This window comes from Lissotriton helveticus, chromosome 2_2 (genome assembly GCF_964261635.1).
Source record: "Lissotriton helveticus chromosome 2_2, aLisHel1.1, whole genome shotgun sequence".
Lineage (NCBI taxonomy): Eukaryota > Metazoa > Chordata > Amphibia > Caudata > Salamandridae > Lissotriton > Lissotriton helveticus.
In genome coordinates, this window is record NC_136060.1 from 117681294 (window position 1) to 117969651 (window position 288358).

The 288358-nt window shown below is 46.8% G+C and overlaps 1 protein-coding gene across 1 annotated transcript; it reads right to left on the bottom strand.

Moving 5' to 3' along the window:
* Positions 1-18953: 18953 nt before the first annotated feature.
* On the bottom strand, positions 18954-180774 carry SRD5A3 (steroid 5 alpha-reductase 3). Its single transcript, XM_078678953.1, has 5 exons — positions 180425-180774; positions 151511-151662; positions 47911-48102; positions 22057-22185; positions 18954-20696 (listed from the first exon to the last, which is right to left on the bottom strand). Exons 1-5 carry the CDS (start codon positions 180643-180645, stop codon positions 20437-20439), a joined length of 954 nt encoding a protein of 317 aa, XP_078535079.1. The 5' UTR covers positions 180646-180774; the 3' UTR covers positions 18954-20436.
* Between the last annotated feature and the right edge of the window lie 107584 nt (positions 180775-288358).

Sequence of the window (288358 nt, forward strand, 5' to 3'; positions counted from 1 at the left end):
TTTTTGACAATAGGGGTTTTACTAGCTGACTTAACTTAATGTCCAGCATGCCCATAAGTTTTCTTAGTATGCCATCATCCCACCCACGGCTCACATCTCCTTCACCCACATTCCCATCAACGGTATTCTTGTTGGGCGGGGTAGCTGGCCTTTTCCTACTTGACCTTAGCCCTTCCCTTTTTGAGGAAATCTTAGAAGTCACTTTTGTTACTCTCGGAGCCGGAACAGGGGGTGATGGAGAGCTGGAATCTGTTACCTCCATGTCTGGGGCTAGGTCATGCAAAGAAACATTTAAAGCCCCCGATATCGTTTCCACATTAGTAACTAGATTTTCCTCATGTGACACATTTTGTGAAAGCCCCACATCCGGCCCATGTGGAGCTGGAGATAAGTCAATTGGGGTATCCAGAAGAATTAAGTCTGTTTGTAAGTTCTCATTTTGAGGCACAGTCAAGGGGGTACCTAGACCCAACGAGGACCTCCGTTCATGGTTTATTTTTTCAACAACTTGTACCAAGTAGTTATCCATGGTATTGGCCGGGGCGATGACATTCCTTGCCTTAGACATTTGGGTAACTAGTAACTGGTAATGTTCCTATTAACCTTGAACCCAATATAATCAGTATAGTCAATAGAAATGAACAGGCCTCGTTACCTTCCTGTGTGGCTCTCTCAGAGGACTTGGTTCAGAAAAGGCTTGTTGAAATGGTATGGAGCGATTTTTAAAGCTGAAGGTAGATCATATATCCAGGTTATCTAAGTGATGGCTCTTATCTCTTCAGTGCAATAGATGACAGGGGGGTGGCCCGTCCCGTCACCTTAGGTCCCCTGAGGGCCACAGAGGGCCCGCCCTTTGCCCGGCCTTAGCCCCGGGCGTCCCGCGAGGGAGTGGCAGCGTTGCTTAAATGCGCCTCCTGGCGCTTGCAGATGACGCTATACCCCAGAAGGGCTGCTGGGAAACGTAGTGCAGCCCCTCGCCGGTCTCCTCTCGGCGGCTCCCGCTTTGGCTGTCAAAAAGCGGCTGAGCAGCGGGAGACTGGCGGGCGGGTTTGAGAAGGCACAAAAGGTCCAGAAAGGGCTCCAGAAGTACAGACAGCAATACTGGCGGCAGTTCAGCGCGAACAGGCAAACAGGAGCTACCCACTTACAATAGTGGCAGCGTTGCTTAAATGCGCCTCCTGGCGCTTGCAGATGACGCTATACCCCAGAAGGGCTGCTGGGAAACGTAGTGCAGCCCCTCGCCGGTCTCCTCTCGGCGGCTCCCGCTTTGGCTGTCAAAAAGCAGCTGAACAGCGGGAGACTGGCGGGCGGGTTTGAGAAGGCACAAAAGGTCCAGAAAGGGCTCCAGAAGTACAGACAGCAATACTGGCGGCAGTTCAGCGCGAACAGGCAAACAGGAGCTCCAGGAAGACGATGGTTACGTTTTCTTTTACAGAGAGCATCTAAACTAAATATAAAGATTGATTTAAATCAAGAGAACAACTCCAGACAGAGAGGGAGTGGTGACGTATTATTTACAAAACGTCAAGGCAAAACTTTTAGGCTATACTTCTCAATCTGCCAGATTACTTGAAACAATGTACGTATAACCAGAAGTCTTGGTCAAAAGTGCATTAAGCTGATGTAATGACTATATGTTCCCACAGTTTTTAATAAGGACTCAGGTCAAGGGCAACTTTACAGTGCAATACAGAGAGACTTGTATTATTTGTCTTGAAAAATATGGGATATCAGTAAAACCATCGAAACGCGTCGATACATCGTTGCCATAATCGGTGGAAGTAATTGGATCTGTAGATACTCAAAAAAATATATTGTATCAAGGCCTAGTTATAAAATTGTTCCAACTGATATGTCCTTTGAATAATAAAGCATATTGTCTATATTTTTTTCTCTCTCCATGTTATGTGATGTGCTGTGGTTTTAAATGTATTAGGTTTGTTGAGTGTTTTTATAATTTTATATGAATTTGAGATATAAAGTACTGGTGAATTTTTTATGAAATGTCGGTGATATGAAAATATGTTTTTTAATAATAAAAATAATATTTTGTGATCATTTCTGGACTTTATGATATATCCTTTGAGTCTATTATATAAGCTGTAATATTGGGTTCATTTGAACTCGTGATTCCATTGTGATCAGATCTCCCTTGTATTGTTTGTGGAAGAACCAAGGGATATTTTGATTTCACTTGTCAGTAGTACTCTACTCCTTTGGTGAGGTACAAGGGGTCCCTCTCTTTCTTTCGTATACCCCTTGGAGGAACGCGAGTTTGCACCAGTTGGCCCAAGCCTGATCAAAAATATCAGGGTCCTTCACAACACCTAACCCTCCTCCTGAAGCCCCGGGGGTCCCCCCTGGCAGTTCAAGATCCAGCTCTGGCAAAGCGTCACCTCGAAAACGGAGTGGATCTGGATGCCTTTTATAGGCTCAAACAGGCCTTTCTGGCCAGTTAGCCTCCTCCCTTGCCCTTGGGGATGATGAGGTTCCAATTCCTAATGCTTCTGCACCAACTCACCTGGATAGGGATGCAGACGATGAGCCCGGACCTTCTAGACCATGGCTTCCCTCCTGCTCTCTCAGGCTACCCAGGGCACTCAGGGTACTCCCTCAGATATGCTTGGCCCTGATGAGGTTATCCACACTCGATCTTCCAAATGGGCCCCAGCCGAGAAGGTCGCAAGCTATGTGGCGGGGAGCATTCGGAGACCTCGGGAAAAGGAGTCCTGTAACTACCTCCGGGTGGAGTGCCCATGCCCCTCGCTGGAGAGGAAAGTGGCCCTCAATCCAGAAATTGACACGCGCATGGCCACCTTCCTCCAGAAGTTTATAAAATACCCCAAAAAGGGATAGATAGATCCTGGCGGGCATGCCAGGACAAGCTTCTGGACACCCTGGGTCCTCCTACAAAAATTGTGGCTATGGCCAAAGAGGACAAACTCTCGGGTTTCATGAGCTGGACATTTTGTGTATGACCGAAAGGTGGACTGTGCCTGAGTGCGAGGTCGACGTTGGGAATGCCTGTCCGCCAGGGTTTAAAATCCATCACAGGCCTAGATCTAGTGAGAGGGGGGTGGGGTGGGTGTGATCATTAGAGATATGCTGGACCTGAATGTCATCGAGATCGATGCTTGTAATGGCTGTGAACTATTTGGGTTCTCTATCAAGAATGCACAGAGGCATCTTTTAACGGGTATTATCTGTTATAGACCCCCTGGGGTCTTCACCTTAGCCCAGCAGAAGTCGTTATTAGAATTGTTCACCAATTTGGCTGCTATTCACAGCCAATTAGTGATCCTTGGAGACTTCAATCTGTGGTTGAATGGCACTATGAACACATGCCTTCTCAACGTGATCTATTCATGTGAGGGCCTTGGCCTCTCTCAGCGAGTCTCTCAGGCCACCCATACAGGGGGTCATCGGTTGGACCTGATTTTCTCCGAGACCAACCATCTCACTGTGGGGGACATATTACCCATGGCCTGGACTGACCATTCTTTAATTACATTTTTTGTGAAGTCAGGCACATATGCTGCAAGGACATCTAGTCAAGTGAGTGAGTATGTTAGCAGGGATTGGAAGTCTCTCGCTCGGAAAAAAGGCATGTCACCCATGTTCAGGGTTGAGGAGTGTTTCTCCCCTGATATGCAGATAGAGGTGAACTACGACTCCCTCTGCTCGAAGATTACTTCGGTTTTGGATACCTCTGCTCCTTTAAAATATCATAGGAGTAGGGGGAGACCCTCAGCTCCCTGGTTCACGGACAGCCTCAAAAATTTGAGGCTGGAATGCAAACAAGCGGAGAGGAGGTGGAGACATGCATACCTGGACAGGGATAGGCTTGCTTGGAAAGCCAAACGGATGGATTATAAGAAGGAGATCCATAGATTTAAGGCATCGCACTTTTCTAAGGTGATTCTCGATGCCCCGAATAGCTCCCGCAGTATTTTTAATATTTTGAATAGCCTTATTAGTCCGGACTGTGCCAAGAATAAATTCTCCCCCTCCCAGGAACTCTGTGAGAACCTAGCTAGGTTCTTTTAGGATAAAATCAAAACGATCATTGATGATTTGGGGGTGGAGCAACGACAAACCGGAATCGACCCTTTAGCATTGACTGAGTGTGGCAGTCCGCTGAAGCAGGTCTCGATGAATTTCAGGGCCATTCCTGAACAGGGGGGAGATAAGTCACTCTTGGAATTTGCGCAGTTGACTGCAGACGAGTTCAGGGGAGTGGCCTTTGGCATTACATCCGGGTCTCTGCTTGATCTGATTCCACTAAAAATCTGGAAGGATTTGAGGCTGAGCTCTTTCCCACGCTTCGGCTGGTTTGTCGCTCATTACTGGAGTGGTTCCACCTCAGTGGAAACAAGCGGTGGTGACCCCTTCATTGAAAAAGCCCACCCTTGATCCTCAGTGCTTGAAGAACTTCAGGCCCATTCTCGCTTCTACCTTATCCAGCTAAAATTGTAGAGCGTGTGGTGGCAGGCACTCTTTCTGGACACCTCCTGGAGGAAGTCCAGTTTGGCTTTCGGCCAGCCCATGGCACCGAGACGGCCTTGGTGACCATGCTGGATGAGCTTCGTTGGGGGGCAGACAGGGATCAGGCAGGTGTTTTGATCCTGCTTGACCTGTCTGCCGCCTTCGATACGGTGAACCTTGGAATTCTGCTGGACAGGCTGAGAGAGGTGGGGGTTGCAGGTAGTGCCCTTGGGTGGTTTGAGTCCTTTCTTCAGGACAGAGAACAAGCTGTGTCCCTCCCTCCCTTCCAATGCGCCTTTTCTACCATCTCGCATGGTGTTCCGCAAGGCTCGGCAGTTAGCCCGATATTATTTAACATCTATATGAAGCCTTTAGTCGCGGTCATCAAACAATACAACTTTGATATTGTTAACTATGCTGATGACACGCAGTTAATTCTCTCCTTGAAGGGAGATCATTCAACTTCTTTGGAAGTATTCCACAACTGCCTGCGAGACACGGCGGGTTGGTTGAAGGCCAATTCCCTGTAATTTAATACAGGAAAAACGGAGGTGCTATACTGCCCAAGGCCTAGGGTGCAATCTCTTTTACCCTGCAACTTCTGGCCTGCGGATTTCTCCCCATTGGTGCAGCCAGTGAAGGTAGTGCGGAACCTGAGTGTCATGTTTAACAGCGATCTTACCCTGGAGGTGCAGGTTTTGAAGATAGTAGCTGGCTGTCTGGCCATTATTAGACTCTTGAGGAAAATCCTTCCACTGTTACTGCCTCTTGCCCGGGTAGAGGTGGTGCGTTGCACCGTGCTCAGTAGGTTAGACTACTGTAATTCTCATATGGATAGACTCCAGAGAACTCAGTCTGCGGTGGCAAATTAGCCCTGGGGTGGTCAACAAGATTCTCCTCTTCAAGGGCTCTGGCTCATCTGCACTGGCTCCCGGTGAGACAGAGGGTTCAATTAAAGTCTCTCTGTTTGGCTTTTAAAGCCCTCCATGGGTTGGGCCCTGTTTGTTTACAAAGGAAGTTTATGTGGCTTGCGCCAGCCCGTAACCTACGATCCTCCTCGGATAGGTTGGTGACAATACCTAGGTTCAAGAAATCCAAAGCAGGAGGAAGATTGTTCGGCGTGGCCGCGGCGAAATTGTGGAATGCCCTTCCGGCTGAGCTTGGGCACACCTCCGACCTCCTCTTGTTCAGTAGTAGTTTAAAAACATGGCTTTTCCCAAATCCCTAGCTTGCCATCAGTTCGGCCCACCTCCGATAGGAGTCTGCCAGCGCCAGAATTCCTTTCTTAGGTGATAGTGTGCTTTAGAAGTGAAATAAATAAATAAATAAACCTCTTCCTGGTCGACAAGACCGACGGGGGCCAGCGGCCAGTGATCAACCTCCGCGGGTTCAACAAGTGGCTAGTTTACCGCCACTTCAAAATGGAGGGTATTCATCTCCTACGGGATTTCCTTCGACCCCTGGACTGGATTGTACAGCTGGACCTTAAGGATGCCTACCTCGTCATTCCAATCTTCCCACCTCACTGATGATTCCTTCAGTTCATGTGGCAGCAGCAAACGGTCAAGTTCACCGCGCTGCCTTTCGGTTTCTCCTCAGCCCCATGGTGTTTCACCAATGTCCTCAAACTGCTTATGGAATATCTGAGGGCTCAGGGATACGTCTGATAGTGTATCTGGATGATCTTCTCCTGCTGGATCAGTGCCCGTACATACTGTCTGTCCTCCTCCAAATGGTGGTGGATCTCCTTTAGAGCCTGGGGTTTCTGGTGAATGAGAAAAATGTGGTCTTGACTCCGGCTCAGAGGTTGACCTTCCTGGGTCTACGGCATAGTCTCGACCTCATACACTCTAAGTGTGCCCTCCAGAAAAGTGTCGCAGATTCGGCACAAGTTGAGACATACTCTCGCCAAACAACAGGTTTCTCTCAGGCTGGGGAACCAGATGTGGAGCTTTCTCCATGGGAGGTTTGTGGTCTCCACAAGAAGAGAGGTTGCATATCAACTGTTTGGGGATACTGGCAGGCTACTTTGCAGTCCATTGCTGGACGAAGAATTCCATCCAGTCCGGTGACCTCCTCAAGATGGACAACATCTCGGTGGTCTGGTATATCAATCATTTAGGGGGCACTCATTCCAAAGCTTTCTCAGACCTCGCCGCCAGCTTTTGGCAATATTGCCAAGAGTGCCAGATATTGTTCACAGTGGAGTACTTACTGGGCCAGGAGAACCAGGTGGCTGATTTCCAGTCCCGCCATTTCTGGGACTCCAGTCTTTGGAGGCTCGATCCGGAAGTCTTTGTGTTCCTACACAACCGATGGGGGCCTTTCTCGGTGGACTGGTTTGCCTCGAGACTAGACCATCAGCTTCCCCGGTTCTTCAGCTGGAGACTGAACCCACTGGCAGTGGCCACGGATGCTTTTCTCCAGGATTGGAGCCAGGAGAACGTTTATGCCTTTCCTCCCTTCGCAATGATCACAAGGACCTCTGCTCACGTCAGGAGACAGAAGTGGTTCTGATCACTCCCATTTGGAGATCACACAAGTTTAGTTTCCAGGTCTTCTGGAACTTTGTTGGGATTCTCCAATCCCACTCCCCCGGTTTCCAACTCTCATCCTGAATCCCGACTAAGCTCCGCAACCATTGATTCAGGAAGGCTCGTTGTCTCACATAGAGGATTACAGGAGTCGATGGGCGGTTCCGGGACTTTTGGAAAAGGCTGAAATCTTCATTTCCAAGGCCTGGGCTGACAGTATAGTCAAGAGATACCAGTCCGCATGGGGTAGATGGACCCGTTGGTGTATGCGACAGAGTCTTGATCCCGTGACTGCAGATGTAGTGCACATTCTTAATTTTCTAGCACACTTGGCCGCTTGTGGTTTAGCTTACAGATTGGTGAATACCTTTCGGTCAGCTATCTCAGCCGGCCACGTTCCGCTCTATTTCCCAAATATCCAATGTACTCAAGTGACTGTTATTTGTATCGGGAGATATGTCACTTTTTTGATTGTGTTGGAATAGATGTTTTTATTCATGAGTTGTAGGATAATTTGCACAAACCTCTTTCATGACTTATTGCTGAATTAATTCTTTCTGATTATACCCTTTTCAATTTGGGTTATATATAAAAAATTCATTTGTATATTTACAAAAAGATATCCCCGTGTTTTTTCAGTTTCTTTCTGTTACATTTATTGAATGTTTGAAATTTTGGCTCAAGATCTGATTAGACTGAACCACCAAGTAATTTGAGTATAATATACTAGAAGTCATATTTCTCAAATAAAATCCCTTGAAGGCATATGAGATACTTACTGAAGAGTTTTATCCCCCGGGGGAGCGTCAGCTTCTCATTGCCCTGCGTTAGCCATTTAAGGCAGTTTCCTCCCCGACCATCGCTAGATGGGTTAGGTGTGTGATGCAAGTAGGGATTGACCTTTGAATTTTTGGGGCCCATTCCGCATGGGGTGCAATGGCCTCCAAGGCATTTGGCTTGGGTGGCCGTTTGGAGGATATCATTAACGAGGTGGACTGTTCTTCGGACTCAAGAGGTTTTACTTCAAGCCAGTGCTTGATATGGCTCACCTTGTAGTGAGCAAGCTTTAAACTAGCATAATCGTCGCCTCCGGTCATGACATAGCTATCTTTTAAGGACTCGGAGGCGAGGATTATCCCACCCTGGTATTTTCTCCGAAGTTTTCACCATCCCCGTAAATAGTAAGTAATACAACTTATTGGATTTGAGTTTGTCTTGATATATATGACTGAATGTACTGCACTCTACTTACACTGCTGTTCTTCCGCAGGTGTTAGTGATTTACGGTGCACTGTGGTGAAAATTTTCCTTTTTCATTTTAGGGACTGACGTGAATAAACAGGACTCATGAAGGTGATCCAACGGCTGACTTCGAGCGACAAAAGAGGGAGAAGGGGCATTGAAGAGGGACTATGCTTGGACACTATGCCTCCTGATTGGATGTTTTGGGTCTGTTTTCCCATTGAATGTTTATTTTCTACTTCTTTCCCAAATGTTCATGGAATATGTAGTTAATGTTCAGGTTTTGATTAATTGCTGCTGTTGAGAATAAAGTGAAGAAAGAAGGCATAATTTTCGCATCCGAGTCTGTAATAGAATTTCAACTTTCCGCAAAGATAGCTAGTAAATTTTTCATTGTAATTCACAACAAATTTCAACCTGGGAGGAAACCCTAGTCTACCGCCCAAGACAACATAACTGACTTTATCACCTGCTAGTCATCGACTACAGAGCTTTCATGCTCCTTGAAGACCTCAATTTCCACCTTAAAGGCTGGACAGACCCAAAACTCTGCTGCCCTTCTTGATAACCTCAGAAACCTGGACTTATCAAATTCATCATGGAGCGATCCCATGGCTCCAGACACCTCCTAGACCTCGAATTCACATCTTTGGACAACATTATGATTGACGCACCAAGATCCGTCACATGTACAGACCACTCAATAACAATTTCACAATCGACATCCATCAACCCAGAAGAACCCTTTAAGCTTGCCCAGCCCCCCAACAATGGAACAACCTAACTGCAGCGGATTGGAAGACTGCCTTTATGAGAACGAACCGAAACCCATGGGCCTCCTAGCATGCGACATTGAGAACTTTAACAAGTGGAACACCAACTACGCCGACCCTCTGGCCGCCATGAAGTGAAGCAACCAAGAAAAAACTAGAGTACAAGCCAGCTGGTGCAAAGAAGACATCAGAATGACCAAGTGACACTGAAAACAACTGCAATGGAAATGGAGAACCCACAAAGGGGAAGTAGAAAAAGACACTTTCAAAGCTGCCTAGAGATGGTAGCGTCAGCTTATACGAGAAGAGGAAGACACTAGTTGAACGAATAAATGCGAGCTTCAAAAGCAGCAGTATCTTTGTAATAGTCAAAGACTTCACCACACCCTTGGATGCCACCGGCAACATCAATAATCACAAGTACTCAGTAACAAACTCTCAAACTTCTTTTGCGGCAAGATTGCAATCATATATAGAAACTTTGCCCCACAACCAGACACCTTGATACTCTCCAGTAATCTCCCAGTGATGAACGAAGACAACACGTTCACCACACAGGACACCTTTAGCACAGAGGAAACCACACTAATGATATAGACCATTCAATCCAGGGCTCCAACAAAACCCTGGCTCCACCCCATTCCTTTGTCAAAGAAGCAATCCCCTTTACCAAGGCCCTCAACCCCATTCTCAACACCTCCATCAGTACAGCCACCTTTTCAGAACCATAAAAACACGCAGCAGTCAACGCCCTCTTAATAAAACCCTTGCCTGACCAACCAAACTCGCCAATTACTGATTAATATACCTCTTCCCCAACACCGCTCAAAGTCTTGGAAAAAGCCATCAACATGTTAATCTTCGACAATCTCCCCAAACACCAGCTTCTCATCCCCACATAATCAGGATTAAGACCCAAACACAGCACGGAAACCACCCATATAGCAGCAACAGATGACATCCGGATGATCCTTAGAAGGGGGAAAACGGATGCCCTCATCCTTCTAGACCAATCAGCAGCCTTAAACACCGACTCCCATCCCATTTTAATCAAATGACTCCACGAAGCAGGCATCTAAGGGACATGCCCTCAAATGGATCAGCTCCTTTTTTCACATGAAAATTACCCAAACATCAACAAGCCTTCATACTCCTCTAAAGCACAAGATCTTCTTTGCAGGGTCCCGCAGGTCTCCTCAATCAGCCGTACATTCTTTAGCATCTACAGGACTCTGCTGGTCATACGAGCTCACAACATAAACCTCCTCGATCATGCTGACGACACACAACTTATACTGTTCCTCTCAGACAAAACACCCAATGCCAGGAACAAGTTCATTGCATGCATGACAGAAGTGGACACTGAGATGGAATCCAAAAGCCTCTAACTGAATTTGGACAAGTCTTTATTGGGGAAAAAGGCTTTGTCATGGGACTACACCTGATGGCACATAGAGCTTGGTCCCTCCCTCATGCTTTGTTCGCAAGCGAGAAACCTCGGAATCATCATCATTGACAATAAACTAGACATGAATGCCCAAGTCAACGCAGTGGTCTCGTCCCACTTCAACACCTTAAGGAAACACCAGGAAAATGATCAACCAAACCCTCATCACCAACAGACTAGACTATGGGAACACCCTGTAAGCAGGGATAACCAATCAGCTCTCAAGACGGAAGACCATCTAAAACTCAGCAGCCAGACTAATCAACCTCTCATGCGGAGCCCACTTCATTCCACACCTTAGGGATCTAAACTGGCTACCGATACACAAGCGCCCACACTTCAAACTCCTCATTCACACCTACAAAACACTCCACAACACAAGTGCTGCCTACCTGAACAGCTGTGTGCGGTTCCACTAGGACTCTCACTAGCACACACCCCACACATGCAGAAAAGCAGAGCAGGGAGACACCCCTTTTCCTACCTGGTTCTTACAGCATAGCACGACCTCCCACATCACCTAAGAGCCTACTTCTCCCTTCTTGACATTTCAAGAAGTGGAAGACCTGACTTTTCAAGTAACCCTCCAGGGCTTACCTTTCACTTCTGCTACAGAACACCTGGATACCCTTACAGGTGGTTAGCCTACTAAAAAACACACTTGTAACATAAAATGTAACCACAGGCATAAACAAGATAACAGAAAATATGGAATAGGAAAACAAAGAGCACTGCCAAACCTGATAACATGTAGCTATCCATCAGCACCTACCACACATCAAATGAGAGTATCTATAACATTGCTACAAGTAAATGAGTGACATAGTTGGGGCCAGGTGTGCAAAGCCTATTTTGTTGTTGTCAGAAAACCTGCCATTCACAAATTGACATGGTTTGCGACTGCAAAATCGTTTTCCTTTTAAATCTTCAAAACCCATTTTGTGATTTGATAACTTGTTAAGGAACCACAACATGGATTCAGAAAGGCATAACAAATCGCTATTTGTAAGGGGTGCATTTAAGTTGTCCCTTACTAATAGCAATTCGTTATTGTACTTATCAATGTTTTGCGACCATGATCCAGTTGCAAAACCATGAAAAGTTACCTACTCCTGGTATGGGGTGACAACATATTAGCAAATGGGATGGGGTCCCCTTGGATTCCCTTCCCCTTTGTGAATGTTGGAAAAACAAAAGCTTGTTGGGGATAAGATAGTCGTACAGGGACCACTGCCAACTCTCAAACATACAAAAGTACCTTTCTTTTTAAATGCAACCTGTTTCCTTTGAGGACAAACGGTCTGCATTAAAAAAAATAGTTTATTTCAAACGTGATCACAGACATGGTATTCTGCTGACTCCAGCACGCAAAACATCCCTATGATGGCATCTAAGCATAGTGAGTCACAATTTGCGACCAGTCTCATGAACATTGATGAGGTAGGTAGGATTGTGATCCATTACGATTCAGACTTTTGTGACCCGACCTACTAGTACACTGGTTGTGTGACGAAATTCTTTTCGCTAAAAGTTGGTGCACAGTTTGTGACCAATTTTCCAAATGGAAATTGTGTTAATCAGGCCCTTTGTTCTTTAAACACACATTTCCTGGTCTCTAATGTACACAATATCTAAGCTACTATCAAAATAAAGTGAGTTTCAAGTTGAAATGTAGTTCTACAGATATTTATATGCTCGCTTCTGGCACTCAAATGCTTCTTGTTAAGAGGCAGTTTGTTATTTGTTCCAACGAAACAGCATTGTAAACCATTAATTTGTGAAACTCACTTTCAGTGCACTAACAACACTGAATAGTAACTAGCTTATTTGCTTCAAAGCAAATTAGAGAAACGTGTGTTAATATACTTTTGTGATAAGAGCAGAATAGAAACAGTAAACAGTTATAGTAAAGTGGTAAATTAACCTGGACTGTCCCCAGGTGCCCCTTTTTCTTTTTGTGTCGAAATGTTTTATTGAAAACACTTGAAATAAATACATAAATATAAAGATATATAATTGTCAATTAATATTTTAAGTATATAAATGATTATCACATAAAATAAAGAAAATTAGACATTTTCTTAAGATATCTTATATGATTTTTTTGTTTGAATATGTTTATTTGCATTTTGTCATAGTACATCAGTATCCATATACATACAGAAATAATAGATGTCACTGTAACGTGAGGCATTGTGTACAAGCCGTTGCGAGCATCTACTCCTGTGCGAAAACATGGCAACAAGGAATACCAGCAGAGAAGGAGTGCACAATTAAACAGCGTGACAGTTTCTCATTACATCGTTCAGTAATGTTAGTGCTCCACTACTGAGCAAAGCAATATCCGCAGTGGGGCTGCATAACATAGACTTGTTCAGTACGGTGCATAGGCTATGCTATGGCTGGAAAACCAAAGGAGTTAGTCACAACAACAGTATATCACATATCCAAAGCTGTTTCCGAAAAACAATTGAAGTTAAAGAACAATCTAAAGTATACAGAAAACAAGGGATTTGGTGGTGGCTAACAGTAATCGTGTGGGCGTGTGTGAAGACATCGATGTGGACAGAGAGCAGGTCCATAGTGCTCCGTGACAGTGGTAAGGTGTACGTCGCGGGGTTCATCTTGCGTGCGGTAAAGCGCAGGGGTGGGGGTCCCACAGAAAAAGAGAAGAAGGAGGAGGGCACTCAGGGAGGGAGGGAAAAGAGGAAGGGGGGGGAGAGAGCGGCAGTAGAAGTGGGAGTGGGCATATAGGCGAGGACATTTACACAATGTTATGCTGCAAGCACACTCGATGGTAGGTCGTCAGGGCCGCATCCCAAGCCAGCGCTATGGGGTACTTCCTGAGCCCCGCCGTCTCCTCCCTATGCAGCGCCAAACTTTCCGCTCTCACCCAATTATCCAGCGAGTTACGCCACTGTAGCGCCCTGGGAGGTACTCTATGTTTCCAACGCCTCGTAATGAGTCGTTTCGCTGTGCTAAGTCCCAGATCCCAGAATCTCGCTTGTACCTTCGTCTGCGTAGTTCTTTTGAATAAACCTAACAGGCAGGCTTCCCAAGTGCTCGGTAAGGAACCCCCTGTCGTGTTTACCAATACAGTTGATACTGCAGTCCAGTAGGGCTGTAGCGAAGAGCACGTCCAAAGGACATGCAGGAACTGCGCGTCCACTAGTCCGCATCTGGGACACGCTGTTGTAGTGAGCCCAAAGTATCGGTTGATTTTGTCTGGTGACAGATACGCACGATGTACAATGTAATACTGTATAATCTTAAAGCGTGCATTACGCGGTACATTTAAAGCCCCAGCCAGTATCAGTGTCCACTCCCTGTCCGTCCAGTCCCGACCTCTGTCGGCCGTCCATTTGTCTCGCAAGCGCTGGGGGGAGAACTGTGTATGAATGTGTAGTGCTTGGGCAAGCCAATGTATTAGGTGACTACCATCCCCCATCACATGTAGATATTGAATGAGTAGGTGTGTAGGCGGTTCCTCTGTCAACGGACCCCAGGCCCTCGTTAGTGTATGTAAAAGTTGTGCATGGGTCAGGAACTGTCCAGCCGGTAATCCCGAAGTGTCCGCTAGCGTCTCAAAAGGAAGCAATGCGCCCTCCGCAAACAAGTCGCCCAAACTGTCCAAATCGGCCGTCCCCCAACAGTCAAGTACAGGTGTCGTGAGTGAGCCAGTGCCCCAGGGCGTACCCAACAGTGGGAGACTGGGCGCATACGGCTTAGCCGCTGCAGTGAGTTTCAAACTCCTCAGGAAACACCTCTTTGCTACCGCAAGGTGTAACTGGCTCGGAATACGGGTCTTAGCTAAAGGATGAAACAGTGCATGTATCTGCGGAACCGACATGATTGACTCCGCTGTGGCAGTATCTCCCAAATTTCTCCCACTCAGCCAGTAAGCGACCCATTGTAACTGAGCAGCCAAGTAATAAAGCTCGTGGTTGGGGACCGCCTGCCCGCCACTCTCCGTTGCAGCATGAAGGGTTCTCAAGGCCACTCTGGGACGCCCCTTGTTCCAGATCAATCGCCTGGTTAGAGAGTCCAGTTCGCGAAAGGTGCGGACCGGAACATATAACGGCAAATTTGCATAGTAGTACAGCAACCTGGGCAGAACGATCGCCTTTGCCAGCGTGATGCGGCTTGGTACGTTTAGCGAAGGAGTATTCCAAAAGGATACTTGGGCCGTGAGCGATGATATCGCTCTCGTGAGATTGCCATCCAATAGGTCGGCAGGGTCTCGGTAAACACGGACTCCCAGGTAACGAAAGGTTGTTGGATACCAGAGGAGTCGTTCGCCCATCACCGTGATCTCGCACTCCGGGGTATCCGCAGCAAAAGAGTACACCCCCGACTTTGCCCAATTGACATGTAGCCCCGACATTTCGCCAAAATTACGGAATATGTCTGTGAGCACATGCGGGAAGCAGGTTAAGTCTTTGATATAGATCAATAAATCATCGGCATACAGAGATACCGAATGTATGCCATCAAGTAATGGAATACCCCAGTCCCCACTAGAGGCGCGCAGTTGTGCCGCTAGGGGCTCCATTATGAGAGCAAATATTAGGGGAGAAAGGGGACACCCTTGTCTCGTGCCTCTGCGAACACGGATCGGGTCTGAGTAAAGCCTGTTCGTTCGCACACGCACCACGGGGACGGAGTAGAAGAGTTCCACCATTTGGAGGTAGGGTGCACCCAGACCAAATTTTTCTAACACTAGTGCCAAGTAGGGCCACTCCACCGAATCAAACGCTTTCTCAAGGTCAAGTACAACACACCCCGAACGGGGCCACTGGGATACCGCCAAACTCTGCACACGAAACAGTCGCCGCAGATTATGTGAAGTGCTACGGGTGGGGACAAATCCATTCTGGTCCGCATGCACCAGGGCAGGGACCAAAGGTGCCAGCCTGTGGGCCAGCGCGGATGCCATGATCTTATAGTCCGTATTGAGGAGGGCAAGGGGTCTGTATGAACCCATGCTTAACGCATCTCTGTCTGGTTTCAAGAGTGAAACCACATTGGCCTCATTCAGAGATAAGGGAAGGACAGCATCGTGTATCGCAGCCGCGTACACCCGAAGTAGCTCAGGGATGAGGATAGTGGAGTAAGCCTTGTAGAACTCTGCCGGCAGGCCATCTGGGCCTGGGGCCTTGCCATTCGAAAGAGAGAATATTACATCTCGGATTTCTTCCGCTGTGAATGGGGTGCCCAGTTCCTCACTCTGCGCATTAGTGATCGTTGGTAGTGGGAGGTCTAATAAATACTCAGTGATGTCCTCCGCGGTGACCCTCAATCGGGAGCAGTACAGGCTCCCGTAATGATTCGTGAACGCCTCATGAATAGCCCTCTGAGTGTAAACCACAGCCCCGTGTGTGGTACGGATCGACATCACAGGCAATGTTTGGGTGTCTCTCCGCGTCAGCCAAGTTAGCAGACTAACCGACTTATCCCCGGCGTGGTGCGTACGTGCCGAGTGCGCTGCATAATTTAAGTTCTTTAATCTATCAAGAAGCTGGGCTTGTCTCCCACGAGCGTCCAGTAACCGCGTATCGTCCCCCTCCACTGCCTCCCGCTCGCCCGCTAAGAGTTCTGTCTCCGTCTGTGTTAGTTCCCTATCCACCTGACGCCTCAGTCTCGCCTGCGCCCCCAGACAATGGCCTCTCGCAACTACTTTAAATGCGTCCCACTCAACCTGTGGGGTGGATGCAGTATCAGTGTTCTCATCAAAATAATGTAAAATACGGGCCGATAGCAATTCCCGGAACGGGGCGTCCAGTAAAACGTCTGGCTGGAGCCGCCACGTGGGAATCGGTGGGTGTGGGCGTTACCAGGCGAAGTTAAGTGTGTGTGGATTGTGATCTTAGTGGGTGCGTCCCAGGTAACAGGAGTCGGTGACCAAGGGCAGAAGGTCACCAGTCAGCATAAATCTATCGAGCCTAACATGGAGTGTGTGAGCGCCTGAGTAGTATGAATAAACCCTTGTGTTGGGGTTACGGCTACGCCAAGCATCAACGAGATCCCACTGCATCGCCCAGTCAGTGAGGGCTCTCGAAGTACTGTGTATCGACGCTTTTGCCAAAGGGGGGAAGGATCTGTCCAGCGTAACATCAAGAACACAATTATAATCACCCCCCAGCAAAAGCGGCACGCCCGGCCATGCTGCCATCGCTGTCGACAATCGTGTGAGGAAACGCCCCTGGTCGATGTTGGGAGCGTAAACAGAGGCTATGACGATGTGTTGGCCATCTAGTCGGCCCTGAAGTAGCGTGTACCTGCCATCGGCATCAATGTTGCTGTGTGCTACGCTGAAAGGGACCCCCGGGCGAATCCAGACCAGGGTCCCACGCGCCAATGCAGAGTAGCCTGTAGCATATACTTGCCCCCTCCATCGACGGCGCAGAGTCTGTACCTCTGCATCCGTCAGGTGTGTCTCCTGTAAGAGCGCAATTTGTACCTGGTGACGCTTGAGATAGGAGTATACCTGATAACGGCGGGAGGGGGTGTGCATACCACGTACATTCCATGTGCAAAATTTAATCGCAGACATTTCGACATTGCTTCCCCACCATCCAGACCCCCCGCCCATCCACCACCCCACAGCCAGCAACCCCACAGATCAGTTCGGTACAAAGTGCACTAAACGTGGACTGCATTATCACAGCATCTTGCCAACACACATCAAAGGTAAGGGAGAAAAACACCAGATCCATAACTAAGGAACTCAGAACCATAATGCCAAAAGGTCGACTGCGGAACATGCCGTCGTCCAAACACTCTAAAGAGCACTAACTGTTCGTAAGTTCTAGGGGGGGGGTTCACTGAGCTCGTGAACTAAATGTACAATCAAGTCATGCAGGCATGGCGGGGGAGTGCCACCCCCACCACAGGCATCCGTTGTCTCACAGCCCTGTTTCGATGGGAATACATGGTATCAGGTACAGACAGAGCAGCTGATGATCCATAACCGCACCGGACAGGTCGCGGGTAAGAACTTACCGCCAGGGGGTGTCACCCCCGTGTCTCCCGTGGAGACTCACCAGTCAAATGACCATCCTCTGCGGGGCACTAACACTCGCCCCAGCATCCAGTATCGGGGCCCTTAAGTCTGGACCTCTCCGCAGTACCTGCAGAATCCCAGACGCACCCCCTCCGGCCAGTAATGGCGCAGGTGCGCAAGGGCCACAGGCGGGCGCTGCATGCTTTCCCCCAGTGATCGGTGAGGCCATGGCAATGTCAGTGAAGCAAATCAGCCGTCTGCGGTGTGACATCTGGGAGTTCGGCCGATGCCTGAGAGTCAGGTAGGCCATATATATACTCATCGTCGCTCACCAGGTTCTCAGGGCTAGCGCCTGGAGTTGGGACTTCCATCTGCGAGCCGCTAATCTCTGCCACTCTACGGATAGCCTCCTGTTGCTCTTCATGGCGATGTTCAGGGGTTGGGCCCACAGTTGCCTCAGGATGTACTGAGCTCGCCGCCGAATGTCTCCTGCGTCGACGACGCCGGGCTCCTCCTCCACGACGTGGTCTCGGGGGCAGGCCATCCGGTTCTGGGACAACACCCAAGTCGAGCCAGGACTCAGCAGCCTCCGGAGTGTTGAAAAAATGAGTTTTGTCTTGAGCCACCACTCGCAGGTGAGCAGGGAACAGCAGTGAATACTTGAGTGGCAGTCGGCGAAGCTGCTGTTTGACCCCCAGGAAGGAATGTCGTTGCCGCTGCACTTGTATTGTGTAGTCCGGGAAGAACATATTTGTTGCATTATCTATCCTGACCTCCGACAGCTTTCTGACCTCTCCCAGGATAGTGTCCCGGTCACGATAGTTCAATATGCGAATAAGCATGGGTCTGGGATTGGAGCCCTCAGGGGGAGGTTTAGCCGGAACGCGATGGGCGCGCTCCACCATAAAATGCTGCGAGAGGGTGCCATCTGGGAGAATGTTTCTGAGCCACTGTTCCACGTGTTCCGGCGCCTCTCTTGGTTCCCAGCGTTCCGGCAAGCCCACGATGCGAATGTTGTTCCGTCTCGCCCGTCCTTCCGCATCCTCCGCACGGTCTTCTAGGAACTCCACCCTGTTAAGGAGATCCTGGACATGTTTATCCATCTGCGAGATTTTGGGAGTTAACTCCGTCACCGCGGACTCCAGGGTCGACGTCTTCTCAGAAAGTTTTTTGTGATCGGCTCGGAGATGCGTCATATCTATGGCCACGCTATCAATTTTGGTCTCCAGGGAGGCGCGGGTCAGCTGCATCGATTCCTCAAGTCTTTCCATGGACGCCAGCATCGTGTCGAGCTTGGAGGCCGTTTGATCCATGTCTGCCTGCTTCGCCATTTTCCCCTTCACCGACGTGTGGCTTGTGACGGCTCTCGTTTTAGGTCCCCCCGACATGGGCGACGACAGCATAAGCAGCCAGAGGTGTACGGTAAAGATAGTTACTACGGCACTCCGGAAAGGAGACCCGGTATCAGAGCAGGGTGGAGCAGCCAAACGTAGCGCAATCAGGAGGTCCTGAAGATCTCTGTAGTGCCCACTCACGGCGGGGGCCTGTCACCAGCCGTCTCAGGTGGTCCGCGGCTATATCTGCGTGCAGGTGTCTTTTGAGCGGGAGCACAGAGAAGGCCGCTGCTCAGGCATGCAAGTGATCCTGGCGGTGCAGTGCGACCTCGCGATCGCCAATACAGTCACCAGGTAGTATGAGGGGGAGGAAGCGCAAGGCCATCAGGTAGGTCCGAGGCAGTTGTCTTGGCCTGGAGTGGGTGGCCGCGCTCAGGGGCGCCCACGCAACAATTGGATGGGCAGATTGCTAAGGAAGTCTCAGTGGGGGCCCTCCGATGATAGTCCCCTCCTCGACGTCCTTACTCGCAGGGACCCAGCTCCAAGTCCCATCCCCCGAGAGGCAGCGGAGGGAGGGGAAGGGGAGTCCTCTCTTCAGCGAAGCTCACCGTGCCCCCCGTCGTGTACAGTTCAGTCCCCTGGTGGCCCTGGAGCGCCTCCACAGCAGTGCAGTCAGCGGCTTGCCATCGGCGGGTGTGGCTCCATGCAGGAAACGGTGCACAATGTCACTATTGTAGATGGCCCGCAGCGCTCCTCCGCACTGCGAGAACAGGCAGGGGGTCCGCCACCCCGTTTTCAGTTGGGCCCGATGGGCCGCCAGGAGGAGGTCTCGGACAGGCGTATCGCAGTCGGGGCCCGGAGACGTAGAGGAGAGCAGCAAGCCGGTCCGGTCCCCAGCCTCCGAAAGGGGCACACCTCAGGGCGCTCCGGGGAATCTCCAGGCCAACCCCAGCTCCCGGGCTCGTGTCAGCTGTCCAGAAAGGGTCCCGGCAGCATCCGGAGTAAAGCCAGGTCCGGCCGGCTAAGCAGGGTCACCACAGGGCACCTCAGAGAAGTCCTCCTGCCAACCACCCCACCGGGTCTCGATACAGACGTCCAGGGAGAGTCTCCGCAACACCCATGAATCACCAGAAGCCGCCAGAAGCTGCAGGGCGGCAATCTGCACAGTTGGGCCTAGTCGGCCGGTCGGATCCCCGGCCTCGAGTAGCCTCTCACGCCGACCCGCAGGAGCAGAGGGTCGGGCAGACTGCGACGGCCACCACTGGAGCGGCCGGGAATGACGCAGCCTCACCAAACTTCTCTGGCCGTTAGAAGGGTGCCCTGCGCTCACTCGCTGAAAACGGCAAGCGGTTACGGGCAAAAATGACGGAGAAACGGCCTGCGGTAGGGGAGCTTCTCATGGAGCTCTACCCAGGCGCGTCCGTCTCCATTGCGTGCTCAGCCACACCCCCAAGATATCTTATATGATATAAAGAAAAAGTCCTGGTTGCCCCTTTTACTTCCAGTGAATAATTTGATTTGACACAGAGACAAGTGTTACAAAAATAAAAGTTGTATTTAGATATACATAAAATGCCCACAACTAGAATTGATTAACAAAACCAAATAAAGGTCGATTTTAAAAAACAAATGGAATGAATGCTCTCCTTTGCTTTGGATACTTGTCAAAGGTCCTTAAGTAGAATTCGTGGCACAAAATCGCTGCCAGTGACTGGTTACTGAGCACGTACATTACTACCATGCACCAGGTAAAGTTCCAGATTCCAAAGACAACAGCCATAGCTATGTAGATCAACAGTTCAGCAAAGTAGTGTGGGCAAGACACTCTATCAAACCAGTCTCCATAAGGCACTCTGTGTCCCATGTCAACCACTTGACCTGCAAGAAATGAGAAAAAATTATTTTCGTTTTTTGATAAACCAGTTTGAATAGCAGACCCATTGATTTTGCTACCCACCATGACATGGAACATTTTAAAAGCTTGATTTAGAGTTGTACTGTAACTGAAGGAAATTCAAAATCTGGAAGAAAATCCATTGGTTGAATTTCCTCTAGCGTATTAACCCCTTCGACGCTCACGACGAGCTCAGCTCGTGATGAGGTACGCCTCTCGTACGCTCATGACGAGCTGAGCTCGTCATGAACCGCGGGTTTTTTAAAAAGTCAGCGCACAGCGGGAAAACCCGCAGCGTGCATGGTGTTAAACCTTTGGTGAGGGAAATTTCAACGGTAATTATCCTCCAAATGTACTCAAACAATTGAAAGATATTACAGTTCACAAGGGTCTGATGGAGCAAAGCAGTAATGACGAAAATATGCTACTAATAATCACATGGTGATAAATAACATCAGCAATCAATGTAACTGCACACAATGATCATGTGTGGATAACTGCCCGACTGTTTTCACCACTAAACAATGGAGTCACACAAAGATGCACAATTTGCATGACAAAACAAATCAAAGTAATCACAGATTGCGATCTAAAAATCCCACCTGTTTTTTTGAGATCCGACAACTGGAACCTAAGACATGAATGGAGTGAATAGAAAGCAAAAGTACCCTTTAACCATTCGAAAACCTACACAAATCTCACTTTCCATTAGGCGATCCACCAAGACAGAAAATATAACAAATCGAAGTACTTGTAAGAGGAAACAGACCGTGCAGCATAAACAGCTATAACTACTCAACCTCCAACTCCAGCTTCTACAAAAATACTCATAAGAGCCATTAGGACAAAGAGAAGACGGTAGAGAAAAAGAAGGCTCAAGCAAAGAGCAATACTTTGGTACTACAACTACCACAAATGTCTGCAGACACTCAGACTAACCAAGGAAGTCTTTATGCATCTGTTGTCTACTTCCACCACACATCGCCTCTGGACAAACACTGAGCAAGCCATTTGATCCGAACCAAAGCACTATACAACTAAGCCACTGGGTCACCAAACATCACCTAATATTCCAAATGCTTCTGGGGATCCTACCATGATGCACCATCATGTATCCCAGAAGAGGCTCTGCTCACTTGAAAGACGGATACAGGAACTGCCCCCTGCCCAGTGAGTTTTGTCAAAGGCATATGTCAAATAATCATTCACAACGTATAAAAGTGCAACTTATTGTCATACTTGAGGGAACATCATTAGCCAGACCAAATTCATTTTATTAGTTTCTTACCATTTTTTTTTACAAAGGCAATATTGGTAGAATGATTAGCAGGAAAAAGATCTCACCTGATTTATTTTTTCTAAGGTTAGCGAGAATCTCGTGACATCGGTGCTGATGAACAGAGGCCCATATGTAAATCAGAATTCCCAAAATATGGTGCCAGCGGGTTTGTCGAAGAACATCTACAGCAGAAACTGTAGGAAACAGTTACAATAAATTTTAAACTGACATGGTGGTATTTTATTTTAAATGCACTCTGCAGTAAATCCATTGTTAAGACAAAATACGATCTCGAATTCAACAAAGAACAATACAGCAGTTGTAACTAGGGATACACAAACTTAGATACAGTTTGTATCATTTTGCAAACATTTCCCAGAATGTAAAGAAATAAAAAGAATAAATGCTACATGACAACAGTGAGTGTGCCCTGGTGATGAAAGATTGTCCTTATTAAACAAGTTGCGTGTCCTCATTTCCACAGCTTCTTTTGTAATTAGGACCGAAAAAATAAGTCCACCGTTAGATCACTTACAGAATACATTTCTACAATGAAAGTTGGGACTACATCCAATCACATTAACCCGTTTAAGAGACAGGAGTAACAGACATTTTCAGTTTAAATCTAAGTGTTTTGTGTAGGTTAAATGTTTGGACAGCTTAAACTTTTCTGGATTATTTAAACATTTTCTGTAGTGCAGGCTTCTTCCACGTAGAAAGCTGAGTTTGTTACAAGTCATAAAAAGGAAAAAGAGCATTGGAAATGTAATAGGTTTCTCATTTGCTTGAGTTAGAGCTATGTGATGTGCAGTGGAATTATGTGGGTTTGATTGGAATTCTTGGTTATGGATTTGTGAGGGGTGGAACTGTGTGCTCTGGAGTGTAATTATATGGAATCATATTTTGTGTAGTGGAGTGGTATTTATTGGAGTTTAATTATGTGGTGTGCTGTAGAATTTTGTGGCATGATGTGTATTTCTGTGGTGTGGATTGTTGCATATGTTATAGGTATAAAGTCGAAGTCTGAAGTCATGCTTCACGAGCCTATATAGGTGTGCCTATATAGGAAGTATCTTTAAACTGTAAGATAAGTGTGCCGATTCAGCTTTTACATAAAACACATATACATCAGGTTGTGCACTTAAGGAGGACAATATGGTGTTGTATCTAATCATATATAGCCAACGTGCGCCAAGCATGCCGATTCGCCTCCTATGTGAGAAATAAATACATCAAATTGTGCACATGAGCCTATGCAGTATGCTGTTGTTAGGAGGTAATGTTCAGCTAACCTGGAGCTGCGGAGGCATGCATTCATCAAGATAGACCGGGGGAGTGAGGCCCAACTGGGAAATTGGCTCATAATACACATCTGGAGGAGATTGAAAATTACATAGGACCCATCTGAGGGAAAATTAAGTGGAAAGATTAACGGATAGGCCCATTAGGGAAAAACAACAATTGATGGACAGAATGCAGAACACTGTCATACATTCACCCCAGTACAGAGATCTGGGCCTAAATCCATCGTTTTTTTGCTCACCACACCAAGCCAGTTCAGACATGGCCATATGCAAATCAGCCTTGACCCTGTGCCTCATGGGAACAGTCCAGCCCGAACTGCCAAGCCATGTCTTCCCTGGACCGGAATCAAGCATCCTAGGACCGGTTTCTGGCTTTCAGTCGTCATCAGCCAGGATAGCTTGACTCCAGTGGTGTGGAGAGCACGGGACTCACGTCTGAGCATACCCATCCCATTCGGGGTGACAAATGCAAAAACAACAATTGATGGACAGAATGCAGAACATTGTCATACATTCACCCCAGTACAGAAATCTGGGCCTAAATCCATAGTTTTTTTGCTCACCACACCAACCCAGTTCAGACATGGCCATATGCAAATCAGCCCATTAGGGAGCCAAAGCCTACTAAGACCATAATAAGGGTGTCAATGAACCTATAAATGGTGAAAGAGGGGCTTCATGGCATCCAAGTAGAGAGCACTCGTGTCTTAATTTTCTGAAAGTTGAAGGCCTGTAAGAGGAATGACAACTGTATATATATTTTTATATATATATGTATATGTGTTATGACCTCAAGACCACTTGCATGTCCCCCGTGTCCCAAGGGACAAAGTGACTATCCCTCCATGGTTCTGTACATGTAGTGCCTCATATCTATTATGAGCACTACCTTCTGTTATCTGTATGTATGTATGTATGTATGTATAGGTATTCTTATATAGCGCATATCTGTCACCCGACGGGCATCCTGGCACTTAGACTGTCCTGACGCTTACACATACAATACATGGTTACATTACCCTGGGAAACAGGTGAGTTTTCAAAGTCTTTGTAAAAGAGATGAAGTTTTCCAAGCCTCTCAGACCTAGGGGAAGGGAGTTCCACAGTCTTGCAGCCGCGAATCTAAAAGACCGGCCACCCGTCCGGGACCTCAAAATCCTAGGCACAACCACCAGGTGGGAGGATGCTGACCGAAGCAGTCTAGACGGGGTGTACCAGGAAAAGAGGTCCCGCAAAGGGGGCGGACCCTGCCTATGTAGGGCCCTAAACACCAGGCATAGTGCCTTGAACTTAATGCGCTGGGAGACTGGCAACCAGTGGAGGTCTCTTAGTGCCTTAGTAGAGGAGTCCGCGCGGCGGCGTGAAAGGGCCAGTTTAGCGGCAAAATTCTGCACCCGCTGTAATTTTCCGACTAAACTGGCCGGTGCTCCCAGGAGTAGTGCGTTGCAGTAGTCAATTCGACTTAAAATTATGCTCCGCACTACCTCTGGTCTTACCTGGGGCGGGAGTAGGGGCAAGATCTTACGCAGCAACAGAGCAGTGCCATACAGGTGGACACTGTGCGATTCACTGAAGCATCAAGCTGCAGGTTAGTACTGAACACTACTCCCAAATTACGGACTGACTCTACGGGCGCAGTAGCGCCCTGGAAATCTAAAGGCCAGAAGTCTGGCGGAAGAGATCTTATAGGTATAGTGTGTGTCCTTGCTATTGATATATATATATGTCTCATTATATTTTGCTCCAGCGTTTACAGAAGATTGGTATTGGCGGAGCTGCTCTAACTTGGTTCTCCTCCTTCCTCTATGAGCGATCATTTCAGGTTGTTTAACCCTCCACATAGTTCTCATTCACACGCTTTGTGCCATGGTGTTCCCCAGAGCTCCTTGCTGAGCCCCACTTCATTTAACATTTATATTCAACCATTGGCTCAGGCTGATGAAAGCCCTGGGGCTCACGTTGGTGTCCTAGGCTGAGGATACCCAGTTTGTGATCTCTTTTTCAAAAATTCCTACTCTGAATTTGGCCAAATTTCAGAGCGGCATGATGGCTGTTGCAGAATGGATGGCGGCCAATTGCCTGCAAATGAATTCAAGGAAATCTGAAATCCTTCTTTTAGGCAGAGATATCCACCATTGGGGCGACAACTGGTGGTGCTCTTCTTTGGGGATCCCTCCACAGTCCAAGGTGGTGGTAAAAAATCTAGATGTCTGGGTTGATAATTCCTTGACCTTCGAAGCCCAGGCGAAATTGATGGTAGACACTTGCTTTGGACTACTACGTGGGCTCAAACCTATTCTTGGATTTTTTGACCCCCCCCACACCCGACAGGTTTTTATTCAGTCTACCATCCTTCCGAGGTTGAACTATTGTTAAGTCCTGTACTTAGGATCTAATAAGACGGTGATCAGAAGACTCCAGTTGGCCCAAAATGCTGCTGCAAGGTTGCTATTTTCTCTTCCAAAGTTTTGCTTTGTCTCTAGCTTCATCCGCAGGCTGCATTGGCTCCCTGTGGACAAGCATGTCCACTTTAAGGTCCTCTGCACGACCCATGAAATCCTAGTCTCTCAGGGGCCTCCCATTCTGTCCAATTTGCTCCGTCCATACCTGCCCTTCGGGTCCTCCACTCAGCTAACCTTAATTTGGTCTGTGTCCCACATGTTAGAAGAGTAAGAGCAAGAGGCCGCGCATTTCGCGCCAAAGCACCTGCTCTCTGGAACGCACTTCCACTGTCTATCAGGATCATTCAGCACCATTAGGCATTCAGGAAATCCCTGAATACCTGGCTGTTGTCTATTTAATTGCTCCTGTGGTCTACTCTGCTTGTCTTTTACAGTGGCCTTTGTTGAGACTAGCACTGGGAAGCTCAGTTGTTGGGGTAGCATACGTTTTACAAATATTTTAACATAACATAAGTCCATCATCTTATATCCTTAAATTACCGTCTGACTTCTTCAAACAACAAAAGATCTCTTCTTTTCTCAAACATTGCGATGACACAAAACTTGAAGACCATCAGCTAGAGTAGCTCAAACTATTGAGCAATCCTGAACACATTTTATGTACATGAGTTTTGGTTTCGATCTATTGGATATGATAAAGATGCAACTATTGCTAAAGCATATAATCTTAGGAGTTTCAGAAGTAACCTTGTGCCTGCTCCTGTAAATAACTGTGCTGCCACAGGATGGCAGAACATGCAATTTTTTGCCCCAAGGCTTCTCTCATTCTCCTTTTGTCCTATGTCTTTCTTTCTAGCCCTTTGATGCACATACCGGCTTTGTCTGTAATTTTCTCCCTTTCTCTGCTCCTATGTTTTATAGTGCCTGGGGTGTTACCCTCTGCAGATATCCCTATGGTTTTCTGGTACACCGCGAGTTGGGGTCTCACACCACTCCCTCCCCACTCGGGCGCTCACTCTTGTTATGGGGCTGGGCGGGAGAACCACTGTCTGTTCCTGTTCTGCCCACAATCTGTTCTTGTCAATGCGAGGAGCAGGGGATGGCAAGCACAGCCTCACGTGCGCTTGGTGATCCCACCTCCTTTCCATGCAGGGTCACCAATACAGGCCCAGGGAACTCCCTGGGTGGAATTGAGGGCCCCACCTCAGACGTAGAGAAGGGTAAACAAAACAATAGCTAATCAGCTCTTTGCAAGGCGATCGTGCCTTTTGGAGGAGTCTGGTGTATCCTTGTCCAGGTACCGCCAGCCAGAACTGGTCCATAGAAATCCAAGGGAAACCTTTCCTTTAGGGTCCCCAGCAAGTCCACTGTGTATTGTTACTCACTGCGTGTGCCTTGCAGGCAGGAAACAACAAAGTTTCAAGAAGCACTAGCCTGGAGTCCTCTCCAGGCAGGGGTTTATCTGCAAGCTAGGCAACCCTTCCTCTTCTATAGTTTCCTCTTCCCTACCAAATCTCTCCCTTGTGCAGAGGTGTAAAAATAACCGAGTTCTCAGAAGGTGAGTGTCTCTTCCTAATCCAAAGATGCCACATCACCCCTTTAACCAAATCAGACAATTCCTAGGAGCAGTCTAGATGCTGGCACATACACAGCTTAGTGGGTGCTTTTAACATGGCATGATCAAAATGTAGTCTGCAAGAGCTCTCCCGGTGCCTTATCTATGCCTAATACTTGGGAAACCAGAGTGTCACTGGTGGCAGAGTGCCACCAACTCCCTCTTTAATCCTGTGAGTAGTGCCTGCCCAGGCTTGACAGTTAGTTTAAGCTAATCAAAGTATGAAGATTCCTCCGCCACTCTCTTCCTTTACTTAGTCCTGCGGTGTAGTTCAGAACCCTGCATCTCATTAGAGCTGGCACGAGGAACTATTGCAAAAACCAAATTACAAGAAGGAGCACTAATATGCTAAATCAAAATTGTATTTGCATTTAGGGCCCTTTTAATAATATACAAGTCAAATTATTCATATTTCTATCTCTAGATCATCCAAAAGTTATATTCTGTGTAGTTTTACCCAAAGTGTTAATACTGTAAACACTTCAGAACTACAATTTTGTCAAAATGAAAGGGAACACTTTTTTCAGGGTGCCATCCGAGATAGGCTGCCTCTGCATAGATAACAAACGGAGTCAGGCAACAGTCTTCTTCACTGAGCTTGCACATATGCTCACGGGTAAAAGTCAAGCTTGGGTCTGAGCGCTACGATGATGTTGAGTACCCCAAATCTATTGCTCACTCTCTGCCAAAGGTGGGATGCAAACAATCACATATAATGAGGGGAATAATAGGGGAAGAGAGAGACACACAGAGAGAGAGAGAGTGAGAGAGAGGATGTGAGTGAGAGAGAGAGAGGGAGAGGGAGAGGGACAGGGAGAGGGAGAAGGAGAAGGAGAAGGAGAGGGAGAGGGAGGCTGCGGTGGAGCCGGGGACAGCCACAGGGAGAGCCGCGAGACTCCCTGCATATAATTAAGTTACTGGCCCGGGTAGGTGGCATTCTCCAGGAATGTGGGGGAAGGCCATTGGGCCTTCCGCGCATTATTTTTAATCATATTTTTGCCCTGGGGAGGTGGCGGTCCCCGCGCGTTCGAATAGCCTTAGGAGGGGAACCAGAGCCTCCCTCCTAAATTTACAGTATGCCCCAGGGACCTGACCCACTCAGAGATTATTTTAAAGCAAGCGTGGGAGCCCGTGCTTGCCTTTTTAAAAATAAAAAAACTATTTGCAGCATATTTGCGTATCCACCCGTCAGTTCGCAACATAATGAAGAAAAAAAAAAGACTTTTTCCCCCGGTGGGGTCCCTGCCCCCTTTTCTTCTTTTACATCTTTTTTTCTGGCACTTGGCTTCAAGCCAATACAACTGGCAGGGAATACAATTCCTTGTCTCCAGAGGGTCCTTGGGGGCCAACTAGCCCTTCTGTTAACTCCAGTAAGTCCCACACAGTGGGTTTGCTGAAAGGTGTTCGGTGGCCATGTCCCGTTTCTCCACCACTCTGAAAATGCGCCTAATGGCACGCTACTGGTTGGGGGATGAAGTCTCCTTGGCTCTTGACGGGGCTTGGGGGCCCACTATCCCTCTTGTCACCTCCAGTAAGACCCACACACCTGGTTTGCTGAGCAGTTGTCAGAGGCCACGCCCCCTTTCTCCGCCACTCTGCAAACGCACCTCCTGGCACACTACTGGTTGGGGGAAGTAGTCCACTTTAGTCCTGAGGCCCTCAGGAGTAAAGGGGAATTCCTTCCCCACCCAGAAGCACGTCAGGAGGTGCATTTGCAGAGCGGTTGAGAAAGGGGGCGTAGCCTCCAAGTCCTCTCAGCAATCCCGCTGTCTTGGACTTACTGGAGGTAACATTAGGGGTTTCTGGACCCCAATGACCCTCAGCATCTAAGGGGACTTTGTCCCCCAACCACCACAGCGCCAGGAGGCGCATTTGCTGAGTGGTGATGAAGGGGACGTAGCCTCCGGCGAACTGCCTGTTTTTTTCCCAATAAAAATGTTGTTTTTATATTAAAGGACATTTTCGGAACTGGGGACTACATCCTACGGGGCCCGGCCTTTTACTGATGAAGACTGCACGGTGAACTCCCCAGGTCAAATTGGGCCCCAAGGACCCCACCCCCCAGGGCCCACCCATATAAAGTGGTGGCCTCCAGGGCACCCACTTACCAATGGGACCATGGGGGGAGCCTAAAGGCCTCACAGTCCCTGCTAGCTACCCGCCTCCTGCATGAGCCGGCACTGATTTGGGATCCAGGGAGCTGCTGACATACAGCTCCCTGATACCAAAGCAATGTCTGTTTCACTTCACAGCGAGCAGGGAAACAGACACTGCTCTGTTTTCAGCATGCAAGAGCATCTTGTGCTTTTGCTTGCTGAAAGCAGAGCAGTTGTTTGCTATGGCTTGGTGGGAGCGGTGCTTCCGCCAAGCCATAGTAGACTGCAATGTCCCAGTGTGGGCACCCCAGGACATTGCTGGAGCCGGCCCTGGTGGGGTGGCGGTCCCCAGGACCATCTATGGCTCCTGGAGGGAGGCCTTGTGGCTCCCCCTCCTTTGTTCCATATTGCCCTGAGAGATAGTGCTCCCTGGGGCCAGGGGTATGCAAAGGACCCCCTTCAATATTGTCTGTGTGCCCAGGTAGGTGACTCACTCACATTTAGAAAAAGAAAATATTTAAGGTATGTGCTCCGGGGAGGTGATAGTCCCCAAGGCAGCGGTGAGGCCGAGCTGGCCCCCTGCATTTCTTAACAACAGTGCCCCGGGGATGTGGCCGTCCCCGAGGCAGCGGGGGAGCCGCGAGGCTCCCCACATATAAATAAGTTACTGGCCCGGGAGGTGGCCTTCCCTGCATTATTTTTTTAATTATATTTGTGCCCTGGGGAGGTGGTGGTTCTCGCGCCTTCGAATAGCCCTAGGAGGGGGGCCCATGCCCCTCCTCCTAAATTTACTGTATGCCCCAGGGACCTGGCACACTCAGGGGTTATTTTAAAGCAAGCACGGGAGCCCGCGCTTGCCTTTAAAAACAAAATATTTGCAGCAGATTCGCTTATCCATCTGCCAGTCCGCAACATAATAAAAAGATTTTTCTGTCCCCTTTTTTTTTTTTTATAACTTTTTTTCTGGAACTTGGCTTTAAGCCGAAGCCCAAGATGGCTGCCAAAATTACCTGGTTGAAGTGTTGACTTCCAATCAAATTTTAGTAGGGTTTGCAAGTCCACTGCAAGGACTCGCATCCTCAAATATATCTCAAAAACCACTGAACGGATTTACACCAAATCACAAAAAGCACGCATATATATATTGGAAACAACATATATGGCCAACACACAGCTCGGCCTGTCTATAGCTGAGACCTAAAATGTAACATCTATGGTTTTGAGGATTAGAATCCTGCTTTCAGGACTTAACAGAAGCAGTGTCTGTCACTGGTTCCCTGAGGATGACACAGTCGTGCTTATAATACATACCATGGAAATGGAATCATTGAAATATCCTATCAACATGCTAAATATTTAGTAATAGGGCAAACCTATTTGAAGTGATGGCCTTAGGAAGAATAGAATGGCAAAAAATATATATGCCATTTTATCTTAGAGTCAGGATTTGAAATATAATGTCTACACTATATACACATCGGTGACCAAAAACATAATGTAATATCAATATTTTTTTTATAGAAATTAAGGTTTGATGGCACAGGAACCTTCCCTTCAATAAAACCCTGTGTTTCATTCAGTGTTATAATAATGAAAGCATGACTGTAAGACCGTTTCATTGACACCTGACCTTAACTTCACATAGAAACAAAATCATGGCTAAATGAAGGAAAGGGAACCTTTAATATATTCCTGCTTTTGCTTCTTTGTGAAACGAAAATCCAAAGGCTACACCACCAGGTCGGACTTTAATATGGTTGTGCATTAAAGTGCAGGCATGCACATATATCACAAAATTGTGTTACTCTAAACCAAACCTGATGGCTTCATGAAAGTATGCCACAAAAGGTTTAATCAATTTCCTTCTAAATCACAATATGCAATGCTTTGAGCAGTAGTGCTCATAAAATCACGGCCTGGCCTTTCTCACAAACTTGAGAAATATGGTTGCATCCTTTAATTTATGGTGCTAAGCAGACTTTCCAGATTACTGTAACAGAGCTATTTAGAAGTCTGAAATCTACTCTCATAAAGTACTCTTACATTTGAGTAGATTATCAGCGTTTATGATTCACATAAGAATCAAATCAAGCAGTAATCTTGACATTCTGAAATAGTTTATTTCCAGGAATATTCAGATTTTACATCAAGTGGCCAATCTGCTATAGTAAATGATACGGATCAGTTTATTTCCACAATTATCCTTTATTTTCTCAAAAAGGAATCTTTTATCTGTGAAATCCCTTGCCCTGAACTCCCATTAAAAATCGATGGCTTTTTATGTTTTCACCTGAAAAGAAAGCTACTCCCACCTTTCATAGGAGTAAATGACCAGCAATGTTGCCCGACTGCTCACCACCATGCCAGCTTGTGGGTGTCCACCTATGGTCTTCTCTTGTTTACTTTTATACACTGGACCGGATTATCAGTTGTAGTGACTATGCCACCTGGCCCGTTCACGTACGCTCCACACACGCACCCACGCACCCTGAGGGTATATATAAAGGGGCTCAAGACCGCTCGGGTCTTGGCCCAGTGAGTAGGTACTAGTGTATGCCTTATTTGTAATTGCGACCCCGAGTGCAGCCTAGTCCAAGCCCTCTAGTGTCCTGTCCCACCTGGACACTACACTGGCGACGAGGTGTGTCTATCCCATGCCTCGCTGTGTCACCACGTTAAGTGCCCGGTACCTGCAGTGCACGGCCTGATCCTGCCGCCGTGGTCCCGGTGCCTGCGCGGTCCGCGCAGCCGCCGTTGTCTGTACTGGAAGCAAGTGCCCACCCCGCGAGATCCTGCCTGCCCGGAGTGGTGCTACGCCGGCGTGCGTCTCCCCAGCGGGCGCAGCCCCACCGTGTGCGCACGCGACACCCGGGCGTGCTGCCTGTGCTCTCGCACCTACACCCCTGCAAGATCACGGCCCGGCCGCGCTCCCACGGTCACGAGGTCGAGCCGGCGGGTGAAACCGCGCGCTAATCATAGCGTGCATCATCGTTGGCTGCTTGTCTGAGCTCCTTGGGCTCGCTCCTCACCCATTGAGGCCCTCAATTCAGCGTCCATATACCGCAGCAGGTCTACAGCTCAGCAGGACCCAGGGGGGAGCCACCTGCACTACAGTAGCACAGGGAAGGGGTCAGAAGCGAGTCATCACAAACACAGGAGGCAAATCAGAGGGACAGACAGTCTCACGTCACCCTGTGCCTTAGTGACTTATACAAGAGACTTATCCCAGTGGACGCGCATGCAAATCTGGGCCACCCAGCGTAGCCCGCAGGCGCTCAGCAGCTCCCCGACTCCACTCCAGGAATCCGATTGGTCCCCACATGGCGTGCACCGACGCCAGGTCCACGTGCACTTGCACTACACGCCACAGACCAGCAAGAAACCCTATTCCGCACGTGCCTTGCAACAATTGACATCACCAGTCAGCTCTGCCTCAACGCACTATGAAGCAGGCCTGCAGTAGAGGATGAGTGTTCAAGGTGCCGATGGCGGTGGTGCTCCCCAGGCGGTACCGCCGCCTCAGTGGGTAGACCCTCCAACCGACGCTCGGCCTGATCAGGCCACGGATGCCCTGTTACCACTCTTCAGTGAACTCTCCAACCCGTCCACAGCCGCGACGCGCTGGAAATCCTGGATTGGCCGCCTGGACCACTACTTTGTTGGTGTGCGGGAAACAGATGGGAGAGTGAAGAGGTCACTTCTCATATGCTACGGGGGAGGCGAGCTGTATGACCTTTTTGAGACTTTTCCAGATAGAGGGGCAGATGATGACTACAACGGGGTGGTAGCAGCCTTGAACCGTTATTTCAATCCCCAGATAAACTCTGATTTATAGCGCTTCAAGCTCCAGCAGGCACAGCAGGGCGAAGCTGAGACCATAGACATCTTCTACGCTCGCCTACGAAAACTTGCAAGCTTGTGCACACTGCCGGACCAGAGGGAGGAGATCAGGGCGCAGCTCATCCAGGGATGTCAGTCAGTCACGCTGCGACGCCTGATACTTCGACAACCCGGCATCAGTCTAGATGAAATTCTTGTGCTCGCCAGGTCCCACGAGCTGTCCAACGCTCACGCGGATGAAATGGAAGCGGCCCTCTTCGCAGCCAGCACCACAGCAGGCACCCACGATCAAAGAAGAAAGAGTGGATGCGATTCAAAGAAGGCCGTCTCAATCAAAAGGATCCACGAGGCCTTCTCAGAGGAGCACGTGCTCTCCAGGGGGGAGGTGTTTCGCAAGAGGAAAAACGTGTTTGCAATGCGGAAAACTCAAACGTTTTGCAAAAGTCTGCAGGAGTAGAAGAGGAAGGAGTAATGCCCCAGGCCCAAGTGGGCTCTCGGCGGCGGTGAGGCAACTGACGATGGAGGACCCAATAGACCAAGTATACAACACCCCACCAGGGTTTGGCCTGGGAATTGAAGACAACAAAGTATTCTTTGTGTCATTTGTCAGCGGGGAAGGGACAAAGCGCCGACCACCGCCCATATGCAACATCACAGTAGCAGGGTCCCCTGTAAGTGCCCTCCTAGATACCGGAGCATCAGTCAACATGATGGACAGCGACCAATATGAAAAACTGTCACGTCGCCCGCCACTCCTACCATCCAAGGCCAGGATTTACACGTATGACAGTCACGAGCCACTTCCTCTACGAGGAGTCATGGAGGTCGAAATTACCAGCGAAGGCTATCATCTTAACACAAAATTCCATGTCACGGAAGGAAGATGAGGCACACTCCTCAGTTGCCATACGGCAGAGGACCTGGAGCTTGTGTTCTTTGCGAACCAGGTGCACGATCTGCACTCTCGAGAGATGCTCAAAGACTTTCTAATGCTGTTTGAAGGCTTTGGATGCCTAAAGGGAAAAACATTTAAGCTGCACGTTGATCCGACAGTCCAGCCCATGGCGATGAGGGTGCCATTTCACTTACGGCTGCAAGTGGAGGAAGAGCTGAAGAAGATGGAGAACTTAGGGGTGAAACCGAAGGTGTCGGGCCCCACACCCTGGGTGTCTCCTCTCATCGTCGCCCGAAGCCGAAACAGTCAGGAGCCATTCGACTCTGTGTGGACATGCGCCTACCAAATAGAGCTGTAAAGAGGGAACGCCATCTCACATCCACGATGGACGACATTGTGGTCGACTCGAACAGCGCCAAATGGTTCACTAAACTTGACCTCAATGCGGGGTATCATCAGCGGGAACTCCAGTAGGAACATCACACCGTTCTCCACTCACGTAGGACTATGTCGTTACAGGAGGCTGAGCTTTGGCATCTCGTTGGCCGCGGTGGTATTCCAGAATGCAATAAGAGAAACGCTCACAGGACTACAAGGAGTAATAAACTTAAGCAATGACATAGTGGTGTTCTCCAAGACGCTGGAGGAGCGCCATATACACCTCCGGGCCACCCTTCAACATCTTGCGGACAACTGACTCACCCTGCACAGAGCCAAGTGCTCGTTCTACCAGGAATCGGTTGACTTTTTCGGGTACATCTTCTCAAGGGAAGAGTTGCCAGTGACCCAAAGAAAGCGGAGGCCAAAAGATCTGCCCAGAGGCCCACGCCAGCCACCGAAGTCCGGAGCTTCCTGGGGATGGCGACGTACTGTGGCTGGTTCATTCCCAGCCTGGCGTCCTTATCCGAGCCATTCTGTGTCCTCACGAAGTCCAGCCAGCCGTGGGGCTGGTCAGCAAAGGAAGATCTGACGTTTCATGCCGTCAAAGAGGCCCTCATCGATGACTGAGTCATGGCATACTTTCGCCAACATCAGCGCACGAAGGTCATGGTGGAGCCAGCCTCGTAGGCCTAGGGGCAGTCCTGATGCAAGAGTCTGAGTCCAAGGAATGGGTCCCTACCGCATATGCCAGAAAGGCATTGACTGCGACAGAGATGCGGTATGCACAGATAGAACGTGAGGCCCTGGCCATAAAATGGGCATGCCAGCACTTCCACTTGTATCTGTATGGACATGAATTCCGAGTGGTCACCGATCACAAGCCTCTCGTCCCACTCTTCACACACACATCTCGACTTGCTCCTCCCATATCGAGAGGTGGGCAGTGCCGCTACAAGCATACCACTGTGAGGTGATCTTCCGGCTGGGGGCGAACAACCCGGCTGATTTCCTGTCATGTCACCCTGGACCGATCTTGCCGCTCCATGCACCGGCCGCCGAAGAATACACCAAGGAGTTTGTCCGGATGGTCTCTCTTGAAGCATGTTCAGTTGCCCTCATGCTCGAAGACATTGCAAAAGCAACAGAATCGGACGAGTGCCTCTTCAGGGTCAAGGCCACGTTGGACAACCGAAACTGACATCACTTCCTGGATGGTGTCAGCTCCCTCACTGCAGAGGAGCAGCTATTCCGACAACAAGTATGGAGGGTCCAAAATGAGCTCAGTGAAGGCCTACATGGAATGGTTTTGCGGTGGACCACAATCGTGATCCCGAAGAGCCTGCAGAAGGGGGTGGTCCGCCTAGCGCACCAAGGCCATCAAGGTGTCTCAAAGACCAAGGCCAGATTCAGGAGCAAAGTCTGGTTACCAGGAATGGACGCCATGGTTGAGGAAGCAGTACGTACCTGTCACTCCTGCAACATCATGGGCGGCGACCCAGCACCCCATCCGGTGATCACTGAAGATCCATGTCTGGAGCCGTGGTCCAAAGTGAGCATCGACTTTGGGTCATTCCCGGATGGGCGGAACACGTTGGTGCAGGTTGACTCCCCCTCGAAGCTCCCGGTGGTGGAGGTAGTGTCGTCGACAGCGTTCCACCACGTCAAGACAGCTCTGGAGCGCGTCTTTGAAACGATGGGACTGCCAGAAGAGATCAAATCTGACAATGGGCCGCCGTTCCAAGGCAGGGACTTCCAAGACTGCCTGGCCCTCAGAGGCATCCGCCACAGGAAGATCACACCACAGTGACCCCAGGCGAATGGAGAGGTGAAGCGGTTCATGCGTATGATGAACCAGGCCCTCAGAATCGGGGTCGCGAAGGGAGAGGATGCCGAGCAGTGCCTCTCGCAGTTTCTCAGTGCGTGTCGTCAAACCCCGCACTGCACCACCCAGTATGTGCCGGCTCATCTAATGTTTCAACAGACAGTGTTCCTGCGGACGCATCATGGAGCCCGCCAAAGCTGGATCAAGGTGCAGCCCAGGCCAGGAGGAAAGCATCCAATGACAAGGCGAGCCAAGCTCAGAGGGCCCAGCCAATAAACATCCGTGTTGGAGACCGAGTGGTGGTGAAGGACCGTCACCCAGGATGGAAGTATCGCACTCCGTATGAGCCCGAAGTGTGGGAAGTCATCAATGTACATGGCACTATGGTATCGGCCATGCAGGGAGGATATGCTTAAAGATACTTCCACATACCTCCTTTTGTCAAATGACCCCACTAATGAATTTCTGAGAGTTCTGGATACCATTTTGACTAGAGCTTTAGAAATGAAATGGATAACGAATAAAACCAAAGAATACTTATTCACAAGATTCCCACGCAGACCCCGTCTGTACATGCTGCCCAAGATTCACAAATCCCTTGTGGATCCCCCCCTGAGACCGATTGTTTCAGGTGGTGGTTCCATACATGACACTCTAGGACGATATCTAGAGACTTTCCTACAACCGATTGTAAAAGCTTGTCAAACCTATGTTCAAGACACCACACATTTATTGAATATCCTTGACCGAATCAACATCCCGCTGAATGATGACATCTGGTTATGTACAGTAGATGTTGTTTCACTTTATACTTCTATCCCCCACCTGGAAGGCATTGAAGCCATTGAGTGGGCACTACTCAGAACTGATGAATTGAGAGCCAATTGTGTATTCCTACTTGAAATATTACATTTTTGTTTGTTTCACAGCTACTTCCAATGGAAAGACCGTTTCTTTGTACAATCCAATGGTACGTCAATGGGATTTTCAGGAGCCCCCAGCTATGCAAATATCTTTATGATGAAATTCGAAGCTGAGTACATTTTGTCACAAGCTGGTTGGTCTGAACATTTATTACTGTTTAAACGGTATATAGATGATATCCTTATCATATGGCAAAGCTGCCGAACCACACTTGAGAACAACATTCTCGCATTGAATAACATTCATCCTCGCATCCAGTTTACTTTTCAAATTGAAGCTGAGAGCATTCCTTTTCTTGATGTGCTTATTACTATTCATGACCATCAAATTAAGACTAGTCTATTCAAAAAAAAAAACCGACCGGAACAATGCCATGGCCTACCAGAGTTTCCACCCTTGGTCACCTAAACGTCACCTACCCTACAGCCAATTTCTACGCATCAATGTGATTCATTCAGATGAGCAAACTGGCATGCAGACAATTGAGAAATTCAAAGGAAAATATCTGTCAAGAGGGTATCCACCCTCAGTGATACAACAAGCAGCCGACAGAGCTTTGATCCTAAAAAGAGAACAACTACTCACCAAGTCAACCAAAGCCAATTCCTCTAGAAGAGAGGTTTTTGTTTCTATTTACTCCACTCAATCTAAAATGTTAAAAGCCATCATCCAAGAGAGATGGTCCTTGCTAAAATCACAACCAGACTTTAAAGGTATGTTTTGCGAATCCCCCATGTTTGCATACAAACGTTCAAGTAACCTTAAAGAAATCTTGAACAAACCACCGAGCCTAAAAGTGGTATACAAAGGGATGCTGACCTGCATGAACTGTTCGAATTGCGGCAACATCATCAAGGGGAACGTTAATCCACCATCCAAGATCAGGGAAAACCATTCACCTTAAATTTAATGCAACCTGCAATAGTCATCATTTAGTTTACTTCATCAAGTGTCCATGCGATTTATTTTATGTAGGCAAAACAGAGAGAGCCCTATGAACCCGCATCACCGAGCATAAAAGTTGCATCAGGACAAATACCACAAGCTCGCCCATAGCACAACACTGGCGTAGCATGAGACACAACATTGCGCAACTCAAATGTGGGGCGCTTGAGATTGTAGAACAACGCCCAGATCGCGACACCAGTAAATGTTTGTCTCAGCGTGAAACATATTGGATTTGGTTTATGCAATCACTCACCCCGTTAGGATTGAATGACAAATTTGAATTAGCATGTTTTCTCTAACTGTTGTATTTCATCTATTTTCATGAAAACTGTTTCGTATAGCATATTATTCCCTTGTATGCATATTTTTGACAGATGTATTTCTCTTTTGGTTCCCCAATTGTCATACATGTTAGTATTACTTGATCTGAAGCTTGCTGGACTTTCATTTCTATCTACTTTCTTTAATTCTTTAATTCATCCTCTCATATTTCTTTTTGAAGTTGCCTTTCGACCTTTTAGCTTTGACACTACAAGATGGCCGACACCGTTTTTGGTTCAGTGTCCACCTTTTGTTTCTTCTTTTTCACTTTTTCTACGCCGCCTTCATTCACGGATTGTAGCAGAGATAGCTTTCGCAACTCTGACCACGCTACTATCGGGTCCCCGGTACGTTTTTTTCCCAACACAGGCACTGGTGAGCTGCTTTATTTTCCTTTTAATTCCACACAGTACGTTTAGTTGTTCCTCTTTATACTTATGCATTGCACGTTTATTGCAGCGTGTTCCTCTCGAGTTCAACTCATTTTGTGTTTCTACGTAGAGCGGTTGGTAAGCCCTTTCTCTATTATGCACTTATTTCACTTTTGTTTATTTGCTGATATGCGCTCATTAATATTTGACGCACTCCCTCGGCAGACTCCGTATTTCACGTGCTTTGTTTGATTGACCCATTTGGCATTGAGACTATGAGCGTCCCCGCTCTGTTAAGTAAGTTTACCTATATGCCAATTTTCTAAAAGCCTCCACCATTTAACACGCGCATGACATTTCATTTACCGGCCTTAACTCACTCTGACTTACCGGTTTTCACTTACTTCTGCGTGTATTAATCACTGAGCACCATCACGTTGGGTTAGCTACCACAAGAGATTGATAAAGCTTTTCACTGCTCGGTTACACTTATTTTCTCTGCATCTCCACTTATTTCTGTACTGCCTGGCGTTCTACTCATCTTACTTTATCTCATTCCTCACTTTAACCTCATGCTTTTTGCCTCGAATCGTTTTCTCCCTTGAATCTTTTTTGAGCCGATTAAATGTCTGTAATCCATGTACATTCACTGAAATATAGTATTGTTTCTCCAGATTCCCCTGATGAAGGGCTGTCCCTTTAGCCCGAAATGCACTGGGATTTTTAAACTGATTTGTTGATGAAGATTTGTTTCAACACTTCACTTCTGGATTATGTGAAATTCGAACATTTTCCTTGGATAACTTTTGATTCCCTATAAAGAATCTCTACTGAAAAAAGCGAGAACTTCATGCTATTTACACATTGTATTTACTCATCGAATGACTGGTTTAACTTCATTGTTAATTACCAAAGATTCATTGTTTTACACTCTTTTGAGTGACTCGAGCAGTGCATTAGGCTGTCCAGATATTGTGCGGAAGACACCATACTAATTTTGTGTCTGCAGAGCTATTCTACATTCTGAGGAGCTTTACCAGGGCACGAGTCGGGGGTACACACGGGTGGACAGCGTCCACCTACTTTTTTCACAGGGTGGATGCCGTCTACCCTGCCTAGAAGTTGGGCCCCACTGAAAAATAGGTTGAATTCGCCCTGGTGTAATTTGCAAACACGGGGACACACTCAGCAGCGCCTGCCAGGGCCGGACTGGGAACCCAAAGCAGCCCTAGCAATGTTGACGGACCAGCCCCCCTGCTGCCTTTGTTACTGTGGGCCGATATAGAAGCACTGCCACAAAACCAGCCCCCAGTATAAAAAATGGCCCTCACCATGGCAAAATCGGCCCCCATCCTTCCAGCATTCCTTCCAGGGAAATGCCTGATGCCCTGCTGTGCACTAATTTTCAAAGCCCTCCCACTCTGTCGTTTCATCTCTGGTGTCTTAACACGAGGTTCAGGAGCATCAAGAGCAGTTTCCCCTAAAACAACATCAACAGCAAAAACAATCAACATTTTCCTAAGTCCCACCCAAACCCCCCACCTCCGGGCAAAGTATGCAGAACTCCTTCCAGCTCAACTATTGGTTAGAAGGGTACTGGTCACCGTACAACTCCCTCCCCCCTCCCCTCCTGCTCCTCAGCTAAAGTGGTAACTAGGTGTAGTACAGGCTGAGGATCCATGTCCCTACCGATCCGCAAGACCGACATGGGGTACTCTGCAGAACGTAAGAGGACTGGCCCTCCGCCATCTCCAGCCAAAGAGCAGTTCATTGACTCATCCATCATACATTTCATATCAATTTGCATCAAAGTTGGCAACCCTAGCTGCCTTGCCAACCCTCATGGAGCAACAAGTAGAATTTCATGCAGCAACACATTTGAAACACAGTCATGCAAACAGTGTTTTATCATTACAGTTTGTGACCAGATCCCCATCTTTCTTCAGTCCTCCCCGGGACATCTTGACCTTCCGGGCGTTGGCATCACACCACAGGCATATACTTACAGGATACTTACCATGACTTCCGCCAGCCATGGGGCAAATTTCCAAGTCAAAGCTCTTCAGTGCCCTGTCTGGTGCCATCCCAAACCTGCAGAGCCTAACCAGCATCTGTGCTATTACTCAGTATGTCAGGGACCAGTCTGATCTGTGAAAAAGAACTGTGTTCCAGCATACCTGGAATCTCCGACCTCAGGGTGCAATCCAAGTACACCAAAATGTGATCATCAGTAGGGGTTCTGACCTATCCAAATTCCCCTGCTGCATCTTCCTGTTATGGCCGAAGTGCCACACAGGCTCGTACTAGTCTGATGTCAACTACGAGCACCAATAGAGCTTTTCCGTCCCAGGGTGTCTAGCCAGTCCACTCCAGAACCTCATGCAGGGACTCATAGAAATTAACACAGCCATCATATTCTACACACAATTTGACAGGGAATAACAGGCTGTGTTTGATGTTGCAGCCTCTCAGTTTCCTTTTTACAGGTTAAATGTTATTGCGGAAATTCTGGACTCTGTAATCAAGGTAGATAAATATATACTTGTCTTCATATTTGGAGGGGGGCTGCGTGTGACACATGCTGACAAATAGTATTGCGCTAATAAAAAAGACTAGCTATCATGGGGGAGTGGGCGCTCCCGAGCACTGCACCTCTGCCAGTGCTTTATGTGCCCTCTCAATAAAAGAAATTGGATAGTTTCTGGGTCAGAGGATTTTTGTGACTCAGTTCTCCAGGAAGAGTTCCACCGAGGGGCCCTCTGCATACTCCGGGCAGCAACCCAAGCATTTATTTCACCACAACTGGCCTTTAGCATCCTCCAGGCATTCTTCCACATGTGTGGCACTGCATTTTAATTCTTCCTCCATGGCTCTCAATGACTTACCTTCTTGTTTCAGAGTGTCCACAATCCACATCATCTTCGATCGCCGTGTTACAATCTGCAACTTTCCGTAGATCCAGTCGCAGATGTTTAATCTCAATGGCCATATAGTCCATTTTCCCTTCCAACGCGACAGCCCTGAATTGCAACTAGGAGTTCCACAGTGGTAGGCCCCTGATCAGGTTTTCCTGTAGGTTGTTCACAGTCTTCGTTTACGTGAAGTGCCTCCGGCCTCGTCACTGTGTATTGCTCAATTTTATTGGCTTGAGACAGCTTCTCCCCTTTCTCTTTCCCACTTTTAAGCATCTACCGAGTCCAGCGTACCCCTCCTGTGGTATCAGCTCCAGGTGCCAGAGTCCCAGGATGGTCTCCTCTCAGGATGTGTGGGAGAATTTGCCTGCTGTGTATGATCCAGGCAACCTCCACAATTCACAGACTGTCAGTCCCCCCAGGCTCCATTCGCGGTTCTACGGCCCCACCTGGTCACAGCCAGTCAGACCAGAACCTGAGCTCCTCCTCCCCTTGCCATCCAGCTTCACTTCACCCCTCAATACCACCTGCAGGGCCCTATTCTGGAAGTATCCATGGCCCCACTCATCAGGCCAGCCCACCGTTGCTCAGCTGTCAGCCAGGCAACACAAATCTGCAATGCTCAGCTGGGGCCCAGTGCCTCTGTGTCGAGAGCCCGGCCTAGGCCGCCTCCAATGCCAGCACTAGTTCGCACTTTCTGGGTGTCACTCGGGTGCATCAATGATAACCCCTGGGCAATGGGCCCTCGCATCATGTGGGTGGGCTTCTTCTCCTGCCCCCTCTTCAGCCTCTCTCTGCCTACACAATTTCATCCCAGGGGCACCAGCAGTCCCGCAGTGCCCATTACAGCACTGCTGTCCGTGCAGCGGTATCAGGGCTGCCAGTCAGCCAGTCCTGTACAAGAATTGCCAGGTCTCATTTACAGCCGGCTGAGCCTCATACGTTGAACAAGCAGAAAATGGCTTTGTTAGACATCTTTTTAAAAAGTCCATATACATTGGTTATCTGGCAAGCTCTCACTGGACCACATTTAGTCTCAGCACCTGGGGATGTGTCTATCAGCGAATTGCGGCCCTAATCTGTCCCTGCATACGTGGGGCAGAAGTGCGATGCTATGTGGCCACATTGTGTTCCTGTATATGTGGGAACTATACTGCGGCATGGACACAATCTTTCTCATCATCCGCAGGGACAGTAGTGTGTTGTGGCCCCAATCTGTCCCAGCATTTAAGAGACAGTAATGCTTTAAAGCCAGAATGTGACCCACCATCTCCTGGACCAGTAGCCACAGCCGAAGTGAAGTGTGTTGCTTGGAGTGCAGCCAGAGATGCCTTTCTTTACTCCATCCTTCCCTGACCCTGGCTTTTGACACCCGTCATCCTACACCATCACCGAATACTTACTGATCTGCCCGTTCCTGCCTTTGGTGCTATTTCATTATTTAAAAGCAGAGGTTGGAAATAACAACTTTGAATATCTCAGGGTGTAAAATAACATTTATTTCATAGACTTGAATTATTAATTTCATGGTGTGAACTTTTCAACCAACACCCATACTATTCTGTTGCGCACTCCACATGATTCCCACATTACTGCAGCAGTTAACCCCACAGGATCACAGTAAACTTGGGCTGGGGGTGGCACTCCTCTCTCCGGCCCCCGGCCCCACTCCGGCCCCTCTCACCATGCCACTACAGAGCTGCCGCCGTGTGGTGGGTGCCAGCTAAAGACCCGCTCACCAGGGCCCACCGGCTCTGGGTTCTTGTCCACAGACCACAGTCTCACAGTTACAGGCCTTCACGGGGCACTGTGCTTTCCCGCCTCATCTGGGCGGCCGTCCGTTAGGCCTCTGCCTTGCTCCCTCAGCATGTACACAGATCTGTGCATATATGGAATCTCCAGACCACCACCACGGCGCGAGGCACGCCAACTGTTTCTGTCACCATGAAGAATCATTAATTCATTTGGTGCCGGAAAATTCAACGTACTCACCTACTGTTGGTGGCAGACACAGGGGGGCTGCCCTAGGATAGAGTAATTAAATTATGTCCGCCTGCAAGCTCCGGTCAATAAATGCGCAAATCTGCTCGTCTTCACTCATGATCCTACAAGCAGTCACCCACAGTTTTAATTGCGCGAGGCCCAGTGGTGCGCATGCTGAAATGACATCATCCGCACCCTAGCGAGGCGCACAGACGTGGCGGAGGAGGAGGAGACAGTGCATCATTCTGCGCGCTGCGCACAGGCACCTCCTCCTCCTCCTCCTGAAAAGTTTAGTTGCACTTGCACACTGCACGGGTCAATCAGACTTGCTGCTGCTGTTTTCAGAGAGCGGACTCGGTCGGAGTAACAGTATTGCTTGGAAGTCTGACTGACTGTCTGTCTGACACTCAGATAGACAGTCAGTCAGTCAGACAGTGACTTCTCTCTGAAGTGACTCATGTGTCACATCATGTCACTCACGGTCCAACGGTCGGACTGAAAATCGGCCCCCCAGCCACAAAACCGGCCCTCTATCGGAAAACTGGCCCCCAACTCACCCAGCCTACCTGGGGATTGCCCGGTGCCCGAAAGCACCAGTCCGGCCCTGGCGCCTGCACGTTGTTATCTGCTTTCGATCTCAACAACATGCAGACGTGAGGAGGCTTTCTTATAGACTAGTCAGTTTGTTGCGGAACCTAGAACTAATTGCAATACAATTTCTGTGAGTGGATTCTTATGGAAATGTTTCCGTAGAAAACGATGGTGAAAAGTCTACCACTCTATCATGACGCGTTGATCCAATATGGCGGATTTTTCAAAATGGCTGCCCATTATTTGAGATATAGGGTATAACTGTTTATATGCCCATGTGTGGTATAATTTTATATGTTTTTAGGGACGGGAAAGTAAAAAATAACATCAAAAATTGTTTCTGTTGACCATAATATCAAATAATCGCGGAATATGTCACATAGACAAAGTTTGTATCATTTTTTCGTTGACTTATATGACAAATTGTGAAGGAACGTAAATATTACAATTAACTGTTGAAATATAAAGTTTGCTGTTGTTTGTGTTTTGTTTTGTAACTTAGTTGTTATTGTTTGTTTTTTTGTTAATCAACAATGTTTCATTTATGTGTTACAGGTTCTTGCGAGTTGCTGTGAGATACAGTGAAAATGGACGTAGAAAAGTGTTTCATTTGTGATGTGGTGTTTCAAGAAGATGACGATGTATCTGTACTCACTGAAAGAGGAGTGACTGGAATTCAAAAAACATGCAAGGAGAGAAAAATATCTAAGTTTCACGTTTGTGCTGGGCAGAAAGTTCACAAGAAATGTAGAGCGCGTTTTGTTAACTTGAAAACTCCGTTCCAGGAGAAAGAATCCGTTCCAACAACTTTTCGTGTTCTATGGTGGTGTGAAACCCCGTTTGATTTTAGAAAAAAAAAAAATTCTGTGGTACTGAGTTAAGTTTATACTTCAGGGAGAGGGAAAAAAATTTGTGGTTTAATGCACGAACAGTTGAATTCAAATCATCAGTTTTACAAAAATGCAACAAACGCAATGATGAATAGGCAGACAAAGTTAAGAGACGTATTCAAAATGTGTCTGATTTACATGCTGTAGATGCATGCTACCACAAACAGTGTTCCGTCAATTTTTATACTGGAAAATTCATTCCCGGGCAGTTCACTGATAACACTCCAATATCTTCAGGTCGACCAGAGGACTCAGTTCGCCAGGAAACTTTTCTTCAAGAAGTTAAATACATGGAGGAAAATGATGAAGAACAAACTACTGTTAAAGAACTTGTTAATAAAAGGCGAGAATTACTGCCAGAAGATACCAAACCAGACAGTCCGAAATATATGAAACAAAAACTCAAAGAGCATTGTGAAGATGAAATCTTCATAGGAACAGTTGCAGGGACTGCTGATGTCGTTACTTATAAAAGTACAGCTGCTCATGTATTGCAAGAGTACCACAGTCATAGCCATGGAGATGTTGAAGAGGATCGAAACAATCTCCTTATGGCAGCTGCTGAAATAATAAGAAATTATATTAAAGACATCCCTGTAGAACCAGAAATATATCTACCCATTGAAAACAGGAGTAGTGTTGGCTATAATGTGAGCTATATTCCTGATTCGTTAAGGCTCTTATTATCAGTTTTTGTTACTGATAAAACCAACAGTGAGAGAAAAGTAGCTTTTATAGGACAGGCAATTATGCAAGCTGTGCGCCCACGAGTCTTAGTTGCACCGTTGCAGTTAGGGCTGGCAGTTCAATTACATGACAATACAAGCTCGAGATGTGTAGTTGAAGCAGTAAATCATATGGGATTCTGCAGCTCCTATTCAGAAGTTCTTTGTTTTGAACGTTCAGCTGCAGCAGAAAGGGCAAATACTAGACCTGTCCTTGTGGAACCTTCTGAAAGTCCTCCGAAATTCATTCAATGTGCAGCTGATAATATTGATCACAATATTATTACAATAGATGGTCATGGTACTTTTCATGGGATGGGCATTATCGCCATTGTGACTCCAACTGGAAAAATTTTAACGGTCATTAAGACGGGGTTTCACACAACCGTAGAACACGAGAAGTTGTGGGATCTGATTCTTTCTCCTGGAACGGAGTTTTCAAGTTAACAAAACGCGCTCTACATTTCTTGTGAACTTTCTGCCCAACACAAACGTGAAACTTATTTTTCTCTCCTTGCATGTTTTTTGAATTCCAGTCACTCCTCTTTCTGTGAGTAAAGATACATCGTCATCTTCTTGAAACACCACATCACAAATGAAACACTTTTCTACGTCCATTTTCACTGTATCTCACAGCAACTCTCAAGAACCTGTAACACATAAATGAAACATTTTTGATTAACCAAAAAACAAACAATAACAACAAAGTTACAAAACAAAACACAAACAATAGCAAACTTTTTATTTCAAAAGTTAATTGTAATATTTACGTTCCTTCACACTTTGTCATATAAGTCAACGAAAAAATTATACAAACTTTGTCTGACATATTCCGCGATTATTTGATATTATGGCCATCAGAAACAATTTCTGATGTTATTTTTTACTTTCCTGTCCCTAACAACATATAAAATGATACCAGACATGGGCATATAAACAGTTATACCCTATATCTCAAATAATGGGCAGCCATTTTGATAAATCCGCCCCACTCACAGAAATTGTATTTCAATTAGTTCTAGGTTAGCCCATTTTTTGAACTAATTTGACTAGACTAAGACTCCCGCTGGGCCAAATCGGAGGGGTCATCAGGCCTCCTTTTGTTCAAGTCTCCTGGCTGGCAGCAGTCAGGAGCCTCACACCTAGATGCCAATGAAGCTGAGGGGAAACAAAGGCTCACACCTTGTTAGCACTTCTCACATTCTTAAGAGAGGCAGCTTTTCACTTTGTTCAGTCTCTGTATAGGAGATTTGCATGCACTGTAAGAATGTCAGATGTGTTGGTCTTTCCCTGTATTTACACAAAATAAATGTAATTTATATAGTGCTTACTACGTTGAAATAATTTATTATTCTTGCAAAGCATTATGGATAGAGGAAGTTTACGCTGACAAAAGGCAACATTGTTTTATGTGTAGCTTTCAAAAGTGTGAATCTTCTGCCTATACCAGGAGGATTTCCCTGTGTACTCGAAATGTGCTCCAATGTACTCATGATAGACCTGCTAAACATACATGTGTGGACTTAAGTTCTGATAACATTTCTTATGATGCCACATCCTGTGATGTCACGCACCGCGATGTCACGCGCTGTGATGCCACTTGCATTCTGATTAACTAGGTTAATCCCCCCAATTCTTTTTTTAGGACTTGTGCCCTGAGTTGAACTCTAAATGCAGAGTACTGGAGGGGGTACCACACAGTAACCGTTAAAAGGTGTGGTAAGTTTGTACCCCTCCAGTACTGTACAACTTGTAATCAAGGCCATCATATAGTTTGAGTGTTACTTCCTTTTCTAAAAATCATAATTACATCTTCAAACATAACATTTGCTCCTCCTTTATGCCTAATTTGCTGGAAGAAGAACAGAGATCTGTTGACACTGATCATGGCATACTCACAGCTTTTTCTATGCAGTGGCACTTGACACAGCACAGTTATGCCCAGGAGAATATAATACATCAGTCCGAAGCAGTATTGCACCAGGTGAATGACTCCGTCGGAGAACACATTGACAAGGATGCACTCTGCCAGCCTCCTGAGACAGTGCAGCCAAAGCAGAGTGAGAACCAGGAAGGCCGAGAGCTCCCCACCTACAAAATAAACACAGGTGACAGACTGTGAGCATGGTGTTCCACACAAACTCAGCAGGTCGCACATTCCACAGGCAAAGAACTGGAGGTCCGCCCTGAACTGAAATAATACCAACGAAAGTTAGAAGCTATGGGGTCACCTAGGAATGAATATCTCTGAGGCGCCACAAGTGTATAATTTAGGAGTCCCTGCTGGTGTCCAAAAGACAGGGCCATGACTGCTTGATTTGTTTTAGGTGCGGGGCAGCTGATCACCCACTTGCCCCTGTTACATTGAGAAAGAACAACCAATACTGCAGCCTCACAAGTGTCAAGAGTTTCATCTGCATGGTTTGAAGATTAATGATGCGTCAAAGAATAAGTAACTTACCTTCGGTGAGGCCTTATCAGGTAGAGACAAGATCTAGCCACAGATTCCTTACCTTTGAATTATCCCCAGGTGCCAGACTGAATCTGAAAACGTTTCTACAGCAGTACCTATGCAAGTCGGTAGAGGGCGTCGAGTGACTTCAAGACGTCGTCGACCGGATGTGACGTCAAGAGTCCATAGAAGCCCTCCCCTGACGTGCTGATGGCAGTTTCTTTTGCAACTACTTCCCGCTGTAAAACGCAGAGCCACGCATAGAAACTGCTATGGAAACAGTGTGCCCAAAAATAATCTTCTTTTGAAAAACATTATTATTTATTAATAAGTGCATATACGGATCTGGAAAGAAAAGGATAATTCGTTCACAGAGAGGGGAAGATGGGTGGGTGGTAAAGAATCTGCGGTTAGATCTTGTCTCCACCAGACAATGCGATACCGAAGGTAAGTAACTTATTCATCTGATAAAGACAACTAGCTGCAGATTCCTTACCTTTGAATGAGATACCTAAGCAATACCATCCCCTGAGGAGGATCTGCAAACCGATCCCATGAAAATCCTTGACTAGGCTATCCAGTCTGTTATAAGAAAAGAAGAGAAAGAGACAGGCTGCCAGAAAGGGTGATGAGGATGGAGACATCCCACCAGAAACGTTGAGCAGAACCTTGTACCGAACTGAAACCCGCAACTTTGCAAAAAGAAAAGCATGGGAAGAAGATACCACGGCAGAACAATAAAGCAAGTTGGAAAAACCACTCCATATAAACATAACACTACATCTTATTTATTTGATGAGTTTTATATAGCGCTGGCTAGACCCGGAGGTATCAGAGCGCTTTACATGAGAGTTACATATTGTTACAAGGTTACATCATAAACAATTTACATCAGTTACTAGGACGTTACAAGGAATAGAAAAACGATAATATGAGAGCGTAGATGGTGAAGAGAGAGAGGGGTAGAAGGAAGATCAGATCACAGACAATAGACAGTAAGGTGAAACAAGGGGCTGATCAGATGCATGAGTCTGTCAGGGGGAATGACGAGACCGTAAGATGTCGGTTTCAGCTTCAAAGACCCCAGGTACCGCGCAAACAAAAATGGCGGCAATTGCGGGTAAACACAAATCGGGCAATTTTTTTTTTAAAATCCAAACAGGACAACAACAAAAAAAACCTAGCCCACAAGTAGGGGCAGCTCCCAGATCTATAGTGAAGGAAGTCAGAAGGCTGTTGAACACCCACAACACATCGGCAGTCCAGTGATGACAGGGAAGACGATGGAGCGCAGGCAGCAGCCTCGTAAGGGGAAAGGAGGCCATGGGGGTCAGGCAGGCGCTTCAATGCGGCCGAGGGAAACCAACTCGGAGATCCGGACAGCCGCGCCGCGGCTCTCTTGGGGTGGCTCTGACGGGGGAAGACACGAACCACATAACTCTGTTGAAGCCCTGTACTAGGTGCCAGCGGGATGCCAGGCAGCAACAGCAACGGACCGGCCTGCAAGCGAAAGCCAGATCGCCTCATTGCATTCTCGCCTAATTCCTTGCTGCTGAGCTGCGGGATGGAGGCAAGCGCGTCTCGGTTCCCAAAAGGAAGGCGGGCAGCCACGCGTTCCAGCAACAGGCCCAGTAAGGCCACGCAGGCAGTCCGCGAATCGCAGCAAAGCCAAGGTCCAGAAAGGAAGAGTCAATCAGCGGGGCCATGGTCAACGATGCAGTGAACAAGCAACTGGCAGACCCACAGGAGTTCACCGGGAGGCGAAGGAAGCACGGAGAACCAGCGGAGAGAGGACGAGCACTGTGCCCGATGTCCGGCTGGGTAGATGACGGCCGAGGTAGTGAACCGGAGCCGATCTCCTCTCTAGCTGGCGAAGCAGCTCCACCGGACATCGGCCATGTTGGTCAGGATCAGCCGCCAGTAACATCGGTCACAGTTCCATAGGAGGCCTCAGTTCAAATAAGGGAGACCAGAAAGGAGAGAACCGCTGAACAAAGACAAGACCCCAAGTATGTAGAAAGGTAAAACACCGTCATTCCGCAAATTTCACTCCTCATACCTTCACTCCTCATACATTTATAACGCAAGTACCTTTACTCCGCAAAAGATTACAGCGCATGCCATTACATCTTATATGCTTTTACCACGCATGCTTTTACAACGAAATTCGTTGTAAAAGCATGAATGGTAAAAGCATATGTTTTTTATATTTAAGTGCAAGGTAAGTATATGGTTTTAGTTTGGGGGTGTTGGGGTATATGTTTTAGGGGTTCAGGGGTATTTTAAGGGTGGGTTTGGGTTATGGGGTACAGGGGTATTTAAGGGTTAAGGGATAGGTTTGGGTATTGGGGTATAGGGCTATTTTTAGGCTTCAGGGCTAGGTTTGGGTATGATTTTTGTTTGGGGGTGTTGGGGTATATGTTTTAGGGGTTCAGGGGTATTTTTAGGGTATAGGGCTAGGTTTGGGTTATGGGGTATAGGGGTATTTTTAGAGTTCAGGACTAGGTTTGAGTTTTGGGATACAGGGGTATTTTTAGGGTTCATGGCTATGTTTGGGTTTTTGGGTACAGGGGTAATTTTAGGCTTCAGGGCTAGGTTTGGGTTCTGGGGTACAGGGGTATTTTTAGGGTATAGGGCTAGGTTTGGGTTTTGGGGTACAGGGGTATTTTTAGGGTTCAGGGGTAGGTTTGGGTTTTGGGGTATAGGGGTAATTTTAGGGTTCAGGGCTAGGTTTGGGTTTTGGGGTACAGGGGTATTTTTAGGGTTCAGGGCTAGGTTTGGGTTTTGGGGTACAGGGGTATTTTTAGGGTTCAGGGCTAGGTTTGGGTTTTTGGGTACATGGGTATTTTTAGGGTTCAGGGGTAGGTTTGGGTTTTGGGGTACAGGGATAATTTTAGGGTTCAGGGCTAGGTTTGGGTTTTGGGGTACAGGGGTATTTTTAGGGTTCAGGGGTAGGTTTGGGGTACAGGGGTATTTTTAGGGTTCAGGGCTAGTTTTGGGTATTGGGGTACAGGGGTATTAATAGGGAACAGGGCTAGGTTTGGGTTTTGGGGTATAGGGGTATTTTTAGGGTCAGGATGGGTTAGTGTTTAAGGGTGCTGGGGTATTAAAAGGGACTAGGGTGGGATTCGTTTTTAGGGTGTAAAGGGTAATTATTAATTAACATTTTTTAAATATATAATGAATATATATATATATATATATATTACCTACTGGCGGTCGCCAGTAGGTATATATAGTTAGGATTTTTTCTCTATGGGATTTTTGAAAATTCTATGTCTAATAACTTTGGCGTTTGTGGACGGAATTGGCTGAAATTTTCAGGAAAATGGCACATTTTGTTTCTGAGCAGCCCCTGAAAATTTTGGGGGGGTTCGTCAAGGGGGGGCCGAGAAAAAAGGGGGGTCCCAAAACGCGTTTTTCCCATGTTAATTTCCATAGGGCGGTTGGCCTCACTTTTAGCCCGAACGGCTGAATGGATTTGCACGAAACTTGGCAAAATTGTAGGGACTGGTAGCCCGATGTGCCTTTTGTAGGTCTCAATATATGTGCTCCAGTGGATTTTGAGAAATTAACGTTTAAAAAAAGATATATATCTGTAACAGCGGACTGGGCAGCGGCCCAGGACGCGTACTTGTCGCGCAACGGAGCTTTGTGAAGCGAAGCTGATTGGTTCTCCGGCGTCTGTCAACATTCCAAACAGTCCGTAGCGGCCGCCATCTTGTCTCTCGGTAGGATCGAGAGACAAGAGGAGGTCAAAACAAAGGGGGAAATAACTATAAGGGGGCATAGTAGATCCTCGCTGACCCCCTAGGTTTGATGTGGAGGTTTTAAAAGGGCCCCGCGGGGCAAAAATAAAAAATAATAATAATAATAATCGAACGGCTGAATGGATTTGCACGAAACTTGGCAAAATATTAGGGACTGGTAGCCCGATGTGCCTTTGCTAGGTCTCAATATATGTGCTCCAGTGGATTTTAAGAAATTAACGTTCAAAAAAAGATATATATCTGTAACAGCGCTCCGCTTCGCGTAACGGAGGTTTGCGAAGCTGATTGGTCATTCTGTCACTGGGCTATAGTTGGGCTACATCTGGCTGATATTTGGGCTACATTTGTTTTTTTGTGTGTCTGGCGGCCATCTTTGGGCTACATTGGGCTACATTGGGCTACATTTGGGCTCCAACATATATATAGGCCAATGTAGCCCAATATATATTTTTCAAAGTTAATTTTCGTAAAAACCACTGGAGCATATATCTTGAGACATAGCAAAGGCACATCGGGCTACCAGTCCCTACAATTTTGCCAAGTTTCGTGGAAATCCATTCAGCCGTTCGAGCTAAAAGTGAGTCCAACCGCCCTATGGAAATGAAGGAAATGAATGGGTAATTTGTAATTAGCAAATAGCTCATCGCAAACTAGGAATGGTAAAGAATCGCTATTTATTCCTTAAAGTTCGCTATTTAGGAAATGCAAAAAACTTTGATGATACATATGGCGGTTCATCTCTAACAAGATAAGAAGCATAGGGATACATTTATGATGACTGGCGCATCACCAGGGATGTGTTAGTCATTCTGTGCCGCTGTTCCGTCACCTATGGTGTGCTGCATTTACAATGCGGCGCATCATGGGGCAAAAACAGCACAGATGCGTGATGTATCTGTGCCGTAAAGGTGGCGCATTGCTGGAGTTGTATCGCAAGTGTGATGAAGCTCCAGCAAGGGTCGGGGGTGCCCCTGTCGCAGGGTTTCTGTTCTCACACAGAACTGTGGACAGAGGATTGGAACCTCGGCGAATTAGGGTGTCCCAAAACTCACGTTAGTAATCAAAAACTCCTTAGCAAGCTAGGTACAGTGTCACATTGGATATAACAAACTCTCAATGTTTAGACAATCCAGAATATGAACTTATAGTACCTCAGGATACGTGGAACTCATGAACAGTCGGTCGTTATATATTTCTTAGAAACCAGAACATGGAGTTAAGAAGAACACATGTGTATTTGAAATGTTTATTTACTAATGCCGTCTTCACAGGCGTAGTATCTTAGATAATACAAGTACACATATTATCAGTAGCAAAATTACCAGCATAGTTACTAGTACATAAAAAGCGAATGGTGATAGTATGTTAACATGCTGTAAATGAATAAGAGTTAGCAACACTTATAAGCAGCCGCGGGCCGTGGAGGGAGTTACGGTGGGGCAGGGAGGCGGGGAGGGGGAGGGGCAAGGTAGAGAGGGCTCCACCCTGCTTCTCCCCCTCCCCGCCTCACCGTAACTCCCTCCACGGCCCGCGGCTGCTTATATCTCACCCTCCCTAATACACATATTATATTATTTGCTAAGAAGGTCTCTTTGTGTTGGTTTAGGGCGTGCCCATACTTTAGTGTCTTAGATTTGAAGGAATCACATCAGCATACACCAGCTCTCTCTTCATGTGAGCCGCATCAACTGTTGTGTATGTGTGTTCGGCAAAGCAATATAAAACCCGCCTCATGCCCAGAATTGGCAGAAGTTGCACTTATGTTATGAGTATGAAGTCGTGGAGATCAGACCTCATAACAATTCTGTATCGTGTTGTTCTTGAAACTTTAGCACTCGCTGTACAGATATAGTTTAACAAGCAAAGCAGATAGTAGAGCAATAACATCTTATTCTCATGTAAACCACGATGAACTACTAGGTGGAAAGCTAAAGCAACAACTAAGTGTCGTGTGCAGAAGTTGCAAAAAAGGAAAAATGGCGTTTAAACCGGTAATGAGCCCATGCTAACTTAACACGGTGTAAAGATATCCAGGACCTAGATGACACCTCCCCATGATCCGGAAACGAACTGAATAAGATAATAGAAGTGCCATCTCATGAGAGCAGATTGCAAGTTTATATGTGGACGGTCCGCAAGGTAAAGCATTAAAAACTAGGAAAATTTAATGCTAAAGAAAAATAAAACAGCCAAGTACTTTATCGAGTCTTAAGCCAATAGGCAAGGTAAATAATAAAAACTTGACAAATAAGTCAATGAATTGTCAATGAAATGCTAGTACTCAGCATATCAAACATGAAAAAGGTATATGACATAACTGTGTATGCAAAATAAGCTGCAACAGCCTCCAATAGGAAGTCACCGTCTTCATCCGAAAACAGTTCAGCCATCCAATTTAAAAGCGGAAAAGAACATACGTGCTCTCCCAGCACCGGATCCTCTATCACCATCAGAGGACAGCTCGGAGGGTTTTCAAGAAAGCTCTGTTCCAAGAAAGACTGTGCTGCCGCCAGTAAATTCCAGGGACCAAGTAGTCCATGCATCAATGCCACAGCCATAATCCTTTCGCCAGGACAAACCAACTCGTGAGTAATGATAGGAGTCATCAGCTGATTAAAGTCGACGTCAGGAGAAACCGGTCCGCAGAGACACAAATCAATGGCCCAATCGAAATCACAGGTCAGGCAGTGAAATACAGGCTGGACACAGGTGAAGTAGGAGAATCGAAAAGATAATCCATATGCCGTGCTTAATATCGCCAACGGCATTGTGCCATAATATTCTAGCATGCGATTGCGGAACAGTGTCAGCAGCTGCAGGGTGGGAGGTTGCATAGGAGGGACATCCATATTTAAAAATGTAAAAAAGCACAAGAGCGTCCGCTGGTAATGCAAGTAAAAATGCCAATCCACGAACCAGAGTGGAGAAAATAGAATGAAAGGAAGCAGGGATGAGTCCAAAGATTTTCTCAAATGAAGTCACGAGACCACTGGTAACAACTTTAAAAAAGTGCGCCAGGGACTTTGCGGAGGATGCGTTAAAGATAGTCGGAACCATCTTGCTGAATTTGAAAGGCAAATCTGAATTGAAAAGTGTGTGCACCTCTGTACGGGTGTTCGCTATGTGAAGCACGAAAGTTTCACGGGCCGAACTCAAGGCCACCTCTCTCTGAGACAAAAGAGCTCTTATTCTTGCCATGCCGTTGAAATCTGTCCCAAGGTTGGTATTTGTGGCCAGATTGAAAACTCCCTATGTTCATGTGTGGGAGGAAATAGAACATTTCTGCAGCAAATAACCCGTTCACTTACTGTTACGATAAAAGGAATACTTTTAATTAACTCAGAACAATCTTCATTATTGAGCATCAAATAACTACCATTTTCCAACAACTTGAACGTGGGGATGATAGCAGGAACTGGCGTGCCTTGCAACACGCAAGCCATATTTGGTCGGTGTTTGTTGCATGAACCGTGTAACTGTATGTGCCTACACATTAGTGAATGATCTGGCGTCTCAGTGCATTCCTCTCCATTCAGATAAACTTCTTGATCATCTTTGAAACATCTGTATGTGTATGGAAGCGACCAGACCTCATGAAGAAAAGCACTACCTAAAGGTTCATAACGACCTACTGGTATATATTTCATACAATTTGAAAACTTATATAAAGCAAAAGGCAGCGTTATTAAACCGTGGATAAGGCACGTTGCCAAAAAACCCGCAATCCTCTGCTGATGATGTCACTGAGCATGTCATGAATGATGTAATATGTGACATCATCAGCAGTAGATTACGGGTAATAGTATCTCTAGTTTACTCCCCTATAGCTGTCTTTCTTTTAACATAAGTGTCTGTTTCCTTCCCTTATACTTACTGTTTTTGGTTCGCTTCCGGTTCGCGTACCGGGGAGCGAACTGGGAAGCGAACTAAGAGAAATAGAGGTTGGCACAGTTCCAAATATTGTACCAATTTTTTAATAACGGGGAGGTAGTTCTGAAAATAACTTTTTTTTTTATTTTTCAGAACATTTTTTTACTTTTTTTGAATTTTTCTGAACAGTTTTATATTTTTTTGGGTTTTTCTTGGAGGGGGCAATGAAAACGATTCATTGTAAAGGGCTCAACAGGAGCAACAAAACAAAAAAAAGAAGTATTTATTATTTTGGGCGTTTCGTACAAACTTGCATATGATAGTCAATAGCTCTGTTGATCAGAGTGATGCTTTTTTCTCCGTAGGAAATGAATCCATCGCAAAATACGCAGATGTGTTTTACATCACCAAATCTCATTTGTATATTTGGCACCATCTCCCTGCCCTCTGGTCCCGTTACTTCCGGTACAACAGATCTTCTGGCCATAATAGGGAGATTATCTAGGTCGTTCCGAAACTGTGCAGCACTGTAGTTGTTAGGATGCCACCTAGTCATATGGCGATGCATTGTGTAGTTTCCTAAACTGTATTTTTTGTCGGTCCCTCTGGACAGTCTATCTTGACATATAAGGCAAGTTACGTATCTTGCATTTACTTTTTTCTGACCTTTGGGAATTTTAAAAAATTGCCAAATGAAGTTTTCTTTCCGGTGAGACGTCCTGGGCTGCTCAGGCAAAAACTGCCTCTCTTCGTGCTCGTCCTCCTGTTCCTCTTCTTCCTCTCCTTGTTGAATTATAACTTGAGCAGGTGGTCCACTCTTCCTTGGATGTGGTGGAGGTGGTGGGGAAGCACCAGCTGAAGCTACTAAAGAAGCCATTGCTCAGTGATCACAAAGGGTCTTTCTCTCACAATGATGAAAGTCAGAGTGAGGAAAGAAGGAGGGATTTTCATCATTTGGGAAAAACAAGAGTTCTCAACCAATCAAAAGTGTTCATTTTAGATTATATGACCTAGTCTTACATCATTAGGAAACCAAAAGTGAAATGAACCAATGAAAAGTGTTATTACCAAGTCACATGACTTGCTGTGTTTACGTTAAGCGCTTTGCAGGGCCTCCCGGTTTGCTTCCAGAAACCTGCGCTTTGCGACTCGCTTCGCGTACCAGTTCGCTAACGTTGTACGTCATATGACGTATCACGCGACAACGTGAAACGTCATGCGGACGGGAGGCGTCACGATGTTGTTTTCTAACGCGGCACTTGCGGTAAAGAAACGTTTACCGGCTCGCGGTCTATTTCGCGGCATCAAGGTCAGCTAACGGGAAGCTTCCCGATTCGCGAAGCGGGAACGAAGAAAAAAAAATATTTAAAAAAAAAATTATTCATAAACATATAAAATATATTTTTGGATTTAAAGAAGAATACATTTTACAGCTACAGATATTAGCTGTTAAAAAACCAATGAAATTCACAGAAAAAACCATAGGTTATAGACCATATATAGTTAGGAATTAGCATTTACAAAACCTTGAAAATTCACTGAAAAAACCATAGGTTATAGACCATATATAGTTAGGAATTAGCATTTAGAAAACCTTATTTTACTCACACAAAACCATTGAAATTCCATATATAGTTAGTTGCACTAACTATATATCGCGCACCCGCAATCCACTGCTGATGATGTCACATATTATATCATTCATGACATGGTCAGTGACATCACTGATGACATCACTGATGACATCTCAAATGACATCACTGATGACATCACTGATGACATCTCAAATGACATCACTGATGACATCATGACACACCAATACCAGTTACTACATAAGCACTCACTGATTCCTACGTCTACACACACATTCACTCATTCACCCATACAATCACTCATACATACAGTCACTTATTATTACAACACTATCATATGCACTCATACACCTATGCAGACAGTCACACACTGCCACTCATCCATGGAGTTACTCACACACCAAGCCAGTCCTGTAAAGAATCAATCACACTTCCATTTCTTCATCTATACAGTTAAACACAGAACACCATACTTCAGTGACATCACTGATGACATCACTAATGACATCTGAAATGACATCACTGATGACATCTCAAATGACATCACTGATGACATCATGACACACCAATACCAGTTACTACATACACACTCACTGATTCGTACGTCTACACACACATTCACTCATTCTATGTCAGGACCGGAGGCTCCGATTATGCTTTTCTTCCTTCGCTTTATTCTCTATGCTCAAACCACAGCAGCCAGAAAAGCAACAAAGATGTATTTTCTTTTACAAATCAAGAAAAAAACATCATTTAGTCATAACAAAACAAACACAGTATAGTCCCAAGAACATCAACTCCCATCAATCCATGGGGAAACATCATAATATAGTCCTTCTACATTGTCCATGCACTCCTCTGAAAGGTCCTCCATCTTGTGAAGCCTTCCTCTTTCTTCGCTGCTGCGCAGCCAGTTAAGTGCTGTTTTTTCTTGCTGTGATAAAATGTGCTTGTATGCCCTATTAACCCCTTCGACGCTCATGACGAGCCCAGCTCGTCATGTAGGGCCCATTGATTTCGATGGAAAGTCAATGGACCTACATGCATACCCCTTAGCAGCCAAGTGGTTAATGATGTTCGTTTTATGCGGGCCGTTTTCGTAAGGGAATCGCTTTTATTTGTGGATTGATTGCCAGGTTGTTTTTCTTGCAGATTCCCTTTGTTTGTTTGTTTAACCGCGGGAGCGCTTTCGCTCCTTTCGCGGCTGGCCCACATTTGCGGCGGAGTGTATTTCCCGCCAGGGGGCGCCAGTGCGTCTCGTTGTTTCTCCCAGCGCGAGAGTCTCCTCAGAGGAGACCGCGCTGAGGGAGCCGAGTACGCCGGAGCCTGTCCCCCTGCCGCCACACTGTGAACGCCCTGAGGGGTCTGTATTCCCCGCACATTAGTGCTTGACGCCCCGCTGGGGCCGTAATTGCACGGAGACTGCAGCTCCGGAATCGCCTGCGGGCAGGGAAAGCTAGGTCCCGAGGAGTACGTTTAGCGCGCCAGGTGGCGGCTGGCCTTGTCCAACGTGAGGGCCTGCGCGCTTGGGGGTATAATCTGATTACCCACAGCGGTCCATCCGCAATTTAACCCTTGCAGCTCGTGTGACCTGCCCAAAAGTTAACAGGCCTGTTGGTCTGCAGCCAGCCAGCATTGCAACACTCTCTGGTGGTCAGGGGTATAAACAAGCACTGCTACCTGCAGTTAGTTTGAGGGGAGCTTGGCTCTGCTGAGGTTGTCTCCTGGTGTGTATTGGTAGTGATGGAGCAAGGGGAGTATTATGAGGAGGAATCCACCCAGTATTTACCCCTAGACGATGACTTCTTTGAAGCTGTGGATAGCTCTATTTACCGGTGTGTAAATGAAGTGGTAGGCCCTATGGAGGAGCGTCTGGCTAATCGCATCGTGGCAGAGTGCGCAAAAATTGCGCAGGCCGGATCAAGTGCGATTCCCCCCGCTCCGACGCCCCAGTCAGAAGAGGGGGCGCCCCCTCCTAAGAAACGGTGTGCGGAGGGTGGCGCTGAGGGGGCGCAGGGGGTGGATAAGGACGCCTTTGAGCGCTTGAAAAGTGCCTTCTTGGCGAAGTCCGGGCCACTTCCTGCTGACCCCCCGGCGCTACCGGACCCGACGCTGTCCACGGCTCCCCCCTCCCCATCTCATGATGGGGGTTCCCAGACGGACAGCGACGGTGAGGGGTCTTCACGTTCTTGGCGTCCTTCAAGTTCCGCGGGCACGTTGCCTCAGGATGAGTCAGGCATGCTGGACCCGGATGAAATTATGCATCCGCGCTCCGCTGCCTGGGCACCTGGGGACAAGGTGGCCAAGTTCGTGGCGGGTCGCCTACGGAAGCCCCTTGAACAGGAAGCACGTAGTTGTCTCCGAGCGGAGTGTCCCCGTCCCACACTAGCAGGGAAGGTAGCCCTTACGCCCGAGTTAGATTCAAAGATGGCGACCTTCCTGGCCAAATATGTAAAGGACCCGAGGAAAGGCATTGATAGGTCCTGGCGTTCATGCCAGGACAAGCTCCTGGACGCCATTGGTCCGATGACAAAAATCTTGGACATGGCAGAGGAGGCGAAGGTCACGGGCGATCCCATTTCCCCCGAGGTACTGTCCAATTGGGCGCAGAGGGCTATCATATTTATGGGAAACGCCAACTGCGCACTCTCAACCGAACGTCGGCGGTCTCTGCTTATAAAGCTGGACCCTAAATTAGGCGACTTGGCGTCCTCGGAAGCAGGCGCCGTGGCTCAGGGAGGCCTGTTCGGTGAACCCTTTGTTAAGGAGTTGGGGAAGTTTGTGGCCACCTTCACGTCATTGGACAAAGCCCAGTCTACTATAAAAAGGGTGTTTCAAACACGTTTCTCCCAAGGGGCCGGTCGCGGTAGGGGCCGCGCGCCCGGCCGTGGAGGCCAACAATCTGGCAACAGGGGACAAGGCTCCGGTCGAGGACAATATAATTCCTCGACGAACTTCAACACCTTCTACCCTACCCGAGGGCAGCGGTTCCACGGACGCGGCGGCTTCAAGAACAACGCAGTCCGGGGACAAACAGGCGGTAAGTGTCATGCCTGCGGAGCAGGTTTCTATAGGGGGTCGTTTAGCGGCCTTTCAGGACGTTTGGGCTCAGCTTACGTCAGATGCTTGGGTCTTGCAGACGGTGAGGGGGTTTCACATAGAATTCTACGACCAGCCTTTTCAGGCAGAACCCCCACGACCCATCTCCTTTTCAGTTCCCGACGCCCAGCTGATCGACGAGGAGGTGTCCGCTCTTCTAGAGAAAGGAGCCATCTGTCGATCAGCTCGGCATCCCAACGGTTTCCTCAGCAACGTCTTTTTAGTGGAAAAGACAGACGGAGGTCGGCGTCCGGTAATCAACCTGAGAGAGTTCAATGGTTGGTTGGTTTACCGACACTTCAAAATGGAGGGCATACACCTCCTTCGGGATGTCCTCCTGCCGCACGATTGGATGGTCCGGTTGGACCTCAAAGATGCGTACTTGGTGGTTCCGGTCCATCCTCCCCATCGACGTTTTCTCCAGTTTCTTTGGCGGGGTCAGGTGTACGAATTTGTCGCCCTTCCTTTCGGTCTCTCTTCAGCACCTTGGTGCTTCACAAAGGTGCTTCACCCGGTGGTCGAGTTTTTGAGAGGTCAGGGGATAAGAATGATTGTGTACCTGGACGACATCCTTCTCATGGCACAGTGCCCGCAGAGGCTGACGGCTCAGTTGCAACAGACGGTGTCCCTCTTGGAGAGTCTGGGATTTGTCATCAACGGGTCAAAGTCGATCCTATGCCCGACTCAGAGTCTGATTTTTCTCGGTTTCGTCGTCGACTCCGTTCAGGCTTCCTTGAGTCTTCCGGCTCCCAAGATAGCCAAAATCCGTCACATCCTGAGACAGACCATCTCCAGGCCCCGGACCTCCCTTCGGCAGATTGCCCGAGTGGTGGGTCTCCTATCGTCCTCCATTCAGGCGATCTTCCCAGGCCCGTTGCATTATCGGGCCTTGCAGAGGTTGAAGGCTCACCATCTCAGGAAAGGGTTGACTTACGATCAGGTGGTGCCTCTGTCAGAGGAGGCGAAGGAGGAGATGGCTTGGTGGTTGTCACACATGGAGGCCTGGAACGGACGGGCGATTTTCGGTTCTACTCCGGATTTGGTCATAGAATCGGATGCCAGCCGGTCAGGATGGGGAGCCCGTTGCGGGGAATTCTCCACAGGCGGCGTTTGGTCATTAGAAGAGCAGGGGCTGCATATCAATTGCCTAGAGCTCCTGGCGGGTTCATTCGCCGTGCGCTGCTGGACCAGGCAGCAAGCGAGTTCATGCGTTCTGCTGAAAATGGACAACGTATCAGCGGTACGCTATGTCAATCGCCTGGGGGGCCCGAGGTCTCGGGCTTTGGCGGACCTCGCCAAGGACTTCTGGGAATATTGTCTGGCGCACCAGGTCTCGGTGACGGCAGAATATCTCCCGGGCCAAGCCAATCAAGTGGCAGATTGGCACTCGAGGCATCTAAGGGATTCCAGTCTGTGGAAGCTGGACGTTCTGGTATTCAGGTGGCTGGACAGTCACTGGGGTCCATTTTCGGTGGACCTCTTTGCGTCCCGTCTCGATCATCAGCTCCCTCGCTTCTTCAGCTGGAGACCCGACCCCCTGGCGGAAGCTACGGATGCTTTCCTTCAGGACTGGAGTCAGGAGAAGGGTTATGCCTTTCCTCCGTTCTCGATGGTGGTGAGATTGGCAGCCCGGGTCCGGCTTCTAGGGGCAGAGGTGGTGGTGGTGACGCCGTTTTGGAGGTCGCAAGTGTGGTTTCCGGTTCTTCTGGAACTTTCTTGGGATTTTCCAATCCTACTCCCCCCGCTTCCTCATCTCCTGCTGAATCCGGACGGGGAGCAGCATCACCTCATTCGCCAAGGCTCTCTCCGCCTCATGGCATGGAGGCTTTCGGGAGACGCTGGGCGCTCCCAGGCCTTTCGGGATCGGCTCAGTGCTTCTTATCAAAGGCCTGGGCAGACAGTACGTCGAAGCGGTATCGGTCCGCTTGGACTAAGTGGTTTCGTTGGTGTCTTCAACGGGACTTGGATCCCGTGGTCGCGGGTGTTGTTCCCTTACTAAATTTCCTGGCGGATCTGGCTGCAGAGGGTCGGGCCTACCGCTCCATTAATGCGATCCGTTCAGCAATATCAGCCGCTCATTGTCCGGTTGACGGAGCCCCGATCGGGGAGCATCCATTTGTCTGCCGTCTTTTGCGGGGTATCCGCCTGTCGCTGCCCCCAGAACCTCGATATTCTGTCCTTTGGGACGTTAATTTGGTCTTAAATCTGTTTTTATCTTGGCAACCGAATAGGTATCTTTCTTTGAAGGAGCTTTCGGCTAAGCTAGCCATGCTGTTGTGTCTCGTCTCCTGCCGCAGGGTCTCTGACGTCCGGGCTTTGGACGTTACGGCACGGGTTTTTTCCCCCGAAGGGGTTATTTTCACGGTAGGTCGCCGTACTAAGTCAGATTCTCGGACAATTTCATACCCGGCCTTTGCAGATGTGCCCAAGCTGTGTGTGGTGGACTGCCTGAAGTCCTACGAGGATATGACCATGGAATTCCGCCCGCCGGGCGAACGACAACTTCTTATTGCTTTATGGAAACCACACAAAGCTGTCTCTTCGCCCACTATAGCCCGATGGGTGAGGTGGGTCATGCAAGAGGCTGGTATTGACACAAAACAGTTTGGGGCGCATTCGGCTAGAGGCGCGATGGCTTCTAAGGCTTTCTCTCTGGGAGCTCGATTGGAAGACCTTATGCGCGCAGCGGATTGGTCTTCTGATTCCACCTTTAAGAGGTTTTATTTTAAACCGGTGGTGGATGTGGCACGGTTGGTGGTAAGTAAGCTTTGAACTAGCATAATCGGAGCCTCCGGTCCTGACATAGAATCGAAATTTGCCTAGCATAGTAACGGTAAGTTTCAATTCTATTAAGGACGCGGAGGCGAGGATTATCCCTCCCGTGCACGGTTAGTGCGAACCCACCCGTATGGCTGTAAGTAACCTGTTTTCTTCAATGTTGCTTGGTGTTTGGAGTGCACTGACGTGGCTAGTAAGTGTCAAGATGACTCGACCTTGGACGGATTAACTCCTTGTGTTTTCATTATGTTTCAGGACATGATGGTGCAAAACAGGACCAATAGGATTCAGGCGTGACTTGCGCGAAGAAAGAGGAAGGCTTCACAAGATGGAGGACCTTTCAGAGGAGTGCATGGACAATGTAGAAGGACTATATTATGATGTTTCCCCATGGATTGATGGGAGTTGATGTTCTTGGGACTATACTGTGTTTGTTTTGTTATGACTAAATGATGTTTTTTTCTTGATTTGTAAAAGAAAATACATCTTTGTTGCTTTTCTGGCTGCTGTGGTTTGAGCATAGAGAATAAAGCGAAGGAAGAAAAGCATAATCCTCGCCTCCGCGTCCTTAATAGAATTGAAACTTACCGTTACTATGCTAGGCAAATTTCGATTCACCCATACAATTACTCATACATACAGTCACTTATTATTAGAACACTATCATATGCACTCATACACCTAGTCAGTCCTGTGAAGAATCAATCACACTTCGATTTCCTCATCTATAGTTAAACACAGAACACCATACTTTTCACACATATACTAACACATACTTACTCTCTTATACAATCACTGATACAAGTACACATTGATATGCACAGAGTCACACACCTCCCAGCCAGCCACACACACACTCAGTCTTCCATACATCCAGTCATTCTTCAATATGTAAAACGTATTTAAACTTTACAAAAACACACAGACACTAGATGATGTCATCAGTGATGTCATTTGAGATGTCATCAGTGATGTCATCAGTGATGTCACTGACCATGTCATGAATGATGTAATATGTGACATCATCAGCAGTGGATTGCGGGTGCGCGATATATAGTTAGTGCAACTAACTATATATGGAATTTCAATGGTTTTGTGTGAGTAAAATAAGGTTTTCTAAATGCTAATTCCTAACTATATATGGTCTATAACCTATGGTTTTTTCAGTGAATATATATATATATATATATGTAATATAAATATAGATATACATATAATACAATCTAAAAGAAACAATGTTTCATTTTAATAAAATATATATATATATATATATATATATATATATATATATATATATTTTAATAAAGTACTTTTACAAAGTATATGACTTCCTCACACATGCGTTTGCGTTGTAATGGCATGCATAATAAAGTCATATGCGTTGTAAAAGTTTGAGGAATTATGGCTTGCGGAGTAATGGTACTTTCGGAGTAAAAAATGCGGAGTGATGGTATGCGGTATGAAAGAATGCGGGATATCATCATATATTCATGTAGAAAGGGTCGATGAAGGGAAGATTTCAGGGGATTTACACCAAAATGCGATCCCTGGCCGGGAGCTCCTGGCCGGAGCTCTTACCTGTCCGCCATCTTGTAAAAAAAAAAAAAAAAAAAAAAACGCCCCATGAGAACTTGGCCCCCCTGGGCGGGGGGCCAAGGACAATAGCTAAACTACTGGGCCAGAGCTCAAAGCCATAGAATAGAGCAAAGCAGAGAACACCAACCAATAGTTTAAGAAAGCATTGAAAGAACTAAAAGCAATCAAGGCCACAGACGCGTGGTGAGAGGAAACACTTTGACACAGAGAGGAGCACTCTGGGACTATCCAACATAGAATTTTCAGGGGGAGATTGAAGTGAGTGCAAAGCAATGAACATGCATAAGTCGCTCCAGGACACTAGGAAAAGCGCAACAACGTGAGCAAAAACACACTCCCTTATAAGACAAGCAGGAGAGCATGACTTACTACAGAAACACCTGATAAAAGGAGGTATAAACAAATATATCTATCTATCTAGAAACATACACATAAATAACACTGTCACATAAAAGAAGGCCTAAGAAGGGTACGTATAAACGGCCACAACATTGGACATGGGCCGAAGATGGAATAAGGGCAAGCTGGCAACCAGTCACATGGCCTAGTATAAAAGAAATAGAGGGGTCAAAACCACACACTCCTGAAAACAAAATAAGCAGACAGAAAACAATTCTAATGACTGATTGGGTATGATCTGATAGCAGAGAGACCATATATAGAATAGATTGAATAGAAAACAGCTGGGGATCACAACCCGGCAAGAATAGAGAAATTAAAACTACTATGGAGGACTGTAAAAAGGGCAAGTTGAACACGGAGAGCCCATTCAGATAACTAGTCCCCATCTAAAAAGAAAGAAGAACAGGAGAAGGGGCTTGGCTGAAGCAGCAGACCAGATGGAGGAAATAGTATGGAAAAACCAACGCTACAAGTGAAGGTCCAAACCAAGAAACCAGTGTAAATACCTGAAGTAACAGATAGAAAAGAAGCAAGGAAACAAGAGTCGAGGCCAGAAGCAAAAAGAAAGTGCCAGTTTGCATGGGATGACCTGTGCCCGGCAACAAACCATGTAACATCATAACTGAGGATCCAGACATCACCCAAGATCGTATTGGGTATACTTATTAGTTCAAGGGAGAACAACCCCCCGCCGGGGTTGAAACTGTATCCGTGATAGCGAGAAGTGAAGGAATCTACCTGGAAAGAAATCTGAAGGAATCACCAACCTACGTAAAAAACAACCTAGAGTGGGCGGTCAAGAAACCCATGTTTTAGAAGACCAAAAGACGAAAAATAGCCATGAACCCCAAAAAGGATAGAGGCACATCTGAAGAACAGCCAGGTCAGTAACTAAACATTGGGGTTAGTATTGGAGGTGTAACGGGAAAGTTTCAAACAAGGACAAAAAAACATTGTTCAAAAGTGAAAAGCAACCGCAGCTTCACGCAGAACAGATGCAAATTATAACAGGCCATGAAGAGGCACGAAGGGAAAGGGTCGGCAGCGTAGTCCACCCATGCCAAGACATGGACCAGGTAGGTCCACTAGGAACCTAAAGAGAGAAAGAGAAAGGGCAGGAACCAGTCTTGCTCATTCACAGCAAGAACTAGCACAAGAAGTGCTAACGCCTAACGAGAGTAAAGCAGGAACACCACCTAGGTCAGGACCAGACGATACACCCTAGGCCAAGAACCATGCCCCTTCCCTTGCATGTTCCAGGAAAGAAAGTGCACAGATAGAGTTAAAAAAAAGAACCCCCTGGATAGCGTGGAGAAACACTCAACAACGGGGGCAGGAGCAAGAACCACCCCTGTTCACCATCTTCTGACGTGCACTGCCTAACCAAAGCACAGCATGTGGAGTCCCCAAAAAGGGGTACCATTGTGTCAGAAATATATTTGTGAATACCTATAAGGCATACAGATGAAGTAACCTGTAGGACAGGGAACAGGGCAAAAGTGCATCCATACAATACCATAAAAATACTCCAACTAGAACTTGGATGGAAAGCAAAAGAACACCGTGCAGCCACCGGCGTAGAAACCCAACAAGGCCAGAAAATAAGATGTGTCCCGAAAAACAACCAGGGACCACAACCTGTCATTGACAGGGTAAGAATACAAGAAAAGAAAATACCTGCTGGGGCAGGAGCACTACATTGGGTACCACTCTGAGGTGACGAGTGAAAAGAAGAAGTCAAGGAGCACTGCCCTAGAAAGGCTCACACATAGTAGGAAACAAGGAGACATCCCTGGACTAACTGAGTCAGGGGGAAGTAGAGGACGTTATAGCAATCAGGACCTAAGATTTCGCCCCACTCCACCTATCCCAAAAATAGCATTAGGCAGAGTCCGTACTGAAAGCAAAACAGATGGTTACTATTGAACAGCATGCCTACCAAGGTAGATGGAACGGCCCATGAAAAGTTAGAGGTGCGTAGTCAGGCACGCTGGCGAAGACCTACTAAAAGAGCCATGGCTTTCCCGACAATCTGTGGTATCCATGCCACAGCGAATGAGTAATTTAGCCGTCTGATGGGCATCCTGGAGTAGCTGAGTAAGAGTGTTCCGGGTGTCACAAGGGAAAGAGGGGAAAAGGCGCAAGACCAAATCCCAAAACACATGAGAAAAACCGCCTAAAACACAGACGGTATTAAGGGACCGGAAAACGGAACTGGTGGCAGAAAAGATATATCGACCAAGAGCATCTAGACTTTTAGACTTCCTGTCTAGAGGGACGTCAGGCAGGGTGCTGATGTTGGTGGAGGCTGTAGCAGCCGGATACACAAAGCTGCATGGAGTAGGCTGTCAGCAGATACAGAGCGGGTTTCCAGGGGCCGGATGGTGCCTATGAGTTATAGACCGGCCCACAGAAGCCCTTGAATCGGGTTTAGCCCAAGAGCCCAACAGAATATCAAAAAGGGCTTCATTGAAGGAAAGCACTCGCTCAGCCTCCGTGTGGCCCTACAGAAGCATCCCAAGTAGGGATCATTGGCTACCTCTACAGAAGAAAGCAGCAGCTCCGGAACAACAGCAACTCTCCGTAAAAGTTCAGCAAAAGCTGAGCTATCTTAGGAGGAGAAAACAAACCAGAGGATGGTGGAGTCAGTGCCATTAGTCTCACCAAGGTCGGACACCCAGTGAAACTTCAGAGGAGGCTGAATAGTGTAACTCATGTGCTGGGCAAATTCTCGCGCAGACTCCATAAACTGAGGAATAGGAGGCATTGCAGGGACAACGCGCTTACATAGTAAAGTTGGTGAAGATCGCGACACTGACCATCTATGGCGTGACTTACCAGTCAACAGAGAAGACGAAGAACTTTGGGAGCAGGCCCTTGAGTAGTCCTCGGAGGGAGAAGAGGACCGCGATTGATGAGAGGTCTTCCACCACCGTGCCGCTAACAGAGTCATGTGACGCTCCTGCAACGCGGACGACTGAAGTTGAAGACATGAGCCACATCTTTCAAAGTGACGTTGCACACCCAGACACCACATGCAAATTCAATGAGGGTGTTGGGGTCGACATCGTTGTCCACAGGAACCCAAAAGCATCCAGAAAAAAGGACACGGTATAGTGGACAAAGTCGAGATAGGGCAAAAATGGTCATAGGTACTGCACACCGGATCTGCGTGGAAACGCAGTAGGAAAGAAAGGAAGACACTCATGTCAGAGCAGAGGAGGGCTCATATTGACTCTGTCGATGTCCCATCCAGTGGACGTTGTCGTGGCGGAGCCGTGATGCCCTCTACCGATACACAGAAGTACTGCTGTAGAAATATTTTTGGATCCAGTCTGGCGCTTGGGGATAATGCAAAGGTAAGGAATCTGCAGCTAGACGTCTCTATCAGATGAAGCAATTGTTCACATACTCTGTTGTATCTTTTTCAGAGCACATTAAGAGGTGTGGCATGACTTTTCAAAAATCGAAAATAAAGACCTGTATTTTCTTCATTCCTGGTAATAAAAGATTCCAAAGGGTATATGCTGCAAGACCGGTTCAGGTTGGTTCTCCTATCAAATGTCCTTGCCACGCTGCTCTCCAGACACAGCCTTTGTAAAAAGATGCCCCACACTGCAGGGTGTTCTCCAGCTTGCAGCGCCCACGACAAAGGCCCAAACAGTTGTGAGGTTTCAGCAGTTCCCTGTCATTAACCAAACTAAAAGTGTGATCAGGAAAGACAAAAGGTTGGGCCTCACCTAAAGGGGGCCCTTCACATTAACAGAATCTGCAGTCCCACTTTCACTCCCACCATCTAACAAAGGGCAGGGCTTCAGGAAGTATTACCAGAACCCAATCCTTACAAAGTCTTCATGGATTTTCATGATTTGGGTGCACAGTTTGAGGGTGCTGCATTTAACACCTCATCATCAGTAAAAAGCGTTATATAAATCCAAATACAATAAAATAAAAATCATGCAAAGTGATAGATTTTTTTATAAGGCAGTTTTATTGATTTTTCTTACAAGAAACAAGCATACACAACTACAGCCCTCTTCGTCGTCTCACTGCACATGTCCTATTCAAAACATTGTCATTCCCACCCATCCAAACCATGGTATGCTTTTGTTGTGGAGCGCCTTGTGCTATAGGCGCACAAATTAAAATTCTTTGTAACATACCTTAGTGATACTCAGACAGAATAACAGTGACAGGTGATTTTGCATGCCATTTATTTACAGACACTAAAACTCTCGACCCTCTTAAAAAATAATCCTTTTCACATAAGCGACTTTCAAAGGCGCAGCATGAGTTGACTTAGCTATTAAGTATAATTTATCTGTTCGATTTCCATTGCTTATTATGCAGCATTTTTTTTCCAGCCTATGGTAAACCTGAAGTTTACAACATGACACTGAACAAATAAGACATCTTGCACAGAACCACCTAGGTTTACTGCTCATATAGCAGCTGAAACCCAAGCTATGTATCGCTGTCCTTTATGGCCATATCCACAAGGTTTAAGGAAAGCAATGATTATATTTCAATTTTTATATATTTATTTTTGAGTTGTATATAGCGCTGGCAAGACCCGAGGGTATTATAGTGCCTTACATATTATGTGGGTACGTTTAATCGAAGTACATGTGGGGATTTATACGGGACAGAATAGTCTTCATACAATAAAGTAAAAAAATTATAGGAAATACAGAATTGAGGTAGTGTTAAATAGTCACAAAAACATATAACAATACAGCACTGAGACCAAATAGAGACAGAACGAGTCAGAACAACTGCCTCTGCGGGTCTAGTCGATGAGGGTAGGGTCTTTGGGAACATGGATCAGCTTGGGCTCGTGTTGTGGTAGTTGTAGAGCGGTAGAGCTTTGAGGTCCCGTTTGAAGCAGGAAAAGGAGGGGTTGAAGCAGAGAGACTTAGGGAGTGAGTTCCACATCCTAGGATCATTTCCTGAGAAAGAGCGTGCCTGGGAAGATTTCTTCTCGAGATTGGGAGTTATGAAAAGAAGTGAGTTGGAGCTTTTAGTGCCTGGCCTTTCCCTAGTCTAGATAGTTTGGATTCGAAGTATTTGTTTTTTTTTGTATGAAGAGTTTTGTGGGTGATACAAGCAGTTTTAAGGTCACATCTTCCTCGAATAGGAAACCAGTTGAGACTCTTGTGGGCAGGTGGGATGTGATTGAACCGTTTAGTTCCTGTGAGGAGCCCAGCAGCTGCATTTAGAACAGCAGTTAGGTAGGCAAAGTGACTTTTAGGAGTTCCTATAATGATTGAGTTGCTGTAGTCAAGTTTTGAGAGGACTAGTGATTGCACTACTGTCTTAAGATCGCCAGAGGGAATTAACTGTTTGATTTTCTTGAGATGTTTAAGTGGGAAGATCTCTCCTTTGGGATGTAGATGTACTCCTTCATTGACAAGGTTTTGTCCAGGGTGATGCCCAAGGACTTTTTGGAGTTGAAAAGTGTGTTAGAGAACAGTTTAGTGCGTCCAGATTCTTGAGCCATTGGGAACGGTTTATTTTTTGGCAAGAGGAGTAGTAGTTCAGTTTTGTTGGAGTTAAGCTTTAGGGGATTGGTGTTTAGCCAAGTTTGTATTGTAGTTAGATTGGCGTTCAGATGCTGGATGTCATTTGGAGATTTCATTTTGTAGTAGAGTGGAGGGTCATCAGCATATAGGTTATAGTTGACCCCTGCTTGGTTCAGAATAACTGTGAGGGGTCCATGAAGAGATTAAATAGGGCTGGAGAGAGGACTGAGCCCTGGAGGTACACCTTGTGAAATAGGAGTAGGCTTCGAGAGACAGCTGTTCATTTTTATATGTTGAGTTCGAAGTTGCAGATAGGAAGGCAATCATTTCAGGACTGTGCCATTGCTACCAGTGTTGTTCTTGAGTGTTTTGAGTAAAACTGGATGATTTACTTTATCAAATGCGACAGATAAATTGAGTAGGATTAGGAGGCAGAAGTTGACTTCATCTAGAGATCTGTGAATGCCAGCCAATATAGTCAGCATAGCAGTTTCTGTGCTACAGATTTTTCTGAAGCCCGGTTGGAAAGTGTTGTGGAGGTTTAATTTGTCTATGTGGTGTTTGAGTTGGAGCTGCACACACTTCTCCATCGTTTTTGTCTAGGACAGGAACGTTGGTGATACTTTTGGGGTTATTGAGGTCATTGGGGTCCACTCTGTTTTTCTGAGAATGGGTTTGACTTGGCATGGTTGGAGGGAGTCAGCGTTGATGATTTTGGTCTAATACAGGGAGATGGTATGGTTGGGGTTCTGTACTAGGGAGGAGGAGAGGGGATCGGAAGTGTGGGATGTGGTCTTCAAGTGCACAATAATATAGAAGACTTCTCCTTCTGTCATATGTTTGAAGTTGGTCCACTTAGCATTGTTTTTTGGTTCTAGGAGATAATTGTTGTCTTTATTTATTCTAGGGGTATTCAAGTCATTAGTTAAATCTTGGGGAGGAGTTTCTGTGTTGACCTGTGAGTCAATAGAGCAGACAAGTTTGGATGTCAGACTTGTGTCTTGCATGAAGGATTGTTCAATTTGTGCAACTTTGACAGTGAAGAAGTTGACTATTTCTTCACAGAGTTTGTTGGTGGCTGTTTCATTTTGGAGGCGAGGGTAGTTTGTTGTTCCATTATGCTGATATTGTTTTTACACGGTTTCTTTCTTTTTCAGATTTGTTCTATCTTCTGACATTCATTCATAATGCATTGACCTATAGGTTCACAATGAACAAGAGTGTAATGTTCCTTTGCCACCTCGATTATTGTACCCACTGTTTTTCTTTATGTTGTCCACACATAGATGGTTTGTATGTTTGGAACACAAGGAAACATGATTTATGCACAAATGTATCACATTGTACCTATTATACTGCATTAACTGTATCAGTTTTTATTTCTAAAAAAGAAAATGTCAATAAAAATTATTTAAATAATAATAAAATTTGACGTGACATATGCTACGTTCTCACCGACTACAGTGTGTCTCGAAACCTACTGTTCTTCGTAGTTTGACATTGTCTTTAGGGAACTTAGGCAGTATTTCCCAGCATGTTTGCGTTAGTTTCAAAGGTAGATATGCTCACTCAGTTCGAACAGTGTAGGCGTCTGAAGGCATTCTCGGGTATGCCCAACTAGCATTTACAAACATGTCTTCATGAGCCTCATGCGGCTGTCATGGGAGCCATTAGTAAAGGTTCACTTTGCATGCGTTCGGTAATGTTCAGAATGGAGGCGGTTACTTGACAGGTTTTGAAAATGTAGTCAAACTGTTTTTTCATTTGTGAAGGTTGCGGATGCATCAACTATTAACATGTCTGGACATATGTGTTTATAGAGGTTTGTTTGTGGCAATTTGGTTGATGACTGGTTGAGAGGTTGTCTTGAATGGGGATTCTGTCATTTGGCATATGAATGTGATGGGCCCCTGCATGGCGGTGGTATGTTGATGGGAGTGCAATGTTCTACTGGATTGGGCCCGTGGCTGGCAGTATGAAACTATTGTGTGTGGTGCGTGAATGGAATGGACCATAAAGTGGGTGGTGCCTTGTCATGACTTCATGGCTCACCCTAAGTAGTCTTGGTTTCAATATTCAGATACTTTTATAAGTATTTGTGCTTTGAAAATAACATTTCTGGACGTGCTAAAACTAACAAGTGTAAGTGGTAGATTAACTTGAAATAATTAGAACCAGATTTATATATGTGGCAGTAAGCTACTCTGTCGCAATGGCAACACAGTATCCTAGGTCAACAAAGGGGGTTGCTGAAACGTTCCTTAGTAAGGGAATTGTGTGTATCTGGCGTGACCGAGGGTGTAGATATGACACCTTTGGGCATCCATTTTGTTGGATGTGGTTGCCTCACACACCCATATGGGTGCCATGCTTCATCATTGGCGTTTGCTCCTCGTCGGGGAGGCGGTGCAATCCCCGACGGGCTCACCTCTAGGAGGGGCTCTTTAGCGGAGATCTTTTAAATCCAACTGCCTTATGGTGAAGTGCGGGTGTGTGGGTAATAAAGCAAGTAGCCTGGGGGTAATTAAAATGTAGGGGGGGTACCGGAAACTACTTTATTCTGGGGGTCTCCCACTACAGTTAAAAGCGTGAATCTAACTCGCTAGGTGCCAACCAATTAGGTTTATTGGCCCTAGACGAGATTACGAGAGGAATTGGTCAACATGTTTCTCGCAATGGGATAATACCCGCGATTCATCAGGACCTATCAAGTATAGAAAAAAAAAAATATGAAAAATGTTCATTCAACAGCATGCTAGTGTCAAGTGTCTCCTACCAGTGTTATGGAAGTATGTTACCTCTGTGGTGTTTTCCTATGCCTAGAGTGGAAACAAGAAAACGTTACAGGGTTAAAAGCAATGAGTTCTGTCTAAAAGACAAATATGGTAAGTGCCACAGATACACACAGTGTGTCATGCTAGAAATCATGGACTTCGTCTAGCTTCAATCAAACGTGATCATATTGTAGCATCTTGCAATGTGACCCACACACCAACCTTAAGTATGTGGAATGGTGCTACATAATACAACCACAATGTAGGTGCAAAGTTATAAAAAAGTATAAAAACTGCAGACAGCAATTATTACAAGGTACATGCTCCAAACACGTCAGGTGCGGTGAACCTTGGTGTACATGTGCTCACTCAATAGATGGGATGCCAATACTTGTGCCCGCCCGACTCACCTCTAGGTCAGGAAAAAATTGCCACATGGGCGTTCGGCGGGTCTAGGACAGCGGGGATGAACCTCAAGGTATGGCTAGGGGAGGAGACGTGGATATCGTCAGGTCGAGGCTGTCAAAAATGGTTAACAAGGCCATCCCCGGGTGAGGGAATGTGCAAGAGCTAGCACGGGAAAAAGGGGCTCACCGGGCGCAAAAGTAGCGCCCGCCTTACCTCAAGCTTCCCGTGTCCTTGTCGATTCACCTACCCATCGCCGCCGAGCTCGGATAGATGGTAATGCTCGGCGGCGCTTGCCATATCAATACAAAGGTGCCGGGTTGCGGCGTCAGACCCCGCCCCCTTCGTGAGGTCAGGTGGTGCACCCGGTTTACACGGCCGCCATCTTGGAATGGGATGTTGCTGCGTGGCTGATAGCCCAAAGGGGTAAAAACGGCCTGGAATAGCACTTAATTTGATACAGTTGGCAAACAAACGCTAGGTAACTCTATCGTTATAGCGCTAGTCAATATGAACTCGCCATAAATTCAAATTAAAAGCCAGTTGCGCCCCCATAGAAATAAGGGAGGGGTAGCAAGTGGGAGGGAAGGTCAGGTGGTGCGTAAGGATTTTGTGGGGGCCATCATGGAATGGCGTGGCAAGTAAGCTTAGTGTGGGTTGGATGAAGACATCTAAGCTACCTGTGGTCAAATATAGGGATGTCGGCTGTCGTATCAGTTGTGATTAGGACCATGTATCGGTAATTGAACCAGGGTAGCAATAAATGGACTACGAGTATGGATATATTGGATGTAGGAAGTACATGGAAATTCCATATGTTCACTAACAGTATGTAATATATTCAATTGAGTCATAGAAGTAGGTTATGTCACAGAGAGTGCCACGGGATGTCCTCGTTCAAACCTCTGTTGTCAGAGGACAGTCGGTGGACCCAACTTTGTTCTTTCCTAAACAGGGCTTGTTTTGAGCAGTTGGGGCTGGATTCTAACACAAGCCATTTGAGTGAATCTGCAGTGTGATTAGATTCAACGTAGTGCTTACACATCTTGGTATGTGTTTTCTTACAGCGGAAGTTACTGCGATGTTCAATAATTCGTGTTTTGATTGGACGTGTCGTCATGCCAATGTACTGCAGTCCGCATGGGCATGTTAACATGTAGATACAGTTGGAGGTATTGCAATTTGTGTGTCCCCTGATTTCCCAATTGAAGGTGTCGGTCAATTGTATCGTTTTGTGTATGGATGTGTAGGCACACACTCCACAGGTCCCACATGGATAATGACCCTTGACTGGAGGTAAGTTCCACAACGTCTGTTGACCACCCTTCTTAGGTACTCTTGGTCTAGTACTGATCAAAATATTTTTGACATTCTGGGATCTTTTGAACGCAAATCTCGGTGTTAGGCTCAGGTTGCCTGTATTCAAAATGTCCCAGTGTCGTTTGATCACACTTTTGATTTGGTTAGACACGGGGGTGAAGGTAGTGACACAGGTTAAAGGCTGGTCTTCAATTGGTGTCACCTCCTGTTGTTCAAGCAGAGCCTCTAGATGGTTGTTTCTGGCTCGTTTCTGTGCCCTAGAGACCTCTTTTGTGGGGTAACCTCTGTCCAGTAAATTCCTAGACAGAATCGAGGATTATTTTTTGTAATCCAGTAGATTGCTACAATTTCGCCGTATCCGGAGAAATTGTCCAAAGGGGAGGTTAGACCGAAAGGCTTTCGGGTGGTGGCTCGTATAGTGGAGCAGGCTATTCCGGTCGGTGGGCTTCCTGTACATGGTGGTACTGAGTGCCCCCTCTTTCAGTCTTATGGTCAAATCAAGGAAAGCAATTTGTGTGGATGATGCAGACATCGTAAAGTGAAGATAGGGGTTAAGAGTGTTGACCCAAGTAAAGAACGCCTCATGTGAGGAAGGTGGGCCAGTCCACAAGATCAGAATATCATCTATATAGCGCCTCCACAACCTGATGTTATCAAGGAAGGGATTGGACTGATGATGTATATGTCTGTCTTCGAATTCTGCCATATAAAGACAAGCCACCGAAGGAGCAAAGGTACTGCCCATTGATGTACCTTGGGTTTGGTGGTAAAACTGCCCCTTAAACTCAAAATAGTTCTCCATTAATGCTAAAGTAGCACACTCCATAACAAAAGCAGGTGGGGTGACTGAACTCCAGGTTTCAAGCCCAAGTCTATCCTCTATTACTTCTAGTGTGGCCCTCTGGGGGATATTAGTATACAAGGCCTCTACATCGAGAGTAATTAAGAGATTAATCTGCTCGGTATCATGAAAAGTGTCCAGTAAGCGTAAGACGTCTGAAGTGTCTTGGATGAAGGAAGGAATGCGTCTGACTAGGGGTTGTAGGAAATGATCACAAAATTGTGAAAGGGGTTCCAGGACGGAATCAATCCCCGACACAATAGGTCGTCCAGGTACCGGTCTAGATTCTTTATGGATCTTGGGTAGAGTGTAAAAGTAGGGGACCCTGGGATCTTTTTTCATCAGGAAGTCCGCCTCTTTCTTAGTGATCCACTGTTCACATTCTGCACTGTCCACCAGGCCTGTAATTGTGGTCTGCAGGCGTACTGTCGGTTCACAAGGGATAGGTGTGTAGTATCGTCTATCATTCAGTTGCCTTGTGCATTCTCGGTCATAGTCCACCGTGTTCATGAGAACTGTGGCCCCACCCTTGTCTGCCGGTTTAATAGTGACCAGGGGATCATCAGCCAAAGACCTGAGAGTATCCATCTCATTACGTGAGATATTGCAATGCTTTCCTTGCTGGTCTAGTGTTTTGATGTCTTTCAGTACAGCCTGTTCATAGGTAAGTACTTCATTCGGAATCATCCCATTGTGGGGTGTGAAAGTCGAAGGGTTATGGAGGCCTGAATCTACCACTGGATCACTAGGCCTCCCCTCAAAAAAGGCTTTCAATCTGATTTTCCGGAAAAAAGCTTGGATTTCACGAGTTTGTTGGAAGAGGTCAGTTTTAGGGGTTGGTACAAAACCCAGACCCTTCTGTAAAACCAGCTCCTCTCTCTCAGTCAATAATCGGTCTGATAAGTTCACCACCAGGCTCATCTTTGTCCCGACCGGTTCGTGGTCCTCGTGTCCATTCCCTGGGGGCGTGTATCCTCCCACTGTACTGTTTTCTCTGGAGCGTTGCCTCGCTTTCGCCCTCGCCCTCTGCCCCGGCCTCTGCCTAAAAAAGGGGGGCGTGCGGAACCTTGAGGGGCATAGTAGGGTGGGTATTGCGGTACAAAAGGTGGTTGGAAATTGGGGAATTGGGGGTATTGCCAGAAAGGAGGTCCAAGGGGAGGCCCCTGGGGTGGGAAGTTATGGTAAACCTGTTGACCACGTCCCCTGCCTCTTTTCCCTTTTTGTTGCATATGGGGGGGTCCAAAGTCCCCGCTATCCTCGGATCCACTGTTGGATCCACTGTTGGATCCCCTTCTGGAGGCAGTAGCACTCGAGTCCGAGTTGTAATTAGTACCCGAGGGGACATAATCTTCCTTTAAATATGGATAGACTTTTTCTTTTGAAAACCTTTTGATATCTTTTTGAAGTTTGGTAACTTTCTGGTTCATTAGATATTCTCTGTGGTCAGACATTTCCTTATTGAGTTCTGCCAGTTTAGTTTTGAAACCTGGATTTTGAACCGCTGTTTTTAAAGCAGCTTCTGCCGCTTGAATGCGCGTCAAGAGTTCATCTGCTAACCTTTTAGCCGTGTTAACAATGAGAATGAGCAGATCATGGGTGCACTTCCACGAAATCTGCGACCATTCAATTTTAAATTGTCCATCTTCCCAGAAGATCCTGGGAAAGTTTTTAACAATTAGGCCGTTTGGTGCAATTTTGGCTTTGAAATATTCAGCCATCATTGCTCCATGTATGGTAATTCGAATCCATTCTCGTTTAAGATCTGATAAAGTTTGCCATTCCACTGTATTACTCCCTGTAGCTGGATCTATATCTATGCCGAGCAGTGATGGAGTCCTCATAATGGCTGCAGCATCTTCCTCGCCGAAACTCAGCCCCTGACCATCCATCTTGTGGAAGTCAATGAGGTCGTGTTCCTGAACAAGGGTAGTCCTCACCAGGAGGACAAAGAAAAAGGTAAATAAGAGATTAAGAAAGATGATACTACCACTACCCAAATGGGGAAGTGGGGTGTGACTGACCACAGTGATGGAGGAGTCACAGGGAAGGGGGATAGAACAAGTCTTACCCACCGTAAGGATACTTATTTACCTTTTTCTTTGTCCTCCTGGTGAGGACTACCCTTGTTCAGGAACACGACCTCATTGACTTCCACAAGATGGATGGTCAGGGGCTGAGTTTCGGCGAGGAAGATGCAGCTACAGGGAGTAATACAGTGGAATGGCAAACTTTATCAGATCTTAAACGAGAATGGATTCGAATTACCATACATGGAGCAATGATGGCTGAATATTACAAAGCCAAAATTGCACCAAACGGCCTAATTGTTAAAAACTTTCCCAGGATCTTCTGGGAAGATGGACAATTTAAAAATGAATGGTCGCAGATTTCGTGGAAGTGCACCCATGATCTGCTCATTCTCATTGTTAACACTGCTAAAAGGTTAGCAGATGAACTCTTGACGCGCATTCAAGCGGCAGAAGCTGCTTTAAAAACAGCGGTTCAAAATCCAGGTTTCAAAACTAAACTGGCAGAACTCAATAAGGAAATGTCTGACCACAGAGAATATCTAATGAACCAGAAAGTTACCAAACTTCAAAAAGATATCAAAAGGTTTTCAAAAGAAAAAGTCTATCCATATTTAAAGGAAGATTATGTCCCCTCGGGTACTAATTACAACTCGGACTCGAGTGCTACTGCCTCCAGAAGGGGATCCAACAGTGGATCCAACAGTGGATCCGAGGATAGCGGGGACTTTGGACCCCCCCATATGCAACAAAAAGGGAAAAGAGGCAGGGGACGTGGTCAACAGGTTTACCATAACTTCCCATCCCAGGGGCCTCCCCTTGGACCTCCTTTCTGGCAATACCCCCAATTCCCCAATTTCCAACCACCTTTTGTACCGCAATACCCACCCTACTATGCCCCTCAAGGTTCCGCACGCCCCCCTTTTTTAGGCAGAGGCCGGGGCAGAGGGCGAAAGCGAGGCAACGCTCCAGAGAAAACAGTACAGTGGGAGGATACACGCCCCCAGGGAATGGACACGAGGACCACGAACCGGTCGGGACAAAGATGAGCCTGGTGGTGAACTTATCAGACCGAATATTGACTGAGAGAGAGGAGCTGGTTTTACAGAAGGGTCTGGGTTTTGTACCAACCCCTAAAACTGACCTCTTCCAACAAACTCGCGAAATCCAAGCTTTTTTCCGGAAAATCAGATTGAAAGCCTTTTTTGAGGGGAGGCCTAGTGATCCAGTGGTAGATTCAGGCCTCCATAACCCTTCGACTTTCACACCCCACAATGGGATGATTCCGAATGAAGTACTTACCTATGAACAGGCTGTACTGAAAGACATCAAAACACTAGACCAGCAAGGAAAGCATTGCAATATCTCACGTAATGAGATGGATACTCTCAGGTCTTTGGCTGATGATCCCCTGGTCACTATTAAACAGGCAGACAAGGGTGGGGCCACAGTTCTCATGAACACGGTGGACTATGACCGAGAATGCACAAGGCAACTGAATGATAGACGATACTACACACCTATCCCTTGTGAACCGACAGTACGCCTGCAGACCACAATTACAGGCCTGATGGACAGTGCGGAATGTGAACAGTGTATCACTAAGAAAGAGGCGGACTTCCTGATGAAAAAAGATCCCAGGGTCCCCTACTTTTACACTCTACCCAAGATCCATAAAGAATCTAGACCGGTACCTGGACGACCTATTGTGTCGGGGATTGATTCCGTCCTGGAACCCCTTTCACAATTTTGTGATCATTTCCTACAACCCCTAGTCAGACGCATTCCTTCCTTCATCCAAGACTCTTCAGATGTCTTACGCTTACTGGACACTTTTCATGATACCGAGCAGATTAATCTCTTAATTACTCTCGATGTAGAGGCCTTGTATACTAATATCCCCCAGAGGGCCACACTAGAAGTAATAGAGGATAGACTTGGGCTTGAAACCTGGAGTTCAGTCACCCCACCTGCTTTTGTTATGGAGTGTGCTACTTTAGCATTAATGGAGAACTATTTTGAGTTTAAGGGGCAGTTTTACCACCAAACCCAAGGTACATCAATGGGCAGTACTTTTGCTCCTTCGGTGGCTTGTCTTTATATGGCAGAATTCGAAGACAGACATATACATCATCAGTCCAATCCCTTCCTTGATAACATCAGGTTGTGGAGGCGCTATATAGATGATATTCTGATCTTGTGGACTGGCCCACCTTCCTCACATGAGGCGTTCTTTACTTGGGTCAACACTCTTAACCCCTATCTTCACTTTACGATGTCTGCATCATCCACACAAATTGCTTTCCTTGATTTGACCATAAGACTGAAAGAGGGGGCACTCAGTACCACCATGTACAGGAAGCCCACCGACCGGAATAGCCTGCTCCACTATACGAGCCACCACCCGAAAGCCTTACGGTCTAACCTCCCCTTTGGACAATTTCTCCGGATACGGCGAAATTGTAGCAATCTACTAGATTACAAAAAAGAATCATCGATCCTGTCTAGGAATTTACTGGACAGAGGTTACCCCACAAAAGTGGTCTCTAGGGCACAGAAACGAGCCAGAAACAACCATCGAGAGGCTCTGCTTGAACAACAGGAGGTGACACCAATTGAAGACCAGCCTTTAACCTGTGTCACTACCTTCACCCCCGTGTCTAACCAAATCAAACGTGTGATCAAACGACACTGGGACATTTTGAATACAGGCAACCTGAGCCTAACACCGAGATTTGCGTTCAAAAGATCCCAGAATGTCAAAAATATTTTGATCAGTACTAGACCAAGAGTACCTAAGAAGGGTGGTCAACAGACGTTGTGGAACTTACCTCCAGTCAAGGGTCATTATCCATGTGGGACCTGTGGAGTGTGTGCCTACACATCCATAAACAAAACGATACAATTGACCGACACCTTCAATTGGGAAATCAGGGGACACACAAATTGCAATACCTCCAACTGTATCTACATGTTAACATGCCCATGCGGACTGCAGTACATTGGCATGACGACACGTCCAATCAAAACACGAATTATTGAACATCGCAGTAACTTCCGCTGTAAGAAAACACATACCAAGATGTGTAAGCACTACGTTGAATCTAATCACACTGCAGATTCACTCAAATGGCTTGTGTTAGAATCCAGCCCCAACCGCCAAAAACAAGCCCTGTTTAGGAAAGAACAAAGGTGGGTCCACCGACTGTCCTCTGACAACAGAGGTTTGAACGAGGACATCCCGTGGCACTCTCTGTGACATAACCTACTTCTATGACTCAATTGAATATATTACATACTGTTAGTGAACATATGGAATTTCCATGTACTTCCTACATCCAATATATCCATACTCGTAGTCCATTTATTGCTACCCTGGTTCAATTACCGATACATGGTCCTAATCACAACTGATACGACAGCCGACATCCCTATATTTGACCACAGGTAGCTTAGATGTCTCCATCCAACCCACACTAAGCTTACTTGCCACACCATTGCATGATGGCCTCCACAGACTCCTTACGCACCACCTGACCTTCCCTCCCACTTGCTACCCCTCCCTTATTTCTATGGGGGTGCAACTGGCTTTTAATTTGAATTTATGGCGAGTTCATATTGACTAGCGCTATAACGATAGAGTTACCTAGCGTTTGTTTGCCAACTGTATCAAATTAAGTGCTATTCCAGGCCGTTTTTACCCCTTTGGGCTATCAGCCACGCAGCAACATCCCATTCCAAGATGGCGGCCATGTAAACCAGGCGCACCACCTGACCTCACGAAGGGGGCGGGGTCTGACGCCGCAACCCGGCACCTTTGTATTGATATGGCAAGCGCCGCCGAGCATTACCATCTATCCGAGCTCGGCGGCGATGGGTAGGTGAATCGACAAGGACACGGGAAGCTTGAGGTAAGGCGGACGCTACTTTTGCGCCCGGTGAGCCCCTTTTTCCCGCGCTAGCTCTTGCACATTCCCTCACCCGGGGATGGCCTTGTTAACCATTTTTGACAGCCTCGACCTGACGATATCCACGTCTCCTCCCCTAGCCATACCTTGAGGTTCATCCCCGCTGTCCTAGACCCGCCGAACGCCCATGTGGCAATTTTTTCCTGACCTAGAGGTGAGTCGGGCGGGCATAAGTATTGGCATCCCATCTATTGAGTGAGCACATGTACACCAAGGTTCACCGCACCTGACGTGTTTGGAGCATGTACCTTGTAATAATTGCTGTCTGCAGTTTTTAATACTTTTTTATAACTTTGCACCTACATTGTGGTTGTATTATGTAGCACCATTCCACATACTTAAGGTTGGTGTGTGGGTCACATTGCAAGATGCTACAATATGATCACGTTTGATTGAAGCTAGACGAACTCCATGATTTCTAGAATGACACACTGTGTGTATCTGTGGCACTTACCATATTTGTCTTTTAGACAGAACTCATTGCTTTTAACCCTGTAACGTTTTCTTGTTTCCACTCTAGGCATAGGAAAACACCACAGAGGTAACATACTTCCATAACACTGGTAGGAGACACTTGACACTAGCATGCTGTTGAATGAACATTTTTCATTTTTTATTTTTTCTATACTTGATAGGTCCTGATGAATCGCGGGTATTATCCCATTGCGAGAAACATGTTGACCAATTCCTCTCCTAATCTCATCTAGGGCCAATAAACCTAATTGGTTGGCACCTAGCGAGTTAGATTCACGCTTTTAACTGTAGTGGGAGACCCCCAGAATAAAGTAGTTTCCGGTACCCCCCCTACATTTTAATCACCCCAAGGCTACTTGCTTTATTACCCACACACCCGCACTTCACCAAAAGGCAGTTGGATTTAAAAGATCTCCGCTAAAGAGCCCCTCCTAGAGGTGAGTTCGTCGGGGATTGCACTGCCTCCCCGACGAGGAGCAAACGCCAATGATGAAGCATGACACCCATATGGGTGTGTGAGGCAACCACATCCAACAAAATGGATGCCCAAAGGTGTCATATCTACACCCTCGGTCACGCCAGATACACACAATTCCCTTACTAAGGAACGTTTCAGCAACCCCCTTTGTTGACCTATGCTTGTCTAGGGCACCAGCTGAGATTGGACCTTCCACTTTTTAGTGGTAATGAGTGCCTTCTTGATCTAATTGATCACCCTCCCTCCTTTGTTTAACACAGTATCCTAACCATGAAGATAATGGTCTGGCCGCTAGATATATATGTGTGGACAGAGCATTGGTATAGCCGTGGGGAAGACTACTTAATCAGGGCCATGGTTACACCCCTCCAATGTCCTGACTGAGTAAGACCCATGTGTGGCAGACCACTCTGCTCACTCACCTAATTTAGACGTGCAGACATAAAGGTCAGTTTTCACTATCCGTCACCGCCTGGAAAACCATGGTGGTAAGGGGCAGAAATAACTGTCTAATGCCTCACTTGTCATGGGAAATAACTCCCATTGTGGGAGGGCCATTTTTTCTCCAAAAAGAAAACCTGGCTCCGGGATATTGTTTTTTAAAATTATAAAAAAAATTGATGGACAGCTCCGCCATGTTGATGGAGTAGTGCGTCGAATATAAAAAGGCATTGACAGGCATCTCCATTTTGGCAGCTCCTGTCAAAGTTTTTTATTTGACCACCAGCTTAGCGGTCATTTCTAAATTTGGTAGGGGTAGTAATCTCAGCATGGCAGACGTTTAGTACTCCGCCAGGGCGATGGAGTCTTCTTTGTCAGCCAAAATGTAAATATCGCCCTTACTAAGACTCATTTTTTTTTTGCAATGTGGGTAGCTGTAGATTTTGGGCCCTAGCTCAGCTGCCACCTAGGCAAACGTGCACACTTTTGAAAACTAGACAACCAGGGGAGTCCAAGGGGGCATGACTTGCATGACTCTCACCAGGTAATTTTACCCAGAAGCCTTCGGGAACATCACACCTCCCGAGAAGAACGCTACCCCACTTGTGTGGTGGGCCACGAGAAAACAATACAAAAGGCCCTAAATCACAACATTGAGAGATAAGCAACAGGGGTAGGTGCATATTTTGAGCCGTGCTATGGCGCCACCCATGCAAACCTATGAACCACAGACATTTTTTAAAACTAGATAACCAGGGGAGTCCAGGGTGGTGTGTCGTGTGTTGATCCCATGAGGGTTTCTTACCCAGAACGCTTTGTAAACTTCAAACACTACCTGAAATCAAACTACCAGAATTCACAAAATTCCTACAACTCTTCATTACCCCACTTGTGCCAATTAAAACGCAGCTCCACTTGTGTGGCTGGGCCTAGTGCCCGCTACAGGAACATCTCAAACCAAGGTCAATGGAAGCCCTCGCCAGGGGACTCCCATTGACCTTAGTTTGATCTTTTTCAATCACAGTAGGGTCCAAAACCTACCGGTACCCACGTTGGGAAAAAAAGGTCAGTTTTCAGATGAAAAATGTGATGCGCCCATGCTGCGTTTTGGAACATTTCCTGTTGCGGGGCTAGGCCTAGCCACACAAGTGAGGTAACATTTTTATCGGGAGACTTGGGGGGAATGAAGGGTGGACTGAAGTTTATGGCTCCTTGCAGATTCCAGAACTTTTCATCACAGAAATGTGAGGAAAATTTATTTTTTTGGTCAAAGTTTGTGGTTTGCAATTGATTTTCGGTTAAACCTGGTGAAAGCCACACAAGTCACGCCACCCTGGATACCCCTAGGTGTCTAGTTTAAAAAAATGTAATGCTTGGTAGGTTTCCCTAGGTGTCAGCTGAGCTATGGTCGAAAATCTAAAGCTACCCACATTGGGGAAAAAAACGGTCAGTTTTCAGTGGAAAAACCTGATGTGTCCAGGTTGTGTTTTGGGCCATTTCCTGTCATGCGAACTAGGCCTACCCACACAAGTGAGGTACCATATTTAATCAGGAAACTTTTGGGAATGCTGGGTGGGTGGAAGTTTGTGGCTCCCTGTAGATTCCAGGACTTTCCATCACAGAAATGAGAGGAAAATGTGTTTTTTTTAACCGATGTTTGAAGTTTGCAAGGGAGTCTGGGTAAGAAAACCTGGTGAGAACCATGCAAGCCACCCCACCCTGGACTCCCCTTGGGTTCTTGTTTTCAAATATGTGCAAGTTTGCTAGGTTTCTCTAGGTGCCAGCTGAGCAAGGGTCCAGAAGCTACAGCTACCCACTTTGCAATAAAACTAAAAGAAAAAGGGTCAGTTTTGAGTGGAAAAAATGTCAGGCGTCCATGTTGTGTTTTGACCCATTTCCTGTTGCATGCACTAGGCCTACCCATGCAGGTGAGGTACCATTTCATTGGAGGACTTGTGGAAGCATAGAATAGTAGAACATGTGTTAATACCAATTAATAGTCATAATAATAATAATAATAATAATAATAATAATAATAATAATAATAATAATAATAATCTTTATTCAGAAGTGATCGCAACCATAAAAGATAAGAAATAACAAAGTATAAAAACACAGCAGCAATACATCTAAAATTCATTTGATAGTGTAGTGCAAAGTCACAAAGTCCAAACAGTCCTCATTCACATGTGGAATTTCTAGATCTGAATGCTGCTCTCAAAAAATTCCTTACTATAAATCATTAGGCAGAAGCTGCAAGTACATTAAAGCAGCACAGGCTTGTCTAAAACGCAAATCTTTAAGAACCTTATCTCCTTGGGAGAGTAAAATATTTACATAAAAGGACAAAATGTAGGGTATCCTGTACAGACCTATCGTCGCAGCCACAGGGTCCTCTATTATCAACATGTAAAACAAAGCCAGACGGGGATGCCAAGAGATGATGGAGCTGATTGAATCTAAAACAAGTTATTAAGGATCTGTCAGAGGTGCTTGTTAAAATGGAGAGATAATTCTCCACTCCCTGTACTGATTAAAAAAGGGTGTGCCCTCTCACCACTGGTTTATTAAGCTCATTATCTTCATGGAGAGCTGTGACATGTTTAAAAAAAACTCTTTTACTGATGTCAGATCCCCGGGCTTCACAGCATTTTGTTTAGGAAAACAATCTGCTCTTCCCGGGGCAGTGAGGGACACTTTAACATACAGTAACCAGGGGGTTTTGAGTGTATGTCCAGTGATAGACAGTCTGAAATGATCAAACGATTAAATACATATATATATTTTTTAATCTGTTTATTAAATTTGTTATAAACATGATATAGTACATTGAAAGGCGCTAAATAACGCACCAATCCCCAACATAACCGACCCCCCCACCCTCCCCCCTCCCGGCATGTCAAGGACTTTACATCATTCAATTGGAGAATCCTAAACATCACAAACACATTAGAGTAGTACATAATGACCTATGGCAATGGATAGAGTATCGGTATCAGGCTTTCCCCATCCATGCACTATCCAGCATATAGTCAATCACAGTATTACAAGTCAGGGTGACTTAAGTATACAGTAAGTGGGTCCCAATAATCTTTAGGACGAGAAGCCTTAGGTATTTCCTCATCGTAGGCCCCCTACTGATCCCTGCAATTGAGTAAATCGTGAATCAATTTTTTAACAGTGGGAATAGATTTCGCCCCTCAGTGCTGTGCCATCGCCGTCTTGGCCATCAGGGTCGAGACTGCAACGAGGTGCCGGTTGCAGGACTTGAGAATCTTAACGCTACCCAGGAGGCACACTTCCAGAGTACAATGTACCGGCACCAGCACAATATCTGTTAACACTTTTACTACCCTCGACCAGAACTCAAACACACCAGCACACGCCCATGCCAGATGCAGGAAATCGGCATCCACCAGTCCACACCTACACAGTACAATTAGCATTTTCCCGCAGCCCAAACTTACGAAGTTGCAATGGGGTATAATATAATTGGTGCAAAAACTTAAAGTGGACCACACGGAGATTGTAATTCAATGTGAGGCGCTCTGTTAGTGCACAGCAGGTTTGCCATCGCTCAGTCGTTAACGTGGGTCCAAGCGCCACAATCCATTTCACATAAGAGAGGTGTTCTCCTGGCTCATTTTCCCTTTGCTAGGCATTATAGAGCCTGGTAATTAGGTCCTCTCTCTCTGATCCTGCCAGCACTGCCTGCAGTGCTCGCAACGTTCTAGGTTCATCTGGAAAAGCCGGGTAAATATCCCTAACTGCTTGCCGTACCTGAACATATATGAACCCTAGCATAAATGTACTACTCTGACCCCCTCGTACATCCTGAAGCGATCAAAACTGACCCTGTTTATACAAGTCCCCCAGTGTATTAGTTCCGGCAGCGGCCAACTCCTGCAGCGCAGGCAGGGGCGTAGCTAGAGCTTGTGGCGCCCGGGGCTATCCTTCAGATTGCCGCCCCCCTGGGGGGTTGCTGGGGAAAAAGGACTGCGAGCACTTGAAAGAGGTCCGAGAGACACGTAGTATCGCCACTAATAGTTACCTCGATCATGCAAGTTACATGCACATACATGACACGGTCCAAGGCTACACAGTTGAATACACCGGTGACTGGCAGAGTGATGAAGAGAATGAGGAGGGTATGAGGGAGAGAGGCCAGGGAGTGATAAAGAGAATGAGGAGGGTGTGAGGGAGAGAGGCCAGGCAGTGATAAAGAGAATGAGGAGGGCCAGTGTGAGGGAGAGGCCAGGGAGTGATAAAGAGAATGAGGAGGGCCAGTGTGAGGGAGAGGCCAGGGAGTGATAAAGAGAATGAGGAGGGCCAGTGTGAGGGAGAGGCCAGGGAGTGATAAAGAGAATGAGGAGGGCCGGTGTGAGGGAGAGGCCAGGGAAGTGATAAAGAGAATGAGGAGGGCCAGTGTGAGGGGGAGGCCAGGGAGTGATGAAGAGAATGAGGAGGGTGTGGAGGAGAGCGGCCAGAGAGTGATGAAGAGAATGAGGAGAGTGTGGGGGAGAGGCCAGGGAGTGATGAAGAGAATGAGGAGGGCCAGTGTGAGGGAGAGGCCAGGGAGTGATAAAGAGAAAGAGGAGGGCCGGTGTGAGGGAGAGGCCAGGGAGTGATGAAGAGAATGAGGAGGGCCAGTGTGAGAGAGCAGCCAGGGAGTGATAAAGAGAAAGAGGAGGGCCAGTGTGAGGGAGAGGCCAGGGAGTGATGAAGAGAATGAGGAGGGCCAGTGTGAGAGAGCGGCCAGGGAGTGATAAAGAGAAAGAGGAGGGCCGGTGTGAGGGAGAGGCCAGGGAGTGATGAAGAGAATGAGGAGGGCCAGAGTGAGGGAGAGATGCCAGGGAGTGATGAAGAGAATGAGGAGGGTGTGGGGGAGAGAGGCCAGGGAGTGATGAAGAGAATGGGGAGGGTGCGGGGGAGAGAGGCCAGAGAGTGATAAAGAGAATGAGGAGGGTGTGAGGGAGAGGCCAGAGAGTGATGAAGAGAATGAGGAGGGCCGGTTTTAGGGAGAGGCCAGGGAATGATAAAGAGAATGAGGAGAGTGTGAGGGAGAGAAGCCAGAGAGTGATATAGAGAATGAGGAGGGTGTGGGGGAGAGGCCATGGAGTGATCAAGAGAATGAGGAGGTTTTGAGGGAGAGGCCAGGGAGTGATAAAGAGAATGAGGAGGGTGTGGGGGAGAGGCCAGGGAGTGATAAAGAGAATGAGGAGGGTGTGGGGGAGAGGCCAGGGACTGATCAAGAGAATGAGGAGGGTGTGAGGGAGAGAGGCCAGGGAGTGATGAAGAGAATGAGGAGGGCCGGTGTGAGGGAGAGGCCAGGGAATGATGAAAAGAATGAGGAAGGCCGGTGTGAGGGAGAGGCCAGAGAGTGATGAAGAGAATGAGGAGGGTGTGAGGGGGAGAGGCCAGGGAGTGATAAAGAGAATGAGGAGGGTGTGGGGGAGAGGCCAGGGAGTGATAAAGAGAATGAGGAGGGTGTGGGGGAGAGGCCAGGGAGTGATCAAGAGAATGAGGAGGGTGTGAGGGAGAGAGGCCAGGGAGTGATGAAGAGAATGAGGAGGGCCGGTGTGAGGGAGAGGCCAGGGAATGAGGAAAAGAATGAGGAAGGCCGGTGTGAGGGAGAGGCCAGAGAGTGATGAAGAGAATGAGGAGGGTGTGAGGGGGAGAGGCCAGGGAGTGATAAAGAGAATGAGGAGGGTGTGGGGGAGAGGCCAGGGAGTGATGAAGAGAATGAGGAGGGCCAGTGTGAGGGAGAGGCCAGGGAGTGATAAGGAGAATGAGGAGGGTGTGGGGGAGAGAGGCCAGAGAGTGATGAAGAGAATGAGGAGGGCCGGTGTGAGGGAGAGGCCAGGGAGTAATGAAGTGAATGAGCAGGGTGTGAGGGAGAGAGGCCAGGGAGTGATGAAAAGAATGAGGAGGGCCAGTGTGAGGGAGAGGCCAAGGAAGTGATAAAGAGAATGAGGAGGGCCAGTGTTAGGGGGAGGCCAGGGAGTGATGAAGAGAATGAGGAGGGTGTGGGGGAGAGAGGCCAGAGAGTGATGAAGAGAATGAGGAGGGCCGGTGTGAGGGGGAGAGGCCAGGGAGTGATGAAGAGAATGAGGAGGGCCGGTGTGAGGGAGAGGCCAGGGAGTAATGAAGTGAATGAGCAGGGTGTGAGGGAGAGATACCAGGGAGTGATGAAAAGAATGAGCAGGGTGTGAGGAAGAGAGGCCAGGGAGTAAGGAAGGGGATGAAGAGTGGCGGCGGTGAGCATGACCGAAAAACAATTTAGTGCCATGAGGCGACTCAGTTCTTGGTTGTGAGCACTAAAACTTTTCTAACAAAACATAAGATAGCATAGGACACTGTGAGCATAGCACATGTTGGGGAAGAAAGGCATCCCAAGAGCAGGGTGGGGTGAGTACAGAAGAGAGAAATGTCTGCACCCTGTGCTTCTGCGTGCCCCCATTGACCCATCGCAGGATGTCTCTGGTTTCCAGAAAACTGCAAGGCGCTCGGCAAACTGGAGAGAGGGCTTCATTTCCCTAATGGGCTGGAAGTGCAGCCAATGGTGGGGAGCTGAGAGCTGCCTGTGGGCTGAGCCTGTAACCGATACCCCCAAGTCTACCCAGGGCACAGGAAGGGAGCCAGGAGTCACTGCCGAGACTCGAGACTCGGGCTGGGATGCAGCGCCAGGGCAGGGCTGCCGATAATCCATCTGCCCCTATGCATTCATCTATCCATCTGGCCCTGCACCTGAATCCATCAATACTGGCAGAGATGCGTCCACCCACCCACTTACAGTGCAAACACTCAAACTCATCTCTCTGTTCACCAAACCACTCCTCCATCCATCTATTCACCCATTTCCATGCATCTATCCACAAATTTGTACCAATTATTCCATTCACCCATTGATACTGATGCATTCCTTTTATCTATTCATTGCTCCATATCCAAGTTTTCTTACTGCACAATTAATCATAAATCCATACACCGACCCACAGCTGTGTAATTATCTTTCTATACACCCATACCTGTCAGTCTATACAGTCATACATGTAAGCAACGATTCATCTTTGTAGCCACTTAGGTGTGTATCCATTGATGCATCACCATATGCATTCAGGAATGCCTGCAGTATGTCTGTGGCCCTGTGTGTGCTTGCATGTGTGTTATTTGTGACTGTCTTGTAGTGTGCCTGTGCATGCGTGCTTGTGATCATACACGTTTTAAAAGCCATACCTATTGACTTTGCCAGCGCGTATTTTAGGAGCTGGCCAGTCGTGAATTCGGTGAGTGTTCCCTGTAAAACGAAAGTTTCAATGTCACTCTTTTAAAGTATTTTTTTACCGTACAAGTTATTGCTAGGCAGAGCAGCAGATGAGAGTGGGTGACATCAGAGCAGAAGGACTGCCTCCTGGCAAAGTTCTCAGGCACAACGTCGGATTTTAGTATACCCTTGATCAGTGACGCTCACGCCTACCCAGGGTGCGGATGTTAACTATGCATCACTTCAAGTATAATAGCTGTTTATCTTTTATGATGAGTTGCCAAACGTTCTATCCCGCCCAGAGCCGCATAATTGATCGTATCGTTTCGTGTTGAGCATTTCTTGTTCTCAACGTATGATGCCTGCGAGAAGGAAAGAAGATATCCGTCCTTGGCATGTTACAGCTGCTGTTACTAGTCTGAGGGATAAGTGGAAGGATGTGGCGGTAGTTAAATCCCAGTTACCCCTCTTGCCAAGACAGGTGCGGGGACAGAGACTTTGAGGGCCACTACCCTAGAGTCTTCGGAGCCAGCCACATCTCTGAAAACGTTTAGCAATGAGCTCTCTTACCTCACTGAAGACTCTATGGCAGGCAGGAGTTGGTTCAATCAATTCTGCTACAGCAGCCGCCAGCCAGGAAATCGCCCAGGGCCAGCCAGCAGCACTGCCACTGCCCCAGGCCAGAATTAAATCCTCACGAGAGCACGTAGTGGTGAAGCGCGTGACGCATCACTGCTACGTTCTCATCGCGAGGGCTGGCCAAGGCCAAACGATTTACAGGGCCGTCATTGGTAGCGCTCCCGCGCTACAAGATTGACGGCCCTGGGACGGATGAGCAAACACAAACGCGGGACTGCGCGCGCTGCACTGGTGGGCTGTAGCGGCGGCCTTTACAGTTTATTTGGGGACACTGACACTACTGTGACTGACAGTAGTGTCAGTGACTATCCCCAAATAAATTACAAAGGCCGCCGCAACGGGCCACCAGTGCTGCGCGGACACCCCCAAAATAGTGCCGCCCGGGGCGGACCGCCCCCCCCCCCCGCACCCACCTAGCTACGCGGGTGAGCGCAGGCCTCTCCCGAGCCGCCAAGATATCAGGGTGTGCAGCCAGTGGCAGCGACAGGGCGTACAGATAGGTAAGCTGGGACCTTTTAGCTAAGGCCATCCAGACCCATGGCGTGCACAAAGCAGAATTTAGCTCGGTCCTGGGACCACCCATTCCCCCCGAAAGGGTTGCAGCCTGCAGCGGCAATGGGAGAACAGCAGAAATGCCAATAGTGCGCAAATTGTCCTTGAGTGCAGAGGTAATATAATCGTAGATCAGGTGCCTCAAACCCCCACAGTCGAATGGCTGAACCAGGACATCCCAACTGCACCTGGGTGTCTTACCACCCTATACAAATGAGAGCAATACAGAATGAAGGGCACGGAACAGCGCGATATTCAAACTAATCAGGATATTTACGAAAAGATAAATTAGTTTGGGCAAAATTGTCATTTTAATTACAGCGATTCAATCGGCTAGCGAGAGAGGCAAACGAGTCCACCGCTCCTTCTGCTCAGTGATTCGTGTGAGCACTTAGCCATAGTTCTCCGAGATCACCCGATCCAGATCCCTGTGCAACCATATCCCCAGGTACTTCACCGGATCCTGAGTCCACGCCAGTGGGAAGTCCATCTCTACCTCCAATGTTCCAGCTGTGATCGGAAACACAGTAAATTTCACCCAATTAATCCCCAGGCCAGAATACCTCTAGAATTTAACATACTCCTGAAGAAGTGCCGGTAGGAAGGTGGCGGGTTCCCTCACATACAGCAGCATATCATCAGCATAGAGTGAAACCACAAGTGGCCACTGACGAAAGCGCAACACAGCCGCAGCATGCCGCTGCCGAAGTTTACAGGCCAACGGCTCCAACACGAGCGCGAAAAGCATCGGCGACAAGGGGCAACCCCGATGCGTGCCTCGCTCAATGAGAAAAGCTGATGACACCCATCCATTAACGCATAATCATGCGAGGGGTTCCGTGTACAGCACCCTAATCCACTGCAGAAAAAACAGAGGAAGGCCCATTCTAGTGAAGACGGTAAATTTATAGTCCCACTGAAGGGAATCAAATGCCTTTGCTGCATCTAGTAACACAGCGACTGCCTGGAACTGGGGGTCAAAATAATGCAATGTGGAGAACACCGTATGCTAATTGTGTGCAGTGGGTCTAGCTGTCACGAAACCGGATTGGTCCGGCAAAACCAGGAGGAGGACAAGTGGCTGAAGCCTGTTGGCTATCATTTTAGCCAAGATCTTGGCATCTATATTAATGATTGAAAGAGGCCTACAGGAGTTGCACCGGTTGGCAGCCTTATCAGGCTTCAAGAGTGTCACCAGTAGCGCTTCTTTGAGAAGGGTGGGAGTCTTCCCTCATCGTATGCCTATGCATACACCTCCAGCAGCCTAGGGGCCAAATCATCCACCTAAGCTTTATAGAACTCACTGGGGAGCCCATCCAGCCTAGCAGCCTTACATGTGGGAAGTGACATTATGGCTAATTTAATGTCTTCAATATCAAAAGGCTGTGTAATGTATTCCCTCTGTTCACAGGATGGCCACCCCAAGGCTACGTTAGCAAGATAGGAGTGTATTTCTGTTGTTGGCACACCAGTACCCTTTGCATAGAGATTACTGTAATAATTAATAAGAACACCACTGATCTCAGGAGTTGTGCAATGATCAACTCCATCCTCATCCAGCAACTCAGTGACTACACCGTGCCGCCAACTTCTGAGCAAGGGACCTGCCCGGGTGACCCCCCTCTCCATAGAGGCGAGCTATACTGCACCTGGATCTGTGCAATATCTCTTGATCCACCGTATTGTTATGTTCCGTACCACGATCCCGTATTGCAGCTAACGTGGCAGAAGAAAGGGACTTACTCCTGCTCTAATGTAGAGATATCTGCTACCAGCTTATGAATCCTACATCTAATGTCCCGCAACACTCCCGCCTGTGCGCCTATGTAAGTGCCCCTAATCGTCACCTTAAATGCTTCCCACAGCACTCCAGCACTTTCAACTGAGCCTTGATTGTCCCCAAAGAAGTTATGAATTGCCTCCCCAATGGTCTGTCTGAAGACCGGGTCAGTCAACGAAGACGGTTGCAGCCGCCATGTTAAAGGTGGCAGGTCACAAGTCGGTACCTGGAAGTCAAGGACCATCGGGAAGTGATCAGAGGGTGTTTGTGCCATGTGATTAACCTTCACTGCCCATGTGCAAACAGCCTTGGTAACAAGGCAAAAATCTATGTGGGACCATGTCCCATGTACAGAGGAAACAAAGGCACTTTTCTTTACCCTGGATGTTGAGTACGCCACACATCATGTAGGTTTCCCGCTGCCATAACCCCCAGCAACGTCTCCGATGCCTGCTTGAGTCTGACTGCCCCACTGCAAACGCGGTCAAGGGCTCTACTAAGCTCACATTAAAATCGCCACTCAGAGAATCTCCGCAGATGGGAACCCAGAGATACGACACCATACATCTGAAAAATTGGAAGGGTCATCTATATTCGGTCCATAGATATTGACCAGTAGAACATTCTTACCACCCGACTGACCATAAACCATCGCCACCCGACCATGCTCATCAGTGTCAGAACTCAGAACAGTAAACGGGACTACCTTTTTGACTAGGATCATCATGCCCTGTGCATAGGTGGTGTAAGAGGATTCTATTCACACGCCTGCCCATCGAGCACCCACATTTCGTTCCGAGGCACTAGTAAGGTGTGTCTCTTGGAGGAACGCCACTTGCACAACCAACCTATCCAGGTATGCTAGTACTGATCTAATTTTTTAAGGGTGTATTCAGTCCCCGCACGTTCCAGGTCAGGCACTTAACTCGAACACTCATACCACTCGTACCATAAGACATTATCAATAGACAAAATATACTCCAGCTCTTGTGACTGCTATTAGGTGACGCAACTCAAAGTCCTGGTTCCAGTGAGAGTACCATGCCAGGTAGCCAGAGGGTAATCAGCCCGCTCACAGAAGTAGTGCTGTAGTGAAAGGAGTCAGCACCAATCAAGCCCCCTGCAGTTCTGCATCGTGCGATTTATGTAGACGAGGTCCGAGCATTGGGTTCCCCGAACCTCGAGGCTAAGAGTATCTGCCCCCGCAGTCCCAGCTGCCGCCCACTGTGTTGGACTGACTCCGGGAGGTCCGACACTTAATTCATCACACAGAAAGTCTCAGCCGAGATAGCAGCCCCACACTACCTACAGCGATCCCAAAGGACTGAGGGCCCAAGGATGCACAGGTCGCCAGTGGAGGTGGGCGAGCTGCAATTCAGCACTACGAGCTGCAAGACGGCTAAGACGAGACCCTTCCCAACAATAATAACAGTCAGCAGATGCACCAGTTCGTAGAGACTCACAAGGTGTAGGCAATTTGTATCAAGTGATAGTCCTGCGCTGTGACCCCTATATATTATTGAGGGATTTGTAGATGTGCCCAGTTCACAGAGGGGAAATTCCAGCTGAACAGGTGGGCTGGAGGGCAGTGGTGGTTCGTGGTATACCAATTTCGGACAGACAGCGGCCCTTCGGCGGGTCCAGAGCCCCAAGGAAGCAGCATGTTATGTTATGTTATGTTAGCGTCATTTATTACGCGCACAGATGCTCCAGCAAAGGAGCGTCCTGGCGCCCGACAAGGTAGCAACACAACACAACTGGACCAGACATAAAAGAAGAACTAAGGGAAGAGGAGAGTTTTAACAGCTCGACGAAAGGAGAGCAGATCCCCGAGGGTACGAGTTTCTAAAGGGAGGGACTTCCAGAGAACAGCCAGCACGGCTGCGCTTGAAGCGAGGAACAACAGCTAGTTCTAGGTCCGAAGATCTTAAGGCACGGACCGGGACATAGCGGGACAGAAGTTTAGAGAGGATCAGGGCAGGGGAGCCTTTCAGGATCTTGTAGGCTACACAGAGAACCTTAAACTGGATCCTCTGCGCAACCGGTAGCCAATGCAGGGCACGCAGGGTGTTAGAGGTGGGACAAAATCTAGGTAGGCCCACAACTGCTCTGGCCGCTGCATTCTGCACCCGCTGCAAACGAGTGATTTCGGCCCGGTTTAGCCCTACCAGGAGGGAGCTGGCATAATCGAGCCGAGAGATCACCGTTGCCTGCACCACAAGCTGCCTGGTGGTAGCATCAAAGAATTTTAATACGGAACGAAGTCCACGCAAGATGCCAAAGCAGCAGGCCGCCGTACGCTTTGTATGGCAGACAAAGGTGAGAGTTGGGTCCAACCACACCCCAAGGTTTTTTAACTCAGTGACCGGAGTTGGTGTGGGCCCCAAATCCGAGGGCCACCACCTGTCTCCCCAGAGTTCCGTATGCTTGCCAAAGATCATGATTTCTGTTTTATTTGCGTTCAGCTGGAGACAGTTTGAAGTCATCCAGCTGGCGACCGCCCGGAGTCCATTCTGGAATCTAGGGGCATCCACCTCCGCATCCCCGCTGATCGTGACCGCTAGCTGAGTGTCGTCAGCATATGACACCATAGTCATACCCCATTACTTGACAACCTCAGCCAGCGGTCTCACGTAAAGGTTGAATAACGTGGGACTCAGCGAGGAGCCCTGCGGCACCCCAAGATCCAGAGGATGGAATTTGGACTGATGGGGCGGAATAGCCACGCAAAAAGAAAGGTTGGCAAGGAAAGAACGGAACCACTGGAGAGCAGGGCCGGTGACGCCGGCATCCTCCAGGCGTTGCAGAAGGATCGGGTGGGAAACGGTGTCAAAGGCGGCGCTCAGATCTAATAGCACCAGCGCCGCCGTTTGACCCGCATCCAGCACGGAGCGCAGGTGTTCTACCATATAGAGGAGGCCCGTCTCCGTGCTGTGTCCCGCCCGGAAACCGTTCTGCGTGCTGTCTAAGATGTTAGCCCGTAAAAGATGGTCCGAGAGGGCAGAGTTGACATGCGCCTCCGCAACTTTGGCAGGCCACGGGAGAAGTGAAATTGGGCGGTAGTTCTCGGGTTTACCGGCATCCAGAGTTGATTTCTTTAGAATGGGCATAACCACCGCCTGTTTCCACTTAACGGGGACCAGCCCGGATGCTAGTGAGATGTTAATCAAAGAGCAAACCGGCGAAAGACCATGAGATGTAAGGTCTCTGAACAGAGCTGGTCGTAAAGGGTCAGCCGGAGAACCGGACTTGACCTGCTGAGCCAATCTCTCAAAGCTTTCCGATGTTAAACTGGGGAAAGCGTGTAAGACATCCAGTACAGGAGGCTTAGGGGGTCTACCAGCAGAGGGTGCGACCGTAGGAAAGGCTCTGTAAATGGCCTGGACCTTTCCAAAAAGAAGGCCGCCAAGGTTTCACAATGTGAGGTGGAGCCCTGATTGTTCGCTACTACCTTTTTAGCTATTAGATCTTTCAAAGCCTTAAAGATAGTTTTTGAAGGATTGGTGGAGGTACGAAACTGAAGGGCGTAAAAAGCCGCACGAGTTCTGCAGATAGCACGATGATACTGCTTCACGGTGGCCAAGTACAAAACTTTTTTATTGCTGTCATACGTTTTGCGCCATTCCCGCTCTGCACGCCTACAAGTACTTTTGAGCATCCGCAGAGAGTCGTCGTACCAAGGGCTCGGGTCCCCTGACCCACACTTACACAGAGCTAACGGAATAAGGGAGTCAAGAGCCCTAGTAACCCATTCACAAAAGCGGTCGTAGCCCACATCCACGGTTTCAACTGGACCCAGCGGGTCGGTAGACAAAAGGTGATAAAAATCATCAAGTTTTAATTTATTCCAGCACCGTCTGGGAATAGTTCGGGCCGTGGGCTTGCGGGGAGGCTCACGTAGTGGGCACTGGATACGCACCAAATAATGGTCAGTCCAGGCCAAAGGAGATGGAATAGAAATACTAGCCTCTGCCAAATTCGTGAAAAATGGGTCTAAAATGTGGCCGGCCACGTGGGTGGGATGTGACACCAACTGAACTAGCTGAAGAGCCTCAAGATCGGCTACAGAGCTGTTGACCGCGGGTATGGACAAGTTATCATAGTGAAGGTTTAAGTCACCAAGAATGGAGAAATTGGAGCAGCCTACTGCTAGCGTGCTAATAGCGTCGGGAGGGCCTCCCTGAAGGCCACATCGCTACCAGGGGGACGATAAATCAATAGGCCCGAGAAAGTAAACTGAGGCGTAATTGAGATCTTAAACAACGCACTTTCGCAGCCAGTGATTTTTTGCCCTCGCCAGTCGCACGGGTAGCGGGATTTGACCGCAAGCGCTATGCCCCCTCCTCTAGCGGAGCGGTTAAGAGTATAGACCGAATACTCTGGTGGAAAGGCCAAGTTGATAACGGCCGTATCGGTCTCCTGTAACCAGGTCTCCGTCAAGCAGAAGACATCCGGCAACTCCTTGCCTATCAGGTCAGAAATATCTTGGTGATGTTTTACCATCGACCTGACATTCAGGTTCCATATGTTAAAATGGGGGCCGGACCTATGTACATCTGCGGCAGGAGCCTCACTCATGCATCTAGTGGGAGTGGAGATGTCCAAAGCCCATCTACCACAAACACACGAGTAGGGGCCACATAGCGGACTCACCCGAGAGACATCACAACTCGTGCTACCTTGTCCAATAGCCAGTAGCGCATCCCTGGAATAACATAGCATTGTAAATACCGTAGAGTCCAACACAAGGTCCAGGGTCCTGCCCTGCCCGACTCTGGCACGACTCAGGCTGCGCGAAGGCGCCCCCGCTGCGCGATCCTGCTGCGCTAGGGGAGGAGCTTTAAATAGCTGTCCCTCGCTGGCTCCTGCGCAGTAGAGCGCACGCCGATACTGGCGCCTAACCTAACACCCCCACCACTCCAAGATGGCGGCGAAAAAGCGTCCCACCCCAGGGAACCGGACCCGCTCAAGTAGCGGTGCGAAAACGATTATGGTGCAGGTAAGGAGGACAGTTAAAAACAGGGGATACAAACCCAGAAACAAGCAAATAATAAAACAGGTGAAAGTTAAAATCCGTTTTCAGCAGTAATAGCGCAAAGCGCTGCAGCAGTACTGCGCTACCTTGTCAGGCCGAGCAAACGCTGAGACTCACCCTAAATAGCTGTCCCTCGCTGGCTCCTGCGCAGTAGAGCGCACGCCGATACTGGCGCCTAACCTAATTCCCCCACCACTCCAAGATGGCGGCGAAAAAGCGTCCAACCCCAGGGAACCGGACCCGCTCAAGTAGCGGTGCGAAAACGATTATGGTGCAGGTAAGGAGGACAGTTAAAAACAGGGGATACAAACCCAGAAACAAGCAAATAATAAAACAGGTGAAAGTTAAAATCCGTTTTCAGCAGTAATAGCGCAAAGCGCTGCAGCAGTACTGCGCTACCTTGTCAGGCCGAGCAAAAGCTGAGACTCGCCCTAAATAGCTGTCCCTCGCTGGCTCCTGCGCAGTAGAGCGCACGCCGATACTGGCGCCTAACCTAACACCCCCACCACTCCAAGATGGCGGCAAAAAAGAGTCCCACCCCAGGGAACCGGACCCGCTCAAGTAGAGGTGCGAAAACGATTATGGTGCAGTTAAGGAGGACAGTTAAAAATAGGGGATACAAACCCAGAAACAAGCAAATAATAAAACAGGTGAAAGTAAAAATCCGTTTTCAGCAGTAATAGCGCAAAGCGCTGCAGCAGTACTGCGCTACCTTGTCATGTAGAGAGCAGCCAGCCGCCCCGTGCAAATGCCAGACAAACTCCGCAGATGCCGCCGTGAAGGAGTAACAGGCAGCTCCTCAGTCTCTCAGGCCGCCTCACAGCTGCGCATTCATCCACTACAGCCTGCTCCACCCACGCGCATTAGCAACCAGCAACGGCTCACGAGCTGCGGCCCTAGCCCAGACCTGCACCCACCTCCACAGATAAAAACCCGGGCCGGACTGCACACCACTCACCGCCACCAGCGCACAGGTGTCGTTGCGGCTCCTCCTCACAGGGCGGGGCGGGCCAGGCAGGGCCAACGAGCCCCAGTCTCCCAGGCACACCGCTCCGCCTCTGGCAGCAGGGGCACGATCCACCTCAGGTCAGCAGTCCAGGAAGCAGGCAGTAAACAGGTGCCGACAGTGCGCCGCAATACCTGCCAGCTCCACGCACAGCTAATTGATCTGAACCGGGCTCAATGAGGCTCAGCAGGCACTGATGCGCGCCGTCTCCAGGACATTGGGGGAGCTGCCATCTTGCGAGAAATCTGCCGGAGCCAGGCACACCTCCTCTGCAGTCGCTTCGGTGGTTCACAGCCGCCAAAACCGCCTCCCAAAGGCCTAGCAGCTAGAGGTTAAAAGGCATAATTTGCCCCTTTTTTAAAAATGTACCCAAAAGGCCCTTATGCTTGATATGTTAACTCATGCCTAACTCTTGAATCCCAGCACTTGGAAATGTCACCAACTGCCACTGTATCTCAGTAAAGGGCTTGAAGCATAAGTAAGCTGAATTTTACTTCTCCATAATCAATTAAAATGCATTAACATTAGTAAGAGATTTCTAATTAATGTCCATGACTGTTATTGAAAGAAAAATGACCATGAAAATCCAGCTAGCTACAAAGTGCAAGTTGTAATCAATCCTATTTGAAGGCGATTTAAATCCTTTACAAACATAAAACCCCTTATCTTGTACAATGTGGACCTGTAATTCAGAAGCTAAAGCACAAGTTAATATCTCACTGTATACATACTAAAAACACCTCTTTAGATCAAAATAAGTGTTGCATGTTAAAACAGGGTTTCCGTTAGGATACGCTCTCAGCAAACAGTTTATATCTCCTGATAAAATACTTATTCTTTGTCTCTTAACAGATTGATAGCATGTTTGACATTAATCTGAACAGGTCTTCTGACCAAGTGATTTCCAGAATGGTCAGATGTTTCGTAGACTTAGGGATACCTACTGTAAAAAAAAACAGTTGGAATAAGCCTGAAGAGCACTGATCATTCACTAAAGAGGGTAGGACGGAGGCGTCAAATGTGAGAATAATTTTCATTACAGTTCCCACATAAGCAATACTTCCCTGATAAATCTTTAGAGGTCGGTGAGCATTGCCTATTGGCAGTTACATGCATCTGCGATGGAAGTAATTAAGTTGCGAGTTTCTGTTAGTTGTGGGCAGAAGATAGGTCTGTAGCTCTGGTTTGGTAAATCTATCTACTACATAAATGAAAATGGTGATAATCGAAACTGATCAGTGATCATCCTAAAAGAGGACATGGAAAGACTGTCCTTTACCAGCTGTTTACAGCTAATATTTAGAATCCATAGTCAAAAACATTTTAAAAACATGGACAATGACTCAATAAGATAATAAGACCAGGTGATCAAAGCTATGTTTATGACAGTATTCAATACAGCTCCAGACAATTCCTTTAAACGAAATGTTAGAGGACAGCCTGGATCTATAACAAAATGTAATCAAATTTGCCATAGTAAGAAGTGACAGTCTTTTTAAGCCATACTCCAACTGCAACTATTCAATAGAGAGCTAGAGAAAGAACTTTTGTTGCCCCTTCATACATTTGCCAGGAAACGCTTCATGGGCATAGGTAAGAACAGGAGTAAATTTAGCCTGTCTTACTTTAAGTATGCTTTTAAAAGATTTACATGATAGACAAGAATGTTTTTTATGTAAATCAAACAATAACGCTTTGGCTCGGTTTTAACTTTAAGTGCTGGTGTTTGGGTAAGCTATCAACCTAGACACAGAGGCAGTTGTAACTTCAGACTTATACAGTTGAGATGTTAAGGGCCAAGTGATCATTCTTACAGTAAACTATAACCTTGATTTTAATCAAATGCACCTCAATTTTTTTGTCTTAGTTAAAGTTCCGTAGTTCAACAGCTGTTAAATCATGTAACACAATATCGTCGTTATAATGCCTAAATTAAATGATCTTGTTGTTCAGAAATGACAGATGAATAGTGTAACAAGGGCACGGGGTCTCGCCCAGTACAGGGACCCCCTTTAACTATGTACGACCCCCCCCTCTTGTCTCAACAGCCTCCGCAAGCACCTGGATGGGCCCCCACCGAAAGGTACAGCTGCGACGAGGAGGATGATGAAGGTTGGAGCCCCTTTAAGTGGACTACTGACCCAATTGCGGAGGCGGAGCCCGAAGGGAGCATAAAAGGCGGTAACAACAACCCCCAGGTGTGTTACTACACCGGAGGAGCGGACAGAGTGCAGGAGAGCGGAGAGGCGGGAAGCAGAGAGACGGAGCGGAGCGGAGAAGCGTATTGGCGAGGAGAGGAGGTGTGGCGCGCTGGAGAGAGAGGACTCGAGACGGAGTGGCGAGGTGGTGAGAGCTGGTTCAGCGGAGCGGATCCTGAGGAGGAGGATACGTCGGAGGAAGCGTCCCCGAAGCCAGCGGCCGTGGAACCGGACACCCCGCCCGGAGCGGAGCAAGGAGAAGCGGAAGCCGTCAAGCCAGGAGGCCAACCCCGCGAGCCGCCCAGCCGTGCGCCAGGAGGTGTACGGCTAGCAGAGGTACGTGAACGGGTCCGGGGGTGGTGGAGGAAAACGAGCCGCCTACTGCCATAAGCAGTATAGTTAAATCCCGCCCGCGCTTGCCTGCTGAACACTGTCACTTCACCTTCCCCACCAGAGTTTGCTGAGCACCGTGTGTCCCCTTCATTCTCCCCCTCACGTTCCCCTCCCTCTCAATACCTTGATCTGTGTTCACTTGTATTTACGGTTCCTCTCTTCTGTTCCCTTCTCGGTGGCCGGCGAGGGCGAGCACTACGGAGCCTCAGGAGAGCAGCACCAGGAGGAGGAGCCCCGTCAGGAGAAAGGAGGAGGGCGTGATCCGCAAGACCCGACAGGAGAGAAGCCGTTCCCCTAGGAAGAGTCACCTCAGAAAGAAATGTACCGATGACTTGTTAACTCGAATAAAAACCACTGCAACCAAAACACGTTTACTGCCAGTTCCTCGTCCCGCGATTACAGTGGTGGAGAATGCGGGCAACCCCTCCATCTGTACAGATAAGATGGAAGCAGTAATACAAGCCCTCGTCCACGGACAAGAACGATTAGAGAAGATAGCGGAACAGCAACTGCTGGCGGCCGAAGCCGACAGGGAGATCATAAAAGCAGCAGTAGTGGCTCGCTCCATGGAACCCACTGTAAGCCCAGCCGCAGTGTCCTTGGGAGGGGTACCCCAACACATCGGAGGGGTGTCTCTACAAAAATATCAACCAGGGGAGGACCCAGATGCCTTCCTGCTCAATTTCGAGAGGGCGGCTCGGGCATGTGGTTGGCCTGGCGTAAAATGGCCGTTCTTCTTGGCCCCTCTGTTGGTAGGGGAGGCTCAGGCAGCCTACCAAGTGGCCAACCCGAGAGGGGACACCCCGTACGCAGATATCAAAAAGATAATACTGGATCTCTTGGGACTCGATAAGGAAGCATATCGGATAAGATTCCGAAAGGAAAGGGGAGTACCCGGAGAAACCCCAAAGACCCTTTTTGTTCGCCTCAAGATGGCCGCAGATAAATGGCTCAAACCTAACGAGAGCACCAAAGAAGAGATCATGGATCGGATCTATCTTGAACAATTCCTTGAGGCTCTCCCCTTCTCCACACAAAGATGGTTAAAACAACATCACGACCTCACCACCGCTCAGGCCGTCGAGATGGCCAATACATTTTCCCGAGCGCCCCAGAGACCCTCCATGGTAGGGGAAACCGACAAACAGAAGCAGATACATAAGCCAGAAAGAAGACCCATAAAGAGCCAGGAACCAGGGAAACCCCATATGTGGAAACCTGAGCCTCTGCCTCACAGTGAGCCTCAATGTTTTGAGTGCGGGACCTGGGGACATATTGCCCGGCATTGCCCCCGGCGCCGACAAGAAGAAGAACCCATGGAAGTCGGGTATCTACCCCGAACTGTGTTGTACTCGTCGGAGATGGGCAGAGCTTACAGAGTGAGTATGGGTATTAACGGCAATCAAGTACAAGCACTTCTAGACTCCGGATGCCGACAGTCGGTGGTCCAGGCCCACCACGTACGCCCCCACCAGATCGTCCCAAAAGAAACGGTGCATATTAGGTGTGTGCACGGGGACGTGAGGCCCTATCCGGTAGCCAGGATCCCACTGGTTCCCCGAAGTGGTAGCCCCTTCCAAATCAGAGTGGGAGTCTTGTCTTCCCTGCCGGAAGATTTGATAATTGGAACGGACAATCCTTCGTTTCTGGAAATGTTCAACAAAAGTAGCGCCTCTGCAGAAGAGGCCTCACGACCCTCGTCTACCAGGAGACCCTTACCAGCTCTAGCCTCTGCGGACCCCTGGGCGTTGGACCGAAGTTTCCAGTTCGCCCAGGCTAACGATGCCACCTTGTTCAATGCCTGGGAGAGTGCCCAACAAACGCAGGATCAACGCCCCATTAAGTATCCACGTCTGTTCATTAAAAACGACCTGCTCTACAGACAAGGAAAGGAAGACGACCCCGAACAGTTGTTGGTACCCGTAGCCTTGAGGGAACAAGTACTGTTCTATTCTCATTCGCATTTAGTAGCAGGTCATACTGGAGCGGAGAAGACGACGCAAAATTTGCTGAAATGTTTCTACTGGCCCGGTATCTACAAGGACGCTATGGTATATTGCCAGGAGTGCAATATATGCCAAAAAAAGAACATGACACGTCCACCGGCGGTCCCATTACAGCCTCTCCCCATAATTGGTGTCCCTTTTGAGAGAGTAGGGATGGACCTAACAGGCCCTCTCCCCAAGACAAAAAAAGGGTATCAGTATGTGCTCGTTCTGGTGGATTATTCTACTAGATTTCCGGAGGCCTTCCCGTTGACTACGACTACCACCAAGAACGTAGCGGACAAAATGTTGGAACTGTTTTCACGGGTGGGATTCCCCAAAGAAATCCTGACCGATCAAGGCACCCCTTTTGTATCTCGCCTAATGAAAGAAGTGTGTGCCCTCCTACACATACACCAGATCCGTACAGCCGTGTACCACCCCCAAACCGACGGACTAGTGGAGCGGTATAATCGCACGCTGAAGACGACCCTGCGGAAGATGTTGGAAATGAGTGGGGCGGAATGGGATCAAATCCTCCCCCTGGCCCTATATGTCATCAGGGGACAAAAACAGAGCAGCTTGGGGTTCTCGTCTTTCGAGCTTCACTATGGGCGTCAGCCTAGGTCCCTATTAGACATGACCAAGGAAGCATGGGAAAGGGACACACACGAAGAAGTGGTCAACACCCTGGAATACGCCCGCAACTTGAGATCCAAATTGGGGAAGTTACGGGACCTGGCCTTCGCCAACCTGGAGAAAAACCAAACGAGACAAAAAACGGTCTACGACAAAGGCAAGAGATGGAGGAGGCTATCGGTAGGGGACTGGGCTTTGGTGCTCTTGCCTTCTTCAACGCAAAAGTTTAAGGCAGAGTGGAGTGGACCGTTCCAAGTGGTTGAAACGATTGGAAACACTAGCTATAGATTAAGAACCCGGGCCAGAACCACACAGGTATATCACATCAACATTCTAAAAAAATGGCTCGGCAGTCCTCCCGCCGCCGTTCATCTTAACAAACCCGAGGTCCCGACTCCCTCCAGTACGCTAGGGCAACTAGTGGTTAATGAGGACCTGACCGAAACAGAGAGGAATGAGCTGGGGAGAACCCTACAAAGACATGCATCCGTGTTCTCTGATATCCCAGGGAAAACCAGCTTGGCCGAACATAGCATCAAAACCTGCCCCGGAAAAACAGTCAAGATCAAACCTTATAGAATTCCGGAGGCTAGAAGGAAGGGGATCCAGCAAGAGGTGGACGAGATGTTGAAGCTAGGAGTGATCCGACCCTCACACAGCGAGTGGTCGAGTCCGATAGTGCTAATCCCGAAACCAGATGGAACAAAAAGGTTCTGCATGGACTTTAGAGCGCTGAACGACATCTCCACCTTCGACGCTTATCCTATCCCAAGAATTGACGTGCTTATTGAAAAATTGGGGGAAGCGCGTTATATCAGTACGATCGACCTGACAAAAGGTTATTGGCAGGTCCCCCTCAAAGAAGAGGACAGACATAAAACAGCTTTCACAACGGAAACAGGGAGATATGAATTTACAGTACTTCCTTTTGGCCTGCATGGGGCACCGGCCACTTTTCAAAGACTGATGAACAATGTCCTGAAGAACTTATCCTCTTTCACGTCTGCCTATCTGGACGATATTGTCGTCTTCAGCCCGGATTGGAACACCCATATGACCCACCTCCATAGGTGGTTGGAAACCCTCCACCAGGCTGGATTAAAAGTGAATTCCAAGAAATCCAAGATCGGGTTTCACAAGGTTAAGTACTTGGGGTACGTGCTTGGACATGGGCTTATCGAGCCTCAAATTGAGAAGGTCAGGGCCATCGCCGAGACACCTTTTCCTGGCACCAAGAAGGAACTAAGGGCGTTTCTCGGCCTCATAGGCTATTACCGGCGTTTTATACCGGGTTTTGCTCAGTTGGCTGCACCTCTGACAGATGCTCTACAGACGAAGGTGAAACAGGAGGACCTACGTTCACCCTCTCCGGGTATGTCGGAAGCGTTTGTCGCCCTGAAGAGGGCGATCACCTCCACACCCGTGCTCACCTCACCGGATTTTTCACGGCCCTTCTCGCTGCATACGGATGCTTCGGACTATGGAATCGGGGCCGTGCTTTCTCAGGAGGGCTCCGACGGTGTCGACCACCCGGTCCTGTTCATTAGCCGGAAGCTGTTCCCCCGCGAGCTCAAGTACCCGACTGTAGAGAAGGAATGTCTGGCCATACGCTGGGCCGTGGAAAAGCTGTCCTATTATCTGGAAGGTCGGCAGTTCGAGCTGTACACGGACCATGCCCCGCTGCTGTGGATGGTTCGCAACAAGTCTAATAACGCCCGGGTCCTGCGGTGGTTCCTTGCCCTGCAGCCATATGTGTTCCGGGTACACCACAAGCGGGAGCGGACTTTCTGTCACGGAATCCACTTCCCGAACGGAAGTGTTCAGGGGGGGAGGTGTGTAACAAGGGCACGGGGTCTCGCCCAGTACAGGGACCCCCTTTAACTATGTACGACCCCCCCCTCTTGTCTCAACAGCCTCCGCAAGCACCTGGATGGGCCCCCACCGAAAGGTACAGCTGCGACGAGGAGGATGATGAAGGTTGGAGCCCCTTTAAGTGGACTACTGACCCAATTGCGGAGGCGGAGCCCGAAGGGAGCATAAAAGGCGGTAACAACAACCCCTAGGTGTGTTACTACACCGGAGGAGCGGACAGAGTGCAGGAGAGCGGAGAGGCGGGAAGCAGAGAGACGGAGCGGAGCGGAGGAGCGTATTGGCGAGGAAAGGAGGTGTGGCGCGCTGGAGAGAGAGGACTCGAGACGGAGTGGCGAGGTGGTGAGAGCTGGTTCAGCGGAGCGGATCCTGAGGAGGAGGATACGTCGGAGGAAGCGTCCCCGAAGCCAGCGGCCGTGGAACCGGACACCCCGCCCGGAGCGGAGCAAGGAGAAGCGGAAGCCGTCAAGCCAGGAGGCCAACCCCGCGAGCCGCCCAGCCGTGCGCCAGGAGGTGTACGGCTAGCAGAGGTACGTGAACGGGTCCGGGGGTGGTGGAGGAAAACGAGCCGCCTACTGCCATAAGCAGTATAGTTAAATCCCGCCCGCGCTTGCCTGCTGAACACTGTCACTTCACCTTCCCCACCAGAGTTTGCTGAGCACCGTGTGTCCCCTTCACTCTCCCCCTCACGTTCCCCTCCCTCTCAATACCTTGATCTGTGTTCACTTGTATTTACGGTTCCTCTCTTCTGTTCCCTTCTCGGTGGCCGGCGAGGGCGAGCACTACGGAGCCTCAGGAGAGCAGCACCAGGAGGAGGAGCCCCGTCAGGAGAAAGGAGGAGGGCGTGATCCGCAAGACCCGACAGGAGAGAAGCCGTTCCCCTAGGAAGAGTCACCTCAGAAAGAAATGTACTGATGACTTGTTAACTCGAATAAAAACCACTGCAACCAAAACACGTTTACTGCCAGTTCCTCGTCCCGCGATTACAAATAGTTAATTAATTTAAGTAGGTCCTGGGGCCAGCAGTTTAAAGGCTGAAGAACAATGGTGCAAATACACACCCCTGCTTGGGTAGTCTATCTGAATATACACTTGAGCACAGTTTAACTCAAACCAAGGCATCTTCCTATCGAGCCACAATTGCTTTCTTCCCCATCTATTTAATTTGCTGCAAAGGTTGTCTCTGGAAACATTGTCAAATTGAGTTTTATTATCTATGTAACACGCATATAGAGGCATAGCCCTGAGAGTTATTTATGTATGGCTTTGTTTTCTACTTGTTCCAGGGATATCTATTGTGCTGCCAGCAGGGTGAAAACCTGTTTGGAATATTCATCAGCCCATTTTTACAAGTACATCAAGAACAAGAGCACAGTACTTTGCCTCAACATCAAGGAGAGTTGTTGTATTATTATTATTATACATGTAATGGTGGGAATCACACTTTTTAAAGCCAGGGCACAAAAGTGAGCCTTTTCATGAGTTTGATATACATGCTGTCTAACCATTCATGAGGGATACAAACCAGAGAGACTGCATGACCAAAAATCTATGTCCTGCTAGAATAAAGCGGAAGGGAGGCCCTTCGGGCTAGGTGCACCATTATATTTGCTAGTGATGATGAAATTAGAGATTACACTGAGAGTATTATTTGGGTTGGCAACTATAAAAGTCAATTGGAGACAATTTACCCTTGTCATTGTCCCATACATGCCAAAATGTGCTGTTCCCAGGTATCAGCAGAAACGTTTCATCAGGCTTCTGCACTATTCCCATCAACAGCATTCACAAATGTACACAACTTGCGCCAGTCACCGGATCTACAGAGCTCAAATAAAGTAGCCCACTGTCCGGGAATAAATTCATTATTTGCTAAAAATATTAAGACTTGTTAATATTTTTTCACCTATGACATTTCAGCTTGTGTATTCTCCCGTGGAAGTTGTTTCACCAACAGCCTATGGCTGTTGTTTTTCAGCGCTTTTCAATTCTTAAGTTCCTTGTGAAACATCTGCAGTGCCTCAATTTGGTGTGGTGTAGTCGCCAAGGCTGGGCCACAAACTGGGAATTAGGGTCGAAATTGTAGCAACAGCAATAATCCAAATCATTTCATTTGAACACTAAAAGACCACATTACCATGGTTACTGATCTTTTCAAGCCATCTTTGAGCAGACACAACAGAGAAAGAGAGGGTCATATGACATTCTATTTTTTTTAAACCATCATTTTTTTAGTTTTTATTGGGCAGAACTCAAACACAAAGCCAAGTGGTAGCAGATGACTGATATGGATAATGATTTCCAAGCACCGAGAAACCTATCAAGTTGCATAAAAATGTAACCAAGGATTGCTCAGAGAGGTAATATGGGCATAATGAGCTGCTTGGTCTTAAGGTAAATGGCCATTAATAGCTCTAACATGTAAGAAATGTAATATGTCAAAAGATGTGCTGCTAAACCATCGGACTGCCGAGCTGGAGCTGTTTTTTTCCCCAGAGTATTTATAAAAAGTCTAATGGGTCAATTAGCCGAGTTTCCTCGAACGTAGTCCAGTTTAGGCTAAAATCTCCAGTCAGTAAAAACCACTTTTATGTATTCTTCCATTATTTGTTTACAGTCAGCATTAAGTTAGATAAAGAACACCTCTACTTCAGTTTAGGGTGGATATAAACATTCACAATAAATAATACCTTTTCTGGTGTATTCATAACACCCCTGACACAGATGGGAGGGGTGAGGGGAGAGGTGGAGGTGGGATTTGCACAACCCTATGGAACGATTTGAGCACGGGGAGGGGGTTGTATAGTTTACTTTGCTGCTATTTGATTTGTTTAGAATGGCCTTAGAAAAATCTGAAATTCCATAGGATGCTTATTGGGATTGTACTGTCTTCTAATATTTCCTACATGGGGAACTGTATTTTGCAGAAATGCCAATAAAAACATATCCATAAAATATATAAACATCCCAGACTTTCAGAAATCATCATCTGTAGAACATCTGGTAATGGTGTTAACCAAGAAAATTGCCCAGCCAAACAATTTGAGACATTGATTTCCATTCCTCCAGCTACATCCCTTTTTAGTTTCAGATGGTGCCAGATAAAAAAAACCAAAAAAACCAGATATCCTTCCAGGTGGATGTCGTTCTGCGCCCATGTTTCTTGAAGACACATTATAATATCTGAGTGGAAGAGACCTCACATTCAGGATCAGTGGCAGTACAAGACTATCCTCCTATATTGCAACATATAAATGTCACATTCAGGATCAGTGGCAGTACAAGACTATCCTCCTATATTGCAACGTATAAATGTAAGTACATTTTTGCTGCCAGGCAGTTGGAAATTGTTAGGCTCAGGTTGTCTTTTTCGCTGCTTTCATGGATGCAACCCAGCTCCAGGTCAGCAGTGTTTGCTGTGGAGTTGTCATGATGTATCTGTAATAAGACAAGTCCTAAGGGCTTGACCTAACAACTTTATTTGAATGCCAGTATTGTCCTTGCTAAGCTTGGAATTCACCCATTCAGCTCCATTAAGTATTGAACCATGTAACGGTTTAACTTGCTGTAGCTTCTTAGACAATTGTTTTACTGCACGTTGTTTTTTGTAACAAGAGCAGTTGTAGACTTAGGTGGGGGGGGGGGGGGGGGGAGTCAGCTCTATATTTTTGCTCCATTTATACAGAAATGGCAGTTTTAAGAAATGACATAAATCACAAAGTTCAGTTGACTTTGTTACTGTCTTGCCTTTGTTTCTCCGATTAGGCATACATTTTATGTAATCAGTGTCAGAACTGGACGGGGTGCTTTAATTTATCACTGGAGGGCACTCATTTAATAATGATCCCCCAATTGAATATATCTCGGGGGGCAGAGGAATTGAATTCTGAATATATAACACACTTTTTTTATAATTAGTGGTGTTACTAACACCAGAGGATACATTGAGACTGGGACAACTTCATTTTACCATTATCGGCTCCCCTCTCTGGTGGAGTTTGGACTTGTCTAAAGGCTCAGAAGCTGAACCTTAACTGACATCCATGACAGGATGAACTGGCATGACACTGGGGTTCAGAGCACTACAGTAGATTGCCGCCTAAATTGGAATTCATTGCTGAAAGCTGCTGAACGGAGGAACCTATGGCAGCTTCAGTAGTTAGTCCCAGTAACACATGGGATCCACAAGCTATAACAACCTTCAAGGTGTTCGGAATTGGTTTTGTATGCTCACTAAGAACTGAGAACTTTTTAGAAACTTCAAATACCAAATAATTGCTAATGTTCTTAGGTGCATTAACTGGCTTTAGCCTTACCAGATATCAGCATAGCCTTTTCTGTTTTTAACTTGACATGGGGGCTGTTTTGGCTTTTTCTTATGCAGCCACTTATTGCTGAGACACAAACTCAAAAATCGTAAGAGAAAGAGTAAATTGTGAGTGAGGCTAGTCAATTTCCCGATTATCTCGTCACAGCTGAAACATTCCTGAGAAGTGTGCTCATCTTCAAGAGTTACATCTAGTTACTCTTTTAAAAAAATACTCTTTATTGATTATCTTAATGTATAATGCGGAATATGAAGTATCAAACAAGCACTGGCAAAGCCAATAGGTCTCACCTGCTTAAAATTTATTGTCTTTGGTATTTTTTTTAGACAAACACTGACAAATCCAACAGATCTTCCGTAGACAAGACCTACTGTTGAATGTGGTCAGTGCAAATATCAAAGCAAAATTGCACTGGCAGAATGTTCATGAAATGAGGCCATATGCCTTACTGTGTTCTATAAAGAATCAAATGAAGTCCTATGTGGGTGGTGAGGATTTAGTGGGTATTAAAGCTATCTGTTACCTTCTTTCCGGTGTCTTGTAAATCCGAGAAACACATACATACATATATGAGGTCATCAATCAAAAAGGGTAACGGTCAGACAGTTTTTGTTTTTAGAGTCTTCTCTTTCCATGTTATTTGTAACGTGTGCACAGTGAATGGCGTCAACAATAGGTACAGATGATTTGCTAAAAAAAGAAACGTTCACAGCCAGATAAGAAGATATCTAGAAAAGGAACTTTTCAAAGAACTTCGGAAGATGTAGGACTACAGCTTCGAAGTTACAGGCACAGAGCCATTAGGCGACAATCTCAAGTTCTGATGTGTTTAATGGGATACGTGGGTGGTGAATAATGCGGTAGACATGAAGGTGAGCATATCATTGATAGACCCTATTGAATTACAACGGGAGCTCATGCAGCTTTCCTTCAGTGATCAGTGCATTCAAGGAAGCAAATTTAGTACAGATCAATACTGAACAAAGGTGCACTGGAAAGGAAAACGAAGCAGGTCCCTTGTAATCGAAGAATGAGAATAAGGCTAGGGGATAGAATCCTAATTTTACAGACCTGGAGCTGTTGTCTTGTCACTTTTTGGAGAAACACATCGAGCCAACATCCTCTACAGTGTTTGAGGTAAAAAGTTAAATGCATACTTCAGACTACTGGGTATAGTTCGCAATGCAGCAAAATGGTGATGCTCGGAGATCCAAATGTGCGAATTTTCACCTCACAATTACTTCTGACTGTTGCACGCCCTTTCCTTCAAAAACAGGCCACGTCCAGCCAGCTACAGTAACGCTCCCGTAAGCCTCTCTGGAGGCAGGAAGGGTGTCGGGAAGTTACAAGAGTTGTTACGTCTTCCAAGTATGCCCTGCTTCTGTAACGGAGGCGGCATGAGCAGTGAGAACTGAAATTGAGGAAGCTCGACTAGAATGTATTTACATCGCGCTGTGCGCGAACCTAATGTCGCTTCAAAGCGCGGAGAGAAGGGCAAACAAGCATTTACAATGCAATGGTCTCGTCTTTGTTAAAGTTAGAGCTATTGGCATTGCTCATGACATTATTTTTGTTTATGTTTTTGTTTTTAAAACATAAATAAATGGCATTGTCATTTACAATGCCAATAGCTTAATCTCTTGCAAATGCGAGACCTATTGCATTTGCACCCATACACACAGAGCCACACACACACACAGCCACCCACACACACAGCCACCCCCACACACAGAGCCACACACACACAGAGCCGCACACAGAGCCACCCACACACACAGAGCCACCCACACACACAGCCACCCAAACACAGAGCCACCCACACACAGAGCCACCCACACACAGAGCCACCCACACAAACAGAGCCACACACACAGAGCCACACACACACAGAGCCACACACACACAGAGCCACACACACACAGAGCCACACACACACACAGAGCCACACACACACACACACAGAGCCACACACACAGAGCCACACACACACAGAGCCCCACACACATACACAGAGCCCCAGAGCATAATTCCAAGAGCTAGCAAAGGCTCGAAGCATAGGAACCAGGTTACACAGTATTTTTCTGCTGAGGGATTAAAGGCTAACCCAGCCCTGCCGGGATTACAACAGGCAAACATCCTGCCTAGACGCATGACTATCTACAACAGGGAAATGTCTAAACTAAATTTCAAAGCACCCCCATACAACCGAGTCCACCCCTGTCCGTGCACGAGACACAGGTCCAGCAGGGCTGTACTCTAGTTTCCAACCAAAGCTGAAATACCGACCCCAGAGTGCTAATAGAGCTTTCGCACACCAGCCCTTCTGTTTCTCTACGTCGCCTCCTATAACCTCTCCTCTAGGCTGGCCCCTCATCCTTTCTCTCCTCTCCTTTGCCAGCCCACCCAACTCTATGCTATCTCTAAAACTGGCCCTTAACCCGTCTTTTGCTTTATTCCCCTCATCATACAGTGCACTGCTCTCTGTCGCAAAGTTGTCCCTCATTTAATTCGACCTCCATTTCTCGCCACGAACATCTCCCACTTTCGGTTCGGGACGCACTCAGTTTGGTTTTGTTTCACTGCAATGGTCGCTACCTCTGCTCCTCACCTCGCCTTCCCCTTCAGTCCCAAGCTTTCATCATCTCGTGTCTTTGACACCAGCCCTGTTTCGGTCTTTGTCGCTCTTTTCCTCCCCCTAGCCCAGCCCTCCAACTGCCATGTCTCTCGCCCGTCCCTTCAACTCTTTCCTCCCACCCCCCGGTCCTGCCCTCCCTCCCCCGCCTTTCCTTGCCCTGGACGCTGATCTTCCTCCCCATAAAGTTGCCTTATAGTGCGGGGCGCGTGGGGCTGGGAAGCCATGACAGCACCCGGGCAACGGCAGCGAAGCCCAGGGGGCGAGCGTCGCAGTTCACGGAGAGGTGCTGGTTTTCTTTTTATTGGGCAAAACAGGTTCCCAGACGGAATCGAAACAAGCGGGGCAGTTGCGAGCACTGACACTGTGGCCCGAAGTGGGAACCAAACATGGGCGGGCGGGCCCCACGGGCTCGCACACTATATGCACGCTCCCTCTTAACCCCACTCCCCCGGGCCTTCGAAGCACCAACTCCCTCTCCTCCGCTCTGCTTTGGGGCTGCTCCTGGCCCCCGTAATGCTGAGGGGAGTTCCCCATCACCAGGGCTCCTCGGGGGGGGGCCAAACTGCACTGCTTCCTCCCGCCCGGGGGGAAGCGAAAATGGAGCCCGCGAGGCTCCTCTCTAGTCTCGGCCGGCCCGCCCACCGTCAGGCGCCGGCTTGGGCTCGTTGAAGCTGCCGTAAAATAACAGAGATTGAATGCTCTGAAGTGGATTACGGTTTATCGTTCAATTTAGACGCGATGCAAACAGCTGAAATCTGATGCCGGTCATCGTGAATACACCGGCTTGTTCTGCTGAGGTTAGAAATTTAACGAACGTGCGCCGGGCATTTTTAAAACGAATGTGGTTAAGTCACAGAGCTCGGACGAGCTCTGAACCACGGGCGGATTTGTCAGTCACTAAGCCCCGTCCTTTTTGGATTGGGGGGCGTGTTTTGGACGGATGATGTCAGGGATAGAAAGGACAGCAAAAAACACACCCCTCAATCCGAAATGGACGGGGCTTAAAGTGACGGAGACAGCTCTTCTCCAATGGCTGGCCGCCGTTTAGGAATCCAGCCAATGGAGAAGAGCTAGCTCGTTTACCTCCCTACTAGAAGACATAAGATCGCGCCAGCGAGACTGCACATGCGCAGCCTACGCAGGCCGAGACCTAAAAAAGGGACCTGCGAAGCGAAGTGATAATTAAAGATGACACCATTAACTGAATATAGTCTGGGAAAAAATAATTTCTAGAAAATGGTTCGTGCAGCAAAAAAAACGTAAGATAGAAAATTATGCATAACGTAGTCGTGTAATGTAAAAATAAAGACAGCTGGACATAATTGGAAAATAACGTACTACATTTCTCACAGCGCTTAAACGCAAAGGTATTTTGTGGTTGACTATTAGTTATCTGTTAAATGGGCTATCTCTAGATTCTCTACTGCTACGAGTTTATTGTAGCCACTGAGAAATATATTACGTGATAAGAAATGTATGCATCAACATGCAGTCACAAATCAGACTACTTGATAGACACACAATGCAATGATTTGAGCACAGAATACACATAGTTGTATGGAGTGGTCAGTAATAGTGTAATACAACTAACGTACAGTAACTATCATATACACCAACATTAAGCTTCCATCTAGAGATAATCCAATCTGTTTACGTGATCCATAGGTTTACAGAGATATCATGTTCGTGATTAAAGGTAACTTTGGTGGTACATATCACATATGTATATATTTGTGTCTGTTTATATAGCTATTCCCTAACAGGAGCTACTAGTTACAATGAACATGTGCTGTGCTAAACTGCTTAATACTCTGTAGAACAAGGATTTGGGGAGGCATTTAACAACATCCAAACCCAACAAGAGGTGGCATGTAGAAGCCTAGAGTAATTAGGTAGAAGTAAAACAACCGAATTAACTCAATTGAGGAACAGGAACCCCTCATGTTCAAAAGGTTACGTGCATGTGCACCAATGAAGCATCTCAACAGGTTCTGAGGCTACTTCATTTATTATAAAAAAGAGTCTTAACTGGTATAGCAAAACAGCATACCTTTATACATTTAAGCAGCTAGATGTGCATCTCCGATTCTCACTGTTAGGAGCTAGTGTGACTGTGTTTGAATATCAAATTAAATCATTCTCTTCAGGTGTACGGCAGCGTAGGGGGCTGGCAATGTCAAGACTTCACAACAATACATATATGTTACCATATGATTTTAAAGAATGCGGCCCTGCCTACATTTGCTGTGATATCTACAACGGAGCAGTACCCTGTGGAAAGTAGAATCAGATTCTCACAGTACTCCCAAGACAAGCCTGCTGATGGAAGGGGCTTGTGGTATTTGCAAGGTTATGGGTCTCAGTGGCTGTGCATAGGATGGCCTGTTTTGTGGGTGGTTGACTTTGTAATCCTATCTGATGCCGATTTTCGGCTAGATAATGGAGACTTAAAAAGGAATGCAGTTTCTTGCCTGTTTGGGGGGACAGGTGGACACGGTGGTCATTAGTCCTCACTGGTTACAGGGGGAACGGGGAGTTCCTCTTCTTGAATTAGGGCGCTGGATGTCATGCTTCATCATAGGGCATGCTCCTAGTCAGGTCGGCACTGCAATACCTGACAGGCTCCCTATGAGGGGCTCTTTGGCGGAGATCTTTTATTCCAATTTAGCCGTTTGGTGCCGTGGGGGTGAGGGGCCTAAATGTGTGGATATAAGGAGTAAAGGTGAATGAACCAAGGGAAGTTGAAAAAGGAATTGGAAGTACCAGAGAAAACAATTTTAATCAGGTAGGTCTTCCAACCTGGTTAAAAAACAAGGTGGCGCACTACTGCAGTAATGTTTCAGAATTAAGTGTTCTATCAAATGGTCAACATGTTTCTCACCTAATTGTCCTAAGATCTAGCGGCGATTCGTCAGGGCCAGTATAAGTGAATCTACATACACAACAGGTGGTTGTCTGGTGAAGTGTACCTGATAAGCCACCTAACAAACCTAAAGTGTGGTACCTTACATCTACACATTTAAGCTCCTCACCCCCACAGCACCAAACGGCTAATTGGAATAAAAGATCTCCGCCAAAGAACCCCTCATAGGGAGCCAGTCAGGTATTGCAGCTCAGTCCTGACGAGGAGCATGCCCTATGATGAAGCATGACACCGAGCCGGGTGTGTGAGGGCCCTAATTCCAACAGGAGGACCTCCCAGGTCCCCCTGTAACTAGTGAGGACTTAAGACCACTGGGTCCACCTGTCCCCACGAACCAGCAAGGAACTGCATATCTTTTTGAATTTACTATGTTGGGGCATGTATGCTGGACCTCAGAAAAAGCCCATAGTACCTCCTCTTGAGTTGTAGATAACAGAGACTGGAATTTCAATGATACACAAATGTTGTGCACGAAAAGATGATCTTTTAAGAGGATACTGTTGTAAGAAGTACTTTACTCCAGTATTGTTCAAATGAAGATTTATTAGTTGAACATCACCAACAGTCGCCTACAATCTCTTCCAACTCCCACAGACTCCAAAGCTCCACTGACCACATAGAATCATGAAGAGCAGGAATGTAGGGAGAATAGAACACAAAGTATGTCACAGAGCAAGCCTATTAAAATATGTCATGTACATTACAACACATCCCCTATATTAAAAGAAATAAGAAGAAAAGAACAAAACATGCAGCGAAGAAGAACATACCCCAAAAAGTATTACACATCAGTAAGATAAGTAACTTGACATAAGAATTAAACATAGTCTCTGAAACGTACAGGAGCACGATGAGTTCTCTGTGGAAACCTCCTTGAAAGAACTTCACCACGACCAGATGAGGAAGAAGTGGATGTAGTACAATCAAGACCAGATGTAGATGGGGAAACCACATCAGAAAACTTAACCAGCCTGGACATGCTCCATTTACAGCCATTCTGCATAGTAACAACATTCTTGTAAATATCAGTGATCATGAAAGGACCAATGAATTCAGAGACACCTTTCTTGGAAAATCTGTTTTTTTTTACAAGAACCCATTCTCCCACACTCCACAAATTAACTTTAGTAGAATTCTTCACATCATAACGTTCTTTATATTTTTGTTGATAACGATGAATTCTATCCTCCACATTCCCCTTATCCAAAGAGAGGGAAGATTGAGGGGGAAGCCAAGCAGGATTCAATTTAGAACAAGCCTGCCTTCCACGCAACAAAAAAAATGGAGAAGATTTTGAAACATAATTAACAGTGGTACGATGGGCCCACCAAGTATCTCTCAATTCTTCTCTAGGGGGAATCTTCATATCAATAGCTCTCTGAACACACCCTTTCACAACATGATTCATCCGCTCCGCAAGACCATTGGCTTGAGGTGCATAAAGTGCAGTTTTAAGATGCACTATACCATGGTCCTTCAAAAAGGTCTCCATTTCAGTGGAGACAAATTGCACACCATTGTCTGTTATGATGCACTTAGGAATACCCTCAGACACAAATTCATCCCGCAAAAAATCAATCACAACTTTAGTAGTAACTGAGCCCACACATTTGGTAGACACCCACTTGGATGTATAATCTACAAGAAGAATTACAAATCTTTCAGATGGTAGTAACAATTCAAATGGACCCATAATATCCAAACCTAATTTGGACCAAGGTTGATCAGGAATACACACTGGTGACAAAGGGGCCTTACTCACTACCTTAGACTTATCATTGATAGAACACTGATAACAGTCCTTAACCACACACTCAACCTCACCATCCATATTGGGCCACCAATATCTCTCTCGTAATCGTGTTTTGGTAAGACTTCTACCCATGTGTCCATCATGGGCAAGATTGATTAACTTAGATCCCATTAAACAAGGAGGAATCAACCTCTCACCTCTCATCAAGACATCATCAACAATGGTAAGTTCATCTCGTACAGACCAAAACGGCAAAAGGTCATTGCTAATACCTCTACTATCATTAGGCCAACCATTAATCACCAAATCCTTTACTAAGGAAAAAATCTGATCGCCAGATTGAGCACAAACCCAATCCTCCATAGAAATAGCACTTTCGCACACCCAAGAAACATTGACACAACCCAACTCCAGATGTTCAGTTTGATCTTGCAGAGGCAACCGCGAAAGACAATCCGCAGCCCTATTTAAAGACCCAGGAAAATATTGCACAATGAAATTAAACTCCTCCAACCCCTCACTCCAACGTTTAAGTCTCGCGGTTAACCTTTCACTCTCCACACACGAAAACACCAGTACTAACGGTTTATGATCAGATTTTACCACAAAAGGAATACCCCATAGATAAAATTTTAAATGCTTGACTGCCCAAACAATAGCAAGAGCCTCTCTTTCTATACACGAATACTGTCTTTCAGCTTTCTTCAAAGCTCTCGAGGCAAACGCTACCACTCTTTCCTCGCCATTGTCATACTGAGAGAGGACTGCTCCCAAACCTGACAGACTTGCATCAGTAGTTAAGGTCTTTTTTTTAGTATCAAAATGACCTAAACTAGGTAACTGACTGAACGTCCTTTTAACAACCAAAAACGCATCATTGCAACCAGCATTCCACTCAAAATGAACACCTTTTTAAAAAAGATTCCTAATAGGCTCAACAACAGGCGCAACATTGTTTATTAATTTTGCGTAACATTCAGCCAGACCAAGGAAAGATCTAACTTGATCTTTGTCACATGGAGTGGGAGCCTCAACAATGCTCTTAGCCAACTCCAACTTAGGCTGTATTCCTTCACCAGAGATCACATGGCCAAGGTAGGTTACCGAGGTCACACCAATTTTATATTTAGCCTTGTTTACAGTTAACCCCTTATCAGCCAATCTACTCAAAACTATTCTCAACACACTGTCATGCTCATTATCATCCCTGCCAAAAACAAGAATATAATCTTGAAAAAAAATGACATTAGAAACATCACCCACCACCAGTTTCATAATCCTTTGAAAACATGCCGCGGCTGATGACAATCCGAACGGCATTCTCACAAAACGAAACGCTCCAAGAGGTGTAACAAAGGAGGTAAGATGTTTTGAATCATGATGAAGAGGCACCTGGTGGTAAGCTGAGGACAAATCAAGCACAGAATTTTTTTTTGCCCCAGACAACATAGTGATGGATTCAGGAATATTCGGGAGTGGTTGGCGATCCACCCATATGCATTTGTTTAACCCCCTAAGGTCCACACACATGCGGATGCTCTTTCCCCCATCCTTAGGGGCCAAAACCACTGGGGCCAACCACTCTGACGACTCAATTTCTTCAATAACATTCAAATCAATAAGTCTAGTAAGTTCTTGTTTAAGCGGAGCCAACATCATGTTTGGAACTTTTCTGACTTTATATACACAGGGGATAGCATTCTTTTTGAGAATAATACGATGCTCAAAACCTTTCAATAAACCCAAGTTGTCAGAAAAGACATGGGGAAAATCGTCAAAAAACGTATTTGATGAGGAGATTTGATCAATTAGCATAACCTGATCAGAGGGTTTGAGAGCATTTGGATTGAGAATAATCCCCAAATCTCTCTGGTGTCTCCACCCTAAAAGGTTGTCGCCCCTGTAAGCAACATACATTTTACCAACAGTCTCTCGACCTTTGAAGTGAATTCTCATAACTGTATAACCTGATACATCAATACGGGAACCATTACAACTGACAGGGTTAATATCAGGTTTGATCAACTCTACTTTAGGAAAGGTCTTGTTCCAATTTTCATTACCAATTAAAGTGAAAGGCGAACCGAGTCAGCCAGAACTACAAAATTCCCCCCCCCCAATTATCACATTGCATTCAGGCATGGTAATGGGATCAGCATCAATAATGCCATCACTAGTAAGACTTGAAATTACTAACCTGGGACTGTCTTGTAGAGATTCAACATTTTCTATGGAATGTATCTTACCCATGGATTTGCAAACTCTGGCATAGTGTCCCTTTATGCCACATTTTAGACAGGTAGCAGACTTGGCATAACAATTTGGAAAGGAAGGAGAATGATTTGAACTACCACAGCGATAACATTTGATCTTACTACGATCAAAAGGAATTTTAACCTTTGGGTGTTGAATAACCTTGCAAATACTATCTTCCGAAGCAATTGGCTGAATGCCCCCCTGAAGACCAGAAGTACTGGATTGAGTAACTTCATGGATGCTGCTGGAACTGGAAGAGCAAACTGTGGAAACCTTATGCTCGTTCATTTCTTTAGCCCAACCAGAAGTGTTCTCAATACCCTCAACAATAGATATAGCCTCTCTGAGAGAAGGATTTTTTTACAGAAGTTTCTCCTGTACTCTTGAACTATTTGTGCATCTGACCAACTGATCACGTATTAAAGAATCAGTAAGATCCCCAAATTCACAGGTTCGTGCAAGAGTTTTCAACGAAGCTACATAATTGCCAACCTTTTCTTTAGGTTCTTGCACTCTCATAAAAAAATTATGTCGTTCCAGAACCACATTGATTCTGGGTCCAAAATAATCTTCTAACATTTTTAAAGACATTTGAAAGACATCAGAAGGGGTATCACCAGAACCATTACCTAAAGGTATTTCATCAATGCTATCATAAATGTTACGACCCTCCACTCCTAAATTATGAAGCAAAATAGCTTGTTTCCTTAAAGCTGAAAATGTCTCCCCTCCTATAGCCACTAAATATGAATCAAATACATTTTTCCATCTTTTCCATGGAAGAAGGGGTTCACCCTTCTCACAAAGAAAAGCTGCAGGTTGAGTCATAGAAGTAGAACTCATATTAAGAAAAATATTATAACCTAAATATAAACAAAAAAAATAAAGTTGGAAGGAAGAAAACAATTGTCAATAAAATAGACAAAACAGTGTGTGTATCACTGGTGAGGTTAGTAGAAATGATACACAGTCCCAATCAAAAAAAAAATATGAGGTAAAAGGAAACCAAAAATGCAGTCACAGTCAAAATATCGAAGCTTCTTTGTTATATTCTAAAAGAAATCCAACGTAGTCAAAACGAGCAATCCAAACGTTGAAAAAAACTAACCTTTAATGTCTTGCGTGTACTGGGTATTCTTTCCGTAAAATATTTCCAACAGAGTCCATGGTAACCAGGAATGCTAAGATGGCGGCATGCGTGCGTGTGACGCGTAACGTGCTGACGTCAAATGCCTAGCCAGCCGAGAAGCACAAAGTTAAAAGTAAACAGCGGAGGAGCGCGAGAGAGGACAGCGCGATATCGGAACCCAGGCGCGCTCAATAACAGCAATGGAGCTGCGCGACCGAAGGCAGAGCGAGGCAGTGACCGAGGCACGCTCAAGAACGGTAAGAGTAACCGTTATAAGTTGAAGGTAAACATAGGACCTTCATGCCTAATTTTGCTCGACATACCTTATTTTTTCCGAATAACTCCGCAATGCTCTGGTTACCATAACGTTTAGAGAAACACTAAAGATGTAATCCAAAATGATCAACAATCCAAGATGAACCAGCGTAGAAAGTCAAGAAAGAGTACACGCAATCCAAACAGTATCCAAAATCCAAATAAAAATCCAAATGCTTTGAAGAAAATCCACAACAAGATGCAAAGTTCTTGTAGTCTTTAAAGATGAAAACTGTATTTTCCAAAGAAATCCAATAAGTCACAAGGAAAATCCAAGGTTAAAGGTGGGTTCAGGGTTGAGTGGTGATGTGGCTTGTCCCTTCCAAGCTTCCAATCGTCGCCAGTGTTGTAAGAAGTACTTTACTCCAGTATTGTTCAAATGAAGATTTATTAGTTGAACATCACCAACAGTCGCCTACAAACTCTTCCAACTCCCACAGACTCCAAAGCTCCACTGACCACATAGAATCATGAAGAGCAGGAATGTAGGGAGAATAGAACACAAAGTATGTCACAGTGCAAGCCTATTAAAATATGTCATGTACATTACAACAGATACCTCTGGGTGAGCTCTTTGGATATGGGATTTTACATGGCTGTGTGTGTTTTTGTATGGGTCTGCAGTAATGGTCAGCTCTGTGTTCCGGCGACATGATGTGGGGTCGAGTGTTATAACTGAGGGTATAGCATAAATTGGGTGTCTGGAGTGACGCCAAGATGTCCGAATGGGATTGGGCGGTTGTAAGAGAGGGAACAGCTAGCATTGGCTCAGTCAATTCGACACTTTAGCAGATGGGATGGTTTAGGAAACTATGAATTAGTTTGGAGGATTGGCTGTCAGACTCTTGCCGGGCTGCAGGATCTCTGCAATGCTCAGCTGGGTATGTGTGTCTGAAGCGGCACAGTTCTGGAAGGAATCCTGTGGTGATAAGGGCGGAACTATGAAGAAAAAACTCTGGGATAGTTCTGAGGGAGCCAGTCAGACTAGATGTAAAGTTATGTCTCCAAGGAGACTCTGCTCTGGGATGGCCCGCTTGCAGGGCGGGGATTGCTCTGTGTCCAAAGTTACCTTTTGACAGCATGTTGTCCTCTGCTGACGCTCATGGCAGCTGGCGCTGTCTCATTTCCGGGACCTACATACTCTCTACTGAGGTTATCTCTACTCAGCTGGAGAGGCTCCTTATTGGACTGGTTGCGCAGAGTAATTGTTATTACCAGCCCTGTGTATGACTGAACTTGCACTCCGCAAACACAGTCTGACAGAAAACAAACACACACCGCCCCCGCCCAGACCTGAGCCCTCCCCGGAACTGATGAGGTAGCACCACAACACACCACCGGAAGGGATAGCACGACCATTTAGTTTCCGTCCACACATCTTCAGCAGGAGCACCTATGGCGAAGTTAAAGGCTGATTAAAGACATCACAGTAACCTGCGTACATCCGGCAATGCAGGGCATATTTCCTGACAAGCGGCCATATTAGATTCAAGCAAACAGTTTGCAAGTCATGATCTTCTTTAGGGTCCCCCGATCTTAATTTAATGTGGGGTGCTGTGCTGATAACATAAAAGGCATGCAATGTTGAAACATGAAAGCGGGAGCCCCACAGCTGATAAAAGATTTACAGCCCTGTTTACCGAAACGGCAGTCAGAGCAACTGAAAACATTGAGCGCTCCTGTGAGTGCTCTTACACAAAGGGAAAAGTAGTCCCTTTTCTAGTTGTTAAAATGGGACAAGTGGAGGGGTACAAATAATGCGACACTGCTCCGTGGGAGTGAACAACCAATGAAAAGGAGGAAAAAATAGGAAGGATTGACCACTAGCAAGCAAGGATTTTTAAAGGACACTGAAACAAATGAAAAGCCGTGAGTTGGCTTTAAGCCCACAAAGAAGTATATACTAAAGTATATACAAGATGTCCCGAAAGCTCGACCTCAAAAAGGGGAATTACAAAGGACACATCAAGCAACACCTCTAAGTTGAATCTGACATACATACATTAGTAGCATGAGTATCATACATTAACATTTTAAGAGTAGCTAATCCAGTCACCTCAGACTTTTTTATGTTTCTCTAGTCATCCGCCTTGACTTCTACACAAACTGCTCCACCTTGGCGCAATAGTCCATTCCTTGAGTCCATTCAGCCATTGATGAGGTCAGTGCTGATCTCCAGTGCTGTGCAACGTTTCTCATGGAGATGATAAACCTCATGACTACCAACAATCTTTTTTGTCGTCTACCTCCCCATTTGTCGATCAAGCCCAACAATACCATGTTGGGCTCCGGCACAATCTGTCTACTCACAACCACGGATAGGAAGTTGCATATTTTGTTCCAGTATCTCTGTATTATCGGGAACTCTCATACTGTTGGAAGAATGTTACTAATTCTGCCCTACATCTTAAGCAGTGAGGGTCCAGGCCTTTCTTCTTTGTACTTAGTCTCATGGGGCGGTTGTATATCCTATGAAAATATCTAAGCTGCATCAACCCAAGTCTCATGGAGACCGACAGTACTCTGGAGATCATTTTAGCTTTTATCCAATGTTCCACTTTCAGGGTGCCCACATCAAGTTCCCACCTTTTCCTTAATGTCAACATGGGGTCTGGAAGTGTTGTTCACCAAACAACGGTATAGTTTTGCAATCCTCTTCCTACAACGCCTGGCTATTGTGATTTGCGCTTCTAAGGGATTGTGGTATGGGAATGCCTGTAGGTTATCTTGGTGCATATTGAGCATGTGGCACAGTTGCAGAGATCGCTAAAATTGTGTTTTGTGCATATGGTGTGTGTCTGTTAATATGTTGAAATATGCATATGGAACTTACCACCCAAATGTCACCCACTTTCGAGATGCCTTAAAGCCACACACACAGAATCCTTCCACTTTTACATCTAGTGACTCTGTAATTTGGTTGTCAATGTAAAGAAGCTATGTAGCTATGGGTTTTAACAATTTCAACTTGTGTGACAAGCTTGCCGAGTTAAAGAACTATTTACGCTGATGGTTAAATATGGGTTAAAAAATTTGTTGTTAAGCATAAGGAGGAACTTTAGTACTATTGGGGATTGGTAACAGAGACCAAATTGTAGCAGGGGATAGTTCAGAAGAATGATACCTAGCATTAGAACGTTTTTTTTTAAATCAGCTATGCATGTTATATCTTTTATGTGAAAATCATTGTTAATGGCAAAATCATATGGAACAGGATGAATTTCTTCAGCTTTTGTCATATGTACATTTACTTAGTTTAATTTTAGCAACAGAATGTGGTAATGACTGATTCAACACATTTAAAGGACTTTATACTGTTTTCATGCCTTGAGTACATTTACGTTCTTTTTGGACCTATTGGCTTTGCCAATGGTTTTAGCAATGTGTTACAGTATATACATTGCATTTTTTACATAAGTAAAGACTTTATATTTGTTACCATTTGTAAACTCTTTGCTATATTCCAATTTTATATAGTAATTTGAATTTACTTTACTAATTGGCAAAGCCAATAAGTCTTGGGTATAAATGGCTGATCTCCTGGGTTTTCCAGTGCTTGTATGGTACTTGCGAGCGGAGTTGCATTTAGGTGTCCGGGTGAGTTTTGGTTGTGGGAGGGTTCACAATAGGGAAATGAATAAGAGTTCTGGAGCGGAGGCTGAAGGCAGTGAGAGTCAGTGGGCCAGAACAGTGTTCGGATTACATGGTAATCCCATACTTGGCTTCTCTCCAGTGTGCAAAGAGATAGTCACATGTGTACCATTTGTACCAGGTCTGGCTTGTTTAGGCATGTTTGCTGTTGTGTAATATGTCTGGATGCAACATCAGAAAACTCAAAAAGAGGCACCTGAATGCTGGTCAAGCAGCATGCTGTATAAAGTACAGGATTGTAGTTCATATGTTTTAAGGTACGACCCTAATTACTTATGCCACGCCCTTTTAAGCACCCTCTCCCACATTTTTCATCTCAGTTAAAGCACTGTGGTCCACAATAGGCTTTTGCCTACAGGCAGCCAAAAGCGGTCTCATACGTGAGACCCAAAAATTGTGATGTTTTACAACTATTGAGTCCTTGCAGTCAAATCTAAAACATGCTTCACTCACTCTGCAGCATCTTTGGGAGGGCCGGAGCACAGCTCGAGGGTCGAGTTGAGCACTACAGGGAAAGAATGCCAACCCTCTACACTGTGGCACCCCATACTGTGGCCGTAGTTCCTTGGACTCTTGGTGCCACTGCACCTGCTTAGAAGTGGAGCTAGCTGCAGTATATGTTCCCCAGAGAAGTTGTTCCGAAAGTCACTCAGATTATTTTGTTCCTGCCAGAGAATATCCAAATAACCTTAGCTTTTCTGGGAGCCAAATGAAAGGACAAGAGACAGCAACGTGCATCAGGGGGTAATAGCAATACGGGGACAGAATCACGTAGGTCGGAGAGGAAGAAACACTGGGACGTAGGTGGGCGAAGCAATACAGAGGGCATGGAGAGGCAAGCAAACTAACGGGGGAAAGAGAGTGACATGGAGCGCTAGGGGAGGGAAAGCAACTGGGCAAAAAGAGAGAAAGGAGAGCAGGCAGGGGAGTAGCATGTTAGCAAATGAGAAAGAATAAGCTGGAGCCTAGAAGGGGGCATTGGGGCAAAAGCACTCTAGGAAGTCACCTTGCACATGGAATGCTTAAACAATAAGAGAAAAGTAGCACCTAATGAATGAGCAGTGGAAGGACGCAAGCTGCAGAAACGGGGCAAGCACGATATGAGAAAGGAAAGCTTACACAAGCTATCGAATAAGAAGCAAGCAAATGAGAATGCCAATGAAGCCAACCTATGGTAAGCAACGGGTGGGCTCAAAGCCCACTGTAAGATAACAACATGTCTTGCAACAGAAAGCGTCTAGTAGGCGAGAGCTAAGTAAGGAAGTGACAGCAGCTTGCTTCGAGTTAAGAATTTTATTCAACATGTTACCGGTGGCAACCACTGCAATGACATTGTATTCATCTTTTTTTTTACCTTTGTCAACGTTTTCGGTACGAGTCCTCCTCGGCAACATGGCACAGTCCCAAACTTTCCTTTAGTAAGCTCTAGCTTACATCTTGTGGAATTTTATTATAGTACAGTTTATTGTACAAAAGTTAATGACTATCTTATGAATAAACTGTCAGAGATTCCTGCTCTGCCTGGGGTCCTAATGGCGGCGCACCTTGCACACAATACACGCATCACCATCACACCACTGATGCGCTGCAGTTTCTACACAAATGTTTATGTAGGGGTGCAGGTCCAATTACTTGCTGAAAGTTCCCTTCTGTGCACCCTCTCTGTGTGGAACCCTCTATGCGCTCTTCTGAAACAAATGAACACGCTAACTCCGCACAGCCGAGGATAAGGGACGCCGGCGGATGTCGGCAGGAAAGGTGGACTTCAGTGCTCACTGTGCCATGGAGAATGCATACCGCACGGGGATTATAAAAGACATAGGCAGCCATTACAAACTAGTTCCTAGCAGCAATGAATATATATGGGTATAAGGGCGACAACGCATTACCAAAACCCGTAAATCGCAGTAAATAACAAACCGACAGATCAGTACAATCCCAAGGAGGCGGTAATGAGACGAGCAGAGTTGAAACATGGGCCCTATTAATGTAAATGTGAGCTAATAGAGGTGCTTAAACAATATAGCGGGAGGAGGAGATGACGAAAACAGTTTCTAAAAAGGAAATTACATTATTAAAGAGTAGCATAGCGAGCACACAGAAAATGCTTCCGTAGTAAATGTCGCTTAACCTTATAGATTCAGGCTGGACCAGAAAAAATAGTAGTTAACACCCAAATTTTCAAAGTAACTGGAAGAGAGGGGCGACACAGTTGTATATACACAATAGACCCTAGAGATATCAAGGGCAGTAAGGTAAGCAGGCAGTATTTTACAATATACCCACAGGATCCCTTATCCTCAATGCTGGCATTGAATAAACCTACATTTCTTTTGGTTTTATAATATGCTCAAAAAGTGAATATATGTGGACCTGTGTAGTGAAGTGACTAATATTACAGTATATTCTTGATAAGTAAGTCCTAAAATAGTGTTTTTTTTTAAAGCTTAGTTTAAATCTATGTACAATAAAGCCTCTCTCTTTCCCCAATACTAGATGTTTGCGTATAGACTAAGTTTGATTGAAAAAGCTTTATTCGAGTTGTACACTCATAAAAGCACACACATATAAATTACATACATTTCTTAAAAACATCAAACAATCTGTAGTACTTGGTTTTATAATTAAAAATACATGATACACAAACATAAGAAATTATTTCTCAATTGGAGTTAATATAAGCTTTTTCCTACAATGCAGAAACTACATGCATGTTACAGTATAGAAACCTCCGCGTTACGGACCATTCCCGGATTTATGCAATAAAACTCGTAGCATACATGTTATCCGCTTTTTGAGGTTAAAATTCAGATATATCTTCCAGCTGCTATCTACAAATAAAAATCATACACAGGAAATTGGGAGGATGTAGAATTCAGAAGGTACTGGTAGCTAGAGCCCTCCTCCTTAAGGACCACGCCCACCCCAAATATTTGGCAGTTCCGACTACAATGGACATTTCAGTGGAAGAACAAATAATTCTTAGCCCCTCAACACCACTTAGGACACCGAGATTCCTACACACTGGGGCCAACCAAGATTTCCTTGGATTTGCATAAGCCACACATGAGAATAGAAAATGTGCGATGCTTTCCTTAGGTGCCCCGCACGACGGGCAGCACGCACTGCCTCCAGTCTTCCAACTGGACGTCATACACCTCAAGGGGAGAGAGCCTGCCCTTAACTGGAAAAATAATTTCCTGTCTGTTGGGAGAGTTATAATGTCCCAATACTTTTCTAGGGATGGCTGATGTTTAAATTCCATGAATCTACCCCCCAAGGATTCCGAGGTTACGCTTCTCCAAAGTTTTTGATCAATGTGATTCCAATATAGTTCTTTTATACTGGATTTACTGGGGAATACTTCCCCTAAGGGGTTTTCCCACAGTTTGGAGAGCCCAAGCTCAAAAAGTGCATCTCTTAACATTTTGAGCCATGCGATTTTATGAAAAACATCAAGTTTGGCTAATGCTAAGAACCCCTCGGCGTAGTGTCTTATTTCCACGGTTGTCCATAAACGTCTCCAATATAGGATAGGCCTCAATCGAGCACGGTCAGTGAGCAATCTTCTACCTAAGTCTAAACCAAGCGGTATAAGTGGGGTGCTTTGGGGGAGACTAGTTATCCCTCTCAAAAACCTGTTCTCAGATCTCTGGAGGGTGGTGAGACTCTCAAAGCCCCAGACTTCAGCCCCATAAAGGGCTGCGCCCAGGGCCTTTGCGTCATAAACCATGAGAACAGGTTTTATGGGCCTGGTTTTAGATTTTATTTGCTCAACCCTGAGTACACCAGAAATCTGCTGGTGTTTCAACACCGCCTTCTCTACGTGTCGTGACCAACCCGGTTTGCTTGATATCTCAACCCCGAGATACGTGAAAACTTCTACCGACTCAAGCTTAATATTGTTCAAAGAAACATTGGGTCTGGAGTGGCACTTTTGCCCAAAGGCCATCAACTTTGTCTTGTTTACATTAACCTCTAGACCCCGTTCCTTGCAAAATGAGTCGAAAATGTTCAATGCTCTCTGGAGGCCCGACGGGGTTTTGGACACGATCAGGGTGTCATCAGCGAACATCAGAATAGGGACTCTGATGCCCGCTAACGAAGGTGCATCGACCATTGCGTCCGAGAACCTATCCACAATGCCGTTAATGAACAGGGAGAACAGCAGGGGTGCCATAGCACATCCCTGCCGGACCCCCCGCTCAACTGGAAAGTTAGCAGTGGATTCCCCATTCCTCCCCCACTGGACCTTTGCGTAGTTACTTTCATGAAGACGCATTATCAACGTGAGCAAGTCAGGTGGGACCCCTAGTTTGAACAAAACCTCCCACAGCGTGCGCCTGGGCACCAGATCAAAGGCGGCCCTGAGATCTACAAATGCTACATAGAGCCTACCTTTGCCCAGGAGTACAGTCCCCCACCGCAACATAGTGAAGCGAAAAATTTGGTCGACCGTACTGGTTGCACGTCTGAATCCTGCCTGAAAGGGGGATAACGCATTATTGTCATCTACCCAGGCCATAAGTTTGTCGACCAGCATCTTCCCTACCACTTTTTGCATAGTGGCCAACAAACTTATTGGTCTATAATTTGCTGGTAGTGACCGATCGCCTTTCTTAAAGATCGGTATTATTATTGCCCCCTTCCAAGTATTTGGGATTTTAGCCCCCTTCGCTAGACCATTTCCCAACAAGGTCGCATATTTTGCCCACAAGGCCTTGTCGTATTTAAAGATATCTGAGGGGATTCCATCCAGCCCAGGGGCTTTCCCCCCCTGCAAGCTTGCTATTACATGTTCCGCATCCTTACTTGAAAACAAATCGCCCTTGCAGAATGTCATGGGGATTGGTTCTGTGGCCATTAAATCCCTGCTCTCAGCATACTGGGGTTTAAAATACTCGACCCACAATGCCTCATCGACATTGTTGTCGGGTTGTTTAGAGACGCCCCCTCTTCCCCATTTCACGGTTTTCCAGAAAAGCCTGGAATCTTTCTGGGCTGAAGCAGCCAATAGCTCCTCCCAATACTCCTCGTCCCACAGCTTCCTGGCCAGGCGGATACTATCATTATAATGTTTCCTACTGGCGCTAATCGTAGCCCTAACCCTGCTTTTAAGTGCTCTGCCCAACTCCAGTCTGGCTACCCTGCACTGCTTGTTGAACCAGGACGCCATAGTGATTGGCGCTTTTCTGTTATACTTCGCTGGCTTGGTAAAGTGTGGTTTTATCACAGAAAAGAAGGTGTCGTGTATGTCAGTTAATTCAACCGAGTCTGGTAGTACAGGGTCTGCTTTTGTCAAGGCAGCAATAGCATTGACTGTCTCCAATTTAATGGACTCCAAGGTGGACAAATTGGCCAGGACATACGGCCATCTCACCCGTCTTAGGTCATTAGTCATGACAGGTACATTCCCATCACCTGGAACTAGATTAGTTCGTGCGGACCTCCACCATGAGTGGGAGACACAAAGGGGGTTATGGTCACTTTCTATTCTCCCCACAATTTCCATGTCACCCACGCCACACCATAACTCAAAACTACAGATGACATAGTCGATCCTACTTTTGTTGTGCCCATTATCAAATGTGCAATTGCCACCTTGGTCGCTTTTTGTCCTGCCATTAAGAGCCCTCAAGCCATACTCTAGACATAGCGCATTCAACAAAAGAATGTCTTTTGACCACCGCTTCACAGGTATGAGGTTTAGATTTGGGATGCCCCAGAGGGCATCTTCCTCCATTCCTATTGGGTATGCACTATTTTCTAGAGGCTCAAATGTCCTATTCAGATCGCCAGCCAAAATTACTCTATTTCCAAGTGAGTGGGAATCAAGGGAGGCGGATAGGACCTCTAAGGTGGCAGAATTCCCAAGGCTCGAGCCCCTGGCATATATATTGTAAATATCTATCGCGCCACCCTTCCCTACAGATAGCCTTAATAATTGTATCTCCTTGCACCCTAGATCAATCACTTTAATTTTAACCTTTGAATTTTGTTTGATCCAAATTGTGAGGCCACCCATGGGTCTACCCCTGGGGCCTTTCGTAGCTGGTATACAAAAATTTAAGTATCCTGGGAAATATATTGGGTCACAGGCCCACGTCTCTTGAAATAGGCACATTTCGAATCCACTTACAAAGTCAATCCATTGCTGTGACAATAATCTAGCCCCCAGCCCCGCTATGTTCCACGACAAAAAATTCTCCATGGTATTTTCTATACAAGTCCCCTTCTCAATAGGTACCATGGACAACAAATCAACTGGCATCCTACAGTCACAGTTCTCTACAACAACAGTGTCTAAACAATTAGCAACTATTCCCTCCTTGATGCTAATAGGGGTTGGGATAGCTAGTTCACCCACATAGCCCACAGGACTTGCAATAATACTCCCATCATCCATATTCTCTATTTCCGAGGTTAAGCTCATTCCATCTTCATTATTTGACATTTTTCCGCCAATGTTACTTCCCCCAACCCATTCCCCCACCGGGGGGGGTTGGACATCTGTGCTCTGTCAATATCCCCACCTCATCTGTCCCAGCCCATTCTGTGGGATACATGCCGGTGTATAGTACTTGTTTATACTTGCGGTGGGCATAGCCATAGGACCAGCCTCTACCCCAATCGGAATAACAGATCTCGGGTACTCCCAACAACCCCCTGACTGGGTGACAGGTCTCGGGTAGAAGAAAGTTAAGTCCACAACCCCAATCCCTCCAATACTAATGTTCCATCCTGGTCCCGTTATCAGCCCCACAACCCTAGGATCCTGAAAATTAATTATGATGCACTCACCCCCCTGCTTTTTTAGGGTGTTCCCTATCCAATTGACTCTTCTTGCCCCAATTATCAGGCCGTCCACTCCCCCTGGCAGAGGTCTATTGACACGAAGCCAGTGCATGGCTTTGTTTTTTAGCATGTCAAAGGTTTCTTTTTGACCCTCCATTAGGGGTGGGACATTAGTGAGTATGGCCACATATGGGTAGGAGTCCGGGGTGAGCTGTACAGGAGGAGTTTTAACCAGGAATTTAGTTATATGGGGTTTTGTGGGTGCTTGCTCCGGGGGAGCACGGCAATGTATAAGAGTATTTTCCACTGCCGCAGCAGCATTAGTACTATTCCCTGTGCTAGGGACCTCCCTCGTGGGACCACTACCCACTACTGAATTGGTTGTAGGCCCCACCTTGCTCCCAGTGCCATTACTGGGGGGTAATTTACCATTTTCTGGCCTTTTGGCCATGATTTTCCCCTGCCCAATCGGCACGAACGTAGCATTTTTCCTAGCTTTGGAGGGTGGGGTCTTTGCACAAACATTACAACTCCCATTAACATTGTTACAGGATTTGGTATTCCCACTACTGGTGTTAATTTTGGAGGGAATTATATTGGATACATTCTTACTATTCACCCCGTTGGTTTCCTGAGCAGGGGTGACACTTACAGGCGGGGATTGCAAATCCACCAACACAACTTCCTGGTCTTTGATAGCTAACTGCGAGGGTTTCCCATTCTCACACAATCTATTTCCAGACTTGATTAAAGATTTAATGGAAAAGAAATTATCCAAGCTAGCTTGCTCTAAATGGTCAAGTTGCTCGGCTAGCTTTTGGAGTCTAAGCTCAACAGGGTGTAAAAGGGAACGCATTATTTTCCCCACTTCTACCAGGAAATCGTGATTTGGAGAGGGTAACCCCGAGGGTTCTGGAAAAATTGGATCATTAACTGGGACTGCCAGATTTAGAGGAGGCTCCTGAGTTAATGAATCCACTTCTTGGACTACTAATTCCTCTCCCCTCAGCTTTACTACTTCATTCCTTGTAGGGGCCTGGCTTAAAGATGATTTAGAACCCAGCTTCCTATGCTTTCTCACAGGTTTTTGTACTTGTGCTTTTTTAACAGTAACTCCCCATTTCCTTTTAACACCAGGCTTGGGTTTGGGCATTTCCACATGCAGACAAGATTTTCCTAGGACTACATTTACTTTGGATAAATGACTGGGTGCATCAGAGTGCTCAACAGACAAACCAGTTCCTACAGTGACTGATGGAGGGGTATCAACTAGCTCCATCAGGGGGGGTACATCAAAGAGTAAGTCCTGGGTGACTGGTAAAACAATAGATGATAATGGTGTAACCAGCGCAGGAAAGTTTAAGCCTTGGTTTTTATTTTCAGGCGGATTTTTCAGAAGCTCTATCGAGAGTCTACGCCCAGCGCGTCTTTCCGCCAGGGCAATCTCTTTGTCAATATCCTGTGGCAAACGTTTGAAATATGAGTCAAGAGGGCCCATGACGGCCGGTTCTAAGTCTGACATTGATGGCAATAATGTGGAGGTACTTGCAGTGCCAGCCATAGTATAAGGAGCTCCCCTGCAAAAGTATCTGCAAAAGTAACGACTAGTGTATCAAACGGAGGAACAATACCTGGAAATCCAGATGTTATAGAGGTGGCCCAGCCCGGCCTCCTGCGGCCCCGGACGGCCACAGACGGTCCCGCCCTTGTCCCGGGCTTCTCCCGGGCGCGCTCCCGCGCGCTCCCGCGCAGCGGCTCCTCCCACTCCTGTTATAGGGAGGAGGTGCTCAGGGGCGGGACAAACAGGGAGAGCGACCAGGTGCAGGTGATGTCAGCGCAGGGACTCCTGGGCAATGGAGTCCCTGTACCTCACCTGGCGCTCGCAGCCCTGTTGTCCGCCTCAAGTCCAGGGAGTAATGGCCAGGAAAACAAAGCAGCCGCCCAGGCACACGGGCGAAGCGGGACCCGCGCAGCGGGTACCGCGAGGTCTCCAACGAGGGAAAGGGAGGCAGTCTTCAAAACGAACAGCACGCAGAGGGCTCTCCCGCCACCGACCAACACACAGCAGGTGTCTCCCGCAGAACGGTAATCCTCAGGCGCCTTTGACTCGGCGCTCAGGGGCGGGACAAACAGGGAGAGCGACCAGGTGCAGGTGATGTCAGCGCAGGGACTCCTGGGCAATGGAGTCCCTGTACCTCACCTGGCGCTCGCAGCCCTGTTGTCCGCCTCAAGTCCAGGGAGTAATGGCCAGGAAAACAAAGCAGCCGCCCAGGCACACGGGCGAAGCGGGACCCGCGCAGCGGGTACCGCGAGGTCTCCAACGAGGGAAAGGGAGGCAGTCTTCAAAACGAACAGCACGCAGAGGGCTCTCCCGCCACCGACCAACACACAGCAGGTGTCTCCCGCAGAACGGTAATCCTCAGGCGCCTTTGACTCGGCGCTCAGGGGCGGGACAAACAGGGAGAGCGACCAGGTGCAGGTGATGTCAGCGCAGGGACTCCTGGGCAATGGAGTCCCTGTACCTCACCTGGCGCTCGCAGCCCTGTTGTCCGCCTCAAGTCCAGGGAGTAATGGCCAGGAAAACAAAGCAGCCGCCCAGGCACACGGGCGAAGCGGGACCCGCGCAGCGGGTACCGCGAGGTCTCCAACGAGGGAAAGGGAGGCAGTCTTCAAAACGAACAGCACGCAGAGGGCTCTCCCGCCACCGACCAACACACAGCAGGTGTCTCCCGCAGAACGGTAATCCTCAGGCGCCTTTGACTCGGCGCTCAGGGGCGGGACAAACAGGGAGAGCGACCAGGTGCAGGTGATGTCAGCGCAGGGACTCCTGGGCAATGGAGTCCCTGTACCTCACCTGGCGCTCGCAGCCCTGTTGTCCGCCTCAAGTCCAGGGAGTAATGGCCAGGAAAACAAAGCAGCCGCCCAGGCACACGGGCGAAGCGGGACCCGCGCAGCGGGTACCGCGAGGTCTCCAACGAGGGAAAGGGAGGCAGTCTTCAAAACGAACAGCACGCAGAGGGCTCTCCCGCCACCGACCAACACACAGCAGGTGTCTCCCGCAGAACGGTAATCCTCAGGCGCCTTTGACTCGGCGCTCAGGGGCGGGACAAACAGGGAGAGCGACCAGGTGCAGGTGATGTCAGCGCAGGGACTCCTGGGCAATGGAGTCCCTGTACCTCACCTGGCGCTCGCAGCCCTGTTGTCCGCCTCAAGTCCAGGGAGTAATGGCCAGGAAAACAAAGCAGCCGCCCAGGCACACGGGCGAAGCGGGACCCGCGCAGCGGGTACCGCGAGGTCTCCAACGAGGGAAAGGGAGGCAGTCTTCAAAACGAACAGCACGCAGAGGGCTCTCCCGCCACCGACCAACACACAGCAGGTGTCTCTAAGTTATTTATGGGAGTTGACGAGCCCCATGGAGCACTAACAAAAGGTGTTGAAGTTTTACAAAGATACATAATGACACTAAATAGATATGTCTTTTTTTTTAAGGCTACCCTATTGTGATACGATAACAACGGGGTGTCCCTACACACATTCAGTCATATGGTGTGGGTGATTCCCTAGTATGAATTGGTAGGAAGCGATTTTGAGAACCAATGGATTGCACTGGGGTTTAGCTATAAAGGATTCTGCAATGCAATCTATAAAAACAGTGCTCTTTGCTGTATAGTGAGGTGTATCCCTTGGTCTTTTAAAAATTGAATACCATATATAAATGATGTCCTGAAAAAGGAGTTGGGAACCATTTCGTTTTCTGCGTCGACAGATATTAAAATGTTAATTCTTTCTTTATTTATTGTTGTGTTTTCATTTAAGACAATTCAGTTTAACATATTGTTGCAACACAGGACTTTTTTAGAAAAAAGAGTTTTAAGTGTAATAGAGATGTTGAAACTGTAATAGTTCTTTTTACCTATGATTCTACACATGTAGAACATTCATGAATATTATGGTTAAGAATAAAATGATATATAATTTTTGAATGAATATAACAGCGTGACAGGGTTTATTTACAATGTTCTTGTGAAACCTATAGTGTATCTCCATTTGTTTCAGAAGAGCGAATAGAGGGCTCCACATAAAGAGGGTGCTCAGAAGGGAATTTTGATGGTTAGTTGTATACTATCCCCGTCTCCTTTGGCAGATAAGGGTGTCTCCCCTTTTGTTTGGAGTTATCTGGAAAGGTGGGGACAGACTTTGTATGCAAAGTTAAATTGAGGTTAGGAAACTCTCAACATTTTTAACAGCTGTAGTGCAGAGGCTGGGATTCTACAGAGCCCACCACATTCAAACCTTTTAAAAGAAACTGTCGCCCGTGTGCCTGTTTAGAGCATTGTAACTTAGGCTGGAGCTGGATTGCTCCAAAAACAATGACCTACTAGGTAATGGCTACTTCTCAAATCGTGGAAAACCAAAGAATCAACAAAAACAGCAGGTCTCTGACTTACAGCAGAAAGGCCGTCAGGATGCTCATGCGAAATATCACCAGAATAAGAATGGAGTCAGAACGTGTATATTCACTTGCTCATTCACCTATACATTCCACTCAGTGACCTAAGCACCCACTCAAAAGAACTTTCTGTCACAGGCTTGTCAGTCACGCCTTAACTGTTCATGCTCTGTGAGCAATAAAAGCTTGTTCTAGTCATCCCTGTTTAACCTGTTCTACGTGGAAGGGAAGACTGCACTTACTGCCTTCTGTGTGAGACGAAGCCTGCTCTGCTACTGTGATGCTGGTACTGTTCTGTGAGGAAGCAAAGTGTGCCCTGCTGCGGACCCATTTGTACCTGTCCTGTGAAGGAGGAAGCTTGTGCTGCCTCAGCTGTACCTACCATCTGAAGGAGGGAAGTTTGCACGGTTTCTAGCCACGGTATACTTGTTCTATGAAGAAGGGGTGTTTCTACTGATGTTTCCCCACCATAAGAAATAAACAAAAGGGTATTTTAAACACACTTGCATAACACGCCGAGATACCCAGATTTTATAGGGCCAGACTGTGAGGAAGATCCTTTAGTTTTGCGTCTGTAAAACTCTGGAATTAACTTCCACTCAAAATCAGACAATGTTGTACCTTGTACCTGTCCAGGAAAAGGATTGAAACGTGGCTGTTCCCTAGAAACTGATTCTGTTGTCTCGGAGTATTGTTCATCTTAGGCTCTATCTTTCCTGCTCCCTGCTGGTCTGTGTTCACGGATCTTCAGCGCCAGGGTACCCGTAGGGTGTTTGTCGCGCTCTATAAATATACACTACAATACAGAATCTTTTGTGGGAACCTGGGTAAAAATGATTTGCGGAGTCCAGATTCGGATATCCTGCTTCTCATTTTGAACAAACTGTGTGATCCTTGCACTTACTGTTCTTCAGTGGGCCTCCTTTTCCGTGATCAAAACATTTGAGAGCACTTTCACTTCAACTAATTCATATCAGGATACGCTCTGTGCAAACAAACTCTCTAGTACATGAGTTAATAGACCCTAATATTGCTCAATCTATTAAACAATAAAGGCCTAGCAGGCAGAGACAAAGGACTTGCCTCTCGAGTCATTAATCACTTGCAATCAGGGCAGAAGATGGAAAGAATGTGAAGCACACCTAAGGCGTGCATTGTTCGAGGTCTAATCAGGAAACCGGTTTCCCATCCCAGCTTGACCAAACTGGGTCACCCCTAGGCAAATTCTTCACTGTGCCTCCTTTTCCATCAACATCACATTTGAAAACACCTTAAAACAATTCAACTCAAGATGCACTCTCTACAAATATGTTGCATTGTATATGATTTAATAGACAATAATGTTGCTCCAGCTATGAGATTAAAGGCTTATTATATAGGCTAATCAACACTAGTGACTTGTCTCTTGAGTCATTAATAAAACCGTGAAAGAAGAATGGGTGTGGTTCACTAATTCATATATAGTCCACTCGGTGCAGTGATATCTAATGAGCTTAATTCAAACAATTAACTAGTCAGAAACTTTAACTCCAGTATCTCCCTCAGCAATTACCAGGCGTGTTGTAATGAGGTCATCCGTGGTTAAGCATCTGGGTTTGTTTCAATACATATGAATATTTTAATATACATTCAACATTCCTCGTCTAATTATTTGCAGCTGTGAGGCTGGATATAATTCGGTCTGAATGGTTTAAAAAAACATTAATTGCGGGGGGCGTGGTTTGGACGCCGAGAGAGATGGCGGCTCTGTAACTCTCTCTGCCCGTGCGGAGGTCGATTAATGACGGCGGAACGTGTTTTACTGCTCCGTCACTGATATATGTCGCCAATTCGGTTCCCGGAATGTGAGAGGAACATTTAGAGGGCATTCCCGTGGAAATCTGTGGCTGGGAAGCGGTACTTCGGCCGTTCTGTGTGCTCCGATCCGGAGGCTGTTGCGAGTGAGACGAACCAGGCGACCGCGTGTCTGTCCAGGGTGTCGGCGGACGGAATACAGAAACCCGACTGAGTCAGATATGAGCACTGGGAGCAGCGGTGGATAGACACTCCTCAGGGAGAACCGTGAGTAATTACGATACCCAACGAGTCATTAGACCAGTGAGGAAACGTTAGCGCTATCCGCGCACACAAAATGGCGGCATGCGCTCTCTCTTGAGCGAAGACTCCCTGCTCCCTGTCGGTGCATCGGCACATGAGGAAATAGTCTGTATTTAACCCCCATTTTCGCCCAGTGAAGGGAACAAAGCGACGAGCTTCCAACGATCAAAGGAATGACCAGAGGAAGGTGCCTTGGCTTATAAGGGCAATGTTTGCTGTATATCGGCGCACGCTATGAGGGGTAGATTTAAGGTCGGCTTACCCACTCGATCAGTGGCGCGTGTACAATCTGCACAATGTGGGCAATAATGGCATGATTATGAGGCAATTCAGTAATCTGGCAATATAAAGAGTGGCTGTGATTGGTGTATCACGTGTACCACGTGTAAGCAAGTTCTGCTGTGCTGGTTAAATGGTTGTGAATTTGATGATTGGAAACCTGCAAAACAGTGAATGAATCCTGTGCTGCGCCATGAAGCTGTAGACCTACAACCACCGCAACTTATGATATCTTATGTATGAGCACACCTCCACACGGCGATTAAACGGCCACAGAAAGCGAACAGATAGGGCGATCCCCATACCAGCTCTCGAGTGCTTTTAACTGAAAACTATTCACGTAACTGTATTGAACTAGCTACCGGAAAGAGGCGGAGACGCCAACGAGTGTGAACACTCCATAGAGGGCGGCTGGGAGTGTAAGGAGATTTACCACAACGCTTAAAGGGATCGGCGCAATATTCGGCCATATTCAGACATGGCAGACAATAAGGAACTAGCGAAAAGCTTGAAGAGGCTCAAATACGACCAGTCGAATCCGAATTCACCTAACAAAGCAGGAAAAAGCAGCCCTGATCCGATTGACCTGATACTCAGTAGATTGGACGAAGTAAGGGATCTAGCGAAAGCGACCAAAGAAGAAGTAGCGGCGATCAGGCAGGATAACCGCGACACCAATGCAAAGCTGCTTGAAGCAGAGTCAAGGATTAGCAAACTCGAAGATATGGAAGTCAAATCATGTGATGCCATCAAGCGTCTGTGCATAGCTGCGGATCAAACGACACGGAAACTCGCGGAGTTGGAGGACAGGAACAGAAGGGGGAACCTACGTATTTTCGGAATTCCGGAAGGATCGGAGGATCAACATGGGAACTGTGTGGCCTTCTTAGAATCCTGGTTCACCCAAGCTACTAACTTGTCCTTCCATCATCCGTTGGAATTTGATAGGGCGCACAGAGTGCCGGGCAGGATCAATAAGAATCAAAAAGGTCCTAGAGCTATTGTGTGCAAGCCGTTACGCTATCAACATTTAGAACAAATTCTTGACTTCATGCGAAAAAATAACCATATCCTGTGGAAGTCTGCTAAAATCTACATCTCGCAGGATTTTAGTAAAGAGACGGTGGACGTTAGAAAAGCGTTCTTGGCACTCCGACCTAAGTTGACGAAAAGAGGCTTCCAATATCGATTTATGGGCCCGTCAAAGTATTGTGTGATTATCCAGGGTTCTCCACACATCTTTTCTGATCCCCTGAAACTGAAACGCATGCTAGATGGCCCAGAGGACCTTGAAATGGAAATGAGCAAACCAGGCCTCGGCCTCAGGCTATAAGTGAACGATACTTGCTCTCGCCTTTCATGCGACTTCCATATGTGTTCCTTTCCCTTACTGAGGAAGGGGTCTGGATAGTTCTGATCTCTGCTTAAGTTCTCTTGCAACTGAATGGCTTTTCTGAAGTTTGCAATTGTTAATGTGGTACTGAATGAATATGTTTCTTTATCGCCTACTAGTGTAACGGATGCTAAGTAATGAGCTCCTGTCTACAAGTTGATACGCTTACCATTTGGTATTCTGAAGGGCTATGTTAGTTGATATTGCTGTTGGTATCGTAAATTCGTCCTATGTTCAGCCGATACTATGATATTCTCACTTTTGTTCAAGGGGTTCCTAGATGCTGGTCCCTAGAATATGGCCTGTCTAAGTTGCCTTAGTTAACAGCAACCCGCTGGTCTGCTGTGAGAGTTCATTTGTTCCAAACTTTTCTGAAAACGTACACGCACGGGGAGGTTACGACGTAGTCTCTCTTCAGTCACCATGCCTACTGCATACAGGTGGGGTGGGGAGGGTGGGGGGTTGTGGGGATTTTGGGTTGGGATATGTGTTCTATGTTTTTTGTTTTTACTTTCTTGTACTTGCATACTCTTCATTGTCTTGATGCTTGGTGGTGAGGGTGGTTGGGGGCTCAATTACCGCAATATCGTATTTACAGGTCCTTTAGATCTCGGAGATTTAAGTGTTTCTGTCATCCTACTGTTGATACCATGTGAAATATATAATGATCGATATGGGGGTAAGATCTACTGATGTCACATAGTACAATTAATACTCCGTTGGGGGTATGTAATGTGGACAAAATGAAGATTTTATCCTTGAATGTTAAAGGGTTGAATCAACCTGTCAAGAGGCAAAAGATCTTAGACTATACACGGAGATTGAGAGGTGACATTGTTTTACTTCAGGAAACGAAGCTTGAGGCTAAACAGTTCTACCACCTAAGAAATAAGTTTTATAATGAGGTTGTGGGTGCAGAGGCTGTGAACAAAAAGAATGGTGTTCTGATACATGTTGCAAAGAAATCTAAGGTAGAGCATCTGTCCAGAGCATCTGTCCTCTGAAGCAAGTGACGACGGGAGGTGGGTCACGGCCAAACTAAGCAGGGATAATACAGGGTTTTATGTTACGAACATATATGCTCCTAACACCGGCGATCTTACATTTTGGGAGACTCTGAATAAACATATTGAAACTATCCCGGATAATGCTGTTCACATATTGGCCGGGGATTTCAATCTTCCAATGGATGCGACACTAGACAGAGACTCCCACTGTCTCTTCAAAACAAATAAATCGCATAAAGCCTTTCTCAATTTATGTCAACGCTTTCACTTGGTTGATGCGTGGAGGCTCCAAAATCCCACGGGGAGAGATTATACTTTTTACTCTGCACCTCATGACTCCTACTCTCGAATCGATTACATCCTCATAACACAGAACGGAGTCCCTAGAATATAATCTACTGCCATAGAACCCCGAGTAATGTCTGATCACTCTTGCATCTCTTTATCCATAGCGAATGTCAAACCCTCCTCTCGCCAGACGTCTTGGCGCCTGAATGATGAAGTTCTGTGTAATGACCAACATAGGGCCACAATACAAACTGCGATATCTTCCTATCTGCTGGACAACAGGGTGGGGGACACATCTGATCTCACTAGATGGGAGGCATTGAAAAGTACTATAAGAGGGGTGTGCATCAAAATCAGATCAGCAATGAACAAAAACTATAATGCAAATCTCGAGTCCTTGGAGAGCGAAATTGTAAAACTGGAGAGTAAACATTTGAAAGATAGAGATGATATGTCCCTGCATGCCTTGGCAAATAAAAAATACGAATACAATAAATTAGTCAGCGAAAGGGCAGGAGTTTGGCTTGATAAAAGAAGGAGATTTAAGATCTGTGATTCTAATAAAGCTGGCAAAAGTCTAGCCTCGTACTTGAAGTTTAAAGTCCAAAAGAATTCGATTAGTGTCATTAAGGACGCCTTAGGATCCTCGCACTCGGATCCAGACAAAATAACGGAGATGTTCAGAGTTTTCTATGAAGACCTTTATGCAAAGAATAAAATGGTTGAGGAAGACAGGATTAAGAGTTATTTGGATGAATGTGATCTTCCTAGACTCTCTGCTGAGGATCAAGTAGGTCTTAATGGCCCGATTAGTGCTCTAGAAATAGGGAATGCAATTAAGAGTCTGAAATCAGGGAAGGCACCAGGCCCGGATGGCTTCACGGCTAAATTCTACAAAACCTTCCCCTCCCTACTTGTAGATCCCCTCCTAAATCTTTTTCAAGAAATAAATGACTCAGGTGAAGTCAGAGGCACACTGGCAGAAGCAATAATTGCAGTTCTCCCCAAAGATGGGAAAGACCCATCGCTCCCGAAAAATGATAGACCAATTTCACTGATTAATATAGACTGTAAGATCCTGGCTATGATACTTTCCGCCCGCCTCCAGAAGGTCCTTCCCCAGTTAGTCCATCCATCTCAAGCAGGCTTCCTTAAAATAGGGTGTCCAGTGATAACACAAGGATTCTGGCGCACGTTTTAGAAAAAGCAAAATTACTAAGTACATCCACAGCAGCAATAACACTGGATGCTGAAAAAGCCTTCGACAAAGTTGACTGGTCCTTCCTTCAAGCAGTACTTCGCAAGTTTAACCTATGGGAAACATTTACAAGACTAGTAATGTCCTTATACTGTTGCCCCTCAGCGAGAGTAAGAGCTGGTGGATCTTTCTCTTTCGCCTTTTGTCTAAAACAGGGAACAAGGCAGGGATGTCCCCTGTCTCCCTCACTGTTTTTACTGGCAATTGAGCCGTTTTTATATCATATAAGAAAAGACCCTAACATCATAGGCATTCCATTTGGGGACTGCACGGTTAAATTAACTGCGTATGCAGATGATGTGCTTGTTCTGTCTGAGAGAGCTGAAGAGGCTATACCTGCGCTCATGACTGACATTGAGGAATTCTCCAGAGTATCTGGGTACAAACTCAATAAGGACAAAACGGAGGTCAAACTCCTGAACAATATTGGTGACAAAGGCATCATTGGGGACTCCGGTCTTACATGGCAGCCCAAGTGTTTTAAATATTTGGGGTTAGACTTTGCTAAAGATTTGATCTCCACCCTGAAAATAAATGAAGAACTGACTCTTAAAAAGATATCCACACTACTCGAAGGGTGGTCTCCAAAATTCCTCTCCTGGTGGGGCAGAGCGGAGACGCTCAAAATGATGTCTACTCCGTTGGTTAACTATCTGGCCAGCATGCTCCCCATGATGTTCTCGAACAACTTTATCACCAGGGTGGATCAGCTGTTTGGTAATTTCCTGTGGCGGGGTAAGAAAGCCAGGATTTCACTTAAAAAACTGCAATTAGCCAAAGATAAAGGAGGTTTGGGTCTGCCCTCGTTCAGGAACTATCAGACAGCTTTTCTTTGTAAACAGGGAGCTCAATGGTTGACAAAATCACCACTTTACACACCAGTATGGATTAATATAGAGGAATCACTAGTAAACCATGCTCCTCTTGCAACCCTACTCACTATGGACCTATCGCATTTACCACATTCCAAATACATAATGTTGAATACTAGGCGGGATCTGCTTAGGCTCGACCAAACACATAAAACTAAGCTGACATTCACTAAGTCATCATACATGTCCCTATGGAGAAATCCCTATCTCAAACATAATGGCAGTACACTCTCATGGGACTCATGGTCCACGAAGGGCATTAATTTGGTGGGGGATCTATATGAAGGGAAGGCTCCACTCCCGTTCTCGACCTTGCAACGGAAACATGATCTTACTCCGATGGATTTTTATGATTTCCTGAAAATCAAAGCGATACTAACAGCTCGTAATTTCTCTCCTTATACACCATGGCTAATGACTCACCTCCCACGTCTCATGTATGCGGGTCACTTCGTGTCCAAGGTGTATAAACTTTTATTGCCCTTACCTAGGAAAGCCCATAGAAAGACAGAATTGAAATGGGAGGCTGAACCAAATTTAACAGGCATAGAATTTGACTGGGATGTGATTCATAAGACGGCCCTTGCCCACAAAGTCTCGCCCATCCTATTCCAAACAAAGTACATGCTCATAAATAGGGCATTTTGGACTCCAGATAGGCTCTTCAAATGTAATCTAAGGGATTCGCCTACATGCTGGAACTGCCAGTCAGGTTCGGGGGACCTTGCCCACATGCTATTCAGCTGTCCTTCTTTAAATATATACTGGGGGAAAATATTTGACTGCATTTACCACGTATTCAAGATTAGGCCTGTACAGGACTTTGTATATGTAATTTTGGGAGCACTTGATCCACAGTTATCAAATGATCAGGACCGCCTGCTTTTGGACTTAATGTTAACGCTGGCGTGCAAGGTGGTTCTATGCAATTGGAAAAGTACGAATAAGGTAAATTTCAAAATCTGGCAGGAGTGGCTATCATTTCTGAGAGGGGCTAATAACCCGGCGCTGCAGGCAGCTACATGGAGTCCGTCTACTGGAAAGCTGTGGAAATCACTAGATGCATCTTCATTTCACTTTGAGCCACCTTGATGCATGATATGTAATCCTGCTCCTAGACCTGTATTGTTTGAGAGTACTTGTATTGTAATCCGCTAGAGCCCAAACCCGATACCTCTATCCACTGAGTGTTATATATGTGTATGTACTACGAAGATGCAAGCAAGAGTTTTGACTTACTTTATTTTACTTTCATTTTTTGTATCTGTTCATCAATAGCTGACTTGGATAATGTCTGTAACGGAAGAATTATTGTAATGTCTTTCCTTTTGTTACTACTTAAATAAAAACGACTTGAAATAAAAAAAAAAAATTTTTTAAAAACATTAATTGCAATATGAAATGTTACTGGGCAATGAAATCAACCAATAGTGTTGTGAAGGTTATTGATATTAAATGCAATGTTCACAAAGCGCAGGTCCTGTATACAGTTTGCACCTATGCTCTCTCTCTCTGACATCCATACCTATTCTCTAGCTCCCCATCTCCCCCAGCAGAATGTGATGCGGGACCAACGAGACTCCAATATTTCGCAAATATTCATGGCCTTTGGGTGAATGGGATCCCCCCCTCCCCTTTGAGGTTTGGTGGCCCCTAACTGGTTGTTTCTCCCCTACGCCGGAAATGGTGCAAGGCCGGTGTTATGCCCCTGACCCGTCTTTTATTTTGTTATTTATTGAGACTCCAATATCTCGCAAATATTCATGGCCTTTGGGTGAATGGGATCCCCCCCCCGCCCCTCCCCTTTGAGGTTTGGTGGCCCCTAACTGGTTGTTTCTCCCCTACGCCGGAAATGGTGCAAGGCCGGTGTTATGCCCCTGACCCGTCTTTTATTTTGTTATTTATTGATCGTGGCAATACACAAATACAGTAGATCTGCAGTACAGTATTCACTCTGGGCTCAGTCGCTCAGATATAATACGAAATTAGTACGCAATAATTCCACATCACGAGAATGCATCTGGAAAGTGTGAGGGATGGGAGGGGTGGTTGGGAATATAGTGAGGGGTGGTTGGGAATATAGTGGGGGGTGGGGGAGGGGGGAGATTAATGGAGAGGTACAGGATGAGAGGGAGGTGGGAAAAGAGAAACGAACTAGCCACTCGGTGAGGATTGTCGGGCACATCGATCGTCGGGATGTCACCGCGGGGGGCAGACGCGGCCCCCCTCATGTATCATGTTAAGTCTGAGGTAAATCCCCTGACCCCTCTTCAATTACTGTCTGCAGCGGGTTCCAACCTACTGCCACCTCAAGGGTGCTTTCCTCCATAGAAAGTGATCCTATCACTTTAGAATAGGCCCAGGCACTTGCTCAAGGCAGCAAGGGCAGGTTTACAATGCTTGTTGGCCTCACCTTCCACGGGCTCCGCTGCATGCCAACTCTCACCCAATTCTCTGCTGCCACCTACCGGATAGTTTACAATTATGCGCACGCGGCAGGCAACGGCAAAAACAATTTATGGGCTTCGTTAAAGGAAGTCTACATTCTGTTTTTCAGGACACGTTAGGATAATTTTGCAGTAGGCGAACTGGCTGCAGTAAGCGTTCTGACTGTAACCATGAAATTCGATCAATTAATACAACAAAAGAATATGCAGCTACATTTTTCTAGGACTCTGGACACTATGTTACTCAGCTGTGCTACTGAATTACTATTCTTCTCCATTCTTAGTCCAGTCTTCCTTTCTTTTTTCTAATCAAACACTATGAACTTCTGATTTAGGATTCTCCGTTAATCAATTCATCTTTTTTTGCACAGACGTTTTAAATATTTTGTAAGCAACAATCCAAGGAGCAGCAACAAAATAAATATCAAAGCCAGTCGCGGCTGACGTGCTGGTGGGGCAGGGACGGTGGATGAGAAAAAAAACACACAAAAAAGAGGATCAACGGACTTACCTTCCACCCGCCGTTACTCTGCTTCGAGTCCTCGCTGCAGCACATGCTCCCACCCTCCCCTGCGGCATAGCTGCCAAGGTTTCAGATTGTTATGTGTGACAGTTTCATAATTTCAGGATAATTATGAGTGACATTTCAACAACTATGAGTGACACTTTCTTGCAAGCAAAAAAATCAAGCAATAAAGACGAGGGAAACGTATAAATATCAGAAGATCTTTAAAACTGCTGCAAACGCCTGCGTGGGTGACTCATAATTATAATGAAATTCTCAAAATGTCACACATAAGCTTCGCTGCTATGAAAGAGGGCGGGCATCACTTCACATGACATAGCATTGAAGACCGTGCCCATTCTCCTGTTCTTGACACCGAGTCTTCTTTCCCTACATATTTCATAAAAGTGATAGGAAGTATGTGTTTTATTCTATTGCTATTTAATTGCTTCTCTTGTATAATGCTGATCATATAATAAACTTGTGAATTTGGATGGCACAGTGTATTGGCGAATAAGGATAAAAAAGTGGAAAAAATGCTACAATTATAGATAAGGAGCATGGTGAAACAAGGAGAATAAAACAAATCACTTTTACCGGGTGGTGTTTGTTGTACATGACGAGGTCACTTGGAGTGAGGTGAACAACCGAATAAGTAAGGTTGCCACTGCAGGGGCAACCTTATTCATAAGCGAATGCTGTAAGCAGGAATAATGTAAGGCTTGTGAAGTAACTACTAATACCAGCCTCAGACGTCACCACTAGAAAACACTAAAAAGCGGACATCCAGAAAGCAGGACTCACATGGCACCGCTTAGAATTACCAGCAAAAAAAGAGGAAGGACTTGTGTTTAGATGGCAGAATCACAGGACTATACAACAGGATGTGAGAGGCCCTAAACCAGAGCTCAGCTGCGTCGGGCCCATACCATAAATTAATTAGTGAGCTGACTTTCGGAATCTGGCCGCCACAGTCATTAGTGACATGGGAGCATGATTTCTGGGCAAGCCTCAGGAGAGGCTGTGAGCCACACACAGCGATCACAGCCAGGCAGGCTGTATTACTTTAAAATAGCACACCAGTAAAGTGAGCAGCTTCAGTGTAATGGTCCGGCGCACCAAAGCTACAAAGTTAACTTATTTGCGACCGCCAGTAGGAGATAGATATACACACAATCATACATACACACGTGTGGTTAAATTCTTAAAGCTAAATTCGTAATCATATATATTAGAGCAAGTGTGCGTCACAGATTTAAACAAACACTACTTTACAGTTAAGGTATTTGGGTGCACTATGTTTATTTTCTATGCCGCCACGTTGAACATCTGTGGTGGTTGACCAAAGCCAGAGCTTTGGTCAACAACTACCGCTGTTGAATGTGGCTGCAAATGAGCCACACCTGCTCCCTCTATCATCTAGAGAGCCCGGAGATGCTCATTAGTTTCGAGAAATGGAAGAATGCAACGAAAAACAGGGATCTTTGAAGCTAACTGATAGATGTGTAAGTGCTTTAAATGTGGTCAAAGCCTATTAGGTAAACACAGCAAAGCTTTTTTTTTTTAACTGCTCTCTGTGAGACACTACCAACAACGTGCAACCAATCACAACAGTGTAACATACATATATAAAAAGCAACAATACTTTCTTCACCTGCAGAAAACACACAATACCTGCCATGCTTGGTCCTAATGTAGTGTTCAAAAATCGTACGAGACCGTGCACTGCGATTACTTACAAGCTGTTAGAACAAGTCAACCTTGTTTGAACGTAATACAGCCACCTACCAAAAAACAGTACATTCCTCCTTAGGCTCTACGGAATGCCAACAAATATGCGCACACACTGCAGGATTCACTCGACTCCGATTCGAGTCCCCCCGCCACTGTGTCCCAGGACGTGAGGGAGAGCATGTCACATCCGGATATTCCACCCCACGCGGTGCCACAGCAAGAGCAATCACTGGGACGACGTCACATCCGGATAAGTATCCTGGCCCCCCACAGTGCCACAGTGTGAGTGACAGCCAGGAGCAACGAATGCTATGGGCAGGCCCCGCCCCCAGTCATTGGCAGCGCAGTGTGTGTCAATTTAGCCGCGCGGCGCCGCAAGATATAATTACAATGCAGCCTGCCTGGAGCCAGGTACGAGACTGCACAGGCTGCTTGGGCAGATACATTGTCGCACTCGCAGCAACTCCAGAGCTGAGAACAGACAATGGTTCTTCTTTAACTATTAATGAACTCTGACTCAGAGCACAGCAAGTAGCTGCTGGCTGGCAGCACCTCTCTCCGAGCAACAGAGCTGGCGCACAGGTGCGTGCACAGGCGCCGCCGGTGGCACACGCTGTCAAGTGGCAAAATGCGTGACAATGCCTTTCAGTGCGGTGTTGCGGAACACCACACTGAAATGCGTGAGTGTCACACGTGTTGCGTGATACTTGACAGGACTGCTGCGGCCAATCCAGACGCTGCTCTCATGATGCTGGCAGCATGAAAGCAGCATCAGGATTGGCCTGAGTACCCCAAATATGCACTCCGAGAGACTGGAAGCCTGTGCCTGCTGTCTCTAACTCAACAACGCAGCTCGGGTAGGAGACAGCTTAGTGTGCATGTCAGGTTGTCTGTCCTGAGATGACCGGCCAAACCGACATGTGCACTGATAGCAGTGCCCACCACTCCCCCTCCTGACTGCCTCGTAATGGCCACGCTCCCAAAACTCAGCCTGGCCCTTAGAACTTGAAAAATAGAAAAAGATAATAACCCATTTTATTATCGTTTTATTTTTCAAGTTTTGAGACAAGCGGAGGGAGGGAGGGGTGGGGGTGGAGGGCAACACTCCTCCGCCATAGCAGATGACCCACCACTAATCAAAGCACTCAATTAGGAAAATACCCACTAATCAAAGCCCTCAATTTGGAAAAGGCTGGCCGTGTGAGAGCCATTCAACAATAAAAACTATAGTACAGTATTATAAAAACAGAATAAATTAACCAAGTAAACTACAATTTGTTAACCCAAAAGTTTGAGAATGATCAAAGTGCGCACCCAGTTATTACGGATGGAGCTTGTATAATTTCATGCTGAAAGTAGAAAGAGTTAAGATTCTGCAGTCAGCGGGAGAAAAGAACTAGAGATGCAACTAACTTTTTGCCCTTTCACCCACCTTAGGTGAAAGATAGGTGATTAAGTAAGTGGCTAACTGACAATCAAACAATATGTCATGTTCTGCTTAAAATATATGACTAAAAAAGAAAAATCACATAAAACGTATGTACAGATATTTACATCTCTACCTCAACATACTTTTGCATTTTTTCCCACAAACATTCCTAGACATACGCATGGAAAGCTGCGCCAGGGAGTACTTTACAGGTGCTCTTCTGGGAATGCCACGCAACACATTTTTTAAGCTCCTACTCACTACTGTGTAATTTTACATAGCACAGAATTATGCACTTTTTTCTTCATGCGAAATTTTTTTTTACCTGTAGAGAAAGCCCTTTCATACACCAATACAAAAGTCTTGTGGTGCTCCATTTCCTTTTTCATCCTATCAGAGTCACTTTCTGACCATATCCTGCATGGGAAGGGGTTGGCCAGGTATTTCTGAATGCCCATAAAAGTAGGTTTGTTGGCATTCACAAACATACAAGGCAAACAACAATTTGTAATGCTCTCTTCCCATCTCTTACAGGGGATTTACTCCTGCAGATTTCTCCTCACTCGTGGGAAAAACAATCCGTAGTAATAAATGCCTCTATGTCAGCCAGGAATACTTCAGTGATTTCTTGGCAGGATTGAATAGGTTTTATTTTTGCAGGCACCCTTACATTTACAACTACTTATACCTTTGTTAGTAGGGCCAATAGCCTTTTCTCATTTACAACAGCCAAGACATAACTCTTAAATGCAAATAAAACCTCTTTAGCGACAGTGCAGCACTTACCCATAACCCGGTCATGTGACTCTCCACTGAGAACCTTGACCAGTGTGGCTAACCATGCTGGGATATTATGTCCAAAGAACAGAGTCTGAATAAACAATATGAGCAGAAATCCATTCCAGAACACAGACACGACATAAAAATGGGAAAACCACCTGCAAAGACAAAATCACATTCATTTCAATATTGTAGACTCATCTTCCTTCTGGGGATGAGACAAGATCACTGGAATAATTGTTCAAGAGATATAGTATACATCTGTGCTAAGATCTCAACATAATACATAATAGGAAACACTCAAACAATTAGTGACTTGAACTTTGTTCATGCTTTTCGATACTAACAATCGAAATTCATTTCATCCTCGATCATAGGTGTGCTTGCATAAGTGAGGTCTAGTGGAGCGGTTCTTACCCATTTGACTTCTGTAGACCTATACTTAATCATTACTGGAATCCAAGGACCCCCACTGTATTGTTATTGGAATCCATGGACTCCCACTGAAACATAACTGGAAGCTGGGGACTCTGCACTAAGCAATTTTGATTATTTGCACCTTAAAACACTACAAGCATTGGCATAGCCAATAGGTCTCGCCTTTGGGACCTTATAAGTGTGTAGCCAGGGCGAATGGCTTTGCTAATGTCTTTAAGCTATGTTGTAGAGCATTGTGGCCGCTGTGCAGCATGTTGAAAAGTTATATTAAAAAAGAGTTATAAGCATTTTTGTTACGTTACAAATAACCAAGAAGACAATAGGAGAGAGGAGGTTGGGAAATAGTACCTGAATTACAACACGAGCAGCGGACGGACACTAGGGGAGAATCAACAGATGCCAGATTCTGAGGGCAGACAGGTGTTGCTGAATGATGCTGAGGTGGTGGTGTGGTGGTGTGGAGGTGAAGCGGAGGTGGTGCTGAGTCATGCTGAGGAGGTGGTGCTGCACTGGTGCTTAGGTGGTGCTGAGTGATGCAGAGTTGGTGCTGTGCTGAGGTGATGCGTTGATGCTGAGGGGATGCTGCACTGATGCTAAAATGGTGCTGAATAGCTGCTAAGGTGGACTGCGCTGATGAGGAGTTAGTGCTTCACTGGTGATGCTGAGTGATAATGAGGTGGTGATGCGGAGTCGTACAGAGGGGATGCTGAGTTCAAGGTTTTTTGTTTATCAAGAACGTGAGAATGTAATGTAACGTGCTCAAGTAAAGCGCTCCAATACCTTCGGGTCGAGTTTGCGCTATATATAACTGCAAAACAAAAAGTACAATGATGTTGAGGGCCATCCGGGTTCTCCACTACAATATATCACACACGCATGCATACACCCCTCTGGGCGGGATCGACCCTCAGGGATAAATAATAAATAAACGGCAGGAGATGGCTCGGGGTCTTCCGGCCAAGTATAGTAAACTGGTGTGGCGTATCTTCATTTTACAGCAATGCTGCGGCCTTTACTCATCAGGCCCTGCCGCATTGGTGACAAGGCCGGTAGCAACCAACGTGTGCACATCCTCCAAGGATTCACCCAACTGGTAGCACGCGGAGCCCACCCGCGACGCTCCGTCATCATGTGCTGTGAGGAATTTCTGCCTGTGCCCACATGTGCCACAGTCTGCCGCCGTGGCCTGCCCATACGCCCTGCGTGGCTGCCGCAGCTGTGTCCACACGTCGATCGGCACCAGGACTCCTTGCATCCACCCGCATGCCTCTCCAGAGCAGCGGGAGCGTGCTCCAGCCGGCGGTGCGCTCCACCTCAGAAGATGTCCTCGGTGAGTGGTAGGCCCAACAGGGTACCCCCGCTGTGGCGCATAGCAGTACTGCAGGCCTCCTGCGCTGCATGAAGCGAGGGAGTCTCCCACGTGGCCAGGGCCTTCCCCACGTGCCAGCTTCCAGCCACTACTGAGGTCAAAGACACTGGAGAGGCCTAGGGGACTGCCAAGCCAGCAGGCCCCAGGCCGCCACAGCAGCCCTGCATGGGAGGGAAGTCAGCTGGGCCCAACACCAACCACGGAGGCCGAGCAATACCCGTGTGTCTCCCTATGCTGGCAAGACGCGTGCCATCCTCCACAGAGGACGCAGGGGGACAGGGCCACCTCGCCCAGGAGAACAGGCCGAGGAGACCAGTCATTTGCATGTGGCCACACGCCAGCGTGCAGGTTTGCTCACAAGACCCTAGCGCCAGGACAGCGCCACCGCGCACGAGAGCGCCGGCACCATGAGCAACCAAGCCCCAGCTGGCGCTGCCGGTCAGCAGGCCGCAGTCGACAATCCAAACGTGGGTGCCAACGCACTACCTCCAGGACACAGCTAGACAGTTGTCTCCCCACTGCCGCCCTTCAGACCCCGCAATGGCGGCCCCACAGTGGAAGGCGTGGATCGGATGACTGAATAACTACTTCAAGGGAACCAGAGAGACAGACGGTACAGTGAAAATGCCTGCGCCAAGTCTCACTCGAAGACACGCAGTCACAAGAAGATGACACGCCACAGGAGCGCTGCCTCGCCCTCGAAGATGATGACAACGAAGTGTTCGTTGTGTCCTTTGTCAGCAGGTCTGACACCCACCGGCCGCCGCCACTGATGTGTTCTGGTCTGGTAGAAGGAACCTCTGTCCGGGCGCTCATCGACACGGGTGCATCGGTCACGTTATGGACTCGTAGCAGTATGACCGTCTGTCGCCAGGGCCCCTGCTCACACTTAGCAAGGCCCGTATCTACACATACGGAGGGACGGACCCACTCCCCCTCCGAAGAGTCACCGAGGCCAAAATTGCCAGCAGAAAGCATGTCACAGTGGCTCGGTTCCACGTCACTGAGGGGAGAAAAGGCATGCTACTCAGCTGCCACACGGCGGAAGACCTAGGCCTTGTCTTCTTTGTGAACCAGGTCCACAAATCCCATGCCTAAGACATCCTCAGGGAGTTTCTGGCACTGTTCACTGTAGTCGGCAAGCTGAAGGGGAAACAGTTCAAGCTCCACATAGACACCACAATGAGGCCTACCGCCCTGAGGCACCGGAGGGTGCCATTCGAACTCCGCCCGCAAGTGGAAGAAGAGTTGAAGAAGCTAGAAGACCACGATGTCCCCGCTGGTAGTGGCTCCCAAGCCAAAGCAGCCCGGAGCCATCCTGCTCTGCGTGGACATGAGGCTCCCGAACCTGGCGGTCAAGAGGGAACGCCACCTCACTCCCACCATGGATGACATTGTGGCCGATTTGAACAAGCCAAGTGGTTTTCTAAATTGGACCTAAATGCGGGGTACCACCAGTTGGAGCTAGAACCCGAGAGCAGGTACATCAACACATTCTTCACCCACGTTGGCCTCAGGAGATACAAGAGACTGAGTTTCGGGGTGTTGTCGGCAGCCGAAGTCTTCCAGAATGCCATAAGGGAAGCACTGTCGGGTGTGCAGGGTGTCATCAACCTGAGAGACAACATCCTGGTGTTCTCGAACACCCTGGAAGAACACCACACTCACCTCCGGGCCACCCTCCGGCGACTCGAAGACTGCGGTCTGACCCTTCACAAAGCAAAATGTTCGTTCTACCAGGTGTCGGTTGACTTCTTTGGTTACGTCTTCACCAGGAAAGGACTACAAGTAGACCCCAAGAAGGCCGTGGCCATACGAGCAGCCAGCACTCCAAAGACCCCCACGGAAGTTCCCCGTTTTCTTGGCATGGCTACGTACTGTGGCAGATTCATTCCGAATCTGGCCTCTTTGTCAGAGCCACTTCCCACCCTCACCCGCAATGACCACAAGTGGGAATGGACCTTGGCTGCTACCACTGCATTCAACATCAAGGCCGCGCTAATGGACAAGACGGTGATGGCCTACTTTCACCCGGGGCGCTGCTCAGAGCTGGTTGTCGATGCTAGCCCAGTGAGCCTTGGTGCGGTCCTCCTTCAGGAACATGCTCAAGACACCTGGAGGCCAGTGGCATACGCCAGCAGGGCGCTATCGGACACCGAGACAAGATACGCCCAAATCGAAAGTGAGGAGTTGGCAATAAAATGGGCATGCCAGCATTTTCACCTGTACTTGCAGCGCTAGGACGCTTCGGGGTAGCTATCGCGCTATACAAAAACAATTTTCATTCATTCATTTCATTCACTTGCACGGACAAGAATTTCAAGTTGTAACTGACCACAAGTCACTACTACCTCTCTTTGCAGGGTCATCAAGACTGGCACCTCTGAGGAGAGAGAGCTAGGCCGTACAGCTTCAGGAGTACAAAATCAAAGTTGTTTTTGGTCCCGGGGCACACTACCCAGCGGACTACCTCTCCAGACACCCTGAGTCCCTAGTCCCTCGAAGTTCACCGACTGATGTAGCGTACGCCAAAGCATTTGTGAAAATTATCTCGCAGGAGGCATGCTTCACTGCCATGACGCTAGAGGAGATTGGCCAAGCGACGGACGAAGACGAGATGTTGACCAGAGTGAAATCCATCCTGCTGAGCAATGGATGGGCCCACTTCCTGGATGGGACTCAGGCACTCTTGACAGAAGACAGCCACGCTCGGCAACAGATCTAGCAGGTACACCACAAACTTGGTGCAGGAGAACAAGGAGTTGTTCTGAGGGGACATGTCATAGTAATACCAAAGAGACTGTAACACCAGATCCTCCAGCCGGCGCACTTCGGACACCAAGGGACGGCAAAGACAAAGGCCAGACCACGGAACAAGGTATGGTTCCCGGCTATGGACTCCATTGTGGAAGACATGGTGAGACAATGTCATGCTTGCACCATCACTGGGGAGACCGGGCGCCGGTAATCACTGAAGAGCCCAGTGAAACGCCATGGGCCAAAGCCAGCCTCGACTTTGGAAGCTTCCCGGATAGGCACACCATGTTGGTGATGGTCAAAGTTTCCAATCGTGGAAGTAGTGGCGTCAACAGTATTCCTGCATGTCAGGAGAGTCCTGAACAAGACATTTCCACTCATGGGTTTGCTGGATGAAATTCATGCAGACAACGGACCCCGTTCTAAGGCCGGGAATTCCGAGAGTACTTGGAGAGAAAAGTGATCCACCACAGGAAGATCACCCCTCTATGGCCCCAAGCCAATGGGGAGGTGGAGCGTTTCATGCAAACACTCAACCGGGCCCTGTGCATTGCCGTGGATCAAGCGGAAGATGCATAGTCTGCACTCGACCAATTCCTTCATGCCTACAGGCAGACGCCATACAGCACGACTAAGTGTGCCCCCTCACACTTACTCTTCAAAAGGCCCCTGCGGGATAGCATCCTGACGGATCCAACGTGGAAGCCCCCAGAACGGGACAATGCGGCCGTCCAAGCGAGAAGGACATCAACTAACCAGAAAGTGAGTGAAGCCCTCAGGGCAAAAGAGCCACAGCTGAAGGTGGGGAATCGTTTTGTGGTCAAGGACAGACACCCTGGCTGGAAGTTCAGGACACCCTATGAGCCAGAAGGGTGGACTGTGGTGGAGGTACAAGAAAACCATGGTCACCGCCCAGCGAGGGTCGCAGGTTGTCACAAGGAACGTGTCCAGCTTCAAGAGGATTTATGATCAGAACTCTGGCCAAAAAGAGTCGCAAAGTGTAGACAATACCCCAAGTCTCACCCCACCCGGCTCGCCAAGGCTGATGGTCTGTCCACTGAGGAGCTTGCAAGTGGAGAGTAAAGAGGCTGTCCCCGAGGCTGGCAGGCTCAGTCAGGATGTGGTGACTGGGTCACCCTCGAACACGCAATCGGACGCAGTGGTCAGTTCCAGCTCCCTGAGCCAGAAGTATGGTCTCCGGCTGAACCCTGCGCCAAGCCAAAGACTGAAAGACTTTGTGTGCACCTCCCTGTGAACCTGAAGAACCTGATGGTCGGTCACTAAAAGAATAGAGGGATATAGATAGCCATCCATTCACTCCACTACAATGTATCACACACACATGCATGCATACAACCCTCGGGGCGGGCTCGACTCGAGGGGCTAAATAAAAGGCAAGAGACTGCTCGGGGTCTTCCGGCCAAGTATAGTAAACTGGTGTGGCGTACCTTCATTTTACAGAGCTTCTGCGGCCTTTAGTCTTCAGGTACTGCCGCGCTACAAATGAGATTGCGTGAACGGTTTCGGGTGTGCAGCTAAGCCAAAGTGAAGAAGGTAAAGATTAAATGAATTCAGAATGTCTTTGACTGACATTAATATGTCAAAAAAGGCAGATACTTAGCAGTGTGGATGAACCTGCTAATTCTTATTTGCTGCTAAAACAGGTCAAATCAGATTTGAAGTCCCTCTGATAATCTGAGAGTTTTCCCTATTAACACCTCATGAAAAACATCTTGGGAGTGCAGTCAGTAACAAGCAACCTATCTCACATACGAGGAAGGCCGGCTCATGGAGCTGAAGCAATATTATGCAGCTGCCTTAAAGATAGAAAAAGGACTAACCTGAGAAGGAGCATTAGAGATGGGCTGTGTTCGTACCAACTTGAGGCAGCCATCTCTTTGTGCCAAAAGTGGTGAAAGACATTGATCACAAAATGTAAGTTTGATTGCAGATTATCATCTTTGGTGCAAAAATATGAATCGCTATAAAATAAAAAGTTTTAAATAATTATTTAAAAAAAGAAAACGGTTTTAAATGTCTCCACATTGATTAAGCAATTGTTGCAACAAGTATGCCTTTTTTGTAGTTATTCTTATTTTATCTCGGTTTGTGTATTTTACAGAGGTGGCACTGTATGTAAGCTTGTTTTAAGGGCTCGGAATGTCCTGTCAGCATTTCTTGGTGTGTGTGTTTGTGGGGCAGTGGTAGGCAAACTAAAACAAGTTAGAGAGCAAGGAGGAGGGGCCATCACACGCTGTACAGTGAAATGGCCAACTAAAATTTTCACTTCGTGAAATCGCCGAGGAGGGAGCGGAGACCACAAGGGAAGAACATTTATATATATGCACCAATACCAAGCTAATATTTCTGAATGCCAAAGATAACAACCAATGGCAATCAGTGGGTTTGCCATACCCACAGAGGCGATACAACAGGTTGAAACTTGACCTAAAAATGAAGAACCAGGCATTCAAACAAATTCCAAAATTATAAAATAGTTGATTTAATTCACAAACAAATCTAAAACAAATGAAATGTAAAATTTTAATGGGAAGGATGAACTTTTCGAAATTAAAACTGAGGCCACTCTTCGTCCATACTATATTTCGTCTGATGCACTTGCACTGCTCCCATTAATCAATCTGAGGATACCAACATCACATTTCTTCACACCTATGGAACGTTTTCAAGTTTTACACTTATACATACATAAACACACACACACACACAGATACACACACTTTATTAATCTGTTAATATATTTTAAATTTGTAAGTAGTCGCTGACCCTTGAGTAGGTGTCGTGGCCTCCCAGGGGTCTGTGGACCACAGGTTAAGAATTATTGGCCAAGTGGTTTATGGCTTATAGAGACATCAGAAGGACAGTGTTCTAATCCCAACTTTTCCACATCATCTGATCCTAGGTTCATTTTTTTCAACTCCATCTACCTCAGATTAGTTACATAAAAAATGTCAGTGTTAATTTCCAAGAAGCAGGACTTGAGTTCACTGTACCTTCTGGTCTCTAACTCAATTTGCAGTTCCAAGGATCTCTAATATGATGTGCCTTTTGACTTAAGATGCTGCGGTGTGACAATCATCAGATCTAAAATGGACTGATAACAGCAGAGATGGTGTTGCCTTTAGGGTATTACAACCACCTCATTTCTGTGCCTATGTCAAGACTGATTGTGGACACATTGAATATGGATTACATGTGTCTTTCCCTTGCTGGTATTTATCAAAACTCACTTATGTTGGTTCCTATCACAGCAAGGTACTTAAAGCATACTTGGAAGTGAAGGCAGCATTACTTACCTCGTCACTCAAGCTCAGTTGTCATGACAGAATTGGCAATACGATTCCATGGAAACGGTTGAGCTTCTTTTCAACACAATTGTATCCGTCCAATTCCATTTACGTTCTTCTTTTTTTTAATAGATCAGCAAAAGGGGGTGCGGGAGGCAAAGACATAGGGTCAAGTCAAAAGCAACATTTTCCATTTCAAGGCCCTATAACTTTTCCTATGTCCATATGGACCATTACGTTCATAAACAGTGGAGGATGTCCACTGCAGTGAGGCTATTTCCTTAATCAATGAACTCAGAGCTCTTATGTTCAATTTAGCTGACAATAGAGCCACCCATCAAGCAGGACATCTACTAGACCCAATTTTTACTAACTGGGACGGTATATGTGTCTCTGCTCCAACTAAGATCCTATGGTCAGATCATTATCTGATACCATTTCAACTCAGGAAACTGCCCAACAGGGGGCCTTTACAGAAACCTCCCGCCATTACACGAAGGGACTGGAGGAAATTCAGTCACGATGCCTTCAGTCAATCCCTAGAACAGGACCCCCCCAAAGCTTAGCGACAATTTGGTGGAGGCGCACAAGATGTATGAAGAATGGGTTCAAGGTGCGCTGGACAATGTAGCCCCGTGGACGCACAAACCCATGGCACGGAGCTTGAAATCTGCTCCGTGGTTCACTGCTGAGCTACGCGCCGCAAAAACCAAATGTAAAACCTGGGAGCGTAGATGGAGAGTGGATTACGCCCCCTCATTACGCGAAGTCTACAAGAGCGAACTTAGAGTCTACCATAGTCAGATCAGGAAATCTAAAAGAGAGTACTATAACAACAGGATAGGCCGTGCTGAGAATACAACGAAAGAGCTCTTTATGATCCTGAAGGAACTCTCCGCCCCTCCCGCGAGTTCTGGGGAAGTCCCACCCTCGACTCAGTCATGCAACGAGATCGCAGACTTTTTTATAGGGAAAGTAGAAAAGATCTATGCTTCGTTTCAGGCTAATTCAGATGCGATTAATCTGCCCGACCCTAATTCCGGTAATAAGGACAGAAAAGAACTTAGGAAATTTGTGGTTCCCCAAACTGAGGAGCTTATCAATACCCTAATGGACATTCACTCGGGCTCTCCCCTAGATGTGGTACCTGCGAGAATTCTTCGTAGTTATCTTCCCCGGGTGGCGAGGCATATAGGCAATATGGCCTCGCTTTCCTTCGAAGAATGTCTAGTTCCGGATAGCTGGAAACTGGCCCAAGTCGTCCCAATAAAAAAAGAAAGCCCACATAAGCATAGTGCAACTAGACAATCTAAGACCAATCTCCCTTCTCCCCTACTGTGCGAAGGTAGTAGAAAAACTGGCTAACCGACAGTTGGTAAGCTTCATGGAGGAAAACTTGCTCCTGCACACGTCTCAATCGGGTTTCAGAGCTAAACACTCGACTGAGACCGCCCTCCTCCTATCAACAGAATTGCTGCGGAGCAAGGCGGACGAAGGTCACACGGCCGCACTGGTCCTATTGGACTTAAGTGCGGCGTTTGACACCGTTTCGCATCCCGTACTACTGGACCGACTGAGTGAAAAGGGAATAACTGGTCCTGCTTATGAGTGGCTGGTATCCTTTCTTAAGAACAGGAGATTTCAAGTGCATTGCCCACCATACAAATCCAGTGTAAGGCGTCTCAGGCAAGGGGTACCACAGGGCTCTATTCTGAGCCCTACATTATTCAATCTATACATGGAACCCCTTGCCAAACTGGTGGAGTCATATGGTGTGGCAATAGTCTCCTATGCAGATGATACACAACTGGTGATCAATTTGTCCCGTGATCCAGTTGTGGATGCTGAGAATTTCTCGGCTTGCCTTGGGGCACTTGACGGCTGGATGAAACAGAACGGTCTCCGCCTTAATGGTAACAAGACGGAAGTTCTTGTTGTAGGTCCATGTCCTTCCATCTGGACCTCTGCCTGGTGGCCCACTGAACTGGGCTCTGTCCCGGTCCCAGTAGACACAGTTAAGAATCTTGGCTTTCTTCTGGACTCCAACCTAGCCTATACCAATCATGTGGGTAAGGTTGCGGGAAAATGCTATGGACTCCTGAAGGTCCTAAGGAAAATCCTGGACCTACTGCCCTCGAGTTCCAGAAAAACTATGGTACACGCCTTGGTCACCTCCCAGTTGGATTATGGGAACTCCCTCCTATGTGGACTTAGTAAAAAGGGCCTAACACAGCTCCAACGCGTCCAGAACGCAGCTGCGAGGCTGGTCCTTAACCTCCCTAGGAGAGCCTCTGGTAAACATGCATTGCACTCCCTTCATTGGCTCCCAATGAAGGAAAGAATCAAATTTAAAACTATGTGCATCACCCCCCGTATAGCTCACAAAAAAGCACCTCCATATCTTCAGTACTTGCTCCCAGTCTATCGCCCTGCACGTCCGTTGAGGTCAATGGGTAGCATGCAATTAGTGGTGCCTCGGATACATAGAGCAAGAATGGGAGGACGCTCATTCAGACACCATGCCAGCAACGACTGGAATAATCTACCCATCGAACTGAGGATGGAGCCGTCTGAAATCAGGTTCAGACAGAGGCTGAAAACCCATCTTTTCCCCACGTTAAATTCAGTATAGTCCACTCGTGTCCCTGTGTTCACCCTCTGCGAGCCAAGCTGAAGAGATGTAGGTAGGGTCGTCAGCGCGGGGACGCACTGTTCTCTGTGCAACCAAGCGCTTAACAAATGTCATAAACTAAACTAAACAGCAGACGAGAGAGCATCCAAATGTAAATGGAACTTTTGTGCTTTCCATGATGGCCACAACCGAATACATTGTTCTAGAACATATGATCTGGGAAAACACCAGCACTTCTAGTGAACATGCCTCAACAACTATAAAAATAATGAACCACAATAAGGTTTGGTTTGAGCTAGTGTTAGACTTAGGGCCTGATTTAGATTTTGGCAGACAGGATATCCGACACAGGTGCGATGGAGTAACCTGTATGCCGAAATCTAAATCAGGCTCTTAGTATTGCCATAAGGTAATATTTGTTTGTAGCAAAACACAAGGAGATGATGGACGGAGTGCTGAAACTTTTCAAATACTCACCCCCAGTCACAGATCTTGGCTGAATCCATCATCGTTCTTTAGCTCAATTGGCCACCCCAGTTCAGCCACATCTATATGCAAATCAGTCTTGACCCTTTGCCTCATGGGAACAGTCCGGCCCAAACTGCCAAGCCATGTTTTCCCCGGGACTGGTTTTGGGCTAACTGCCCTCATCAGCGAGGCTCACTTGAATCCAGTGGCAAAGTGAGCAAGGGGCCCATGTCTGGGCATACCCTGCCAACTTAGGGTGAATAAAGCAAACACAAGGAGATGAAGGACGGAGCCCTGAAACTTTTCAAACACTCACCCCCAGTCACAGATCTGACATCATCGTTCTTTAGCTTACTTTGCCACCCCAGGTCAGACACAGATATATGCAAATCAGTCTTGACCCTGTGCCTCATGGGAACAATCCAGCCCGAACTGCCAAGCTATGTCTTCCCTGGACCAGAAACAAGCATCCTGGGACAGGTTTCGGGCTAACAGCCCTCAGTCAGGGTAGCTTGAATCCAGTGGCAAAGTGAGCAAGTTGTTTATACACATTTTAATATACATTAAAGTTTTAAAAAATCCTATTTATTTTTTAGAGTGAGGACGAGGTTTAATGTTTATAAAATCCATTTAACATAAATACATTTAAGTGAATTAAATAAACACAGAGTAGTGTTAAGATTAGCATTAGCTGGGGATAAGGGCCTAGTATTTAAAAAAATAATTTAAATTACATTTAATAAATCATTTATTGAATATTGGTTAGAGAAAGGGTTAGCAATAGCACATGGATAAGAGTTTTTTTAAATTAAATACATTTAAATTGATTTCTTTAAATATAACTATAAATGTTTATTGGTAGTGGACATTGGTAGTGGACATGTAGTGTAGAGGGTAGATTTACTTGCTCATATGAAAATAAATATACTTAAGTAGAAAAGAAACCAATCTTATTCATAGTGTAGAAGTAAAATAATGGTTAGTTATAGGATTACTGTAAGAATACAGTTTTATTTCATTCAAACATGACTAAATGAACACCAAAACAAGTTAATATTCTCATTGTTAAGGGCTATAATTAGGGTTACTTTAGGCGTAAGCGATAAGGTAGAGGTAAAAATGAGGAGACGGCATCCAGGTAGTGTAAATTTAAGTTTGAAATAAGGCTCATGAGGTAATGGAAGTAGAGGTGAAAGTTTTGATATTTTATTGGTTGAAAATGCTGTGGGGGGATAGGCAGTGGTATGCATCCAATATTCCCAGGGCCCAATGAGGTATATGGGAAATACATAATAATCCCACTGAGGCCTGATGCAAAATACCCTAGAGTAGTGGAATATACTATTTTCCCCACAAACATAACTATGTTTATTAAAGGATTTTTTTAATGCTTTTCGGCATCCTTTTTTCTATTGAAGGAATACGTGACATTAACACAGCTCTCGCCCTGTAGCCATAACAGTAAACCTAACACGAACTCTGCACTCATACAAGTATGTACATAGCACAAGGGCAGGCAATTTCACAATGACCAATGGATTTGGAAAATACTAGTATCGAGTACAGCAGCCATGGAAAGAGTATTTTTTAAATTGCTTAGAACATTGGTGTTGTACAGCGAGTCTGCACAGAACCTTACAAAAACAATATGTCCACTTAAGTTAGATTTTGGGAAGTTGTTTGCAGATTGGTCAAGAGAGCTTCAAAGGGGTCCCAAAAGTTGCAGTCTTTGAAACCCCTAGGGGACAGTATTGATTAGCAAGAACAGAAAGAATGCTGCCTGAGGACTGTGCCAAATCATACTCGGGACATGGAAATGCCCAGAGGGTAAGTGTCAAAACCACACGCACCTTGTATACAGTGCACGTTAGGCCATGCCAAAGGCCAAAGAAAGTGGACAGAGGAGTCAGGAGGAAATTGGTGAGCTGGATGGAAGCCTGTCTAACTACCTACGGAACACAGCCAAAGCCTCTACCAGATGTCGTTGTTGGGAGCAGACGCATTAGGAAATTGGCAAAGGTCACATCCTGGTCTAGTGGACATTCATGTGGGTTAGCTGTATGCGGAGTGTAGCCAACAGTCTTCTAAAAATTTGCAAACAAAATAATCAAACTCTGCTTCCAAAATGCATTTAAAAGGCTCCAGTCTCCTAGAGGAGGAGACATGTACCCTGAGAAGCCGTGGGAAAGTCTACAATTCAAACTCATTCCAGTCGTAGATGAGGCTGCACGACACTATGTTAAAAATACACTTGAAGGTATGACAGCCAACAAATGGTTTGACCTGGAATTATTAATTCTGAAGAGATCAGTCAGGAGCGTGAATGACAGACCAACAAAGACAGTGGATAACACAAATCGATGCAAAATACACTTAGATGTCAACACAGTGATTGAAGATCTAGTGTGAAATCACAGCAGCAGAGTTCTTTGCAAACACCCTATGTGCCCTGGATGCAACACAGCAGAATAATAGTTTAAGCTCACTCCCCCATCACTGATCCAGGTGACACTGTCAGCGTTCACATGTCAGCGTTCACACAGAGACTCTCCAAAGTTATCTCAATGGCAGCGCAATTGAACACATCCAATCTTCCAACTAAATGATGTCCCAACATATATACTCACTATTACCAGGTATCATTAAAGTGTGGAAAGCCTCTTATATACATTCACAGCCCCATCAAATTAAAATTGCTGTAGACCCCAAGGATCTGGCAAACTACTGGTAATTTTCTAGCATCCCATTAAGTAACAAAATGGTGAAGCATGTTACTGAACGTGCTTCATGGCAACCCGTAACATTCTCCACGTCATCAGCTGTATTGAATCCCTCCGAAAGTCCATAACTAGCCTTGGCAGACATCAGGGAATCTCGACTCGTGTGACTAGACACTAGCACACCGGAAGCAATGATAATATTTTATCAGTTAGCGTTGTAACAGACAGTAGACCACAAGGTCTTGAGAAACAGCCAGGGCTACCAGGGCCTGTGCTGAGATGAAAGCAATCCTCTCACAGGCTAGTCAGTGGGTCAGAATCTGCTCTTCTAGCAGCCAACAAAATCATTTGGGCAAGGCTCCAAAGAGTCACGCCTCTGCTATGAGCTGCTGGAAATATGCAGTCTCCAGCGAACACTTATTGTAGCACCACATGTACCCAAACATGGCAATAATGCTACAGGAATGTTTATTCTGAACATGCAGCCAAAAATGTTTCTAAGGCCTTTACGTATGGCAGCCTCAGCTGTCTATGCTTTCTTGGGAGGATCACAGACCATATATTGCCAATAATAACATTCTGTAGTTATGAAGGTCCACTCAGGAAGGTAGTATTTCAGGATTCTTTATTCCATGAAGATAACATGTAGTAAGGTACAGGACATCATGTAGTTATGTGGTAGATCAGAGCCCCACCAGGAGCCGCCTGTCAGATGCTCAGCCCATGACCAACTGTCACTCTGCCTCTCACAGTCCCAACATTCCGAGGCATCAGCAGACTCCAACATTCCAATGAGTCAGAGCACAGGCACTGGCTGAGCAGGGGAGGTAAAACACCTTACCTTCTAACGGAAGAACAATTTAAAATACGATGAAGAGATAAAGAGAGTGAACAAAGAACAGATGGATAGAAAGGAACAACAGAGTGACAGAGAGAACGTCAAGGAAAAGTGTGTGAAAGGCAAAGCGAAAAGTCAGGAAGGAGAATACGAAAAAGGAGCAAAGAGCAACAATATACAAGTGGGAATGACCCAAACACTACGACAATGAAATGAATACAGAAACACAGGAGTACCTGAAAGAAGAGAGAGCAGAGATAGGCGAAAGAAGGAGAGAGTGAATAAGAACGAAAAAGGTAATACGCATACTCACCAACAAAAGGTAAGAAGCAGAGGAGAAGGAGAAGTAAACAACCAGAGAACAGAGAGACATGGACGCACCAAGAGCTAACCCCCGAACTCACCCACTGGCCAGGCAGGCAGGAAGGGAAGGAAGAGCAAGGCACAATGCATACCGGACACCAGCCTACACACAGATGCAAAGAAGAGGGAAGAATGATCTCCTCCGGAAAAAGGAAGAGAAAGAGAGAAAATAAAAACGAGGAAAGATGAAAAAGAAACAACAACAGGAGGGAAGGCTGGAGACAAAGCAAGACGAAAGGCAATGTAAGTCCAGAGACCAAGGATGAAAATAGGTAAGACATCACGAGGAAAAACTCGACATAATGGAAACAGAAAAGAAGAAAAGAAGTGCATTAGTACAACTGATCCTCTCCCGATTTCCCCAAAAACAAGTCAATCAATAATGAGATTAAAATTGCGTTGACAATATAGCAATAAAACTCAATGTAGAAAGACAAATACAGCCAATGGGACTAAGACCCATGACCGGCCTCTACTCCTATGCAAGAGTGTGAGGAGCAATGTGAATGGGACTGTAACCCATATGTCACCCAAGGAGGGTGACTGTAAAAATGTAAATGGGTAAAAGACCCATAAAAGTGTGCCCTGTGTAAGGGTACTATGTAAATATAAAATGGGAATGTGACCCATAAGACGTCCTATGTGAGGGTGAAAATGTAAAAGTAAATGGGACTGTAACCCATAAGACACCTTGTGTGAGGGTGACAATGTAAAAGTAAAGGTGACTGTAGCCCATAAGACACCCTGTGTGAGGGTGACAATGTAAAAGTAAATGGGACTGTAACCCATAAGACGGTGCCCTGTGTGAGGGTAAAAAATGTATGTAACGGTGCCCTTTGTAAGGGTGGAAACCGTGAATGGCCTGTGTAGGCAAGTATATGGGCAAATGGGGCTTGTACCCATTCCCATCCCTATGTAGGGTAAAAATTATGTGAACAGGCAAATGTATGTGGGAAAAAGGGGAAAAACCCATTCCCACCCCTGTGTAGGGAAAGATCTATTGACAATACGTAAGGATGTAATTAACGTATAGCAAGAAGGCAAATGTGTGTATGAAAATACGGCTAAAACCCATATCCATCCCAATGTAGGGAAATTTAAAAATGTAATGAATCTATAGCGGATGAGCAGTAAATAAATAGTGTGTATGGTAAAAGTAATGTGAGTGAACCACTGCTACAAAAAGCTGTAGGTATTCAACACAAAAACATTACCAAAAGTAACCATGAATTAAAAGTACAAGGTGGTCGTGTGGAGAGTCCTCTAAGACCCTAATGTTAGTAAAATAGCAGGGCAACAAACAGTAACAACAAGGTGGACTGGCAGTTCACAGGATCCACTCTAAACATGCAGATGTAGAACTTGAGTATTACCAATATTGTGTGCCATTGCGGCGTGAAAAGACTCTTGTGTGGTGTCCAAGAGTTAACATTGCAGAACTCCTTTCATTTGTACTTGTAGTGCTTTACCGCCAATGCAAAGCATGGTGAGAGGCATACCTTGTGTTTGCAGCCTGACTTCTCCTTGCACCTCGCAGTGTGTGGCATGCGACACATAGTAAAAGGATGTAGAGTTGTTTGAGACTCTTAAAGCGAGAATGATGAGGTAACGTGCGAGCGCAGACTGTAGAATGATCACAGCACCTCTCACCTCAAAGTCCGTGGTTGGCAGGAAGTGACTCAAAGTAAACTGCATTTTCATCATACAAAATAGCCCTGGATGTCGCTTTTTTGGCGTGTTGTTTTGACAATCCTAAAAAAAGGCAAAGGATGAATTCCTGACAAATGGCACAAAATCGGGGAAGAACAGGAGAAACCACACGCTAATGGTTGAAACAAGCTCACTGCATCCACCCCAATGCCAAACAAAAAATATGGCGGAACGCACAGCACGCTTGTGCCGGAACGCTCAAGGCGCGCTTGTGCGCCAAACTGTGTCACTGAGGAAGATATAGCGCAGTGAAGTGGCTGACGTAACAGAAGAAGTACGTGGAGATGCGCACGGCAGTAAGCATGAGGAAAAGTGAGTGCGCACTTAATTTAATCTGTAAAACAAATGGTCAAGACGGCACAATAGGAGTACAAGTGCCGTCTTAACTTACCACACCTTAAAGATTACCTATGAAAATGCATGAAATGACCAGTGACAAGAAGGCACTCTTGCTGTGAAACTGATGCCTTAGGGTGCACCACAAAAGTAATTCACAGAAATCCTTCGGTGACAGGAACACTTTATGTAATCTGGCAACGCTTCCACAGAATAACGTTACTAGCACTGCCAAGTTAGAAAGTCAGACACCTCTTTGCCCCGAGTGACAGGCATGATAAAAACCACCCTTAGAAAAATTAATTTCTGGAAAACCGTAGACGAGAGGAAACCCAGAGGTGGTGTAAAGACGAAAAAACACCAATTTGCATGTTACCTCAGCGCTGTGTTGAAGCTCGATGGGAAAGGGCTTACTTCCCAACAATGTTGATAAGCGGAGGGTGGGCTGTTAGTTGAATCACAGGAATCAATAGTAAAAAGATTCAAAGTTCAGAATAGGTAGAGTAGTTGTGCAGCAGATCACACAGCGTAGGCAGTAGAATGAATCCTGACTTGGCGCTTGTAGTTGTGAAAATCAGGCTTGTGGAGTGTGTGCCACAAAGTGCACCAGCGTGTTAGAGATGAATGTTCTGCCATTAAAGTGTGAAAAAAGGCACAAAGTGTAGTTGTAACACCTTAGTCCATTAAGCGTAGGATGGATGAGCACAGTACGCCTGAGCTAGGGCTGGCCGATGGGGAGGCCACTGGTGGGGCTTAAAGGCGTAGTGCTTCATGCTTACTTGTTTCTTGATGTCTTCTTTTCTTTTGTGTGAGAAGCTTGTTTCTTGCTTGTATCCATTTTGGTTCTCCTGTGCGGAACATACATGTTTCTTGTTCGCCGTAATTCCTTTCTTGTGGATACCTCCATATGTACTTTTTGTTGTAGTTGCAGTAGATTTCGCCATCTCCAGGTTCTCTTGTTTGTCAGGTACCTTAGATCTCCATGGAGTTGTAGGTTCTTTGTCACCTCGTCGCCAAAATATGTAGTGATGAAGGTCCACTCAGGAAGGTAGTATTTCAGGATTCTGTATTCCATGAAGATAACATGTAGTAAGGTACAGGACATCATGTAGTTATGTGGTAGATCAGAGCCCCACCAGAAGCTGCCTGTCAGCTGCTCAGACCATGACCAACTGTCACTCTGCCTCTCACAGTCCCAACATTCCGAGGCATCATCAGACTCCAACATTCCAATCAGTCAGAGCACAGGCACTGGCTGAGCAGGGGAGGTAAAACACCTTACAATAAATATGCAGGATGCTACATATTCCCTATTCACCTCCAACTTTTTCTAAACATACTCAAACTTAGTTTCCACATGAGAACCATCTCATCATTAATATGACTCACCAAGTATAATCAAAATATTGATTTACACACAATAACCCGAGTGTTTATATGTATTGGGGGAAAAAGCGACATTATTACGTAACTCAATGATACTCGTGATTATACAAAACAATTTGAACTATTTTGGGATGTACGAGACAATTGTGCTCTTTCAGTCCTAACCCAGACCCATGGATTAATGCAACGTCCTGTGGCTTTCTGCCACACTGAATCCAGTGGCATTGGCAATGCCAGGATGTCTGAAAGCAGTAGCTGCAACCTGCATGAGTCTAGAACAGAGCGAGTCTATTGTAATGGGACATCCTGTAACCGTATATGTCCCACATGCAGTTGTGATTCTATTGACACGAACTCGCACACAGTACCTAACTCCTAGTCGGCTGACTAAGTATGAGCGAGTCATTCTAGGTGCAGAACATGTGACAATTGCCAGATGTACTGTTCTAAATCCAGTAACCTTGTTACCCAATTCACATTTTGAAGAGGTAAGAGAAGAAGTCGAACATGATTGTGTTGACCTCACAGAATACAGTACTAAACCACGCCCTGACATACAGGAAAGCCCGCTAAAAGATTCAGAATATGAGCCATTTGTAGATGGCTCATGTATGCGACATGAGGAAGGAGGCTTGAGTGCTGCTTATGCTGTGTGTACATTGAGTGGTATAGTCTAAGCATCCTATTTATCAGGAGTCAAGTCTGCACAGGTAGCCGAATTGATAGCCTTAATAAAAGCTTGCAAAATTGGGAAAAATTGGAAAGTAACCATTTACACAGTATGGTTGAGGGGTTGTGCATGACAATGGCCTACTCTGGATGCAAAGGGAGTTCATGACTTCTTCAGGTACTCCTATTAAAAACGGACAATTTGTAAAATAATTACTAGAAGCAATTCAACTGCGAAAAGAAGTGGCCATGGTCAAGTTTGCTACTCACCAATCTGGAAACGACAAAGTGACAGCAGGTAACCGTTACACTGACCAAGTGGCCCAACATTGTGCCAAGATCAATTGTCAGTGGCAGTAAAAAAGAAAATCGATGCATGTGGAATCAGCTGCCAACTTATGTTGTTAGAGCGTGTGAGAACATGGGAAGAAGTGAGAGATTTACAAAATGAAGCAGAACAAAAAGAAGAATGGGAGAAAATATGTTGTCAGAGAAGGGCTGAAGATGGTGTCATTGTTTACTTAGATGGAAGACCTGCATTACCAGACTGTATGCTTGCTCCTATGGCTAGGATGTATCATGGGGACACACACATAGGTAGAGATGCAATGATAAGGCTGTTCAGACAAACTTGGTTTAATGCGAAGTTCAGAAATGTAGCAGAGAGTCTTTGCCAGAGATGCTTAATTTGTCAACAAGTGAACCCTGGTAGGAAAAGTGTTGTTTGCCCCGGGAAATTTGGAAAGGCAGAAGGCCCATTTATAAGATTACAGGTTGATTTCATTCAGTTACCTCCTTGTCGTGGATTAAAATATGACCTTGTCATTGTCTGCCTGTTTTCAAAATGGGTGGAGGCCAATCCCACCAGAAGGAATGATAGCTTAACTGTAGCAAAACTTCTGTTGAGGGAGCTCATTCCTCGTTTCGGTTTTCCAGTGACGATTGAACCAGACAGAGGGTCTCATTTCAATAATGAAATAATTTGTCTAATTTGTGAAGCATTCAAAATTGAGCAAAAGCTGCACTGTGCATACCGCCCAAAGTCTTCTGGAGTGGTAGAACAACTGAATGGCACAATCAAATCGAGATTGGGAAAGATGTCTGAATCTACCCGATTAGAGTGGCCTGATGCTTTACCTCTTGTTCTGATGGGACTCAGAAGCATTCCAGACAAAAACACAGGCTTGAGTCTCCATGAGATACTCATGGGAAGAGCAATGAGGCAGGCGTGGGTACCAGGACACAAGCTGATAAATATAACTGATGATTTAGTATTGGAGTACTGCAAAGAGCTGCCTGATCAAGTGCGTTCTATCTCTCACCAGGTTGGGGAAGACGCTGTGACCAGACAATTGACTCCAGCACATGACCTGAATCTAGGTGATTGGGTAGTGATAAAGGAACACACCAGAGAATCGTGTCTAGCACAGAGGTGGGGAAAACCACACCAAGTCATATTGGTTACCACCACAGCTGTAAAGTGCAAAGGAATTCCGAACTGGATTCACGCTGGCCATACTAAAAGGGTGACTGAACCTGACGAAGTAGAGGCTGAAGGTTGCACCACTGAAGGGTCTCAAGTGGTTGATCCTGAAGCAGCTGGTGAAGAACAACCGAGCACCAGTCAGGATGAATGGATTCCAGTAGTCGAGATACCTGAAGATATGATAGTGAGGATGAGACAGGAATAGAAAAACACACTCAGATTATAGAAATCAAAGCCAATAGTAAATCTGAGGAGGACCAGATAAGGAAAGAACAGTACACTCAGACAGACAAAAAAGCAACAGCACTCCTGAGTCTGAGGAAGGACAGGCAGGTATTAGAGCAAACGCTCAGGCAGAAGACAATCAAGAAATTACAAGTCCTGAGCAGGACCAGGCAGGTATAGAAAAAAAGTGTTCAGAAGAAGAAGGTGAACACAGCAAAAGTCAAAGCCAAATCCAGCAAACTCCTGAACAAGGTCAGATAAGTACAGATGAACCCATCCAGGCAGAAACAACAGAGGTAATAAGCCCTGGACAAGGTCAGACAGAGAGGAAAACAGGAGACTAAAATAAACAAATTGTGCCACAACTGAACGAAAACAAAAGGACATCTGAAGAAAATCAAAGCACAGTGCCAGCTAAGAGACTCAGAAAAGGTGATGCTTGGCCTAGATTTGTCAAAAGAATAAAACATCACCTTAAGACAATAAATGAAGAACCTGACCAAGTAGACGAAATAACAAGCCAATCTGGACCATCCACAGAAAAACCCAGAAGGAGAAGTCCACACTTGAAAAGACTGAATAACAAATTTAAAGGTCCTGAGTGGACTTATATCATTCTTGAAGATTTTGAAAATCTGGAAATAAGTGATGAAAGCGATGAAGAACTGATTACTGATCCAATTGACAAATAAGTGAGACCAACTTGAATATTTTTCACATTTTATTTGTTTAAAAGTTACAAAGAGGGGCTGAGTCTCCTTATTAAAAAATGGCTGGTAATAGAGTTACTGGAAACTCGAAAAGAAATTGTATAAAGACATGTTGTAGAATATGCACACGTGGTATATTGATAGTAAAAATAAATCAACAAAGGAGTGTTTCATCAAAGAGATTGAAGAGCAAGCATGTAATTATTATTCACAGTTGTCTGTTTACCTGTAAAGAGAACCACTTTAGGTTTTTCAAAAAGCCCTCACTCACCAACCTAGTTGGTGACATGCTTCATCATCGGGCCCCACCAGGAGTGGCCGAATGCCACCCTAGTGTGCTACAACGCCAGTTTACTGCAGAGCTGGTTTTGTGATTAGTGAAAAGTGAATTTAGTGAATTTAGAAAATGTCCAAATTGTGTCAAAAATCAATATTTTATTGGTTTTGCCAATTGGACATGGATAAAAACAAAGTGTATGATGATGACTACATTAAAAGTCCTGTATCATCCTAGAGGTGCGGTCAACATGTTTCTGCCTATGTGTGAGCATTTCCTTAGGCTTTCATCAAGACCAAGGGGTGCTGTGATGAACCTCGGTGGTATGGGCGCGCTAAGGCCCACCCTAACCAGAGGTTACTAGTGTTAAAAATGTTTAAAAACACTTAATCAAGATTACATCAAGGTTAGAGAGGAACAGAGTTTATTCTGATTAGAACAGGACAAACAAACATATAAACAAAAAGAGACAAGAAAATTATTTCAGTGCACTCCTATTCGTTGTCATCCTTCTAATAATCATTCTGGAGTGCTCTTCGAAGTGCACTGGACAAATGTGCCAATAAATGTGAGCTTGTGCGCATACAGTACTCACAGCTAAGAAACATCTTGGGTCAAGAACACAGGACAGCCGTCCCATTTCTCTTTTAGATAGCGTGATAGTCTGCACACATACTGGATCAAAGGTGTCTCAATGCCCACTAAGTATAACGAGTAACAAGTGAACTATAGGTCATAAAAACACATTAATAGTGCTATTGGGCAAGAACAAAGGACTGCAAAGGCATATAAATCTTACAAAAGGTACAATCTGTTAAAGCACCATGGGTCACGGGAGGGGGGTGGGAGCGTTTCGGCACACCCTAGAGGGAATAATAAATGAGAGTGAGGGTCAAAAAGCAAGTAATAACTTCAGGTAGTACTTAGCTCAAGATCGATGTACTCACGCCCATTACGCTCGGCACCCGTTCGGAACCTGCAAGCTCCCTCATATTACCGGTCCCCGATGATAGTCATGTCTGGAAGGTCCGTGTTAATAAAGCTTAGAAAGACGTCAGCTTTCAGCTGGCGTGGGACCCATCATCAACGTCACTCTGGGGGGTGTGACCAGAAGAGACCAATCACCGGCAGGTAACGCCCACATGAAGACGGAAAAGCCGGTAGAACAAAGGAAGTAGAAACATGTCAGCCGTGGAACAAGCCTATCAGAGGCTATAAACCAACTGGACGTTATCTTCCCTCCTATCAGTGCACCCGGGAGAGAAATGATGGCCACTTACGAGGGTTGTCAAGGAGACAGAGCCTCGAGCGTCGTTTACCACGCAGCCTGGACCTGAGCGTGGGCGAGGGTTTCCATAGAAACCAATCGAAAAACACTTGCAGTCCTTTTTGTGAGCGGGGAGCAGCTCAAATGAGTAGCTCATTGCGTTGTATGAAAAGAAGGGGAACAAACATCTATTAAAATAGATGAGGAGTCCCTGTGCAAGGGCTCCGCAAGGGTAGTTGCCACCATTAGTTCATGCGTTCATGAGCATGTAAGCAAAATAAAACAAAACAAAAAAGAAGAACCACTAGAAAGCCCCTAAAGAAAGTAATTTTGTCATTAATGAAGAGGGGCATTTCGTTTGGTCTACATATTATTGTCCACTGCAAAAAATTATTAGTAGGGACACTGTACAGTGAAATAAAAAGTAGTAATAATAATAGGGCTTTTAACTGCTTAGTTGGACCCTCCATTGCCGTCAGGTACAGCAAAGTTAATGTACAACAAACACTAGTGGATCCACAGTATCCTCAGGGCCACTGTTTTAAAGGTTTGACTGCCTATCATTTAATTAATCTATATGTGTCCCAAAGCGATACACCCATCTCTGCTCCTTCTCAAACAGGATATTTTAAGTATTTCTCTTCGTGATGACCTGTTCAATTACAATTATCACGCTATCTAAAAGAGAAATGGGACAGCTGTCCTGTGTTCTTGACCCACGATGTTTATTAGCAGTGAGTACTGGACACTCTATTGTGGGCTCTGACTCATCAAAATTTGCATAGATAAAGTGTTTAAAACTTCTCCCGAGACTGTGTTATTTTAGGATGGTAAGCTTGTTACCATGTACTTTAGGTACATACCAGATTGGTTACTGGGTCACCCTTGTGAGCCCAGTTATAGTGTACCCTAGGTACCCAGGGCATGGGTGCACCTTAGGCCTACCAGGGGCTGCAGCATGTATTGTGCCACCCCTGGTTTGCCTTCCAAACTGGCACCACAGGTCTGTTCACACTGCCTGGGTAAGGTGGTGTAATCACCCCTTACTTAGATATAGTATACCTATATCTATATATATACATATAGACACATATACACCTATAAGTCACTCCTATGGCAGGCCTTAACAATCCTGGAGGCAGAGTGCTTGGTCTTATGTGAGAGGGTGCCCTAGCATGAGCTGAGCCCCTCTGCAGCTTTCGGAACCATCTCCTTATAGCTGTTCTATGATATAGCCATACCATATACTCTTAAGTGCATTATAATCCTCGCTGTTAATGCTAACTTTGGTTTGGCTTTAGTGTAATGGGGCAGGGAGGGCTGCATTCAGTGAATGCTTTCCAGACACTGACTGGGGCACACAAAATGCTCCATGCATTTCCCTGTTCAAACCGGTTGCTGGGGCACTCTGCCCAGCTCTGGTGTGAAACTGGACAAAGGGAAAGGGGTGTAGGACTTTAGATTACCCTGGACGAAACCCTGAAACATAAATTCTGGACCTTCGACATTCCATTTAGAATGGGAGAAGGAAGACATCTCCCTTGTGGTCAAGGAGTGACCACCCTGTTCAAACAGGCACCAACAGCAACTTTGCCGGTCTGCATTTTCGAGGCTCCCGTCGGATCCCAAAGAATCTGCGACACAGGACACAGACTTCCACACATCTCTGACCCCGACCTACGCTCCCAGCAAAGCTGAGACCCGTGGCGGACATGAGAGACGTGGGACCGGAATTCCTGGACATCCTGCATTTTTCTCACTGCATCGACTCCCGAGGTATCTCGCAGTTGTGCATTGGGTACGAGAAGCCCCAGCCCCGAGCACCATTTGCACCAAAGCGCAGGCCTCCACACTCCACGAGTGTTGCGTGGGGCCCACTCTTGCAGTTCAGGTCGACGCGTCTTCCTGGTTCCTAGTCCGTTGGCTAGTGAGCCCGCTGAAGACTTCCTTTTAAATCTAACTTGCTTTCCTGGTTGCTCCAGGCTTGCTCCAACTTCCCTACAAAGGAGAAGTTCCTCAGGCCTTGCTGGTATGCACCAAAGCCAATCTCGACATCCTGCGTGGGTTGCGTTTGCCAAGGCTTGTTGAGTCCAGTCCGGATACCGACACCGCAGTCAACTAGATCCTTCGTGGGACAGCTCGAATCCAGCTCCTGGTCGTCGTCGACGCCTCCTGGTCCACGTGGCTGAAGAGACAAACTTCACACCTTCACCTGAAATCACCCAACTGGTGGCATCTTTCTATTGCCGCCCTGGTCACTGGCAAGTGGCCCAGACTCTGTCTCTTCTGCTTTCAGGTTCTACAGATCTTCGATCAACCCAGACACTTTTCCTCTGGTCGCCTGCAGCACTTCTTTGTAGCTCTCTATTGAAAACGACGACGAAACCTGACACAAAAAGACACCTATGCACCCAGCTTCCCTGGGTGAGGTAACACGAGTACTCCGATGCTCCCTTGGGTCTTGACTCTCGAAGTGTCCTAGTTTAAAAGGTTTCCATCGTAGTCCATCTGGAAGTGTCCTTAAATTGTATATTTGTAACTTCTACGTTTCCCATAGAAAGTATATGGTAACCCGCGCCTGTGTTTAGACACTGCACGCGTCTCCCGTGGGCCTCCTACTTCCTAACCTTTGGTCGTTTTGAGTAGCCCCAGCGATTCCACAGGGCCCAGGCCTGCTTTCTAATTCTCTCGTGGTTCTTATACCACTATTTTAGTATATGGTTTGTGAGGCCCCTAGGGCATAACGTATACTGTGCAACTTATCATATATTAACTCAGTGACTTGTATTGTATTTTTACCTCTGACCTCATAAAGAGTGCAGAGGGGTTGTGTTTAGAATAAATACATATATATACCTTGTGTGGTGTCCTTTCATTTGGTACTCAAGGGATTATAATTGGTGAAACAACTTGCTTAATACGCTCTCTGAAGTCTTAGCCTGATGACTGCTGGTCCATGCTACCACTAGGATAGCTTTCTATAAGGTTGACTTTACAACCACCATCAATAAGGGGCGATTAGACAGGTGCAAGGCGCCCACTAGAACTAGTGGACATCGTATGCCAGGCTAACTTCTCACAGTGCCCACACAAGAGGGGGTGACCCTGAAGCAACACATAGACACGTCACTGTACAACAGCCCAGGTGCCCTGCAGAGAAGGAGACCAGAGCAGCATTAAACTGGAGTGGGCGTTGGCCCCTAGAGAAAGGGTACAGCATGGAACAAGAGGTGTGTATTGAAAGAGAGCTGGGAGCAGCATTGTGCAAGTAGCACATCTGGGACAAAGAAGCAGGACGTGACATAACAAGAGGTGTCCCAGAGAGAGAGAGAGAGAGAAAGGGTAGAGTGATTTAAAAAAGAGGTTCCACGAGAAAAGGAAGAGAGCAGAGCAATTTAGAAAGAGGAGGCTAGAGGAGCGATAAGAGGAGTAACCTTTTAAAATAAAAAGAGGTGCTGTGAGGAGAGAAAGAAAGGTAGAGCGATTTAAAAAGAGTTGGCTGAAGGAGGGAAAAAAACTAGAGTGATTTAAAAAGAGGTGCAGCGAAGAGAAGCAAAAGGTGGCGATTTAAAAAGAAGTGTCCAGTGGAGAAAGAAAGGGCCGAGACGTTGAAAATTTGTGCCCAGTGGTGAGAGAAAGGGTAGAGTAGCCTTCTAATAGGTATTGGGCTTGAACCGAGAAAGAGAGGTTGGAAGTGCCTGGTCAGAAAAGAGGGGTACAGTTCCGGAGACAGGTGTCCCAGATGTAAAGGAAGGGTTGCACAAGAGGTCAATGCTAGCAACACCCCCTACCAGAGCCACTTGAAACGAGGGCAAAGGTAGCTGGCGGCCCACCCAGCCAATGGCACAGAAGATGGCGCGCTTTGGAGTCCACGAGAAGGGGGCATCATAGCACGGGGCTCCGCAGCCTGCAGACAGGGGAGGGGACGCTGAAGGAGGGAGGAGGCAGCGGATCTGTGTTGGAAGTTGCCAGCCCGCAGGGAGCCCCCCAGCCCCGAGGGAGGGTGAGGAGCAGCTGCGGCTGGAAGATCACAGAGCTGGGCTCTGCTGCCACTCGGAGGCTGAGCCGAGACCACATCCTGGACTGAGGGAGATGGCAGACGAGACCGATCCAGACAGCACCTTCACCGCCCCCCAGGAAGAGATCCCCGCGTAGCACGACCGGCTCTGTGACGTTGACTTGGACCGCAAGTTCGAGGTAAGTCTCTAATGATATCAACAGCCCTAGAACGGCCCGGCCCTGACTGTCCCCCCTACCATTAACGAGCCCTAAACTTTTCACATTAATAGGTTTCAGTCTTGGACTAAGCGAGTTTATACAAGCAGCAGAAAGCGCCAACATTAACAAGGGAAAGTGGAAGCACGCCATGCGCATGCTGGGATAAGCGTGCTGAAACGCCACGAGCCGTACACGAGATGTGCACATCGCCTGTCTGGGCGCATGCACATCTCCTGTCCCCCTTCCGACAATAGGTCTCGCCAAGACGAGCAGCCCATCGCTAGGCGAGACCGAAAAATGATGGGGGTGGGCACAAGAATTCAGCTGCCTCCCTGCGCGCTCCTGCTCGCTCCTGAGAGCAAAACACCCTGGGAGAGAACATTTGAAGAAGAGGTGGGACATGCACCTGCCTCTGGCCATTTGCGTGCTTTTGTTACTGAAAGACACACGTAAAGGCCAATCAGATGTGTGGGAGGAGTCTTACCCACACAGAGAAATTTGCAGCGCCCCATGGGACCCAAAAAGTAACAGCACACTTACCACAAGCCAGGGCTATTGGCTTTGTCAACGGTTGTAAGCTGCATAAGATAAATAAGAAACAACTATGGCTTTGCAGAATAAATTGAAAATGCTTCAGTTCTGAAATGAGACTGTGAAAGAACTATAGCGAGTCTCTTTGAAGATACATCAAAGGCAGTGAAGGGTGGCACTCAAGGGCAAGGGCAAAAATGGAAAGCACGATAGGGACCTGTCTCGGCGCCTGCTGTTTAGAACTGCCGGTGCTCAGTACCGTCAGGACCAGGCCCACTTAAAGCCCTGACTCATCTCGAGGTCCTCTTAGATTCTCAAACCCAAAACGAGCTGAGTTTTAATGAGGTTTCTGCAGGGCTCGAGTCGGGATACCACGCGGGTGGACGGCGTCCCCCCACTTATTTTACCGGGGGGGACGCCATCCCCCCCTGCCAAATAGCTAGACTTCACTCTTTGGCCTCTCTGGGGCGAGGAGCTCGGCACCTTTCGTGACGTCACTTCCGGTGGCAGCGTCCCCCCACTTCTTTTTTTACGACTTGTGCCCTGGGTTTCTGCCTGAAACCCACGCTCTCCCACTATGCACCAGGAACTAAAAAAAAAGCAGAAACCTTTGGTGTTAAAAAGAAGAGAAAGATGTAGTCGTCAAAGGGGTGAAATGCATAATGTCAAACCAGAAAACCTGGGACCAATTGTAGCTTCCACACCCAATCAAACCCTAGACAAATGTTTTATTTTATAGAGCCTCCTTCTGGGTTATCACATATGACAGCGCTTTCCAATACACGAGTTTAGCACGTACATTCTACAAAAATAATCTGATGTATAATACGACGCAACGCTTCAGCAAGTTAAAACCTTTGTTTTTCTCATTTTAAAGAGTGTGCCATATTTTCACATGATCTTTGTTGCAGAATTCAGATGCCAGGTATTTTCAGGATTCGGTCGGATCGTGCAAGGGCTCTTAATTACCAGCCAGAACCTTGTCTAGCCTTTCCCTGTTAATTTGTTTTTCGCGCCCCCTCCTACTCACACCTTCACATGCACGTGAAAACTGCTTCCCCCGCCTTTGGGTACCCGGAGTAATACTCTCTTCAGATCCCACCCAACCCTCTCTGGCCATCCTTAACTCCCATAAGCATCGGTCTGACTTGAACCTCACATTGTCTACGGGCAGCTCGCTTCCGGTTGAACTTTTCCTTCCGGTGTGCTCACCTCTTTGGTACGTCACAGCGGCTCATCCAGGCGAAGCGCTGCCCCTCCCACACGCTCTTGGTTTTTCCGTAGCGGATGACATCCTCGAAGAGACAGAGCAGGGTGCGAGGGAAGTAGGCAGTGGCGACGCTGCGATGCAGCAGCTGCGCCAGCAGGAACGCCACGGCCAGCGCCAGCCAGAGGCAGGCCAAACAGTCAGGCTTAGTGGCCGTCCCCAGCATGGCACAAGCAGCTGGTTCGCACAGCTGAGAGTTACGTGTGGTTAAACGTGCCTCTCTGTTTCATTTGTCCCGGGGAAAGTATCAGCGTGGAAACCTTCACTGGGCGCGGGGTTGTGACGAGTGAACGGTGGGCGGGACTGCTGTTATCAAGTGTGCGGAGCCTTCAGGGTTTGATACTTTAAATGTAAGCGGCTTCATGTCATCTTGTGTTTGTAGCAATTTTAATGAAATTGAATAGGTTATTAGTTTTTTTCCGAAGAGTTGTACACTTGCTCTGCAGTCATAAAGCGAAGAGATTCCAGGAATGAGATCTGAGAGAATACAGAAAACCTCACACTTTCCAAAGTGCGAGACGATAAACTTTGGATTGCTACTGGTTAGGTTTCAATGTGTGGCTACAAATAACGGACATCCCCTTTGGATCGAGAGTCCCAGCCCAAACAGACTTGGCCACCCTGAGTGATATTTAATATCCATGTGCACGGGCATCCGCAGAAATGTTTCGGGGGGGGGGGGCAACATTTTAACTTCATCACCATACCCCGACATGATTGAGCACAAGTATTAAATACATTTAAAAAAATCTAATAAGACAAAGAGCTTAAATAAACAAAGAAATCCATAGGGGGGAGAGAAAAATCTTATGAGGCGCCACATCAGACAACCTGGCAAGTAATAAAACAGAGGGAAAAACTAAAAATGACCGAAAAAAAACAAAAACATTCTAAATCAGGAAGATGCGGTTCTAGTGCATGGGTACTCACAAACTTTCTGTCAGGGGCCAAATTTACAGTGTGGTTTGTGGCTTAGGGCCGCACTGGTGGGGGCGGGGTCAGTGAGGGAGGGGGTGGGGCTAGAGCAACAAAAAAACTATAACCATGAGGTTGAACACAGGTCCCTGCAGCGGACACCTTCGTCCGCTGAGCCACCAGACCCAGCATACACACAGCTTTCATTCTCTCTCTCTCTCTGTCTGTCTCTCTGTCTCCCTCCCTCTCTCTCTGTCTCCTTCCCTCTCTCTCTCTCCCTCCCGCACTCTATCTCTCTCTCTCTCTCCCTCTCTCTGTCTCCCTCTGTTTCACTCCCTCTGTCTATCTCTCTCTCCCTCCCTCTCCCTCGCTCTGTCTCTCTCCCTCTCCCTCTCTCCCCATCCCTCCCTCTCTCTCTCCCTCCCTCCGTCTCTCTCCCTCCCTCTCTCTCCCTCTGTCTCTCTCCCTTGGTCTCTCTCCCTCTCCCTCTCGCTCTCTCTCCATCCCTCTCTCTGTCTCCCTCTCCCTCCCTCCGTCTCTCTCTCTCCCTCTCCCTCCCTCCCTTTCTATCCCTCCCTCCTTTTGTCTGTCTCCCTCCCTCTCTCTCCCTCCCTCTCTCTCCCTCCTTCTGTCTGTCTGTCTCCCTCCCTCTGTCTGTCTGTCTCCCTCCCTCTGTCTGTCTGTCGACCTCCCTCTGTCTGTCTCCCTCCCTCTGTCTTTCTGTCGACCTCCCTCTGTCTGACTGTCGCCCTCCCTCTGTCTGTCGCCCTCCCTCTGTCTGTCGCCCTCTGTCTGTCTGTCTCCCTCCTTCTGTCTCCCTCCCTCTGTATCCCTCCCTCTCCCTGTCTCACCGTCTCACTCCCTTTGTCTCCCGCCCTCTGTCACCCTCTGTCTGTCTGTCGCCCTCTGTCTGTCTATCGCCCTCTGTCTTTCTTTCTCCCTCTGTCTGTCTCCCTCCCTCTGTCTGTCTCCCTTCCTCTGTCTCCCTTCCTCTGTCTCCCTCCCTCTGTCTCCCTCCCTCTGTCTCCTTGTCTCTCTCTCTCTCTCCCTCCCTTTGTCTCCCTCCCTCCGTCTCCCTCCGTCTCCCTCCCTGTCTCCCTCCCTCTGTCTCCCTCCCTCTGTCTCCCTCCCTCTGTCTCCCTCCCTCTGTCTCCCTCCCTCTGTCTCCCTCCCTCTGTCTCCCTCCCTCTGTCTGTCGCCCTCTGTCTGTGGCCCTCTGTCTGTCTCCCTCCCTCTGCTTCCCTTCCTCTGCCTCCCTCTATCTGCCTCCCTCTATCTGCCTCCCTCGATCTGCCTCCCGCTGTCTCCCTCCCTCTCTCTCCCTCCCTCTCTCTCCCTCTCTGTCTCCCTCCCTCTCTGTCTCCCTCTCTCTATGTCGCCCTCTCTCTATGTCTCCCTCTCTCTATGTCTTCCTATGCCTCCCTCTGTCTCCCTCCCTCTGTCTTCCTCTCTCTCTGTTTCCCTCTCTCTCTGTCTCGCTCCCTCTGTCTGTCTCCCTCCCTCCCTCTCTCTCTCTCTCTCGCTCTCTCTCTCTCCCTCTGTCCCCCGCCCTATCTGTCTCCCTCTCTCTGTCTCCCTCAGTCTCCCTCCCCCAGTCTGTCTCCCTCAGTCTCCCTCCCTCTGTCTCCCTCCCTCAGTCTCCCTCCGTCTCCCTCCCTCTGTCTCCCTCCCTCTGTCTTCCTCCCTCTCTGTCTCCCTCCCTCTCTGTCTCCCTCCCTCTCTGTCTCCCTCCCTCTCTGTCTCCCTCCCTCTCTGTCTCCCTCCCTCTCTGTCTCCCTCCCTCTCTGCCTCCCTCCCTCTCTCTGCCTCCCTCCCTCTCTCTGTCTCCCTCCCTCTCTCTGTCTCCCTCCCTCTCTCGGTCTCCCTCCCTCTCTCGGTCTCCCTCTCTCTCGGTCTCTCTCTCTCTCGGTCTCTCTCTCTCTCTCTCTCGGTCTCCCTCTCTTTCCCTCTCCCTCGGTCTCTCTTCCTCTGTCTGTCTCCCACCCTGTGTCTCCCTCTATCTGTCTCCCTGTCTGTCTGTCTCCCTCCCTATGTCGCCACTTCCCTCTGTCTGTCTCCCTCCGTCTCCCAGCCTCATTGTGCTTATCTATAATAATGTCCCCCCCCCCCTCGCCTCTTTGACTATCTTCTCTCGTCAATCATTTCTCCCTCTTTCCTCTCCGTTTGTCTCTACTCCCCACTCCGTCTCTTATTTTTCCTTTTGGCCCTGTCTCTCTCTTTTAACTCTCCTCTGCTCTTACGTCTCCCTTAGCCTCAACGTGGAGGGTTAGTTACATTTTTCCACTACAACATTGTCAAAATCGAATTTTCATTTTTTTTCATTTTGTTCTTAAATGTAGTTATTTCAGTCCTTAGTGTTTTTTCCGTAGTATTTTCACTCTTAGCTGTATACAGCACTCTCCCCATTGCGCAAATTCATGAGAATGAAAGTTTCAATTTCAATCCGGTCTGTCACTTCACAATTTTTAAACTAAGAATGTTGGCATTAACCCCTCTCCCCAAACGACGCCCCCACCCATGCCCCTTAGCTTTTTATCTGATCGTTGTGGCCTGCTGTGAGGGACTAAAGCTCACGGCCCCTGCTAATTGTGCTGCTTGAAAGCATCAGCAGCTCCCCAAGAACTTAACGTCATCTCCTGAGGCCTGGGATGGGGGGAGATGCTCCATGCTGTGTCTCCTCTGCCGGCCCATTGTCACACTGCCCATGACAATGGAACGGCTGACTCTGTGACCTGCTGGGACTCACACTCGGGCTGTAGCAGCCTTTCTTTCAGGTGTCGCCCCAGCAGGAAAGTCGGCCCAGGTATGTGGGCCCATCCTCTAGAACCGGGCGTGGATCCACGGGGGGCAAGCGCCCCCTCTTGCCCCCCCCTGCGGACGCCCATGTCCATGTGTTACTAGGCCACACATTCCACATCGTGCTTACCAACGATTTATAGGCTGAGTTGAAGGACTCCCTGACGCAAAAACTCTGATTTTAGTAATTCTTTTTTTAATCTTCATTCCAGTCGCAGTCAGATGTCCGGTAGAATTTTAGCCGTCTACAAGTGCACACGCGATGCAGTTGGGTTCATTCAGATTGTTGAGAGTAAGACTACGCTCTAAAATGTGAACGTTGCTCCCAAAGAGTGACACTCGACACACCTTCATATGCTGACCCATAGGTTTTTTTGACACACAATCACATTGCCCTGCGCAGACTCAGGACCATGCATTGGATCTCCAATTAATAAAGAACATTATCTAAGCAAATAGTTCTGACCTTTTTAATGCATCTATATAACACAGATGGAGAGTGGATGATTGTGGTTTGTGTAAGGCCCTGGGTTGCCTCGTGGTACAAGCCACACTTGTGGACAGTAACGCCACGGACATACTATATTGCTGAGGTCGCCGACTGAACCACTCTGCTTTTTTTTATACCTTTGGGCTGTGCCCAGCCCTCCGGTAGCGAGTGCATTATTGTACCATAAAGGCCGGGTGGATCTCTACATCCCTCCCAAGTCCCAACGTTTGCTAGCATAACGTAATCACAGGTAAATTGTTGGTGTTAGACATCACATACATAGAATTTTAGTCTCTGGATTGTGCCAGAGCCCAGAACTTTGGCTATGACTCCTTTCTCCTTGACTCCCAGAGGGCCCGCTGCTGAAGTCTACCTGGCTGGGCTCACTGTGTGCATCGCTGTTGATTCAGGGCTGAATAGTGATGTGTCCGATAGGGGCCTGAAGATATCTGTTTCTGGTGTGTAGGTTTCATCAGCTGGGCGTCGGTTATCCTTTTGTCTAATTCGCTTGAACCGTGGCACATTGAGTGACACGTTGGTTTGACCACTCCGGGCAGTCACCATTGTGCATTTTATGTCGGTTATTTCCCAGACTTCTATGGCAAATGGTGTCCTAAATTTCCATCCGGGATGAGGTCTTTCAGTACTACCAAGTCACCAACCATGAAGCCAGACCACTGCTCTTCAATTCTTGCTGGTCTTGTCATTGGTGGCTTGTCGTTTCTCTTGGTTGGCTGGAATGTCTATTTTAGCTGGATCCAACTGAGCCGACTGGAATGACGTCACAAGTTTGTCTTCTCATTAACAGGCCATTTGAGAATCAACCTGTGGTGCTGTGAGGTGTCTGTAGGCTCTCAAGAACCGGTGTAAACAGCACTCCGCATCCTCCCTGCATTCCATCCCGATTCTGAGAGCTCTGTTTAGGGTTCCCATAAAACGCTCAGCCTCGCTGTTCGCCTGAGACCACTGTAGGGTTATTTTCCTGTGTGAGATGTGCTGGCTTTGGAGGTACGCTTGGAACTCCTGTCCTTGGAAGGGAGGTCCATTGTCTGTCTTCATCTCGTCGGGGAGTATCAGAAGTGCAAACACTTTCTCGAGCACCTGCTTGATGTTTCCGAATGCTGTTGACTTGACAAGCTCTACCAACAGGAATTTGGTGTGGCTGTCTATGATCACGGCAGTGAGCCAGCCATCGGGGAAACTGCCAAAGTCCATGTTAAGACATGACAACTGTGTCGTGCAGGCTTCCTCTGTGATAACTGGGGCATTTGATGGGTCCCTACTGGTGATGGTACAGAAATGGCAGTTACGGACCTGTTCATTGAATCACTTGCCCATCCCTGGGAACCACACTGCGTCTCTGAGACGTGCCTTTGTTTTCACACTCCCCTGGAGTCCCTGGTGTGCCGGTTCGACCAACTTGGCCTATATGCTTTGAGGCTTCACTGTTAGGGGTCCTCGTTGTCGGATTCCAGTGCTGCTTGTGCTGAGTTTGTCATGGACTCTCCATAACTGTTCATCAGTCATGAGGGTTCTTGCGCAATCTAAGAATCTTCCACTGTCGTCTGTGCAATGCTTCTTTGGCTATGCTGGTTTCTCCTACGCTGGCTTCACGGATCTCATGCAGCGACAGTGCCTTTGGGCATGACTTGTGCATCACCATCTGTAAAAACTCTTCAACCCCTTCATCTGTCTCTGAGGGGTCGCTGTCAACTGGCGCTGCTGTTAGGTGTTGGGACAGATCAATGGGTTGGTCATGCCTGGCTGGTACGTGATTTCGAAAGGGTATGGTTAGAGCTGCACGCCCCATCATTCAATAATAGGTGGTGCATTCCTGGTGGTACCTGTGAAGAGAGGGACTAGGGGCTTGTGGTCGGTCAAATGTGGAAATTCTTCCCACAGAAATTCAAGTGGAAGTGCCAACATGCCCACCGGATCACCAGTGCCTCTGTCTCTACCTAGGTATAGCATGTCTCAGTGTCGGTGAATGCCCTGCTCGCATAAGCGATGTGGAGCCAGGATCCTTCTTCCTTTTCTTGCAGCAGGACTGCGCCCAGGCTAAGTGGGCTAGTGTGCATGTCCAGTTCTGTCTTGTGCCAGGGGTCGAAATCGGCCATAGTTGTGTCTGTCCCAATGTGTATATTCTAGCCTTCGTGGGTGTTATTTGTGGGCATAGTGACAGTTTGTTGAACTGGGTAGTGTCGAAGACACTCACGGATGCTCCTGTGTCTATGAGGCTGGTGATTTCTGCTTTTCCGATGAGCACCTTGCACATGGGTGGTGGCCTTTTCCAGTGATTCTGCCTGCAAAGGACATTGTGAAGACGTTGTTGTTGTTTTCAGGTCAGCCTACTGGCTCTTGAGTACAGCGAGAGCAGCTCGCAGTCATCCTTGTGTAGGGGTGTTACCTTCTTTCTGTTATTTGATTCTCCTTTTGTTATTAATCAATGTGCACCGTTTGCTGGAACATGGAATGTAATGATGCTTCCCTGCATCTTACAGACCAGGTTCCAAGTTCCACAAAGGACAGTTCACTGGATTTACTTTTACTGCCTGACGTGCTGTGCTTTATCTCTTCGACTTTATAATAAATATTTTAATTTTAACTGTATGCTGTGGTTCATCGTTTTAATATTGGCGACAAGGGACTCATTATACTTTCCAGCCACGTCCAACTTGTGCACAGGACCGGAAATTATATCGAATCCACGAAGGAAGCTTCGGATAATCTACCTTACCTTGGATATTTAGGAGGTAGTGTTATCTTCCATTTTCATCTTATTCCGGCGATTTTGTGATGTTCTGTTCCGAATAACTGCATTTTTAATCAATCTATTTGATTTGCCGGTGAGGTTTCCCAGCGTTCTACGAGAAGCTGCATCTGGTATTATTGTGCGCGTCATTGCGTGTTACACGCGCCAACACACGTCTTTACGTCATCACGCATACCAAACAGCGTGTATCCGCCATTTTGTTTCCATAGTAACCAACCCATACCGCGTTACCGGAGATGGAAACGAATTCTATGTCAGGGAGCGGAGGCGAGGATTTTGCTAGTCCTTTCTCCATTTTATTGGACAGCAAGTTAGAAGTAAGAAAAAACAACAAACCATGGACTACCCAAACCAACATGGCAGCGGTAGTCATGGTACCATATCAACCAATCAGAGTCCAACAGTTAGCATATAGTGAGTCCCAGCCGATAGTCCTTCCTCTTTCTCCATTGCTGTCTCGGCAAGATAAGTCACGTTTTACTTGAGCTAACTATCTTTGTCGTGGCAGTTTTATTTCTGAATGTAGACAGCTTTGTTTGGATATCGCTTGATTAGATTTGACTTTGCCTTGTTGTAGGCTGTGTTGTTGTGTTTCTAACGCGGTAGGCTTTCAGCCCGAGCGTTTCTTCTTCGCGCGTGCGCGGTCTTGGTGTCGGCTTCTGACGCCGACCAGCTGTTCTCCTCAGCGCTCTTCGCGCTTGAGTAGAAACGCGCTGAGGCATTGCGCTTCTTTCGTTTTTTGTTTTTTTTGGCCTCTTCCCTCACACTGACGCCGTTTTCGACGGCAAGAATTATTTTCTGACTGAATTTTATAAATTTCAATTTAATCTCAGTCAGAACTTTTGTGTTTCAGGCTTTTCATTTGTGTATAGCCTGTGTGGTACCTGTGTGAAGGGTGTCCCCTTATAAATAGTTGGGGTGTTTGTGTATGGGTACCAGTTTTTCTGCAAGAATGCAGTCCTGTCCTCCTACTGTTGAAATGGTGGCTCCTAATGATCAGCCACAACTGACCCCTTTACACCCTCCTGCAGAGGTAGACAGGCTTCTCTCTTCGGCGATAGCTCAAGCTCTGGCACCTCTGCAGGACAGTGTAAATAGACTGTCAGCCCATGTTTTCAAGAATGATACAGGTGTTTTGGGGGACAGTGGGGCAGGGCCCAGTGGTGTTCCATGTGCTCTACCACGTACGGCCAGGAAGCGTGACGCGGGGCACCTGGAGGGCTTCAGTAAGTTATCTGAGGTCTTTCGTAAGAGTGCGCGCACGCTTAGAAAGGCACCCTACCGGGGGGACGACTCGCCCGGAGAGACTGGTGGCTTTGTCACCCAGGACCTTGACCCGGAGGAAGGGTTCCCCATCGAGGGAGGTGATGAGGAGGACGAGTATGTAGATGAGGATGAGGACGCTTCCTCAGAGGATTTTTCTGATGTCAGCAGGTCTTGGCGCCCGAAGCCCAGTGCTCCTAGCCTTACGGAGGGTGATTTTGCGCCTCCTAATATGTTTGACCCATCTACTATTGTAAGACCCAGGTCATCGGAGTGGTTTCCTGAACAATCTACAGCTGATTATGTCGCAGCTAAGCTTCGACAGCCTTTATCTCAGGATGTTCGCCTTCGCCTGCGTTCGGAGTGCCCACGCCCTTCCCTTCCTTTTAGAGTGGCATGCACTCCTGAGATTGATCCTAAATTGTGTACCTTCTTCGCTAAATATATCAAGGACCCAAAAAAGGGTATAGATAGGTCATGGAAAGCCTGTCAGGATAAGCTCTTGGATGTCGTGGGCCCTCTGACTAAAATAATTGAAGTGGCCCAACGTTCTAAAGAGTCGGGCTTACCGATGTCGGTTGATGACGTTGCTGGTTGGTCGCAACGGGCAATGTGCCTTCTTGGCAATGCCAATTGCGCGCTTTCGGCGGAACGTCAACGATCCTTGCTTCTTAAGATTGATCCAAAGCTAGGAGAGTTGTCGTCTTCTGAGGCGGGCCCTATTGCGCAGGGCGCTTTGTTTGGAGATCCCTTTGTGAAGGAGTTGGGGAAGTTTGTTGCAACCTTTTCAGCTCTGGACAAAGCTCAGGCTTCTATGAAAAGATTTTTTCCCAAAAAGGTTTTTGGTGGGGCCGGCAGAGGCAGGCGTCGCTCTTCCGGCCGTCAGGTCCAGCAAGGCCCCAATAGAGGCCAGTCCAGAAGAAATAACGGCTGGAATGATGGACAACAGGGTACCTTTTACCCTTCCAGAGGAGGCAGAGGCCAAGGCAGAGGACGTGGTGGATACCAGTCCAACTCCAGAGGATTTAATGGTAAGATTTCGTATCATCTCTCTGGTTCAAATGGGGGGAAGGTTAGCGTTGTTTCCCCAGGCCTGGTCGACGATAACTTCAGATCCTTGGGTTCTAGAGACTGTTCAGGGGTTTCACATCGAATTTTACGGTTCCCCCGTTCAACTCTCTCGTCCTCGCCCTCTAGTTTTTTCTGTCACAGAACAGGAACTTATAGATTTAGAGGTTCGGGCGATGTTACAGAAAGGCGCCATCATCCCCTCGGTGCTTCACCCAAATGGCTTCCTCAGCAACATCTTCCTTGTGGAAAAGAAGGGCAAGGGGTTCAGACCGGTAATCAACCTCCGCTCCTTCAACGAATGGCTGATTTACAGACACTTCAAGATGGAGGGCATCCATCTTTTGAGAGACCTTCTGTTGCAGAACGACTGGTTGGTTCGCTTGGACCTGAAAGATGCTTGCATTTCGGTTCCAATCTTTCCACCTCATTGCCGATTCCTCCAGTTTCTGTGGAGGAATCAGGTTTTCGAATTTCGTTCGCTCCCCTTTGGTCTTTCCTCAGCACCTTGGTGCTTTACCAAACTCCTGCGCCCAGTGGTAGAACACCTCCGTACCCTGGGGATTCGTCTAATTGTTTACCTGGACGACATTCTTTTAATGAGTCAGTCCAGGAATCTCCTTCTTCACCATCTTCAGGTTACTATAACCCTTCTTCAGTCTCTGGGCTTCATCATCAATGCCCAGAAGTCGGATCTCATTCCTCGTCAGGAAATGACTTTCCTTGGCTTTCTGATCATAACTACGGATGCGACGCTTCATCTTCCTTCCGAAAAGATCTCCAAGATCAAGAAGGAGATTCGCAAGGTTCTCCGGCGGGATCGAATATCCCTCCGCCAATTGGCCAGGATTGTAGGCTTGCTGTCTTCGTCGATCCAGGCCCTTTTTCCAGGCCCTCTTCATTACAGGGCTCTTCAGAGACTGAAAGCGTTTCATTTGCGCAAGGGCCTCACTTACTCGGAATTGATTTCCTTAAATCTGGAAGCCCGATCGGAACTTCTTTGGTGGCTGGATCACATGGATGCTTGGAACGGGAAGGCGATTTTCGGTTCCCGTCCGGATCTTGTGATCGAGTCAGATGCCAGTCGCCAGGGTTGGGGTGCCCGTTGCGGCTCCCTCTCGGTGGGCGGCAGGTGGACGGAGGAGGAGCTTCACCTCCACATCAATTGTTTGGAGCTCCTTGCGGGCTCGTTCACAATCCGCTCCTTCACCTTGACCAGGGTCTCGTGTTGTGTTCTTCTTCGGATGGACAACACGACTGCTGTCAGATACATCAATCGGTTGGGCGGCACTCATTCGAAGGTCCTAGCGGATCTTGCAAAAGACTTCTGGAATTATTGCCTTCTTCGCCAGATCTCTGTCACGGCGGAGTATCTTCCAGGCGATCTGAACACGGTAGCGGATTGGCAGTCCAGGAATTTTCGAGATGCCAGCGACTGGAGGCTGGATCCTTTAGTATTCCAGAGAATTTCGGACCTTTGGGGTCTTCCAGTGATGGACTTGTTTGCGTCCAGGTGGAACGCCCACCTTCGCCGCTTCTACAGCTGGAAACCGGATCCGGGTGCGGAAGCAGTGGATGCCTTCCTACAGGACTGGTCCCGGTTTCCAGCTTATGCGTTTCCTCCCTTCCTTTTCATTCAAAGGGTGGCGGCTCAGGTCCGCAGACAGAGAGCTTAGCTGATTCTGATCACGCCAATCTGGAAAGCTCAATGCTGGTTCCCTACTCTTCTGGAGCTGTCCTGGGACAAACCTCTTCGGCTACCGTCGTTCGACCACATTCTGACGGATCCCTTGGGTCACCCGCATCCTCTGGTTCTCCAGGGCCATCTACGTCTCATGGCATGGAGGATTTCAGGGGACGTTGGTCTTGTGACTCGCTTTCGAGAGACGCTGAGCTCCTCATTCGAGGAGCCTGGGCCCCTAACACCACTAAACGTTATAGATCAGCATGGAACAGATGGGTTTGTTGGTGTGTGGCAAAGCACCTGGATCCCATGGGCTCCTCTGTCACTGACGTGATTAACTTCCTCGCCGATCTTTTCAAAAAGAAATTGGCGTACAGCACCATTAACTCTTTCAGGTCGGCAATCTCTGCTGGGCATGCCCTTGTTGATGGCTCTCCGGTTGGTGAGCACCCTTGGGTTTGTAAACTCCTTAAAGGTATTCGCCTTTCGCGCCCCCCAGAGCCCCGTTATTCGGGATTATGGGATGTTAATGTGGTCTTGAATTTTCTAAAGTCCTGGCAGGATAATCAGTACCTTTCCCGCAAGGATCTTTCGGCCAAGTTAGCGATTCTTCTCTGCCTGATTTCATGTAAGCGAGCTTCAGATGTTCGTGCACTGGATATCTCAGCCAGGGTTTTTACCCCAGAAGGGGTTACATTTACTGTTTCAAGAAGAACTAAATGTAATACCAGGTCAGTAACTTATCCGGCGTTCCCAGATTCGCCAAAGCTATGTGTGGTTCGTTGCCTTAAAACATACGAAGATGTTACTCTTGACCTCCGCCCTCCGGGCGAGAGACAATTGCTTATTGCGGTCAAGAAACCTTTTAAGGCAGTTTCCTCTCCCACCATTGCCAGATGGGTCAGGTGGGTTATGTCAGAAGCTGGAATTAACATCACTGACTTTGGGGCTCATTCCACTAGAGGTGCAATGGCTTCCAAGGCTGTACAGGTTGGTGGACGCCTGGAAGATATCATGAATGCAGCGGATTGGTCCTCGGATTCGACTTTCAAAAAGTTCTACTTTAAACCAATCCATGAGGCTGCATCGTTGGTGGTGAGTAAGCTTTGAACAAGCAAAATCCTCGCCTCCGCTCCCTGACATAGAATGAGAAATTTCCTAGTTACCACAAAGGAAAGTTTCAATTCTATGAAGGAGGCGGAGGCGAGGATTTTCCCACCCAGGCTTTATCGAGCCTTCCCTCCCGAGAATGGACTATGATGATTTTACTTCGTCTAAGGGAAGTATCTTTTTCCTATGTATTAATGTTCTTATGGATAAACTGTGTAACGATGTTTAATTTTCTCTTTGCATTTCGTTCTTTTTACTCCATTGCAATGTTCTGAATTGTTCGACATTGTTATGGTCGAGATATTATTATTATTGTTTCTCTTCCCTAGGCTCCGATCAAAAAACGGACTAGTGGATAGATGACTTCTTTCCTGCGGCAGCACCCAAGAAAGAGGAAGGACTATCGGCTGGGACTCACTATATGCTAACTGTTGGACTCTGATTGGTTGATATGGTACCATGACTACCGCTGCCATGTTGGTTTGGGTAGTCCATGGTTTGTTGTTTTTTCTTACTTCTAACTTGCTGTCCAATAAAATGGAGAAAGGACTAGCAAAATCCTCGCCTCCGCCTCCTTAATAGAATTGAAACTTTCCTTTGTGGTAACTAGGAAATTTCTCAATGTGCATATATCTCAGTGTTCAGCTCTATTATCAATGTTATGAGCAGGTACTGTGTTGCGATATTGATTCCCTACGCATGGAACATTAACTTTGATTTTAGCGCTATGATGTGCGTGCAGGTCAATTTTTTAGCATTTTCAGCGTTCAGCTCTATTACAATTTTATGAGCATTTCTAGTGTGGCGTGTGTGTATTTGACATTGAACATTCACTTTTGTTTGCATTTCAGCGTTCAGCTCTATTACAATTTTATGAGCATTTCTAGTGTGGCGTGTGTGTATTTGACATTGAACATTCACTTTTGTTTGCATTTGTTCCTCACTGAAACACAGTATTGTGTAGGTGGAACTATTATGGCACTTTGAATCTGTTGTTGCAGCAGTGTTGCTAGTTTGCCATCTACTGGACGTTTTGGGACATTGCACCTTAATTCATTTGGATAATTTTCGAAATTACTTATTGCATCTACAGCATACTTATTTTAAAAAAAAGAAATTTAAGGAAACAACTTTCTTTTAACTTCACAAACTGCACTTCTGATCTAGACTTGGGTTTTATTTATATCAAATTTTAATTTTGATTGACATTGACAATGCAATTCGACCCTCCATCCAAATTTTTACAAACTAAAGGTGATCCTCCTATTCCGTGGACAAGATCGAAGGAGGAATTTGTTACTTACCTCAAAGCTATGAATGGAGAACAGATGTCTGCAGAAAGGAAAAAGAATATATTTTTACATTGTCTTGGTTCAGAAGGACAATTAGTTTTTAGAACATTACCACCGGTTAGGTCAGGTGGTGATGCTAATGTGTATGATGAGGCTGTGTTAAGGATCGAAGGTAGATTCAAACCTGTTACTAGTGTGGCACTTAATAGATTCAAATTCTATACTAGGGTTCAAGATGATAATGAGTGTTTTGATGACTTTCTTACTGCTCTGCATGCACTATCCTTACACTATAATTTTGGTCTGATGACTGACGAAATGATCAGAGACCAGATCATTGTGCACGTAAAGAGTAAGAAAGTTCAAGAACAACTCTGGATCTTAGGTGACTCGAGCTTAGAAACAGCTATCAGTACAGCCAAAGCTCTTGAGCAGTCTGATAAGTGGATTAAATCTCTAGATAAGGTGACTACTTCTAGCCCTTCTACTTCTAGCAGTGAAGTTAGCACTGTAAAATCTCAAGAACCGAAGAATTTTTACAATTATAAAAATGATGGTAAGGGCAAGCAATACTATTGTTACAGATGTGGGAATCCAGACCATATTGCTTCGTACCCGCAATGTCCTGCCATTAGTAAACAATGCAACAAATGTGGGGGTTCAGGACATCTCTCCAAAATGTGCAAAAATATGGTCAAATCTTTTCATGATACTAAAAGACCATCTTTTTCTTCCTCCAAACTTCCTAATGGCAATGTTTCATGTGTTTCTGATGAAGGTAAGAGTGTTTCAGGGATTATTGAGTCGGGTATTGTTGTATCCATCCAAGATTCTTTTGATATTTCACAAACTGACCAAATACCTTCTCCTAAGTGCTTAGTAAATATTTTAGGGAAGGTTTTAGAACTTATGGCAGATTCTGGTTCTCCGTGGACTTTTATTACACAAGAGTATTGTACAGAATCTTTTGGAGATTTGGTAGATATCAATACCTTATGTGTACCAGATATTATTGGTTACAATTTTGAGGGTTCTAAAATTGAGTTAATTGGTTTTAAGGAAGTACATATTACTTTTAAAAGTAGTTCTGCCGTTATCAAATTATATGTTTCTTGTAAAGGTGTGAATGTACTGGGGTGGAGGGATCAAGCCAAATTAGGAATCACTTTAAATCCTATATTGAAATATCCTGTTTCAGTTCTTTCTGTATCAATGTCTAATGGTGAGTCAAGTACTTTATCTGTGTCCACTGATTTTTCCCAATGTTTTCCTAAGGGATTTTCTGACAAACTGGGAAAACTGAAAGGTTTCAGTCACAGAATTAAAGTGAAACCCAATGCTATTCAGATTAAACAAAAGTTAAGGGGAGTTCCCATTAGCATTAGAAATGAACTCAGAGATATGTTGGATACTATGATCAAGGATTACATAATTGAGGAGGTAGAGTCTTCATTGTCGGTATCTCCCATTGTTTTAGCACTTAAACCTGATAAAAGTGTTAGATTATGTGTGGATTTGAGAGCATTGAACTCAAATTTAGTTACTGACTGTCATCCACTTCCTAACATTAATGAAATGGTTTGCATGTTGGATGGTGCATGTGTGTTTTCCACATTAGATCTCAGGCCTGCATATCGTCAGATCGAGCTTACTGAGGACTCTAAACACTTTACAGCCTTTATCACTCCGCATGACCTATTCCAATTCAAGAGGATGCCTTTTGGTTTGGCTTCGGCCGCTTCGGTTTTTCAAAAAGCCATGTACCATATTTTTAAAGATGTGGGATTATATGTCAAATGCTTTCAGGATGATATCCTTATTTTTTCAAAAAATGACTGCGAACATCACATTCATCTTAAAGAGGTTTGTTCCAGGCTAGAACAATTTGGGTTAACACTCAAGGCTAGTAAATGTAAGTTTTTTTGTAAATCAGTGGAGTATTTGGGGCATACTCTTTCTGGGGAGGGTGTTGTACCAAAAAAAAGCCTTGTTGATGCTATTGTGAAAGCCCCTGCTCCTGATAATAAGGAGAAGTTATTATCTTTCGCAGGTTTATGCGAATATTACAGCAAGTTTATTCAAAATTTTGCCACCAAAATGGAACCTCTTAGAGAGTTGACCAGGAATTCAACTAATTTTGTTTGGACTGACAAACAAGATCTTGCCTTTAAACAGATTAAGAATGAGATTATCAATGCTCCCACTCTTAAGTCATTCTGCATTAATAAAAAATGTGTTATCACTGTGGATGCCAGCCTGTATGGGGTGGGAGGGGTTCTTAGTCAGTGTTCCGGTAAAGAAGAGTGGTGCATTGCATTTGCGTCCAGAACCTTGTTCTCCACAGAAAGGAAGTATTCTGTGATTGAGAAAGACCTGTTAGCGCGTATTTAGGCAGTTGAACACTTTCGAAATGATGTATGGGGAAATAGATTCACTCTTAGAACGGATCATAAGCCTATTGTGGGGATTTTATCTCCTGGGGGTGGATGGAATTCCACCGCGCGGATAGCTCGTTTGACTTCCCGTCTTCAAGAATATGATTTTGAAATTGTTTATGTACCTGGAAAAAGTAATGTCACGGCTGATTTTCTTTCGAGATTACCTTGTAGTGATAATAACATTGTTGTAGTTGAGCAAGATGATGATGATGTTGTTGCTTCTATTAGGGATTGTGTTTCTCAGGAGTTTATGACTTTAAGTGAAGAAGAGTGGTTTGAAGAATTGAGCAAGGATGTGTTGTGCCAGCAAATTTTTGATTATGTAAGGGAAGGATGGCCCAAAAAAAATATGTCTGCAGATCTAGCCCCTTTTGGTCATTTATATTCCGAAATTGAGGAGTTTGGTGGTCTGTTGTTCAAAGCTGGTAAGATTATTCCTCCTGGTTCATTACAGAAGAAAATGTTGTTATTGTCTCACCAAGGACATATAGGTATGTCTTCCATGAAACGCCTTGTTAGGGCTAACTTTTGGTGGCCTGGCATTGATAAGATGGTGGACAGAATGGTGAGAGAATGCCCACAATGTATAAACAGTGATAAGATGCTTCATGTGTCTTCTGCTCCTCCAAACCAAGTTTTCCTTGGCAGAAAATAGCTTTCGATATCTCAGGTCCTTTCAAACATCTTCCCCTTAATGCTCGTTATGCCTTGGTCATGGTAGACTATCATTCTAAGTGGCCTGAAGTGAAGTTTGTTGGAAATGCTTCATCTCAAGTGATAATTATTTTCTTTAAATAGATTTTTGCTCGTGAGGGAGTTCCAGAAACTTTTGTCACGGATAATGGTACGCAGCTTATTTCTTCTGATAGAGAAGAATTTCTTAAAAGTTGTAATATCAAACATCATACTACATCTTTATATGAACCTAGGGAGAATGGCCAGGTTGAACGCTTTAATCGTGTTCTTAAGGATTGTATTCATGGTGCTGTTTCGTGTGTTGAAGATTGGTTGGAGGTTGTAAGAAAAAGATTATGGACGTATCGTATTACTCCCCATTCAGTCACCGATGTGTCCTTTCGTGCTTCTTAGAGGTAGGGAACCTTCCTCTGATATTTGTCCTTGGTGGATCATAAAATGGAATAAAAACAATACTATTGTTAATGTTGAGAACATTGCTAAGCATGTTGAAGATAAACAACATAAAATGAAAATGTTTTTTGATTCTAAAATGAATGTCATAGTTCCTGATTTTGTGGTGGGAGAATGGGTAAGGATCGAAAAACCTGGATTTTTAGTCAAAGGATTTTCCAAATTTTATCCTCCCATCAAAGTAGTAAAAGTCTTCAAAAATAGTGTTGTCACTCAAGATGGGAGAATTTGGAATGTTCGTAGAGTTGCTAAATGTAGTGATCTCAACATGGTGCATAATTCACATATTTCTCATTCAGAGGACAACCATGGACATTTTGTACATAACTTGAAGAGTCCTTCTCACAATTTTGTGCAAAAAGATTTTTCCATTGCTTCCAGAGTCAAAAGTAATATTAGACCTAAAAGACTACCTAGCAGATATCTGAATTGATTGTTTTTGTTTAGGGATAAAATGTGTTACATTCTTTCTGTCATTTGATTCTCCTTTTGTTATTAATCTATGTGCACCGTTTACTGGAACATGGAATGTAATGATGCTTCCCTGCATCTTACATACCAGGTTTCAAGTTCCACAAAGGACAGTTTACTGGATTTACTTTTACTACCTGACGTGCTGTGCTTTATCTCTACGACTTTATAATAAATATTTTAATTTTAACTGTATGCTGTGGATCATTGTTTTAATAAGGGATAGCTGGCAGATCGTGGGAAGTCCACTCCCTTGGCGTCCTATGCTGTTTGCTGGAGCTCCATTGCAGCATACTTTGGCAAAGTGGTTCATGCAGCGCGGCATTTACAGAAGGATTGTCCTTGGGCTGAGCACGCGTTTGGTGTACGGTGTGTCATGCCTCAGTTCCTTCACCGTCTTTCAACTGCCACACATGGGCGAAGGTGCTCTGGCGGTTTAATATGGCTGATTTGCATCAACTTGCGCCTCTTTGACTGGTTGCATGGTTGTGGGTGGGGTTACACTTCATGTCAGTGCACCCTCCTTGTGTTCAGCCTTGGCATCTGCAATTTGTGAGGCCTGGCGAGGATCAGGATTTCTTAAGAGGAAATGCCTGGCTGGCGAAGGATCAACTTGTGCAGGTGGACTATAGACAGCCCTGGATTATTTGCGCTCTGATTTCATTGGCTGATTGATACTCATGCAGGTGCTTGTCAGTTTGCGCAAGCGTGTATAGAAAGCATCCATGAACTTGCTTTCTGTCTGGCAAGCTTGCTATGGCTTGAACGTCTCGTAATCGAGGTTCAGTTGTTGGTCAAAATGCCGATTTAGAGCTGCCACTGCTGTGTCGAAGTTGTCATTTCCTCCAGTGTTGGGAAGGTGCTCAATTAGTTTGCACAGTCCTGCGCCACCCACACAGAGCATCATGGACCTTTTCACAGTGGCAGCAGATCCTTGAGTGGCACGAAAATAGTGTTGGAGGCGTCCAATCCACTGGCGCCATCTTGGCGCGGCAGTGGCTGTGTCAACCAGCTGGCTTAACTGTTGCAGCGGTGCTACTGCTGCTTATGTGCCTCGATGTTCACCGGGCATGTCCTCGTCTTGAGCACTACAGCCAGCGACGATAATTGGGTAGGCACAACAGTGGTGTCATGCACAGTCACTTGTGGGTAATATGCCTGCACACAGGATGTTGCCTGAGCCCTGATCACAGGTGCTTGAGTACAGTGGATGCTGCAACAGGGCTTTCTCATGCACCTGAGGGCCCAGGCAGAGGGAGGCAGGCACAAATTAAACAGCGCTCTGGCAGGGCTGTGGGGGAAAGTCACAGGCTGGGGAGATGCATTTGCAGAAGGAGTTACTTGCCAGTAGGGCCCACGAAGAGGAGGTATACTGTGAGATAGCAGGCCAGTGCATTGGCTCAGGCGCATGCTGATTTGGGAGCCCACGTGTCGTACTCATTTTCCTTTCATTGTGTGGTGCTGCAGGCGGCTGCTAGGTGACGCCACGACCTCGCTGCTGAGTGAGGCCTGGATTCCTCGAGCGAGGCGCAGTGTGACAAGGGTGTGCACACACCGCGGGCCACAGGGGGTCCTCACAGCCAGCGATGCCAGGCGCTGGGGTGGAGGTAAGGGGGCAGGCCACCAACCTTGTTGGAGTGGGCATTACTACATGGGCTTCCACACCCGACGGGGAGCGCTGCACCAGACAGTGGTGCATCAGCGCTCCTGCAGGCTCTGTGGCCCAGGATGATGTGTAGGTGTTGCTAGAGCATGTGCCCTCGCGTGTCGGACAGACTGGCCTCGTCGGCAGTGTAAGGCCCTGGGTCGCCTCATGGTACAAGTCACACTTGTGGACAATAACAACACAGATTCATTATATTGCTGAGGTCGCCGAGTGAACCATGAGCTTTCACTCTGCTTTTTTTTTATATCTTCGGGCCGTACACGACCCTCTGGTTGTTTGAGGGTTTGTACCTTAGAGGCTGGGTGGCACTTTACAGTTTGATATTTCTTTTTGCATGCCAGTGATTTTGTGGATTTCTGAGCACATTATGGTTATATTGTTTTAACCATGTACAATGGTTCTTAACCTTCTGCCTTTCGTGGACCACCACATAATCATTCTTGAAATCTGGGGGCCAACACTGGGTCATAACTGGAAATCAGGGACCCTGACCGTAGCAATTTCATTGATTTGAACCTCAAAAAAATGCAAACAAATACAGAAACATTCATCCAAGAAATACACAAGTGATGAAAAATGTTATTTAATTCACAATTTTTCAAATCAAAATTGTAATTTTAGTGTGTTCTGTTTGGTGAGCTTGCAATGCTTTATCCCACAAATAAATCTGAGGATAAGAATTTTATTTTTAGCCCCACTTTCAAATTTCTTCACATTTACAGACCGTTTTAAAATATTCATAATTTCATTTTACATTAATCTGGTAATATTATTTAATATTAAAAGCTGTCACGGACCCCCTGAGTAGGCGTTGCGGAGCCCCAGGGGTCCCTAGACCACACTTTAAGCTCAGTAATGCAATATATACATAGTTGAAACTTTTTACTGATAGTGATGCTGTTAAGTATACAGTCAGTTAAAATAAAACATGATCACTTTATCAACAAAACAAGCTAGAATCATAAAAGCTGTTAAAAGACAATTGGAGCTGATAGGCTACGTCAATTACACTTAGTGATTTTAATGTAAATTGGACGGTACTCTCAGGCATTGAGTACTAGAACTTCTGAATTTTCTGCCCTTGAGTATGTGTACTTCTCCATGACCAAGGAGAGTACTGGTAGGTGCTGCTCAGCAGCTGCAGATGAGTCTGTCAGAGGAGTGTTTTAGTGCAGCCCTCTGATTATGGGGTACCAGTCTTCCCTTGCACTATGCTGCTGATAAAAATTTCAGCAGCAGCTCATTTGCAGGAAGTTTGGGTTGGGCTGGATTCACAGTGTGATTGACGGCATAGGGTGCAATTGGGAAGTAATCAAATTGTAGGTATGTGACACAGAGCTCCTGACTGCAACCTCTCATAGAAAATCTAAGTGAAGACGTGATGGTATAGCAGAGTCCGCCAGCACCTGTCTGTAGCTATGTTGCGATGTAATGTGGTGACAGTGAGGTGCAGTGGGTGGGAATCGAGGTACAGTAGAGCAGATATCAGTGGAGGTAAGCAGATGAATGGTTTTCTTGACTGCTTAGGTTTAACCTGTGAAAGATAAAGGCCCTCTCATCCCAGTGCGGATCTGCCTTTCTCTGTGCAATGGCCTCACTGTCTCGACACAATTGCACCTTGGTTCGAAAAGACCACTTTCTTCTGGGTTCAAGGAATGGCTCTGGGAAGGTGTCTTTAGTGCAGAAAAGGAGCTTTGAAGCACAGTTGTGTCATCTAGGTGCGGCTCGGTGATGTCTGCTAAGTGGCAATGAAACAGAGGGTTTAATTTAAACATTGGCAAAAAATCTTAAAGAAAATAGCTTGTGGAAGCCACATGTTTTTTAGGTGGCATACAATGAGATGCTTGCTTCCTTTTGTGGTGCTGAGCTGCTGAAGGTAAGAAAAATATCTAGAAAATCCAAAAGAGGGCTAATGATAAGGGCCTCTGCCACTGGGGGAGTTGCAAATGCATTTGCACATTTGTCAACAAGTCCACTTCGCTTTTTTTTTTATAGAAATGTGGTTCTGCTTCTTTTTCTGTCAGGAAGTACTTTTCATACCATTAAATATCTTTACAATATTTTTTCCTGAGTTGCAAATTTCGTACAATCTAAATCCCTTTCCAGTGTTCTTTGATGTTCAGTTTTAAAAGAGGGGCTGAGATTATTGTCTCTGAGAGAAGGAAGAATCCTGAAGGAAATAAGTGGCCCTAGGGGTTTGGCACCTGCTGCAGTGAAGGTTTGTTAGAATTGGGGGTCTCTGGTTGGCGCAGGTATGTACTTGCGACAAGCAGGGACCCTCTCCTCTAAGTCAGGGCAAAGGATTACTCTCAGGAAATAATCCCTGCTCACCCTCTAGGTTGTGTGGCGCAAGCAGTCAAGGCTAATCTCTGGAGCACATGTGGTTAAGCATTTGCAGTACCTTACACAGTAAATTACCAACCCACCACACAGAGACACACAACTGTATTTATAAAAATATACTCTTTATATAGAAGTGTTCAAGCAGGCTTCAAATACAGTCTTCATACTTTAGGAAGGGTTCCAGTTACTTTCAGTATGCCACCGTTCTTAAAATGCAATGTTCAGTCTTACCAAGGGTTCAATACTTCCACAAACCCCTTCTCTGATGTTTAGGCACTATCTTTAGGGGCCAGGTACTGTGTTTTCAAAGTCTGGGCCCTCTGGAACACTCCTGTGTGCTCCGTACGATTACCGGCAAAACGGCCCTACCAAGTCTCACGCATCCTGCGTGAGAAGCGTACGCTACAAGCGAACCAAGTGTACGAGTCGTACTAGACTCGTGCGCCTCGTACCACGGCAGTTCTGGGCACACACGCCGCACGGACACGGCAGTCCGGAGCGCAGGGTACGGGCAGGCGCACTTGAGGCAGGTTTTAGAAGCGGGGGCAGTACGAGTCGTTTGCTGCAAGCGCGACTCGCTGGCGCACAGTTCGAGGCGCTCTGGGCACAGTACCTTGTTTCTTCGGGGCTTCGGGGACGGACGGTGCTGGACGTCCCACGTCGCTGTGCCTTCCTGGGGGGATCTGCGGCTCGGCATCGTTGTTCCGTGGGGCACAGCCTCGTAGAGGCAGAGTCTGCTCCGGGATGAAGGGGGTACGTGTTGGATGGTGATTATCAGTGCGGCGGGGCGCACTTCAGCAGGCTCACGGCGGGGAAGCGAACCAGGCCGACGTCCTTCCTTACGGTGCGCTCTCCGGCTTGGGGGCCACAGTGCTTGGACTGGACAGGTCCTTTCTTGCTGCGTGGGCTACGGCTCGGCTTTGGGCGGCAGATACGGTGCTCGGACCAGGCGGGGCTGGACTTTACTTTGCGGCTGCAGCTCTTGGCCAGGTCACAGGTCACTTTGCTCGGCAGGACCAGGGGTGCACAGATTCTTCAGGGTGCGCGCTTGCACAGCGCACTCAGCTTCTCTTTGTGGGCACTGCAGGACAGGCAACACCATCAGCAGTTCCTCCTTCAGGGAGGGGGGTAGCGCCCACTGTTCCTGGGGCGCAGTTCAGGGGGCAGGCTTACCAGCAAGCCCTTGGAGATTGTTTAAGATGCACAAGTTGAATTTCAAAAGTCTCTCAGTCTTTTCTTCCTCTCTCTTTCTTGCAGCAAGGCACCCACCACAGGCCAGTCTCTCAGGTTTAGAGACAGTAGTCCTCCATGCAGCTTTCCGAGGTCCTTCTCTTCAGGCAGAGTTTCTTCTTGACGTAAACAGGATCTGATTTCTTAGGAGCAGGGCTCCTACTTTTATAGGACATTTCTTTTGTTCTTGCAGGCCAGGGGGGCCTTTGCCTAATCCAGTCAGTCTCTGAGCACTTTGTTTTGCAGGCTCTGGTTTCTCCTTTCAGTGTGCAGGGCAGGGACATCCGACGCTCCGCAGGAGGTAGAGCCAGCATTGTGATAACAAGTACAGCCAGGAGCACTCTGTTGACAGTCTTCCCTCTTCCTGGACCAGGTGCAGGGCAGAGTCATCAGTCGCTCCCCAGAGCCAGCATTGTGGTGGCAGAGCACAGCCCTATTCAGAGTCAAGGGGCACTCCCTCCACCCATCCTGGTGTAATCCCCCTACCCCACAGAAGTGTGAGTTTGACAAAGCGAACCTGCAGAGTCGCTGGTGACAAAGGAGGAGGTTCTCCCTATGTGTGGTTTACAAAGAATGGTAACCCCTGCAGTCTTGGTAATGGGTAAGGACCAGCATTGGTGAGGGTATGCAGTGTGTGAAGAGAAGGGTATCCTGAATGAAAATTATGTCAGCGCTCTGTTTCAGGATATAGCGTCAATTCAGTCCTTTCACAATGAGGGGCAAGCATTTAAGTGTGGGGGGAGGCAGATCAGGGGTAAAGACTACTCCAGCATTTGTGGCGGCTGTCATGATAGCTGCAGGTTGGGGGGGAGTTGCTAGCAAGCCAAGATTGCGGACGTGAGCTTCTAACGCTTCGACCAGACCACCTTGATTATCCTGAAAAAAACACAAGTAATCCCGACTCACCAGTTTGAAACCAGGTGATATCCATCCCTGAAGCACCAAAGCACAAATCTTGCGAAGAAAAAGTAGCGGTAAGGAGTGACGCCACACCACGACCACATAGGTGGCCCAGCTCGCGGCGCGTCTCATTTACAAGAGTGGAGACAGAAACAGGCCGCAGGCAAGGAGGTACCTCGAGAAGCACCCCCTGAAGGTAGGTGGTGACGCATAGCAGACACGCGTGGGAGCGGCAACGACGGCAGGACGTGATCAGGATGAATGGAGCCCAATCCCAAGGACGCAGTGTGACTGAGGCCCCTTACAGTGGAAAGGCGATGTCGCCCAATCGACACGCGTGAGGTGGGTGCCGGCTCTAGTAGCGAGGCGCAGAACCCGGGGACAGCAGAAGACGGGCCAGATCAATCCCACCCCCCTCTCCCCTCATGAGGACCTGCTGCAACTGTAGGCGAGGTTAGTGAACGCACCCGACGTGGAGCTACGACCCGCCCGGAACTGCCCTGACGAAGCTGCGAGGGCCCGCGGGAGGAAATGGACACAACAGATGGCACGGCCCACGGGGGAAAAGGTGAACGGGCTGCGACCTGCGCCAGGCCGGCATCGGCCCAGAGCCTGTCACCAGAGAATGCGTGATCCAGTCTGAGCCGCCTGGAGGCAAATCGCAGCGCCAACATTAGTGCAAAAAACAGGATAAAGGCGGCAGACTGCACCACCCCAACCCTGCTAAACAGCGAAAAACGTACTGTGATCCCGAAATCACTAAGGGGTGGAGAGAGACTAAGCCCGATCTTCCCATTGCAAGGGTACAAACAACGCGAACTGGGAGTAGGTGTCAGTATGAGGAGTGGGAGCCCCTTAACTGTAAACATGGTCCCAAGACCTACTGGGATAGTCCACGTACTGCAGAACCAGTAAGCAAGACATAGACACAATATGCAGTACCACCGATTGCTCAGAGACTGAAAACCTCTTGCCGCCCCCCCACTGGTCTGCACCTACCAGAATCAACGCCGCAGTAGGCAGCTTGGCACTGCGTGGACCCCCAGAGGCCCTGAGCTCAGTATGAAGCACAGAACAGGTGCAGGAAGACAAAGTGAATGCCTGCAGGGCACCCTGGACAGAATGAAAGAGGTGCTAACTTTGGGACCCCATCCCCACAAGAATTGGCAATAAAACTCACACCGATAGCCCGAGGATGGGTGCACGTCCTGGGGGGACCTCAGCATTCCTGAGCGAAGGGACCTGGAGGAAGTAGGAACAGGCGTGAAACTACAGTGAACCAGATGACCGGTAATGAACTGCTGGCAACAGAAATGCTATGCACCCTCCCATCCCCAGATGGTCAGAGGCTACCCCGGTGCAATCTGAACCCTACAGACGTGGACCGCTCTGAACAACTGTATGCCCTCTGCACAGAAGCTAGACATTGGACCCCTACGCACAAACGCACCACCAATTGCTGCACACTCAGAGACACAGGGACTCCGCAAACAGAGGTAGAGCAAGTGGAAGAGGCCCCACACCTGGCGCTCTCTAATAAAACATACTCAGTCCTGGCTGCGGTGAAGAAAATAGACGCTGTCCTGTATTACACCCGGACCACACTAGAGTCCGAAATAGACCAGGTTGTGTCCGACTTCACTTTGGGACGTGCTGACCACCTCAAACTGTAGAACAAAGTCCAGAGTCATGAACAAGCCCTGCTGGAGCTGAAACCAACCATGTAGCCAAGCAGCAGCATTACAAGACATCATGGACCAAGTAAATACCCTTGATGCCAGGTTCGACCAAGCGGAAGGCCGCTCGTGTCGCAACAATATACGCGTGGTGGGCAGTGGCGGTGCGTCCATTGGGCGCGCTGGGGCGTTGCCCCACCAATGCCACGGCCGGCCCTATTCAAATTCTTTGTTTAATGGTTCTACTTCTCCTACGCTATTAATTCCAATCAGGACTGTACTTTTGATGTCGAATATCTTGGTAATGCCTGTGCTGTTGCCAAAACAAACCTGACTTGTAGTAAAAAAAAAAAAACAGCCGAGATCGACATGTCTTTTCTCTATTAGTAAGGATGCTTAATATTCGTGAAAAGAATGGTGTACAGACCATTACTTGACAAGAAGCAACCTTATAATTATCATTCTTTCCTTGTAATAAGAGTGTTAAAGTGGTTTATACAAAAATTTGATGAACTGTAACACGTTTTTGCTTATATAAATTGTGAATACGTAATTATGAAAGCGTGTCTGTTTTTACCTGATAATTTAGTTTTAATACAGATTATTGCAGGAATGTAGAGAAATTGATTGCTTTTGTGATTGCAAAAAGAGAAGAAAATGGCACCAGGCACAGGTATGGAAAAAAGGATCAGTTGTGAGGTGTAGTTAGGCACAGAGGTAATGGGATACAGGAGGGCAGTATGAATCAATAAATGTGTGTAAGTAGGGATACATGTAATAGCTATGATGTGCCATAGACCCCAGCTAAAAACCAAAATGCAGAGTCTCTCTAGCAGTGATACAGTATTGTGCCGCAGAGTGGGTGACATCATATTCGAGCTGCCTTTTTAAGTTGGTTTTGTCAAGGACACGTACTGTTTGCAGAGTTTTGCCTGCTGTCTGGCTTTGGTGCTTTGTCATCAGACCTCAGAGGGGTTGACACCTTCCTGCTTTTTCAAATTTGCTTGAAAATGCACCATCTGCCCACTAATTTTTCAAAATTGTTTCGGAGGGAAAAGAAACCCTTCCCCCCGAACCCCACAGAGGTGATTCAGGCTCGCTCGCTCGCCACAGTGAACTACCACAATTGTTTTACGCCCTACCACTTTCAAATGTCACCAGCCGCCACTGGTGGTGGGCCTGCCGGAAGGAGAGGAAGGACACGACCCTGTCGCATATACTGAACGCTGGCTGCGAGAACGGCTCCCAGAAGATACACTATCCCTCAGTTTGTTGTGAAGCGAGCACACCGGGTGATTGCCAACCGGCCAAACCCGGGCGCCAGACCAAGACCATTCCTTTTTAAATTGCTAAACTACAGGGACAGAGAAACAGTATTGAGAGAGACCCGCAAGCTCGCAGAAATAAAGGTACAAAACCAACACTTCATGCTGTTACCGGATTACACTATGCAAGTACAGAGGCACCGTGGATCATTCATCGAGGTAAAACGCCAGCTCCGAACATTGGATATTCGCTACTCCCTAATATTCCCAATCAAATTGAGAGTCGCTGCAAAAGGACAAACGCACTTCTTTGACACACCTACTGAGGTCTGGGACTGGCTGGAGGAAGCATGACTACTAACGGGGCCCCAGTCACCTGCAGACACACTATCGCCTCGCTGAGGCAGAAAGAATTGTTGCTGCCGTAGAGGAAGGAGCCCCAAACAAGCATGATCGCAGGTAGTGATCCCGGACCTGGAACAAAGGATGATGTAACGGCAGGAAGCCCTCCATGTAGCGGCAGCCATCCGGGCCAGCTCACAGGCCTTGGTTTCTGAGACATGCTCAGCCCTCTCCCAGAGCCTGGCTGGGTCATCACCGGCAAGGTCCGAAGACCAAGACTCCCTCCAGCTGCCAGACATTACACCACAGACCTCTGATGACATAATCTGAGTGATCAGACTTTGACTTCCCAAGTGTATCCTTTCACTGTTTATAAACCTGTCGTAAGGCTTTGTTTATATATTTTGGCCTGACGGATGCATGCTCAAACACGCCGTGAACCCATCCAGCACACAATAGGTGAAGCAACTCCAGTCCACCTTCCTCATCAGGCTAGACATGCGCATTGCCCTACCCCCTAGCAAATAGGGATTAATTAACTACTCTTAGAAAACATAGAAGTGAAACCCAACACGCATAGGTGTAATTCACGCACCTCTGCAGTTAGTCGCATTCAGCATGACAGTTGTCACGGTTTGGCATCACAGTTTGGACAAACATCAACTACGAGCTCACCCTCATAACGTTGTACACACCACATTTGCCCCCCAATTCCTTATTATGTTGGCTACATCCCTGGAAGCTCCATTTGTCACCATGGTTCCTGAGTACGTTCTCAACCTCCCCCACGGGGGGTGCCACAGAACACGCTCATGGCACAGACCAATATCCTGACATGAAACGTAAGGGGCATGCATGCGCCCGCTTGTAGATCTCAGTTTATGCATACCTCCAGCACAGACACACAAAAGTAGCCTTCTTACAGGAAAAACACCTCACCCAAACGGAGGCAGATCGCCTCCGCAGGCACTGGAGGGGGCTGGTGTACAGCGTAAACTATTCTTCCCAGGCACATGGGGCACTGGTTTGGGTAAAGGCAGGAGTCCTGCACACAAAGGAAGAGGTGGTAATTGACCCGGAGGGGAGATATGTATTTGTGCCGGCAAACTGAATGGGCAAACAATCCTCATGGGCATAAATGCCCCAAGGTAGAAAAAACTTCATTTCTTAGAAAGCTCACTGGAGTACTGGCCAGATGGCATGATCTCCCATGGCTTATAGGAGGAGATTTTAACTCAGTTTTAGATGTAAACTTGGATAGGTCATATCCACCCCTATTGAGCACCACAGCAACATCCAATGTGCAGGCCCTACCCGAGTGGCTAACGTACTGGTCACTGACAGGCATATGGCAGTCTCTTAACCCCAGCACACAAATCTACTCGTTCTATTCCCCAATACATGATCTCCACGTCAAGACTAGATCACATAGTCGGATCACCTGCCCTTCTCTCACTCATCAAACACACTGAATACTTAGGGCGAACACATTCCAACCACAATCCCCAGCTACTACAACTCACATGGGACGCTGCCGCCCCCCTCACCCCCTCAATTCCCACATGGCGTTTACAACCAACGGCATTGGAAGACCAAGCATTCCGTCCCTCTCTGAGGACGGCAATACTCAAACACTTTGAGACAAATGACCACACCACAGAGGACTCCCTCCTTGAATGGGACACCTTCAAAGTGACTTTAGGAGGACATTGTCTGAGAGCCACCTTGAATATAGGCAAACAGCTGAATGACATGCTCAGTAAAGTAGAGAGACAGCTACTGGCCCAAGAAACAAAGCAGTCAGCAGGCAATGGGGATTCAAGTAGGCAGGACACACTGCGGGCCAAACATGCAGATTTTCCAGAGTGGCTCAGCTGTCACAACTACTCAGCACATTCGGCATGCTGAACACTAGCATGGCTCCTACGTCAAGAGTAAGCACATCCCTCATAGGTGCCTGGAGAACTGAGACTGAACAGGTTGTGTATACACAACATGAAATAAACGCAACAATGACGCGTCATTACACCTCACTGTATCAGTCTGCGGGGTTTCAGAAAGAGAGGCATCCCACTGTTTCTTAGACTCTGTACACTTAACAGAAGCTACACAGGAGCGAAGAGAGTTACTAAATGAGCAGATAAGAAATTTGTAGTGTGATAATGGCGCTAGCAAATGGAAAATCCCCTGGCCCGGATGGATTCCCAGTGGAATTTTATAAGGCCTGTACTACAATGCTTACTCTCCACTTATATGTGGTATACACAATGGCCCTGAGTGAGCAACAACTCCTGCAGTCCATGCGAGAAGCGAAGCTGGTGTCCCTGCCCAAAACCGATAAGGATCCCACTGAGATGGGATCATACCGGCCACTAGCTATCATCAATGTCGACTATAAGATACTCGTGAAGTTTTTGGTTGATAGGCTCACACAAGTGGTCCCCACCCTGGTACACACAGACCAGAATGGGTTTGTACCCTGCAGGAGCACCTCGCTAAACCTAAGACGATTCTTCAGGGTTGCAACCTACTCAAAAACCTGATGGCCGCGCACAGGCTGCCTGATACTTGATCTTGAGAAAGCCTTTGACTCCTTGGAATGGGGGTTCATATTCACCGTTTTGGAAAAATACAACCGGGGGAACACATTCCTCTGCATTGGTAAGATTCTTATACACCGCCCCAGCGGTACGAGTCAAAACAGGCCCCTATGGATCAGATCAGGTAGATGTGAGGATGGGGACCAGGCAGGGATGCCCTCTCTCTCCCCACTGCTATTCTGTTTAGCTATTGAGCCGCTGGTTGTGGCTATCCGTTCAGAGTTGGGAGATGGCGTCGCACTGAAAGATGGCACACACACAATATACTTATGTGCAGATGATCTCCTGCTGTACCAATGGCATCAACCAAATTCCCCGACAGCTAGCACATACACCCTGAAGCTTTGCCTCCATATCAGGGCTGAGTGTAAATGCATCTGGGTCCTGTCACTATTCCTTCAAAGAACAATGTTGAGACCCAGGCTATGTTATCAACGGGGTGCAAGTCCGTTGGTGTATGGACACATTATGCTACCTCAGAATTCGCATATACAGAACTCCAGAGGATTTATTAGATGGCAACCTCTGAAGAGCCCTGAATGTGGTTCACTCGCAGATGGCATTCTGGAGCTAGCATTATCAGTGACGGGGAGGGTAGCCCTCACAAAAATGGTGATCTTGCCCCGATTTCTGTATTGCTTTATTAAAATCCGGTTACACGTCTCCCCTTCTTTCTTCCGCCCGTTGGAAAAACTGATCAAAGACTTTATATGTGGAACGTCCAGGCACAGCGTAGTGCTAAATAAGCTCTATCTGCACACAGAACAGGGAGTACTAGCAGCGCCGAATCTAGAGAAATTCTACCTGGCTGAACAACAGCAGTGGATGACCAGATGGTTAGCTGATCGTCACAGAGAGGATACTGAGGCCACGCAGCTGCTCCTATCACTCCCAGAACTGACAGGATTATTACATCACTGCACAAAAACAAAACCACCAGATTCGCTGCTACTCAAGATAGTGCACAGATGCTACTGCAGAACACTATATATCACCCACACAGTTACTCCATCTGCACCTGCCTTGCAACTGGAGGGACCAACCAGAGGCGCCATTATCACCACAGCCGTGGAATTGCAGGACTGTGTAAAAAAGGGTCAGGGACAACCAATAAACAAAGATCCTTAAGTATTGCCCGGCGGTGTCGCCACTTGAACCCACAAAATATTAATCAATGAAGAGGCAGGCGCTGGAGACTGGAAGGCAGGAAACAAGGATTTATTTTCTCCGGAGGAGAACACATCAGTTCAGACAGCAAGTATCGTCACGAGGTGCTCTAACCGCATCTCTGAGGCCTGGCCTCTTATACACAGGTTTATGATCTTTATTGCAGGTAACACATTCTTGCAATGCTTTGAAGTATGAAAGGACATCCTCGTAACCTCCCCTTCAGGCCCGTTCCCACACACATTTACAGTTGAAGTCCCCACCCCGGTCACAACAGGTGATGATTATCGCGCAGCTGGACATTCCGCCGATTCACGAAGTGTGTGGGGTTGATCGGATCTCATAGGGTGGGGGCTTTGATCAATTCGAGGGTCCTTTAATGGGGGAAACTTCCTACTGTACGGGGGGGGGGGGCAATAAACAGTATCCGCAGAGCCAGGTGGTGGCCTGGGAACGAGGAAGACAAACGGGCACACAGGAAAAGGGGGTTTGTATCAAAGGGCCTGGGACCATGAAAGGAATGAAGGGAGGTGTCGCGCTGGGAACAGGATGGGATTCCGAGGCCGAGCTGCGCTGAAGAGGGGTTTACGACCCAAGGCATGTGAGAGCGGGGGGTTGTCAGCGTGCGACGGGGATGCCTGCGAGGTTGAGGGCTGTGCTGGGGGTTAGTGGCGTGCAGAGGGTGGTTCTGATCGAGGCACCTAAAATGGCGGGTGCGCACGACAAAAAGTGTGGCATCAGGGGAAAAGGCAAGATGGCGCAGATAATGTTTACCAAACCGTACTAATTTTCCACAGTCCTCCCTTTAACATTCCCAAGACATCTTGCTGGCCTATTTCCTATCCATGTCTACTGTGGCGATCATGAGTAAAGAAGTAGGAACCCAGGTGAAGGAGCTGTAAACATTACATTTAAAATCTTTCATCCTAGGAGGCGGGCCCATCGTTAAGCTCGTTGCAGGAAAGTCATAGTAATGCAATATCGGACAAAAACGATTCTGTGGTGAGAGCGTTGGGTACATTTCATAGATGCTTATAGTCATTCGGAATATGAACTGATGGGTTATTACATATGTAAGTTCATTTCGTATTCGGTTGGAGCATAATCAATACAATGGTGGCTGGGAGAGAAATGAGACGTAGAAAAAACGATAATCAGGGGTGTCACTGTTCGAAGGGGAAGTCTTATTGTCGTGGACCATCATTAGTGAGTTCTCAGCATTCTTTGTCGTCTTCTGTTGGCACTGTTGAGCACCGGCGGTGGAGCTATGTGTCCAGCTCTATTCTAGGTCCTGCGTTGCAGGGCATGACCTTTTCCTCGCTTTCCTGGTCAAAAAGGTCCTTTTTCGCCCTGTGTCCTAACTATTCTTTCATGGGTACCTTAGACAGGGCACCCAAGTTTCATTTTAGTTTGCAACAAAACTCTATTCTATCTGACCGCAGTTTTTCTTTTTCGAGTCGATTGTCAAAGAGTTCAGGTGGAAGAAGGGGTGTGTGAGTAGTCCTTAGGGTAGGTCGGAGGAAAAGGGGATGGAGCAGGGCCAGATCGGGAACAGACCAGGGGGACGGAAAATTTCAGGTAGGCGGGCCCATGACCGAGTTCAGAGGGCGGGGACTTTCCGGCACATGTTGATCATCGAGCAGGGGCATCAGGTCAGCCCTTTCGGAAACAGTGCCTCGTCCTGCGACTCCTTACTGTTGCGGTCTCGCCTTGGCCAATGTCGCAGATGTTCCACGATCTGCAGTCAGGCCGCGTGCTCCCACATCCGGTCTCTCTCTCCTCCAACAGTGGTACCCTTAAATGAGTTTGAAAAGACAGTCTTTAGAGAATTGGCAGAGGAAGGTAATCACATAAGTCTATTTCTCTCCCAACTCCAAGCAACTGAGAAACATCCGTTACATTGGGGTTTACAACCAACATATAAATAATTGATGATGGGTTTGCTGGATTTCCTATAACTTTCCTTCGTAACTATTTCTTTGGTGTTTGTTGGTATTACATTCATTGTCGTGGTACGAGATCTGATACCTATTCATTGCATTTGTTTATTACAGTCACGTCAGTTCTTCTGGCAGAGACCCACTTTCCTAGTACGAGCCTTACGAAGCTATACCGTTCTTCAGGGCTTTGTATTTTTACGAAAAAGTGCAACGTGCTACCACCATGGTCTGATAGGTATCTTTCTGAGGAATGAACATAGGCTAAAAAATTTTCCATTATATCAATGCATCCTATCTTTCAGCTAAACATTTACTTTCAACAGGGTTTACTGCAACAATTTCTTCATTTCGGTCTAATCTTAACTTCGCAAACATCATTCTAATTTCTACATAGTCTCTTACAACCTGACTACTTCATTAAAAACCGGGGGCTTGCGATAGCTATTCAACTCATCCTTGGGGTGACCGGGGTCTTATGGAAAACAACTAGGAACATAGTAAACTGGGGTGAGGGACTATCGTCTTGCTTTGTGTCATGAGGGCGTTATCTAGCAGAAGGCCACAGTTCAGTTGGTAAGCGTTCAGTGACATTTCTCGAATTCTAAACTCTGTAGCTTGCTCATCAGCAAATCATTTCTAGAAACAACGGCTGGCCTGTGTCCGTTGTAAGTCGACCCATCTCTTACAAACCGGGGGTGAGGGATATATTTTTAAACTCTCGTCCGGGGCAGCTGATACAAAACTGGGGGCGTTCTGGAAAACGGGGATGCTTCGATCACTTTTACTGTTTGGGTATTGAGACAATTCGGGACGGGGAAGGTCGCGTTACCTGAGGCATTTTTTTTTTTTATCATAGAAGCCACTGACATGTAGTTCCCTTATTACGGGTCAGATTAGGGAACCTCAGTCGTCTTACCTGTCCTTTCCGGCCAATTCTAGGTTTCATCAATATTTAGCAGAAAGGAGAGGTAGTAACATGGCATCAAAGTGATTTTATTTAAGACAAATTTGTGCAAATACTTGCGGTATTTGGAGCCAATTGGGTGGTGCACCAGGGGTGGTGGTTTGCCAATTAGGTGCCAGTTGTTAGGAAGAGTGAGAGTGTGGAGGAGAGAGAGAGGGAGAGAGAGAGGAGAGAGAGAGAGAGAGAGAGAGAGAGAGAGAGAGAGAGAGAGAGAGAGAGAGAGAGAGAGAGAGAGAGAGAGAGAGAGAGAGAGAGAGAGAGAGAGAGAGAGAGAGAGAGAGAGAGAGAGAGAGAGAGAGAGAGAGAGAGAGAGAGAGAGAGAGAGAGAGAGAGAGAGAGAGAGAGAGAGAGAGAGAGAGAGAGAGAGAGAGAGAGAGAGAGAGAGAGAGAGAGAGAGAGAGAGAGAGAGAGAGAGAGAGAGAGAGAGAGAGAGAGAGAGAGAGAGAGAGAGAGAGAGAGAGAGAGAGAGAGAGAGAGAGAGAGAGGAGAGAGAGAGAGAGAGAGAGAGATGTGCAACAATAGGCTAAATAGTACACGTGCGACATGGGAGTGGCCGTGTATTAAGATAGGCTATTCAGCGCATTACACAACATTGAGACATTATGGGTCTGTGTTAGAATTTCGAAAGCATGCAGTTTGGGACGGACGAGCATTAGGCCGGGTACAAAGGGACATGCATTGAGTAAAAGGCATCATTGTGTCGCACTTCTCGCACTCTCGGTCCTTCGACTAGTTAAGTCAATGCTTTAGTCGCATAAAAAAACCATTTTCTCATAGTTCAGACATACGTGACATGTGCTCATTCACGCAACACGGATTAGGGGTGATCGTGTTTCATCATATCATACAACTTATTGGCTCTTTCGTTACAAGAGTAGTTTGTGGGTGTCCTTAGGTGCCACCTTGCAGCGCTAGTCCGCTTCATGTACCAGACATGGCGAGGCTTCAGATCTTCACCATACCTTAGTCGTGATTCCATTGTAACCTGTAGAGGGAGGAAAAGAGGGGAAGGGAGGGGGACAACATTCGAGCATATCAAATGCATGGGCACGAAAGTCCTTTACTTACCACATACTCGTCTTATCTCCTCGGGATATAATCCCTGGGGTCTTAGTTTCTGAAGCCAGGGGGGGGCGGGCAGTGTGGTGAGGATGGCGAGCGATAGGTTGTTCACGAGGGAGACGGTCCGAGTGTGGCATTATAGGCCGTGTGTAGGGAAACGTTAAAAATCAGAGGCGCTTAGTGCGAGGTATCTAGTTTGTAGATGTATCTAGCTATCGGGTTCCTTAAATCTTTTCCAACGCTGTGATGTCCTAAGGCATATCAGCTCTTCGGCCAACCCTGTTCCCTAGTACCTTTGAGTACCATACCTTTATACATTCTATCATTTACACCGCTTCACTTTACCCGTCCTCAGAAGTCGAGGTCCTTCTCCATGCGTTAGTTCCTGAGCAGTCGCATATTTGGAGGCAGAGCATCGTGCCTTAGATTCGATCCTCAATCCGGGGCTGAGCAACCATCTTCTAATAACCTTAAAAAGAGAACAAAGCAGAGCGCACAGAAAAACTCTCCCGCTGATCCCACATTTTACAAAAGCATGCAATACCTGTTCTTAGTTTGGAAAACCTTTATTTGCACAATCGTTCAGCATGTAGATATGAGAGTGCAATCGTATTTGGCCGGACACGGCGATGGCTGAAGCGCGTACAGTAGAGGGGGCTATTTTTCGGCATTAAAAACATTTTTAAAAGGGTTTATTTGGGTCATTTGCAGGAAACTTAAAAACGTCTATCAATAGTTGAGGGATCAAGGGGCATTCATTTCATAATTGGAAGCACAGTCGGACTAGTTGCAATCAAATTTCCTAGATGCATACCGTGGGCGTGTGTCATAAGCGATGTTATGTATCAGTTACAATAATATCATAATAAATCGTACATTGAAACCAACATTTTAACGGGATCCTTTTTACATGTTCGTCAAGTGAACCCTCCCTCTTTTTCGTCAAGTGTACAAAGGATCATATACATATCTCAGAACATCAAGTCTTATTAGCTAAAAACACCACGAGGTGTTCGTAAGTTCCTATTGACACCGGCGCCATTTTGGGCGAGGCCGGGTTAGTCCGGAAGTAGCATCAGGGACAAAAGGTCTCCCACAACCGGCGGTTGGACCAGAGTCCCTTTCGGCAGTTCAAAAAGACTTGTGCTAACAGGAGGGGTGGCTATGTCGTGGTTATTTCGTTAGCGATCAAGGCAGTTGTTCCTCACCGGAAGCCTGCAGGGGCCGAGGGCTCTTGGGACTTTTGCAGAATCTTCAAGGCTGTGGGGATGCTGTCGGAGGTGGGGGCTCGTGCCCCGGTGGGCAAGCGTCCGAGTTACATTGCTGGTCAAAGTTACTCTAGCGGCCTAGACCCGCCTTCCAGGGGGCCCAGACGCCATTTTGAGACCCCGCAGCAGCCGCCCTTCGTCGTGTCTGCAAGAGTGGAAGAGACTTCTTGGGGTGAAAAAATGGAACACCATGCCGTAGGAGCAGGACATTCGGCTCGGGGCGCTAGGGTGCAACTGTGGCGCCTCCACCTGGGGAGGCGAGGGAGACTCGTTCGCGCCGCCTCCCTCTCCCAGTGCACCCCACGCCGCCCCTTTTCATGGGTATACATGATGGCCACCCCACATCCCGTGCTCCACAAGTACACTTGAGGGCCATCGTATGTCTTGTGCTGCGCAAGTATGGTTGCTGGCCATTCTATGTCCTGTGCTGCGGAAGTATGGTCGCCGCCATCCTATGTCCTGTGCTGCGGAAGTATGGTCGCCGCCATTCTATGTCCTGTGCTGCGGAAGTATGGTCGCCGCCCGGCTGGAGGATTTCGGCGCCGGGCCGGGGCTGGGAAACCTCCTACCTGGGGAGGTGGGAGAGGCTCGTTCGCGCCGCCTCTCCGTCCCAGCCCACCCTGTACCAATTCTTCAGCGGAGGTATTTGTGATGGCCGGACCAGGAGATACGAGGGAGGGGGTCATCTGCATCCGCCCCCTCCCTACTCGTGGCCCGGGGGACGCCGCCCCAGGAAGAAGAGGATGGGAAGGCCATTACGAGCCGGGCCCGTGGTGCCTCCTGGACATCCCACTGGCGATCTTTTCGATCGATGGCTGTCAGTTGGCCCCGCCCCACACGTGCTGTGTGTTTCACCTTCCGGATGGGCGTGACCGGTGACCTGCTGCATTTCGGGAACTTCCGGAGTAGGGGTAGGTATTTTGTTTGGACAGGCATGTCTGGGTAATGGGGGGGTTGTCTATGCAGGCCTGTAATTGCCTTTTTTTTTTTTACAGAGTGGGGGGGGGGCAACAGAGAGTAATCAGTCCCATTGCACTCGGAGTTTGAGTTAATTAATGGAATGTATACTAATCTGTCCGAGACTACTCTGTGTATTGTTTCTGTATGTTATCCGAAAGGGTGGCTTTTGAGTTCGGGAACAGTAGCGGTAGTACGGGGTTCGTCACCGGGTAACTTAGAGCTAGACTGGGTTTCCCGTCTTAGAGTTGTTCGATCTATGAGGATTCAAACATGTCGCTGATGGGCCCCACGTTTGGGACGCCAATTGTAAAAAAGGGTCAGGGACAACCAATAAACAAAGATCCTTAAGTATTGCCCGGCGGTGTCGCCACTTGAACCCACAAAATATTAATCAATGAAGAGGCAGGCGCTGGAGACTGGAAGGCAGGAAACAAGGATTTATTTTCTCCGGAGGAGAACACATCAGTTCAGACAGCAAGTATCGTCACGAGGTGCTCTAACCGCATCTCTGAGGCCTGGCCTCTTATACACATGTTTATGATCTTTATTGCAGGTAACACATTCTTGCAATGCTTTGAAGTATGAAAGGACATCCTCGTAATCTCCCCTTCAGGCCCGTTCCCACACACATTTACAGTTGAAGTCCCCACCCCGGTCACAACAGGTGATGATTATCGCGCAGCTGGATATTCCGCCGATTCACGGAGTGTGTGGGGTTGATCGGATCTCATAGGGTGGGGGCTTTGATCAATTCGAGGGTCCTTTAATGGGGGAAACTTCCTACTGTACGGGGGGGGGGGCAATAAACAGTATCCGCAGAGCCAGGTGGTGGCCTGGGAACGAGGAAGACAAACGGGCACACAGGAAAAGGGGGTTTGTATCAAAGGGCCTGGGACCATGAAAGGAATGAAGGGAGGTGTCGCGCTGGGAACAGGATGGGATTCCGAGGCCGAGCTGCGCTGAAGAGGGGTTTACGACCCAAGGCATGTGAGAGCGGGGGGTTGTCAGCGTGCGACGGGGATGCCTGCGAGGTTGAGGGCTGTGCTGGGGGTTAGTGGCGTGCAGAGGGTGGTTCTGATCGAGGCACCTAAAATGGCGGGTGCGCACGACAAAAAGTGTGGCATCAGGGGAAAAGGCAAGATGGCGCAGATAATGTTTACCAAACCGTACTAATTTTCCACAACTGGAGAGAAGTAAGAGTTCAAGATATGGGAGACTTATACAGTGAAGGCACACTGATCCCATACACAACCCTAGTAGAGGAGGACAAATTGCCCCCTGGTCAGTTTCTACTCCACCGCTCCCTCCTGGCCGCACTTTCTGCCAAATGGGGCTACATATCCACTGAACCAATGACGCATCTTACAGTGCAGTACGTGCATATTATGGACGGGGGGGAACAATTAACTAAATGGTTCGCCGCCTCGCTAAGGCAACACACAACAGCCAACTTAACGCCACTCCAACACCACTGGGAAGTAGACATAGGCCGCCAATTCACAAACACAGAATGGTCCTCTGTTTTGGCAAGCCCAATTCAAATTCCCAAGAATGCATGCTTACGCCAAATCCAATTCTACATCACACACAGAGCATACCTCACACCTGCGAAGATTAATCAATATTTCAAACACCAAGATGCCACGTGCCCCAGATGCTTGCTAGCCTGCGCGGACCTATTGCATATGCTCTGGGGATGCCATGTCCTACTTGACTACTGGAAAGCAGCGGCGGACACCCTGTGGCAATGCACTGACCGTGTCTCCCCGCTCTATTGGTAAACATATATATTATGCTTGTACATAGACATCGCAACAATAGAGTCACTTCCAGGTTCTTAGACCTAGGGATGGCAGTGGCAAAAAGACTAATTGATCACCAAGCGGTGGAAAGCCCCTGACCCCGCTCGCATAATAATGTGGAAACGCTCGCTGCTCACCTGGACTAAAGCAGAAAGCGTTGCACTCCACCAAGAAGACACACTGGGTTTCCGCAAGGTCCCTTTCGTAGCTAGCTGGGAAACGATACTGACTGCACTAACTCTCATTCACAACAATGTCACACCCAGCTACAACTGCGCCCTAAAAACACACAATAGGCGAGGCAGCGAGAGCCATAGTAATGAGACTGCGTACAGCGCGGGCACGCAAGCCCACCTCATAGAAGGCCAGGTACCATTGCCAAACTACCTGCCAGCTTTGTCAACCCAAAGGAAGAGCCAACTGAGGTACCAAGGAACCAGTTTGTTGTGGGAAGGAAGAGGCATGCCAAGAATGGGGTACACAATAAGTATTTATTAAATAAATGCGGATATATAAGCCCACAGGCGAGGACACAATAGGTGGACTAGTCGGGTCAAAGGGTCGCCGGAAAGGGCCGGGTAGGCTAGGTGACGTCATATATATAGTCCCCGGGGATAGGGTACTGACTATAGTGACGTAGGGAAAGCTAGGGTAGAAATGGAAGAAACACTAGCAGAGAATACACAGGGAAACCTTTACATGAGAAGGTAAACAAATGTATACTGAAGGTACAACATCTCCCTTTTTCCTAACAAAAGAAAAACTAATTCATTACAAAGTCATCAAAACGTTTGGGAATTCTGACTGGTCTTCCAGACATTGTTTGATTACTCTCAGCATTATACATTTTCTCAGTACCGTCCTTACCAAACATGACATTTACATTTTCATTAGCAACTCTGTTACTGCTTTTTGTATGCAAAGTATCATCCTGCACAGTTTCATTGCTAATTTCATTGATAAGCAAACTGCTTTCCTCCCCAGGTTCACAATTGCTCGTTTGAAAAAGAGAAGACGGATGACTATCATTATCATCGTAAAAACTTTGATTACAATAAATATCTTCATTAGGATCCAACAAACTGTCATTTAATAGTTCATGTTGCTCAGACCTCCCCCTCATTATGATTTTCTCTTGGCAATTCTTTAATGGTACAATATCACTTTTGCTCCACCATCCTTTCTTTCCAAGATAGACAGCACCCTCCGATAGCTTTTCAACACAAATAGGCATAGTGAAGGTAGACTCCCCTTTAGCACTTTAAATGTTTTTTTTTATGATGACCCAATCACCTTTCCTTATTATCTTTTCTTTGGCTCTGTTATACATGTCAGAGTAAGTCTTGGTACTTTTCGGTTTAGCTACAAATCTCTCTCTAATTTCTCTATTTTCATCACATATAGTGTCTGTCACATTGTTCTTGTTATACCATTCATCATATTTAGGTATGAGGGCTGTGTTACACTCCCTTCCTCTCATTAGGTAAAAAGGGGTGTACTTGGTTATTTCATTGGTGGTGTTATTGTACGTGCTTACCTTATCTCTTATATAATCCCGAATGGGTAAATTAGACGCTACCGCCAACTGAACTCCTTCCTTCAGGAACCTATTTATTCTTTCCACCTGCCCATTAGATTTGGGGATATATAGTGGTGTCTTCTCTTGTTTGATATCCAGGGTTGGAAAAAAATCACTTTTTTTTTCAGACACTAGTTGTGTTCCGTTGTCTGTTACTAAAAGCTTAGGCTGTCCTTCTAACGCAAATATTTTCTTTAAAAACTGTATTACATCGTCAGTTGTTACATTTTGCATACAATCATAATGTACCCACTTAGTGTAATAATCAGTTAACACAACCATATATTTACAATCATTTGGTAGGACATTGAAAGGTCCCGAGAAGTCAATAGCTATTTTTGTCAGTGGTCCATCAGGTATTTCAACCATTTGCATTTCACCCTTACTTACTCTCCAATGTTTATGTTTGTCAGCTATAAGGCATTGTTCGCACTTATCTAAATAGTTGTTAACATCATTGTTCATACCTGGCCACCAATAGCATTTTTTCAAGATGTTCTTTGTTGCAGTGCTTCTTGGATGCCCTTTATGTGCAAGATGTAGTAATCTTTTCCGTAATTTTACGGGTGGCACAAATAAGTCATGTCTTTAGTCAATTCTTCGCAGATTTATTGGAAAGGTTTCAGCTCAGCACTTACATTCCTCATTGGCGGCCATGCACTAGTTATACAGTTAACAACCTTCTGTATGATAACATCATCTTTTTGACTGGTTATCCATTCTTTCTCAGAAATGGATCCCTCACATATAATTGTGGCATCAATGTGTGCCACTACACATTCTGTATCGTCTAGAACTTATTCCTCACAGTCATTGACTGGCAACCTTGACAAGCAATCAGCTCTATAGTTTAACCCTCCATTTGTCGAATTTTGAAATTGTACTCTTGCAAGTTAGACAGTGGTCTTATTAGTCTTGCACTCACTTTTTGGTTACCACAACCATGTCCCTCCATCATGTAAATCAACGGTTATGGCCAGTGACTATTGCAAACTCCTTTCCCACAAGAACATTTTCAACTTTTCCACAGACCATACACATGCTAGAGTTTCCCTCTCTATGGTACTGTAGTTTTTCTCTGCATTACTGAGTTTTCTAGAGATAAATGCAATGGTATTCTCCTTTTGTCCTTGCCTTTGGCAAAACACAGCACCTATACCCTTTGCACTTTCGTCAACAGTTATAATGTTCTTTAACATAGGATCAAATGGTTGTAGAGCAGGTGCTTTGCAAATGCTGTTCTTAACAACCTTAAGAGCTTCCTCTTGTTCTTGGCCCCAGTGCTATTTCTCACCTTTACAGAGAAGCTTTCTTAATGCCTCATATTTGTCTGCATACCCTTCTATGAATCTTGGGTAATATTCACTAAGTCCCATGAATGATTTTAGGGTTTCTTTATCACTGGGTGTTGGAGCTTCTCTTATTGCTTTTATTAAGTCATTTTTGGGTTTTATTCCATCTGAAGACAGTACATGGCCCAAATATTCAATACTTGTTTGTATGAATTTGCACTTTTCTTTGGACACCGTCATTCCTTTCCCTTTTAGTATTTGTAAAACTTTATTCAAAATTTCACAGTGTTCTTTTTCTGTTTTTGCATGTATCAAAATATCATCTTGAAAGGCTTCTATGCCTTTGATTCCGCCAAACAAAAGGTCCATCAATTTTTGAAATACGCTTGAGGCGGACACTAATCCGAATGACAACCTTACGTATCTGAACGCTCCAAATGGGGTTATAAATGTAGTTAAATTCCTGGATTCATCAGACAAACTCACTTGATGATACGCTGATCTTAAGTCTATCAGCAAGAAATATTTTGATCCTGCAATTGAAGTTAGTATTTCTTGGATTTTCGGCAACGGGTGGCAATTTACATTTATGTTTTTATTGAGAGACCTAAGGTCAACACATAATCTGATTTCCTCTGTTTTCTTTTTCTTAGAAACAACTATTGCTGACACCCATTCTGAGGAATCAGTTGGTTCATCCTTTACTGATAATGGGACGGTTCTTACCTTATGTGCCACAGGAATGGCACCTTCTTTAAGTTTGATTGTATGTTCGAAGCCTTTTACACACCCTTTTTCATCTTTAAAAACATTTTTGTGACTCTCTAAGATGTTCTCTAAATTTTCAAAACTGTCCCCAATTTGTTTGGTACTTACATACTCCTCATCTAGTATGATAGGGTCTTCTGCTTCTGGTTTCAAAATAACTTTAAGCTTTGCCAAATCTTTCCTTCCGATTAAATTTCGTCCATGTTAGTTTTAATCATTCTTCCTTTGAATGTAAGAATATCATGGAAGTATCCCACCATATCTATATCGAATTCCGCAATAGCCTTTGGGTTAACATAAGTTTCATTTAATTCGACATTCTTCCATTTTTCTACAAAAAATGTTTCTGAAATTATTGTTATTGGTGATTCTGAATCAGCAGTAACCTTTAATTCAATATCACCAGTGAGAATATCCCCTATCGGTCCTTTTATCTTACCATCCACTATTTCCACAGATAATACGATATTGGCACAAGTATCTTCTTCAAAATCATCTATGGCGTTTACTTTCACCTGACTGAAATTCCTTCTTGTTTTACGTAACGTAGTAAAATGGCCATATTTTTTACATTTCAGGTATTTCTTACCTATAGCAGGGCATGTTTTACAATCCGCTAAATGCTCATGTGAGCCACATCTGAAACAACTTAACCATTTACCTTCAGTTTTCTTGTTATTCTTACTTTTGTCACAGGACCTCTCCTCACTCCTTTTCTTTTCCTGTAGGCAAAAAACGTTGGAATTAGTACTTGCATTAGACAGTTCTTTTGTAGAAATTAATGACCTTTCTATGCCCTTCGCAATGTCCACTACTTCCTGCAATGTTGGATTTCTACAAGCAATCAATCTTTCTTGTATTTTTTTAGAGTAACAATAAAACACTAGCTGATCTCCTATGTAAATATCAGTCATTTCTTCAAACTCGCAATCTTTAGCTAAAACTCGCAAAGCTGCAATATATTCTTCTATTGTTTCATCGTCTTTTTGTTTCCTTAGGGCAAATGTATGCCTTCCAACCATCACATTACTCTCCTCTGAAAATTATTTTTCAAGTCTTTTAATTGCCTCCTGGTATTCATTTAATGGAATAAAAAGACCTGGTGGACTTTCATATTCTGGCAGGCTCTCAAATATTTCTTGTCCTGCATTTCCAAGGAGACCAAAATGTAATTATTTTTTCCTTTCAGCGTCATAATGTTTGCCATCAATTGATATGATATAATTTTCAAAGGCTCTTAGCCCGTTTTTTCACTTCATTGGTGGTTTTCCTAGTTTATCCAAGAAGTGGGGAGGCACACATATATTGTTACTCTGTGCCATTCTTTATTTGTCTTATATTTCAATTTTACATATACTTTTGTTTCAAATTGCTTATAAATTCACAGTCTTTCTGCTTTGTTATACTATAAACCTTCAAGCGGTGTTAAATTTATAGCTTGCTTCACCCTCTTGCCAATCCTGTATTCGTGTAAATTATCTGCGTTAGTTTTAGTCAGGTAAATTCCTGTCAGTTTAAATTATTTCCACATATTCCACAAAATGGCTGCACGTTATTTTGCGCGTGACGTTTTCCAATCAGAAACCTGGATTTTTCGCCTACGTCACAGCCGCGCTCGAGCAAACCTTCCTGGCAGGATTTTTTCGTCGCTGTGCCTTTGTGATTGATTTTAAGCGCCATGCATCATTTATGTATTACGCACTTACTTATTTTTGATGGGTATTCATCCGACGTACGTGCGCTTCATTCGTGATGTACCAGCACTCAAATTACGCAGATATGACTTCTTTCCTTGTTATTCGTCCGTGGGCCATTTAGTTCGAAGACCCTTGTCACCAAATTGTTGTGGGAAGGAAGAGGCACGACAAGGATGGGGTACACAATAAGTATTTATTAAATAAATGCGGATATTTAAGCCCACAGGCGAGGACACAATAAGTGGACTAGTCGGGTCAAAAGGTCGCTGATTAGTGCCAGGCAGGCTAGGTGACGTCATATATATAGTCCCCGGGTATAGGGTACTGACTATAGTGACGTAGAGAAAGCTAGAGTAGAAATGGAAGAAACACTAGCAGAGAATAAACAGGGAAACCTTTACATGAGAAAGTAAACAAATGTATACTGAAGGTACAACACAGTTTCTTTTTTTTGTTTAGATTTATACCCCATTATGTAATGATTTGTCGCTGTTTCATTACAACCCACCTCCATAGTTAATAATGTATTAGACATTACACAATTTATGCACTGTTTCATGGCATATGCCTTGACAGCCACTGAAGAGTTGATTTACACAATAACTTGGCTGTAGCCTGTTATCTGTAGACAATGATATACGAAGTGCGCTATGACTGAATACCTCATGGTGAATCAATGATGAAACTGTTAAGTGTATACATAATGTCAAGGCATCCATCAGAAATACTCTGTAATAAGCAACTACAAAATGTAACAGCTTGAACAACTGCATTACTACTGTATACATGGAATAATCTAATAAGGGGTCCACACCCGAGGGTTGGATGCAGTGTAAAAGGGTGGGGCATATAAAGGAAAAGGAGATGTGATCAAGAAACGATTGTATGTGAAGAAAGGCCAAAGGGGCCAGTCCTTGTGGGGTAAGTCAAACTGTTTTTGTGGACATCTCTACGAGAGTCCATTAGAGGAGTCAGCCTCGAGGTTATGGCTTGGTGCTCCATATTGCTCATCCAGTTTAGGAGGCCTGCTGATAGGGATCAAATGCATGAGTATGTGGGGAAGGGAAGTCTTACCATGCGCCCATCCTCCCACCCATCAGTCCAGGGCTGTGTCCCCATCCTCGGGGGAGACCCGACATCTGAGTCCCATGTGTTCTATGGGAATGCCACAAGTGACCCCTCAGGGGATGTTGATGTGGGCTCCTGTTTCAGCTTCATGAGATGTGAGCTGATATCTACTTTGGCCTCTTCAGTGTGAGCGTCTTGAGGCTGGCAGTTCCTGAAGCTGGGCCGGATTGTTTGACGTACTGGTCGTTGACTCTGTCGTCGAGGACATGGCTCCCCCCTGTCAGGTTGTTGATCTCTCCTGGAGGCAGGCCCAGCAGGGACCGGGCCTCCGCCAAGGTTCTGACTAAGCAGCGCTTTCTAGCCTATTGTGGTGATAGGCTGAAGGGATGGCCCACTGATGTCTGATTTGTTTTTTGTTGAGAATGTTCATGATTGGGTGGCATTTCATGCGGCATCTGTTTGTGGTACCTTAGAGGGCTTGGAAAAGCTGGATAGTGTTGCCATGAAAAACAAAGTCTGCCTTGCCTCTGGCCCTCTTCAGTATTTCTTTCTTTTTCTTGATGAAATGGACCTGCGTTAGTATGTCCGGTGCCTGGCTCTTTGTGGGGAAATTTGTGAAGACCCTGTGAGCTCTGTCCAGCCTTTGGGCCGTGAGGTATGGGTTGCTTCTGATCACCTGCAGTACTTCTCCTGTGGAGGTCAGGATGTAAACACCTTCTGCCCCAGCTGGTATTCCCCTAATATGCATATTTTTGCTTTTAATACAATTCTCAAGTCCTTCCTGCTTCAACTGGAGATCAGTAATGTGGTTGTAACAGCATCTCTTTCTCTTCAGTCTTCATGTCCGCCATGCGCTCCAAGTCGTCAACCCACTGGCCAATGTCGGTAACTTATTTGCTCAGTTCCTGTATACAGGCTTTGAAGTCAGAGCGCAACAGGCCTATTTCAGAGTGGATTTTGGCCAGAAAGATTTCCATGTAATCTTGGGTGATTTGTATGGCGCTTGCAGGTGTGTTCGCCGGGGGTGGGGAGGAGGTGACACACCGCAGATCTGGAATGGCCCTCTCCAGCCCGGCTTCACATCAGTCACTGAATGTTCTTTTTGGGTGTTTGCCCTTAACCACTGTTGGGAGAGAGCCGTGGGATCCAGGGGTACCCACAGACTGCTTAGGTGCTCAAGGGATGCCCAACGCTCACTGCTGAGTAGGCTGTCCAGTAATAATCCTGGCTCCGTACACTACTTCGCCTGCTATGCCCAATTGTATAGCGGGAGTTTTAGGGCTCAACAGTCAGATATCCAGCGGGGTCAACCAGCTCTGTTTCCAGCATATGTTTCCCCTGTTGGTTTTTGGGTTCAGTTTATTGGGGTGTCCGTGCTCAGTCGCAGCTGGCCCTTGAGTCCCTCTGAGGGACATACCATGGCAAGAAGTCCACCACCCCTCTCTCTCCCCTCCCAAGGGCAAAGGGGGAAAATCCTGCTGCTATTGTGCGGCAAATCAGTCTCTCCACCCGCAAGAAAGCAGGTTGCCTGGAGTCCAGTAGAGCAGTCGTATGTTCCTCCAGGTGCGTTGAAGTCCTAATTACTTCTCCCTCTTCTCTCCTCAGGGCCAAAGTCTCCTCGTTCTGAGCCCTTCCCTGTCTAGTTGCAGGTCCTTCTCAACACAGCCTCATAAAAAGGGGCTCCTCCACATGTGTCTTCCTATCGCCACCAGAGGGATCGAGATCTAGGAGGGCCTCCCCTGCCGGGACTGCAATCGCTGTTCCCTAGGTGATGTCCTCTCAGTCCAAGTAGGGCAGGAACCTCCCAAAGCGAGGTCTGTCTTCTCGCAGCAGTTTTGTATTGTGCCCTGGGCTGGGAAGGGGTCCACTTTTGTTGCCCAGAATGGTCCCCCACAAAAGGGCCAGATGTGCACTGGGTTCCCCCGGTGAGCCCCTGCTGCTTCACTTCTGCGTTGGGCCCCAATGCAAAAGCGCTCCAGGCTCAGTTCCAAGATGGTGGCCGGGGTCGCTTGGGCACCCGCTTCCAGCGTGTAGTGAACTGCCAGAGCAACCACTTACCACTGCGCTTCTTCCATGGATTTCCCCCTCGGCCTGTGTCTGGGCAGCCGGAGTCAACGCCAACATGTCTCCGGCGGTCCGCTCCGATCCCAGTGATGCCTCACTCCATAGCGGGCAGATTGTGACCAAGCTCAACATGGCAGATGCTGCTTCATCTCTGTGGTTAACTCCTGGGGCACAGTGAGCCCTGTGAATGCCCCCACCCACTGCTCTCCCTCCCCACGACCATCCAACGCAGTTAGGGCAGATGACTTGCGCTGAGGACTGTGTTTACTCAGAAGATGGGGAGTTGATGTAGAGATTATCGGGCGAGGAGGAGTGGAGCTCTAGGAAAGCACGTTCGACTCCATGCTTTGCTTTTCCATGCCCCGCTCTTTATCATCTTTAATAAAGTCTATGCTATGTCTATTCTGTTTTCCTTGAATTTTATAGGCCACGATTTTCCCAATACTCTCTGTACTCATAGTTATACCATTTCTGACCATGTAGGAAGCAGCAGCTTTCCCCCTCAAAACCTGACCAATTTTACTATGACACTCAACCATACACAAAAAAAATAGTTCCTTTCAGATCAGTCCTTTGGTAAAAGTGTGCTTTTGTTCTCATTCTCAAATTTAGAGAAATCAAAGTAAAACTGAATTTCATTATTGTGTAGCTTTTTATTGTGATCTACCACTTATTTGAGCATAATACCTCTAATTAAAGCCTATAGAGTGTTCCATGCTACAGAGATAGGGGCAGACCACAGATTAATCTCCACAAACACGATGTAAGCATCATACTTTTTTATTTATCATCTATAAGAAGTCATTGTTCAAAAGTCCACAGAGACATCTTTGAGCCAGAGTGGCAATGCTTTATGGACAGAAAAGGGCAATTTGATCCGATACAGTCTTTGGGCATACCTCATAATCAGTATCATGAAGCTCTCAAAACATGTCCAGAATAAAGTCAATTCTAGAATAATGATCAAGGATATGTGAGTAATAAGTGAAACCAGAGTATTCTGGGAACTCGTAATCGAACCTCTGGCCAGACTCCTACGGTGTGATGTCCAACTGCAGGGATGGAGGTGGGACAAGGGTCCTGAGGACTGCATAGCGCTTTATGCGGACAATGTCCTGCCCTGCCTATCAAACCCTCCTATCCTCCAGGCCCCTGTTGCATCTGGATGCTTGGTCTTTATGTAAAGGCAAGTTGTCTTAGAGTAAATCCTTGCTAATTCCCCTTTGAGAGGATGCCTCGACCACCACTCAGCAAGACTCCATTCCCATCCAAAGGCTTGGCCTCAAGTACCTGGGGATGCATGTCTCTTGTGAGCCTGATCTGACCTGGAGTCTTAATATGACACCCCCTCCTGACTGCTGTGAAGGCAGACCTTCCCGCTTAATATGCTAGAACGCATAGCTTTATTGGAAATTATGGTTCTCCCCTGATGCCTCTATACCTTTAAAAATTTCTCACTAATAATTCCAGACCATTGGTTGCAAAACCGTGCAGCCCACATTTGAGTGTTCTTGTGGGCAAACCGGCAACTGCGCATTGCATGGGTGTAATGAAGACAGACAACATATGATGGTGGACTGGAAGTGGCTAATCTTCAGTTGTACTACAGGGCCTTGGAGATTCAGGTCATTAACTACTGGCTGTCTGGAGGGGTTGGATGATCCTGCGTACCAGGCTGAGCTCATGATCCTGGGTTTGAACAATGTGATAGGCATGTTGTAATGGAACCCACTCCCGCAGTGGCTCCGGTAACCTGCTCAAGTGGTCTTTCTTAACTGGAGGATAGCGCTGCACTTTCTAGGTTGGAAACACATTGGGACACAGCAAACCCCGCTGTGGCAGGGCAAACTCCTCCTACACATTGCACAATTAAGCGGCTTTCACAAATGGGACAGAACAGGAATCATGACACTAGGAGACATCTGGAAGGGGCACCATATTCACTCTTTCCAAGAACTCCAAGCTCAGTAGGAACTGTTGAAGACACAATTCCAAAAGTACCTACAACTAAGACATGCTTTGACCACATTTAACCCCCTACTGGTCGACCTCCAAAAATTCAATCCACTCAAAGCTAAATTGATCATGGATAACCTAGGTAAAAGAAGGATTTCCCAAATATATCAGACTCTAATTAATAATGCCCGGACCACTTTGCTGCTCTGAAACTGAAATGGGAGGGTTGGATTGGCCCCACTGATGACCAGGACTGGTGTCTAGTGCGCATGACCCCCCATGAAATTACCATCTCCTCAAAATTGAGACTGATACAATTACACTGTCTCCACCCGACATACCTCACCACCCAGAGACTGTGGCAAGCAGGCAAACTCCCAAACCTGCAAACCTGACTTGCTTTTAGTGTTCCCACCTTTATGCTGATTTCTATCACGTGACTCAGCAGTGTCCCTGATTATTCACTATTGGAGACAAATACATTTAGCTCTTACAAAGGTATTGGGATACCAAATCGAACTTTCACCCAAACTAACCTTGTTACGGGTACTAGATGAGATGTGGGATCGTAGGGGTGACAGATGCCTGATAGGCATGGCTACAGTGTTCACCAAATGGGACATCGCCTGGAAAGGGAAACTGAAGGACCCACCCTAGGCGGCAGGATAGCAAACTCGAATGGACTGATGTGGTGAGGTGTGGAAGAACCTATCTACCTCGCTCGAGGGTTCCCTCACAAGAATGACTGAATATGGGGCAAATGGTCGGAATCCTATGGCCTTCACTGCTAATGACTCGGGGTGCTCTTGATAGCCAGAAACGATCAAAGCAACAACTGTGGACATTTAGTCAAACCAGACCAGGTAAAATTTGAAAAAGATGGCAGATCGCAATGGAGCACAATTTGGATACAAGAATAGATTACGCCTGGTCAGCGCTTACCTTTGGACTTAGAAGAAATGTTGACAAAAATATTCAAGAGAAGGTAAAGTTTACCAGGGCAAGGCTGCAGACAGTGTCTGAGGAGGAGGCTTCATAATCGGAGAGCTGCTGTTCATAGTGAAGATTTCTACGTTCAAACTTACGGCCCAATTTAAATTCTTGGCAGTAATGATACTCTGTCGCTATGGGGATGGAGTATCATCACCACCAGATTGCGGTCTGTCCACTGCATTTAGATGTGAGGGACCTTCAGGTTAATCGCGGTGGGGACTATTCTGTCTCTGCAGTGATTAACCCCCTTCGATGGCCCTGAGGAGCAGGGCCCTTTGGATGGAGAAATGACTACTTGTTGTCCATTCAATTTGGATGGGCAGACATGTAGTCATGTTTACTGTTTTACTGTTTCTTACGGTAAGGAACTATTAAAACAATTTAATGCTTCCCCTGCCACTGGAGAAGCCTCCCATGGCAAGGGGAGCATTACTTTTCCCACTCTGGGATTTTCTTTTTGAAAAGAAGAAAAAAAGCTGTTTGTTGCTGGGCTGCATCCTTCCAATAATTCAATTTGTCACTTAGTCTCTTTTTTGGAAGTTGAAAATCTCCAGTGGGACAAAGCTGTAGCTGTAGCCGACGAAGGCTCCACATGGCCTAATACCCCTTCTGTGAAGTACAGCTGAGCAGGATTTGCTGCTGCGGAGAAAAACATTGTGGGAGCAGCCATGAAGCCAGACAAGCTGGTAAGTATGGGGTGCATAGACAAGCAGGTTGGTCCCAGTCTTCTCTTAGTTCTCAGAGCAGTTTTCAGCCAAAACATTTTTAAGTGGCAAGTTTTGTATTTTCGCTATCTGGGCACCTTTAACACCACCACCTAGTGTCCAAGACTGGAAGGGCACTATTTGGGGGGTTACAACGCACTCAGCCTGACTCCAGGAACAGGTTTAAGATGGTTGGAGTCTTCTCTGTCCCTGAGGCTCTGATCAGGAGTCCAGCCAACTAGCCCTTTGTGTCACTCTGGTAGTCCTGGGCTCAAGCAGGGGAGCAGGGTTCAAGCGGCAGGGCTTGCCTCTGAGGGATCAAGGCAGGCTTCAGGCAGTAGAGGAGTCCTGCAAGGTGCAGCAAAGCAGCCCACTGAAGTACATAGCAGGCAGTTCTCTGAGAGTCCTTGCGCAGGTCCAGAAAGTGAACTGAAGAGTGGGTCTGAGAGTACTATTTTTATGAAAAAAACAATAAAGGAGTAACCCCTCGTGGGTAGGGAGAAAAATAACTCTCTGACAATGAGCACTAGTGCTCTGGTTAGCACATTTTGCCCCAACCTGTTACTGGATAAAGCATATCCTTATAGAAGACCCCTCACTCACCAACCTGGTTGGTGACATGCTTCATCATCGGGGTCCCACCCCATAGGCCGAGTGCCTACAGGGTGTGCTGCGACACCTGATTACAGTGGAGCTGGTTTTGTTTTTATGTGTTCAAGACTATCAAAATTGTGTATTAAAAAGGGCCAACACTACTCACTGCAAGTATTTATTCTTGAGCGCTTGAACCCTTAGTAAAATTAAAGTGTGGCACCTTTGCCTAATTAGGAAGGCTTTGGTGTCAAAAAGTCGTATTAAAATATATAAAAATAGCGAAAGTGTGCTATGTGAATGTGAATGTACAAAACTATTGTTTAAAAAGGTCTACATGTTTCAACCCATACATGGATTCAAGGGTTTTCGTCAGGACCGTAGGTGATTTGAACTGGGTGGTCCGCCCACGCTAAGGAGCGTCCTGCCCTAGTTCAATTTAGAGATCGTAAATAGGGATCTCGTGCAAAAGGTGCGTTTTTCACTTTGGAAAAAACCTGTGAAAAGACAGGGAAACAAAAAACAGGAAGGGGTCACACACAGGGGTAGACAAAATGGATTGTACCACATATAACACATATATTCATGATCATTAGGACAATCATAATATCCACGTGTGGAATCATACCAGCATATCACTATCGTGATTAGAACATATCTATTGCGTGGGTGGCAACAGAAATATAGTGATAAAATGCCGGGAGGTGCCTTTCAATCAAAGGGCAGCCGCCAAATGAGGGGTGTCGATATGGTTTGGCGTCTGGAATGCGTGAAAAACAGGGGTCGATAAATGGGAGAGTGACCTATTAGCGTGCTGCGCTGTGAACGGCTGCCAAATAAATGTGAGCAGTCGTGAGAAAGACCGTCTCAATTGTATTGAGGCGGCTAGTTATTTAGTGCTTACACTTGGAAGCGAAACTCTCGCTTCATGGGCACCAGCGTTACCAAGTTGACAGGATTCCGTCTCCTGTAGGTAAAAAAACAAGTATCCAGTGTCAGCGCTGTGGTCAAAGGGCGCTGACAGTCGAGTATTGCCCCAAGAGAAAATACGGTCGATCGTTCCCGCATAGCGGTCCTTCAAGTGTACTTACTTGTCGCTTCTGTTCATCAGACCGATTAACCTACTTGGTTCTTGCTCGGCGTGCCCCGTGGAGTGTCTCCGGTGCCTGTTTGCCGGTAATGTGAACACTTCCTCGTTGGGCGTGGCCGGGTCACGTGTGGTGAGCACGTGATCCGGAGGTGGCCAATCACAATGTTCTGTGAACACTGTTGTAGGACTTGCCCAAGTAGAGCAATGTGTACATCGCTATGGTAACGGGTGTAGTGATCTAGGGCGGACAGCGCTCGTTTTGCTGAGCCATGGTTCTGGGGTATTTTTTATATATATTTTTTATCGTGTTTCTAAGCACAAACATGGGTTTTGGATGGGGAATATTTACAAGGTGTTTAGTATACAGAGATTACTTTCAGGACATAGGAAAACGGGCAGAGTTACCGTTTGGAGGCTTTGACAAAATAGAACAGGCATAGAATGACTCCGTGTGGTGGGGTCTGGATTTTAATGGGCTCTCTTATGTCAATACATTGTTCCACGGAATATTATCGTTTAAACCGGTTTTGTGCGTGGAAAGTCTGTAGACCCACCTCTGTTCCTTCTCGTATAGGCGTTTGTTTAGGTTTGTACCAGGTTGTACTTGTTCAATTATTGTCCATTTTATGTCATCGGCAGTGTGACCTACCGACAAAAAATGTTCAGTAAGCTTTGTATTTGTCTTCCTGCACCTGATGGTGCTCCTGTGCTCTCCAATGCGAAGTTTTATTTTTCTACTGGTCATTCCTATATAATGCAAGTCGCATGGGCATGTCAATCTGTAGATGACGTTCTCGCTATTGCAGTTGGTCTGCCCTCTGATTGTCCACACTTTGTTAGGTTCCAACAGTAGTGTTTTTGTATTTGTGGTAAAGGGGCAGACACTGCAACTTCCGCATTTGTAGTGGCCAGTTACCTTAGGTAGACCCCAAAGATTAGTTTGTGTTTCTTTCCTAGGGTGTATCGCTAGGGGTCTGGTATTGACTACTGCATCTTTTATGCTTCGTGCTCTTTTGAAAGAGAATAAAGGTTTGTTCCATCTTAGGTTGCCTGTATTCAGAATGTTCCAGTGCTTTTTTATTATTCTTGACACGTCATTGGATATAGTGTTATATGTTGTAACACACGTCAAAGGGATCTCTTCCGGGACTCTTTCTTTTGGTTCCAAGAGCGCTGTGCGAGGCTGATTACGAGCTTGCTTCTGGCTTTTCTGGAGGATTCTGTTTGGGTAACCTCGGTTTTGAAGTTTCTGAGAAAGGTCTTTGGCTTGGCTCTTGTAGTCATCTAGTTCACTACAGTTCCTACGGATTCTAAGGTATTGCCCGTATGGTAAATTTTCACGTAGGGGTCTGGGGTGAAAGCTTTCAAAACGGAGGAGGTTATTTTTGGCAGTAGGTTTGTAATGGGTAATAGTAGTCAATTTCCCATCTTTTTTTGTGATTTTTACGTCTAGGAAGACCAGGGTGTCACTGTTTTTTTCATATGTGAACTTTAGATGATTGTCTCGGGTGTTTATCCAGTTGAAGAAAGAGGTTAGTGATTCCTCTGAGCCTTTCCAAATGGTTAGCACATCGTCGATGTACCTACGCCATATCAATAGATTGGAGCTATAGGGGTTTGTATCGCTGAGAATGTATTTCTCTTCAAAGTCAAATACATACAAACCCGCTATGCTTAGAGCAAAAGAACTGCCCATGGATGTCCCACCCGTCTGTAGGAATATTTGACCTTCAAACTCAAAATAATTCCTTTTTAGTGCTAGCCTTGCACACTCGAGGATAAAATTTTTGGGTGTTCTTGATGTCCATGTTTCCTTCTCTAGAGCTCTTTCTAGTACTTCCAGCGTTGCATCCTGAGGGATGCTGGTGTACAGGCTCTCAATGTCAAAACTCACCAGGATGGTGTCATTATCCACAGTGAGTTGGTCAAGAATTTGTAAGAGACTCTTTGTGTCCTGTAGGTATGTGCTGGTTCTTTGCACCATGGCTTTGAAGAAAACGTCGCAAAATTGTGACAGCGGTTCGAGGACTGATCCCAAACCAGAGACAATTGGTCTACCTGGCGGTGGTGTCCTGTTTTTATGTATTTTGGGGAGGGTATAGAAGTAGGGGATTTTCCCTTCGCTATTGCAAAGGAAATTTGCCTCCTGTTTAGATATAAAACCCTCTGTTTCTCCATATTCCACTAGCGATGTTATCTCGCTTTTCAAATCTTCTGTTGGATCCACTGGTAGTCTCTGATAACTGTTGTCATCTGCTAGAAGTCGAAGACATTCGGTTTGATAAGCTGTGCGATCTTGCACAACAATTCCTCCACCTTTATCCGCAGGTTTTATCACAATTGTTTCACAGTTCCGCAGGGTTTCGAGGGCGACCCTTTCCTGATTAGTCAGGTTCATGAATTGTTTCTTAGGTTTTGTATTCTCAATTTCATTGAAAACTGCCTGCTCGAATGTGGAAACTTCCACAGGTATCAAGTGTGGCGGAGGGGTGAAAGTGGCTTTGTTTCTCAGACCTGTTTCATTAGGATCCGGATTCTCCTCAGTGATTGGTCTTTTTTCGAAAAAAGCTTTTAGCCTGAGTTTTCTAAAGAAAGACGAGAGTTCACAATGAAGTCTGAATTTGTCCAGATTCGCTGTCGGTACAAATCCTAAGCCTTTATTCAGAACTGATTCTTCGTCTGTGCTCAGTGGTCTAGTTGCGAGGTTGGTTATTAGGTTCTCCGGTTGCTCGGACCTGCCTGTTGCGGTCTGGGCTTGTTCTGGTTCACACTCGGATCTTCCGCTGCCCAGTGTACATGAGCTCCCTGGTTTTGATTTCTTCGTTTTCCCCTTCCTCTTCCGCCCCGGTATAAAAAAGGGGGTGTGTAGGGGTTTGGTTGGAAGAATGGCTGCTGGAATGGTGGTTGCCAGCCATACATTGGCATATTTTGTGGGTGGTAGTATGGGTCAGGTGGTCCTTGCATTGGTACCGGTGCGTAATGTGACCAGTTCCCTTGACCTCTACCCCGTCCTCTCCCTCTTGGTTTGGAGTTGCTTCCTCCAGAATTTATACTTGAATTAGAAGTGTTGCTTGAGGCATTACTGGAGGCATCTGAGATATCTTCTCCTTTAGATTGAGGGGTAAACTCTGGGTCAGAGTATGGGTATGCCTTAGTATAGGAGAATTTCTTTAAATCCTTCTGGAACTTTTGCACTTTTTGCTGGGTCAAATTGTCTTTATAGTCTGTCATTTCCTTGTTTAATTCATCAAGTTTTTACTTAAAGCCTGTAATCGTAGTTTTCATGTGGCTTTCTGTCACCTGGATCTCGACTTGGATTTTTTCGGACAGTCTTAAGGCTGTCTTTAATATCAAAACGATCCAATCGTGCGTGCAGTGCCATGCTATGGCCGCCCAGTCCTTTCGAAAAGCTTCGTCTTCAAGGAAAATGCGGGGTGCATTTGAAACCAATAGCCCTTTAGGAGCCATACTGTTACTCAAGTATTCTTTTAGAATTGTCCCATGCAAGATGGTCCTGATTCTGTTTCTCTTCATCTCTGTAAGATTCTCCCAATCTTTTGTTGTTGAAATACTTTGTGCTATATTTGCATCTGCGAAAACAGATAGGTCACTCATGATCTCATCGACCTCTGCAGAGGTATATGATAGACCCTGGTTTTCAGCCATGTTGCCAAAGGGTTTGGCAAATGTAGTGTGGTGTCTTATGTGTTTTATACAACTCTCGCAGCTGCGCGCTGCCTAAATCTTCACAACAATGGAGAGAGAGAGGGAAAAATAATAATGCTAGGCACTATGTGAGGTGGGAACTCCTGGTCCCCCAATTAATATGAAAAAAACAATAAAGGAGTAACCCCTCGTGGGTAGGGAGAAAAATAACTCTCTGACAATGAGCACTAGTGCTCTGGTTAGCACATTTTGCCCCAACCTGTTACTGGATAAAGCATATCCTTATAGAAGACCCCTCACTCACCAACCTGGTTGGTGACATGCTTCATCATCGGGGTCCCACCCCATAGGCCGAGTGCCTACAGGGTGTGCTGCGACACCTGATTACAGTGGAGCTGGTTTCGTTTTTATGTGTTCAAGACTATCAAAATTGTGTATTAAAAAGGGCCAACACTACTCACTGCAAGTATTTATTCTTGAGCGCTTGAACCCTTAGTAAAATTAAAGTGTGGCACCTTTGCCTAATTAGGAAGGCTTTGGTGTCAAAAAGTCGTATTAAAATATATAAAAATAGCGAAAGTGTGCTATGTGAATGTGAATGTACAAAACTATTGTTTAAAAAGGTCTACATGTTTCAACCCATACATGGATTCAAGGGTTTTCGTCAGGACCGTAGGTGATTTGAACTGGGTGGTCCGCCCACGCTAAGGAGCGTCCTGCCCTAGTTCAATTTAGAGATCGTAAATAGGGATCTCGTGCAAAAGGTGCGTTTTTCACTTTGGAAAAAACCTGTGAAAAGACAGGGAAACAAAAAACAGGAAGGGGTCACACACAGGGGTAGACAAAATGGATTGTACCACATATAACACATATATTCATGATCATTAGGACAATCATAATATCCACGTGTGGAATCATACCAGCATATCACTATCGTGATTAGAACATATCTATTGCGTGGGTGGCAACAGAAATATAGTGATAAAATGCCGGGAGGTGCCTTTCAATCAAAGGGCAGCCGCCAAATGAGGGGTGTCGATATGGTTTGGCGTCTGGAATGCGTGAAAAACAGGGGTCGATAAATGGGAGAGTGACCTATTAGCGTGCTGCGCTGTGAACGGCTGCCAAATAAATGTGAGCAGTCGTGAGAAAGACCGTCTCAATTGTATTGAGGCGGCTAGTTATTTAGTGCTTACACTTGGAAGCGAAACTCTCGCTTCATGGGCACCAGCGTTACCAAGTTGACAGGATTCCGTCTCCTGTAGGTAAAAAAACAAGTATCCAGTGTCAGCGCTGTGGTCAAAGGGCGCTGACAGTCGAGTATTGCCCCAAGAGAAAATACGGTCGATCGTTCCCGCATAGCGGTCCTTCAAGTGTACTTACTTGTCGCTTCTGTTCATCAGACCGATTAACCTACTTGGTTCTTGCTCGGCGTGCCCCGTGGAGTGTCTCCGGTGCCTGTTTGCCGGTAATGTGAACACTTCCTCGTTGGGCGTGGCCGGGTCACGTGTGGTGAGCACGTGATCCGGAGGTGGCCAATCACAATGTTCTGTGAACACTGTTGTAGGACTTGCCCAAGTAGAGCAATGTGTACATCGCTATGGTAACGGGTGTTACAATTTTGCGACGTTTTCTTCAAAGCCATGGTGCAAAGAACCAGCACATACCTACAGGACACAAAGAGTCTCTTACAAATTCTTGACCAACTCACTGTGGATAATGACACCATCCTGGTGAGTTTTGACATTGAGAGCCTGTACACCAGCATCCCTCAGGATGCAACGCTGGAAGTACTAGAAAGAGCTCTAGAGAAGGAAACATGGACATCAAGAACACCCAAAAATTTTATCCTCGAGTGTGCAAGGCTAGCACTAAAAAGGAATTATTTTGAGTTTGAAGGTCAAATATTCCTACAGACGGGTGGGACATCCATGGGCAGTTCTTTTGCTCCAAGCATAGCGGGTTTGTATGTATTTGACTTTGAAGAGAAATACATTCTCAGCGATACAAACCCCTATAGCTCCAATCTATTGATATGGCGTAGGTACATCGACGATGTGCTAACCATTTGGAAAGGCTCAGAGGAATCACTAACCTCTTTCTTCAACTGGATAAACACCCGAGACAATCATCTAAAGTTCACATATGAAAAAAACAGTGACACCCTGGTCTTCCTAGACGTAAAAATCACAAAAAAAGATGGGAAATTGACTACTATTACCCATTACAAACCTACTGCCAAAAATAACCTCCTCCGTTTTGAAAGCTTTCACCCCAGACCCCTATGCGAAAATTTACCATACGGGCAATACCTTAGAATCCGTAGGAACTGTAGTTAACTAGATGACTACAAGAGCCAAGCCAAAGACCTTTCTCAGAAACTTCAAAACCGAGGTTACCCAAACAGAATCCTCCAGAAAAGCCAGAAGCGAGCTCGTAATCAGCCTCGCACAGCGCTCTTGGAACCAAAAGAAAGAGTCCCGGAAGAGATCCCTTTGACGTGTGTTACAACATATAACACTATATCCAATGACGTGTCAAGAATAATAAAAAAACACTGGAACATTCTGAATACAGGCAACCTAAGATGGAACAAACCTTTATTCTCTTTCAAAAGAGCACGAAGCATAAAAGATGCAGTAGTCAATACCAGCCCCCTAGCGATACACCCTAGGAAAGAAACACAAACTAATCTTTGGGGTCTACCTAAGGTAACTGGCCACTACAAATGCGGAAGTTGCAGTGTCTGCCCCTTTACCACAAATACAAAAACACTACTGTTGGAACCTAACAAAGTGTGGACAATCAGAGGGCAGACCAACTGCAATAGCGAGAACGTCATCTACAGATTGACATGCCCATGCGACTTGCATTATGTAGGAATGACCAGTAGAAAAATAAAACTTCGCATTGGAGAGCACAGGAGCACCATCAGGTGCAGGAAGACAAATACAAAGCTTACTGAACATTTTTTGTCGGTAGGTCACACTGCCGATGACATAAAATGGACAATAATTGAACAAGTACAACCTGGTACAAACCTAAACAAACGCCTATACGAGAAGGAACAGAGGTGGGTCTACAGACTTTCCACGCACAAAACCGGTTTAAACGATAATATTCCGTGGAACAATGTATTGACATAAGAGAGCCCATTAAAATCCAGACCCCACCACACGGAGTCATTCTATGCCTGTTCTATTTTGTCAAAGCCTCCAAACGGTAACTCTGCCCGTTTTCCTATGACCTGAAAGTAATCTCTGTATACTAAACACCTTGTAAATATTCCCCATCCAAAACCCATGTTTGTGCTTAGAAACACGATAAAAAATATATATAAAAAATACCCCAGAACCATGGCTCAGCAAAACGAGCGCTGTCCGCCCTAGATCACTACACCCGTTACCATAGCGATGTACACATTGCTCTACTTGGGCAAGTCCTACAACAGTGTTCACAGAACATTGTGATTGGCCACCTCCGGATCACGTGCTCACCACACGTGACCCGGCCACGCCCAACGAGGAAGTGTTCACATTACCGGCAAACAGGTACCGGAGACACTCCACGGGGCACGCCGAGCAAGAACCAAGTAGGTTAATCGGTCTGATGAACAGAAGCGACAAGTAAGTACACTTGAAGGACCGCTATGCGGGAACGATCGACCGTATATTTTCTCTTGGGGCAATACTCGACTGTCAGCGCCCTTTGACCACAGCGCTGACACTGGATACTTGTTTTTTTACCTACAGGAGACGGAATCCTGTCAACTTGGTAACGCTGGTGCCCATGAAGCGAGAGTTTCGCTTCCAAGTGTAAGCACTAAATAACTAGCCGCCTCAATACAATTGAGACGGTCTTTCTCACGACTGCTCACATTTATTTGGCAGCCGTTCACAGCGCAGCACGCTAATAGGTCACTCTCCCATTTATCGACCCCTGTTTTTCACGCATTCCAGACGCCAAACCATATCGACACCCCTCATTTGGCGGCTGCCCTTTGATTGAAAGGCACCTCCCGGCATTTTATCACTATATTTCTGTTGCCACCCACGCAATAGATATGTTCTAATCACGATAGTGATATGCTGGTATGATTCCACACGTGGATATTATGATTGTCCTAATGATCATGAATATATGTGTTATATGTGGTACAATCCATTTTGTCTACCCCTGTGTGTGACCCCTTCCTGTTTTTTGTTTCCCTGTCTTTTCACAGGTTTTTTCCAAAGTGAAAAACGCATCTTTTGCACGAGATCCCTATTTACGATCTCTAAATTGAACTAGGGCAGGACGCTCCTTAGCGTGGGCGGACCACCCAGTTCAAATCACCTACGGTCCTGACGAAAACCCTTGAATCCATGTATGGGTTGAAACATGTAGACCTTTTTAAACAATAGTTTTGTACATTCACATTCACATAGCACACTTTCGCTATTTTTATATATTTTAATACGACTTTTTGACACCAAAGCCTTCCTAATTAGGCAAAGGTGCCACACTTTAATTTTACTAAGGGTTCAAGCGCTCGAGAATAAATACTTGCAGTGAGTAGTGTTGGCCCTTTTTAATACACAATTTTGATAGTCTTGAACACATAAAAACGAAACCAGCTCCACTGTAATCAGGTGTCGCAGCACACCCTGTAGGCACTCGGCCTATGGGGTGGGACCCCGATGATGAAGCATGTCACCAACCAGGTTGGTGAGTGAGGGGTCTTCTATAAGGATATGCTTTATCCAGTAACAGGTTGGGGCAAAATGTGCTAACCAGAGCACTAGTGCTCATTGTCAGAGAGTTATTTTTCTCCCTACCCACGAGGGGTTACTCCTTTATTGTTTTTTTCATATTAATTGGGGGACCAGGAGTTCCCACCTCACATAGTGCCTAGCATTATTATTTTTCCCTCTCTCTCTCCATTGTTGTGAAGTACTATTTTTATACCTGGTGCCTTCTTTGAAGTAGGAGAAGTTTTTCGAGAATTCCCTTTGAAATGCTTGAAGTGTCCAGTCTCCCCATCCCTAGAAAAATGCATCAGTGACAAGTCCTTTGTGTAAAGGCCGGGCATAGCCTACTCAGTTGCAAATGTGGCTGCTCAGCTCTGCCTCCCCATCCTGCCATTGATGGCCATCAAGGCACACCTAATCCCTCTATTGTGTGGCTGTCTGAGAGGAAACAACATCGTCCAACTGCCACTACGCCCAGTCATGTTAACCAGAAAGAGGCTGCATGTTCCTAATAGCTAGGGCAGGAAAATGCTAACTTTCTAAAAGTGGTATTTTCAAAATTGTAACTTAAAATTTCAATTCACCATTAAAGAGGATTTTGAATTACAATTTCCCAATCAATAGTTAGCAATTATTAAATGGATTAAGGCCACCCACTGTTATCCTATGGGAGAGGAATGCCTTCAAGTAGTGAAAAACGAATTTAGGAGTTTTTCACTACCAGGGAATGTAAAACGTAAAAAGTACATGTATGACCTCATAATTACAATGTACCCTGCCTTTTGGCTTCCTAGGGCCTACCTTATGGGTGACATATAGGCAATAAAACGGGAGTTTAAGGCTTGGCAAAGGGGTTATATTAACGAGTCAAACTGGCAATTTAAAACTGCATTCAGGCTGCATCAGTAGGACTGGGACATGTTTTAAGGAGCAACGTTAGTGGGTGACACAATAAGGGCTCGAAGTCCACTAGTAGCATTTAATTTCAGGCCCTGGGTATATGATATACCACTTTACTACGGACTTATACGTGAATCAAATATGCCAATCAGGTGTAAGCCAATTTTCCATGGTTTAGGGAGTGAACATCAGCACTTTAGCAAGGGTTAGCAGTGGTAAAGTGCACGGAGTCCTAAGGCCAACAAAAACAAATTCTGAGAAAACAGGAGGGTGAAGGCTAAAGGTTTGGGGTGATACTGCAGAGAGGGCCAAGTCCAAAAGTTAGGACCATCTAAGACATGAACATTATATTTAAATAGAGGACAACTCTGGGGCAAGAGCAGCAAAGAGAGTGATGAGGGTTTATAGAGGATCTATGAAGGTTTATCAAAATGAGGTACTTACTACATTAATCACATCATATGGTGATGGAATTTATAAGCTTAGCCAGATCTTCAACAGGCACTGACCGATACTTACTAGAAAACTGCAAACACTACAGTGGACTACTTTTCAAAGCGATACTATGTTACAGTGTCCTAAAAGTTGGATTATACCAGGCAAAAAGGGTCTTTTCAAATGTGGCAACTATTCAATGTGTTGCTTTAATCTATATTAAAGTGTACGTTTCAGTGTAACTCTACTAATAGATTTGGATTAGTGATTATATATCCTCTATTACCAACTGTGTGGTTAATGCCATCATATAACAATATGGTAAAGTATACATGAAGAGTATGATTCGAACCCTTAAAGAGAGAATTACAGAGACTATGAGGGCTGTAAGACAAAAGTATACTTGTCCATTGGCTGTTTATTATATGGATAATTGGACTTGTATGTTAAATGTCATTGTTTACAGATTGTGAGAGACTATTTCAGACTGAGTAATAGAGATCATCATAGGCAAGCTGGATTATAAATTAAAGAGCATTTGAGAAAAAAAGGAATGTTGCCCAGAATTTCAATATTTTTTTTAAGACTTATTAGGATGATGCACACAAATGACTGTAGAAAAAAGATTGTGCCAAAATATAAATTATTATTTAAGATGTTTGTTAACTATTGTGTGTGCATACAGATACATATATACAGAGAACAATGTTTTTATGTCACGTTACAATGACATGAGCTCCTGAGACGGAATATGACATTGAGTAAAAGGAGTTTGTTATATAAACACAATACTCTTGTTAGGTTTTTTCAATATTATTTATATTATACCTTGTCTATGTAATATACAGCGACCATGAAATTATGTTCAAAGCCAATACCTAATTTTGTCCTTTACTTTTAGAAATATATTGGTAAGAGATATGGGCAGCAAATTCCATTCTTTCCGCTTGTATAATCTATTACCTTATCACGAATACTCAACCATATGACATATTTAATAAAACTGGACACAGGTGTTGCCATGTGATAGGATTAATATAAGTGCTTATTAGAAACAACATGAATCAGATGAATCTAAAACTACAAATATTCCTACTGCTGTTTAGGGTAGCCAGGTCGATACATTATAAATTGCTAATTTTTTAAATGGTACCAAAATTGGGATATAAATTAAAATCACTTGGTTTAACTTGGTAACCGATTTGGATTATGTATATGACGTCAAGGTCTAATAATCTGTTTCAAAATGGGGCAATATAAGGAGGTATAAGGAGGGACACCTACCTACTCTGCACCTAAGCGGGGACACCTACCTACTCTGCACCTAAGCGGAAGGCTCCAGTTTAGCGGCCACGCACCAGCCAAGCAGCGCATCAGCCTCCCGGCCCACCTCTCGCCGCACCCGCTCCGCGGGTGCCGCTTCGTTGGTGGGTGCCGGTAGAAGCAGCATCCTGAAGGACTGAGGCGAGGACTCCACTAGCAAGACAGCAAGGCGGTAAGGGGCGCGAGGGACCAGCGGGGCTGCGAGCGTGCGGGGACTTCATTTCCCAGAAGTCCCTGCAAGACCAAGGAAGAGCTTCCGGTCCGCTCTCCCTGCTGGCCCGCCCCCCGCCCATCCAATCTTTGCTAAAAGCGTCCCTCTCCCTTCACTTCGGGGGACACCTACCTACTCTGCACCTAAGCGGAAGGCTCCAGTTTAGCGGCCACGCACCAGCCAAGCAGCGCATCAGCCTCCCGGCCCACTTCTCGCCGCACCCGCTCCGCGGGTGCCGCTTCGTTGGTGGGTGCCGGTAGAAGCAGCATCCTGAAGGACTGAGGCGAGGACTCCACTAGCAAGACAGCAAGGCGGTAAGGGGCGCGAGGGACCAGCGGGGCTGCGAGCGTGCGGGGACTTCATTTCCCAGAAGTCCCTGCAAGACCAAGGAAGAGCTTCCGGTCCGCTCTCCCTGCTGGCCCGCCCCCCGCCCATCCAATCTTTGCTAAAAGCGTCCCTCTCCCTTCACTTCGGGGGACACCTACCTACTCTGCACCTAAGCGGAAGGCTCCAGTTTAGCGGCCACGCACCAGCCAAGCAGCGCATCAGCCTCCCGGCCCACCTCTCGCCGCACCCGCTCCGCGGGTGCCGCTTCGTTGGTGGGTGCCGGTAGAAGCAGCATCCTGAAGGACTGAGGCGAGGACTCCACTAGCAAGACAGCAAGGCGGTAAGGGGCGCGAGGGACCAGCGGGGCTGCGAGCGTGCGGGGACTTCATTTCCCAGAAGTCCCTGCAAGACCAAGGAAGAGCTTCCGGTCCGCTCTCCCTGCTGGCCCACCCCCCGCCCTTTACGCCTCCTACTTAACCATATTTCCCTCCCGCAGCGCGGGACGCAGCTCGGGCGAAGACAGGGCAAAGACAGGGCCGTTCGAGGACGGCAGAGGACGGCCCAGGCCCTGTCACCCTGCACCCCACGACAACCCCCCTGGGCCCCCTCGAATATCTAACGCATATTATTCGGGCTCAGGATGCGTCCCAAAACAAGAAGCGCGTCCAAGAAAGCAACACTGGTGACGCAAGTGACCGGCCCTATAGACCTGTTTATATCCAGGGTCAACGACACCATTGACAAAAGCATCATCTTACTGGAGAAAAGAGTCTCGTTAGACCTCATGCAGGCAAAACGATCTTCGCTCGGCTCACTTGCCACCGCAAACTCCCCCGTTCACCAGGTGGCAAATAATAATAATTGCTCCTTACCACTGCCATTAACCATCGTTCCTATGGTGACTGTTCCAAACTTAGTAGACTTATCCGTAACCCAATCGGACTCCGATCAATCATATGTTGATCTCGACGCAACCCCAGATTTAGAAGCTTGTCAATCACCGGTCGAGAAATTAGATCAGAGTGCCATCTGTAATTCTTTACCACCTGAGCCAGAAATGAACGTAGAACCAACAAAAACAAAGGAAATTATCACCACTCTCCCAAAGGAAATGCCAATCATCAAGGGAAATTCAAAAATAAAGAACCATAATTTGATCACACCTACCCCAAACTCCTCGGCAGGTATACCCTGTTGGGTGGAAAACATGGTTATGGATCTAAAATCTGACCTTGAAGCCAAAATCACAGCACAGATCAAACCCCTCATATCAAAGCTGGACAGACTCACGTCACTAATTAACACCAAATGCAGTTGTAAATCAAGTAGGAATGGTCCTGCCCCAACACAGGGAGCTAAGGAAATACCTCAAAAATCACCCAGCACCAAACAAATAACAGGTAAAACAGATAATCCTAACATTTCGCAAATCAAAAAAGCGGCAGAAACACTTCCCTTAGCAAAAAAAGGGAGCAATTTGGAAGTCTCCCAAAATACTCCGGAGGTGGTAGCTCTTCCTTCTGCCACACAAACAGGTTTAGCAGGTCAATCAAAAACAAATAATAGACAAACAAAAGGGAATTTCATTATCCCAGCAGAGACCCCCTCTCAGGAAAAACCATCAGATCTGAAGACAAAGCAACCTCGGCCCAAAATAATTAACTTACCCCCGGAAGCCTCTCCCTTCGTGGTGGTGTTAACAGCAGTGCCCCCACTGAAGGAGGGCACAAGAGAAACTTTTGCAGAGCTGAGGAACAAATGTGCCCAGTGGCTCCAACTCCACAGACCATTACCCGCCCATATTAGGGGTGACATCTTCTCTGTACGTAGAGGAGACTGGGTTGGTAGAACCTCGAAGGCAATAGCGGGGGACGTCATCAGTATCAAATTCAGGGAGATAGGGGCATCAAATTATATCTGTAACTCGCCCAACAGAGGTCCTGCCACAAAAATAAATCCCCTCCCTTTGTCTTATTTTTTATCCTCACCTTCAAGGCAAAATTTTCCCTTTTATGCATACCCACCAAACCCCGGCCCTGTGAATCCCCCTGAAAATAACATATATCATCCCCAACACCATTCAGATAGGCCTTGTTTCCCACAAAACTTACAACAATCAGCCTTTCAGTGGCAACCACCTGCCTTATTTCCCCAATCCGCACACCACGCCACCCAACCCCCCATCAACCCACCTCAATATCCATATCACACCACCCAACAAGGGTGGCAACCTCAGCAACCTCAGCAACCAATCCATTATAGTATCCACCCTTGGCAACAGCCGCGGCAAGGATGGTTTCCCCCATTCAACCCACTAGGCCCAAATCATCATGGCAGAAATAGGGACGAATGGAGTGGCCAGGACCATCGGATAAAGTGCAACGATTCCACACGTTGGGATAGCTGGAATGGCCTCCAATTAGCAAATAGATACAGTCCCCTGGAGTGCGTTGATTGACTACCACAATCACAACCTCAGGAATACTCCCAAACTCAAATAGAATTCCCGTCAGTCTCCCCAGACTCAGAGACTCCACCAGTTCCCGAGATCCTAAATGAATTAAAAAAGAACAAAAAGCTCAAGGGACAGCTTAACAATCCTGAGTTTGATCTCGTGGAACATTGCGGGATTAAGGACAAAAATAGAGGATGGGACAATCCTGTATCACACGCTTAACCATCAAGTACTATGCTTGCAGGAGACATGGTCCCTACAAGAATATCACCTGCAAGGGTTCAAAACGTACTCGTCCCTCGCGCAGTCGGGACACACAGGTAGACCAAAGGGAGGTCTCTGCATTTTTATAGCCAACACTATCCAAAACGTTAAAATAAAGGCTATCGAATTGGCACAAAATTTGCAGATCCTTGGTCTTTACTTCCAGAAAAGAGAGTCAATGATCATCATCAATTTTTATAACAATCTGGACGAATTGGACTTCGAGAGAGTCTTGGCCCACCTCCACGAAAAACTAATTAATTTAAGAATGAAACAAGGAGAAGGAGGCCCGGTAACCATACTATGGGCAGGCGATTTCAACCTGCACGCCTGTACCAAATCAAAAAGAAAATGCCCCGGCATGGTGACAGAAGAAGGCCTCTTACTTACCCATTTCTCCCACAACAAAATGGGAAGGCAAATGAATGATCTCCTATCCGATCTGGATCTCCAGATAGTAAACACCTCGGACTATGGGGAAAACTCACTTGCACCCACCTATATCGGAAGAGGCTACCAAACTACGGTAGACTTTATAATTATATCAGCATCCTTACAACTAAGAGTAAAGAACTTTGAAGTAATACCAAATTCCCAAAGCGACCATGCAATTCTAACTCTGGAAGTCTCATTAACTCACCAGAAATGTTCTTCAGAAATAATAGCTAACGCACTGACTCAGGAAGATATTAACATGGATAAAGTAAATGGGTATACTATAAAATGGGAGAGGATAAATCCAGAGGAACTCACTAAAGAGCTAATAAGATTAGTCCATCCCCAAATTGAAATTTGTTTGGATACAGCTACCAATGATATGGATCTTCTAACTAACTTCGCCCAAATCATGGAAAAAACTAAGGTGTTACTAACAAGAAAACAAAAACCTGGCTCATCTAAGCCTAATGGCTGGTTCAATCAAGAGTGCACCAAGGCTCATACAAAACTAAAGTTAGCCCTAAATAAAAAAGAAAGGGATCCCAGTACAATAGCCACTCTCAGAAGTGAATATCAAAAAACAAGAAAAAGGAGGAAAGAGGAACTGAAGCGAGAGCTGTGGCATGAACTCCACATCAGCGCCCAGGAAAAAAACTCTAAAGCCTTCTGGAAAATTATAAGAACTCCCTTTTTGGCAGACGACATTTGCCCAAAAATCGAAGCTGCCATAGACGCTGTAACTTGGGTATCACATTTCACCAGTATCTTCCGAAAACCAACCCACGACCAAGACCTGGAAGAAGAGGAAAAAACACTCCCACCATACCCAATAGATATAAGCTTTGATATTCCTGAAATTCTTGCGGCATTGAACTCCACCAAAAAAGGGAAAGCTCCAGGGCCGGATGGTGTCCCGGTAGATCTTTTTAAACATCAAACAGATCTCTGGGCACCAATTTTAACAAGAGTCTGTACCGCTACAGCAAAAATAGGAATCTTGGAGTCTTGGACTAGGTCCATTATGGTGCCGATTTTTAAAAAAGGTAATCGCATGGACCCCGCCTGCTATCGCCCAATTTCCTTGTTGGACTCATTGGGAAAAATAGCAGGAAGAGTGATTTTAGAAAGACTTCAGGACTGGGCAGAAGAAAGAGGCATCTTATCCGACCTTCAATTCGGATTCAGAAAAGGATTAGGTACCGTGGAACAAGCCCTAAATTTATCATTAATCTTCGGAAAATATGTGCATGCAAAGAAAGCAAAACTTTATATGACCTATGTAGATTTGTCCGCGGCGTTCGACTGCGTCGCCCATACAAAATTGTGGTCCCTCTTGGCACAGATGGGGGTAGATCCTCCACTCCTGAATTTTTTAAGGGAACTCTATTCCAACCCATCTGCAAGAGTCCGTTACGGAATAAAGGGAGAATTGACGGCGTCCTTCGCAGTAGAGCGTGGGGTCAGACAAGGTTGTGTCCTGGCACCCTTCCTTTTCTCCCTCTATACCAACAACTTGGAGGTTGAGCTACTAAAGGGTGCCCGTGATCTCCCCTTGGCAAAACATCGCCCGATCCCCGCTCTGCTGTATGCGGATGACGCCGTCCTTCTCGCACAAACTCCCCGTGAACTCCAAAGGTCCCTTAATAGATATTCCCAGTTTATGAGAACTCTTGACCTCCACATAAATGTGAAAAAGACTTTTGTAATGAATGCTGGGGTTGGGAAAAAACAGCAAAACTCTATTTACCTCGACAGTCAAAAAATTGACTCAACCAAAGAATACTCTTATCTGGGGGTCATGATAGACAATAAACTCTCCTGGAAACCAGCAGTAGAAGCCAGAAGCCATTGTTTTAAAAGAGCACTAGCCGCTTTGGTATCGTTCTCTCAAAAATTAGGAAAACGTCCACCCAGAGAACTGATAACTATATATAAAGCCAAGTGCCAATCCACAGCTTTATATGGAGCAGGACTATGGGGACATACGGACGTCACCTCTCTGCAAATCGCAGAAAATAAATTTTTCAGATTTATCCTATCTGCCCCCAAAACTTCCTCCACTTACGCCTGCCACTTGGAATTAGGGGCACCATATATCGAAGACCTTGCCAAGTTACAACCACTTTTACTTTGGCGACGTATCTGGACATCAGATAAAAATGCCCTCACAAAAACGATAGTGGCGGACGCAATGTCTCTGGATTATGTTTTAAAAATTAAATGGCTGGCCTACATTCGGACCTTTCTTCGCGATCTTGGAATGGAAAAATATTATTTTAATCCCGAAAAAATTGGAGAACTCGCAAATGAGAACCTAAAAAAGCGAGCGTTGGACCATTTGACTAAACTGAGACTTCAGGCTGAGGCTGGGAAACAGTCGGCGCAGCACGCCATGCTGGTTCAATCTACCCCTTCAATGCAGCCCTATTTAAATCTTGACATTGGTACTTTTGAACGATTCCTCCTGATAAGATTCAGACTGAACTTATTTCACAAACTGGTGGTTTTCCCAACACCAAACGTTTGGGACCTAAATTCACCTCCATGCCCATGTGATGGGATATCAGGTCAATCCACGCTTCATACAGTTCTGTTCTGTAAATTTTATCAGGAACACCGCAAACTCTGGCTACTGACCCTCTTAAAATCGTGGGGTCTCAGACAATGCAGAGTAGCCATGCTGAGCCTGCAGCTTTTGGATACCGAAGCCACATGTTACCATGTCCTTAATTTTCTGAAATGTATATGCAGACATAGGAAAAACCTTTAAGAAAATATATTTGTACTGTATATATTAATGAAATTCCTTTTTGTGATCCTTTTAAGTAACTGATAACTAGATCTCTTTGAAGATTTTTTAAATTGTACTGCTTTTATGGATTGTAATAATCCGAATAAAGTTTATTATTATTATAAGGAGGTATTGATTATTCATTGTCATCATTTATGCTTATTACAAACTGGATCATAAGGGAGATGTAGAGGCCTTTTTATGTTTATGAGGAGATTGATTTTGCCCTTGTTTTTCATCGATGCTGGTATAGGATATAATATCTGGCTTAACAAAGCAATCACTTTATGTGACTGATTTAGTATGGCTATTTTGCTAAAACAGTCCACACCAAAATGGAGAAGCAACAATTTCCACTTGTCCATCGTCTAATTTCAATATAAATAGGAGCATAATGATGGTGAGTACACACACCAAATGTACATGCAAAAAGATTTAGTACCCGGCATGGAGGACAATTTTCCTCATAGATAACTACACTGAATTGCTATAGTATTTTTTTTTTTCACAACCAATTTTATTGAGCAAATGAGCATTAAGAACGTGGTATCTCCACAACCGAAGAACACCACGACAGCATCAAAACAGCAATTACACAGGTAGCAAATGCGAGAGTAGACTCAGAAATATGCTCAGTATAGAAGCACCCCAGTGACCCACCCTAGCCCACAACACCACCCCCCCGCCCCGAACACCACCCACCCCCCCACCACACGTGCACAGAAAGCAATACAGAAAAGCAAGTAGGTGCAGCGCCACCAGGGCAGCGGTACTTCGGGCCAACAGTGTCACTGTGAACAAATGTCCTCCTCACGCTCCACTGGGGGGTCCAGGAACAGACCACGATAGTCAGCCCAACGCTTCCAAATTTTGAAGTGCTTGTGGGGACAGCCCCTTGCTTCAAAGACCGGTCTCTCCAGCCCCATGAAGTAATCCAGCCCCGCCTTCCAAGCAGAAAGGGGGGGGGCCCTCACCGCTTTCCATGCCCGGGCCAGGTCTCGCTTGGCCACAACCAGCCCCAAGAGCAGTAAATGGCGCTTATATACGTTACCCCCAATTCCTTCCATGATGTGCAACAGGCCCAACCGGTGGGTACGAGGAAGGTCCCAGCCCAGCACCTCAGCCAGGCAGCTCCACACACCCCTCCAGAACCCAGTCAGCCGGCCACACGCCCACACAGTATGCAGTAAGGACCCAGGCACCGCACCACAGCGCAAGCATTCCGGGGATGCAATCAAACCAGCTTTCCACAAACGTTCACGTGTATAGTATACCCGGTGTAGGTACCTGAACTGAATAAGCCGGAGCCGGATAGCAATGGCAGTTCCACGTGGGGACTCCAGCGCCTCCCTCCAGTCGTCGTCATCAAGGGGACCCACGTCCACCTCCCACGCCTCCCGAAGGGAGTGCAGGGTGGAGGAGCAGTGGACAACGAGTGTCTGGTATATCTTGGAGACCTTCCTGTCTCCCAAGTCTCCCATAAACAACTTGGCCTCGATCGGGCTAAACTCTGGCAGGGAGTCGAGACCGGCGACGCTCGGGGCGAGGGCATGGCGCAGCTGAAGGTAACGGAAGAATTGGGATTGAGGCATCTGGAATTCCGTGCGGAGCTCCTCGAAGGATTTGAGAGTAGTGCCAGACATGACCTGTCCCAGTTGTGCAACCCCTATGGCCTCCCAACCCTCAAAGCCAGCCAGAGCCGCCAGCTCAGGGAGCAGACCATTATGCCAAAGCGGCGTCTCGGCCGTCAACTTGCCCCACCACCCCATGCGACGCAAGGATTGTCGCCATACGGCAAAGACCACCCTTGTGACCGATGGTAACCCGCGACGCAGGCGAGCCGAATACAGAATGGTGTGGAGCGTATGGTCACCCATGAGTGACCGTTCCAGGGCGTATGCCGGATCACTTCTATCTCCATACCACCACTCATTAAGTACAAGTAGCTGGGAAGCCTGGTAGTAGGAGAGGAGGTCCGGGGTGGCCAGGCCGCCACAGTATGTGGACAGAAAACACGTCTGCAGTGCTACTCTAGCCGCACCCCCATCCCACAGGAAACGACCCAACACAGAGTTAACCTGACGGAACCACTCCAGGCCGATAGGGTATGGGAAATTCTGGAGCTGGTATAGTAGACGCGGAAGCGCCACCATCTTGAAGATGGCCGATCTACCAAAGATAGTGAGCGGCATCCTGGACCAAGTTTTGACATCAGCCTGTATTCGTTCCCACACCAGCAGGACTCCACGCGCCCAGGCCATAGCCCGCGACTCCGACAGAAAAACGCCCAAGTACTTTAGGCCTCCCGTCGCCACCCGCAACTCCGCTGCCCAGGGGTCGGCCACCACTCCGCCGCCCAGCACCCACAGGGTCGATTTATTGAGGTTGAGATGGAGGCCCGACGCCTCGCCAAATGCCCGCATAATCTCCAGGACCCGGGGGCCCGAGCGTTGCAGGTCGGTAAGAAAGAAGAGGACATCATCCGCATACAGCGCAATTCTGTCCGTCAGGCCCCCATTCCAGACAAAGCCACACAATTGGGCATCCACTCGTACCCGCGACGCCAGGGGCTCCATGGCAAGGGCAAATAGATACGGGGACAGGGGGCAGCCCTGCCGAGTGCCACGTCTTATACGGAAACGCCCAGAGGTAGCACCAGCCACACGGACCGAGGCCGTCACGTTAGTATAGAGGAGACGGACGTACGACAAGAAAACCGGCCCCAGGTTGAGGCGGGCCAGGAGGGCAAACAAATAAACCCAATTCACAGAATCAAAGGCCCTGTCCATATCCGCCAAGAAAAGTGCCGCCTGTTCATCGCTAGCTCCCATAGCATCCACAGCCGCCTGTGCCCGTCGGATGTTGTGTCGGGTAGCCCTCCCAGGCATGAAGCCAGCCTGGTCCGGATGGACCAGGTCAGATATGTGGGGTAGCAGGCGGTTCGCCAAGGCCTTAGCAAGGATCTTAGCCTCGATATTTAACAAGGAAATAGGCCGGTAGGAGTCGTGCCTGTCCGGCTCCCTGCCCGGTTTCAAAAAGACCACGATCTCGGCATGGCGCCAGTCCGGCGGCATCTCCCCCTGCACCCGCGCCGCCTCCAGGGCACGCCGATAGTGGGGCCCCAGCTGGACGTGAAACTGTTTATAGAATTCACACGGGTAGCCACTCGGGCCGGGCGCCTTCCCGGCATTCAGTTGACCTAGGGCCTCCCCGAGTTCCTCAGCCGTGAGCGGGGCGTCCAGGGCGGTCCTGGTCTCATCAGGAACGGCCCGCGGTAGCAGGTCGTCAAGATAAGCGGAGATCCCAGCCTCCTCCAATTGGTCACATGGGGCGTACTGCGTCGCATAATAGCGGGCAAAGCTGGCCGCCAACAGGGCCGGGTCAGTCATCACTGAGCCGTCCTCAGCCGTAAGGCCCGGCAACACAAGAGGCTGGAAAGTCGCCTGGCACAACCTGTGCAGCATAGTGCAGGATTTGTCGCCCCACTGGTATACCCTGCTGCGTGTGGCGAGCCACGCCTGCCGGGCTTCATCGTGTAAGACGGAGGCATACGATTGTTGGGCCTGTAGGAGCCGCCGCACCACATCGTCGTCGCCCCCAAGACCACCACACCGTTCCAACTCCTCCACACGGGCGGCAGCGGTCACAATGGCTTCCTGATGTTTCCGCCTAGCAGCCACACACCATGCAATATCAATACCCCGTACCGTGGGTTTCAGCGCCTCCCACACCACCATTGCATCCACATCACCCACAAGATTCTCACGCCAATAAAGATCAATCGCCACGCGCAGGTGATGTACATATTCGGGCTTTTGCAGCTGCCAAGACGACATCCGCCATCTAAACGGCTGTCGTCGGGAAGGGAGGGTCATAGTCGCCAGGACCGGGGAGTGATCAGACAGGCCCCTGGGGAGTATCACCGCATCCCTGACGCGACTCAGACAGGCACCCGGCACAAACAGATAGTCCAGCCTTGAAAAGGACCCATGCACCGCTGACACAAATGTGAACTCACGCTCAGTGGGATGAAAGTGGCGCCACACATCGACCCATCCCAGGCCACTCGCAGTCGCGCTCAATCTGGTGGGAGCAGCAGCGGGGGAGGGATCTACCACAGCCGGCGCCCGCCTCCGACGATCCAGGCCCACATCCATAACCTCATTCCAGTCACCTCCCACCATGGTCAGCACATCCGGAATCTCATCCCACAGTGCGAACAGCCGCTCAGACAGGGCCCATTGGAGAGGGGGGGGGGCGTACACGCTACCAAACACCACCTGTTCAGAGCCCAGCTGGCCCTTGATAAAAACAAAGCGGCCCTGAGGGTCTATCCATTGCTTCTCATGCACATAAGCCACTCTGCGGTGCACCAGGATAGCCACCCCCCGCGAGCCCCTTGCAAAACCGGCATGGTATACCTGTTGAAACCCATATCTCTGGAGGCTTAGGGCCTTGGAGCCCAGCATGTGGGTCTCCTGAAGCAGCAGCACATCTATCATCTCCCTCTTCCCCCATCGTAGCACAGCCCCACGCTTGATTTTATCCAATATCCCTCTCACATTCCACGTCACAACACGCAGGACCTTAGAAGAAGACACAGTCACGGCATCAGCCATAGTCAATACCGGGACCAGCACTCGGCCCTCCACACCACCCCGGCGCACCCCACAAAACAACATAAGCAACGATCATAGGCACGTGTGGTCCCCCCCTACCCATCCCAAAACTCAGCAACCCCCCCCAGACCCAGGCCCTCCCAACTAATAGCAACCAAAAAACATCCCCCCACGCCCCGCTCCCCCCGCCCCAATACTTCAGAGAACATTGAAGCATCTGTCGCGGCATGGAAAGTCCCGGATCCAGAACAGAGAACCCAGGGCCCGCCATACCAATGGATCCCAACACCCCAATCAACACACACACACCACCCCCCCACTACACTCACAACCGTGAGGGTCAGAGGCCCCCAAATGGTGCCTCCCGAGCCCTACCAAGCTCCCGCCAAAATCAACAGGAGTCAGGAACCAGGAACAGACTGGCATAGGAATTGCTATAGTATTTTAACGCAAAAATATGTTAGCATTACAGCAGCAATGTTTGGGGTTTAACTTATATTGTGATATGAGCCTAGCAGTTTTTTGTTTGAAATCTGTTTTTATTTTCTAGAATCAAAAAAGAAAGAAAAAATAGCACGAGTCCATACATACACATCGTTAAGCCCACAACCCAGTTAGGGCCGGCCGCGTTGAACTCAAATGTTTCTTAGCGTAGAAAAAGGCAGTAGGAAGCTAATGGTAACACAGCATGTTGCCTACAACCCTTGTTGGGCCGGCCGCGTGTACTAGTACCTTTATCAAGAGTGGCAGGTTATGGAATTGCTCAGGACTATTTAAGAACCAGTAACGCTGTAAACTTGGGTTAGAAGCCCCTATAAAGTGAATAGCGGTGGACAAACAGAAAAGAGTCGAAGAAAGAGGAGGAAAGGAGGTAAAGGAGAAGTAAACAGCTACCTGGGTGAGCGGGTGGACAGACAGGAAGTGGCGTGTGGCGATGTCCAGCGTGGATAGTAATGGGGGCCACAATGGTTGTGAAAAGGGGGTGGGTGGCTATGGCCGGTCTACGCATGCAAGCAGCCTATCGTGATGTGGCGTGAGCAAGGCATCCTCAAGGAGTCGCAGCGCTCTAAGCTTGGAGGGTAAATGCCACACATGCTCTATTTTACAGAGATATCGAACTAGGGGGTGCCACACATTGTTGAAGCGGGTATCTTGCAATTGCAATCGTGCTGTGAACAATTCCATATTGATGACATGCCACAAGCGCACAAACCAAGCACCAATCGGGGGGCCTCTGTCTTTTTCCAATATAGCGCTATGGGTTGTTTGGCCGCCGCAAGCATGTGTAGAGCTATCGTCCAGTCGCTACGAGCGAGTGCCCTTAAGTTATCAGGTTTGAGGCCCAAGAGGATTGTGGCTGCAAATTCAGGCAGGGGGAAGCCCAGCACCGCCTTAATATGACAAAGGACTTCCTATCCGTGCCCACCAAATGTGAATGAAGTCGCCAGATGCATTCGAACACCTACAGCACAAGGGGGACGTGGCTGATAACATTTTGTGTAGCCGGACGGGCATATAGTACCATTGTGTCATACTTTTATATACATTTTTCCTCTGTGGGATGCTACATTAGACCCTAGGAATGTCTCGCCATAGACGGTTCCACTGCACGGGCATGATTTCTGTGCTGGACGTCAGTTGCCATTGGCATTGATATGGGTGTGCAGTCAGCACAAGGGGGTGTTGCAGGATCTGATATGTCCAAGATATAAGTCCTTTCGAGTCGTCAAAGGAATGGACCAGCCGCTCAAAGGGGGTGTATGGCCGAGTAGCAGCCTGCAACATTTCCGGTGAAGATACCTAGTGCCGTAACTGTGCATATTGGATGCCCGCTTCTGGTAGGAGATGGAATTCTTCTCTGCACTGAGCAAACGTTTTTAGAGTTCCCCCCTCAAACATGTCTCCAATCACTCTGCACCCCCACTGTAGCCATTTGGCAAATGCTTGTCAGTGGTGGGCCGGGGGAAAGAGCGGGTTACCCGCTATGGGAGTGTGAGGGAAGGTCGTCAGCCCCTTATGCACTGCTATCTTGTCCCAGATTTCAAGGATTGTTTTAGTAGGCACTGCCATATAGGCACTGCAGGAGAATGCTGCACGGTGGTGCCATGTAAGATCCCATGTAGTACGCCCCGTTACCGTCCTATCCATATGGAGCCACACCTTGTCGCTTTCAGTGGTTGTCCATTCCGAGACAATACGAAGGTGCGAGGCTCAGTAGTAGCCCAAAAGGTCAGGGCATGCTAATCCCCCTCTATCCCTCAGCAACATGAGGCTCTTGTGGGAGAACCGTGGTCGGCGACCACCCCATATAAATTTAATGATGTCTTTTTGGAGGTCCTGTATCTGTTGCCGTGGGATAGGGGTGGGGAGACATTGGAACAAGTATAAGATTTTAGGGAGTATCGACATTTTGACGGCGTTAAGCCTACCGAGCCAAGAGATAGGCAGAGATTTCCACCTCCCCAGGTCTTCCAAGACGGTTTTCTTGCATGCACGCCAATTTACCTGAGACCACGTGTCCAGTGAAGGGGTCAATTGGAGTCCTAGATGACTAATATGGTCCGTAGTCCATTGATAGGGAGCCAGTGTTTCCAAGACTGCTAGCTCCTCTTTCGGAATCGTGAGGTTTAAATCCCAGGATTTATTGTGATTAATTTTAAGGCCGGATGCCTTTTCGAAGGTCTGTAGGAGGGCGTGGAGCGCCGGGAGAGAGGTATGTGGGCATGAGAGCGTGAGGATAAGGTCATCTGCAAATAACGCTACTTTATTCTGACAACCTCCTAAGGCGAGGCCATGGATGTCTGTACTCTGCCGTATCATCTCTGCCAAAGGCTCTATTACCAGGGCAAATAGTAGAGGTGATAGAGGGCAGCCCTGCCGCGTACCGGAGAGATAGGGAGCCATGATCATAGAAATCATGTTTTTTCCCGGACCAATCTTGCATAACACCGCGTGAAGAAAACCCCAGTCCACCCGGTCAAATGCCTTCTCCGCGTCAAGCGATAGAAGGCAGGCCGATATGTGCCAGTGGTGTGCTTTCCCACCAAGTGTGCAATTCTACGCACGTTGTCCGCCCCCCTGTCTGTTGCGGATGAAGCCAACCTGATCTGGCTCCACAAGGCCAGGCATGTGGGGGTCCAGACGTTTAGCTAGCATTTTAGTGTAGAGTTTGAGGTCAGGGTTGAGCAAGGCTATGGGACGGTAAGATGCACATAGCATGGGATCCTTTCCTGGTTTGGGGATGAGAGCTATTTCTACCATACCCATAGAAGGCGACGGTCCCTCCATGTCCGAGAAGGAATTATATAGTCGCAGTAAGTATGGCTGGAGTTGCGCTATGAACATACGGTAAAAGGCCACCCGCAAGCCATCCGGGCCTGGCGTCTTTCCGAGGTGGAGGTATTTCTGTGCCGCTGTCAGTTCCTCCACCACAAGAGGACCTCCCAGTTGTTTAGCGTAGTGTGGGTGTATTGGGGTCTAGGGGCATTGGTTCAGTACCTCATCGATATGAGCTTGGCAGGGCGTTTCCGTCTCGTGAAGGGTGGCATAATCAATCAATCAATCAATCATTACTTTTGTAAAGCACGCTACCTACCCATAAGGGTCTCAAGGCGCTGGGGGTGGGAGAGGGGGGGCTGCCACTGATCGGAAAGCCAGGTCTTGAGAAGTCTTCTGATGGCCAGCAGGTCCTGGGTCTGTAGTAGGCTGGTGGGGAGAGTGTTCCAGGTCTTGGCGGCGAGGTGGGAGAAGGATCTGCCGCCGGCGGTGGTTTTCCGGATGCGTGGAACTGTGGCGAGGGCGAGGTTGGCAGAGCGGAGGCTGCGGGTGGGGGTGTAGAAGCTGAGTCTGTTGTTGAGGTATGCTGGTCCGGCATTGCGTAGGGCTTTGTGTGCGTGGATGAGAAGTTTGAAGGTGATCCTGTTGTTGACGGGGACCCAGTGCAGGCCACTCAGGTGGGGTGTGATGTGGCTGCGTCGGGGGACGTCGAGGATCAGTCGTGCCGAGGCGTTCTGTATGCGTTGCAACAGTCTCAGGAGCTTGGTTGTTGTTCATGCGTAGGGGCGTTCCCGTAGTCCAGTCTGCTGGTGACGAGGGCCTGGGTGACGTTCTTCCTCGTGTCGGAGGGGATCCATTTGAAGATTCTACGGAGCATTCGGAGGGTGTTGAAGCAGGAAGCGGAGACGGTATTGACCTGCTTGGTCATGGAGAGGGCGGAGTCGAGGATGACCCCTAGGTTGCGTGCGTGAATGGTAGGTTCTGGGGCTGATCCCAGCGATGTTGGCCACCAGGAGTCATCCCAGGCTGAGGGGGTGGGGCCGAGGATGAGGACCTCCGTCTTGTCTGAATTCAGCTTCAGCCTGCTGTCTTTCATCCATTCGGCGACGGCCTTCATTGCTCTGTGGAGGTTTGCTTTGGTGATGTGGGGGTCTTCGGTGAGGGATGTGATCAGCTGGGTGTCATCGGCGTAGGAGATGATGTTGAGGCTGTGTTGTCGTGCGACGTGGGCGAGTGGTGCCATGTAGACATTGAACTGTTTAGGGCTGAGGGATGATCCCTGTGGAACGCCGCAGATGATCTCTGTTTTTTTGGAGCGGAAGGGTGGGAGGCGGATGCTCTGGGTTCTGCCGGCGAGGAAGGATGCGGTCCAGGCCAGGGCCTTTTCTTGGATTCCTGCGTCGTGGAGGCGTGCTGTTAGGGTGCGGTGGCAGACCGTGTCGAAGGCTGGGATGGGTCCAGGATGTTGTTGTCTTCGAGGTAGCGGGTTAGCTGTCTGTTGACGATATTCTCCGTGACTTTTGCCGGGAAAGGGAGCAGGGAGATGGGCCAGAAGTTCTTGAGGTCGTTGGGGTCCGACTTGGGTTTCTTCAGTAGGGTGTAGATCTCGGCGTGCTTCCAGCTTTATGAGAAGGTTGCTGTCTCGAAGGAGATGTTGATTGTTTTCCGGAGATAGGGTGCGATGGTTGTGCTGGCTTTGTTGAAAACGTGGTGAGGGCATGGGTCAGATGGGGAACCGGAGTAGATGGAGTTCATGGTCAGGTGGCTGGTGCGGGCGATGGTTGCAAGGGTGGTGGTCTCTGCGATGGGTGTGGGGGTGGCGGTGTTAAAGCTGTCGTGGATGTCGGTGATCTTGCCGTGAAAGAAGGTGGCCAGTGAGTTGCACAGGTCTTGTGATGGTGGAATGTCGTTGGCGTTGGAGCTGGGGTTGGAGAGTTCTTTCACGATGTTGAAGAGCTCTTTGCTGTTGTGTGCGTTGCTGTCTAGGCGGTCCTCTTGGCAGTCCTGATGAGTTGGTGGTGTCTGCGGGTGGCGTTCTTGTGGGCTGTGTAGCTGTCTGGTGTTCGGTCGCGGAGCCAGTTCTTCTCCAGCTTCCGACAGGTGCGCTTGGAGGTTCGGAGGTCTGCGGTGAACCATGCGGCTTTCTTGTTGGTGTGATTGGTGGCGGAGGTCTTGAGTGGGGCGAGGGTGTCGGCGCAGTTGTTGATCCACTGTTTGAGGTTGATGGTGGCAGTGTCGGGGTCGGTGGGGTTGGGTGGTGGTCCCAGGGCGAGGGTGGTGGTCAGTTGGTCCACGGTGACCCTGCCCCAGCAGTGGTGTGGCATCTGTTGGGTGCGGTGGTGTGTGGTGGGTTTTCTGAAGGTGAAGTGGACGCATCTGTGGTCTGTCCAGTGGGGTTCGGTGGTGTGGTGAAGGAGATGTGGGGACTTGCGGAGAAGATGGGGTCCAGTGTGTGTCCAGCGGCGTGGGTGGGTGTCGTCACGAGTTGCTTGAGTTCGAGGTTGGCGAGGTTGTTGATGAGGGTGGTGGAATTGGCATCGTTGTTGTTCTCGAGGTGAAAGTTCATGTCCTCGAGGAGGATATTGTCCGTGGAAGCAAGGGTGTGGGTACTGATAAGGTCGGCGATGGAGTCGCTGAACTGTGGTCGGGGTCCGGGTGGTCTGTAGACGAGTGTTTCTCTGATGGTGGTGTTGGGGTCGGTGTGGTTCTGGAAGTGCATGTGCTCGGTGGTGGTGAGGGTGACGTCTGTGTTGGTTGAGACTCTGAGAGTGTCCTTGTGGATGATGGCGATTCCCCCTCCCACTCCGCGGGAGATCTTGTAACCTTCAGGGATGGCTATGGCGATGTCTGGAGCCGAGGTGGTGTTCAGCCAGGTCTCCGTCAGGAAGGCGACGTCAGGCGTGGTTGAGTCTAGGAGGTCCCAGAGTTCGATGGCGTGCTTACGGGCGGAGCGGGTGTTGAGGAGGATGCATCGGAGATGGTTGTGTTCTCTGGTTGATGGTTTGGCAGGCCAGATTCTGGTGAAGCTGCAGTTCCGGCAGGTGAAGGGCCCTTGGCTGCGTTTCACAGTGGCCCGGTAGCAGGAGTGATCTCGTCCGGGGTTGAGTGCGTGGAGGGTGTTGGAATCGTAGTTCAGTCTGGTGTTGTGGCGGCTTCGGGGTCCAGGGGTTCTGGCGCTGTGCGCGGTCCAGGCGCGGATGGGCGCAGACGGGCTTGCCCCTGGCGCGCCATTTAAGGCGAGACGAGAGGGAGGAGCAGCTGGGAGGCGGGAGCGGGGCGGGGCCGCAGGGGAGCAGCGGGGGGGGTACAGAAGGAAAAAGGGGGAGGCGGGAACGGGCAACGGTGGCGGACAGGAGAAGTACAACGAGCAGCACAATACAAAAAAAGCAGATCACAGTACTACTAGGGGAACACAAGCAGAGCGCAATACAAAAAACTGATACCGGGGCACAGCAGACAGCAGGACCAAACTCGTGGTCTGGGGGCAGCGGCAGCACAGGAGACACTGGCGCACTGGTGGAGCGACCTGGCCTGCAAGCAGGGTCAGTGGTCACATAATACACCCTAAAGGCCTCACTTTTAGCTCGCTCCGCAGTGACCCGCCCTTCATCAGGTAGCTGGATGTTCGCAATGTGGGCCTTCGCTGCTCGAACCCGCAGGTGCCTTGCCGACAACCTACCCACTTTGTCCCCCCCACCCCCCTCGAAGTACCGTTGTTTTAAGGCAAGCAGGGACCGTTCAGCTTTCTTAGTTCGCAAAGCGCGGAGCTGGCCCTGAAGGTTTGCAAGTTTCTGCCGGTTCACGAAGGAAGGGTGCTCCCGATCTTGCTTCTCCAACTTCTTAACATCCGCGGAGAGGCTATCTTCTAGGCTGCGGGCTTCTCGCGCCCGCACGATCGCAATGGACGTGATTTGACCTCTGATTGTCTCCTTAAAGCAGAGTTCTTCAATCTGTGGGGCGCGCCCCTCCAGGGAGGCGCGACACCATCTCAGGGGGGGCGCTCACTCCACCCTAAAACCTGACCTTTGTTCGTCTCACTGTCACGCCTTGCAAGTCTGCTCCGGTAACAGAGGGTTGGAGGAGGGAGGGAGGGAGGGTAAATTGACGAGGCACTATGTGCCCGTGCTGTTGTTATGTTAACGAGCAGACACATTAACCGTCCCAGGAGGGGGTTAATTAGTAGCTGAAATGCTTGAGCTGCAGTGGGAGGCAAGGAGTCTCTCTCCTCTGCTAAAACGGAATTCAAACGAACAGACAGTCCTGTTCTTTGCGTTCTGTTTCAGAGGAGACTCTTTGCCTCCCACTGCAGCTCAAGCATTTCAGCTCTACGAATTATGACAGTGCTTAATTTGTAGAATAAATAAAAAAGTGCTGGTGCTAATTTGTGAGATAATGCATTTATGGAGAATTTTCCATTCTCACTTGTGGACAATTAATTGGATTATTGAAATTCATTGAGACATATATTGTTTTTAGATAAAGAATTCATTGGTACTGTTAAATCTCTGCGTTTATATGTATCCGACTCGTTGCAGCGGGCTGGCCCGTTCCGCTGATGGCGCTGCCTGCTACAGAGTACAAGTAAGACTCTGTGTCACAAGCTCATCTCCAAATATTTTTAGCACGTCTGATACTGAGCAAACTAAAGTGAACTAACTGAACCTTAACGTGTGGACATGTTCTGCTGTGTGCTGACGTGCCTGTCAATTCCACACCCAGAGTTGCTGACACAGTGACAGAGCAACCCTATGCTTTGTGGTCTTTGGGGCCTGTAAGTGGTCGTGCTCCTGGGCAAAGCCATGTGTCTGAACATTTTCGGTCCGTCCAAGCCTAAGAGCAGACCTTCCTCAGTTTGCACCCGCAGGGATCCCGCAGTATGGCCCCAGTGTGAAAATGATTACAGCTATCGCCTGGGTCAACCCATTCTGGCTGTTATGTCTGGTCAGCATCGGTGTTCCCAGTGCCCAAGTGTAAGGTATGGGCACAGTTCACTTTAAACTGCATATAAAATAATAGCGCACACACTTTAAAATGAAAGACAAGTAAAACTTAAATAATCAGTAGGATTATTTTTTTACATTACGAACTTCCATTATGAAATGTTTTCATCACATCTATCATACTACATAGAAGAGTTAAAAGAAAATTAGCATTATGTTTTGTTATCTATTTTGTTTTACATCTGCAATATTATGTCATTCCGAATGTTGTGTAGTGTTACAGGCGCTACAGTCAAGTGCTGGCTGACTGCAGAATGGCCTGTTCTTATTGGCGTTTCTCTGTACTTTCAGTTAACATTTTTAATAACACTAATGTGCACTCTGGTATTGTTGCGAGCATGGAAGCTGAGACTTCCTAGCAGAACAAGTGGCCTGTTTGGGGGCAGGGATCTCTGTGTCATATTGGTTAGTGTCCTTCCATTTCTGGTGTATAGCAGCAGTTTAAACATTTTTTTTAGAGTTTCTTGTTCCTCACATGGGTTTAACTTCTAATATTTATATGTTTCAATCGTCTTCATTGCTTGATTTTGTTCGCGAAAAAGTGTCACACATAGTCATTGAAATGTCACTCATAATAACACTGAAATTATGAAAATGTCACACATAGCAATCTGAAACCTTGGCAGCTATGTTGAAACACAGTAGAAGACTGGGAGGAAAGAAAAAAAAAGCATTGGAATAGCCAGTAGGCCTCGCCTTTGGGACCTTATAAGTGTTTAGCCATGCAGCAGTTGATGTTGTTGCAGCAAGGATATTGTGCTGCATAACTAAATACTTATGAGGTCCCAAAAGCGAGACCTATTGGCTATGCCAATGATTGTTGTATTTTCTCTCTTACTTGGGATCAAATTATGTTCAGAAAAAATAAGTGCTAGTTCCTAAAATAAGTGTTGGTGGGCCCTACCTGTAAACACTGGCTTGAAATAAAGATTGCAATACTTTAAATGGGACAGAACTGGTAAGTCGCTATAAAACCTTATATATTCAAGTGCAAAGTGCCTGCCCTGTTCAAAAGCAAGCAATACTTTTAATTAAATGATTTTCAATATATCAGGCACTGTTCAGCAGAAGTACATTACTCTACGTGGGAACAGATACTTCAAAACATAACTACTTTTAGTGGCGCAGCAATATATGAAACAAAGAGTATGTCACTTCCCAGCAGAACAGAAACTCTTCTTTCTAGTACTTTTGGGGGGTGGTCATAAGCACCTGGTGTAGGTTTCTATCCTCATATGTTTTTAACCCACACCAGTGCTTATTCATGTATAAATTAGTAGCGTAAATCAGGTGTCAAGTGTGAGGATCGCTGATGATGGCCAGCATGAGAGAGAAAGGGAAAGAGCAACTAAGTGGGATAGAACAGAAAAGAGAGGAACGGACTACAAGGCAGAGTATGATAGAGATCAAATGAAGGAGAGAATTAAACCAAGAGATGGGTCTGTTTTCCTATGCAGCATGAAATGACAAAACGTGCTGTAGCAACCGCTATTTAAACGCGAAATAACAACAATGCACTCTCTAATTTCATGCCCTGAAGGTACTGAAACCCTACGCTGCCATCAATAACATGCTAAGTTACTTCAAGTGTCTAGTAATGCACCTTGCATTCAGACAACTCGCTCCTCTTTCTTGCCCTTCACTTTCACGCTCACCCTGCACTCACAGCGATCACATTGCACTCACACTGATCTCCATGCACTCACACCATTCACCCGCTCACCCTGCACTCACAGTGATCACTCTGCACTCACAATGCACTTGCACTGTTCACCCTGTACCTCACCCTGCAGTCATAAAAGCACACTACTCAACCTGCACCCATGTGGTACTTCACTCAACTGTCCCCCTCACTGCTTAATCTGCAGTCTCACTCAAATAAGACCATCACCAACCTTCCATTCATTCGTCCCACTCTGCACTTACATCCGCACCCAAATTCATATGGTCACCACACGCACCCTGCAGTCAGTACTCTTACCCTGCTCTCAAACTGTTGCATGTCTCACCATGCACTCACATGGACCCTTCTGCCACCCACACAGCACAGAGGTTTAAAAAAGATTGAACATTATTTGCCGGATATGGCCCAGGATATGCGTGTGGCGGTCGATTATGTAGTGTACCAGATTCCAGAAATTTGTCAGGTGTTGGGGGGGGGGCCCAACATCTAAAAAAATTCAGTTGGGGGGGCTCAACTTCCAAAAGTTTGAAGACCTCTGCCTTTAAGGCATCCCACACCACAGGGAATGGAGTCTCGGGTAGATCATTGCTCTCAAAATAAGAGTCAGTGGTGGTCCGTATAGACTCCACATTGGCCGAGTCCCGCAGAATATGCCAATGTATCCCTTATGAGGGCGTGTGATATAAATAAATAATCAATGCGCGAGTACGAACGGTGGACATGCAACATAAATGTGTTAAAACAAAGGTACTCCTCTGTGGTAATATATGTACACTGTTGCTTTAATACTTTATCCGTTCTTGTAATGGAATGTTAACCATGCTATTGGTTCTGGGTTTTTTATGATTCTTTGTCATGTCAGTTGCTGCATTATCTGTTTGCTGATGGATGAGATCTATTTCTCTTGGAATAAACTTCTTAAAATAGCATCAAGTAGTCCTGGATTTATTATACAAGATGCTTCATCCTCCCACAAAGGAGGGGTTTGGCCAAGGAAGGTCTTAACTGTAATAAAAACACTACTAATAAGCCCTTCGCAAATCTAAAAAGTAGTGTAGTGGCTATAGATCAGGCTGGTAGAGAAGTTAAAAATGATTTGCAACCATGCCAGGCAAGGCTTAAAAGGGGTAGTGCCTTAAAAAGCTAGAATGAACAGAAACCGCAAAGAGTGAAACGTAATGTAAACAGAATTAGTTAAAAGGTATGCATATGACTGCGCAACATCCAAGATACAGTGCAGGATATGATTGCCAACATAGGCAGCTAAAGGCTGTTGGTCTCATAGGCTTGTATGTGCAAAGACCGCCAAAGAGCAACCGTGCAAGGACAGGGTTATTTGAAAAAAAACTTATATATCCATGCAACAGGCAATATGCAGTTGCCAGCATGGGGGGTGGGGGTGAGGTTGGTGGCGGTATACTATATGTAATGATCGTCCAAAATAACCAATTCCAAAGCAATAAATGCATTTCTATAGGACAGCAAAGGTACGTCAGTATGAAGCGATTCCATGTAGGGAAGAAGGTGTAATAATACCAGTAACAGAATCCCTTTAAGCTTTTAGAACACCTTTTAGTGCCACAATAGGACCTCCTTTACGGCTCAGTAATTAGGTAACACCTATAAGCCCCAATACATTCCCATCCAATAAAGTGCAAATGCAATTTGATTCAATAACAACAGTTAGCAAAAGTTTTGATCCTAACATTGGACTGGTGCTCCAGGCATGAATAACATAAGATAATGATGATGGGCTCCGTGGGATGACTAGATTGGAAACTGGCGCTCTCCATTACCTGTGTTGTGACAAATCATCTTACTTTCCAGACAATGTATATATGCGATGCTAGGACCTGGTAGATCTTCGGCTGTTTGGTTCTGTAGCACAATAGAAGAGTGTCCTTACAACTCCTTGTACTGTATTTTAAAAACAGGGGGCAAGTAGCTTCTTCGGGGGGGGGGGCTAAAGAGTTGTCGCAGAGTAACCAAACGTCCTTCAAAGTTTCTTGGCCACCAAGAGAACAGTTGCACGTCCCATCTGTCCAGCCATAGCCCTTGGACCAGGATTTAGTGTAGGAGTGGAACCGTAGCGTGCCTAACCCAGTCAGGTTCAGATTTTAAATACAGATATTTGGCTAGCAAGGAGCTGCGTGTATCTTTGTGCTTTTGCCACATAGAATCCCAGAATTTCCTTATCCTTTTCACCAATGGTAGAGTGTCTTTTAGTTATATTTTCTGGATAGAGCCACAGGTTTGAGCAGCTACTTGACTTTAAAATGTGCTTTTTGTGTCTGAGCTACAGCAGGTTATTACAGTGCTGGCATCTTAGGATATCCCTCAGGCTTTCTGGTACTCTGCAAGAGCGGGTGTAGACCAGAGACATATCCAGTGGCATGCAGGGCGAAAAGTGATGTAATCTGCCGCAGCCGTTATTCCAGTTCAGCTTTGAGTGCTACCATTGGTGTCCCTGGGCCTAGGTGTAAGAGTCACCTATAAAAAGGCATTTTCCACTTTTTGTAAGGCCTGTACGTTTGCATGCCCCCACATTTCAGCACCATAGGTGCTTACAGCTATTGCTTTAGTTTAGTAAGCAGACAGGGCCGGCATTATCAGACAGTTATTACACTTGCTCGCAAAACTCCATAATGCCACGGATTGTTGGGAGAGAACCATTTTGGACTTGGTTACTTGGCAGCTCCAGAGCAGCTTATATCATCAATTGGTACGCCCCCAGTAATCAAAGGTTTTGACCCCTTCTATTCGTTGCCATAGATCCTGAAAGTTTTAATTTAGCTCTTGATTTCATTACCATGAATCTTTGTTTTCTGGAGATATAATGTTAATTTTCCGGATTTGCAGAAGAGTTAAAAGCCCTCCAATAGGCGGTGCATGGACCGTTCAATGCAAGTTAAAATAAATGCATCAAAAATAATAGAAATAAACTGAAGGTTTAAAAGACATAAACAAAAAACCAAATCATCACTTATTTGAAAGAACACACATTAGTGCCCCAAAGAGTGAGGGAGAGGTAGGGGGTGCGAGGTAGGTGTAATTTTCATGCAAGGATAACGGGTTTTAACGGGATCAAAGTGACTGGTATATGCCTAATGGTCAAAATACAAATAAACGTACTACCATTTGGAGCCAGAAGGAAAACATATACATGTTTAGACAGTTTACAGGTTAGCCATGCTTCTACAGCCTTTGTGAATGTATTATAACTGAGGCATAAGCTGGCGGGCTCGTAAGTTGTCAACGGTTCGACCCCAATAAAGTGAAGGAACAATGCAGGCCTCAGAAGGGGGAAGGGGGTCAGCGGGTGGGGCGAGGGGGCCAAAGAGCCGTGCTATGGCTAATCATGACGTGATTGACATGGTGCTGCGGGCGCAGTGGGCTCCTGCAGTCGCGAAGAGAACCGGGTGGCGGTTATTTGTATTTGTATTTTGACCATTAGGCATATACCAGTCACTTTGATCTCGTTAAAACTCGTTATCCTTGCCTGAAAATTACACCTACCTCGCACCCCCTACCTCTCCCTCACTCTTTAGGGCACTAATGTGTGTTCTTACAAATAAGTGATGTAATGTTCATGCTATGTCCATTGTGATTAAATAACAGTGTACCTGCATATTTATCCGATTTGTTTTTTTGTTTATGTTTTGCAAACCTTCAGTTTATTTCTATTATTTTTTACTTTTAAGTAAACGTGTACTGGGACCCCTTCTGAAATGTACCTACGTATACCCAGGTCCTGGGACATTGATTGGGTTTACACTTTTTGGTAATGCAGAATAACTGCATCGTCAGCGAACATCAGGATCAGGAACTGATCACTCTCCAGCTTAGATACATCCTGTGTGAGGTCAATGAGCGTATTCCCTATAAAGTTGATACAGATGTTAAATAGGGCTGGTGCCAGCACGCACCCCTGCCTGACCCCTGAGTGCATTCTAAATGTAGTTGTGCACTCGCCTTTGAGGCCATATTTTACGACCGCTGTGTTTCCAGAAGACTAATTACAGGTTCAGGAGGTACTTGTGGACAGCATGGTCCTCCATTATCCGCCATAGTGTAGTCCAGCCCACACTGTCAAAAGCGGTCTTTGGATCTATGAAGAGCAGGAAGAGTGGTGATTTCCATAGCATGACGTACTTCAGACAAATCGTATGCAAGTGCAGGACTGGATCAATCGTAATCTGGCGCCTGCGAAAGCATGCCCTCCAGGTGAGAGATTATGCAATTGTCCTCCATCCACGTCTCCAGGCTGGCAAGCAACATATTGCCAAAGATTTTACCTACTCCATCCAATAGCAACATTGGGTGGAAGTTAGAAGGGTCATCCCTAGGCCCTTTTTAGGTCTCGCCTTTTCCATTCCGCAGGAATGGGAAATGGAGAGAATTCAAGTGCTCAAAATACTAGTGAAACTACCGCTTTTTCCGTGCGGTTTTCTTCGAGTTCACGTGGGCACAGGCACGCGCTTTTGTGCCATGAACTTTTTTTTCCTGAGCTTTGTTTTTTTTTCATTGGCTCTTCACTTTGTCCACGCCTCATTGAAGCCGCTCCCTCCGCCCACCTTCTCTCTGTCCTGCGCGTGCCTCTTGCTTATCTCACCGTAGCTTGACAACATTCAGACGTGCACTCTTTCTAAGCATACCACCCTGTCTTTCACTTGCAGAAACACGTACACCAAAACAAACAGCCCACAGACTCTCTCTGTTCCATTCACGCACGGCAACACGCACACGCGCGTGCCTCTTGCTTATCTTATCCCATTCACGCTCGGCAACACGCACAACAAACACAAACAGCCCACAGACTCTCTCTCTATCCCATTCACGCACGTCAACATGCACACGTTGACAACATTCAGACATGCATCTCTCTCATTTTTCATTCATCTGCACGTTTTTAACTTTCACTCGCGGAAATACGCACAACAAACACAATCTGCCCACAGACTCTCTCGTCAGACGTGCATCTTCCAAGCATACCCCCCTGCCTTAGCTTCTCTCTCATTATTCATTTATCTGCACGTTTTTAACTTTCACTCGCGGAAATACGCACAACAAACACAATCTGCCCACAGACTCTCTCTTTCCACCCCCCCACATCCCAGTCTCTCTCCTATTCACGCACGGCACGTAGCTTGACAACATTCACACGTGCACTCTTTGTAAGCATACCACCCTGTCTTCCACTTGCTGAAACACCTACACCAAAACAAACAGGCCACAGACTCTCTCTGTTCCATTCACGCACGTAAACACGCACACCATATCTTCTTTCTCATTCATCTGCACGTTTCCCCCCCTCCCACACGCTCTCCCATTTATGCACGGAAACACGCACACCATAGCTTCTCTCTCATTCAGCTGCACGTTCTCCCACCCCAGCTTCTACTTTTATGCCCGCTTTTCTCTACAAACATTTTAAAACACAACCAACAGTCCCCAGACTTTTTCACATTCATGCACGCCATGTGCTTCTTCCTTCTCCCCTCTCTAAGGTGGGGAGGGGGCGAGAGCAAAACGTCTGGGGCCTAACCACCCCAGGAGACTGTATTGCTTTCATCACAGTCGTAAAGATTCTAATCTCTTGTCGGCCATCCGTTGTGAAATGCAAATCTAAACTAAAGGGACCGAAAGTCGCCTTCTCACCGAAAAGCATAAACAAGGGACGCAACTTTAGAAACACTGTGTAAAGCACGACGTTCTTTTACACCTTCTATTACATGCAGGTAAAATGGTATTTTGTTAATTTATACGTTTGTTAGTGCAAAGTTACACACCAAACACGCATAGCACCATCCGCAAGTGCCTGCTTAGGGCATGCACACACACACCAACACTGCAAATGCCTTGAATTTTTACGTGTAAATGCTAAGATAAACTAAAGTGCGCGAAACTCGCCTTTGCACCGAATACCATAAAATACACGGGAACCAACTTTAGAAACACTGTGGAAAGCAACACGTTCTTTTACTCAATCTATTACATGCAGGTAAAATGGTATTTTGTGAAATTGTACGTTTGTTCGTGCAAGGTTACACAACAAACATGCATAGCACCAGCCGTAAGTGCCTGCTTAGGCCATTCACACACAGCAACACTGCAAATGCCTAGACATTTTTTTACGTGTGCGGAATAAGGAAAATACCACATTCAGTATGAACCCCCAAAAAAAGGTACTAGGATTACGCGAAACACTTTTGTATTTGTATAATAGTGTTGGCAGTGCTGCTTTAACACTTACTCACACTTTATATCGCCATATTTTGAGAAACCTCAATCGTGCAAATATTCTGGGACTATCCACAGCCGTCACTCCCACTGCACACAGGCCTCACTCAGTGCACACAGCCTTCAATCACACTGCACAAAGTCTTCGATCGCACTGCATACAGGCCTCACTCACTGCATACAGCCGTCGCTCAGTGCACACATCCCTAACTCACACTGCACACAGGCTTCACTCACACTGCACACAGGCCTCACCCAGTGCACTCAGCCTTCTATCAGACTGCATACAGTCCTCACTCACACTGCACACCGGCATAACTCAGTGTACACAGCCTTCAATCACACTGCATACAGTCTGCAATCAGTGCATACTGCACACACTCAGTTCACACAGACATAACTCACAGAGCACACAGCTCTCACTCTGTGCACACAGCTCTCACTCTGTGCACACAGCTCTCACTCAGTGCACACAGCTCTCACTCAGTGCACACAGCTCTCACTCAGTGCACACAGCTCTCACTCAGTGCACACAGCTCTTACTCAGTGCACACAGCTCTCACTCAGTGCACACAGCTCTCACTCACCCTGCCTACAGGCCTCACTCACACTGCAAACAGGCGTTAGTCAGTGCAAGCTGGCCTCACTCACTGCACACAGCCCTCACTCACACTGCACACAGTCCTCACTCAGTGCACTCAGCCTTCTATCACACTGCATACAGTCCGCACTCAGTGCATACTGTACACACTCAGTGCATACTGCACACACTCAGTGCACACTGCATAAATCACAGTTAACACAGCACTCACTCACTGCACACAACACTCACTCGCACTGCACACAGGAATTACTCACACTGCAAACAGGCGTTACTCAGTGCAAGCATCCCTCACTCAGTGCACACAGCACTCACTCACACTGCACACAGGCCTCACTCAAACTGCACACAGGCCTCACTCAGTGTACACAGCCTTCAATCACAATGCATACAGTCCGCACTCAGTGCATACTGCACACACTCAGTGCACACTGCCCTAACTCACAGTGAACACAGCCCTCACTCACTGCAAGCAGCCCTCACTCACTGCACACAGCACTCACTCACACTGCACACAGGCCTCACTCATACTGCACACAGGCCTCACTCAGTGTACACAGCCTTCAATCACACTGCATACAGTCCGCAATCAGTGCATACTGCACACACAGACATAACTCACAGTGCACACAGCACTCACTCATTGCACACAGCTCTCACTCACCCTGCACACAGGCCTCACTCACACTGCAAACAGGCGTTACTCATTGCAAGCAGCACTCACTCACTGCACACAGCACTCACTCACACTGCACACAGCACTCACTCACAATGCACACAGGCCTCACTCAGTGCATACAGCACACACTCAGTGCACACAGCCCCTAACTCACAGTGCACACAGCCCTCAGTCACACTGCACCAAGGCCTCACTTGCACTGCATACGGCCCTCACTTACACTACACACAGCCCTCACTCTGCGCACACAGCCATCACTCTCAGTGCACACAGCCCTCACTTAGTGCACACAGTCCGCTAGTTCTTTGAGCAGTAAATAACCATGTACACATAACACCATCCCTCAGTATCTGCTTAGCACATGCACACACACTAACACTATACATCGTTTTGTATGACACAGAACTGTTGGATACATTCTAAAGTTACAATTACTTTGAGATATTAGTGTTGCAAGTGCTCCTTTATTATACTTGTATTTCTTACGAAATAACTAGCTCTAAATTTTTACGTCAAATTTAGGACTCCAAGGGTGCTATATTTATACATTAACTTTAGCCGCGCGGACCATTTTCACCTTTATTTCCTTTAGTAATTATTAAAAAAAAAAAGTAATGTAGAAATATTCACATTTGGGGAAATTACGTAAGAAATGCTCATAGTTGCTTGTTCGTTGCTGCGTGGGGGAGACAGGTACATTAACAAGTGTTGGGTGAAGGAGCCTGGAAAGTCGCTAGTGGCGCCACAATCGAAACCACATCTACATACACATTCAAATTTTCACACTTGGGAGTTACACACATTATCTTTGGAGACATCTCCTGGGGGCAAGGGAAGGGGATTTACCTTTCATCCTTTGTCCACTTTCAAACACCTTTCCAGCAAATTTCTGCAGTTGAGCCTATTTAAGATCAGGAATGGGTCATTGGGAGCCATAGCCTTTTTCGTGTGCAGAAAGACAACAGTGCCCGACGGAACGACGCTGTATTTGCTCCGAAGACTACATATTCAAAGACACTACGCGACAATTTTATAATGTAAGTGCATTTGTAGTTATTTGCGTACAAGACTTGTCTTTTTTTTCAACTTTTACTAACTTATTCTTCTCTCGATTTCGACATCTCTTTCTCCTCTCATCTTCTCGCTTGCTACCTCTACACATTCTCCCCTGTATCTCTCCACTTTATACACTTCTGTTTTTCTGCCTCACTCTTTTCGGTCCCTTTCACTGCACTCTCTTTTTAATGCTTTCTTTCTCTCACTCTTTTTCATGATTCCTCTCTTTTTCTCTCTTCCCCTCCTTTTCATGCTTCCTCTAACTCCATTGCCAGATCCACAATAAATTTAAAAAAAAGCTTTTTTTTTGCTCACCCAAGCTCTCTCGCACGTACTCTACTTAGCATCAAATAAGTAGGTAATACATGTTTACAAATTATACTTTTTCTTTTACAGATACAACAGAGACTGTTTTCAATTCATTCTGTTCAAGTTGTGATCTCTAACCAAGATATTAATTTAGGTAAGTACATGGGGATGTTAACGTTGTCATCGAATTAACAGTATTCCGTTCTTAATTCTCTGCTCCCTCCTAATGTACACACAGATCACACCACAGCGCCACATCTCACTAACGCTTTTGGCTGCAAAGATACGCTTTTGGAGCGAAGGATATATTTGGGTACTATAGCCTCCCTCTAGCTGTCTGTGTGCTACACATCACAGAACACGTACACTAGATCTCAACACACAATCGTTCCATGCTTGCACACAATTTCGTTCCTACTCCGCTGCTCACTCGTTTTGTACAGCCAGCTCACACCACTTCGCCACATCTTCCAGATTACTAATCAAGCAAATTAACGGCTAATATTACCGGGCATTTTACACACTATTGTCCCATGCATGCACAGCCCATCCTTCCTACTACGCTCTTCCCTCCTTTTTAACCTAGAGTTCACAACACTTTGCAACATTTAAATAACGCATTGGGCTGGCAACAAATATATTTATAACAGGCGGCTTTCATACTACAGACTTCCTCCAGCTGTACGTGTTGTTGACTAGCACACGCTTCGTCCCTACCTTTTATTCACACAGTATCTTGAGCCTATTCCGCCGCTCCCTCCTAAGGCACACACAGATCTCACCTCTTCGCCACATCTATAAAACGCTGTTGCATCGATATTACACATATTTTGCAAAAAATACACAACTTTTCAACACATCACACTACACCTACACTACATCTCAACACACATTTGTCACATGCATGCACACACTCGTGATCCTACTCTGCTGCTCAGTCATTTAGCGCAGGCAGCTCACACCACTTCGCCACATCTCTTGAACGATTTTGGCTGCAAATTAACTACTAAAATGCAAATGCTTTGTACATACAATACTCCCATGCATGCTTCGTCTAACTCCCTCGCCATATCGACAATACTTTAAAAAAATGCTTTTTCTTTACCTCACCAAATATCTCTCGCTCGTACTGTACTTAGCATCAAAATAGGAGGTAATACATGTTTACAAATTATACTTTTTCTTTTACAGATACAACAGAGACTGTTTTCAATTCATTCTGTTCAAGGTGTGATCTCTAAACTACATTAATTTTAGGTAAGTACATGGGGATTTTAAGGTTGGCATAGAATTAACAGTATTTCGTTCTTATTTCTCTGCTCCCTCCTAAGGCACACACAGATCACACCACATCGCTTTTGTCTGCAAAGAAACGCTTTTTGCGAAAATGATATTTGGATACTATAGCATCCCTCTAGCTGTTTGTGTGCTACACATCACAGAACACTACATCTCAACACACAATCGTCCCATGCTTGCACACACTCTCGTTCCTACTCCGCTGCTCACTCATTTTGTACAGCCAGCTCTCACCACTTCGCCACATCGTCAAAAATATGTAACGTGCAAAATAACGGCTAATATTACAGGCCATTTTATAAACATTTGTCCCATGCCTGCACAGCCCATCCTTCCTACTCCACTCTTCCCTCCTTTTTAATATAGACCTCACACCACTTTGCAACATTTAACTAACGCTTTTGACTGGAAACAACTAATTTATAAACATGCCCTTTTAATACTATAGACTTCCTCCAGCTGTACGTGTTATTGACTAGCATACCCTTCGTCCCTACCTTTTATCCACACAGTATATTGAGCCTATTCCCCTGCTCCCTCCTAAGGCACACACAGATCACACCACTTCGCCACATCTCTAAAACGCTGTAGCATCGAACTTACAAATATTTGGCTAACAATACACAACTTTGCCACACATCACACAATATGTACACTACATCTCAACACACATTAGTCACATGCATGCACACACTCGTGATCCTACTCTGCTGCTCACTCATTTTGCGCAGGCATCTCACACCACTTTGCCACATCTCTTGGACGATTTGGGCCGCAAATTAGATACCAAAGTCGCAATGCTTTGTACATACAATACTCAGATGCCTGCACAGCCTATCGTTCCTACTCCGCTGCTCCCTCCTTTTGCTAACACACAGGGCACACTACTTCTAAAGATATCAGTAACGCATTTCGCGTGTTTGAGCGAGGTGGTGGCAGCGCCTTGCGATAGCGCTTGGAAAAATTAAGGCGAGCAGACTGCGAGTGAACCTCTTCTGCCCTCCTTGTCTGCACAGTACTAGCGCAGCAGGCGCTCTTAACTACTTTTAACCCTTTTTAAAAACGAGTTCGTTTTCACTCACTCAATTGATCTGATAATTGTGTAGTGTGCTGTAACTTGTGTGCTTTTTAAAAACTTACCTAACTGTTGCTTGCTGGTCCCCCTGCTCCCCGGTCCACCGCGGCTTGCCAGTGCCGATTGTGTGGAGGGACAGGTCGGGCACCATCTTGTGTGTCCCGGACCCCTACTGGAACGGAGTTAGCGCTCCAGCTCGGGGAGGGGCTTGCGCATTAAACAGGATCAGTGCTGGCAGTTCTGGGTGTTTGAGCGAGGTAGTGGCAGCGCCTTGCGATAGCGCTTGGAAAAATTAAGGCGAGCAGACTGCGAGTGAACCTCTTCTGCCCTCCTTGTCTGCACAGTACTAGCGCAGCAGGCGCTCTTAACTACTTTTAACCCTTTTTAAAAACGAGTTCGTTTTCACTCACTCAATTGATCTGATAATTGTGTAGTGTGCTGTAACTTGTGTGCTTTTTAAAAACTTACCTAACTGTTGCTTGCTGGTCCCCCTGCTCCCCGGTCCACCGCGGCTTGCCAGTGCCGATTGTGTGGAGGGACAGGTCGGGCACCATCTTGTGTGTCCCGGACCCCTACTGGAACGGAGTTAGCGCTCCAGCTCGGGGAGGGGCTTGCGCATTAAACAGGATCAGTGCTGGCAGTTCTGGGTGTTTGAGCGAGGTGGTGGCAGCGCCTTGCGATAGCGCTTGGAAAAATTAAGGCGAGCAGACTGCGAGTGAACCTCTTCTGCCCTCCTTGTCTGCACAGTACTAGCGCAGCAGGCGCTCTTAACTACTTTTAACCCTTTTTAAAAACGAGTTCGTTTTCACTCACTCAATTGATCTGATAATTGTGTAGTGTGCTGTAACTTGTGTGCTTTTTAAAAACTTACCTAACTGTTGCTTGCTGGTCCCCCTGCTCCCCGGTCCACCGCGGCTTGCCAGTGCCGATTGTGTGGAGGGACAGGTCGGGCGCCATCTTCTGTGTCCCGGACCCCTACTGGAACGGAGTTAGCGCTCCAGCTCGGGGAGGGGCTTGCGCATTAAACAGGATCAGTGCTGGCAGTTCTGGGTGTTTGAGCGAGGTGGTGGCAGCGCCTTGCGATAGCGCTTGGAAAAATTAAGGCGAGCAGACTGCGAGTGAACCTCTTCTGCCCTCCTTGTCTGCACAGTACTAGCGCAGCAGGCGCTCTTAACTACTTTTAACCCTTTTTAAAAACGAGTTCGTTTTCACTCACTCAATTGATCTGATAATTGTGTAGTGTGCTGTAACTTGTGTGCTTTTTAAAAACTTACCTAACTGTTGCTTGCTGGTCCCCCTGCTCCCCGGTCCACCGCGGCTTGCCAGTGCCGATTGTGTGGAGGGACAGGTCGGGCGCCATCTTGTGTGTCCCGGACCCCTACTGGAACGGAGTTAGCGCTCCAGCTCGGGGAGGGGCTTGCGCATTAAACAGGATCAGTGCTGGCAGTTCTGGGTGTTTGAGCGAGGTGGTGGCAGCGCCTTGCGATAGCGCTTGGAAAAATTAAGGCGAGCAGACTGCGAGTGAACCTCTTCTGCCCTCCTTGTCTGCACAGTACTAGCGCAGCAGGCGCTCTTAACTACTTTTAACCCTTTTTAAAAACGAGTTCGTTTTCACTCACTCAATTGATCTGATAATTGTGTAGTGTGCTGTAACTTGTGTGCTTTTTAAAAACTTACCTAACTGTTGCTTGCTGGTCCCCCTGCTCCCCGGTCCACCGCGGCTTGCCAGTGCCGATTGTGTGGAGGGACAGGTCGGGCGCCATCTTGTGTGTCCCGGACCCCTACTGGAACGGAGTTAGCGCTCCAGCTCGGGGAGGGGCTTGCGCATTAAACAGGATCAGTGCTGGCAGTTCTGGGTGTTTGAGCGAGGTGGTGGCAGCGCCTTGCGATAGCGCTTGGAAAAATTAAGGCGAGCAGACTGCGAGTGAACCTCTTCTGCCCTCCTTGTCTGCACAGTACTAGCGCAGCAGGCGCTCTTAACTACTTTTAACCCTTTTTAAAAACGAGTTCGTTTTCACTCACTCAATTGATCTGATAATTGTGTAGTGTGCTGTAACTTGTGTGCTTTTTAAAAACTTACCTAACTGTTGCTTGCTGGTCCCCCTGCTCCCCGGTCCACCGCGGCTTGCCAGTGCCGATTGTGTGGAGGGACAGGTCGGGCGCCATCTTGTGTGTCCCGGACCCCTACTGGAACGGAGTTAGCGCTCCAGCTCGGGGAGGGGCTTGCGCATTAAACAGGATCAGTGCTGGCAGTTCTGGGTGTTTGAGCGAGGTGGTGGCAGCGCCTTGCGATAGCGCTTGGAAAAATTAAGGCGAGCAGACTGCGAGTGAACCTCTTCTGCCCTCCTTGTCTGCACAGTACTAGCGCAGCAGGCGCTCTTAACTACTTTTAACCCTTTTTAAAAACGAGTTCGTTTTCACTCACTCAATTGATCTGATAATTGTGTAGTGTGCTGTAACTTGTGTGCTTTTTAAAAACTTACCTAACTGTTGCTTGCTGGTCCCCCTGCTCCCCGGTCCACCGCGGCTTGCCAGTGCCGATTGTGTGGAGGGACAGGTCGGGCGCCATCTTGTGTGTCCCGGACCCCTACTGGAACGGAGTTAGCGCTCCAGCTCGGGGAGGGGCTTGCGCATTAAACAGGGATGCCTCCCAGGACGCGCAGCGGTCGCGCGCAGCGGGCGCGCCGTCTGCGCGCCGAAGGAGCGCCAAAGGAGGGCCCGTCTGTGCCCGTCCGTGCCTCGGACGGGCCCAGGGCAGGCCTCTCTGCTCAGCGATCCTTGGGGACGGCCACTTCAGAGATACGCAGGTACTCGCGCCATGACCTCTTGAGACTTGCTCCCTCAGATAATAGCGTGCCGTGCACTCGTGCGGACTTGAACTATGATATGCTCAAATGCCCCACCTGTGATTTTTTGCCCCAACCACTCCACCTTCCCCGTTCTGTTGGCAACGCTTCGGTTGCTAACATCCGGGCGGGACTGATTAACGCTAGATCTGCGGTTAAGCATGCCGCCGAGATCTTTGAACTACTGGTGGACGGCCAGTTGGAGGTGCTGTTCCTCACGGAGACATGGATGACCAGCACCTCCGCACCTAGCGTAGAACTCGCTGTCCCCAGGGGATTTAAGATCGTCAGAGTGGACCGACCCCTGGGTAGAGGGGGTGGATTAGCAATTGTTTTTAAGGAAGAGTGGAGCTTTGCTTCTGAGCCCCCGATTGCGGATGTAGGGGGTGAAGTTCTCCACTTTTCTATTAAAACTTCTCCTCATTTTACCTTAGGAGGCTCTCTGATTTACAGACCCCCGGGCCTGGCTACCCACTTTTTGGACTCCTTAGAAGAATATTTGGTCCCGAGGGCCCTAGGTTTCCCTAGGTTTTTATTGGTCGGGGACCTAAATATTCACATGGATGCTCCCGATTCCCCTGAAGCCTACAGGCTTGGTGAAATTCTGGAGCTTGCTCAGCTCAAGCAATGGGTGACTGCCCCGACGCATACGGGGGGACATCTGCTTGATCTGGTCTGCTCCAATTTCCCCATCCAGGCTGTGGCTATTGAAAAAACGACCTGGTCTGACCACGATTTGGTCAGATTTAAGTGGGAGATTGCGGAGTTCTGTCCACCGCTATCTATATGCCAATCCCAAAAGATTAATCTGCCAGCGTTTAGACAGGCTTTGGCAAAAACTCGTCCAAATTCTAAGCTGCCTCTGGCCGACGCGGTGTGCGAATTTAATGAGTGGGTACAGCAGGCGGCTACCGCCTCTACTAAGCAGACCACGCTGACCAGATCCAGACGCTTTCCTTCCCAACCTTGGTTTTCCCCTGAACTAAGGGAATTAAAACTGGGGTGTAAAAAGCATGAACGTGAGTGGAGACGCGGCTACAGCCCTGAGGCCAAATCTATGCTACGGCTTGCCCAAAAAAACTACTACTCAGCTATCAAGACTGCTAAAGGGATCTACTATGCTGGGCGTATCGCCAAGGCAGATAATAACAGCAGAGAGATCTTTGCCATTGTTAAAAGCTTTGTGGCACCCGTCGCTGAGGCAGTCTCTCACCCATCCTCGATGCAATGGTGCGAGGAGCTGTCTTCCTTTTTTGTCACCAAAATAACAAGGATCCAACAAGACCTCTTAGCAGCTCTTCCCGCCGATTGCCTAATAGCTGATCCGTGTCCCTCCCTATGCCCTAGTCCTGAACAGCAGCTCTTGAATTTTGAGCATATTACGGAGGATGTTACTCTTCCTCTACTCCAGTCCCTGAAATCGGGCTCTCCAGCCGATCCATGCCCGGCCCGGGTGCTTTCGGAGGTAGCAGAAATAGTCTGCACTGAAATTACGCAGATAGTGAACCTCTCTCTGGTTACGGGCGAGGTTCCTCCTGCATGGAAGCAGGCTAAGCTTCTGCCGCTTCTGAAGAAACCCGGACTGGACTGGACGGCCCCTGGGAACTATCGACCCATTTCCCTTTTGCCGGCACTGACGAAGATCTGTGAAAAGGTAGTATTTCGACAATTAGAGAGCTTTGTCGAAACTTCCAATGCCCTCCACCCTGCCCAATCGGGCTTTAGGGCCACTTACAGCACCGAGACGGCCCTGCTGGAGATTAGCGAGGCCATCCGGGACTGCTTAGACGGAGGTGGCAGAGCGGTCCTAATTTTATTGGACCTCTCTGCCGCGTTCGATACCGTCCCGCATGAGCTTCTCCTTGGCCGGCTGGCTGACATAGGCATTGGAGGGACTGTGTTAGACTGGTTGTCCTCCTTCCTCTCTGATAGGACTCAGCAGGTCTGGTTGCCTCCCCATGCTTCTGAGCCCAAACCGCTGCTTACAGGTGTCCCGCAGGGGTCAACTCTTAGCCCCTTACTGTTCAATGTCTACATCACCCCCCTGGTCTATCTAGCGGAACAGTTCGGGGCTAAGATCATAGGGTATGCAGATGATACCCAACTGCTGTTTACCTGGCCAGATGATACCCTTGATACATCTGCGGTCCATTTGTGTTTGTCCTCTGTATTTCGCTGGCTGGCTAAGGCACAGTTGAAGTGCAATGAAGACAAATCAGAAGTGCTTTTTTATGGGTCCTTTCCCCCCTCGTTCAAGAGTTCCTTATGGCCCCCTGACATTCCTAGCCCGAAGGAGATGGGGAGACCTGCTAAAAATTTGGGCATCTGGTTTACAGAGGATTTAAAATTTGAACATCACATTAAAAAACTTACTGGCACCTGTTTTTCTACTTTAAAAATGCTTCGCAAATTTTTTCCCCTGCTCCCAAAAGAGGCCAGGGAGTCTGTTGCTCGAGCGCTCATACTGGCCAGGTTAGACTATGCTAATGCATTGTTCAGTGGCATCCCTGCTTACCTAGTCAAACGCCTGCAAATTATTCAGAACGCGGCTGTCCGTCTATTATTTAACATCCCTAGATGGAAGAGCGTTCGCGCTGAGATGCGCACACTCCACTGGCTCCCTGTTGCACAACGCATCCGGTTTAAATCTTTGGTCCTGGCGTTTCGTGCTACCCATAATCTTGGCCCCCAGTATCTGAGAAGAAGATTCACTAGCTATGTCCCGGCACGCACCCTGAGATCTTCTACTTTGTTTAAACTGTCCCTGCCCCGCTTTAAACGTGCCAGACTTGGCGGCCAGTCGATCTCGGTGGTGGTGGCTCGCGCTTGGAATGCACTTCCCTTTCATCTGCGCTCCACACCGACAGTAGATGCCTTCAAAAAACATTTGAAAACACATCTGTTTAATAGTGTAATCTAAGATTCCTTCCCATGCTCTGCTATCTGCTTTTATTTTTCCCCCGCGCCAGGATACTCTCCAGTAACGGAGCGCGTTATAAAATGGTTTATACTTATACTTATACTTATACTTATACTATACTTACTTATACTTATACTTATTTCACTGCAAAGAAAATTTTTAGCAAGTGCTATTTAAATACAACAGACTGCCTACAGATGTATTTCTTGTTGACGAACACACCTCTCACTAACGCTTTTGTCTGCAAAGTCACATTTTTTTAACCAAATGCTATTTGGATACTATAGGCTCACTCCCGCAGTCCGTGTGCTACACATCACAGAACACGTACACTACATCTCAATACACAGTCGTCCTTTGCTTGCACACACTTCCGTTCCAACTCCGCAGCTCACTCATTTTGCACATGCAGCTCACACCACTTCACCACCTGTCCAAAAAGCTTTTGCATGACAATTAACGACTACTATGCTAGTAATTTTTACACACATTTTACACATGCCTAAACAGGCTTTCGTTCCTACTCCATTCCTCCTTCATTTTCCACACACCGCTCACACCACTTCGCAACCTTTCACTAACGCTTTTGCCTGTATAAACATCTTTTTTAACAAATTTTATTTTGAGACTATAGGCTTCCTCCACCTGTCCGTGTTGTTAACTTACACCCTTAGTCATTCCTTTTATACACATAGTATCTTGTGCTTAATCCGCTGCTCGATCCTAAGGCACACACATGTCATGACATCACTTCGCCACATCTCTAAAACGCAGTTGCATCCAACTTAATATTACTTTTCAAACAATACACAACTTTATAACACAGCACAGGTCCCATAACTGCACAGACTCTCGTTCAAAGTCAGCTCCTCCGTCATTTTGCATAGGCAGCTCACACAACTTATCCACATCTGTAATGTAATGTAAGGGACATTTCTACCTCGCGGCTTTCACTCAACTCAGGTGGAAGAGTTGGAAGGGAAAGGAGTGACCTGTGTTTTACACAAACATTACACCAAGGTCCTACATATAGCGTCAGGCAGAGAGAAAATCCAAGTTTTTAATGCCTTCCTGAAGGGGGCTTCTTGAGAAAATGACCGCAAAAAAAGAGGGAGCTTGTTCCAGGGCTTAGTGCCCAGTACAAAAATGTTTTGTGGCCAGCTTGAAATGGGGAAGGGTAAGTAAGTTCTGGCTTGCAGATCTCAGACAACACGTTGGATGATATCTTTTAAACCCGTTACGTAAATAGGTTGGGCCTTGTTGGTGAAATGCCCTAAAGGTAATTAAAAGAAGTTTAAACAAGATCCTTTTACCTATTGGCAGCCAATGGAGAGTGTTTAGTGCTGCTGAGGCTGACGACTTACGGGGCAGGCGCAGTACAAGGCGGGCTGTCGCATTTTGGACCATTTGTAATTTGTGGAGAGCAGTTTTATTAGCTCCAACATATAATCCATTACAATAGTCCAGCCTAGAACTTATTAAGGCCACTGCGACTGTTTTCCTTGCCGATAATGGAAGTAGATCGAAAAACTTCCTCAGTGCTTTTATGATTTGAAAGCACATGCCTGCTACTGCTACAGCCTGGGGTTTAAAAGATAGTTGGTTGTCAAATTTGATGCCCAGATTGCGAGCGGAAGCAATTGTATTGGGGGGTACTTCGGCTTCTGCTGGCCAGCACATTTTTTGGGAAAAAAGATTGTAATTCCCTATGGGTAAAATTTCTGTTTTTCCGGCGTTGCACTTTAAATGGTTGTTCGTCATCCATTTAAAGGTTGCTGCAAGACAATCCTTAAGATTTTCTTCGGCACCTGGCCGCTCCCTATCCAACACTAGTATGAGTTGAGTGTCGTCAGCGTATGAAATGGAACTGATCTTGAAAGACGCGATCAGTTTCATCAGGGGTACCATATAAAGATTAAAAAGGACAGGGCTCAAACTAGAGCCCTGAGGGACCCCTGAGCTGACGTCTTTAGCCTCAGACTGATATGAGACAAGCACTGTTACTTGGCATCTGTTGGTAAGGAAATTCCTACACCATGCCAAGACCTGTCCTCCTACCCCTGCGGCAGCCAACCGGTCCACTAAGATGTTATGTGAAACCGTATCGAAGGCTGCCGACAGGTCAAGTAGGATAAGGACGGCCTTCTTTCCTTGATCCATTGCTGCCCGTAATGTTTCTGCGGTGAAAAGTAATGCCGACTCGGTCGAATGTTCTGACCGGAATCCTGACTGGTTGGGGTGGAGAACGTTATTCTTCTCCAAGAAGTTAGTCAGTTGACTATTGACAAACTTTTCAGTCAGTTTGAATAGAATGGGTAACAAGGAAATTGGGCGCAGATTGGAAAGGGTAATAGGATCGGCAAGGGCCTTTTTTTGGAGAGGCTTAACAGCTGCAAGTTTCCAATCATTAGGGATACTTGCCGTAGTTAGAGAGGAATTGATAATCCTGTTGATCATCGGATTAACCATCTCTAATAAAAGATGCAACACCGGAGGAGGACAGGGATCGAAAGGAGATCCTGATTTGCTGGCCAAAATTGCTTTAGCAGTTTCCTCCAAGGATACTGGAGCGAAGTCATCAAAGCAGGGGGAAGTTATCGTCTCCACTATCTCTTCAACATCCATCGTCGTAGTTGCTCCCGATGGAAAGGTCTTCGTAATAGCCAGGATCTTATTAGTCCGATATCGCATTACAGAGATCCTGCGATGGGGGAATCTCTTGCGATAGAGCTGAAGGATTCATAAAATCCTTGACAATCTTAAAAATTGCTTTTTGTTCCTGGCCTGCCATAGATACGGCCTGTAGATAGTGTGTTTTTTTTGCGGATTTTATTCCTGCATGATACTTCCGTCTTGCTGCTATATAGGTGTTACGTGCAGTGGTGTCGTAATGTCGACGCCACCTCCGTTCCAATGCTTTGACTTCACCTAGTTCAAGCTTTAAAGTTATTGAAAACCAGGGGGCACTCTTTTTAATCTTCCTGGGTTTAGAGTTCTCATTTCTAGATGACTTTAGCAGAGTTCCCGCTCCAGTAATCCAGTCACAAAAAGTCTGATTGTCAGTCGAAGTAAGATCGACTAGGACTGGCATACTGTCTTTTAATTTGTCAATGACGTCAGGTCTGCTGGCTAGTGATTTCCAGTCCGGGATAGTTTTAATTTTAGGCTTGTTGATTCACTTCAAAGGATTTATAGTAGGTTTCAAAATCCCAACTATATTAAAAGGAATGAAAAAATGGTCTGTCCATACCTGAGGGCGAGGGGATTTAACTGTCAGGTTAGAATAATTGGAGCAGATGCAATCTAATAGATGTCCCGCCTGATGGGTAGGTTCCCAATTCACAAGTGTGAGGCCTAACACTTCGATTATATCCATAAAGCAACTAACCCCAGAATCATTTGGGGACTCAAGATGCAGGTTGAGGTCACCCAATACAGAGAAGTTGGAAAATCTGAGTGTTAAATCACTCAGCGCATCGCCTACTGTATCCAAGAACTTCGAAGGGGGGCCCGGGGGACGATAGATGAGTGCCCCAGAGAAAACAAATGTATCGTGAATTTCCAAGGAGAATGCTAAAGCTTCTGCCTCTTTTATATCCATCAGTTCTTGAGTGGAACATTTAAAGGCGTTACGATAGATAGTTGCAAGGCCTCCACCCCGTTGTCCATGTCTATCCAAACGTTGGATAAGGAAGTTGTGAGGGAGGGCTAAAGCTAGGTCAGGATTACACCACGGCTTTAGCCACGTTTCTGTGACCAAAAGCCAATCCAAACGTGAATCAATAATGAGATCATGAATGTTCTGGGCATTTTTCGGTAAGGAGCGTGCATTGATTAAACCACCCCGCACTAATAAAAAGTCAGAGGGTGTCTCCATTGGGGGTTCAGGAATTAACGTCGTATGACAATAGGCACAGCAGACAGGGCCATGCCAACTTTGAGGGAGTATAGCACAATTACAGGGGGCTTGAGGCCCCTGCAAAGATAACATCTCACACTGTGCAAGTGCTATTTACACACATTTGTCCCCTCTCTGAACATCCTTTCATTGCTACTCCACTGCTCCATCCTTTGGCACACAAATCTTATAACACTTTGCCACATCTCAGTAACGATTTTGAAATTAAAATGCGTTATTTTTCACGTGCTATGATCCCAGTATAACCATCCTCATGCTAACTGTGTTGTTCACTCCCATACACTTTGTTCTACTTCCTTACAACTGTTCACTCCCACATTTAGCATGCATGATGCTATGCCTCGCTTCCTACTACCAACGTTAAATACTGTCACAGTTTCATTTGGGGGGGGCATGCTTATACTGACAATTTAATACCAAAAAAAGAGTTGGGATATTGACTTTCACACTGTTCATCTCTCTCGCATGCTACATCTCACCCACTTCCCAGCTCACTATCCTCCCTCACAACTTTCCTTTGTCTGAATGATGCGTTTTTTTTAATACATTCAAAAAACTCTCAAAAAATCAATCCCACTTACTTTAACTGCCTCTCTCACTTTTATGCTTCAGATCTTTCTCTTCCAAATTCTCAGGCTTCTTCTCTCTCACCCTCATTTTAGACAAAATAAATCCGATATATCTCACTTCCATCATTCTCTCTCTACTTCACGCACTCTACTCATTATGCAGTGCAACAAGCATACACTCTACACATCACACACTTTCTCAATACAAAGTTGGTCATAAAAACAAAAACTGTCACACACACACAATCTATTATCATGCCCTCTGTCACACTCTGAGACATAACTATACAACATTTCTAAGCTACTATTGCATTCCTTGTTTTGTTTTTGGATTTAAAGTGTTATTTAATGTTAAGCATATTCTAACAATTAACGTTACTCTCATTTCAGATTATTCTAGTGAGGGACAATCACCCACAAATCAAGGTAAATAATATTATTGTTTGTATAGAAAAAACAATAGTGATTTTAAAAGTACTTCGCCTTACTTAAGTTAATATACTTTAGAGTAATAAAGTACAGGGAGTAAAAAATAACATGCATAGATGCTTAAAAGCCGGTTACCATCAAGGTAATACAAGATTTAATAGTAAATCGAAAGGGAAGCAATGCTTACCAAATAGTACTTTTGCTATTTTGCACAATGTATGCAAACCAGTTAATACATGGAACTCCAACGATCTACATTATATAATGGACCTTGGAGATGCTTTATATCTACAAATGCATTCTATTAACAAAGAAACACTTATGCATCCTGATGATTTGCCAAAATATATAGAGCACAATAAAATGTTTTATTCACTTACGCTACACAACCCTTACTATGGTAATGTCCTTAAAGCTTTTGATAAAGACTATCCAGATATTAGCACAACATTACATTTAGGTATTTCTAAGTACTGTGGAGTACTACTTTGTATGAGTGTATATGTAATTTCTATTTTCAGAAATATGCAAACATACTATATATTTGATTCACATTGCAGGGACAATGAAGGCATGCCTCATTCAAATGGAACATGTGTAACTCTAGAAATAAAAACTTTTGAGGGACTTTTGCAATATGTTGTAAATCTAGCAAAAAATCTTAGAAATCCGTCTCAGGATTGCATACCATTTGAATTAACACCAATAGATATAATTTTTTTTTTAAAACAAACATTCCAAAGAGCACTTAGAGTGCACAAGAAAAACAGTCATTTAACTCCAGTTACTGAAATCTTTGTACATACTACTCAAGTGACTGTAAATTGTATTTCTGATGCAAATTTCGTATCTTCGGACGCTTTAGGCATTCAAAGTAAGGGGACTAATAGCAATACTAATAAGGAAAGTCATTTGCCTGGAACAAGTAGTTCTATTCTGGGGACAAATAAACAGTCTTGAATCAACCCAGATAACTTTAGCCTTTCAGAACCTAGTGTGAAAAAAAGGAAAAATACTAATGTTGCACTAGGAGCCCTTGACAATTTTGGAAATGAAGGTGTTGAAGAAAACAGACCAACTGTAAGTTTACAGCTGGTACAAAAACGCAAAGCAAATAAACAAATCCATTTAATTATTAATAAATTCCATCGTGAAATATTGCATGGGCCAGAGTACGTTTGTACTATTTGCAACCAGTTGTGGCATAAACAAACAATAAAAGGTACTCGCACCGTTTGTGAAACAGAAATGTTTAAAAGGTGTGACATTAGTAGCAAGAAAACAAATTTAATTTGTATGACTTGCTATGCTTACATCAGAAAAGATAAAATACCACCATGTTCTGTTCTAAATGGCATGGCGTTTCCAAATGTACCAATTGA

What these genes read in the sequence shown, in the direction of transcription:
- SRD5A3 (XM_078678953.1), bottom strand. Translation starts at nt 180,645, where the DNA reads ATGCTGGGGACGGCCACTAAGCCTGACTGTTTGGCCTGCCTCTGGCTG. An exon ending in GCCACTGCATAGAAAAAGCT is followed by an intron (nt 22,186 to 47,910) that starts GTGAGTATGCCA and finishes TGTTTCCTACAG; the next exon opens with TTTCTGCTGTAGATGTTCTT. An exon ending in CCTTAGAAAAAATAAATCAG is followed by an intron (nt 20,697 to 22,056) that starts GTGAGATCTTTT and finishes CATTTCTTGCAG; the next exon opens with GTCAAGTGGTTGACATGGGA.